Source organism: Apteryx mantelli, chromosome 26 (genome assembly GCF_036417845.1).
Source record: "Apteryx mantelli isolate bAptMan1 chromosome 26, bAptMan1.hap1, whole genome shotgun sequence".
Classification (NCBI taxonomy): domain Eukaryota; kingdom Metazoa; phylum Chordata; class Aves; order Apterygiformes; family Apterygidae; genus Apteryx; species Apteryx mantelli.
In genome coordinates, this window is record NC_090003.1 from 3,683,426 (window position 1) to 3,970,468 (window position 287,043).

General features: G+C 42.4%; 8 protein-coding genes across 18 annotated transcripts in view; 4 read left to right on the forward strand and 4 right to left on the reverse strand.

The window, feature by feature from the left end:
- Positions 1–10,074: 10,074 nt before the first annotated feature.
- On the forward strand, positions 10,075–38,751 carry MXRA8 (matrix remodeling associated 8). Of its 3 annotated transcripts, XM_013956074.2 has the most exons (11): positions 10,075–10,293; positions 18,199–18,222; positions 18,656–18,964; positions 19,479–19,580; positions 20,913–21,119; positions 21,216–21,368; positions 27,988–28,146; positions 29,294–29,324; positions 30,268–30,344; positions 32,101–32,178; positions 33,063–38,751. In XM_013956074.2, the coding sequence occupies exons 1-11, from the start codon at positions 10,245–10,247 to the stop codon at positions 33,086–33,088; spliced, it is 1,215 nt and encodes a 404-aa protein (XP_013811528.1). In that variant the 5' UTR covers positions 10,075–10,244; the 3' UTR covers positions 33,089–38,751. The 3 variants fall into 3 exon arrangements, with proteins under 3 accessions (XP_013811528.1, XP_013811526.1, XP_013811527.1); XM_013956072.2 differs by having other exon boundaries at positions 20,913–21,368; XM_013956073.2 differs by lacking the exon at positions 18,199–18,222 and having other exon boundaries at positions 20,913–21,368.
- Positions 38,752–47,715: 8,964 nt separating this feature from the next.
- Positions 47,716–154,200, forward strand: DVL1 (dishevelled segment polarity protein 1). Of its 4 annotated transcripts, none has more exons than XM_067310854.1 (16): positions 47,716–47,985; positions 97,321–97,390; positions 113,286–113,407; positions 119,547–119,659; positions 125,551–125,689; positions 133,028–133,121; positions 134,164–134,233; positions 134,710–134,849; positions 135,174–135,250; positions 135,739–135,806; positions 137,436–137,585; positions 142,310–142,441; positions 143,351–143,518; positions 144,016–144,222; positions 149,494–149,908; positions 153,009–153,050. In XM_067310854.1, exons 1-16 carry the CDS (start codon positions 47,816–47,818, stop codon positions 153,016–153,018), a joined length of 2,145 nt encoding a protein of 714 aa, XP_067166955.1. In that variant the 5' UTR covers positions 47,716–47,815; the 3' UTR covers positions 153,019–153,050. The 4 variants fall into 4 exon arrangements, with proteins under 4 accessions (XP_067166955.1, XP_013811524.2, XP_067166954.1 ...); XM_013956070.2 differs by having other exon boundaries at positions 47,747–47,985; positions 137,436–137,513; XM_067310853.1 differs by lacking the exon at positions 149,494–149,908 and having other exon boundaries at positions 47,747–47,985; positions 153,009–154,200.
- Positions 154,201–160,771: 6,571 nt separating this feature from the next.
- On the reverse strand, positions 160,772–166,573 carry TAS1R3 (taste 1 receptor member 3). Its single transcript, XM_013956058.2, has 6 exons — positions 166,395–166,573; positions 164,897–165,197; positions 163,365–164,144; positions 162,726–162,929; positions 162,282–162,402; positions 160,772–161,697 (listed from the first exon to the last, which is right to left on the reverse strand). The coding sequence occupies exons 1-6, from the start codon at positions 166,571–166,573 to the stop codon at positions 160,772–160,774; spliced, it is 2,511 nt and encodes an 836-aa protein (XP_013811512.2).
- Positions 166,574–172,660: 6,087 nt separating this feature from the next.
- CPTP (ceramide-1-phosphate transfer protein) lies at positions 172,661–173,781 on the reverse strand. Its single transcript, XM_013956085.2, has 2 exons — positions 173,623–173,781; positions 172,661–173,512 (listed from the first exon to the last, which is right to left on the reverse strand). The coding sequence occupies exons 1-2, from the start codon at positions 173,742–173,744 to the stop codon at positions 172,990–172,992; spliced, it is 645 nt and encodes a 214-aa protein (XP_013811539.1). The 5' UTR covers positions 173,745–173,781; the 3' UTR covers positions 172,661–172,989.
- A 160-nt stretch (positions 173,782–173,941) lies between these two features.
- Positions 173,942–189,412, forward strand: INTS11 (integrator complex subunit 11). Of its 2 annotated transcripts, none has more exons than XM_067311033.1 (18): positions 173,942–173,974; positions 174,606–174,792; positions 175,874–175,971; positions 177,914–177,987; positions 178,246–178,474; positions 178,590–178,688; positions 178,787–178,821; positions 179,536–179,674; positions 181,696–181,760; positions 182,458–182,647; positions 183,087–183,170; positions 183,740–183,829; positions 184,478–184,640; positions 185,532–185,639; positions 186,334–186,395; positions 187,308–187,450; positions 188,240–188,369; positions 189,200–189,412. In XM_067311033.1, exons 2-18 carry the CDS (start codon positions 174,765–174,767, stop codon positions 189,263–189,265), a joined length of 1,803 nt encoding a protein of 600 aa, XP_067167134.1. In that variant the 5' UTR covers positions 173,942–173,974; positions 174,606–174,764; the 3' UTR covers positions 189,266–189,412. The 2 variants fall into 2 exon arrangements, with proteins under 2 accessions (XP_067167134.1, XP_067167135.1); XM_067311034.1 differs by lacking the exon at positions 173,942–173,974 and adding an exon at positions 174,060–174,320.
- Positions 189,287–200,585, reverse strand: LOC106495565 (lysophosphatidic acid receptor 6-like). Of its 4 annotated transcripts, none has more exons than XM_013956061.1 (3): positions 200,433–200,585; positions 192,316–193,599; positions 189,287–191,469 (listed from the first exon to the last, which is right to left on the reverse strand). In XM_013956061.1, the coding sequence occupies exons 1-2, from the start codon at positions 200,473–200,475 to the stop codon at positions 192,326–192,328; spliced, it is 1,317 nt and encodes a 438-aa protein (XP_013811515.1). In that variant the 5' UTR covers positions 200,476–200,585; the 3' UTR covers positions 189,287–191,469; positions 192,316–192,325. The 4 variants fall into 4 exon arrangements, with proteins under 4 accessions (XP_013811515.1, XP_013811518.1, XP_013811516.1 ...); XM_013956064.2 differs by lacking the exon at positions 200,433–200,585 and adding an exon at positions 198,976–199,130; XM_013956062.2 differs by lacking the exon at positions 200,433–200,585 and adding an exon at positions 196,854–197,349.
- PUSL1 (pseudouridine synthase like 1) lies at positions 199,170–237,903 on the reverse strand. 2 transcript variants are annotated; one of them, XM_013956065.2, is made up of 8 exons: positions 237,697–237,902; positions 236,385–236,442; positions 228,093–228,280; positions 217,291–217,440; positions 214,888–215,061; positions 204,439–204,493; positions 200,808–200,970; positions 199,170–199,317 (listed from the first exon to the last, which is right to left on the reverse strand). In XM_013956065.2, exons 1-8 carry the CDS (start codon positions 237,753–237,755, stop codon positions 199,286–199,288), a joined length of 879 nt encoding a protein of 292 aa, XP_013811519.2. In that variant the 5' UTR covers positions 237,756–237,902; the 3' UTR covers positions 199,170–199,285. The 2 variants fall into 2 exon arrangements, with proteins under 2 accessions (XP_013811519.2, XP_013811520.1); XM_013956066.2 differs by lacking the exon at positions 217,291–217,440 and having other exon boundaries at positions 237,697–237,903.
- A 3,225-nt stretch (positions 237,904–241,128) lies between these two features.
- ACAP3 (ArfGAP with coiled-coil, ankyrin repeat and PH domains 3) overlaps positions 241,129–287,043 on the forward strand; it is a 112,450-nt gene continuing 66,535 nt past the window's right edge. Inside the window, exon 1 of the mRNA XM_067310960.1 lies at positions 241,129–241,214. Coding sequence (XP_067167061.1) covers positions 241,168–241,214 — 47 coding nt within the window. The 5' untranslated portion in view covers positions 241,129–241,167. The remainder of the gene's footprint in view (positions 241,215–287,043) is intronic.

Here is a 287,043-nt window from a genome sequence, read left to right on the forward strand (position 1 = left end):
ATGTTACACCACCAATTCAGCTGGGATTATTGTATTATATAAGAATTAATAACAAATGAGGAGTCAGGGATTTCTGACCTCTGACCCATTTCCTCTGTGACATTTGGCAAGTCACTCAATTTTTCTCATTTTCATTCACCTTCTAAAAGGGGATAAATATCCATTTCTCAGAAAAATTGGTGCTAGAAAGTTAAATTGAGTAGTGTAGTACAGTACTCAGATCCCTTGATGGAAGGAGTGATACTGGGTTAAGCAGGTAGGTTTATAGGCAAAAATACTCTCAGAGCATCTGATTTTTAGAGGAGGCAAAGCCAGCAGCACTCTGTTTTCTTTAGATAAAGTTAAGGATGTCTGGGTCCTCTAAAGGCTGAATCTAAAGCAAATACACAATTCACATAGGCTACTCTTGCAGTGCAGGGTTTTAAAAGTTGGCCAAGCTCCATGTTTGTGTGTCTAAATTTGGCAGCAAGCTCATATTGCATTGTGGAAAGCAACCTCCTTTCAGCTGAAGTATTTTTATTTTAAACAAAGTGGCCTGAAAACCTGAGGTAAATAATAAAACTCTTGGAGGCAACCTTTGAGCACAATTTTCAGAGTTAAGCTATTAATTTTTCCACTCTTTCTTAGTCATTTCTGATCTCAAAATAAGATGCTGTGCCTGGAATGCCACTGGTTAATTATTTTAGGCAGGCACAACAGATGAACTGCAATTACTGTGGGGAATGGAGTCCCCCTTCAAAAGCTCATTGTACCAGAACACTGTTCTCATGTGGAGAGAGACCTAAAGATGTGGTTTGAGGCACAAAGCTGATGGTCAGAAAGTGGACTCAGAGTAGCATCTCTCAGTTAAATGTGCCCCCTCCACAAGTACTTCCAGGCCTTCTGGTTCTTCACAGAAATACAGTGCTGTGTGCTTGTGGCTTAGGTCTTTTCCATGTTGAAGAAACGTGACCTAATGCTGCCTGTGTGGGCGATTGCTGGAGAACTCCTTTTTTGGGAAATGCTCTGTTTAGGCACTGCACTAGCACTAAATCAATGCTGTTAGTGATCACCGCTTTTAATTTTGCTCTAGCATAGAAGTTTAGCAGGTGACTGTTGTGAGACAGACAAACAAAAATAGGGAGTTAGGGCAATAACAATTACAGAGTCAAAGCCTGTTTATGTGAATGTGAATCTTCCTCCTGGCTTCAGAATACTTTTAGGTTCAGCCCTGAACGTCCTCCTTGTTTCAGATAAAGGAGAGCAGCACCACAGGGCTTCTTGATGCTGTATCTTGCAATCAGGTCCTGACAATATTGTAACTACTGTGCTGGGAATTCCTTGGCATAATACTGCCAGCCTCAATTTCCCCATGCCAGACTTGTGTTGATCAGTGTCCCATCATGAAATTCCAGCAGTGCAGCCAGAGACTCCACTACTAGGTTATTCTGCCTGCAGTGAGAATGGGAGGAGCAAGGTTCTAATTGTGCTGTGTTCGTGGTTAGTTGGGACTGTGGTGTGGTCAGTCTGCTAGGCAAGCTCTAGGGGTGTGTGATTGAGGCGTCCTGGACAGGTGTACAGGATTTCTGGACACTGTTCTTACGTAACTGGCCCAAGTGACATTTGTTCCATCTTTTCCTCGGGTCCTATCTTCACTGTGTAGGATTAACAGCTTCTATGTTATGTTATGCCTTGAGAACTGGAATGAAAAAGAGTGTGCAAGATGGAGGTCATTTCCTTATATCAGTGTGTTGCTTAGCTGAAAGATGGGACCCTGGCTTGCTTATTTGGTGCCTCTTTTCTCTTCAGTCTGTGTCCTGTTTTCTTTCTTTTCTGGAACTTAGAAACTTTAGGAGCTTTATCCAGATCAGTTACCCACAGAGATGAGTAACAACAAGGTGGAATGTCACAGTTCTGAGCTGCTGCCTTCTCTCGCATTTCTTAAGACAAACACATTGGCTGCATAAATGTTAACAGAGGTGACCTGATCCCACTGTCATTTCCTCCTCATTCTTAGTGCTGTCTCCCATCTGCTGAACTGGACCAGGACTAGGTATCTATTCCTTGGAGGGGGCCTAGTGGTTTCAGTGTAGGTTTGAAAAAGCCAAGACTCCACAGAACCACTGCTCCCGTGGGAGTGAGTCAGTCCCACATCATAGGTTGCATACCATTCTGTCTCAGGCACTTGATATTCAGAAGTTAATTTGGGAGGTCTCATTAGTCTGCACAGATCTATAAGATTTGGAGGCACTCAGATGCAAGCCATGGCTTTTCAGGAGCCCTGGAAAATTCTGCCTGCTTCCGAGCAACACACAATTGCTGCCTGCTGCTGTGAACCTTAGAGAAAGATTAACGGGTGCATATACATGCACAGAGCCAGCTCCTGAAGTTGTGACTAATAGTAACTCCAATTCAGATTTTGATGTTTTTCCATCCCCTGAGTAACTTGATGGTGCATGTTGTGATTCTGAGCCTCATACCTGCTTTTTTAAATTCTCTGTGTTGAAGGCACCACTGGCGCTCATGATAGGTTGGGAGATAGTTGAGTACTTCATAATAAAAAAAAAACCCAAACATGTTTTTTCACTATTGTCTCCTGAAAAGAAGCAGGAGGTAGTAATGACTGTTGCTCTTCCTAGGGAATCATGGTTCTGGAAAAATCTGAGGAGCGTGAGGGATGCAACAACCACTTTAAAGTTAAAATTCATGGTTCTGACTGAATGCATTTTGTCTCCCAGAATTCCATGTATCATTGAAGCTTTCCAGAGTTGAAAGACGGGAAAGAGATTTTGTTTAACTTTGCCCTTCAGTTTGCTTCCTTGGCAATGTTGGCAGTCCTATGTGCATGAGTCCTCACATTGGCCAGGATTTTCTAGGCCTCCTGAGAGAACAGAGGCAGCAGTCTAGGAAGTAATGTATTACTAGGCTGACATGCAGCTGGTCTGGGCTGTGTTCCTAATTCTGCCACTGATCTGCTGTGTGATCTTCAGTGAGTCATTTCCTTTTGTGCTGTATGTCTCTCTCCTGCTCCTGTCTGTCTGACTACAAACTTTTCCTACTAGGAGCTGCCTGTGCTATTTGTGTAGAGCTTGCCCCTCTGGAGCAACTGAACACTGGCATGATGCCACCAATAAAATGACCCTTGCAAAGATGAATAAGGGGGCAGGAAAAAAACATACAATCTGCTTTTAGTTTGCTTTTAGGTTTACTTAAAATCAGCTCTTTTTACACTGGACTATAAAGAAATGATTTTTGTAGAGAACTGAATTTCCGGATTTCCCTTTTCACATGCTTTGATGTGTGCCAAAAAAGATATCAAACTTACGGGAAAACTATAATTTACACCTGCTTTGTGTATGTCAGTGAGGTGTTTCTTCATGTCTTGATTTCCATTTCTGGTATGCTTGTTTGTTTTTTCCCATTTCCCATTTGTTTGGTCTATGTGTTTTTTAGGGTGAGGACTTTGATTCTGCATATACCTTCTCTGTCACAAGGGGATCCTGACAATGATTGTTGCCTACAGACATCATGAAATTTAATAATAATTGTGATACTTGATGTCTGAGAAAATGCTAGCTGCATGTGTGGAATTCTTCAGTGGCTAGCCCAGTTATAAGATCACAGCCCATTATTACTGTCATCTAATGGAGCTACTCCTTTAGCTTGAATAGGAGGCACCACTGTAGTGCAGGAGACTGTGGATTCAGACCTTGATTATGATTTATGAGCTGAAATCAATTCAAAAGAAACTAAGAGAAGAGATGGAGGCCAGTACTCTTGTGCTCTCTTGATCAGGTACTTTAGACAAAGTCTTTGCCTACTGAGATCAGGGATTTAATAAAATACCATAAAAAAACCTCAGTAAAAACGTATTAATCTGTTGGAGTTTAGTTAGCTTAAAACTTAGCCTAATTAAATCTAATTCAGATGCTTATTTGGAACAATGTGAAATTTGATGCTGATGTAAAAGAACTGGTGGTTTTTCTTTCAAGAAGAAGATTCATTATTTACAACTTTTTGACGGCGATTTTCCCAGGCTATGAATTGCATGATCCATTGTATCAATAGGCAAATCTGTCCAGCACCAGAAAAGAACATCTTATGAAGCAGAGCTATGTGGGATCAACAGAAATAAAATACCAAGCCAGCTTCAGCCTCCTGTGGCGAAGAAAAAGAGGAAAGGAAGGAGGAAGAGAAGGAGGATGGGAAGAAAAAGAGAAGAGAAAGAGAAAGAGACTCTGACTGCATTTTCTTCTGTTTTAATGAAAGGGGTAAATCAATTTCACCATTATCGAAAGTTCCCTAGTGGTAGGATTTAATGATCTGGTAGGTCTGGAAGTGTTTTGTGGAACACAAGATTTTAGGAGAAAGATCCTTAGCTGGTGTAAACTGACATAGGTCCATATCAGTTTGTATAGGTTTGCTATTTTATACCTGCTGAGTATCTGCCTCTGATGATCTTTCAGGCACGCAAATCCATTTGGCTTTTCTCCCACACTGAACCCAGCCTTTTGGAATTTATGTTGTGAAAAAATCACCAAAATCCTTTTTTATCTTGGAAAAATAATCTTCAGGCTTCAGTATGGAAAAAAATTTCTTTTGGTTTCCTGGGCAGTTTTTCTGTTTTTCTAACTTGGTTTCTATTAATGATTTTGAGATGAATCCCAGGAATCTGAGGCTGACTGCTTTCCAACAAAAAGGGGTGCTTAAATATAGTGTCATTCAAAGATGCTAGATGACAGGAACCACTGAGCTGTAGAGATGCTTTATGGCAAAAGATGCAGACAGGGCTCTTTGATCTCTTACAAGGACAGAGGTATTGGAAGAGTACATACATGCACACACATACGTGCACACATCCATTGATTCAATAAAAGAGCTGTCTGCTTGAATGCTACAATATAACTCCTGCTTTGTGCATATCTAGGTCTTTGCTAGGCAAACTGCAAAGCCCAGTGCATTAAGCAGAAGATTAAGAACGCCTTAAGATTCCATCTAACTAAATATCTTATATACTTGGACAGTTTTATTATTGCTCTATATGCACACATCACATCTGTGAATTTATGCTTAAACACTTTGGGCACATAGGGGAGTGCAGCTTTCCATCTGGACATCTCAGGCAGGAAGAAGTCGAGAAATTACCTGCAAAGGACATTCCCCAAACAGCACTTGTTCCTGGGCAACCTGCTTGTTCTGCTCCAGGAGTGCTTGGGCATAGCATAACTGAAGCCATTGCAGTGACTACAACTATGTGGTGGTTTTTTGGACTTCACCTTTGTCTTTGCCAGAAACAGGTCACCCCTGGGATATTATTAACTGAAATTGCTAACTATTGCCATGATATTGTTTTGCATATACCTAATATAAAGGGCATCGGAGAGCTGCAGTGTCATACACTGGGCATGTGTATTTGCTTCAGCTGCTGGTTTAGTCACTGCATCACAGGCTGGTAATCACTGAGGTCTCCAGGGGAAAAAAAAAAACAAAGCAGAAAACCATCTGGCCAGAACCTCATCTTGTCATTCTGAATATGCTCTTCAGAAAAGGGATATTGGGGTTTAGCATTTACTGCTGGGGAACACAGGAAAAAACATTGTAACATTGGGTCTGTAACAGATGCCACTGCTGTTACATCACTTAGAATAATGACATACTTCACTTGACAACCCTGTCATTGCAATTGGGTTTCAGTTTTGTCTTTTTAGTTCACAGCTCTTGCTGCAAGTTAGATTATTTCAGACTCGCTTATGGGATTCATTGCAACTGAAAGATTTATTTTAATGAGAAAAGCTTTGCAACCAAATGAAGCCCCCTGAGAAACACGCACCCTCTGGTAGTTCACATCAATCTGTGTTATGCTGTTCTCTTTCATTGGTAAAAACAACACTAAAAGCTCCTCCTACCCATACCAGGTCTTTCTCAGAAAAGGGAGTGAATAGGGATGTGTATTGATCCTGCTGAATGTTACAGGTTGTTCATACTTAGGGCACAACAAGGGTTATTTGACCAGTTCCCACTGAAAGATAGGTGGTGTCAGTGTACCTTAATCAAGAACTGCAGTACTCCTGCCTTTCCCTCTTTTGCTGTTTCCATGCAGAGCTCTATTTATGCTTATGTTTTTGGCTTTGCAAGATCCATACTACTTTTGCCACTGTATCTGTCAGTCGGCACCCTTCATTTCCAAGCTGTAGTATTCTCTGCTACTTTCCAGTTCTAGGAATTATGCTTGTTTCTGGTCATGTGCAGACATTTTCTCCTTTTTGTTGAGCATGGCAGAGTATGATGGTTCCTGTATTTAGAGAACACCTAAATAAGTTGTTGATAATATAAACATGGAATGTTGACAAATCCTCTGCCCATGGCCTTGTGCCAGAATTTGTGTCTTCATGTCAACACAACACTAATCCTGTCATTCCTTGTTAATACTTTGCATGTATTATAGCTGTGAAAATGGGGCAGAAGTGGACACTTCTGCTCCTTCTTCCCAAGTTGTATGATTCTCACAGTTAGAAAATAGGGATGGAGGGTACCTTTTTACATCAGACCTTCTTCTAGGTCTGATATTTGCTCAGTTTTCTAGATTGGTGATCTTCAATCCAGATTTATTGGGAGGACTTCCAATGTGGCCTACAGCCATGGAAATGGAAAATGTTACAATGAAAATGAGCAGGGAGAACAAATTTCCTGACAGACATGGCTTGTTCAATATTGTTTCCCACAAGCCAATTAATCTTGTGACCCCTGCGCTGTCTTTGGGCAGGGCTTTTTTCCCTTGAGTCACCAGCACTTTCAGCTGAACTTGGGTTGACTCTGGAAACAGAAAAGCCTTTCTTCTCCCTGCCAGCCTGATCTATGATGAGGATGGCAGGTGAAGAGCTCCAGGAAACAAAAAAAAACTTGTGTTGGTGCTGGTGGTTACCTTTCCCTTGCATGGAGAAAGTCACTTTCTTTGGACAGGCTTTGTGGTCAGGACAGGCAGTTAAGTTATGCTTCTTGTTTTGAGAATCGATACCCAAACTACCACTGGAAAGGAGGAGGAAGAAAGGTTAAGGAACACAGCTCAGGCTGGCCTCCATGAAGGATTTAGTTTAAAGTTCAGCTCCTGATTGGGCAAAGCATTGATATAACTGCCTTTCCAGGATTAATTTGGGCTAGCAAGGCTCTAGGAAGGCAGGACTGACTGCTGTACAAGAGAAGAATTAAAAGGTGAGGGAAAGGCAAGGGTCTGTGAAATACTCTCTTGTGTCCTTTTCCTTCTCTCAGCCTGAACCCCAGGGAAGCTCCTCCTCTTTTCTTCCACTGGATTGTTTTCTTTAGGAGGCGTCAGTGGGTTCAGCCTCGCCTTGGCTTCTTTCAGTCAGGAAATAGCCAATTCGTGACAGCAGCAACCACAGCAATCTGCATCCATCTGAGAAGTGGTGCAAGAAACGGCCAGTAACCTCTGCAGTGCCAAAGCTAGGTGGCAGAAAGGTGGAAAAGCAACCTGCAATTGCAGCCTGGAAGGTTCAGCCAGTAGTTGAGCAAAACCAAGGGAAGAAGAGGGTGCATTCGCTGTCTGCACAACGGGAGCAGCTTCTTGCCTCCCAGGCAAACATTTTCCAGACTGATGATGCAGCTGACCAAAAGGCTGTTAGATCAGAGCCTTTTATCTAGTTCCCTGGCCTGACAGAGGCAACAGGAAAGGCTCCTCCTTCTACTACACTTCTGTCTCAGCAACAGGTCAGCACGTCAGTTGCTGTAGATCAGTAGTCTTTGTTGGCATACTTATAGAGATCAGCTGAAAATCTGGCAAAAAGTCTTCTGTTTAGGGACATGGAGTGGTAAGAGCCTTTGCACACAAGTGGTTATGGAGTTGGACTAATGCAAATATGTGAGCTTACATTTTTTACAGTAGGGTTGCAAATGGACTGGAAGTGTGAACATATAGGCTATTGACATAGCTCAGCTGATGAGTTTGAGAACTTGGACTGTGAATGATGATACATATCTAATTACCCACAACCTTCTCCACCTAGTATAAGTGACAGACTTGAAATTTGCGGTGAACCTTCATGGCCTTCTTATTTGAAGATGATTTTAGAACTTCTTCTGGAAACAAAACCAGCACTGATCTGGATCTGTTCTGGACAATATGAAGACTTGCTGGGGTTAACAGCAGGCTTTGTGCATGGTCAGATTATTTAATAAGAATAGCTCAAATTTCTTCGAATTTCTTTGGAAGCATTTGGTTCTGTCTGCTGCTGGAGACAGGATCTTGGACTAGAAGTTCTGGTCTGATTTAGTCCGTTTCCAAAATTCACTTGTTACAGAGTATAATTATTTAGATGTGTTTATTTAGGTTTGTGTTATAATGCCCATCTCTCTCTGTATCACCTAGCAATACAGCCCCTTCTAGGCTAGAATAAATCTATCCTCTAGTATACTGGATGGAACAGAAAAGTATGGCAAGGGAAAAATTCTAGTGGGACAATCAAGTTTCTCTCCTTGGTATGCCATGGGATCTTTACTAGCTTTTATTTTTAAGCTCTCATATGAGAGCCCCAAATATATTTAACTCTGTTTTACAGGTGGACATTTAAGAATGATAAATTAAGATATAATTCCCCCTTCCCCGAATTTTCCACTTAAAGACTAATTTGATTGTATTGTTAAATCTGCTAAACAGCCGTAAGCAATAGCAATCTAACAAGAGAACTCAAGCAAACAGAAAGCTTTATTGTGTTTTTTTTAACATATATGAGCAACATCTGTGCTATTTCCTCAGTTTATACTTGTGTAATTTTCCTGCAAGTCTTGGAATAAAAGACTCTCTCTGGCTAACTCGGTCATCTACATGGGCTAGGTTGTTTAGGCCTGTACAAGGTCAGACGCAAATGGAGCCATATTCTTAGTCTAAGGCAACATTTAAGCCTTTCATTCCCGTATTCCAGAACACTCTATGGAGCAGCATGTTGAATACCCTAACTTGGTGTCTTTTACCATCTTGAAATTACCATTTTTTGTCTTTTGTTTAATTTTGAAATTAAAATGCGTTTTTCCACTGGAAATTAATTACTTGTTTAAGAACTCATACTGGTATGGAAGATAAATGACTTAACACTTACAGTGTAGTGTCTCCCTCCTATACAAGGATGCATTCTTCTTTTCGCTTTTGGGTTGGTAGCAGAAGCTCTATTGGGTATGTTGAATGTACGTCAAGAGTGAAGAACATGGTCAGACATACAGTAGAGATATACAGAAGTCTCAGCTCACTTTGAAGATCTTATGGGTTTCAGATATAGGCCTTACTATTACTTTTGACTCTTTTCCTTTTGTTTGCCTCTAGGGAGAGTTACCAGAATTGGCCATGATGAGTTCCAATTTTCTGTTTCCTGTGCTAGCTCCCTCCAGTGGCTTGGGGTATCTATTGACCTCAATGAAACAGTATTCTGCAGAGTAAGGCTCCTAGCGTAGTTCAGTTCTTATATGAACGGTTGAAAACAGAAGTTCTAAACTTGACTCAGCTTTCTGTATTCAGGCCTCTTGGATATGGAAACCTGCACCCAACATTGCAGTGTTCTGGGGCTTTAAGTTATATTCTAGTCTCTTTTGCCTACACTGCCCTAAGCTCACACATATTCAGCTCTTTGTCATTATTATTCTTTTGCTGGGATAGTTGCTATTAAGCTTTTGCTTACAAATCACAGTCCAGAGAGTAAACATTGTTTTCTAAGTTCTTTTGAGACTTGAGCTTAAAGTAAAACCATACGAGGAGACAAAGATCAAAAAAACACTGAAGGCAAAAGAATAAATCCAGTTTCGAGCAGACAGCTGGATGAGATTCAAACAAAGGAAGGAACAGCTGTTTCAAGTAAAGCACAAGCAAAATTAGTTCCATCCCCAGAGGAGGGGAAAGATTGTTTCTAGAGCCCAGAGCTGAGTGGGACTAACTTTACCCAATAAAACTTTTACATCAAAGTCAGGGGCAGAGCAGAAGTTCCCAGGGGGAGGGGACCGGGAAGAGTGTGTGTTTGGAGTAATTGTGCAGAAAGCATTAGGGAAAGGAAGGAGGTGGAGTGTGAGTGTGGGGGGAAACAGGGAGTGGAGGTGGGGAATTGGAAGTTGTAGGTGGAGTAATTCTGCAGAATATGAGCTGCTGTCCACAGCTTTCTGGCTGTAAATTGATGAGATCATAGTGTTTTCAAGTTACCAAAAAAAAGAGGGAAAAAAAAAGTCTTTGACTTGTTTTTCAAGAGAGACGGAAACACAGAGAAGCTGAAGAAATGGAGCAACTAGCAAAACTCCTCCTGTGGCAGCTTTTGCTTCAGCAAAGTAAGCTCCTAGCTGATCTTCATCATGTTATTTGTCTTTATTTCACCTGCAAAGGACAGGGGGATGGAGGTTATATGGGAGATTTTGAACTGTCATCTTGTAACATTTTGTTCAGCTTTCTAAGCTAGCTGGGTTTTGGTCTGTGGGTAGAGGAGATCTTGGGTTTCTCATGGCTTTTGGAAGGGGAAGGAGAAAGAACAGAGGAACATTTGGGGACTCCATTCAGCATGTTTGCACGTTTTTTTTATTGTCTGTCACTTACCTTGCTCAGCAGATTCAAAAGCAATAATGGGAATTGAATGGGAGTGCTGTAAAGCTTTGATAGTGTTAGATTTATGTGATCCAAGATTGCTTTACGCTTTTGAGGATGCAGAAACAGACAATTGATAAGTGTGAGTATTCAGGGTGGAGGAAAATTAAAGGTTTTTGTACTGTCAGGGTAAAGACAGATAGTAATTCTTTTGAAGGTAAGGTGCAGGAAAGGGATGGGTTTACAGTAGCAGAATGGCTCATTTGTCCTTTTCTTTATCACAGCCTTTTCTGTAAGGGCTAAAAGCAGATCCAGTGTCCTGAGAGCCTGACCCTAAGCTGAATAGAAAAACCCCAGTAAGGCTTGAATGAAGGGAGAAGACTTGAGGATAAATTGTTAAACTACAGCAAACCGGCACTTGCAAGACTGGGCTCTAAGGAAGGCACCTATGATCCAAGGACTGATTACAGTTCTAAGAACTGTATGGAAAAACTTTCATTCAGGGTGCTAAGAGTAGGAAGTGAGGAGTGAAAATTTTTTGGGACCAGTGACCCCCCTGCTCTTTACAGCCCTGTTAATGAGAGGCTGCGGCTAGCCATCTGAGTCACTCAGCTGTCCCTCAGTACATAGATGGAGTAAACTGAGCGCTTCTCAGTCTGGTCCCTAATGAATCTAGTTTCTCATCTCACCAAATCATCCCCAGTTTTGCAGTGCCTCAAGGCAAGGTTCAGGAAGGGGCAACATATGGGATCAGTCATAGGGATAGAAGGCTTAAAGTAGCTCAGAAAACTAGTGTGTGTTGTGGGGTTATGCTTGGAGAAGGATGAGGGGCCACAGATTGTAGTTCAGAAGTACCAACCAGTCCAGCTGCTTCCCAGTGTGGTTTAGGCATGCTGGCAGAGCTTAGGGAGTGCCTGGGGCAGGAACAACAGGTTGGGTTGCTATAGAGCAGTGGGAGAGCTGTGTAGAGGCAACAACATTCCACCTAAGGATGGAGGATCTCTGGCAGACTTTTTGGGGCGTATTTTGGAGAGATGCCTGTCCAGATGCCAGGCAGCCATGATGTTTGAACCCTGCCATGCCCACCCAAATTGGGTTGGGAAATCCAGGCCCTTTCATATTTGCTGAGATGATCCCCTCTGAAGAAGAACCCCACCCTCAAGTGTTAATCTCTTGCAGGGAGAAACAGCACTGTGTTTGGAATGGCAGTGCAAACTATTCCATGGGCCTGAGGCCAACATAAAGTACATAAGGCAGAGAAGTGTTTACGAAGCCGAGCTAATGTCTGAGCTGTCTGTGAGAAACTTAGGGCGAGTCTATGAGGGATCCTCGTGCAGCAGCCAAGATGGCGTTTGGTTTCTTGTACAGATAGAAGGCTTTTTCCTTTGTGCTGAGGCAGCACGTTCTTGCTTCTTGCCAACTCACGGACATGTTCCTACTTGCAGTGAGGTGTTGGAATTGTTGGGATCAGATGGGTGGTTAAGGGCTCTCCAGTCCTGACATTCTTTTTGAAAGCAGAAAACCCTGCTGCTGAGAAACTTGGCCCAGCAAGATTTCAGGAATAAAGAAATATAAAAACTTAGAAAAAATCCCAGTTCAAGGCCTGTCTTGACCATCAGTTGGCTTTTTAGAAGGAACCTTATTTTACTGAAAATCTTAGTCTTGCAGTCCTGGACCAGCAGGGGCAGATGGTGAATGGAGGATGTTTAAGCATGAACTGCATTGCATGCTCTCTCCCTCCCCTGGCTGTTCGAGACGAGCCCAGACATTATTCCTGGTCACTGGTCAGCAGGTCTAGAGAAACTGCGTCCAGAACAGAGCTGAGCTCATTTGTGTTGCTGTTGCCTTCACATTACTGTGTCGTGAGCCATTATGGCCCCTTAGATACTGTGTCACCTCCCCAAGGAACCAGGATGGAGCCACTGATGTTCTTCAAAAATAATTGGAGATAGCTCAGTAGCAGAAGCTTCTGTTTTTGTGCTAATTGTATAATGGCTCTACAGGGGCCATTAAATCCCCTGCATAGGGGTTGTACTCAGGAAAATGAGGAGTCTGACACTTAGACATTTCCTGAATAACAAGTCCCTTCTCCAGGACTAGACCATCGCTCAGTACCCCTAACGTAAAGGTGATGTTGCTTCCCTTTTAAAAAAAAAAAAAGGAGACTGAGATAGACCAAGAAGCACTAGAGAAGGTGTGCAGGGGGCCTATGAGCTGAGCTTACTCAGGCAATCAGTGTCAACCTCAGAGATTGTCCTTTCAACCCACATGCCTGGTGGGATGTGACATTCATTTCTCCAGGGATTTTTTGGTTTGTTTTCTTTCCTGCCCACCACTACAATCTGGACTTCAGTGATGCTTTTTGTCTTGTAAGGCACTGTTCCAGGCAGCTTATTCCAGGTCTGCTAAAATCCATGGTAAAGTTCCTCCTGAGTTCAGCAGAAGCACTGCAATTAAAGCTTGTGGTATCATGTCCTGTGGAGCATATGCTCCACTTGGCAGTCAGGCTGCCAGTTATGATGTTTGCAGAGTTTCTTCTTTTGTTCTGGTACAGCCTTTCATTCTCCAGCATCAGACAGGAGCTTAGTTATTTGAGTAATGCACACTTCTAGCTGTGAAGCAGTCCCTCTGTCAGCAGCTGTTTCCTCTGAGGAGATAAGCGACAGTATTGTTCAGGCAAGGCTTGAGGGGCAGTTTTCCATTTGAACCGCTCCAAGGACACTGCCTAGAGAGTTATGAGGATGTGAGATGTTTTTCAGAACCTGAGGCTTTTACTTCTACTTTGCCTGCTGCTTTCTTGGCCTAATTATTTATTTGAAAAGTGGATGAGATTCAAGAAATAAGACCTGGCTGTGTATTTTATTAGGGATTAGGAAACTGTTGCAGGCCGCTTTTCTCTTTCTATATTGTGGGACCAGTACAGTACTTCCAGGATCCTGCTGAGAGGCATGCTGAATTGTACAGAACATGTCAGGGGACAGTATATAGACCTCTTTCTGCTGTTTTATAAGTGCGTGCATTACACAGAGATAGGTCAAAGTGATTATCCTCCACATGGGATTTGAAATCTTAAAATGAAAGCTAGAGTGAGTTCTGTGTTGTCAACTATCAAGGTGTTTGGTGGTTTTGAAGCTCCAGATCATGGAGTCCTGTGATTACAAAAGACTCCAATCTTTCAGTAGAGGCATAAATACTCCTTAAGCTTACAGTTGCAGGTTGGGAAGTGTGACTCACCAAAATAGCTTTTTCCAGTTGACCCAACTCCTGTAGTTCATAAGCTGTATACTTTACAGGGTCATGGATTTATCCCTGCCTTTGTTTAGTATCTACTGTGTTATACAAATAATAACTTCAGAAGGTATGACTGGAGGACTTGTCTCATTTGCTGGATGCAGGTGGGGACTCGCATAGCACAGCAAGGTCATATAGTAGAGACAGGAGACTCTGAAAAGAGAAAAGGGCTCATTCCATATTTAACTACTGTTCTATGTCCAGGTTATTGAAAGTCAGTTGATTTAACTAGCATTTCCTCCAGGCGTACAAGGGACCAGAGACATTCCATATTCCTTAGCTATCTAAGTGATCTCATTTACAGCCATCTCAAATAAGTTTGAGTCTCATCCATGGCGTGGTGTATGTGTGCAGGTTTCCAACACAGCTGGGGAATCAGCACAATCAGTTCTTCCTTCTTTGCCTTGTGGATTTCCCATGTCTCTTGTAAACACTGCAGTATGCCTTTCCCCTTCTTTCCCCTCTAAAACTTTGGCTATTGACTGCTGTTTCATTGGTTTTTTGATATTCCCACCTACCATTTTGAGATTATAAATACTCCAGGGCAGACTTTAGGCCCAAAGCTTCTGTCCAGAATCTGTGTGTGTGTGTGTGTGTGTGTGTGTGAGAGAGAGAGATAGAGAGCGAGCGAGCGCACAGATATGTTGTGAAAACCCCACGTCTCATCTCTGTGCTGAGCTCAGGCGTACTACTTAATTAGGCCTGCACTTTGGATGGGTTTTGTTCTAGTGCATGATGTCACTGTAACTTGCAAAATCCCATGGGTGTGAAGAGCAGAGCTAGAAGGACCCAGGAGTTCTGGAATGTAATTGTCAAGTAGGCAAGAAACAGGACTGCTGCTCTGCTTCTTATGGAGCTGCTAGCAAAAGCTTTAATAGCCAAATGAAAGAAAAGCTGTCACAACCCACAGACAGCTTTTCTCACCTAAAGCTGGTACATTACAGACAGCTTCACTGCTGCCTTGTTTTACAGAGAGTTGTGTTTGGAGGAGTGCTGGAGAAATGCATGTGGCTGGCTGACAGGGCTCCAGCAGCCTAGCTTGGCAAAGGGCCCCTTTTGGTAGGATAAAGAGCTAGGACCTGGGTGGTTGTTACCATGCCAGTAGGCCCAGCCCAAAAATCCTAAACTGGGGATCAGTGCTATTGTTAGTTAAGGGCTGGGGCAGGCTGCTGAGGAGAGTGTATTGGAAGGCTTAGGTGGATACCTTTGTCAGTTGTTAGATTTATGATGCTGTGTTTGGCGTCCATATTTTCTACATCAACTTGCAAGAGAAAAGGAGAAAAGTAAATGCATTCCTGTTGCTCAGCCAAGAAAGGATGTTTCTGTAGCACCAAATCAATCTGCAGTAAAGCAAAGCTCTGGAAGCACTGGCTGTACAGCCAGCCAACTCACAGGCACCACTCTCTAGCATGCAAATCACTATTCATGTTGTGATACCACATTCCCTTGCCACAGTACAAACAACACCAGATCAGACACACAAGCATTGCTGTGTCACACTGTTACAAGCTGATGCTATTATACTGAGGGCTGGCTGTCCCGTCACAAAGCAATTGTGAGACTTACTTTGCTGAAGTCTGTAAAACACTTTGGATACCTTGAAGGGAAGGTACTGTAAAACAGCTCTGTATAATTCCTTTGTTGTCCTAAACTAAATCTAAGCCCTGGCTCCCAGAGACAAAGGCTGGCAGTTTATCATATTCTACCATCAGGTTTTTTTGCAGATTATTAAGAAACACCATGAAGTTATGGGAATGTAATGTCTGAGTATGATGTCTCTTTCTTATATCCAGAGCAGTACAGGCTTTGTCCCAGGAGTTTTTTCTTTTTGTGCTGCTGAGATTGGAAATATAGAAAAAAATGACTTACATTTGGAATGTCTTTAAACAGGGCAGTTCAACAGACAGTACTGCTCGTTTTTATTCTCTGGTTTCACTGCCTAGTGTTTTGTGATAGGAAAAGGAAAGGAAGGAGAGTTTATTCTCAGCCCATGCTCTGAGGGTGTGGTTAAAGTAGCCCCAGTCTGGAGTTAATTTATTCCCTTTTGAAATGAATAAATTCCAGGGCTGGAGAAAATACACTCTTTGTTGGGAGGGCATTGTGCCTATGACATTAGCAGGACAAAACATCTAATTATCTTGCTGGAACCCATTTGGGCTTTACTGGTTAGGGAGATGAATGATGTCATTGTGTTGGGTCTCTGAATTGGGCTTTCAGTGCATGATGCCAGAAGACCTCCCAGACCCATCCTACACAAAAGGCAGGAGGGACTGGGCCACTGAAATGCAAAAACAAAGGCGTTAGTTAATTTCTTGCAAAGTTCTTCCTGCGTAGATCTGAGTCAGGTGGGTTGGAGAGAGTTGCAGATGCTTCCAGAGCATTACAATGTCAGCTGTGCAGACAATAAATGTGAGGGGAAGATGCTCTGCAGGGCATGCTCCCAAAGCAAGCAGGTATTTGCTCAGTAGAGTGCTGACAACAGTGTATGTCACAAGTTTGAAGTGAATCAGCCAAGTCGCATCATTCCTGATTTGACAGGTAGGCTCAGCATCCTGCAGAGCTGTAGAACTCCCTTAAATACATGAATCCCAACATCAATTGTATAGGAGTTTTATTTGGAGTCTCTGAGGTGAAAGTCAGCTTTTAGTCCTTGATCTAGTGGATCAGCGGTGTGGATCCTCTCCCCTCCACCCCTCAGCTCTGACCACCGGGGAATGAGAGAAATGCTCAGTCTCCAGATCCGTTAAGGCCTTTGTCTTGGCAGAGAGAGTTGACTGAGATGTGGGTGTCTGCTAAGGAAGAGATAGGAATGGGACTATCACATTAATTTCACAAAGGTTAAACAGCACAAAATGAGCAAGGTTTTAACTGGTGACATCTAGCTAGTTCTTTAAGGCACCCAGTGTCCTCCTGCTGTTCCATTCTGTGGGCAAGCTATGTTGCCACTGGGATGGTAATGAAAGATGAGCTGAACCGAGTCCGGGGTTACTGTTGTTTCTTGTCCCTCCTTCCAATTGACTGGGCTTTGTAGAAGGGCAGATCACATCTTTTTCATGTTAGAAGGCTCCCACTCCCAGGCAAATGTGTGTGTCCTGTTCAAAACCAGGGACTCCTCTCCCAAAAGGAAATATAGGGAGAGCTACATCCTTGCTGACTATACACCAACAATAAGTAAAGCTCATATTAGTTATGGTGTGCTGGCTAGAAATTGCTGGAATGAAGGCAACAGCCAGACAAGAACTGGAATATGAATATTTGGTCTTGGCAAGAGCATTTGGGTCTATCTCCTTGTTCCATCCTATCTTACAGTTTCCTGTTGGAGTGCGAAATGCTGTTCTATCTATCCTGGAACAGAGCAAGTCTGTGTGATGAGTTAAGTGAAATGTCAGCAGCAACATGCAAAGTTAGCATTCTTCTCGCTGCTTTTGCTGGTGGGGAACAGTCCCTCTCCCCATTTGAGAGGGAGGAAGACCATCAGAGACAAGACCTTCTTTCTGGTGTCTCACCTCTCAATGGTGTAAGCGCAGGAGATGAGCCCAGAAAGTGTGTTCTCAGAGCTAATTACAACTCTGAGCTAGAGATGGAGTTGCTGTCTCAATACAGATCTACCACTGGCAAAGGGTATGTGAATGGAAAGGCATGGTAAGCATTGCCGTGACAGCCTTGGGACAACTGCACAGCAAGTGCTTCAACAAAAGCTAGTGAATAATTTTTTCCATATTTTCTTAGTCTGAATAAGGTCCAGTCTAGGATAAGTGAAATGGGAATGTATATCTCAGTGATGTGGTTTGATAAGAGCAAGCTGAACTGTTCCTGCCCTACTGTTTCCACTGGTGCCGTGTTATTTATGCAGGACCAAGCAGATGCTATGATGCCTGTGCCTCCCTTCTCCTTGCCCACTCCTGCCTCCTTGGGTTCTTGTTTTCATCTTCACAACTTGTGTTAAATAGTTTCCTCTGGGGCAAAACAGGCCTTTCATACAGTTCTGGTGGGTGATACATTGGCACGTACCTTTTGGTGTTATTTTTGAATAGCATGGTGGAAAAAATCCTGTGGCTTTAGATGATATGGAATAAAAATGTGGGTAGTATGAAATTCAGTTGCAGGCTAAACATTTCCCACAGTGCTCTTAACCGTGAGTTTGTTGGGTGAGGCACTGTCCTTTGCTGTAGATGTACAGTGTCTTCTGCAACATGAGGCAGCCAAGGTCTGAGCCTCTGGGCTTTACCACAATATGTTTGTTAAATAAGAATATTAACAGTGAAGGGAGGAATAGATGCAATAAAAACAGAGGAAATGGCTGATGGCTATATTTATATTTTTTCTTACTTTTGTTGTAATGTTCTTTTTATCTCCTTTGACAGGTTCTGTTGTTAACTTGTATTCAGGTGAGTGACATCTTTGTAATCTGCCTGTTTTTTGTGATTATGAGAAGAGATGAGAGGGACCCTGCTTCCATAACATGCAATGGGAGTTTCATGGCTGACTTTAATAGGCAGGGACCAAGTGCACCATGAACAAGTGTCTCTAAACTTTGATATGACGGGGGTTATGATTAGGAAGGTTAGGTAGGACAGGTCAAATTTAGGATCTTGATAACAGATGTCAGAGACATTGCTTTCACTGCATGAAATGAGTGTTTTTATTGACTTTTTACTGTACTTCTCCATGACAGAGATCTGTATTGGTCCTGAAAGTTACTTTCTTTTGGGTGAAAGATGTACAGGGATTCTAGAACAAGACTGAGTCCTGCTCTAGTGCCTTCTTCACATGCCATTAATCTGATAACTCTGTTTTTCTTTTCTTGTTCCTGGCTCTCAGTCCCAGCTGATGCCTCAAACCCAGACAGCGTTGTAGTGTCAATATTAAATATCAGTGCTACACTGGGGTCACAGGCTGTCTTGCCCTGCAAGAGTTACCGCATGGTGTGGACTCAGGATCGTCTGAATGACCGCCAACGTGTAGTCCACTGGGATGTATACAGCAACTATTATGGCGATAACAAGGTGGAGAGGCTGTGTGACATGTACTCAGCTGGAGACCAGCGTGTCTATAGCTCCTACAACCAGGGGAGGATATTTATGCCCCAGAATGCATTTACAGATGGCAACTTCTCACTGGTTATCAAAGGTATTAAACAGCATCCTTTCTTGTCTTGCTTTCTGTAGAGAGGAAGCTTCATGACTAAATTAACTTTGTGTCTTCCAGTGCAAGTGGCTATTTTACAGAGCATTTTTCTTCAAAAAATCAGTCTAATGAGGTTCTCTGCGGCACTGGCAACAGTGTTTTATTCCCATTTGGAATAATCATGTTTTGAAAAAGAAACTGATAACAATTCATTGCCTGAAAGTCACTCGGGCTTCTCATGGACCTTTGACTGTCTGTGCCTGAACTGTGAACTCAAGATTACTATTCTGCCTTTTACCTGCTCTTAGCTAAACTTAAATCAGCTTTCTCCTTCCTTCTGTTAATATAAACATGTACCAAGCAAGAGCAAGTAAACTGAACAAATTATTGTATTAGATCAGATTCTTTTCTGCCCTTTTGTATCCATACAAGCATTTGGGCTTCAGCATAAATGACAAATGTAATCATTGCCTAAGCATGAAACATTCGACTTCCCCTCTCTTCCCTGTTGTACTAGATGTTGCAGAGAGTGATGAAGGCACATATTCCTGTAATCTTCACCATCACTACTGCCACTTATATGAAACTGTGAAAATCCGACTAGATATCACCAAAAAAGGTAGGTGTGGCAGGCAGCTTGGTGCCCCTTTCTGCAGGGGACCTGGTCTGGCAATTGGAGTCCAGTGGCCATCAGACTGTGTTGAATTCACAAGGAGACTTGACTGCTGATTTGGGCAGGCCTTGCATGCTGTCCTGCTAGTGTCCAGGAGGAGCAGTGTGGATGCAGGGTTCTGCTCAGGCCTTCTCAGTTGCAGGTTCAGGGCACAGGTGCTGCAAGAGTCTTGTGATATGTCAGGAGACAGTGGTGCTCACTGTGCAGCTGTTTGCTATTAGACTCACTGAATTTCAGAGGTTTTATTTGACATATGTATTTATGAACCTCTCTTCTTCTTTCTTGGCCTGTCCCAAACAATGCAAAGAGCCCATTAATTTAAATGTTTACACTAGGCAGCCTAGTTAGCTAACTGTCCTGTTATTGCTTCAGCAGTAAAACATCCCTCGCAACATCCGTCGTCAGTGGAGTTAGCCACAGAGATCTGCCTTGTACATGGGTCAGTGAACTTAGCCCTGGGAGGCCTCTGTAGTAAAGAAAACATCCTCAAGTGACCACACCTTGGCTCCAGCTCTAGTAGCAAGCTTTTAAGGGCTGTTGGCAACCATAGTGTGTGCCACCTACACTGCAGAGACATCACTGCCATCTCATTTAGATCAACCTTCATATAATGCACAGGTGAGGCTACTGGGACTGATTTTGCTGGGAAGCTGATGAAGGGCTGAGTTGTCTAAGAAAGTGATGAAACAGACCAGAAGTTTATTTCTTCTGCTGCTGTTCTGACAGCTTCGCTGCAATAAAAACACCCAGCCTGGCCTGTGAGCCTCAATCTGCTCATTTGTGTTTTGGTTCTTTTATTAATCCTCTGCAAGAACAAAATGCAGAACAGTGCTCCTGAACTGCTTTAGCAATTAGAGCATTTGTGGGCAGAAAAGCATTTCCTGTATGGAGCCTGCATAAGCTGTTTGGAGAACTGGGACGCAGCAGACTGAAGACGAAATCTGTTATTCTCATTCCATTCTTAGTCTGGAGAGAAAACACATTTCCTGCTTTCTGAAGGTAGACATGAACTCTCAGTTATAAGGAAGGGAAGATGGTCTTGTTTAATGCACTGACCTAGGATGTGGAAGATCTGTGTGTGTTTCTTTCTATACTAACTGCTGAACTGAGTGTGAACAAAGCATGTTGCCCCTGTGGCTCCTGAAGATATTTGGAGGGGATGTGTTATAGGAGTGCAGGGTTTGGGAGCAACCTTAGGTGTGTCTCGGTGTCCTTAAGCATAAGACAAGCGTGTAAGGATGCATGTACCAAAGTGTACCATTTGTGTCATCTCCACAGCCAAGGAAGCAAAGCAGTACTGGGATGGGGAGAAGGCTGTGATTGTCGCCCTGGAAGGCAGCACTGTAATGCTCCCCTGTGTGAACCGGAACCACATCTGGACTGAAAGGCACAGTGAAGAGGAGCAGCAAGTGGTCCACTGGGACAGACAGCCCCCAGGGGTTCCTCATGACCGAGCTGACCGCCTCATTGATCTGTATGCCTCTGGTGAGCGCCGCTCTTATGGACCCCTCTTCATTCGTCAGAAGATGAACATCACTGACACAGCCTTTGCTGTGGGTGACTTCTCCCTGTGGATTTCAGAGCTGGAGAGTGCAGATGAAGGCACCTACTCCTGCCACCTGCACCATCACTACTGTGGCCTGCATGAGCGCAGGATCTACCAAGTCTTTGTGACAGAACCAGTGAGGGAGAAGGTGGTGAACCTCACCACTCACAACACTGCCGCAGGCATAGGTAAGTGGCCTGTGAAGTGGTTCTCCTGCCTGAGGAAAAGATGAGTATCTATGGTTGCACCTTTGAGCTGTAGTACAAGAGCTCAGGTAAATCGTGGGGCAGGAACATGACCTATGACTCCCCATCTCCACCTCAGGAGTCCTTTGCCCCAAGTGCCAAAATAGCCTTGCCTTTTCAGTCCCTCCGCAGTGGTCTGCAGGGATCACTTAGGGCCAGCAAGAGGATCATGGCAGACCTGTGCCCTGCAGAAGTCCCGTAGAGACCACTGAACTGAAGGTGTCATTTAGAGCAGCACTGAGGTTTCCTCTATGAAGGTTTCCCATGTTTGAGCCAGGGGCTATTCTTGTCCGTAGGATTAGAGGAGTAGATGAGACCTTGCCTCCCTCACTACTAGTGTATGGCCCTAGTATATGGGCTTGGTTGTTTCTGGGCTGTTTCCATTACACTGGTATACTTGGAGCTGTAGATCTAGAGATACCAGTAAGGATCCTGTAGAGTTGCATTAACACTTTGCCCCACCAGAAGTGGAGTGTCCCACCCGTCAGGTCTAATTGCCCTGCCTGGAATGCTGCATCATGTCCTGCTTCTGTTTGCTCTGCTGCATGGCAACTCTGCAACCTGCTCTGCTCTGCGATGCTGGCATGCCCTAAGGCAAACAAACTGTTTTTCTAACAGACTCACTTTTCTGATTGCTTGTACGGAACTGGAGATGGTGCAGGGTGGAAGTGGGAGTTGATTCTGCTCTGCCTTTGCTGTTACCTCATGCCACTATTCTCATCAGTGCAGAAATTGTAAGCCTGGGGTCTAGGCAGCACTGGGGTCTAGGCAGCACAAGGTGCCAAAAAGTGCAGAATCAAGCACCAGGAATTTTCCTCCACCCTTCAGCTTTTTTTTCTTTTTTTTTTAAACTGATTTTCACATTTTCCACTGCAGTGAGTTGTCAGCTGACAGTCTGTCCAAACCGCAAACCATCATGCTCAGCTCAGGCAGAAAACTAAAATAAAAATCCTCGGTTTAATAATGTTTTAGCCTTTTGGGTATTGTTCCTTATTAACATTTTAAAATATTCATTGTGGTTTAATATTTATTGGCTGCTTTCTACAGAATTTTGACATGCTTCATACATTTTTAAATAGGTCTATTGTGCTCTAGCAATTGGCTTTTTCAAGTCACGGAAACCTAAACCTCCCTACTGAGACTGGGACTGGTGTCCAGAAAACCCAGGCAGTACTGAGGAGAGGTGGCTGCTGGGACTGAGCTGACAGAGAGGCCAGGACATACAAATATCAGTCTCCCTACCAGGGGCTATTTTGCTGCCCATGAGCCTTATTCAGATCACACTGTGCAGATGGAAACTACATCTTGTTTTCAGAGTTGCCCATCCAGGAATCTATTTTTGTCTTTCCTAGCAGTTATCTGATTTGTTGCTGACTAGTTATCTACTTGCTCAGGTGTTGGACAGAACCTACAAGTAATTTAATCCAGACAGAGTTATCTTAGTCCCACATTAGTGCCCCACTACTGAAATTCCTGTAGTGTATTATTACTCATCTGACTGCAGAGGGTCAAACTCTGCCTGTTTACTTTCCTCTCTCCATTTCAGTGGTCTGTATTCTCTTTGCCATATTCCCTACTGTTGCTTGGTGTTGCTGTGTGGTGTCAGATGGCTGCTGGTCTCATTTCAGAGCTATGTTCCAGCACTAGCTAAAAAGATTCTTCTTAAGTTCAATGTGGTCAGGGGGCACCTTCCTTTAGGTAGGTCACGTTGGTCTCTTATGGTCACCAATAGAGAAAGAAGATCAGTTCTGTTCCCTCTGAAATAAATGACAAAATTTCCGGTGATTGCAATGGAAGAAAGATCTGACCAAGAATCAGTCTTTTTTCCTGTACAGTGTGAGGAGAACATGAAATGGAAGTTTCTCAGAAGCTTTGCATCATGCTTGCATCGACGGGGTGTCTGATCAGACTTTGGCATCCTGAGGCCTGATCTGAAGACCGCTTTTGATTAGTACAGTTTGGATCCACAGCCCTGACAGGCCATGGTTGAAGCAAAGCAAGTAATTTCTATTGCCAAACAGAACAGCTTTAGAAAAGCTTTGTCCCCAAGGGGCACTGAACACTCAGCTGATCTGAGAGCATCACACACAAAAATGTGCTGAGTCCATGGGAATGTGAAAGAAGCTGAGACATCTGGAATGCCTACTTCAAACCCATTGCTGATGAGCAGCCTGCTGGGACAGGTCCTATTTGTGTATAGTGGGAAAAGCTGAGATACTGCCCCACTCCCTGAAAAGCTGTATAGAACTCTTCTGGGGAAATAACATAAAACCAAAATGAAACATCAGGGGATAACAAAAGCAAAGCAATGAGCTTTTTCAGCAAGCAGCCTTAGTTCCAGGCATAGCTCCAAGGCTCAGAGCCATTTTCAAACAGGAAACTTCATCCTGTTTTGAACTATAAACACGGACTCGATTCTGTTCTCAGTCCCAGCAGTATAGATGTGGTGTAGGTCTACTAATTTAATGTTTTTTTCCTGTATTTTCTTTGGAGTAAGTGATTGAAGAAGGACATCCATTCTCTCTCTTGCTTATTGCTGAACTATTCTCAATCCTTTCCCAACCTTGAAAAAAAAAGGGCCAGATCCTTAGCATTTGTGAGCTCTCTTGGGGGAGCTCTCTCCATTTTTCCCAGCAGAAGGATCTGACCGTTAGCATTTTGGTAGAGTAGTGTAAAGGCAGATCTGTGCTATTTTTTTCCTTGCCGTTAAAATTTTCAAGTAGTTAAAACAAGTCATGTGTCTTTGAAATTGATTTCTTGCTGGGCACCTCAGTGATCTGTTTGTATCCAAGACTCTGGAGGTGTTTACTAGATTTAATTTGCTAAAGCCTCCCATTCTTGGTTGGGAGTAGATACAAGTATTCCTATTTTGCAGTTTGGCTAGCTGAGGTGCAGAACAGCCAGCTGACATCTGGTAACTCTCAGAAATCCTGGTCTATATTAAGGGAGCTACATACACTTCAGTCAGAGAAGTGCAAAATTGGACTAGAGAAGCCATTGTCATTATGTCACCGAGCCCTTGGTAACAGTTAGACCCAACTCCTGAGCAGTGGATAGTGCCAACTGCAACACCCTGGTCCTGCCAGTTACTACACCACTGTGTATAACTTATGCCTATAGGATAATAAACATGTTTGCTATGTCATGTGTAATATTATGTGTTTCTAGAACAGAGCCCAAAGGTTGTGTGCTGTTAGTCTGGTGATGTAGTTACTGAGAACAGCCCTGTTTTGCATTTCCTTCTATCATTTCTGCAGTGAGATCACTTAGTTTGGCTGATGCCTTGGTGATGTTCTATCTGGTAGCACAATAGATGGAGATCACCATGGTGGTCTTCCTTTTAATTCAGACTCTTTGTTTCACCCACTCCTTTTGACTTCCAGGGTGTACCATACTGATGCCGTTTGTACAGATCCAGTGGTGAGGTCTGGGGTTTTCATGTATGAAATCAGTTTTGAAAGTTTGTTTTGCAAGCAGGAGAGAGAACAATATCAGCTCTTTCAGCTGGTTGGTAAACAGTGCAGAATATTCTGGGAAACTTGAGAGCAATAAGTGGAGGCAGATGGGCATGCCATTTTGAGACATATTAAAAAATCAGTTCTCAGCTGCAGAATAAAACAGCATAACCTCAGATTAAATTTTGATGTAACAAAAGGATGGGGAGGAAAATCTGTATTACCTTGGTGGTATTATTCTTGGCTCTGCCATTTTTCTACTGGGTGATAGTGAGTCAACTGTTACTCTGTGCCTCAGTTTCCCCAACTATAAAATGGGATATATTCCACTGCCCATCTGATAATGCACTTTGAAGTCCACTGGTGGTGCTTTGTCAAAAAACTGATATAAGTATTTTTAGTATTACTTCACTGAGTAAGTCAGGGAGGCCCAAAGTTACTGAATATTTGTCTCTTTTTTTGTTGTTTTAGTGACCTCTCCAATGTTGACTGAAGGTTAACCCAGCTCCTATCTTATTTTGAAGTATTGTGGGAAGGCAAAAACTCAGGAACAGCATACATTTAGGTCTGCTGACTTCTGGCTCAGCTGCTGCTCCAGTGGCTACCATTACTGTATGGCAGCTGCTGAAGCCTTTCATGAGCCAGGATTTGTTAAAGTGGAACTGCCATGTATACTGTTTACAGCTTTGCAGATAGGTTTTTTTGGTTTGGTGTTTTTTTAGCTTAGCTGTTGTTATAAAACACATGCCAGTTTTCAGTGACAGAGCCAGCAAACAAACACACAGCATCTAGCAATGTCAGTAAAAAGGGGAGTGTTGCTGGAGTGAAGGGCTGGGCTACCAAATGGAGAGAGTACAGGCTAAAACCTCCTGATTTTCTAGGACTGCTGTTAATATTACCAAAGAATCATCTCTGGTTTCAAAGTGTTTATTTCAATCCACCATCATCTTGTTTGATTTTATTGTCGGTGGGTTGGTGTTTTTGAATACTGAAAACAAAGTACCCAAAAGACCAGAACCAAGCACTGTCAGCAGCTCCACAAGTTTCAATAGGGATCGCTTTCAATTGACTTTCTTGGAGTGGCTGGGGAGTAGGCACTCTCTTACTTGCTCCCTGCTTTTTCCAGAGCCAGAGCTGACCCAGAGACAATGATAAGTTTCCTAAGTCTTAACTGCTCTGGACCTATTGTCTTAATTCTAGTTTATACTTAAGCATTTTCTCATACCCAGAGGCCCTGAATTGCCCAAGTGTTTAATTAAGGAATTAGTTGATTATCTTGATGAGCTGTTTACCTGCCCTGATGTTACTGAAAGCAAGGTGAGACAAGATCAGTATTCTTAGTGCTGAGTTTCTTGGGGGGAATATTGAGTTTCTGGACTCAGCTGTTTTGGTGGTACTGTGCTGATGGAAGTGAGCAGTTTCTAACATTCCCAAATGGCCTCAAAAGCAAAACCAGCTGTTGAAGTCATAATGAACTTGTTGACTTAGCTCAACTGTGACATTCTTACTTCTGCTGATTAGCTCTGTGCTTAACTAGTGCTGAAGGTGTCACTTCACTTTAAGAGGAACACTGAAAAGCTCCTGGAGAGGTCTGGCCATGCTGAAATACAGACAATTAACTGGGGTCAAAAGGATGTTCGATAAGAAACAAGACTGGCTGTCTGACTCTCACTCCCATGACTACTTGGTTCCCACGACAAAATCAGTGCTTATTGTTGGCATAGTCTTTGCTTGAGACAGGCTCAGGATGAAGCGATGGATTGATAAGAGAAGAAGGCTTTTCTCGAACAGTGTCATGGAGGTGCCAGAGAGGGTGTAGAAAGGTGCCAGCACAGCTCTGACACTATCTTGGTTTTGGCCACTGCTGCTGTTGCAAGCATCAAACCTTACTAACAAATAAAACAGGAAAGTGAATCTGCTCTCACTTCTGCTGATATCAGTCCATAGTTTGCCCAGGGAATATCCCCCAGTCACCATGGAATAACAATGAGCAACGTTTGGCTAGTGCTTATAATTAAACATGTATGGTAGAAACTGAGAAACAGAGCTCAGATTATTTGCTTTGAAACAGGGTGATTTGGAGGCTGGAACTCAGGATTCCAGGCTCCTCACTCCTGTCTTTAGGACACATCTACTAAGTCATACTGTGGCTCTAGGTATTTGTCCCCTCTTTTTCCCTTATTTCCTCTGGCTAATTCGTAGGAATTAAACTCCCAAGAAAATGGTAGGCCAGAACTCCTTACTGGTGCTTGCTGATGCTCTATGAATGTTCCCTGTTAGGGGGAGAAGATATCACTTTCAACTCTGTTTTGAACAGAAAAATTTACCACAGCACAATATGTCTTATGGGTTTGCTGTCTGTGCCTGGGCTAGATTTGTCCAGTGCTCTCACTGCTGCAAGCGGAGAAGTTCCTTCCTCTTTGTATGTGTAAAACATTGACCTATTTATTTGAGATCTACAAAAATGTTCCACGTAAAAGTTTTGAGTTACCATTCCCTGTGCTGAGGAACTGAAATGCTGCTGCACCCACAAATGGAATGGAGTCTTGGCTTTTCTTTGTGAGTTTTTATTTTATTTATTTTATTGCTTTTTACTTTATTTAAAAGGAAATTCATTCTCTGGCATTGAAAATTCCTCCTACTCTGTAAATTATACCCCTTGGCAGGGAGGGGCTGCTTCATACTTTAGCTGTCTGGAGCCGAAGCAACATGGTACACGTGTTGTAAGGGACCCAGAGGAGGGTTGTGTTACTCTGCAGAAACACTTGGGGCTGTCTAGTGTGAATTCTGTCTGGACTTCCCCTCTGCTGTAAACAAGAACAGCATGCTGATAGCCAGACAGAGACAAGGGAATATGAAGTGGTCATTGTTATACTTCATACTCCTGAGAAGGAGAATGGTCTTGTGTGGAGCACAGACCTTTTCCATCTGACCAAGATGCTGTATGTTGTAAATTCGGCAGCCGTTTACTCTTTATCCCATGCAGTTCAGAAGAATCTTTAACTGAGCATACTTTTAGGTTCCACAGATGGGTGCACCAAGGACCCTGCTTTGCTTTGGATGCCAGTTACAATTGTCAGCCTGTTTTTCTTTCCCTTTGCAATCAGATCCAAATGTTGTCAGGGGCCACAACGTGATAAATGTCATCATCCCTGAAAGCCGGATACACTTCTTCCAGCAGCTGGGCTACATCGTGGCGACTCTGCTGCTCTTCATTGTCCTCCTCATCATTGTTGTCCTCATCACCCGCAAGCGCCGGCAGAGAGGTAAGCACTGGAAAAGACCAGCCTTGTAGTACTTACAGGAATGTCCTCAGCACAGGAGAGCTGATCCTGCAAATAATTACTGCAAAGCACAGTGCTTAAGGCAGTGATCCTCTTCTGTAAAACCAGCAACCTTCAAAGTGGAGAAGTCTTCGCAGAAGTTGATCTGAAGAGAGATTCTTCGTTAGTATGTTGTAAAGATTTCCAGACCTTGATTCACTGAATTGTTCTGGTATAAGGGAGAAAAAGATTAGAACCACTGGATAGTTGCTCTTTGCAAGTGGAATTCACCTAAGGAGAAGGCCCATGTGCATCCCTTAGGGCCTAAGAGGTCTAGGTCATTGCTGGCCCCTCTGCACTGGGGTGAGGCTCTCTGTTTACAATGAGATAAGTGGATGCTGAGATCTTTTGGTGACTTCTGCACAAATAGCTTTGGATACCAGAAGAAAACTAGGGGAAACTAGGGAATGCCTGTCTTCTGTTAAGTTCTTTTGCATTACTGCATTCATCCATTCATTTACATGTCAGGGGACTAGCACCAACACAAAATGGGACTATCTCCATATCTGGAGCAGCTCCACTGACTTAAGTGGAGTTACTTTGCAATCACAAAGGGGGCAGACTCCTGGCTCTGATCTTGCTGTGGAAAAGCTGACAATCACCACTCCTTGCTGGGTGGGGTAAGACCAGTAGTTGGATACCTGGCATGTGGAAGGCTTATGGGAACTGGCGCCTGAAGCACATGATGGATTCAGGCTTAAACAATGGGCTGGGGATGGGCAAGTGCAGCATCAGCACAGAGGAGATGACAGATGTGCTAAATATTTTAGTAATAAGTGGGAGGTGGAAAGAAATGAAATATGGTGATGGTGGTAGTTTTTCATGCCTGGTCACTCGTAGATCTGGAAGGAGGAGGTGTAGGAAGGAGCCTACTCACCAGAAGGCTGGTGAGTAGAGGAAGGGGGAACTCTGTGGCAGTGGAACACACATGAATTCTTGTGTGCGAGGGGACTATGAAAGTGCTCATTGTAAGCACCATGATAAAGAAAACGGTGAAAAAGTACTAGATGTTGTTATCACTGCTTGTCTAGGGATTGGGAGTTAAGTGGACTGGATACAACTGCTCATTCTGTTTCTTCTCCCTGTCTAGGTTATGAATACAATGTGAAGAAATATGGAGAGTAAGTATAATTACAGGATCTATGACTAGAATACTTAATAAAAATGAACTTATGGGCCCCAAGCCTCAGCTGCCATTCTGTTCTAGAGTACAGCCATGTAAAACATATGCTGTTTCATGGAGTTTATTCATTGCTTTACAGCCAGAATGCAGGCAGCATTCTTTTGCAGCTTTACCCTGAAGTCATTATTAGTGTAATGTTCCCAAGGCTTGCATAATTAAATACACTTGCATAATGATTGAGTATCAGGGAGTAACTAAGTTTCTGTCAAAGCATGGAAGGAGAGAATAGTTTGTAGGTCTGATCTGGCAATTACATTTCTTCTGGTTATACTTTAGGAACTGATTCACAGGTCACATTTCTGTGAGATGTCATTAGGAGTTAATAGTAAAGGACTAATGTACAAGTCCACTGTAAACCCTACTGTAAGCTGGATCTAGTCCAACATCCTCTGTCCGGGTTCCCTTATGTTTTATTACATGTATTAAAGTGGCTCTGGGCAAGCCCATGGAAAAAAAGCCAACTAGCCAGAGATCTCCCCGTGATAATAGAAAGCACAGTAAAAGCAAGAGAGGGGAGAACCAAATTCATTAATAAGCAGTGTGACCTTCTGAAATCTGTCTGATAGGTTAAAGGCAAAACCAAGAAAAGTATCCATGTGTACTGGGTATGAGTGCTGTTATCTATCTGTCATGCTCTCTCCAGGGAAGCCTTGTAGAAACTAGAAGGGATTCTGCAGGGATTATTATGAAATTTGTCAGTACTTAACAGAGAATGAAATCTTTTATTTTTTTTTTCAACCATCCTCCAGATGTATAGCATATAAAGAACGTAAATTACATTCTCTAAGGTAGCACTAGAAAAGCTATTATGAAAAAGTATGAAAGGAGCTAGATATTAAAGGATGTAACAATACCATTTTTCTCCATTATTCCTTTTACAGGAAGGATGTAAATCTTAAAGAATTTACAGTTGACACAACAGACCTGACTCAATACAAAAGCGAAGACATCAGGCTGGGTATGCATCAGCTAGCAACCATTCTCCAAGCCAGGTCAAAACTTGTTATAACTGAGGATTTCCTAATGGCATTTAGATGCCCAGTTTGAAGTGATGTAGCTTCCTGATTTTAAATGGTAGCTTTGAGAATCTCAACACACAAGTCAGTGCAAGCAGGGGGACTGCAGTTGGAGAGGACAGTCCTGAGTTTTGGGTTAACCTAGAGGCTGACTGATGAGATTGATCAGTAATGAGGCACAGCTTATCTGGTTTTGCCTGGAGTTTTTGGAGTTCTTTGACATGCAACTCGAAGCCAAATTCAAGTGAATGCAAAGTGATGTGGAATGAGATCAAGACAGCATGTAGGGAAGAAGAGCCCTCCAATTTAAGCAGTTTGTTAAGGGAAGAGAAACTACAAGACAGTTCTCTAGAATATCCTGTCCAAGAAACTCAAAGCATTCATCAATATGAATGTCATCATCCTATAGTACATAAAAGCTAACTCAGACTCAGTGAATCATCTGGAGAAAAATTAGATCAACAGTATCTAGTACTAACTACTGGCCTTGCCATCTCTCTTGGAAGTGGGTATGAACTGTAGTTGACCAAAATGGGGAGAAAGAGAAGTCAAGAGTTAACTGAGTTCATTGCCTTTACCTTCGATTGAAGCCAGTTTAGTTTAATTTTCTTCAGTCTCATTCTCCCTGGATGTCCAAACATTCAGTGAATTAATTGGGCCTTCTGCCAGGACCTGTGATAGCAATTAGGGCAAATAAACCTGGAGAACATCATAGGAAGAAAATTTGCAGTTAAGTTCCTAGAACAGAAAAGAGGGAAAATCTCTGCACTGTAATTTGTGGTAACATAAAACATATTGAAGAGAAGGGAAGAAAGCTAATCTCAGCAATGGTCTATGAAAGTATTATTGTTGGGATATATAGGACTGACTGGGGGATCTTACAAAATTCCTGAAGATGGATGCTGCTCCTTACTAGAGCTTGAAAGTGCAGCCTTGAGTTTATTGTGTCAATAATTAATCAGAAGTGTCTTCTTTCCTGGACTTCGGAGTGGATTGTCTGTAGAGCAAAATTGTTCCTTGTCTGCCCTATCCTGAGATTCCTAAAGGCATCACAATGCCAAGCTCACACCTGCTACGGCTTGCCATATGTCAGCGGACATGTTGATAAACCAGGAAACAACTGACACTGTCCCTTTTTCTCTCTGTGCATGCCAAGTAAAGGTATAACCTTTAAAGACCAAGCTGTCAAACCTTAGGTTCCAAGCTACAAAACTGTGGTAAGGGCCTCAGAAAAACAAGAGGTAGATACAAAATGCTGAAGTAAAGAACAAAGGGGTTGCAGAGGATGGGTTGCAGACCAGGACAGCAGCATCAGGACAGCAACAAGGACAAATTCTTCTGTGTGTTTCTCAGGAGAACTCCCCTGTGAGCAAATTCCTTAAGTAACTGCATCAGTAAAAGGCTTTCAGGTGACCTTCACCCAGATAATCCAGAGCTTTCTATTACATACTGGAAGAATCTGTGGTAGCTATGAGAAGCAGGAAACTAAAGTATGCATACCAGACTGGTGCCAGGGGAGAAATTAAGTTGTGGCACTTTTCCTGCTGAGTGGCTGAGTAACTCCATGAATTACTCCTAGAGATCTGGAGATGCCAGGCCTAGAGCCCCTCAGGAAAGGACTGATCAGATGTCCCTCTTGCCAGTAAAGCTTTGTTTTCTTTTAATGTTCTGATGGCTGTCTGAATTGCACTTACACAGATTACAAAAACAATATCCTGAAGGAGAAGGCTGAGCAAGCCAGAAGCTTCCCAGCAAAGAACATTGACTTAGAGAAAGGTAACAATGAACTGCTCCACCCTAACTGGTGGTTGTAGAAACCTTCTGGTGGGTTATGGAAGGGAGGGAGGAGGGGAGAACACAAGATAGCAGTGAGCCGACCAAGCCGCAGTCCGAATGAGGAATGTATAAACATCTTGACAGATGGTAGCAGGAATGAGAAGCCAATTCCCTTCCTGTCCTTTCATCATGAAGCCACAAGATGCAAGTAGTGATTAGACTTTTAAAAGCTTTTGGCAGGGCACAAGTAGAATTTTTTTTTATTGGAAAAAGAATGTCTAGCAGGGCTGGAATAATGCACCCTGTTGTACAACCTCAGAGAGGGATATATCTCAAAAATGTACTGCCATGGAGTTTGGGAAGAAAACAGTGTGTGGAAGAGAATGTTTTGGGTTGAATTGGTTTATGGGCAATGGGCAGTCACTTAACTCATCCAACAAAAGCAAACAGGTCTCCCTCCTCAGGAGCTGTCTCCTGTTGTTTATCCAGTATGAATCCAGAGTTTCCAAAACCCTGCAGTTTGCAGGGCTGCACTTATGAAAAGCCAGTGCCTGTAAGAAGAGAATTTGGTTCCATCTCCTGTCACGTGAATTTAGAATATAGTTCATGTGATCAAAAAGAGGATGGTCTAGAGAGCTCAAGTGTTCCCTTAGATCTGCTGTTCTTGCTGGAGCTCTCATGACTTTTGTCTAGATTTTGCAGAGATAATCTGGGCAATAATTTATACACCACTCACTGTGGGCTTTATGAAGAGGATATTGGAGACATGGTTGACTGCAAATGATTGCTTGTCACTGTATAGCTAAGTCCATGTCACAGTGTACTGCTTTGTATGGTTTGAAATCTCTCTCCAGGTGCTAACCTCCATTCCACTTTGCTTTCAGATTTCAGGAAGGAATATTGTAAATGAAGACATTCCCAAGCTGCTGGCTGGACCAGAAGCTGCAGTCAAAGACAGATAAATGGAAAAGAGATGCCTTTTCTTATTACCATGTCCTTGCAGTTACCTTAGAGTTTTCATGTAGACTTTGTCCCCACTGAGCACCAGGGTATTTGCAAATGCTTCCTGAAAGAGTTAGACCATCTGTCTTATATGCACTTAGGATGGGTTTTGATGGCCTTTTCTTCTTTTGTTCTCTCCTGCCACACACATGCGCGCACAGACACACACACTTTTCTTTCTGATATTGTTGTTCTTTTGCATCAATGGTTTTTATGAGCTGAATCAGCAGACATTTTGCTTTTAAATAAACCAAACCTGCACCACAACCCTGAGCCATCATTATATCAGGCATTTTTTCATGTAGTGTATTCATCAGAAAAATAATAGCAAGGTCTGAATATGATCTCCCATACGCTGGCGTAAATCAGGAGGAACACTACTGTCACTTAGCACTTTAAATAATCCAGGTAAAGTACAAACAGTTTCTAATTCACCGCTTCACAAAGGACAAGGTAAATATCCTCATTTTACCAATGGGGAAATGTAAATAGCCTCATTTTACAGGGGAAAGGGAGGCACACAAATCTGGCTGCTTGCTACCATCATATGGTAGTGTTGGGATTAGCTCCAAAGAGCTCTTGAAGCATAACCCTGTATTTCTCACTTTAAGCTTGTCTGTTGATTTGTTTTTGTTTCATGGCAGACCAAATCATATTTGGCATGAGCAGACACTTTCAGCTGATGGAGTTACGGTGCTGTAATACCAGTGTCAGTTAGATCAGAACCAAAAATCTCGTTATGGAGAGGGCTGAACTCCTCTGTGGAATCTGGAGTGTGATTTTCCTGCAGTCCTTGCGTGGATCCTGCTCACACAGAGTGTGTGTGCACATCAAAACAAAGGTATGATTACAGCACAGGTAGACAGACTGTTGAATTACTTCCCAAGGGCAGACCATGAGGAACAAGAGTAACAACACACTCCACCAAATAGCTTATCAGGCATTTTCACTGGCCATGCTCCCAGAAGGAGAGCTGAGGAGAGAGATGAGTATTCTTGTAGGTTTTGGCATTGTTTTGGGAAGCAGATGCCTGAGATAGGGGGCTGTGGACTGAAGGAGAGTTATACAAATGAACAGTGGATCAGCTGGAGATGTCCAAAATTATGAAAAATGAGAATTCAGTGTTGCAATCCAAGCAAGTTAAAGCATCAGGAAAGCCAGAAAATACAGAAAACTGTTACAGAAAATAAAAGTTCTGCACAGCTCCTCTGACTACTTGATATGCTGTGACACCATTCCCAAGCCAAGGCACACACATGGTCCTTGGGACACGGAAGAAAGGAAGGCCTTTCCTACTGTGAGCATGATGACAGTGGCTTGTGTTCTTATTGTGTTCTTGTTGTGTTGTGTAAGGGTGAAGGTGCCAACAATTGCTAGTCTTCTCTTTGGTGGTCTGAGGAGAGGAGGGATTGCATGTGAACTTGGTGACTGAATGGAACTGGGGTAGGAATTCCAGGGTGTTGCAAATGGTGGAAGTGTGAAGAGCTTGTGTGGAACTACTGTGAGGGTGAGGGAGGATGTGAGGGTGATAGTGCAGTTTTGGTCTTTGGGCAATGCTCTGCTTGCAGCTGGTATCTCAGCATGGATTTCTTCCTTTGGATGGAGAATCCTGAGGTCTTTGCTGGTGATGAAGTAGTTGCGGTTCAAGGAAAGCATCTCAGTCTACCAGCTAAACATTTGGGAACATGACCTGCTGCCTAGTACGGTGTGTGTCTCAGCCATTGTTATAAGCAGCCTCACCACTTAGCTCGGAACGTATCAGTGCTGCCTAACAGGGGCACAAATTTCTTGGCCAAACTGGAAAGAGATGTTGTCACAGTTCGGTGAAGGTACCCACTGCATGAGCACATATACTACAAGAGCTCAGGGCTGATTTGAGAACCATCCAGCACTCAGTAGAGTAGGAATTTCTTTCTGTGCCTACCAACCTGGCTGTCTTGCCTTATTGGTGCCAGTGTTGTCAGATATCCCATTTCAGACCCCCTCTCCCTCCTCCCACAAACAACACTGATCTCTGCTGTTGTGTGGCAGGGCTCAGTAAGACTCAGCATCTCAGGGCTGTACTACAGTGAGTGTGATGAATGCTGAGTTGTAGCCATTTGACTGAAGCTGAGCTCAGCTCTCTAGCTCTGCCAGAAGAGTGGTGGGTGGGGCCTCCTATGTACCAGAAAAGCTGTATCATCTGTTCAGAAGCCAGGATGTGTGTACTTCAATGCACACTTTCCATAACAGTGGAAAATGGACCACAACACGCTGGTGAGGACTTTGGCAAAGAAGAATTATTTGTTGGGGAGCCTTATTTTTAATGTCTTCAAATATTAAAAATAATAATAGAAAAATGGTAGAATGGAGATGAGCTTTCCTATGCTACAGCCAGGCAGATCCTTATCTTTTAGTTTGCTTAGTCCTTCCACTACTGTCTAGACAGTTTCTGTGATTTCTGATTAGCTGCCTTTATCTTCACTTAGGATTCACCCCTATAAAAGTGCTTAGGTTGGGCAGATCCATGGCTAGTGGGGAGAAGGGCCTGGACTGGGCCCAGGATCCTATTTTTCTGCCCTTCCCCAAAAGGAGACAGTTGATCTGAGATTGCCTTTGGCTGGACCTGATTGAAACCCAAGCTGCATTCCTGCAGGTGCTTATGGCTGCAGTGGTTATTCCATCAGGGCGGCACAGTCTCAGGTAATCACCATTAATGTCTTTCTCCCTCCCTTTCATGTCTGTGAGTCAAAGGTTGGAGATCTTTACTTGCCAGTTTGAATTGCTTAGCACAGCTCATATAGACACCAGCTCGAAATGGGGTTACTCATAAACTCCAGAGGCATTTACATATTTTATTAGACTTCTAGGCTGCAAAATAGCTTAAGGGGAAAAGAAATTAATATGTTCTCTGAAACAGGCATTAGAAAGAACTTTATGAGTTCCTCATCCTTGCTTTGATCATCAGCTTGAATTTGAGTAATGGTCAGACATTTCCTAGACTGATTCAGATGGGAGACCAAATTGGGATTATACCCCTTTTTGCTTCAGGAGAGGGATATGCGTATGTGATTACACTGAAGATCAGGACAGTGGTTTTCAAAAGCAGCCTGCCACATCCAGTATGTAATTTAGCAAGTTAAAATTCTGGCAAAAAGAGATCCAGGCAAGACTGCTGGATAACTAGTCATATTTTCAAACTATTGAAAAAAGAAAGAAAGAAAACTGAACAATGAACTGAAGAAGGTCTTTTTTTTGTTTAATGCAGAGGAATCATCAAAGGCTGTTTTCCCTCAAATACTGGTGAGAAGCCATTTATGTCCTTTATGTATGTCCTTTGTATTCTTTTGGTCTTTAGCATTGGCATGAAGTGGATGTAGCTGATTTTGTACATGAAAATTGGAAGAAGACTGGACTTGCAATTAAGTCACTAGATGGGGGGCAGAAACGTTGGGTTCTGTTCTCACTCTGCTAGAGGTTCAGTGCAATCCTAGTCAGATTAGCTTTCTCTCTCTCTCTCTCTCTCTCCCATCTCTCATTTCAGCCTTTTTCTCTCTCTCATGTGGGACACTAACTTGGCTCTTATGGAGAAACAATGTTTTAACATTTGCAGAGCACTTTGAGAATGCTAAATGTGCTTTGCTTGAGTTGTTTAAAGTACTGTTATTGCTCTACCAATGGAATGCTGCATCTCAGTAGACTTCTTTACCTGTCACTTCATAGGCTCTTGGCAGGCTTTGCCCCATTATAATCTTCTTGGTTTCCCGAGACATGCATTTTATGTTCAGTTAGTTAAAATAATAGTAAACCCTAATATTTTTATACCAAATACTTCTCTGTGAGTTCCACAGATCAATGAAAGCAGAGAATTGAATGTACCTCATAGGGTAATTCAAATTTTATGGATTGTAAGCTCTTGTTGTTGAACAAGGATACAGCAGTGACCTTAAAAGGGGTTATGCTAAATACCAGCTGCTCTCAGATTGGCTTAGTTCTTTGGAAGGAAGAAATTTCCAAAAGCTTTCTTCATAAAGAAAAGAATTCTTTATTTTAGGTTGTATTACAGTTCCTGGAGTTGATATTTTTTGGTTCTTGTGTTTGGAGTAATGAAAATGTTATCCTTTTCTCATGATTTACTTTATCTATCTTGATAGGAAAACTACCATACAGTTTTTTGTTTTTTTTTTCACCTGTGTTCATATTCCATTTGGCCTTGCTACTCCTTGGTCTGTTTGCTTCCTTCTTTCTTCTTATCATTGCATGACAATTTGCAGGGGAGAGAGAGTGTATGTGTACAAATCCTAGGCTTAGATGAATGAAGATGACACTGTCATGATCTTAATTGGACATAAATAGAAGGGATGCTCATCTACAGAAAGGAAAGTAAGTACAGATAAAAGACTAAGGCACCTGTGTGGGATCAGTGACTTGGAAAAAGGAGGAGAAGAGGGGAGAGTCTATTTCAAAGTGTCTGAGGAAAAATTATCTTTCCATAAGCTGATGAGGTCTTAATTGAAGAGTTATTGCGCTTATGTGGTTATATAGATGAACAATCCTTATACATATGCTAAAGGAATAGGGATTATATAAACAGTAAGTTAATTTTTAATGTTAAACTGCACAGCTGCCTCATAGTACTTGAAAATGGTGCTTTAAAGGGGGGATGGTTTTGCAACTTAGAACCTTCCAAGTGCTGTGGTCTACCCTATAGGTGAGACTGTGATAGGTGTGATGCCCAGGGTGGCTGCAGCTGTATAATATGACTTCATAGAGTGAAGAGTGAAGCAGGTGGCATTTCCTCCACTGTGGTCCCAGTCATTGTGTGTGTTAGGCTCTACTTACATTAGCAAGTCATGCAGCCCCATACAAACAAATCTGAGAGTGGAGCAGTGGTTTTGAGAACCTGACACCCACACCCTATGTGTTTTGGGAGGGGGAACTTACTTTTGATTCACATCAGTCTGATCTTTGGTCTGAAACTCTTAGTAGCTGGAGCACGCTTTTTTAGTTAGTTTCCTTTGAAATTAATTCAGTTTGTGTGCGTTAAGACTGCTTCAAAATGCAAACCAAGTGTGCTATGTGGGAACAGTCAGAAGATTTGCTCTAAAGCATGTTTCTGATCTGAGGTGCTGCTGCAGGTGAACTCTTTGATTTCAGCCTGGATACTTGTTGTCTGGAGACTAATAACAACTTAGAACACAAAGCAAAGTAGAGCCACTTTGGCTGACACAAATAAACAAAGCCCCAGTGCAGTCTTATATTTCTGCTATTTGGTGATGATACAGAGCCCAAGACTTACAAGCAAGGTAGAGCAGAACTGAGGATACAGAGCTACTCGATGCAATATTGGTTTGCCAAAAGAGACACAGCAAGCCACTGACATAACTGAGACTAGAACTAGATCCCCTCTTTTCAACTCTGTGCACACTCTGCTCCTCTCAAGACTGAGAGGAGGACTGGCTCCATAAAACTTGTTTTACTCTTTGCTGTAACTGAATTAATTTTCATTATTTTTGCTACTTAACTGTTACCATTTATCAATCAGTTGTGTAACTCTCCTAATGTTTAAGAAATAAAGGAGAATATAATGGAGTTTCAAGTTCAGGTTGATTTTATTTCTTGCTCTTTTGAGATGCTATCTAAGCTATTATCCAGCATTAGCTCATTCTTCTCAGTAGTTGTGCAGCATGTTTCATCTCAGAGCATCCTAAAGTGCTTGACAAAGTGCAGACCTGATGTAGTTAGTTATTCCAGTAATTTCAGTAGTTTCTACATGGGACAATATCATCTGACTTGGTCATGGGGCCCATAAACAAATTTTAGCTCTCCAAAAAGGCTGCATAATGAACAGGTCTTCAGCTGTACAAGGAGTTCAAACCATCTGTCACAGAGAAGTGTGGCAGCTCCTTCGTAATACAGAGTTCTGCAGGATCAGTAGGGAAGATAACACATCCTGCTGGAATAGTTAGCTGCACAGTTATTCACTTTGCTCCCAGTCCAAATTCTTCCTCTTCTTGCAGAACTAACACCTCACAAAGCTTCTGCTGCACATTCTGCTCTTGGAGGGCTGCCACCCACTGAGTAGTATCCCAGCTGGCATGACAGAATTCTTCCAGGGACATTGATGGAAACAGTTTGTAGTGCTGCTTGGATGGACAGTGCAGGGCGCGGGTGCAAGAACTTGAGGGATCAAAGCAGGATATGAAACTAAAAAGTGGCAAAAATGCATTTACCAAATTAAGATTATTGACCAGCCTGCCTGACTCTAGTGAAAGTAGTATCTTCTCTTTCACCTGGTTCGAAATCATATTACAGCTGGTCTCCTGTCATTTCATACCACCTCTTCAATGGGATGAATCAATCATCCTGTGACAGTTCCTTGTGCTCTCTCAGCAGACCAGAAAAAAAGGAGGAGGGGGAGGGGACAAAGATGGGGAGTAGTTCCTTCTGCTTGGGCTCTCCTGGTGCCCAGAAAATGAATGACAAGAACTCTTGAACAGTTGGAGTCAGGGGTCATATGCAATAAAGATCTTATCCAAACTATGGCGGTGCTGTGGGACTTTACTGGTCAGTCATGGTTATAACTTGTAAGTCAGATTCTTCACTGTGAAGGGAAGCCAAATGAGAACTACTGAAAAAGAGATACTTTGGGCAGGTGAGATCATCCTGGGATTGGTGCCAACTCCATTGGGAACATCTAACTCAACAGCATTTTTCCAAGATTTAAATTTACCTTATTTTTTTTCTTAAAAGCCACAGGCAAAGTACAGCACCATGCCACAGAAAATTTCTTCAAATTATACTGTTGATGCTGGGAACCAGAGATGCCAGCATTTTGTTGGACTCAGATGACATGTGTTAGATAGGATTTCTATATTTGTTCATTGTTGGAGAAATATGGAGCTCAAGGGTAGTGTTCTGTAAGCTAAAAAAATACAAATGCAGTGTTCACAGGCCTGCTTATTTCTACTCATCTGACACTATGCACATACAAAAATGCCCGGTTCCTTCTTGAACCCAGCATGGCATTTTTTTTTTTTTCCTACACAGGTGAGGGAGCCTGCAAAAACGGTATCTGTGATTATGCGATTATCTTGAAGAGATAATAGCATAGCCTTGGCCAGTCGTTGGGGTCTTTAATGCTTTAAGTTCATTTCTGCTGGTACAGTGGATCTCTCCTGCCAGTCTCCAGACCAGGTGCTGTTGGTTATTTGGTACTGGGGCCTCTTGTTACTTCTCTCTGTCTCTGTAGGCAATGGGTCTGGTGTTCAAGGAAAGCAGCTGGGAACAAGGAAAAGCTAATTTAGCAACCACAGATCCTGCTCCACAGCCCTCTGAAATTAAATATTTTTATTGCTTTCAACTTGTCTGAAATGAAGTCCAGATTGTTCCTGTGTTCTTTCTGCCTCCCAGTCTGGGAAGAGAGTCTTGCCAGTGGAGGACGAGTTGCTAGTCATTAACAGAAGAAACTTCTGAGGGGAAGAAGAAACACTGGGGTCCTGGTAGAAGTCAGATAAAGATCCGAATAGACATTCCTTAGCAAAAACCCACTGTTTCCTTGAGGTCAAGTTTCTAAACACATACATGGCCCATGAAGTTTGCAGATCTGCTGTTTGGAAAACAATTGCCATGGGGAAGTTTTCCAAGCATGGCCCTCTCCATTTAATCAAGTTCTGCAGATAGTAAGAAGAGGTAGGAGAACCAGAAAATGGCCATGGAAAGAAAATAGATTGAATCATGATGAGCAGGAGCTGTGATGGACCCACTAAACTCATTGGTGAGACGTGCATCTCACACAAATATTTTGAAGTGCTTGGTTGTGCTGAAAGAGTGTGTGTGTGCAACAGTGACTGATTGTCCATACTTACTGCTAGGAGGACTTCAGAAAAAGTGTAGGAGCACTGGGTTTTCAGAGTGGGAGTACTGACATTCTAACCCACAGTGTCTTGCGTACGTGGTTCAGCAACAGATGAGGTCTTGCCTAGAAGATGTCACTTCTTCCCTTCATCAGAGGGTCTCATGGAAACTTCCTTTTGAAGACTCAACCTACAGCAAACACATGATGGAGAAAAAGGTATTTCATCAAAAACAGCTTGATGTCACTCAATGATTTGATGAGCTGCTTCAGAGCTGTGTTCAGGAGAGCCTTCCCAAGCAAAAATTACAATAACTTCAAAAGGAGATGATTTTTCTTTTTTTTTTCTGCAGAAGAACTGCCTCCCTGGCATATGAACAGTAAACTGATTGGGCTGGGTTTTCTTTTTCCCGCTGCTGACAGTGCTTCCAGTTCTTCTGGCTTCTAAAACCCAAAATGTACCTTTCCAAGTCAGACATCATGGTTTGGATGGTTCTCTGACTGGAAGTGGCAATTTTGGAGAGTGATGAATGTAGCAGAAACACTGCAAAGCTTTCAGAAACACAGCACAGGAACAGATTAGATGATTAACTCGTGCTTAAAGCACTTTCAGTCATGAGATTGTTAAAGATCCTCTAACTCCTATTCCAAGAGATGCATCTTTATAGTTAGAACTCATAGCTAGGACTCACACCAACTTTCATGCTATTTTGTTCTGACAACTTGTCTTACCCTTTGCAACATTTTACTTCTTTGCAGACTCATCTCCACTGTTCTGATTGTTGCTTTAGATTATTAAAGTACGGTTGCGTTCCAAAACAGAAGGAGCAGCATCTTGGCAGTGAGAGTAGGGAGAGTGGTGTTATATTGATGCCATTCTGTGTGAGTACCTGATTTTTGCTTGAGGTTTGCTGTTGCTGAGAGACATGGGAAGGACAGGAACATAATTCGTTCAGAGTCTGCTAATTCCTCCATCACTACAACTCCCTCTAACAGGACTGAGATGCATCAAACTTTTGGTAGCAGTAACTGAACAGATGAAAAAGGAAGACTGAAATCAGAGGAGATACACTTCATTCCTCTGAATCCTGAGAGTTGTGTGCATCTGCTGACATTGTTGGGTAATGTTTTGCATTACAATCTTCTCATTTCTTTTCAGCAGTCCCTGTGGAGCATCAACATGAACTTTGTCCTTTATTCTTCTCGCTTCCTCTCCCTTACGAAGCACACAGTGCCTCATTCCTACAGACCTGTAAAATAATATCCATGCATAAAACACATATTGCTCAATTAAGAAAGTTCTCAGAAATGCCACTGAAAATACCCACTATCATTTTCCCCCTGGTTTATATTTGAATCCAGTGGCAATGAAAGCCCTTGGGGAGCTTTGCCAAAGAGGCTGGAGAGCTGGCTTGCTGAACTGCAAGGCTTTTGCTTCCCTCTAGCGGTTATGTCTTTATTTTCTTGTAAGCTGATCAGGACTGAGTTCTGCCATGACCTGAAGGTGCCCAAGGTCCGCTGTGCAGAGAGGGAGTTTAAGAGGAAAAAAACATGCAGACCTCTCAGGCCAGATCCATAAGTAGTGTAAACTGACTTGCATTGCATCCTGCTGATATATAACAGTTTAGGAGCCAGCCTACAGCATCTTAAGTACATCAAAACTGTTTGGTTGCAGTTATGTCTTTCTACTTGTCTTTCTCTTTTAGGATCATTTGCATGTTTAGCTCTTATTCTGCATTGGAGCTAATCTTTTCTATGTGAATGGGTGTGGTGAGATGGAAACCTGTGTCTGCCCCCAGAGATGAGGGCCAGCAGTAGCTGCATAACTTGCGTTTTGAGTGTGCTGAAAGTCTTTATGCAGGGCCCAGTGTTTACACAGGGAAACTTGTGATCCCTGAAGAGAGGAAACAGATTGGCTAACAATTCCTTTGTAGTCCATTCAGGTACCAACTTCTGATAAATCTCTTTAAAGATAAAAGTCTAGAATCCATTTCCCCTGTTATTTTTGAACAATGATAACTCTGGAGGAAAAAAAGAGGGAATACAAAGATCAGTCCCACTGATGGGACTCAATACTTTGGCAACTTGGAATTTGTGTCTTTAGATCATTACTGTGATTCCAAGCTGGAAGGAATCTTCTCTGGTTAATTGATGGCCTTAGTTTTGTTTCTAATGCTACTAATCTATATTACGGCCTCCTTGTTTGTACCATCAGCCCTACAAGTGGCAGAGATAGCTGACAGTGAAATGATGGAAGCTTGCATTGATGCTAGCCACAGTGATCTTGCTGTGTTGCTGAAACAAATGAAAACCAAAGTCAATTTCCCAGGACTGGCCACCCAAATGAAAGTACTCATAGTCAAACCTGATTTCATCTATATGAGTGGCAAAGCAGCCAGTGACTGGCCCTTGAGAAGAAATGATGCTCCATGTGAAAGATGATTTTGTTCTTTCACAAATACTTTCTTGCAGGTGGTTAAAAAATAGCCATGAAGTCTCAGAGTGGGTCCAAGTTACAGCTCTGGTGAATGTCAGAGTGCTCAGAGCTTTGGTTTTCTTTTTGTTCCATCTCTAAAGAAAATGCTTATTTGCTAAGCATCCAGAATGCAATGAGCTTTTTGAATACACAGGCAACCACCATCACTGTAATTCAAAGGACAGGTTTTTAAAAAGGCTTTGTTATTCTCTGTCTGGTAATGAAGTACACTGCTATATAAATGAAAAAAGGGGTGAGCAGCTTTTATGCCTCAGGACATTATCTACTCACTGCAGGGGTCAGCAAGACTATTTTCTCCATCATGGAGAGCACTGCACTAATAGCTAGAGATTTTATGCCTTATTTTTATTTTCCACTACAGTGTTAAGCACTGAACTCTGCAAGAAGCAAGATATTAGCCCTGATGGACCAGTGGTTTGCTAAGGTGGCAAATTCTGCATTCCTATATATGTTCTTTAATTGGATTAGCTTGTGGTTTGACTGTAACATGAAAGTGGGTTATCTACTTTCTTTATGGGGACACAGAAATCTTTTTGTGAGTCATAGATCCAGCCTCATCATGCCTGTTCTGAGGTAGTCATCTGACAATTATACAACTTGTTATATTTTCAGTTGTCAAAAGTGAAAGCAAAGCTAGTAGAGCAAGAACAGAGTTCTTTGCAGACTTAGTCTTTGTGCAGATACCACCTGGGTCTCTGAGGAATTCAGGAGGTCATTAAGTGCCAACTGAAGAGACCATAGGGATGGATGTTAATACTTTGCCTGTGTTTCTTATTGAAAAGACTACATAAAACTCAGTATCTCAGGAAAATATAGCTTGAACTAAAGTTATCTTATAGTCCTGCCAAATGGGGCTTTCCCCATCTTGTTCAGAGATTAATATGTGTGGTAATATTGCTGGATTCATGGCATATTTTCTATATTAAGAGTATTCTCAAGTGCTAGCAGAACCACAGCATGTGTCTGTGCACATATGCAGGACAGAAATTTGAATGCATAATTTTACAGAAATCTTCAGTACCTTTTGCCTCACTCTATCAAAATTCCAAAATTGAAGCAGTGAGAAATGACTAACCATCAGTTGCTTAGCCTTGGGATGCTGAAGTGGAAAAATGTGTTGGGTGAATACTCAGCCACTCCTGGAAAATACTCTTTGAAGGGTACTAAATTGGTCATTCATAGTTTAAGACAGTACCTACCACTAGTTACATGATGAAGATTAAGGCCGTATCTTTACTTTGCTGTATATTGTATCTTGTTAAATTATTATATAAGCATTCAGGTTCAGCAGCAATGAGTGGTATGAATGTCAACAGATAGGCAAATCACTAGAGCTGGAGAACTGCAATGAATGTGATTTTGTAATTGCTTCACCATACCAGAAATGACAGCGGGTACCTGATGTTGTTATTTTGCTCTCTCAATATTGTCAAATCTTGTCGCGTTGAGTGGTGGATTAACCATGCCATTGGTAGACCTGTACCAAGATCTGGCTCTGCATGGGATAATTCGGTTCTGGAAGTAGTAAAGCAGCATTCATGTGGCAGTGTGCAATATGGATCTATCATTCCTGGTTAGTGTTTGTGAAGTGATTTTTGTGTTGACAGTCAACAGTGTCATCAACCTATTTCTTTCCCCCCCCCCCTCCTTTATATCCTTATTGTATGTTCTTATAGCTTCATTTACAAATGGTTTATGTGAACTCTGGATTTGCTTTATCCGGATTATTTCAGTATCCCCCATTAGTCTGGGTAGTCAATAATTTGCTGATCTCCAAGTCTTTAAGAGCATCAACATGTTTTTGACAAGTATGTTGAGGAATAATTATACATCCAAAAAACAAGTAAGTATCTTTCATCCTTGATTACTCTTGTGCCCTCTACTGTTTGGTTCTCTATCAGCCCAGTGGTATCTGCATTTCAGCACCTACAATTGTGTAATTAAAGCCTGACCCATCTGCACTTGTTGCAGAGGGAGAAAAGAATGTTCAAACAGCAATCTTTTTATTCTTGCACTTCCAGATTGGGCCCTTTCCTTTTAAAACATCACAGAATGACTGGTGTAATGTGAGATATGGGGTAGAATTTGCAACAGAGTTTAAGGCAACCAGACTTGTGATTCATGTTTAAAGTTGGAGCTGGGAACTGATAATGATTAAACTTTCAGAAACTTGAGAATAATAAATAGCGATAATGTTAACAAACTTTTGGCAGCAGCTAACACAATTGGCTCCTTTTTTTCATGCTGGTAGAGAAATCATTCTAGTGCCACAGGTAATTCAATCACTGAGCTGTGATTTACTCTTTCACAGAAAGCAGCTGTATATTCTGAGAAGTGAACATCCTGTTTCTCTGAGAGGAAAAAAGAATGAATGTAATTAGCTTGGGGTTTTCCTGAAGAAGTATTCTTTTAATGAACAGCAGATTCCTTGAGACCTAAGCATACTGTCATGAAATCTGCATTGTCTGGCTTTCATCAATTGCAAAACATGTCTCTTTAAAGATTTTTCTCTGGACTGGGTGTTCCAAAGCACAGCGATCTCGCCTGAGCATGGAACAGTGACTCTTCTGCTGTTCTGTGAAATTTAAGAGATGATAGGTCTAAAGTTTGCTCCATGCCAAGCACCTCAATGGGGTCTGTGCCCAGCAGGCTTCTACTGAAGCAACTATTAAGGGCGATTATTTCTGAGCCACAAATATGTCACTGCTTTCTTATTAGCATCAACTGTCCTGTAACAAATTTCATGATCTGTAGAGAATCCATGAGTTCATTGCTTAAACAGACTCCACCTTAATTCTCTTGAAATACAAAGGGGCATTAGTGGCACCTTAGGTCTGCTGGACACAGGCAGTCCGAATTCTTGAGACACCTGAAATACAATAATGTGCCTATCATTATAGTTCAGAAGTAATGTTAGTCAGTTTTGTGCCCTGGCCATGTCTCATATAATACATTGGAAAAGAAGCTCACTGAGTCTTTTAAGGGCCACTGAGTTAGAATATAAAGCTTTACTGATTGAATATACATATTTCAATGTACTTAATTTTTCCTACTTTGTAATGTGAATAATGATACTGACCAGATTTGTGCAGTGGCTAGGGGGCTTTACCTGGAAAGCGTTTACTAATTCCTAGAAACAGAAAATAATAAAGGAAAGAGCTGTAAAGGCACTAATAACATTTATATAACCATTTGGGAACATTTACTGGGGCACTGTTTTTATTAAGCCAAAGCCTGTGGTGCTTATACAAACAGAGCATCTCTTGTGTGTTGCACTCAGATAAAGCACTGCCAACATCAAAAGTACCTGAAACAGTATTTGTGCATCTAAGTGGCTTGAATTTGAAAAAATTATGTTTGCTTCAAGGAGCGAGGGCGTAGCACCTTTGCTCTTATTAGTTGTTGCCTTGGAATAGAGACTGGTGGGATCAGTTGCTAAAATCAGCCCTGTCTTCCTAAGTCATGCAGTCTCTCTCAGACAGGCATGCAGAAACGCTGTGATTACTCCCTATTAGCCTGCTAATCGCAGGCGTCCAAACATGGCAACCGTAAATCGCGTTCATCCGGTTGATTTATCGTCGAGCCGGAGCTGAGAGCAGAGAGCAGCTGGCAGCCGGGCTGGTGCAGAGGCCGTGGCCCGCCCGGAGCGGGGGCGGCCGCGCACCGACCGTGCGCGGGGGCGGCGGCGCCTCCCGCTCGGCGGCGAGCGGGGGAGGTGCGCCACGACCCCGCGGGGGAAGGCCGCAACCGGCTCTTGCCGGCGCTGCCGGAGGCCGCCTCGCGCTCGCCGGGCCCGGCTTTGCCGCCCCGCGGCGGCGCGGAGCCGGCGGGGGCCGGGGAGCGGTATCGCCGTAACACCGCTGCGCCGGCGAGGAGCAGCGCGCGAGAGCCCGTCTGGCCCCGCGGTGAGCGCGGCGCGGCCGGCGGCCGCGGCAGGGAGGAGGGCCGCCCGCCGGCTCGCCCCGCGGCCCCGCTCCTGCCGCCGCCCCGGGCGATGGGGCGCCGCGGCGGCGCGTGTGCCCCGCGCCCGCCGCCGAGCGCGCCGGGGGGCGGCGGGAGGCTGCGCGCGGGGCGGGCGGCGGGCTGCCGTTCCCGGGTCGGGCAGCTAGAGAGCAGTGCAGGGAGCGAAATCCCGGCCGAGAAGCCCCTGCGCGGCGGCGGCCGGGCGCTGGGAGCTCCCTTCCTGTCTGGGGCGGCTCTGGGCTGGAGGCTGTGAAAGGAGCCGAGAGGCGGCGGAGACTCGGACCCGTCTCCCCTCTGCTTCCCCGCAGGTTGCTCCTCGCCTCTCCCCTCCTCCCCTGCCCATGGCGGAGACTAAAATAATCTACCACATAGACGAAGAGGAAACCCCTTATCTGGTGAAACTGCCCGTCCCTCCGGAAAAAGTCACTTTGGCTGATTTTAAAAATGTCCTCAGCAACCGACCCGTGCACAGCTACAAATTCTTCTTTAAATCCATGGACCAGGATTTCGGGTGAGTTGCCTCAGAGGCGAGGGCTCGGGGGTGGGGTGGGGGGGCGGTTGGTCTCCGTGTCTCAGAAATGCCGTGGGGGAAGGGGATTTGCGTCCCTCCCTTCTGCCTCCCCTCCCTTCGCCCCTTCCCGGTGACCACCGAGGGGAGGTCTTTAAGCCTCCCTCAGTCCCCAAATAGAAGAGCACCTGCTTTGATGGCAGCAGACGGCTGCCGTTTGTCCTGGTTTTCAACTTTAAGCCCCCGCATGTGTGCGCGCGGGGGGGGGTCGCGCGGGCTGTGCCGGGGCGCTCGGCGGCGCGGCCCGGGGCCGTGCCTGGCGGCAGGGAGCCGGGGCGGCGCGGGGCCCGTGGGGCGGGCGCGGCCCAGCCGCGCTCTGCGGCGCCCGCTCCGCGCTAGGCCGCGGCCGCTGACACCGGGGGGAGCGGCGGGAGCCACCACTAAAATGGCGGCCCGGCGCGGCCCGGGGAGCAGCGGGCTCAGGGGGACGGCGCCGCCGGACGGACGCTGGGCAGCGCCCTCGTCCCCGCAGGGGCGGCCCCCCGCTGCGCCTGATGCGCAGGCCGGCGCCTCCCTTTCCCCTCAACTGGCGCCGAGGGAGGCAGGACTCCTGCGGCCCGCCGGGGCTCGCGGGGCTGCGGCCGTGGGCCAGCGGCAGCCCGGGAGGCCGGTCCCCGGCGGCGTGGAGCTCGGGGCAGGCACAAAGGAGCAGCTCTGGGGGTGCGGAGCGGAGCCCGGCGCGCGCCCCCGGGAGCTGACAGCTCCCCAGCTGGATCCCCCCCCTCACCCCCGCCGTGGTAAGGCATCACGACTTGTTTTTCCGTAACTCCTCAAATTCCAGCCTGCATGGCAAGATGGGTGATTAATAGAGAAGGCTGGGTTCCTCCAGCCGCTCCCTCCCCGCCCTTCCCTTCCCGGTTTGTGCCGTGTAGGAGCATAAAATCTGGCACGGAGTTGTTGGCGGCCTCTAGTTTTAACTGTCACCGTGTTGGGGCAAGGCCTTGACTCTTTTCAAAGAAACGCTTCACCGGGGCAGGGATTTTTTGGAAGAGCTAAGGAGAATCAGGCTGAGGATGTATTGTAAGATTAAGCCTTTTGCAAGTGCAGAAATGCCTGTCTGAAAACTTAGTTGCTTCTCTGGATCTGCATTCATATGCAGTTGATCATACTAGCAGTGTGAAATGAGCAGTTATTGACATGATAACTTCTTTAAAGGGTGTGCTCTTTAATCACCACTGATAACATATCCTGCTTATTAGAAATGCAGAAGACAAGGGGCCAGACTTTCAAATGCCCTTTGTGATATTTGGGCCCCATTTCTGACTGGAATTAGGAGACACTTGGCATCATTCTACTTTACACACACAAATTGGGTTTCATGCTACCAGGCTTATTTACACTTGTAGTAAAAGCAATAAAAATCCATTTGGCAGTTTGCCAGAAAGTAACTTTCAAAACTTATTTATCTGTTGTAGTAAATCACTTCTCTTTGTACTTGCATCTGTCATAGGCAAGACAATCTTTACATATTAAGTGCCTTGCCAGAAAAAAGAGAGCAGGTTTGGGAAAAGTAATATGGACCTGACAATAAAATAACACTACGAGTAAGGTACGAAAGTAATGTTTGGTGAAATACGTTCTCCTGAGTGTCCTTTTACATATTATATAGACTTTTTCTTTTCTCTTACTTCAGGCATGAGACCTGAAGCCTTTAATTGTTAATTGTTTCTTTATCCATGATGGCATGTGGATATTGTTTTGCTGACATGTATTTCTTAAGTGGCAAGTTGTTAGTATTGGCATGTTATTGCAGTTCATGCATTGACTTGTTTTGGTGGCTTGTGGAAACATTTTGGGAGAAACAAATACAGTAGCTACAGGAACTGCCTGTTTTCAAAATAAAGTCTTTGAAACTGTCTATTCATAAATTTTTCCTCCTGCACCCTCAAGTGGCAGGGGTGCATGCCCTACAGTGGTCTTAAAATGCCAGCTCTGAGTTTTTGTGGAGCTACCTCAATAAAGGATGTTGAATTTGTTGAGATAGCATGTACATTTGCTGCCGCCACTACCAAAAATTTAGTACCGGAAAGAACATAAACTCTGCTGAGGCATGTTGAAGTATAACGGGGATATATCCAACATGTTTTGGGTTGTTCTTGGTCTTTCACCAGGTAACAAGGTTAGTAACACAAACCCTGCAGTGGATTTTCTTGTTAGTTTTCACTCTGGTTTTGAGACTATCTGTTCTTCTTGCCTTATCGTGGAAATAGAGATGATGGAAAATGAAGAGTTGCAAATGGATGATTAGGCTTAGGGCCTGTAAATTCTGTTTCCCTTATTTATACAGCAGTCTTAAATATGACTATGCAACACTTCTGGTATTTAGAAGCTTATCTGTGAGGAGAGTGGCTGTGCTTAAGTTTGTGATGCGGTCAAATAATGTGGAATTGGATGTGAACTGAATCAGTAGCAAATAGAGGTGTGTAACCATTTGTCTAAAAAAGGCCAAGCTCTGGGAAAAACTTCATAGGGTGTTGGCAGGTGAATAAGTAACTGTGGGATATGTGAAAATGTGAATTTACAGCTAGCTGGTTGCTTTGTGGTAATTGGTTGTGTTTATTCTTTATGCCACAATACAACTCCAGCAAACATGAAGTAGTTATCTGTTGATGAAAAGGGGATGCTGCTTCACATTCACATGAGGATGCATACAACTGAGCTGTTACTATAAAGCTGTAGAAAACGATGGGCTGTAAATTCATGCCAAGCTTACCTGGTTATATAGAGCTTACCTAGTTTTTATGTCCATCCTCTCAGCATAACAATTAATAAAATTTGGAAAAGGATGCATGGTTAGTAATACCACAAGATGGAAGAAACTGATAATCTGAACCAAAAATTTTATTTATTTATTTTTACAATAGCATTGGGGGCTGTTATGAAAGGCATGCTTTGATCAAAAGCAAATTATTACTGGCTTTAAAAAAGGGGTCGTTGGAAGGGATTCAATAACCTATAATAGACAGTAGGTCCCTCTTGTCATTAAAAGCTATGAAAAGATACAGCTGGTAAATTAAAAACTAAACAGGATTGTGATCCTGCCTTATGCTTAATCCTAAGTAACAGAAACTTAACTCCAGTGTTGCTTATGTACCTCACCTGACATGCTGTTAAATGCCTATATGCAAACATATGTAACTTCCATTTGCAAGATTTGTGCTGCGTTTCATGCGCCACCATAGGAGTACAAGCGTGAAAAGAAAATTAGCTTCAATGTGGGACCCTGTATTATCTAAAAATTTTCCTCTAAACTATAAAAATAAACAAAGACCTACTTTTTCTCCCTGAGCATTTATTCTGGCTTTCAAAGCATAGATATTTGCTTGTTTGTTTTCTTTTCTGTTAATCATCTGATTACAAGCTGAGGAGCCAGAGCACCTACTACTGACAGATGGGGGACCCTATCTGGTCTTCGTTCTCTCTCTCTCTCTCTCTCTTTTTTTTTTTTAATAGAGCTATATTGCATGAGTGTTTTGTTAAAACGCTCTGTGAAATATTTTCAGGGGTGAAAATACTAAATTTGTCTTTTAAACCCTTTGCTAAAAGCCTTCAAAAGTCTAATAACACACAAACTTACCCATTGGCTTAATGGTGGTAGCTTGAGTTTTAAGATTGGGACCTATATGTAAACATAAATGGCATTTCTACTCACTTTTTTTTTTGCAGTTGAGTTGTGAAACACCATAAAATTGCATTTGTAATAAAAAAGCTGATGCACCATTAAACACTGCTAACAATAACACAGTCACATCATAGTTTTCTCCTTCAATGACTGTTGGATGTAATCAGGGCTTGAGATATCATAGACCCAGGAGTGCTGTGTCTTTCTCCCCTTTTGTTCTTTATGGGCTCTTCTACCTTTGTAATACACCATCTTCCTGTGATGGGCTCATCTCTTTAATTCACATGAAAAATACTTGTGTTCAGACTGATGGTGTGATTTATGACCAGGGCTATCATGAGGGTATCTTTTTTAATTTTAATAGTTTTAATTAATAGTTTTTTAATCAACTATAAGGCTATATCACAGTCCAGGCTAGAGTGGGCATGCCTGATTTTCAAAACAACCCATATGGACATAACACAATCCTATCTTGCAGACTTTTTTTCTGAACCAAACTCAGAGGTGACTACAAATTTGGGCCCAATGTCTTCCATGTAAATATGATGTCTGCTGTATGCTGAAAGCCTTCTTGTGAAGCACAGTTACTTAATGGCATGTCAGAGAATAGTTCCAGTACCCTGAACAGGTCACCTTATGTGAAGTAATTCTGAGATGATGCAGCTTGCCTCTTGAGGAAAAAAGATGAAGTAGCAGATTAAAACAACCTCATTTCAATCCTTAATTTGTCTCCCTCCCCATTCTGTTAGTATTGTCCATCTCTTCATTCTGGCCTCTTATTAACTTAGGCAGTGTTGATATGAGGGCCTTCTCTATCTCTCCTCTGATGTGTACAGCCTTTCTTGCTCCCTCCACTTTACGGGCTCATTTCCTTTATATCAAATCTTGCCAAGCTCAGTACTTCATCTTTTTTGTTTGTGTCCATTCTCTCTCTCTCTCTCTGCTCTGTAAATTAATTCTGTAACTATGACAGTTGACATAGTTGCACAAGAGTGTTTTGAAAGGTTGTACTACTGAATGCATTGGGGTGGGAATCTGTTGTCTTGAGACATCTATTGTAAGCCAATAACCTATCAATCAGATTTGCCTAGCCATCACACCAATTTTTTGTTCCTCTCTGATAATCATAATTTCTTGTGAAAATTAGGGAATCAGAAGAAAACTAATATGAATCTCGGCTATCTTAGTAAGTGTTAATAGTAAATATGGGCTGGCGTTGTTAATCTTGTCTTCAAACTGACATATTTTTGTTGTTGTTGCAAATAGGGAATTATAGCTGCAGTTGCTGCTAACCATAACAAAACTGTATATCTAATTTCTCCCTTATGTGCCTGAAAATGTCCTTCAAAGAAGGTTTTTTCTGTGTTTTCTGTAAGTGGTACTTAGGCCTGAACTACAGTAACATTTTGATTTTAAATGTAGTGTTCCATAGTTCTGGTCTTCTGTTCCTCACATTGCTGCTCAGTGGCTGTGCAGAACTATAATTTGGTATGTTGACTGCTGCTTGGCAGGGCGGTTTGTAAATCCAAATATGGAGTGAAAAGTAGTTCTTGTGTTAGGAAAGCAAATGTTTTCCGGCAAAAGTGGAGCCTCCTTGAGAAGCCAGTGATGAGGAACTGACTTTGCAGTACTGCATATGTTGTTGTAATTAAGGCACAGCCTTTCCTGGATCCTGAAATAATGTGATAAATAATTCTGTTCAGAAACAGTGTATGCATTGAATTGTTTCCAACTGTGAAAGATCAGACTTCCTTAGGACTGGAGTGGAGCTGGACTTGGGGCATAGAGCCATACCAGGCTGCGATATGAAAATGAAGCAGTTACGTATTTTGTGTACCTGTGCTGACTGACTAGCCTTCATTCAGCTTTGCTTCTTGGAAAGTGCAGGACAATAATGTTGTAGGAGTGGTGTATTTCTTTCTGAACTTGAGTTACATTTTAATTTACTACTGTGCCTTGCAGCGCTGATGTTATGCTATCAGTAAAGCTGTAGAAAATAGATATAATGGGGACCTTTATCTTACTTTTCCTGACAGTGTTACTTTGATTAAAAAAAAAATACTTTTTTCTGTGCCATTTCTTTTTTGATGGTGACTTCTGCACTATCTCTTGATAGTATGAACCTGTCTTTCTTCTGAATACACAGGCTTTTCTACTGAATTTATGTGGGTATGATGTGTTGTCGTTAAGATGCAGGATGTTTAACTCTGTTCTAACTTAAAGACTCAACTCTTGGCAGTGGTTTGTAGCTTCCATTTTTCTTCTAGTCAGTGGCAGATTAAGATGGGACATTACAAGATCACATTCTGTAATGTGGTAGTATCCACCAATTTAGAGAAGGTGCTATTTGTGATATATGTCTTAGAGAGAAGGGGGATTGTCATCAGCTGACGTAGTTGCTTATAGCAACTGATTCTCTTCTCTCAGGGGAAGAGATTAGAGGTCACTTCCTATCACTGGAATTGTTGATTATTACAAGAATGTGTCTGTAACCTTATAATCTGTGTAATGCAATTTTGTTGATTCTTTGATGACTGAAAAATGACAAATAATGAATGCAACTAAAAATAAAGCTATAGTTTGTGATGCTTAAGCTCTCATCATCAAAACTCTGACAGCTGCATAAGCTGTGTAGGATCCAAGTGATTCATATTGAATCTACGTGACTGATACCATATTAAGAATTTCCTACCTGTCTCCTCTTAAATGTTAGGTGTTTCCAGAGCTTTTCTATATTGTATTACAAAACACTATCAGTAACTTCCAAAATACAAAGCTATAAATGCATATGATCCAGGCATTCCCATCAGTTACTTGTTTTAATTTTGCTATAAAACTTGAGTCTCTGTTCTACTGTTTTATGTCTAGTTAGTATAGGATGCTATGCTGTGACATAATTATAATATGAGAGATTCAGAGGAAGAACTGTCCCATCTCAAATACACGGCCTGGGCCAAGTCCTCTGTACAAAAGCTCATACTGATCAATACATTCCATAGAGTGTTGTTCTGGTTTCCTTTGTGCTGTTCAATCAAGATGTGAGTAGGGCAGGAACTACTGATAATGTCTTTCAGTACTGCAGGATAAGAAGAGCAAGCCTGGCTTGGGCTCTGTAATCTTCATCCATCAAATACCAGAGTATGTCTATTCTGCTGTCCTTCTGGATGAGGTTCAAGTCCTCATTCTTTCCATTGTGTGAACTAATAGTCTTTTGATTATACTTCTTTAGGGAGTATTTGAGGAGTGGCTTTTTAGGCATTCCTTTGCTATCAGTAACAGAACTTCTATTAAACTATAGTTTTAGGAGCAGCTGTTTCTTGCACAAAAATTGCTTTTCTTGGTACCTGCTGTGTTGAAAACTAGCAAGCAGTTGTGATTTAAAGCTTGGGATTATGAGCTGAACAGGCAATTTTTAAATGGAAGGACAATATGAGAACTACTGTTTCGCATTTTTTTCTCATGGAGACAGTGTGTCATGCTCTGTTTTTACACTTGTCCTAAAATAAGTTCTAACTGAAAAAATGTCTAGCTATGGAGATCTAGAACAACTTCATCACTGGGAAAGCTTTGGAGGAAAGAAGTTTAAAAACAAGTTATTTCATGATTTTTTTTTTTATAGGGAGAAATAAAAATAGGAGTCGTCTATTTGTAAATGCGGCTTAAAAGATTGATGCTTTAAGTGCCGTTTGGACATTAGGCATATATCACCTAGAAAACAGAAAGTTAACATGTTTTATACACAGAATTCTGCACTCATTGAATGTAACCACAAAAGTGGTTGTAAAAATCCTGCAAGCAAAGGAACACTGGACGAAAACACGGAAGCCTTATTTCTGCCTATTTTCTGTCAATCAGATGCTGTGGCAGTTCTAGACTCTGAGCTAGCCAAACTCAAGAGAGAGCTTTTGGGCAGAGCTCTGTGCTTGGAAAACTGTTCCTGTTCTCATCCAGGGATAAGGCAGCAGACTGGACAAAAGTGGCTTGCAGGTAGGAATCTGCCTTTTAGGTGGACTCTGTTGTGCTAGGTAGTAGTTAGAGCATAGACTTTTTTGGTGGGTGGTGGGAGGGGAGAGGGAGGGAGGTAGTTGTTGCAACAAAGATTTTAATGAGGTATTTTTGCTGGTATTTTTAAGGAGACCTCCCAAGACTACAGGCAGCATGAAAGGAAGCATACCTCCATACTTATTTGAAAACTGAACAAACAGGTGAAAGAGGCTGATATCGTAGGTCAGTTACAGGTAGGAGTTTCTTTTTTTTGAAACAGAATAAAATGAAGTGATTCACGTTTGCATTAGAAGAAATGGAGTTTGTGGAATAATGTACATAGAGGGCATGTAATAAGAATAAATGCTCCTTGCCACTCTGTGGCAGAAGGGTGGATACCCACAGAGCAAGTCTGTATGGGTCAGACCTAGACAAAGGGGGTGTTGAGGCAGCTACTGTGATCAAAACTTTGACAAGATTTTTAGCTCTATAAATGGAGAGTTTCAGAAATACTGCACAGAGAGTGTGTGCAAGACTTACATGTAGGTTGGATGTGTCTAGGCAGCAGTCAGAATTCAAGATGATATCCAGGTTACTGACTTGAGTGACAAGCGGTGGATGAAGCGTTAAGAAGTTGTGTGCCAAGTAACTTGCAATGTTGAAATATACACAAGGTTATCTTTACAAAGCAGTGATGTAGACTCTCCCTCTGTGTGTATGTTTTCCCATGTGCACCTCTGCCTCCTACCTGTCTAATCTCATTTACCCTCAGTGTTATTGAGCAAAGAACATGTTTTCAAGAGGGGGATTGAGTAAATAAGTTGTTCCCTGGGAGTGGAGCTAACTAAACTAGGTTTCCTGAAGATTTGTGTCCTTTCTGTGTTAACTCACCCTATTTTCTGCCTTATTCCTTATCTCAGACTCCTTGGTCAGTTAGGAGATAGTTGGTTTACTTAGACGCACGGATAAGGATTGGGGCCTCAACTGGTAATGCAGTCACATAATTTGCTATGTATATCTTTGTAAATGCCTATAGCATGTTTACTGAAAATATCTTTCTGATGGCACATGGGTTTGAACAGATGAAGTAGCAAATGGGTTCCTTTTAAAGCTTTTTCTTCTGTGCTCTTTTTGGCCATACTTGCCTGTCTGTAAGCTAGAAAGGAACGGTTGCATAATAGTCAAAGTTGTCTTAAGGTCACACAGACAACTCTTCCATGTGATGTAAACAAGCATGGCTGACCAAGAAAATGAATGCAAGGCCTGTGCAAGGCTGAATATTACGGTCTGTGGCTAAGTTTCATGGTCCTCCTCTTCTGCTGCTGCCAGCTTAGCTTAGCTTAGTTTAGCTTCAGGAGGATCTAGCAAGTTATACAGTAGCACTGAATTGCTCTTTGGGACTGATTCAAAGCCTGATGAAGTCCCTAAGTCTTTCTCCTGATTTCACTGGCTTTTGAGCCAATTTTCAATGAAACTGTTCTGTCACATGAGCAGTACTGGCTTGAATGTGAAACTTGCTGTGGGTGCAGTGGGAGCAGAATGCATTTTAATAAGGGCTTTCCTCAAAAATATGCTTAAAACAGTGGTTAAGCAGGTTGAGATGAGAGGGATAAATTTATTCCAGGCAGAGAATTCTCCAAAGCTTCTTACCAGTTTGATGCTGGAATTTTTATTAGTTCTTTGAGATGGCTAATAAGACAGAGCACAGTGACTCTGACTTTACAGTTCAGAGGGTAGGTCATGGTTCCTTCCAGCTTTCATTCTACTCAGCACAGTCTGTTGCACACTTAATTCTCTAAACTTTGCAGCAGTCTTGATCCGCTCTTGGCAGAGAAGCTCAAAACTGAAGGCCAAGTTTCAGCTTGATTCAATCAATTAAATCTGGAATAATTTTGAAAACAGTAAGGGTAGGACCTAGGCCTGAATATCTGGATCAATAGCAAACGCACAGAGGCCTTCCAGAGAAAGGGCAATCCTTAAGACAGGAAGGGAAATTTCATTAATGCCTGTAGAAGGTTGAAGTACTGTTACCTAGTGGAAGAAAATGGTTAGTTATGTAGTTAAAGCTCTGAACTGAGATTTGAGGTATGGAAAAAAGAATTTGCATTCAGCCACAGACTTAGACTTGGACTCAGGAAAGTACTTGGACACACTGAAGTGTAGTGCTTGAATTGAGGCCTGTTTTAGCCACTTGCCCAGTAAGAATAGTCTTTCTTTCCCCTGGGTTCTTCCTGTTTTCTCTGCTGAAATCTATAAAGATTTTTTAGAGACCGTGTCTTACTGCTTGTGTTTATACAGCACCTAGCACTGTGGTGCTTTACTTTTTGTTGACATCAGAAGGCACTATTGTAATACAAATAATAAAAATATGTATAAGAACACCAGGCTCATAGACCCCAAAGCCCATATTTCTGTAACCACACTAGGTTAGCTTACACATATTTTGCCAAGCTGATTCTGATAGCTGTGTGCAGTACAAGTCACTGCTTATTTTAAAGACCTAGCTTTAATGTAATCTAAATACTTAAAACAACCACTTTTTCTGCTGGAACCTGAGGACTGCCCTGCTCTGAGGGTGGAGTATGTTATATTTATTAAAAGCTAATGCTATGAAAACATGCTGAAGGGATACATCAGGTTTGGTCTGCTTCCTGTAGCTAGCGATTTGCAGTGAGACAAGTTAGAAAAACAAGTTTACTACTGTTCATTTAATGAACACCTTTCCATAGTGTATGCACAGTTTTCTTTCCAGTGCTCAGGTAGCTTTGTTTTGGCTTAAGCATGCACACACAGACTGTACAGCTGTTAAAAACATTAGTCATCTCTGCAGGACTGAAGTTCAGCAGCTTATCAGTGTTTTATCTGGGATTTATGAAATAATAATTTTTGAAAGTTTATCGCCCTTCTAGTCTGCTGCAGGAGAGCAGGCAGGCAAAAGCAGATGCACCAGGAGGAGATCCACATTCAGCACTTTGAAATCAACCATGAATAGCAATGGAATGGATTAAATTTTGAATTAAGTAATTCATTTACATGCAGTATTAAAACCTGTAAAGATTTCCATGCTGTATTTGAGATTAGCACAGCAGGCTGCTTTCACTTGGATTCTGCTTGACTTCCAACACTTCTGGCATTTTTGAAAATAGCTTTGTTCATGCTCACCTTTGAGATTCTACTTTAAATGCAGTCTGATGGGTGTTACCATGACTTGTACAACTTGGCTGATTATCATTCTGATTAGTACATTCAGAGAATCAGAATCTCAGAACTGAGCGGTGTTAGTTGACCAAGAAATGGCATTCCCTTCCCCTTGAATGTATAAGTTATGGTTACCTTATATGTGACTTGATGGCTAAATGCTAACTTAGAGGACATTGTCCAGAGGCACCAAGCATTTATTTCTACTGTTGTGCCATGCTATTAGGTGGAAAGGTGGACAAGGTGGTGTTTATGAAATTTGGTGATTTTTCTCTATATGGTCATCACTGCTAGAATTCTCTCCCTCTTTCTCCCATCTATATCTTCTTTAGGAATCATGCCAGCTGTTTCAATATGGATGTCTTGATAAAGTTACCTCCTTTCTCTTCTGTTTTGTTCAGCATTTGGGGTTTCTGAATATTTGTAGCTGGATTAGGTATGTTGTTGTTGTGCTCGATATGATCAACAGTAGTTTTTTTGCCCTCATCTCCATACAAAATTGTCTTTTAAATGGTGGGTTTTTTTTCCTATAGTTCTGGCTAGTTCTCACTCTCTCTTCTGTAATGCCATAATTTCTTCATCATAAACAGACATGGAGAAAGGGTATCCATCAGTGCCTTTATGGAGCTGGTATTTGTCTTGAGGATGTACTAGACCTCAATTAACTTATAGTTTGTAATTTTGACCGCCTTTTGATTGGTAGGGATTTCTGATGCACTCTTAGAATTTCTCTCTAAGGGCCCAACTTGTTAATGTTTCTCTTGATTAAATAGCTAGTCCACTGTCTTTATTGCTACTTGGTCCAACTTTAACATCTCTGGGGTAAATGTGTAGGATGATTACTTGCAATTACAGTAATGGACTGTGTTTACAGCCTAGTCATCTGTCTTTGAAATGAGGAAGGTTGAAGTTTCTATTCAGTCTCCTTTTGAGTTAAATAGCTCAGGGATATTCATTGGTATTTGCAAAGTTGCAAGCTTTTTTTGTCTTAAATTTACTTAAAATTTCTGCAGCACAGAGGCAGACTTTTCTCTCAAGCAAGCAAGACAGTTTCATGTTTATGGTAAGCTAAAAAAGAGCAGTGTTATCCCTGAAACTTTCAGCAATGCAAGAGGTGTTGCAATTCAGTCTTATATAAAAATGGTTAAGATCAAAGGCAAGTGTATTAAAAGCTTTGAACCCTGATCCACTTTCTTGTCAGGGATGTACCTGTCTTAATGTTTCCCATAGTATGAGAGGGCAAAACCAGTAGAATCAACTGATCTTTCCAACTAACAGCGGTGGCTCACCCAATACAACCCTTTATGTACACATTATTGCAGTTTATTCAGTCTAGCTTTCTGGCTGTCTAAAATGCTGAGATATCTGGATTTTATTTGGGAGGAAAATAATAGAGAGGAGGCTAAGTGGCAAGTATTGAATTTACTGAATGAAGTCAATACCTGGATGAGTTTCATTCCTATTTTCTATCTATGTGGGGAAAAAGAAGATGATTCAGTATTTTTGTGTGACTTGACCATCTATTTTGTGAGTACTGGAAGTAAAGTCAGCCTTTGTTTTTTCTGTGTGCACCTGATAGTCCTGAGGTGAGCGAGTAAGTTCTGAGCGTTTCCATTGCTTTGACGCTTGTGTTAGCCAAAGCAGCACTAAACACCAGACATGTGAATCAGCCAAGGAGAACTTGAGAAGAAAGCACAAAGAAATGATCCTGTGTCCTTTCAATGACTGATGGCTACAGATAGACTTAATTTATCCTTTGTTCCTTGAAAGCTAGCTTGGTCCTTGTACTGTGAGGACTCAACCTGCTGTATGTAGAGCAAGCTGTGCTGTTTCCTGTTTCCAACATCTTGTTTGAATGCTTTGGGTAGTTTAACACTGCTGAATAATGGAGAAGAGGTAAATGACCTCCTATAAAAATGGACAGGGCACTGAATCAGAATAGATTAATATTACTTGGTCTTACAGTTAGGGGTTTTTTTCCCCCTTTTTCTTAAGGCTAGCTTGTCTCATGGTTACTCTCTGTTCCATTATTTGCATGCAGTTTATGTAAAGAGCTCCTTGTAATTTCCTAAAGTTGAAGTCTGTAAACTACTATATTGTACGGAGCACAAATCATCTTTTCCCATGCAGTTTAATGACTAATTACTTATGATATTCTTCATTGCATCTTTTCTTTGGCTATGTTATTTATAAGGAAAACATATGTCTCCTTTTTTGCTAAATGTCTGCTTTACATGCTCAAATAGTGGTATTACAGAATATCGTTGCAGTGGGTACTTGAGTTAGCCCTCCTGCAAGGAGGGACACTTGAGTGATATCTATGCGTATTCTCTTCTCTGGTGGTCTTGATTAAATGTCAGAATACTGTAGCCCTCTGTAGCCAGCATTTAGAAATCCCTCTAGGTGTAGCTAATGGGAAAAGCATCCTTAAATTTTGTTTAAGTACAGCTCTTTGTTAAGAATTTTGCGAGACATAGTATGTGCAATCCAAGTTCCAAACAACTGACTGTTTTCAGACAAGATATGTTGAGTAGGTGGGATGGATTAGGAAGGTTCAGAGGGAGAGTAAAGTATTCTTGACAATATTTAATATCAGTTTTACTGCTTGTTTAATCTTGCTTGCTGTTATTTACTTGGCTTGGATGGTAAATCTGGACAGATGGTTTAACTTGTCTGCATTTCCTGTCCCAGCAAAATGCTTTGTTTTTTTTGTAGTCATCTGAGGTAGGTCTAACTCTGCTCCCAATGAAGTTAAAGAAAACCATTCCTGAAAATCTCACTAGTAGATTCAGAAATGGAGTCCTGCCTTGCCTATTCAAGAGTTCCAAGACAGGTTTATTTTTGCCTTTTTTTTTTTTTGTCTTTTGTTTAAAGATTTAGTAGTGAATGCAGGCAATATTGCTTTTAAATTGCTCTGCATTGTTAGTTCAACTCACAAAGCTAGTAATACGGTTGGAAGCCTAATAGTAATTGAATCAAAATGGCTGTTTAAGAGCCTGTTGCTGGTAATAAAATATGTGGAAGTTGTAAAAATTTCCTTTCCCAATAGAGCAGTTCAGCCTTGGTCTTCAGTTCTCTAAGCGTGTATCTATACTGTAAAAAGTAGCCTCATGGACACTGACTTGAAGTGGTACTAGATAAGCCCTCTCTGGAATTGGTATAGTGTGGTTCTTTTCCTGATAGAGTAGACCCCTTGAAAGAGCAGAACTGAGCAAGGTTCAGTCCCATGCCAGCATGATTATAAAGGCTCGTAGGGCCTAAACCTCTACCTCTGCATGCTATTACACTATGGTGCATATACTTACCTTAGATTAGCTTCAAACACGCTGAAATCTTCTACATGGCACAGGACTGTGTTAGACATAGTCCATCACTAGCTAGTTAAAGTACTTCGGAAGCTGTTTTTCAGTTAGCCTGAAAATCAATGTGTTAAGAAGGGCAAATTCATAAGACGTCCTCAAAGAAGGAGCATCTGTTGATGGTAAAAGCTGAATTTTTTTATTTCAGTTCATGACAGCTCCCACTGTTTTCTGACCCTCTTTTACTTTGACAGTATACAAAAAAAAAAATCCTCTCTCCTTACCCATCCTCCAAAAATTGGCAGACAGATGAACCTGTTCTGGAGGAAAAAATGAAGTCAAGTCTGCTGTCTGGGTAACTTGCTAACCCAAGAGCTCCACCCAGCTGTCTCCTGAGAAGACCTTTTTAGATATTAAATTTTGTTTGCTTGTTTTTCCAAACATGATAATGACCTCAAGGTGAAAGATACCACTCAGAGCTAAGCTTGAATCAGACTGTGGACAGATAACTGTCTTTTCTAGTGGAAATTGTGTCTTATGAAAATACATGAGCCATCTGTTAGTCATCCTTGCTTCAACAGGGAAGAACAGGATATCTGTACCCATCTTTGTATTTGCAGAATATTTTTGTCTGGTTGCTTTATGCCCTACATGTCTGTGTGTGTATATGGGAGAACATAGTATAGTAAAAATATGCTCCCTTCTAAGATGAAAAAATACAGAATTTCCAGCCTTTTATGTCAGAGGTGGCTTGGTTCCCTCTCCACCTTTTCAGAGTGAATTCATTCTGTTCACTCTATCTTTATAGACATTCCAAAATCTACAGACATCTCAGGACATCTGTAAGAGGAGAACTATGTCCTATACATAGTGGCTTGTACCTAATTTCAGCTCTTGTGGCCTAATTGAAAACCTTCTGCAAGCTGTCTGTAAAGTGCCAAAAACAGTTTGTGTCATTTCTTGTCTCTTTCCCTGCCATGCTGATGTGCATCTTTTTGTCTCCATGTGATAAAACACTCCATCTTTCTTTGTCTCTCTTTCTTGTCAGGATGCTGTATTCTGGCAAAATCTGTCCTGGTATGTAGATGATCAATAAGCTGGCCTTCTGTCCCCTGTGTTTCTGGAAGGAGGGTCCAGGGAGATATGTTATATAATCCTTCTTTCTTTAAATATGAAAAACTGCTCTGACTTTGAAACTTTAAAAGCGGTGACAGAAATCAGGGAATCTTCACTTAATACTGTGCCATGTATGTGACAAATTTTCAAGTATGTTAAAAAGTATGTGTGCAAGGGGAAACAGCAGCACATCTTATGCATGTAAGAAGAAAGACTGATAATATGGGAGTAATGGAGTAATGGGAGACTTGTGCCTTACTTCCAAAAGCAATTATTATCCAGTGTCCAGACTGTACTGCCTGAGCCTTAGATGTGGGAATGTCATTATACGTTGCCATTATGCTATGTGGGGAAATAAGAGGGTGGGAATTTATGTACTTTCACTCACTGGTAAGCTGCATGATTCGTACATTCTTGGATGGAAGTTGTAAGCGAAGATCATGGAGGTGGGCTGGTTTGTCATCTTGGACCTTTCTAAGGTATCTGGTACTTCAGGTGTCTGTTTATTTTACTGCTACTGCTTCATTTGTTGTTTCTCTGTGAATGATAACAAATATTTAGGTGTTCTTGAGAAGGTGGTCTTCTTCATGGAACCCAATGTAAATGTCTCTGGCAGAGTAAGGGGGGTGAAGGGAGAGGGTTCTTAAGGCCCCACTGCCACGATATCTAAGTATCAGTTTATAGCACATGGGAACTGATAACACACAGAGCTCTTCAGCCCTAATTTAGTCAAACACTTCAGTGTTCATTATTTAACTTAAATCTCAGGAACAAATACATCCATATTTAGTAGGGTGCTCACTACTGTTTGACGTGTTCATAATTCTCAGTAGGGGCCTGATTCAAACTCCTTAAAGGTAACTAGAAATACCGCCCATAGATCTAATGGGCTTTGGGACAGACTCTCCTGATTGATACATTTGCCCAGGTTTTGTTGAGTATCAGAGGCTGTTTCTGTAACTTCCCTTTATAGGATTGCAAATGGGTACAGTGTATATATAACCCTAAATTTGATAAAGAAAATGCCTGGCAACAGAGGAAGAATGTTGAGAATGTATGCATGTTTCAGGGAGTAATGGTTGGGCATGGGCAATTCAACCCAGCTGGCTCTTTGGAGAAATTACCAATGCTTGTGCTAAAATATTATGGTAATTCAGTTTCCCTAGATTTATGCAGAATCTAACAGAAGTCTTCCTGAACAGTTTTGATATGATGTGAATTCAGGGGAAGATAGGAATGGACTACAGAAGTCTTGGCTTCCAGGCCAATACCTGATTCGTTAAACTTTGATAATTTCTTTTCCTGGAGAAAAGGATGGGAGGAGAAGTCCTCAGAGGTGTAGGAGGTTGGTTCAGCATTTAAACTTAGGCTTTGTTGAAGCATGTGACCAAAATGCATTTTTTTCTCATTAACTGTATGTGAAGTGAAAATGGTTTCTAGTTTACCATGTTGATAGAGATCTCCAAACTAGAAGATTACAATGGAAATGATAAGAAATGCTTGTGATAAGTTGTTTTGCCTGAATTTCTGACTATTTGCTTTTTACTAATGTATATTGGCTTTTTTTCACTGTTCCAACATTTTCAGCTTGGAACGACTGTCATTTGAATACTTTTTTGTTGTAAGCTCCAATTGATTTCTGTCGCAACCCCCCCCCCCCCCCAAAGGCTTTAAGCTAAGAGTATCCAAACATGTTGATGGATTTAGCAGAAGGAACAAAGTTGTTAAATACGTGGGCCAGGGAAGAAAATATATTGATCTAAAGAGTGTAACCTCCAGTGTGTTCACAGACTATGCTGAGTCAAGTTCAGTGGGTTATAGTGTCTGCCCTGGTTTTCCGTAAGTGGAGGCTTCTGGGGATTTTGCATTTTGCAAATAGACTATAATATTTGTTATTTAATGTAAATTACCTTTGAAGACTCATTGGTCAGGGTAATTCTTCATAATGTGGATTACCTCTGTAGTTTGTATCATGGGTACCCAGGATAACAAAATCTGGCTACAGCTAATCTTACACTGAAAGGCAATTTGCAATGCACAGTGTGTCTAGTCTGATTGGGTCTATTTCATGTACGTGTATAGGGTTGGGGGGGGTGGAAATGAAGCTTCCTTATCCCTGCTCTTCCCCTTTGCTTTTGCTGGGTCTATCTAACTAGCCATATATGTTTTGTTGCTGATGGTGTAGTGTACCTGTGGGAATATGTTATTCATAATGAAAACATAGACTGTTACTAGATACCTTACTGACATTATAGCATTCCACCATGATAGCAAAATAAACAGTCTTCCTCCATCTTAGCAAGTATCCCATGGCAGTCCTTGCCCGCAGAATGAAAAAGTATCATAGCTAGATGTTTGGGATGTAAAGTTGGTTACTATAATGTTTGCAAAGGGAAAATATCTATTTGTCCTCATTGATCATCGCTGTTCAGTTGACATAAGGCTCTTTGCAAAAAAACCAGAAATAGTTGCTAAGGTTTGCTTTTAAAGTACTAAAGGCCATTTCACTGTTGATGTCCCTGCTGCTGTTTGCAGGAGAGGATCATAAAGGGATGGTACTGTAATTTCTTGCTTATAATGAAGCTTTGCAGCTGTCTTTAAAAGGGTATGGTTTGAATAAAACTATTTTAATTCTGTGTGTCCCTTGAATATTTCCTGTTAATTTCAATAGTAATTATGCAGATAATTAGAAAAGGAAGAGAGGAAGAAAACATGCTGTTATTGAACAATACAAGCAATGGTAGGTAGAAGAGATACTTGGAGTGGGATTCTCCAAGGGTCAATCAGAGACTCAAGGCTTTCATAGTAGAAAGCCCTCATTTCTCTTCCTGCTGATGACTTTGAAACTATGCAGCCATGTGACTGTAGTAATTTGAATAAGTCTCTGTGCTGAGGGGTTGCATGGAGATAATATCCAAGTTCAGTATCTCCCAGGTGCGGGTGTAGCATGTAGAGACATGATGTAACATTGACAGATTTCTGAATCCTCTGCTGTTCTAAATTAGTGTTCCAGCCCTCTTTATGTTAATTTTGTGATCTATGGATGCTGGCATCTTTGAGCCTTAGACTCCAGTGTAGATGCCAGAGTTGTATGTCTGAGGACTACCATCTGCTCTGTATAAATAGAGCAATCCAACTGCATCACAGCATTTGGAATTTTATACTTTGAAAGCCCCCAGTGATCGGCAAAACGCAGATGTTCATCTCATTCCCTTTGTGGTTGGTGGAGCAGTGGGAACTCTCTTGAATGAGAGCACCACATGTCACCTAATGAGTTTCCGTGAAAGTTCCTCCAAGAACAAATGACATTTTGCTGAGCATTTTTAGAGACCATAGTATAGTGTCTTCTTGTATTAGCACTAATGACAGTTATGACTGATGGGTGGAAGTGAGGATTTATGCAACCTTGCATACTAGTTTGAGACTGAAGGGCTTCAATTTATTTAGCCTGGGATGTCTGTCAGTGCTTGCTTCCCTATGTAATAATACCAGCATTTCTAATCAAAGATTAGTTTATTTTCTTTCTTTATATATTGTTTAGGATTAAGAAGGAGATGGAAGACTCGGAAGGCTCTTGTATCAGACTCATCATACCACAGTAATCCTAATCTTAGAATGAATTCAACCTGACCTAAAATATGAGCACAGAGGGAAACAGGTCTTGTGTTTTTTTTTCCCCCTGTTTTAGCAGCACTAACAAGCTGTTGGTTTGTTTGACAGTTGGGAGTCTCCCTTCAAAAATAGCTTTGAGTCTTTGCAGTGTAGCTCCAGAGTTTTTCCCAGTACAGCAATTTATCAGCTGCCTCTTGTGAAACTGTTTCCATTACTTAAGACAGCAGTTTCAAAAATATCTAGATGATTTTAACTGTTCCATTCTTTTCTTGCTATACCTGGACTGTAAGCTGTTAGAAGCAGGATCCATCTTTTTTTTTAGGGACTGTACAAAAATATATCTTGTTAAAGCCTTTGGGTACTCCAGGTAATAAAATGGTTGCATGCAGAAAACTGCCAGCCAGTCGGTCTGGTAGCTATGACTTCTGCTGAAATTCTCACAAACTCTCCTTTTTTTTTCTTTTTTTTTTTTTTAACTACCTCTGCATGTCCAGGTTCTGATGTGTAGAAGTAGATGTATTTGAAAAATATTTAGTAAGTTTGCAAAAATTGTTTGTTAACAATTGACTGTCTTGCTATGGGGAGCTGTGACAATAGCTTGTGTCGTAACAACTGTTAGGCTGTTAAAATCAATTGTTTAGCAGCTTTCTAAAGTTTAAGAGGAACTCATAGATTTGAAAATTGTCTCAAAATAAGAGTTTTATTCTTTAAAAAACCTACATTGAAGCCTGCAATCTTTAAATGACTTCTCTCCTCCTCCTTTTATGGAACGTGAAGAGTAGAATAACCGTATGGGCTACAGCACTGGTTTGGGATTTAAGGTCTGAATTCCATTTTTGCCTCTCCCTGCTACGCCCTATTTGACCTTGAGCAAGTGATCTAGCGCCTGATATAACAACCAGTTAAACTTGTGCCTAGCTTAATTTACATGCATGAGTTGTCCCTTTGGAGGAGACTGTGAGCACATTAAGTGCCTAGGTAACTTGTAAATATGAGCTTTTATCTTTTGGGTTTCATTTCCCCATTTGTAAAAACTTTTAACCCACAGTAAATTTCGGTTTCCTGCAATCTAATGTAAACACTGAGCATTTGCATTTACAGAAAGATACAAGTACAAATCCACAGCAGCTTATCAAATTTCTCTTTTCTTTTGTTTTCCTTGATGACAGAGGGGCTCATTCTCCCCTGTCCCCACCCATTGCTTTTTGGCAGCCATTGTAACAGAAGTTCCCAGCAATGGCGAGCTTCAGGGATTGTTCCATTTGTACCTGGGTAATATTTCCATTGAATTTACTTGAATTTTTAAAATATATAAATAATCTGCCAATTCAGGAAGAATAGAATTACTAAAATAATAGGTTCCCATGACTTTTTGGGGCTGCTTTTGTATATGCTGATTTCTAGTTGTGATTTATGTACTATTTTAGTTATAGACCCAATTGGAAAAAAAGTTACAGTAAATTGAACAAAGCTGATCAAGCCCAGAGACTTACCCAGTACCTGGATGAGGAGGGAATGAAGATGCATTACAAAGTTTATCTTCATTAGAAAAAGAATATATAAAGTAGCATCTGATGCTAATTACATTTGTTCTTACTGAGGAAAAAAGCTGCACAGTGGTGATGTCAAAATTTGAATGCTGCAGAAGACGTGAATATTTAGGAATCTCTGGACCAGCCATGCTGATTGTAAGTAGGGGTGCAAAGCTGTTGGATTCAAGGGAGAGGTTGGGTTTCTGATGTCATGGGGAAACATGTGAGTATACTTAGTCATTATAGACTGTTGAGCAAGCCCAGTGCTTGTAGACACACTTGACAAGTTCCTTATTTCAGTCTACACAAAAATTCTCACTGGCTTTAGTGGAATTAAAAGCTAATCCTGAAATGGCAGAGAATGTGCCTTCTAAAGAGCTTTGAGTATTTGTAATAAAGATAGACTGAAGGATGGCACTGCAGCTAGTGTGAATGTGTTGCTGGATCCTTGTTAAGGACTCTGGTATATTATTAATTTGTATCCCAGTGCTTCTTACACAGGGTATTTTGATCAACCTTGAGTCAAGATAACAAGAGTCTTTAATACACAATTTATATGTTGTGCTCAGTGCTATTATGCAGGTCTTAATCTTGTAAGAATGAGCTATAGGGTAAATGGAAATCCTTTTCCTATAGTGATATTATATAGATGCATCTGAAGTAGAGCAATCAAATAGTTAATGTTCAAATGCCTGCCTCTTCTGTCTTTAAAATTGTCCCAGCAGGGGTTGCATTACATGCTTGACATTAGCCATGCTGTTCCAGCTCCTGCTTCTTTCACATCCTGCTTTTTATCCCCCACCTCTCTCCCTACATCTTTTTAATACATCTCTTACTCGACATGGTTAATAAGCAAATTTGTCATCTGCTTATTTTTGTCTTTGCTAACACTCACCCCCTCGCTCCCCACCCAGTCCAAATTAGCAGTAAGCCAGTGAATTGAAGCTAATGCTACTGTGAATTATCCTTTGCTGCAGGGCAGCTTTGCATTTTTAGTGCCAAGCTGACTTTAGTTTGTGTGACTAAAATCAGCCAGTGCATAAAGAATTGGGATTCTTGTCCCTTCCAGGAGGGGCTTGTGTGTGTTCAGTGGTAGTGACTAAGCTTTAGGAGGCATTTCCTTGACAGGTTCCTTTTGTGAGAACATCTGTAGCTGGTCTGCTTGGCCTTTGCCTATGAGTTGCTGCATGAATTGCACTTGTTCTTTACATTTGAACAGAGGCAGCAGAGACAAAAACAGCGTGGTTGTTTATTGTTGTAAGTGCTGTGAGGAATCCTTGTGAAGATGGGCATCTGTGATGTATAATGTAAGCTCCTAGTAAGAAAATCATCTGTACTCTGAAGAGCTTACATTGCTGCTAAGCAAAAAAGACAAGCGTAACGATAGGAGGCATTGAAGGTTGGAGGAGGGAAGTGATTTGCCCAAGTTCACCTGGTAGCTTGTGGGCAGAACTGGGACTAAAAGTCTGATCTCCCAGTTTCTAGTCTTATGTTTTAACTGCTGGAGAGTTTTTCCAGGTGATTAAAAAAATTTTTTTTCAATGTCTAATAGCCTAAAAGGCATTTAAGTGCAGTTGTTCATTTTTTTGTATGTTTTTTTGGAGTGAGAGGATCATGGGACAGTAAATAATGGGCTTAAAGTAAAACTTGTTGAGAGAGGTTTGATCTCCACACTTGAAGATTTTGTAGGCACAAAAATGCTCTCTCTTCTAGAGAAAAAATAATTAAAAAAAGCAAATATTCCTGTAATCCTACTGGCATAACATGAGCTTCACTTCTCCCTCTGCTAATGAGGTGGCCAGAGTGTGCTCCATGAGCATTACCACTTCTTCTAGCAGTTCTTCCAGCTATGTAATATTGTTTGTATTTTGATTATACCATCTAAAACCTTCTGTTAGAAGGGCAATAGTTGCTATCTGGATCCATAATGTTCTACACCTCATTCTTAGCGTAGAGACCTTAGCAGCACATAGGTCTTACACATGCAAAGGGAAAGGAAGAGAGAAAGGTTGGCCTTTTAATATAATAAGTTCTCTGAATTGACCTCTCCCAGAGCTATCAAACTGTGAGCTGTGCAGATTCAGCTGTTCTGTAGTTGTACTTTGCTTGTGTTCCTACTCCTGACAGCCAAAGAGAAGGGGAAATGTTAGGTAGAAACCGTTCGCTGTGCCTTGCAGTTATTTGGTTCCTATTTACTAAATACTTCTTCAGACTTCCATAATTATCATGGTGACACAGATGTGACAGGTATGAGTGTGTAATGAAACAGATGGAGTAAACACTGTGGTTTTCCCATTTAGTGGGTAAAGAGGTTCCATTGTGCCATTGTTTCCATTGACAACTGCTGAGCACTGGTAAAACTTTTTCGGCTGGATGAGGGCAGTCTAGAGAATCATGACCCAAGTGCAGCCTGAGGTATTTAGGAGCAAGACCAGGATGAGTCTATTGTACTAGTTCTGGATCATATCTCAGTGATCTCTCTGCAATTTTGAAGTTTCTAAATCTGGCTAAACCTTGGTCTGCTAAGTTGAAATGTATATGTGTGCACGCACATGTACACACGCGTGCACACACACACACTACATAGATGTCAAAATGTCAGAAATGGGAGAAATTCATCAAGATGTAAAAGGTATCTCCTTTTTAAGAAAAAAATCTTGTTTTGCTCTTCAAATAAAATGAAAGAGAAAGCAATATAAGATGAGCGAATAGGAATTATGATCATTGAAAGGATCACTGTGCCCAGATCTAGGACCATGGCCTGGAAGACACTGGACACAAGACTGAGTTCATGACATAATTGATCTAGCCGAGCTTGGCAAGCTAACTACGGGTTGTTTCCAGCGATTGCTTCTGGATGTGATTGGTTTTGGCAACCTTGAGTCAATCTCTGTCGTTACGATAAAATATATTGCTTCAAATTATGAGACCTTTCCTCTTTTTCTTTGTACTAGAACTCTGGGGTTTTTTGTTCCTTTCCCTTTTACCCTGATGGTTTGTAGGAGCAATAACAGTGGTGATTTGTCTCTGGATCTGGATTGCAAGCGGGTGGCAAGAAGCATTGCAATATATCAGTTAATAATTGGAGCACTGTGAACTCTCTGCAGCAGATAGAGCTTCTAATTATGATATTCAGTCTGTTTGATTTCTTTGGAGTAATGCCATGTAAATTAGGAAATGGCTTTGTAATTCTGTGTACAAATGGAACATTCTTGTGAACTCTCATGACATTAAGGATCTGGTAAGGTTAGGTTGCAGTGGCTTTCGTGTAAGATGTCTAGGTTTGAAAATTATGCTGTGGATATTGGATTGTTTGAGCAATTGGTTTAACTACTAATGTCTGAGAACTCAGTAGTAGAGAGGCCACCATTGTTCTTTGCCTCTTTGTTGATAGCCTCGGCAGATGGGTGAAAGATTGAATCTTTCTCTGAGAACAAATTTATTTGCAATTAGAGGTTCCTCCTGATTCAGGATTGAAGTGTATCGTCTGTACTTGCTTGTTGGATGAATGGAAGGTTTCATTCTCCAGTGTTAGGAGTTTGCTTAAACTTTCTTTGTTTGAGTTGGTAGTCCTCTCATTCACTCCAGTTGATGCCTCTTTGCTGTTTTGGCCTCTTAGGACATTGGAAGTTGCATTGCCCTCAACTCAGTGGTCCTATGCATCTAAAAAGGAGATGTATGAGAGAGACGTGCCCAATGCTGAATGCTGTTGAACAAATGTTTCAGTATTTATTCTAAGAGTTTGCTTCAAATATTTGCTTCTTAATTTTTTTGGTCTTTAAATCATAAGCATTAGGATATAAGTTATAGACACTTGTGAAATCTACTGCAGTGCTGACAGGTAATCTTTGAGACCTTTACTCTGTTGAAGGCACAGCACTAACAATGTTGCTACCCCTCTCTAGCTGCTGGTGGAAACTTGACTCTTAAGAATTGAATCAGCTCTTAAAAATCTATTTTAAATAGTTGTAGGACTACCTTGATGTTTCCTTGCCAAGACTGCTGATTTCTCACATACATATATTTCTGTTCTTTAAAGTATTTTCTTTTGACTCATAGCTGCCAAATGAAATAAAAATAATGAAGATCTGCACATCTGTCAGCTTGTGAAATCTTAAAACATTCCTTGCTCTAAGGATAGTAAGCATAAAAATTTAAATGCCTAACTAAAGCTGCCCTTGAAAATGTATTACTTCTTTCCTAATATGATTCACACACCTGAGTGTTAAAATGTAAGTGCAAATGTCAGGCAGCATTCCAAAAAGTGTTCTATGGAGGCAGCATACAAAAGCTGAACCTTTATTAAACCTGTGGCATCAAAAGAAGCTGCATCTCTAGGGGTGGAGGCACAGTGCTGATAGAGAACAGTGTCTGCCAGGATACAGTAAAGCAACTATGTTTTTTGTGCATCTGACAGTACCTCCTCTTGTTGCTGTGTTTTCTTATGGACAGATTTCCTTTGGAAAATAGTGACTTAGGGCATGATCAGAAGGTAACACTTGTGTTAAAACTCTGTAACTAAGGTATTGTCAAGTTGTCTTAAACTACTAGCATTATCCTGCCTTCTTTAAAAGTCTGTAAAAGATGGTTGCTTAATGTATAGTTTTGATTTCCCTATAGGACAATGACTTTTAAAATGTTTTTTGGTGGTTTATTGGATAGTGGCTTTAAAAGCAACAGCTGGACCTGTATCTGTGGATAGCTACTTGGTATGTCTTAAGGCAAATTTAAACAACCAGTCCATGTTTCAATCTCCATAACTATGGAAAGGAAGTAATAATAGTATAGAATAGAACTAAATGTGAAGCCTAAGAAACTGAGTTCAGTGACCTGAACATGGAGGTCTATCTTTGAGAAGTCCCGCTGAAATAGTAGTAGCAGGACTATTAAGGACTGCAGAATTGGGCCCCTCACTTGACCAGTGAGTGAGCATAGTTTATAATGAGTACCTATTTTCCCTTTAAAGTAGGCACTGCCAAATGAAACCATTGTCAGCATCTATATTTTAAGGCTTGTGTTGTATGGTCTGCTTTATTGATTCCCCCCCCCCCCCCCAGACATTTAATAAAACCACAAGGGGCTATCATCAACTCTTTGGAGTAGTTTGAAAGATCTGTAGAAATTTAATTAATAGCTGTTCCTTGGTACTGTATGGAAGGTACAGCAATTGTGAGCATCCACAGCTTTGAGATTTATTGGTAATAAAAGGACATATACTATGTAGAGAAGAAAAATGTTAAGAAATTTTGACTGTATTGGTTTATGTGAAGCTCTGCACAGTTGAATTTTATTAAGAGATATTTGTGCAGAATTGCCAGCCTGAAGATATTTATAGGCACAATGATGTAGTTTGACAAATTACATGAATGACTCTTTCTAGCTATTCTGACTGGCTCCCAGAACTAATTAAATTGGTATGCAAAATAAAACAGTTTAATTGTTGTCCTGGTGAAGATGCTAGCTGAGTGATGGCTGCAACAAATTGAACCAGATCTGGAAATTGGAATGGAAAACTACAGTGCCCCCAAGCGTTTAAAAGTCCAGGGGGTACATCCAGTTACCATGGACAGTTTTAATAGATGCAGTAAGTTTAGTTTTCCACTTAGAAAGTAATTGGCAAGTTGAATGATGGTAATGGAATAGAGTAAAGAGATCTTACCCCAAAGCCTCTCAAAGCACTTGATGAATTATTGACAAGAGTTGTTTTTTTCTCTACAGGGTAGAATGAATAACTGTTTAATGATGCAGTGATAATACTGCACACATCTTGGGTCTAAAAAAAATGAAGAATCCTGTGTTAAACTGCAGAGAAAATTTAGGGTAGCAATTATTATTATTTTTTTTTTTTGGTGAAGAGTCAAAAATTAGACTCATTGTAGCTTTAGTGACCAAACCTGAAGTTTACTTCTTTGCAGTTCTTCCAGAAGATGAGTACAGCCCCTTCTAATGCCACAATGAGCAGCACATCTTTAGTAGTGACACTGGTGTAATGTAATTACTTGCTATCATGTATATTCCATGAGAAATGATTCCATGAAGCTCTAGCCTACTTCACTTTGCTTAGTCCTCAAAAGCTGTTGGGTGGGCTCACCACCAGCTTTTGGAACTGTGGTGGGAATGAGTATATAAGTCTCAGATGTTTGTGGCTTTTTTGTGGGCATCTTTTATGAAAGGTGTCTCATCCATTTCACTCTGTACATATGGAAAGGGGTCCTGACAACAGATATGTTGTTAGCAGGGACAGTTCTACTGAAAGTTTAGTCCCGTCCCACCCCATCCCCCCCTTCCTGAGCGATGAAAGCTCAGGAAGCTTTTCAGGTTTTGTGGTAGACTCTGATTGAGTTGGAACTGTTCAGCTGCTCTCTTTACTGTGTTTGTAATGAAAGCAGTTGCAAAAGCAACTTTTACAGTTTACCTATTCTAGAGTTAACAGATATTCATTGATGCTGTTGAGTCAATTGAGAATCTGATCTGTGAACCACTGCTTTGACTGATGGATTGTGGCTCAAACACTGTATCTTCCAGTTTGGATAAATAAAAGAACATAGTTCTGTGATGATACCTATCTGCTAAGAAATACTTTTGAGAATGAATAAAACATCCAATCAGATAATTAATACAATTAATATACTTATTAGGGGTTAGAGATCTCTAGATTAGGGAAAATGCAATCACTAAATCCAGAAGAACCAACAGGGTGGCACAATGTACTTTACAATTACTGTAGTAATCTTCTGAGTGAAGCTTGCAACATTAAGACAATAGAAGCAAGGGGGAATATTTGTTACAAACTGAAAATGTGAATTTCCTGTGGGTAGATATGGCTGCTTTTTTTGTTTGTTTGTTTAGTTCTTAGTGAAATTCCATGTTTGTAAGAGTGGTAGAGACTCTTTGGAAGGCTGTCTGTGGCTAAGGTGATTACTCAGCGCTTGGAAGACCTGAGTTCAGTTGTAAACCCTGCCACACAGTTCTCTGCCTCAGCTTACCATCTGTTGGAAGGGATGCAACAAGTCTTTCATCTTGTGTTTTAGACAATAGCTTTCCCTGCAGAAGGCTTATCTCTTTCTGTATGGTGCCAGGATAATGAGAGCCTGCTTTCAGTCTGAGAGCTTTAAATGCTGCTTAAAAAATAAATAAATAAATAAAAGTAACTGGGCCCTGTGTTTCTCCCCTGCCCCCTCTTCCCACAGTGTAGTAGACAAAGCATTATTAGCTAGTAAATTAAGACAGAGGTTCTGTTGAGTTCTGTATTTAAACCTGCAAGTAGTTATTTAGAAGCCAAATTTACTTGGGCTTGGACAGATCTGGAATGAAGGGTTTGCATTTTCCTTGTTCTGTCCCTTTTGCATATAGAAAAGGTTCAGTTCTCTCCCTGTGATGCATAAAATCTAAACAGCTTTTATCTGAACTGTTTCTCTAAGCAGCCTCTTAGGCTGCTGAAATGACTCTCAAAGTGTGGGAGGTGAGGAACCAAACAGGCAGAGCTAGGCAGGCAAAAAGCATGTACCTAGAATGTTAATAGGTGCCCCTCCCGGAACGTTTTTGCCTTTGTGCTTTACCAGCTGCTAGGTAATAGTTACATAAGTGCAATATTTGGAGAAGCGCAATTTCTTAATGGATGTCAGTTCTTGGCAGGCCTGCTCCCTATCATTTGAGGGGTATCTTAGCAGAATGGTTCAATGTCTTAGACCTTTCTATTTTCCTTAAATGGATGCTGTTAAGAGCTGTTGGCAAATGCTTCCTGCTGCATTAATGAGGTGTAAGGATTTGGTGACATGATGGGAAAGGCTGTGGTGCCCTTGGAGAAAAGCTGGAATAAAGTGTTGTGGGTTCTTTTCATTGCAGCTTTTGAGCAGTCCTCTGACTTTCTGATGGCAGTTTTATATGCCTGACTGCTAGGGCCAAATCAAAACTCTTCAATACCATAGACTCATAGCTGAACTTTGACATTTTCTGTGAAATGCCAAACTGTGGTGCTGGCCTGAATACTCTAAAATGAAATTTCCAGAAGGTGGCAGGCTCTTGTCCATACCCCCCCCCCCCCCCCCCGGATATTTAGGGTACTTTCCAGTACTGAGAAGGTGGTATTGGGGAGTTGCTGCATGGGCTGAGCGTTCTCCGGGGGAAGGTGGACTTAGAAACTACTTGAAATTGCAAACAGTCCGTGACATTTTAGCCTAGGCACGGTCTGCCTTATACAAGACCTTTGTAGCCTGTATGCTATGCTTGATGTAGCTTGCAGCTGTATCTGTTTCAGTTGTCTGCAGAGAGCTGCCTAGCTGCAGTCCACCTTAGACTAAACTGCCTGAAAGCCTTGATGCAGCATGACTCAGAGGGATGGGGAGTTTTCCATGCTGCCCAATAGTAAAATTTCACGTCGTGGAATGGTCAGTCCCATTCTAAGTGGCTGGAAAAGTAGGAGTAAAGATCTTTTTGTGGAAGAAAATGACAGACCCCAGAGTTGGTTGTGGGTGGAGTGTCTTCTCTATCCAAAGACAAGTGTCATAGAAAGGGCCCATCCATATTTCACTGCTCAGGATGGTAGGAGTTCTAGTTTCATTCTCAGTGATTAACAAGATTGCCAGATGATAGCTGGAGGGTAGCAGTGTTCTGATTAATTCATATCCTATGATAAAAACAAGATTTACAAGAAATAAAACAAGGAAAGGAAGCAGAATGGGACTAACTACAAGGGGCAATTGTGTACCCAGTTTGTCTGATTGGCTTAATTTGAGAATGAATTTTATTTAGGAGAAGATGGCTGTAATCTTCTCTGACCACATTCGGCATTTAAAAGCCCTTGTCTGAAGTATTATGCATGAGCGGATGTGTGAATTCTGTTGAATGTGAATTCTGTTTCCTCTGTATTGTTTGTTGTTGAAATAGGAATGGTCAGGAGAGTGTCTGTGATGAGATTGATGCAACTGACAGAGCCTGACTTTCTCTAACCTTTTCCCCTGTCTGTCCTTCATTGATAGGTGAGCAGTCACCACATTGACCCAAAGCCTCTTGCATTTGCATGTGTAGAAAATCTGCATCCTTCAGTACTGCTGTATATTCTCCTAAGAATGCAGTGAACAACAATAGCTTGAAGAAATACTGCTTTATAAAGAATTCAAAAGGCTGTATCAGGTACCAAAGTGAGTCCCTGACCACTGCAGCTTTCTTTTTGCTTAGAGTTCTGGAGTAGCATAATAGGAATAAAACAAACATTTTTATCTTGCCCCTGCCAGTGTCTTCCTTTTGTAAACTGAAGGGATCACTCATGGAGTGAGGGAGGTTGGCTTATTGATACTGTACTGACAGCTGTCTTGATGACTTCAGTTTTCTCAGAGCAACACGGCTCTTAATCTGGTTTTACAAGGATGTTGAATGCATGTTAAATGCACGAATCCATTTAAAAAAAAACTGGCCGAGTGACAACATAATTCACATGAAATAGTAGAATTTTTTGTAAAATGTGTTGCAGTCTAGCCTGAAATAGAATAGCATGCTGAGGTTAGCTTTTGCTATGAGGAACTTGTCTCTGTGTTCTGCTTTCTCCACTGGAACATGTTTGTGATGCCAAAAATATTTGTTTTCACCTTATCTTGGCAAAAATCTGTTAGAATGATCACCATCCTGTATGGGCTTGCATCCAAAGACTACCTGTTTCTTAATTTGTCTCTGGCTTGGGATTTTGTGACAAGCCGTATATTACTTTTCAATGCCTAAACAAAATTTAGACCCAGTTATTCCTTGAAGTTGAAGAGTGGGTGGAATTTAGAGCTAGGTCTCAATGTAAGAGCTCTGACACAACTTTTTGTTATATTAGAAGTTTGTCTTGCAGTGTTGCTATTCCTGGAGAATGTTAGAGGGCTATATTTGTGCTTCCCCTACACCAGTAGCATGTTGTTCCTAATGGGGTAATAGACTTTGAAGGGGCATGGACAAGAGCAGCTTTATCTTGTGATCAGCATTCCACTGTCCAGGCCATGTGTTGCGTTGCTGAAACAGCTGTGAGATATATTCCTGTGTTATCCCCTTCTCGGTTGCCTTGGAGACTAGATGGAAGATGTTGGGAATTGTGCATTAACTTGATCTCTGTGAATGGTATAGTAGACTTCAAGCGTATACACAAAACTGACTAATGAAGGCTTCAAGCGGCTTCCCGCAGAAAAAAAGGATATGTGGTCTTCTAAGATTTTCTATGTAATTCTGTGGGAGAATTACCTTTTTGCATGTGGTTTGGAGGTAAACAGAGATTGTAATCTCCACTTTTGTGCCTGTGTGCATTATGTAGGTCTGCAGGCAACAAGGCACTATTGCGTGAATTCAGTACAACATATTGCTTGCTAACTTGTCATGTGCTGTGAATTATACTTCTGGAAGCTAGAGTAATGTAGACCAACAGACCTGATTAAAAGAAACTAAGTAATTTTCACCACATCAGTGACCAGAATTATGCCATTTAATTAAAATATGTCTAGACAAATAACCTAAGGGGAGAGAGATACCATCTATAAAAAGCATTTGAGGTTTCTGCATAGGGACCATACTAAATAAACTCATGAATAGCTTCTTTTCTCTCCCAAGTATCTTGAGTCTGGGAGTATGGCAGCCACTTCTGGGGGATGTGAATGTTTCTCATGTAAGTTGATTGTCATTCATCTCTTTGTTAGCAATTATTTTAACCTGTCTGTAAGTAATATTTTCTGTGGGGTATTGATGAGCACTCGTGGCTATTTTTTTGACCTAGCTTTAGAATTCTAATGAGATACTTTTAAGGGAGCATAAAGAAACTGTTTCAGAAATGAATAAGAATTGAGTCTTATCTTGATTGCTTTCGTGTATGTTTAGCATTTCTTGTTTTGTGTTGTTTGGAGCTGGCACTGTATCTATCATGGTTGTGTGACACCTTTATTGAAAGTGAATTAAGTACTTGTAATAAGAGGTTTAGAGTTGCTACCACATCCAGTAGTTACACAGAATGGTAGAAATACACTCTCTTAACTTGTATTTTATTAGGAAAAAATGCTCTGCTTTTTAAAGCCTTTATGTTGAACTTGTTTTTTCTTGCCTTCTTTGTAAAGGGCTGAAAGTCATTCTGACCCAAAAGCAAAGAGGTAGGATGCATTTTCAAGCAGTTATTCTCCTTGCTCTGCCTTGCTTTCAGAGAGTGATTTCACTCCATGTAGTGTTTTGCTCTAGATAGGTGCTTCATTCCATATTGAAAGTGGTTGTCTTGGTAGAATCTGAGGGATTAGGGCCATGGGCATAGTCCTTTGACTCATTCCTGGAGTTTATTGCACTAGTATTGATTCCCGAAGGACAGCTCAGTCAGCATCATCATTGCCTTAGTTTGACATTGCACCTTTCCTTCATAATCTTAAAGGAAAATCTCTTAATCTCCTTTCCTGTTCTTTTAGCAGAAAGCACACCTACCTCCTCAAAATGGTGCATGCTGAAGGTGGACATCTAAATTCTTGCAAAATGTAAATACACAGTTATCTTTTTGCTAAAATGAGGACCCGTGTGTATCTGGAATCTTTGTTATACTTGTGCATCGATATTTAGAGACTGTTTTTAGATGAAAATATAGTTATCTGAAGAGTGGTATTTGAGCAAAAAAATGACTAAAGTAAAACTGATGTCACCTTTTTAAGGGCAAGTATTGTGCATGTTTTTTATCATATGCTGTGAAATTGCACTGATGCCAGAATAATTACAGTGGGAAGAAAATTAAATCGTTTATGTGTGATCATGTCAGCATTATTGGTGACAACAATGAGATCGTAGTGAGACTGAATAACATAGTTCTGACGTGTTTTCCTCCCTCCCACCCCCTCTTTATGACAGGAAATGGATTCTTAAGGTTACAATATGTGATTGGTGATAGTGCCTTTGAAAATGGATTGCTTGACATCTAGTAATCTGAATACAGTGCCCTGGCAATAGCCTTTAGCTGAGAAGCTGGCTTTGCTGTTGAATTCTGAAGGCAGTGTAAGAACATGTGACTCTAGCTTCATTTACTTGCTTTTATAGATGCATGCACATGATGGTTTGAGGATTGTCAATGTGTCTGCATGTTCTTTTATCTGCAGAGAAACAGCGGCTGTTCTTGTGGTTCTCCCCCCCCCCTTTTTTTTTTAATGGCTGCGGTTTGATGTATGTAAATGTCAGCCTTTCCACTGAAAATATTCAGTCCCTGAAGAGCTTACAACTTTCAAATTTATTGTTAATCTTGCTATGAAACAAGGTCTTAACCTGGGGGAAAAAATAACAGCCTGGGCACTTGGCCATTTTAAAATACACAAAGATAAGAGACATCTGCTGTCTCTGGGCTTTGTTCTTATTGATGATAAATATTTTGAATAAGAGATATGGGCGATTGCTCACTAACCTTATGGGATTTTGGATGAGAATGTAGAGCACAGTGGTCTGGTTATCACTCATTATATTTTTATAAAATCCTTCTGAAGCATTTACTGTGCCCTCCCTTTCAAATTATCCTCCTTTATCACAGTTAGAGCTCTGGCCAGGTCAGATCCATCCCTGTGTTGAAGCTGATAAGTCATTTAAGACTGAGTCAGGTAAACTGTAGTATTTGTGCTTGTTTTTGGTTTAGGCATGACTTTTACCATCAAATATTACAGTATTGGGTATTTGAGTATATAATTTCCTAAAAATTGCATTGTATCAAACTCTTGAACAGACTGTAGTGTCCTGACTCCAATCTGTTGGCCTGTTTCTGAAATAGAAACCACTGGATACACAGATGTAATGTCCTGTGACTTCATCTCTTTCTGAAATTTTACTTTTCTGACCAGGTCCTTTTTGCCAGTCAACTTTTCAGACTCCTGTTCCTTACTCAGTGTCAGCTTGAGTTGCACACTTTGTAACCTCATCAGCCATTGACACTTCATGCAGCAATTCCTTGGAAAGACCCAATAATCAGCACTCAATTCAGCTACTGAAGTCAGTCATCAGCAGTGACAGAGGTATGCTAGATGCACCTGCTGTGCTGCTGCACGTGGCTGTAGCTTACATCTCATTTTTGTCAATCATCCTTCAGAGTATTACTAGGTACTGTCTGACTGATAGAGAAGAGTTTGCTGTAATCATGAGTCATGAGATAAGGGGCTGTCTGCATGCCATTTTTGGATGTGTGATAGCAAAAAGGCATATACTTGAATCCTGTTAGTGTGGAAAGCCCTTGAAATAATTTGTGGCAGTGTGGGCTTAAGTGTGGCCTGGCTGCCAGAGGAAATGCTGGAATCCTGAGTGTGACACACAAACTGTAATGAAGCTTATGTTCATTAGTGCTGTTGTCACTGCTTGAGCTAACTGTGTTAAAAGTAGCTTGGATTTAGTACCTTGAAATTCTTCTTTGTCCATTTCAGTACAGAGTAGACAAATTTCAGGCTTAAAGGGAGGGGATTCCACTTCTGGCCTGAGGCCTAAGATTGGTGGCTGCAAAGTGATGCTTTTGCATGTTGATAAATAATAGTTGTGTTATCCTAAAACACCCTGGGCAGGATGTGAAATCTTGGGCTTTCCTGTAGTTTTTAATTATTCCTAAGTAACTTTGAAAGGACTGGAAACATAGCTTACAGGACTTACTGATACATTAAGTTTTATGCTGAGGGAAGGTATGTTACCATGATCGGGGTTTGCTTTGCATAAGAATAGAAGTTTTATGGGTAGTATAAGTATGTGGTAGGTGAAGCGGCCAACATCATTACAAGTTGGGCAGTCTCTCCTGTTGCTCACCAATAGGGGTGAGAACTGTTGGTAATTAGCAAAAAGCATCATGAACCTTGTCTTTCAATTCTCCACTTCAGAACCGTCTTGGAGAATGACACTTAGAGTGTGTGTTACAAGCTGCAGTGTCTCAGTGAATTAGTACATAGTTCTCAGTATACAAGTGTCATGACCTGAGTTCAGCCTGCATAGGCTTAGATTTTCAACAGGCTGCTTCTCTGCTTTGACTCTGTGTGAACGTTGCCTGTAAGTGCTATTTTGAGAGTTTGCTGCTCTGGAGTTTTGAAGATAATTGCACCCTGGGGAAAGCAAAATCTGAACCAGCTGTTTCAAATGGGCATTCCACAACAAACTTGCTGCTGGCAGTAGCCTGTCTTCTTTTTCTGCTTGTTTTCACAGGTCATTTTTGAGAAGAACTACTCAGTTTTATGGGGGCTATTTAATATTTATTGTTTTATAATTAAGATATTGGACTGAGACTTGGAAATTTGGGTTCAACTGACCTGTCCCTTCATACTGCGACTTCCTTGCCTTTTCAGTGGACATGATGACATGTGTCTGTCACTTGGGACAGTTACAAGAATAGATTCATTAACACTTGTGAGATGGTAGTATAGTCACATAAATAATTCACTAAATAACACGGGGAATAGAGGAAAGGGGAATTAATAGGAAAGACTGAAGACTGGCAATGTGGCTAGATTGCTTGTTGTGGATAGTTTGGCCTGTTTTATTCCAAATCCTTTCAGAGGGAGTAGGTAGTATTGATGAGAACAAATGGCAGAGTCTGAGGACTGCGAAGACTCAACCTTTTTCCCAGCTTCTCTGTGCCTGCGGTTTTTGTTAATCTGGTCTCTTTACCCCCATTATAAAGCATTCTGTGAAGGTAGTAAGTCCATTTCATTTTGGCAGGAGGAGAAACCAAGGGTTACAGTGAGAGGTGCAAGCTGCTCTGCCTGTAAGTCAACATCAGAGAACTAAAGTCTTGTGTGGCCTCCATGGATGAGTATGTAGTCTCTGTAGGAACCGCAGCAGAAGTGGAAGATAGTGTGCAATACGATTCCCCAAAGGTGAAATGGCACCCATGAACATCAGTGAACTCCTGTTCAAACCTCTACTGAGGGCAATACTAGCTGGGACAGCAAACAAGCAGTGTTAAATGTATTTCATTAATGCTTCAAGCTCGAGCAGCTGCAGAAAGGAGCAGTCTTGCCTGCTGACAGCTACCAAGCTTCTAGTTTCCTCTCCTTTGTACTATCATGGAAGTTTGTCTGGCTCCACAGCAAACTGGGTCAGGGGAACCAATCTGGCTGAAAACTAACATGACATCAAAGTGGGTTCCCCAGCCTTTGCATAGGCTACAGATACTTGCTGTGGTACGAAGGAGAAGTACATGGGACATGGAGGGCAGAAACCAGTGATAGAGTGCTGGGTTTTTGTAGCAGTGCTGGCTTACAGGTATTTGAAATTTTGTCAGATTGTGACACAAAAAATAAAACTGGAAACTGTACTCACACAGTACAGTACCAGTGAAGCCTAGACTAGCTATATATATGTGTGTACAATGTAATTGGTAGGAGGGAGGTGTTCTGATGGAATCTTTTTCTTTCTTCAGGCTGTGATTCTTTTTTTGTCTATGCTTGCGGCGAAGGCAACTCTAGTACAGCCTTGGGATGAATGAGAACTTCAATTGCAGTGAAGGTGGTGTTTGTTGGCATCTTTTGTACCACTTTTCATTATATTGACTGCCTTCAGATCCGCTCTTTTGGTGCGGAGCAAGTAATGAAAGATAAATTATGCAGTCATGTTTGACGAGGCTTAAAAGATTTTGCACTAAATCTTCTTTTATTTATGATCTGCTAAAACAGTTGGCTCAAGGAGATTGTTTTCTCTTTTTAATCATAAGCATTTTATGAAAATTGACTTTTATACCCCCCCGGTTTAATTTGTCACTGAATTTATGTGCTTTTACAATAAGTGTCAATATATGTTGTTCTTTATTTAAATATCTTTTTATATCTATATATAGTTAAAGTTTTTGGAGGATAAGGAACATTTTTAAAGTGAAACTAGGTTTTAATAATTTAAACTATCTCTAAAATGCCCTACTACCTTAGCACTTCCTGCCAGAATCGTGTTTTGAGAGAGCTTGCCCTTTATTCTTAGATCTTCTGCTTCAGAGCTATCTTTTTGTATTTGTCATTTCAATTTAAGAGTTTATAACTTACTCTGAGGTTATAGAGATCTGACCAAATACAGGACCCTGTTATGCTTAGTGCTCTTCTGGATACAGTAAGAAAACCCAAGCTTTCTGAGCCGGGGATGATCTGAAGCAAGACGGCGACAAAAATAACTCCAGAATATCCTCACTTTATATAAAGAGGTGGAATATGCAAGTTTCGTGAACTGGGCAGAGTTGCAAAGAGGACTCTCGGGTAGCTGGGAATCAAAACCTGACTTCCTCAGAGTAACATAGTACCTTACTAACCAGATAAGGAGCCTCTCCTTTTCAAGGGGTAGACTTAAATCTGTGCTCTCTTTCTGCAGATCTGTAGGACCTTCCAGCCACATGGGGTCATGATACTTAATCCAACTTGCTTTAGCAATCTCTAACACATCTCTAATCCTATCATGGTGCTCATGGCACCCTTGTGTCTCTTTTCTGTTTTTATTGCAACAGGTAAAGTTGGTGTTCAATAAAGTATGATTACTGCTCAAAAACTATAGGATTCTCTGAGGAGTTCTCAACCAAAGATGTAATACCACACAGTGCAACATCTTGTATTGCTAAGGCAGAACAATGAGTGGTAGCATATCTAACAGGTTGCATCCACATAACCTGAATAGAAAGAATAGCAGAAGTGAATGTGGCAAGTCATTAGGACTGCCAGGTGTTTTGAAAGAGATAAAATACGCTGCAAAGATAAAAATGGGCAAAAGAGAGAGAAGCAGTTGTCAGGGAAGGCTGGAAGCGAGTACAGGGAGTACTGCAAATTAGGAAGAGTGTTGCCAGCAGGTTGAGGGAGGTGATCCTCCCCTTCTACTCAGCCTGGGTGAGGCCACATCTGGAGTACTGCATCCAGTTCTGGGCTCCCCAGTACAAGAGAGACATGGCACTACTGGAGAGAGTCCAGCAGAGGGTTACGAAGATGATTAGGGGACTGGAGCATCTCCCCTATGAGGAAAGGCTGAGAGAGCTGGGCCTGTTCAGCCTGGAGAAGAGAAGGCTGAGAGGAGATCTTATCAATGTGTACAAGTATCTGAAGGGAGGGTGTCGAGAGGATGGAGCCAGACTCTTTTCAGTGGTGCCCAGTGACAGGACGAGAGGCAACGGGCACAAACTGAAACACAGGAAGTTCCATCTGAATATGAGGAAAAACTTCTTCACTGTGAGGGTGACAGAGCACTGGAACAGATTGCCAGAGAAGTTGTGGAGTCTCCTTCTCTGGAGATATTCAAAACCCACCTGGACGCAATCGTGTGCAACACGCTCTAGGTGACCCTGCTTGAGCAGGGGGGTTGGACTTAGATGATCTACAGAAGTCCCTTCCAACCTCAACCATTCTGTGATTCTGTGAAATAATATTCTTCTTTACTTCTGCCTGGTCACTTTGAAGGCACTTCTGGCTAGTGCAAATAAGCTGTGTTCCATCTAAGTCAGGCCTTTACAATGCATTAGCGTCTTTGTGGCCCTAAGCTGAGCCTCTGCTAAGTATTATTGTCTCTCCTGTAGTTACTTCTCTGGCTGGCATGGTGCGTAGTATACCAGAGAATGGCTGACAAGTGTGCCATTGAGTAATAATATCATCTCTTTTGTTCAGTATCTTTCACTCTTTGCTAATACATCCATAATGCCTTCCTGTTTCCCCCACCTTGCCACTTTATATATAATCACTGGGAACATCACCTCCATTAGGTTTTGTGTGATGTTGTTTTTTATTTCAAGTGACGCTGTCAAAATTCCCATCTCACAAAGCTGCTTTTATTATTCACATTGGAAGAAGTTTTTGAAATGGAATGTGTGTTCCTCAGTTTGTGATGCCTATTTAATTTTTTTTCTTTGCGTAGTGAAATTAAAGTGACCAGTTTCCTTTTTCTACTTTGCAAGAATTGTTGTGTTATAATTTGCATGTGCTTGCAGGATGTTGCTTTTTGTTCTTTCAGTGCTGTGGGGGATTATTTAGTAAAGAATAAGTGATTTTTTTTTTCTTTTTGTTTTTTTAAGGTTGGAGACAATGTTATGTTTATCTGAAAGACTGTATGAAAAACTCCTTGAAATGTGTGTTAACTAAGGTCAAGATTGATTAAAAAAACTGATTAAAAAAAAAAAAAACTCAGATGAATGACCCAGTCCAGTGGGTAGCTGTGGTGAACTGTAAGCAGAATATGGGAATTTGTTTCAAGTTGTGCTAATGATTCATGGCATGCTTTGAAGTGAGTTGCTTTTTATGCCTCAGATTCTTGACTTTTTCCCCCCTGTTTTGAGGTCTGTGGGTACAAATCCCTCCATATTTAAGGGCAGCATTTGTCTGTTGGGTTATCTAATCATGGATTATGAATCCATTGATCCATCATCATATGGATTCTTGAATTTTGTGGGTTGCTTATCAGGGGCATGAGAGGGCACTCACCTGTGCAATACTGTTGCGGTGCTAGCATTGGCACGTTTCCTTATTCATTTTATGGTTGCATGCAGCTGCTCTCACCAAATCATGTTGTTCCACTAATGGCTGAATAGGGAGTCTTAAGGAATGAATATTTATTATTGCCCTTGTTTTCACAGTCTCTTTTCTGAGCTGGAACAATGCCACAATTACACAGACATCCTTTGCAAAAACAAAGAAGGGCAAACCTTTCTATAGCCACTAAATTTCACCTGGCTCTGTGCATGCTGTGAATACCTGTATGTGGTACGTCTGCATTGCATAGGTGTAACCCAGACTCGTACAGAGGTTTTAAATCTTATCCCTCATCCTCTCTATATAAGAAGTCTTTTGACATGGAGATGCCTAAGTTTAGGCTGATATTTGGTATAGGACCTTAGTGCCAAAATTTCTCCAGTGTCTTACAATTCTCTTGAAGGATGATAAATTATCTTTAGCGTTCTAGAGCATTGTAATGCTAAATTGCTTGATGTGCCTCCAGGAATAATATGAGCGGATAAACAGGGAGGAGGCAGTTAGGTGGGCAAAGATGTTCAGTGTAGCGATGATCATCAGATGTGGCATAGGCTAGCCTATGTACGGATAAATGAATGCATTAACTGCTGTTTGTAGGCAGAATCACTGAGAGTGTGTGTTTAGATTTCTAAATGTCTTAGAAAGAGGATGAGACAGAGGGTAGAAGCTAATTATATAACTGAAGAAAAAGAGAGCACTTCTCAATGCACTCTTTGCCTGTGCAGGAAGAGGTGGTTTTCCTAAACACCCATTGCATACAGTTTGTTGCTAAAGTTTCCTGTAAGAATGAACCTAGTGTGCATGGCAGAAGGACATAAGGTTAACGTCAAGCTGGGGAACACAGTCACAAGAGGCTGCTTAGTAAATGCCTTTATGCAGAAGGGATATTGATCCTTCTGGCTGAGTCTGCATAGAGCATGCAGATCTACTGCTAAGCTCTTTGTTGGGAGAGTGCTCTCATGGATTCAGGGTAGATATCTTTGCTTTCAGAGTGTTTTGAAGAGGGTTTTCTTCTGCAGTTGGGTGTGTCATTTATACAGTGATTGTGGGTGGCATGCTGGATACTGATTTTTGACAGGTTCACGTGAGAGCTGGCATACAAAAGCGCATACATGGAAATGCAAAGCATTTTCCATGTTATTTATAACAACCTAGAAAGGAGACCACTGGTTCCACTCTGGCTCTGTGGTGTTTTGAGGAGTGATTGGCATGAGCCTTCCATAGAGAAGCACCTGCTGATCAGCCTCTGAAAGCTTCTGCAATTCGACCCAGTTTCTTGCTCACTAGCTCAGTAGGGTGCAGGCAGGATCTAAGGCTTTTATGCATCATAGAAGGCTATGGATCTTTTGTGTTGAACAGAGCCCTTCTGATGCTGCAGTACAGTATGGTGTTATCTGCTTGGCAAAAAGATTGCTTTTCTCTTTCTCTTATTTCCTGAATAAACACAATATCCAGTCCAAGCCTCACTTGTAAATTCAGTGGGTGACTTTTATTTTCGTTCATTTCTCTGAGTTGAGAGGGCAACTGAAGGCTCTCTGTGGTGAGACCTCAGCTACAAAAAGCATAACTTTTTAATCTGGCATTAACATTTCAGTTTGAATCTCTAATCAGCTTCAGAAAGGTTCTATTTTTAGAGCTGCAGCACTGGATTCCAGTCCCAAGTTGTCATGTGATCAGAAGGGTGAGAGGTTTTTTTTTTTTTTCTTCTTTTCTTTAAAGAGCCAGAGAAAGTGTCTGTGTCAGCTGTTTGCTGCTGGTTTGTTGTGTGCATTCTGCAGCCTACACTCTCCTTAAAGGAACTGCATATCTTCATTTATTTTACTTAAGTTTTCCTAAAAATGAACATCCTCTATCATTCAATTTTTGTATTGTAGCAAACAGTCTGATCTTAAGAGATGTTTATATTCTAAATGGGAAATATGAAGTGAGTAGTTTGACAAATTTGTATCTTCTTCAGAAACATCCTGGAGAGCTTTAAAAATACATTTTCATGGCTAGCAAAAGTCAGGAGAGCTTCAGTGGTTTCAGTGAAATAGCTAGCACCAGCTAGTGAATAGCTAGTAAAACATTTCTACTGTAGTTTTTGAATGCTAGTTCTGTGTGCAAATATGTATCAAACCAGATTAGAAGTTGGGAGCTTCCAAAGCAAAAGTTGCTTTTGAGTGAGCTTAGAATTCAGGTCTATCAATGCATTTAGTAGACTCTTAGGAATAAATTCCCTTACAATTAACACATTGCAGATGCAGACTTATGATTACTTATGTTTCTACTAATTTGAACAGCTGCTTTGTAAAAATGCTGCTTCATAAGTGGAATCAAGTTGCCTAGAAAGGATGTGGAATCTCCATCCTTGGAGATATTCAGAACTCTACTGGACATGGCCCTGAGCAACCTGGAACCTTTCAGGAGGAGGCTGGACTCAATGACCTTTGGATTTCTTTCCCAACCTACGTGATTCCATGATTCTATGAACTAAAACTGATGCTTGAATAATCTCTTATAACCCTCCTTTGTGCTGATCTGAGGCGTTGAACAGGCATATAGGACAAATGGCTTAATTACCTTCCTCTTGCCTTCCTCTCTAGGGATCTCCAAGCAAGTTATAAAAAAAAAAACAATGAATGAAGCTTCCCCCCCTCTTCTCCCATCAGTAAAGGATGATGAGAAAGAGTTAAGAAAGGAGTTGATTAGGGTCACAGTGACAAGATGGGATTCACTTGGGGTTAAGGTCTGTTAGATGATCATGGCATGGTAGGTGTTAACCTAGGGTGATCACTGACACAGTGATTCTATGGAAGAGTTTTGGCAAAGGGAAGCAAAAGCAATGGGACTCCTTTGCAGAGCTCCACTGTTTTGTGCTTATAACACTCTAGAGCTTCTGTGCTTTGAAAGCTCTGAATCTGTATTGGCCACACTGCTGCCTCACCCCTGTCTTTCCCTTGGAGAGTTGGGTGTGCAACTGGTGAATCAGGCAAAGGAGCATTTCCTTGTTAACCTCATTTTCCTGAGTAGAATGAAAAAGTCCTCTAGCTAATTCTGGAGATTAAGTTGCTCACAAGTTAAGTTGCGTGAATGATGCAATCAAAATGCAAGTACATGCAACACTATCAAAACTAGTGTTTAAAACCCAATTGCCTAAATGGTTATGAATCAGAGAGCTATTAGAGGTTTGTGAGGTTCGCTTAATATTCTTAATATGGAGTCAGCATATATTCTGAGGCAGCAAATGGCTTGGCAGAAAGATGAAAGTGAGGTTAAGTCTAAACAGTTCTTGATCTTAAGGCTAAAATCCTCTATTGAAGGAAGAGAAAGCAGGATATTGGGAAGGTAACCAGGAGCATAAACTTATCAGAGAAGCAGGTGAGATACCAGAGGGTGAACAAGACTGTGGTGTTGGTAAATGCACAAATACCTATTTGTACAGAGTAGAGTGTTAGCAGTGTCAGGGGATCCAGACACAATTCCAGGAAGTGAGAGGAAGGAGGGGCTGTTACCAGCAGTGATTGTTTCATTTAGTAATTAGTTCTTAAATCTCCTTTAAGCCAAATAAAGCAGAGGATGTGAGCTTCTGAGAACCATTCCCTCCTCCCCTTCTCCACACCCTGTTTTGCACATACTCTTTCTCAAGTGAAGACTGTATTCATGTGAGATTTGATAGTGGGGAGTTCGCTGACAATGTTGAATAGGTGTTGGGGGCGGTTCAAGAGCATGGGGTCTTTATCGTGATCTGCAGCTGGTGTACTGTGTAATATTGGATGAGTTGTTCCCCTGTTCTTCTTCCTTTTACCTTTCTTTTACCTGGTAGATGGGTTTGAAGATCGAACTAAAGAATATACTCTTGCGCACCAAGATTTTTCTGGAGTGTGGTGAGGTGGAAAATGTTAATGATCCTCTGAATAGTGAAGCAAAATCTCTAGCTAAATTGTTGGTGTGCTGGCACAATTGCCCCTCCTTCCCATTCACAGAGGAGAATCATGTACAGCTGGAATGCAGCAGGGCAATATGGGGTGGACCTGCTGCTGAGAAGTATTGCAGCCCAAGTTACCTGGAAATGACGAGCTTGTCTGTTACCATCTGCTATTCATTAAGTGGTAGTTTTGTAAATAGCTTTGTGGATAGTATTTGCTCTCTTCTCTTCGACCCCAAATAACTCATAATCTGAGTTAAGTAGAAGATTATGTGCACTGGAGTAGAGCTCGCATATGATCCAACCTTGCTAGCAATTGTAAAGGCACAGTGCTTCCAGCTCCACTGTTGCCAGGCTGCAGGTTGTGATGTAGGAAACAGACATCGTCTATTCTCAAGGGAAGCTTTAACTGTATGAGCACAGGGGTTTCTTGGTATCAGATGGTCTTTGTTCTTATTGTCCAACAGTAAGTCCATTAATGAATGTGTGTTTGGGGGGAGCAGTGAAGTCATATCTCCACAGTGGACCACATGCAAAACCAGTAAGACTTTGCCTCACCTGCTCAGTGGGAGGTCTTTGGCAGAGAAAATCCAGCTATCACCTCTTCTTCCTTGCTGTGCTAGCTTGTGTTGGGTCTGGGTTGTGAACTTACTACTCGGGGTCTTATCCACTCTGGTGTTAAGCTGCTGGTGTATATTAGTACCTAATGGACCATGCATGTTTCAAGAACAGACAATGGCATGTGTCTCCCTCAGCCATGTTTCTAAGTTCTTGTATAGTAAAAGTTTTCATGATTCTTGTTAGAAAGTGGTCCTCAGACAGAAGCACAGCGTTCATCCATCAATTTTCCTATCCTACCCTCTCCCCATTGTGTCCCCTTGGTAAGTATTGAAAGGGGCTGCCTCTTTAGTTCAAATAATGATTTATAAAATACTGATATTTGAAAGTAGTGGCTGCTGCTGCATTATTTGATGTTTTTTGGCACTGTTCATTGCTACCCAAAGCAAGCTGGGAATTAGTCTGTCATTCTCTTGCCTCATAGCTTGAGGCTATACTCAGTAGTTCAAGTTGCAACAGATCTGGAAGATGTTCCCCTCAGCTGCAGCAGAAAGCTAATGCCATAGTACAGTGCATTGTTTTGTAAGTGGTGACTTCAGTATGCTATTTCCCATCAAGAGGACAACTAAACCGGTCTGTATGGTAGGTATTGCAGGGAACTCCTGGCTGCCACTGTATCTGTCAGCTTTAAAAAGCCCCCAAGCCTTTGCTCTGGAGAGAACCATCGGTATGTTTTGAGTCCTTGACCTTGGCTTGTAGCTTAGAACTTTGTGCTAAGCTTTTGCATGTGGTTTCTGAGATCCAGTAACTGGCATTTCCTTATTTAAAAAATAAATAATAATAATACCCCCCCATCATTTAAAACATACAGCTGTCAACATAAAATTATTTCAGCATCTTTAGTCTCTGATCCTACAAGTGGATCTTTGTTGAGTGTTCTCACCAGGGCTCTGTGAAACACAAAAGATCATGTTTGAATATGAGTCAGTGCATTGGGGCTGGAGATCAGTGTGATGGTGAAATTTTCTGCGTGCGTTGTGATAACAATGGAGTTAATTGCCTCTTTAGAGTCTAAGTATAAATGACTAAAAACAATAATGAAGCTGTATAATCTGTTTCTTGTTGTCAAAAGATGAAGGGAGGACAGATGCAGTAGGAGTCTGAATAAATTAGTATTTTAAAATGTTCTTCTTATAATAGTGGGGAAGAGGTACAGTGTGCCTAGCTATGAATGCTGTGAATAAATGTGGAGAAAGAGGAGAATGTTCTTTTTCCTCTTGAAAGAATAGATGGAAATGTGAAAATGCAGGTATTTGTGGTGTTATTTATTCCTAATTTTCCAAAAGTGAGATGGAGAGAAACTTTTTCTCCATTTGCTTTTCTCTCCTTTCCCCTCCCTCCTGTCTGGTTTTGGTGTCTTTAATATGTTACTGTTTCATGCGCAGTCAGGTTCCTTGTGGCTACTGTGGGTATTTTACACAGCAACAAGAAAGAGAAAATGTAAATAAAGGAAAATGTGATTATGGAACCACAGATTTTTATCGAGTTTGACTAGACTTCAGGTTAGCCTTTTTAAAGCTGAGAGATTGTCAAAAACAAGTTGTCCCTGTCCCGCTGTATATGGACTTTAGGCTGGAAATCTAATTCTGCTACTGACCTACTGCTTGACTTAGCATAAACATATCACCTTATCTCCTCTCCTCCCATAATTAGATAGTCCCTGTTCTGTGTCTAGTTCAAAAGGTTCCCAATTTTGATTGGAGCCCTCAGGTAACAAAAAGAATATATTGAGTATCCAAATCAAAATTTTGTAGTAAAACTTTATACTTAGAAGCAAACCTGGTGTTTTCACAGGCAAGTGACTTTTTCTATTAGTCAGTTCAGTTCTCTTAAGTTGTATATTAAAAAATAAAAGGCCAGTTCTCCCTGATTTAGGGAAGTGCACAAAGGTGGCTGTCTAGCTCTTGGGGGTCATGAAACAAGCCCTTTTTCAGATAAGCTCTCTCTTTACTTTTCTCAGACAAGTGACTCCCAGGATTTACTACAAGTACTCGGTCAGTCTCTGCTGTCATATTAGGAGCCAGGCGGAAATAGCTCTGCATCTTGAAGGAAGCCATGGACTAGCAAACTTTCTTATACCTGTAACACTCTGATTTATTAAGTAGTATAGATTAAGTGAATTCAGGTAAACTCTTTCAGTTCTAGACTTCTTAACTGTTGAAATAAGAGACTTAAATGGATTGAAATGCCCTGCAAATTTGCTGTGTTACCTGGAAGTATTTCTGCAACTGTACACAAGGTCAGAACAGGGAAATATGGCAAATTCTTAATTTGGATCCTTGCGTTTGAGCCCTGCTTGAGTCCTTGCTTGTGGAATTAGAAGAATCTTGCTACAAGGAGAGCAGCAGTAGCATCTGAAGAGTTGTTTGCATAGGCTTCAGGTTTCAGTAACTGCTGCACAGGTTGTGTGGTGTAGTGTGTGATTCTCTTTGCTGCCCTGCCTGGGGCTGTCTCGCTCTTGTCAGATGCTGGGTTTAGAATTTGCTCCAATTTGCAGATTCAAAGAAAGGGCATGGAAAGAAGCTTGTCCTTAAGGTCTGCTTTCTAGGTAGAAGTGATTTGTGCCCTATATTGGGGGAGTGAGGGGAAGAAAAGAGTCCTGTGTAGTGGACTTTGTGGGTTGCTATTTTGAAGGACGATATTATGCTTCCTCTTAACCGGAGAAACCAAGCAGGGAGCTAACGCCTTACATTTCATCTGTATCTCTTTACTAGAGATAGCCAGGCCAAAGTGTGGTGATAGATTCTGTGGACCATTTCTGTCCTCTGTCTTTCGGTTCATCATCAACAAGAGAGAATCCACCATAGTACAGGTTCAGAACTGAGTTATTTTTGAGGGCTGGTGACCAGTTACAATATCATTTTCTCAGCGATAGGGCACATCAGAAGTGAAACCACTGAACCACAACAGTGAAGCAGCCCAGCTGTTTTACCAAATCCTTTAGTCAGAATTTCAGAATTAGTTGAATTCACTGGTTCTGATTTTAAATTAAGTAATAAAAAGCAAGCTGGTGGTTTGGAAATGGTGGTTTGTTTAAAATTTCTCATTTGATGGTCTCTTCAGAAGCCACTTGCAATGTCTGCTTTTTCTCTAAAGACAAGAAGCACTTTCTGAGAGATCATGGCCTTATATAAATGAGGGAGGGTTGTTAGGAAAGCTGATGCAAATGCGGGGCTTCCTTAATCTTAATCTTTGCTGTTTTAAGTGGGAACTCTCCAGCCTAATGCAACAGTCATAAAAAATAGAGTTTGAAGTGCCCTGCTGAAAGATGACATCTGTAATTGTTTTGTGGAGTTAGAAGCTGACTCACTGGGGGCTTGTTGTGAACAAAGTGCTTCAAGGCAATCGGTAATTACTCCCGGTAGTACCTAACCACTAGTTGATTTTGAACCTGCTCTATTCATCTGGATGATTTCAAAAGTATTGACTGTGGTGTAGCCAACAGTCCCGTTGTTTTCAAATCCTGGAGGGGACTTACAGAGGCCTTTTAGAGAGTGTTCAGCTGTGCTGGCTACTTAGTCCAGGAGTTAAGAGAACTGTAGACTCCTTTTGCCTCCAGCAAACCTGACAAAGACCATGCTGATTTAAAACCTGTTTGATTATTTTACTTTCTGAGATGAGAAGTGAGCACTGAATTGTTTGAAGAACTGAATAGATCTTTTTATATTTATAAATATATATATATTTTGGTTGTGATTGGCTACTTTCAGTGAAAATGAGGCTGGTAAATGGTGGCCATGTTGGTTACTATGTTAGTTTGAAAAACAGAAACACCTGAAATAACTTCTGTTGCTGCTGAAGTGGAAGCTTGGAATTAAGCCCAATGAAATGGGTGCATTTCTGTTTTCTCAGTAGTTGTCATTTATATTTGTGGATCAACCTCTGGGTATTGCCAATCCCAAACTTTTGAAATAATTTCTAATTCTGAGATACTTAGTCGCAGTATGTGTCTTTAGAATTGAAACCCTTATGCTAGTAAAATGGATTCTTGTTTTTATTCTCATTACCTATAAGGGTTTGAATTCTGGATTAAGCTTTTAACCAGGAAACCTTCAGAACGACTCCTAGCTGAATGCTATAAAAGTATGCAGGGGCAATATTGCTGCATGCCTGCCTTTTTGTTATTTGTCTGTTTCCTGGGCAACTGCTGTTAGCCTTTGTCAGGCATGTTATATTGGGCTAGACTAACCTTGGCTTGACCTAGTTTGGCTGTTCCTGTGTTTTTTATATTCGTATGACTTCACTTCTGGTTTGGCGCCGATTTGAATCGTTACTGTTCTTTTAACTGCAGAAGTATTTGATGGTAACGGAATGCACAGCTCTCACCCACGTGAGCAGGGTGCTGCATGCTTCAACTCTGTTTGTGTGTTTACATTTACAAAGCATGTGGCCATACCTGTCCTGAGCTCTGATGTTCTCTTCTTAGAAAGTTAAATAGGGCTAAATGGGACCCTGCCCGATCAGTACTTCAAAGGCGTGATCTTTAGCAAAGAATCATATGCAAATACAAAGCAACAATAGGGGTGGATTCATGCTGCAGAGGCTTCCCTAGGAAGGCTGTTGCCAAGTAGCTCTTCAGAAGGCTGCTCTGGTATTAATGTAGCATGCTCGCTCTGTGCAGTGCATCTTTGGGTGGGAGGGAGAACGGATGTTGGCAGCTACAGAAAGACAAAATAGACTTGTCAGATAACCTTTTGGTTAGTACTTGTCAAACGTTTGCTTCTGTTTTTCTATGCAGGCATAAAAGTGGCAATAAAACAGCATTCAAATGAACTTTATGTGAAATTTGTAGTTTTTCCACTTGAGAAAAGCTATTGGGAGAAGACAGTTGAATTTTGTGACTGTGGTCTTTGTAGGAAGCCAAACTGGAGTCTATTGTGTAGCAAATGAAATTAGCACACTTAATTTCTCATTAGTGATTGTATATACCTTCTGCCATAACTGGCATGGCACAGGAGTGTGGCTGTACTGATTCCCCTTTTGTACTTAAGTGATCTGAATTGCAAGTTGGAAAAAAAAATGCAACATTGATCCCACAGGTCTGGTACTCTTGTTTTCTTGTCTTTGTTCTCATGTCAGGGCATACTTCAGAGAAAATCTTGAAGAGAAATATCTCTGTGGCCTAGCAGTCTCCCTGATTTCCTATCATTTTTATTTTAGCCTTCTTAGGGCTCCATGCAGCTGTTAAACACCTAATTTGTCCTCTGTCTAAGATCATAAAATACTGGTATAACATTTTTTTAAAAGGGAATGGTGTAGGAGAGAGAACTCAAAGCCACAGCTGCACCTTGGTATTTGTCCGTATCACCCCTTTCCTTGACAAGGGCAGGCCTTGGCTTTGCAAATCATTTTGAAACCATCTTGGAGTGAAAGGAAGGAGGTGTAGGGAACAAGAGAGGTGTGTGGATAGCAAGAGTGGGGAGAGTGCTTGAATTAATGAAGGATGGGTGTTTTGTAGTTGAGATGCTTGTCGGATGTAAAGGAGAGCAGCATTCAAAATGTAGCATTGCCACAAATCCTTCAGAACCTTGAGGAAGCTGCTATGTTTTGGCTCCAAACCCAGTCTAGAAAATGGAGATAATTGTCCTTCCTTTGCTGATCGAGTGGCCTTAACTTGTGAACAGTTGGAGACAGGGACCACATAAAACAGTGGGATTTTAATCAGCATTAGATCTTTAAAAAATATGGTGACGTAGAAGAGTCCAAAGTGGAGAAAATGCTTGTAATTCCTGTTGTGCCTACCAATTTGGGATGATTTGTCTGGAAGTGTGCTATCTCTTCCTTTATTTTTACTTTATTTCCCTTACTCTAGTAGTCACTAGTATCCTTTAAACATAGAAGACTTGCTGATACCAACAGTTTAGCCAAAATTTGTATTTTTCCTGGGCCATTTCAGAAAATCACTGTCCCTTCTGATCTGATGTCATTTCAAATGCTTGATTTTCTTCCTATTATTATTATTTTTCAGGGTGGTAAAGGAAGAAATTTCAGATGACAATGCAAAACTACCGTGCTTCAATGGAAGAGTGGTGTCCTGGGTATGTTGGCTCATGTGTCTGTATGTATGTATTGATTGATGTGGTGGGAACCTGGCAGAGTAGTTGGTACATGAATTCTGATTGTCAGAAGTGCCTTGAAGTGTTGCATCTCAATTTACATGGAAGCAAAGGCTGAGTTTTTCATTCTGTCTGTAACATCCTGTTATTTCATAATCTATTTTAGAAATTAAACTGAAGTCCACAAAGGTGTGCAGGGCTGAAAATGATGTTTAAACATGAAACCTTTAACGTAGTAACTTCTTGAGACTTCTTTTCTCTCTCATTGTTGTGTCTCCTCCCTACCCCCAAAGTATTACTGAACCCGATGGAGGGCTCTGAAATAAATGCTGTAAAACCTCACAAAATAAGGCTAAACTTCTAAAAATGTTTACCTACTTACCTTTTGTTGAAAACAGTAATAGGTAAGCCCCTAATCCTCGTTAAAAATACATTCTGCAACGTAAGGTGAATGTAGCAGCCAGTTTGCCCATCAGTAGGAGAGTGGAAGCACACTTTTGGAGTTTAAGCAAAACAGCTCCCAACCCCAAAGTATTCCACATGAGTAAGGATGAAGAGGACTAGGATTACTTCCTTCCCCTTTACCTCCCAGTTCTTCAACCTCCTTCTCCTTCCCCCAACCAGCAACCCAGTCTGAGCCAAGGCATAAGGGCATTAGATCTCAAGTTGAGAGGTGAGTTGTTTTTCCAGTTCCTTAAATAATATGAAAATGTATGCCTTTTCTGTTTTTTCCATCTGAAAAAAGGAATGTTTACTTTTCCTTATAAAGAAAAGTAAGACCTGAACAAGGAAAATGATGATATATAGAAGTGTTACATTTTAATTTGGTGACTATTACTAATTTCAAAGAATCACAGAATGGTTGAGGTTGGAAGGGACTTCTGTAGATATCTAAGTTCAACCCCCTTGCTCAATCAGGGTCACCTAGAGCGTGTTGCACACGATTGCGTCCAGGTGGGTTTTGAATATCTCCAGAGAAGGAGACTCCACAACTTCTCTGGCAATCTGTTCCAGTGCTCTGTCACCCTCACAGTGAAGAAGTTTTTCCTCATATTCAGATGGAACTTCCTGTGTTTCAGTTTGTGCCCGTTGCCTCTCATCCTGTCACTGGGCACCACTGAAAAGAGTTTGGCTCCATCCTCTCGACACCCTCCCTTCAGATACTTGTACACATTGATAAGATCTCCTCTCAGCCTTCTCTTCTCCAGGCTGAACAGGCCCAGCTCTCTCAGCCTTTCCTCATAGGGGAGATGCTCCAGTCCCCTAATCATCTTCGTAACCCTCTGCTGGACTCTCTCCAGTAGTGCCATGTCTCTCTTGTACTGGGGAGCCCAGAACTGGATGCAGTACTCCAGATGTGGCCTCACCCAGGCTGAGTAGAAGGGGAGAATCACCTCCCTCAACCTGCTGGCAACACTCTTTCTGATGCACCCCAGGATACCATTGGCCTTCTTGGCCACAAGGGCACATTACTGGCTCATGCTTAACTTCGTGTCCACCAGGACTCCCAGGTCCTTCTCCGCAGAGCTGCTTTCCAGCAGAAACATTACAGTTTCTGAAATGCATTTTAAGGGTGAATTTATTGTGATTCCTATGTCAGTAAACGTTGCTGGCTGCTTTCCAAATGTAGAATACATAATCCTTGCTCCAAGGATTTATACCTTGTCTAAACGACCCACCCACTCCTATGTGAAATAAGGTCTGCTGCTGTCTATTTTTTTGTTTTACAGTTTTTCTTGGAGGCCTCAAAGAAGATCAGTAGCTACTCTTCTTTCTTTCCCTTGTGCCAGGCACTGTACATATCGATGATGGGAGACATGCTTTCTGCTCCAAAGAACTCGATCTTTCATTTTTCTTTTTACGTTATGACTGTTTTTCTTCCACATTATAGGTGGGAACTGAGAAACACAAATTGTGTGCGAGTTTCTTCTTTCCCGCCAAGGCCATGTAGGAAGTCTTCTGCAACTGATGGCAGATCTTTCATAGTCTGATTACTCAGCCTTAAAATCATCCTCCTTGACAGTTTTTAAAATGATTGTATGGGCAAGTCTGATTTGAAGGTAGCTTTTTGGAAAATATATAGCATTTGATTATCTTGAACCTTTAACGGGGGGTCTTAGTGGACAACAAGTTGACCATGAGCCAGCAATGTGCCCTTGCAGCACAGAAGGCCAACAGCATCCTGGCCTGCATTAGGAAGAGTGTTGTCAGCAAGGTAGGTGATCCTTCCCTTCTGCTTAGCACTGGTGAGGCAGCATCTGGAGTGCTGTGTCCAGTGTTGGGCTCTCAAGTACAAGAGAGACATGGACATACTGGAGTAATTCCAGTGAAGGACCACAAAGATGATTAATCAGTTGGAGCACCTGTCATACAAGAGTGACTGAGCAAGCTGGGATTGTTTAACCTGGAGAAGAGAAATCTCGGGGAGGGGGAGGGGAGTCTTAACAAAGTGTATAAATAACTGAGTGGAGGGGGTAAAGAAGATGGATCCAGACTCTGCTTGGTGATGCCTCGTGACAGGATGAGAGGCAATGGGAAGAAATTGAAATACAGGAAATTCCACTTAAACATTAAAAAAAGTATTTTTACACTGAGGGTGGTCAAACACTGGAACAGGTTGCCCAGAGGAGTTGTGGTGTCTTTATCCTTGGAGATGTTCAAAATCTGACAGGACATGGTCCTGAGCAACTTGCTCTAGTTGACCCTGCTTTTAGCAGGGGGTTTGGACTAGTTGATCTCCAGAAGTTCCTGCCAACCTCAATAATTCTGCTAATGAATTCACTGCTTTTTCTGTAGCTTTTGATGTTTCTCATACTTGCATCATCCTATTTTGGAGTGATGAGACTAGGGCAGTTTCTCATATGCCTTTAAAAGACAATAGAAAGACAGTTGGTTTTCCCAAGTCAGAACATGCTCCCTTCTTCATTTTTCATTTCCTTTTCTTTAGGAAGAACATAAGTTCAATATACCTTTCTTTCTTAGGTAAAATAAATTAATTCAATGATAAAGCAGAGTGAAATGTTTTTTGTTCTTCATGCCAACCCAGGAACTAACATACAAGGAGTCAAAGCAAAGTCTCCAAGACTGTGAATGATGCTATTGCAAAGATCTACAAGCAAATTTTGGATGTGTGACTTAAGTGAATTGTTTCAAAGCATTAGTACTGTATAGCCTTTCATGAGTTCTATACCAATGTTGGCTCTTCACAGACTCTGTTGCTCAGCAAATGCCATAATGCATTAAAAACCCGTTTATTTCAGCTGAGGCGTGAGTAGTTGAACAAGAGTCAGTGAGCACAGATTTGTGCAGGCAATATGAATGTATATGTTTCTTCAAAAGGCTTAGACTCCCTCTTTCCTTTCTTATCATCCATCAGCTTGTTTCCAAATTTATATGTATATCCCATGCATGTGGATTCAGTTTATAGCTCTCTTCTTACAGATCATTTAGAACACTTTTTACAGATGATGTCGACAAGAACTCCTGTTCACTGTTCTGAACAATCAGCTGAGATATCTGTGCCTGACCTACATTACCAATTGCAAATCTTTTTTTTTTTTTTTGCACTAGTACCCATAAAATTGTCATGCTTATCTGCTTCTCCTTGCTACTAATTATTGTAGGAGTTTTATGTAAATCTTACTGTAAATGAATTGTTCATAATTTGGAATCCTTTGATATCCTATTCACTGTAACTGAATAGATAATTGTATCCATATACTTCAGGGCTAGCAGAGTTGGTCTTTACCTTTTGGAAAAACTGTGGTTTTGGCAGGGCTATTTTCTTGTTTGGCTTTCCACGTGATGGACTTGAGCCTTCTTTGTCTCTCTTGTTATAAAATATGCATCAGCTCATAGCAGACAGCTTGGATTCTTTCACCAAACATCTGTGATAATTGTCCTTCTCACTGTAAATTACTGCAGTGTATATGTGTGTATTTCACATCCAGACAACATATTTAACATTGGAACATTAAGCGCACACAACATAGCTTGGCTGTCTCCTCCCCCACCCCTTCCCTCTTGACTGATGCAGTGACTGCTTTGATGTTTACAAGATGACTGACATTTAGAAAGTTGAGAGTTTCATCTTTTTTAGTAACAGCTGAATCTTTATATTTGTTGTAGGCGGGAACTTTGATCTTAGTGTCATATGCAGGACTGATTTCCATAGGAGAAAGTGTTTAAGGGGGGCTCTGCAAGTATTTGGTAGTTGCTTGCTTTTGCTGCCCTGGGAACTCAATGTAGTTAGGTTAAAACTGAACTGGAATCTTGTTCCTAATTAGCTATTTGGACCTCTTCCCATCCCTCCTGCGTCCTGCTTGTTTTTCTCATCTGCATCTTAGATTTTGCGCTTTTTTTTTTTTTTTTTTAAGGATTAAATAATTTGAGGACAGAAGGCTTCTGCTTATGAGATTTATAGTGTGTCAGTGGGGTGTAGCCTGATTTACCTTTAGGATTTTCAACAACATAGACACTAACATTAATTATATGGCAGAATACTTCATTTAGTACTTATTATTATAACTGTATTTACACAAACACGCTCTATTTCCTGCCTATTTTACATAGGACAAGAATGGAAGGTAGGGCTCACAAACTGACATTCACATTGATAGGAACTGAGATCTTGACATATCTTGGGAAGTAAATCTCATTGTAATGTCATATTTGAGATCTGACACTCCACCCACGCCCCAGTTCCTCCTCCCCTCAAATTGTAGGCATCAGGCAAATGTACAGGACATGGACCCTGTTGTTCCTTCCTGAATTTGATTATTTGGTCTCAGAGAAAGGAGGGTTGTACCCTATTGCGATTTATGTTTTGTCACTGTCCCGTGCCATCCTGTTGAGGTTTGTTGGTAGAACTCTCTTAATGCAGTTTGTTCTGGAGCTAGTTCTTTGTGTGAACCTCTGTACCAAAACAGTGGCTCATATCTGAGGTTGATAACAATCTTTGACTTGATAAAGCTGCTATGATTTTTTTGTACTAGCTAAGGATCAAACCTGTTGTTTATACAGATCTTCCCTTTCCATCAGCACAGTATTTTAATTTTGCTGTAGGCAGCTCTAGACATGGTGTGCCAACTTCCTCTTCTTGCTTTAGCTTTGGCCAAGTGCATTAAATCACAAAACACCATACAAATGTACTGGCTCAAGATATTGAGCATCAGCATGGGCCCTAATCAGCTATTTTTAACTGCCTTTTTTTGCTCTGGACATTATGTTCTCCTTCCCTTTTCTTTCACATTCACTTACACAATCCTGTAACCAGCCTGCACTCCAGGGGAGCTGATGAACAGTTTCTTTCTGAAGTCTTTCAGTTCTCTTCTGCACTTTAACCAGCAGGTGATTATCCATGGATGCCATGGTTGTAGTTTCCCTTGCCAGCTAGAAGCCCTGAATAAAATAGCTCTGTATGTATTTCTATAAAAGCAGATTTCACTTTTTACAGGACAACGAGCAATCCAGCTTTATGCTATCTAAGAAAAGTATAGTAATTTTGATGTCACATGAGTCCCAACCTGACTTGCACACAAGTACTCCAAGCCCATTGGCACAGGCACTGAAATGCAATGAACAAATCCGGTGTGTCAGCAGCAGTAGTTTTCTCCTTGCTGTGTTCCAGATGCTGTAGTTCAGGTTATTGTGACTGTTACTTTGTGGCCTAAGGAACCCAGTCTTGAATAGCCTTTTGAGTAGGCTGCTGGCTTACCTGCAGCTCTGAGAGCATGCCAGCAATACTTTCGAACAAGTTCACCTGTTTAAAAGAGCTTCTATGGTGGATTGTATTTTTTTTTTCCCCTTTTTTTTCCTTGAGTGGTTGGTGCTTAGATCTACAGGGATGCTTGGTCTGTGGTACATGCTTTTGGTGGGGCCAGAGATCAGGTATGTGAACATGAAGCAACATGCAGGTATAGTTGCTTGCTTTTATTCCATGGATGAGCAGATCATAGGTGAGGTGACAGCAAGACATGAGATGTTTTTGGGCCTAACCAACAATTCTCACCTTGCTGACTTTTACTGAAGATGACTGTCTGCAAGATTTCTTGTTTTCAGAAAAGAAAGCATGTGAATTGTGATTATGCTGCTAAGAAAACAGATCCTCTTAGCTGTGTAAAAATCGTTAACCTGTTCTCTGGGGCACAGCTGGAGCCCTGGTGAGTGCATTTTGGTGTATTTTGCCTTTCATTAGCACTCTAATAAGAACCCTAACATGATTTGTCAGATGCACTTGATGGGGAAAGTGTGACCTTTCCCATTGTGAGTTAAATCACAAATGAACTTTGTCTTGCAATATGGATCTAAATTGCGTTCCAGTTCTTGCTTCGGCTAGACTGTTGTGCAGTCACTGTAATATGCAGGAAGTAGAGGTTGTAAAGGCTGTTTGAACATGCAGAATAAAGTAAGAAGGAACACAGAAGGTCTTGTTAAAAAAAAACAAAACCCAAACTGAAAACCGAATCCAAACTTTGTATGCTGTGAAGCACAGTTGTTTGAATTCTCTGCTCTGTGTTCCCCACCTCCTCCCATTCTAGAGTAGACTTCCCCATCTCCTCCCATTCTTCTTAATTACTGACATGGGCAAAAGTGTTTGTTTATACCAGTATGGGGCTGTGTGACTTGGGGCCAGAGATGGAATCTGATTTTGGGAGAGGGAGAAGAGGCAGGAGGGTGAAAAACTTGAGATTCCTAATAGAAACTTGGACTTCACAAAGTGCTAACCATGCATCGTTTTGAGCACTGTGCCTCTTTTAGGTGTTTAGGATGAATTATTGTAAGTCACTAAGTGCTTTTGGAAATCTTGAGGCAGATACCTAGTTTTAATGGGCAAAAACCATTCCATAAGAAATAGTGGATGTGGACATCTGTTCTACTAACACACACACACACACACACACACACACACACACACGCTATAATTTCTCTTGGGGTATAGTTCATTTTCACTTCTGTGAGATTGCTTTATGTGAGTGGTGTTTGCAGGCTCAGGTTCTTGCTGGGCATTTTGGAAAAATAGTTTGCAAGGAAGAGAATATGTTACCTTTGGCTTTTTGCAAAAGTTTAAAATGCTTTCCTATTTTCTCTACATAGTCCAGGGACAGCCTCCCAGTGGAAGTTGGGAATGTGGAAAGAATTGGCCTGTGGTTGCTCCAGATCAGAGCCAGCTGAGTGGCCTCTGCCAGCAGTTTGCACTAAGTGGGTTGGCCATTATCTGTGTTTTTTAGGAAGGCTTTGCAACATCTGGGAATAATTCCCTGACAGGCTGCTGAGGATGTGCACTATTTCCTATTGGCTGGCAGTGATGTCATAGCTGTGTGCGAGTCTCCTTCTCTCTCTGTTTTCTTCTCTATTATCTAGGTGCCAGCAGATAATACTTGTCTGTGCGTAAGCTTTTTAGACTCTGTTTGTAATTGCCGTTAGCATTGTCGTGTAGAACTGTTTCGTCTTCTGCCACACAAGAGAACACAGAAGAGTTAGGATTGTTGAATAATCTTCAGCAAAGTGTATTGTTGCCTTTTGGTGTGTAATTGAGGCAGTGAATTAAAATCCAAATAAACAGATTCCTGTTGATTTCTAGTGTGTAACATAAACTGATTTCAGGGCCTGCGTCTTCTCTTGACAGATTTTTACATACCCTCACTCATCTGCTGATGGTCTGAATATCACATAGGAGGAAGTGTATATAGAGTTGTGTGAGAAGTCTGACCCAAAGCGAAGAGGATATTAACAGAATATTGTAAAGTAGATCATCTTCTATCATCTTCTTACAGAGAAGGGAGATGGGGATCACTGTAGGCATCCCTAAGCTTTGAGGTGCCAGAATGAGTTATTGGGAGAGGACTGGAGTCCTAGTATATGAGAATGAAGTTTCTCTAAGGGGCAGGTACAGCCAGGAATGGACTGCTAGAATCTGAGGAGGAGGAGATGGGGGAAGAGCAAACAGGGTAATGTGAAGGATTTGGGACTGGAAGAAAAACTGAAAGAATGTGCCAGACAAGAGGAAGCTACAAAGCTCTAGGATTTTGAGGTCTTCTCTTTAGAGTAACATTGTGTGGTTTTGTTCTGCTATGCACAAGAATTCTCAAATTAGATTGAATTCAAGTTTTAATTGAAGAATGATGTTCTTTTTCTAACTGCGATCAGTAGATCATGGGTAGGGAAAAGACCTTGAAAGAAATCTTACTTCCTTAGTCATGTGGCAGAAGCTGTTGCTGTCATTTGCAGAAACACGGTATGTTCAACCCAGGTCTTTGCATTGCTTGGTTTCAAAGTCAGTTGCCTTTTATTTGGTGATTTCTGATGCAGAAATTTTATTTTTCTGCTCCAGGATTCTCTTTCAAGTTTACAGGACAAGCAGTCAGCATCCCTTCCAAAAGTGATTCATGGAAAGGACCCAAAAGAGGAACTGTCTCTGTGGTCACTGCCCAATGTACGCACACATCTGCCTGTTTTTAGCTGGGGTGGGAAATGTACAAGCTCTCAGAAGAACAGTCACCTTCTGTCTGCTGCAAGAATCTGGAAGGGTGAGATATGGAAACAGGATTATATGATCACAGATATTTTTGTTCCCTCCTATTCTTACTTCACATGGTCTCTGGGGAGGCTGATAACCCTGTGTTTAAAGATAACTTGATGCAAAGTTGCATTCAGTTGAACTGAATTTGTTTCACAGCTAGTCTGTTATACTAAGTCATGAACAAACACCTGAAATGCTTAACAGAATCTAGATTACTTTAATCTGAGATGATGTTATGGCTTGTCAAGCAGGAAAACTGGCCTAGTGAATAGAACACTAACTAGCATGCAGATATTTTAGTTCAGGAAATCTTGGGCATGTCCTTTGGTTGTCTATTACTTGGATTCCCTACTGAATAAGATGTCAATAGATACAATTGACATTGTTCTTGCAGAACTGTAGGGCAGTAAGTCTAACATGAGGATTCAGCAATCTAAGGACTGTGAAGAGGTGTTTGCTCTGCAAAAGTGTGCACTGTCAGAGGTTGATGCCCCAGCTGTTTTGTAGCAGAGTGGTTTGTGAGAGCATTACCTGACCTGCTTTGGGCAAATAGCTCATAGAGTTTAGATATGTGGCGTAATGCAACTAATACTTGCCTGAAGCAATTTAGTAAGTGTTCATTCTAACCATGCTATTAGCAAATTATGGGTTCAGCAATCTCTAGGTGTGTGGTGGTGGTGGACAGGGAGCTGTGCTGTTGTTGTCCACTACAGCTGGATCTGAAAGAGATCACCTATTAAAAATTTAATACATGTGGCTCTTGAATTAGTTCAGACCTAGAATGACAGAAGGGGACAGATGATGAAATCACAGAAAAAAGTAAGAATTTTATTTTGAAACTTGATTCTTGTCTTTCTGTGTATGTGCATTGGTAAAGGTCTCTCTTTTTTTGGCAGCCGATTTTCCTAAATCTGTTCCTTTTAGCCCAGGTCACAGCTTCTGATTTCCAAGCTATAAACTTGACCCCATATTGTGTGAGCATCTGTGGACCATGGCTGGAGAAAACCCCAGATAAATACACTGTAGTTTCAGCAAGAAGAAGGGGAAGCCTGACTTACCCAGCATGGACAATTTATAATTGCTAAAATAAATGTCACATTCCTGATGAGCTTTTGCAGTTCTTCTATCAATGTGGAGTCCTGTTGCCTTTGATTGAATTCCTGGTGGAGTAAAGGGCCTCATCAGTAAATCCTTTTGTGCAATTGGTCCTTCATAAAGCATAAGCAAATGTGATATAGAGGAGCAGAAGCACAGTTGAGCCACCAAGAGGTGAAGCAGTCAATCCAAGGTCTTGCTGAAGGTCGGCAGCAATAATGGGAAGAGAACGAAGATCTCCCGACACTGTCATCATTCACTGATGTGATGTCATCCTCTAGCTCTAACTGGGGAGCTAAAGCCTTGTTTGTGTTTGAGAGTCCAGCTTCTTCCTACTGATTGCTCTTCCGTCACTTGAAATTGCCTACAATATGTAGGGTGGACTAGTGTGAAGTTTGCCTTATGCTAGGACTTCAGATTGGAAGTCCAGCTGCTAAAATGAGCAGCGTTGGCACAAAAAGAGTGGACTGAGCATTTAGTCTTGCAAATGAGTTCCAAGACAATGGTTTCTTTAGCAGGTGCCTAGCAATGCTGAGTAACCTTTTCTACCTCAGAGGGAAACATGCACTTTTTGTCTGCCTTGATAGGCTGCATGAGTTGTTACCACAGCATAGTGTGTCTAAGTTGCACAGCATACTTTTGTTTGTACTGTCATGAATTGAAAATAACTGTGTGAGAATCACTGGGGATCTCAGAAGAATATAAGAACTTTCTGTAGTGTGCACAGAGTCAATATGCTTTCTCCACTTTGTAGGAAAGATTTAGTAGTGAGTGTAATGGTAAGACCTCAGTTGAAAACATAAACAGCATTCAGTGTGATGGAATGAAGAGAATCAACAGTTACAATTAGTTCCACACTTATTTATTAACCTCCTCCATGGGAACCACACACAAGACATCCATGTTTCACATTAGAATGCAGTCCTCCTCCTTAGGTGGAACCTAACAGCTGTTTCACAGCAGACGGGCACTCTCTTGAACAGCACACAGTATGAAAGCAGTGTAAGTAAAGAAGTGGGATAAAATGCTATAGCCAGTCAAAACTGCAGGAGAAGGTTGATGGCTGAAATAAAATTAGTGGGGCTAGCTTCTGGCCAGGAAGCTGGGGTTAATACTGCTTTTCTCCTGGAAATACACTGAGAAGCCTGTGACATGGCAGTCTGTTAGTATGTTATCTTCTCCTTTCAAAATGATATGGTATTGGAGTATTTTACTCCTGCTATAGGTTCACAAAGAAAAGGACACAATTTTTCTTAAAGCTGGTAATATACTTAATGATCTATGGGGTGTCATTTGTTGTTGGAAGAAATGAGGAATTCTTAACTAGCATTGCAGAGCAGGGAGCAGTGATTTTATGTGCTCACACATGCAGCCCGGGCCTTTGCAGTGGCATTTGAATTCTGTGAATAAGTGTACACCCTCACAGAATTCTTCCTCTTATGCAGTCACCATACGGCCCTCATCAAATTGAAGGGATTTGTGGGGTACCTGGAAAGGGACAAGGCTGCTAACGCGCTGCTCCTAGTATTGTATGAAGGCTCCGGCTGACTCCAATAGTCAGCTGCTCCTAGTGGTGTGGTGCCTTCCTGACCATCATGATGGTTGGGGAAAATCAGCTAAACTGTGCTGTCAACACAAGCAACAAGATTATTATGTCTTCTACTGTAGATTTTCTTTTCTAGCATAACAGGCACTTTTTTTAGTGATCTTTTGCAGTGTTTTCATTGATTTGGTCTGCAGCCATCCAAATATGCACTTTTATTACAGTTTTTTTGAACACAGAGATCTGTAAGTCAAGAATGTAAGCTTTGGTGGAGGGTGACAGTGCTCCATGTGCTGTCACCAGACATAGATTTAAATAGCCTGTGTTTTGTTTTAATAACTTAATTGCTTCAAGACCCTCTTGGTGGAGTCTGTGAAATCAGGTCCTCTTGCAGGACCCTCCAGGCCCTGGTTATCAGAAGAGCAAGGCCAGGCTAGGCAGCCCATTTAAACTGTTACACTCCTGACGCTCGGAGACAAATTTTCACCCAAACTCTTTGTCTAAATTATAGCAAGTGCTCTTTGTGTGTGAATGCCTGAGCTATGCTGCAACTGGCAGCACAGCAAGGGCAGCATGGATCTTAACTTGGGAAGACAACCATGAGAAGACTAGTAAATATTTAAGTGTTCTGTACTGGCCACTACGTTATCATGACTGCTGTGCTTACGACTTACTACCTGAAATCTGAAGGATATTTTTCTAGGATTTACAGGCTACTCAGAAACAGGAGATATTGCCAGTGTCTTTTCTTGAGTTCATATATATGTACAACTGGTAGTGAACTGATTCATGTCTAAGGTGCTGTATTTCCTGAATGCAGCTGAAAGGTTAGTACAGGTAATTTCCACAGCCCTCTCCCCTTTATAATGGTAATAGCATGGCCTGAGACAGCTTTCAAGAGTTGGAACCAGCCACCTGCCTCACCTCAGTGAATGTAGATGGATCAGTCAAGCCTCAGTTTCTTTCTCTGCAAAATGTTGTGATAATAGCTCTGTACCCACAAAAGAGACAAAAGAAGGAAAGCGTTCAAACTCCATAGCAAGAGTTATTCAGGATGGCAGAGAGGTACAAAGTTGTCTAAGGCTGTTTGTGACTTTAATCTTGCTGGTGATCAGTAAGAAATGGTCATGCAGTGTTTATCCTTCAGGAAATCCCAGTCAATGGGCATTATTCACAGAGTAGCCTTGCTGTGGTGGCTTCTGCTGCTTCTCAGCAGCACTCCAAGATGGTCTGCCACCTCGATCAGTACAGAGAGCTTGCCTGCATAAAGGGTTCTGCATTGCCAGGACTTCTTCCTCCGGGATCAGGGAAGTACTTAAGAACAAATATCCTGAAGTATGGAAGGCATTTGTCTTATTGGTTCATCTTGCTTTTTGCATCCCGTGCATGTTTGTGACAGGTGTTGTCATCAGCTGAAAGTCTTAAAGAAGGATCATGTTTTCCTGCTTTGAAATAACTGAAGCCAGGGTTGTTTGCATAGCTCAATACAATTTAGAGTGTGAAAGGATGTGCAGATCTTGTTTACATCAATTTTTTTTCTTCTTTTTCTTCCTTGATTTGATTTTGCTAGTGAAAATGATTGCACAGAGATTCCTCAAGAGATGAGCCAGGTTCAGACACTTTTTTTACATCTCCATAATGCCTACATGCTTTCTAACCACCTCCCATTAACTTCCATGTCTGAAAGAAAGAAAGAAACCTCCAGTGGTCATGTTCTTAGGATAGCTCATGTTATTCTTCACTTCAGTATTTCCTCTGTTGCTCTTGCTTTGGTGATGAGTTTGAATAACATAGCTGACTCCATGTGGTGCTGGAAACTGTTTTGTCTTCAGGTTGTTCCTTTTTTACAGTCTGTCTGTTTGCCTTCTTATGTTTATGGTATATGCTCTTAAGAGTAACATACTGTCTTCTCCCCTCCCATCCCATTTCCTCCCCTCTCCTGCTCCATCCCATTCTTTATCAGCCTAGCATTTATCTGACATTTATATTAGGATTAGTCTTTGATAAATTAACCAATTAGAGTTGGAATATCTTATGTAGAGCTAGTTTGTGCACAGCTAAAAATAGAAGGAGCTGAGACCTTGGTTGCCTCTTAGTGAAAGGTAATAATCTATACTGATATTTGAGCATCTACTTAATTAAAGACCTTACAATCATATTGTTTGAAGGGTGTCAGCAAAGAGATTAGATGGCTTAGGGAACTGGTAATAGGATATAGATCTTTTCACCTCCAGGTCACTAGTTCAAGTCTAACTGCTGTTGGTAGTGGCCAGAAAATGTTGTGTGTGGTCAGTGGTCTGTGTGAAATACATGAATCTGTTTTAGCTTCCTTTCTGGTTCGGCAGGATTTTTTCCCCATTCTTGGCAAAACATTCAAAATACATTGAGGAAAGATGAGCTGATCGGTATGGACCTAGACTAGGATATGCAAAATCTGTATTTGCTTTCAGGACTGCTGTAGACTTCCTGTGTGAGGCTGAGCAAGTTGCTTCATTTTGCTTTGATTTGTTCTCAGTATAGTGGTATCAGCAATGCTGCCTCACTTTTTCTTGATCTATTTTGTTTGAAGTGCAGGCAGTCCTTGGCAGGGTTAGTCTGCATAGGATACCTAGCAAATAGGAGACAATTTTTGTACTGGTAATGGATATACTATGATCATTTATAATATGAATTAAGTCTTTCAGATGGTGGAATTCTAATTTCATTTTGGGCAAAATCCAGCATGTTGGTCGTCTGCCCTCCTGGTTTGTGTAGTAGAGGACAGGAATCTTTCTGCATTGTTGTGCTTTTTAATAAAAAATTATTTGACTATTTAAACTAGGAGGCAAAGTTGAATCAGAAATGGAACTGCTGTTTTGGAATTACCATATTCCGTTTGCAGAAATGAATTAAAAGGCATCTAGGACGAGTACAGATTTTTGGTTTGATATAGTGGTGTTTTATGTACTGTGTATGGTTCTTTAAGGATTTAAATTCTATTTGTATATGTTAATTATTTTTATCTCAGCTTTATGAAATCAGTGGTATCCTGCCTTTCTGGATTGGGGAACTGAGGTACATATACTGATTTTCTTATCTAAGATTTTACTGAATCATTAGTAGAGAAGGTACCAGCACTGTCTGGTTCCCAGGTGTACACTTCAGCTAGTTTATTCCAGCATCAGTAGGATTTTGAAAAAAACAATGTGGAAGACTAATTTCACTTGGGTATACAAAAAGATCCTTTAACACAAAGCATCTCTGTCATCTTTTGCAAAATACAGAATTTTTTGCATTTTTTGCAAAATATAGATAAGTATATACTAGGCTGGTGGATAATTTAGGTAGATAGAGTCAGATCTCACTTAAATGCAGGATCCTCTGTCAAACAGTGTATGAGCAACATACCAGGAAGGTGGGGATGGGAAGAGGGACTTGTTCTTCTTTCTCTTGTATATTCATCAGCTGATTAAAGATGTCACAAAAGGCCTAATTCTTCACATGCTGAATGGAGAGGATCTTTCTATCCTGAGTTTATTGGAAGCAAAATTGAATGCAGTAGGTCTCTTGTGTGATCTGACCATCCTGTGATTCATTATCCAGGATCCATTATCCCTCTGTGTGATTGAGGGTGTTGATAGGAAATAGAAATAATATGATCCAGTATAAACTGTTGTTTGAAGACTTTGCGCTCTACCTTCCAATGGAACTGGAATGTATAATCAGTCCCAGGCACACCAGGCTGTATATAGATGTTTGGTGTTTGTAGTGGGAAGATTGATTATTATGCCATATCTCCATTACCTATTTCTATGTGAATGCTGTTTGTCAAGCGTTCTGCATCCTTCCCTTCTACCCTGGTTGGCAAGCTGCCAGGAGCCTTCAGCTTGCATGAATGTGGATGTTGGCATCAGTTTTGAAGGTGTTAGTTATAACAGTGTAGTTTTGTTTGTAGTTTGTATAAAAGTTTTCAGGTTGTTATGGATTATAGAGGAGCATACACTGCACACCCTGGTTTTCACAGCGTGTTTGGGAAATGCTATTTTGCAGCTCTCTCTTCAGGGAATATTAAGAGACAGAATGGGCTCAAGACGCATGAGTCTGACCAACATCAGGAGTTTGGCCCTCCTTCTAAAGTTTATGGGGTTTGAGATTTGGTGGATTTTTTTTTTTAGTTCAGACATCTAATAGAGATGGGGGGCAAGTGTGATTTGGCTCTTGGTCCAGAACAGTTTGTGAATTTTCCTTTTTTTTTTGAGGGTCTTTATATAACAAATTATAGCATATTTGGGTATCATACTGACAAATTTCAGCTTTTGTTTTTTATTTTTGTCACAACAAATACAGACTTAAAGTGCAGTCTTGCAATGTGCATGCATTTCACAAGGAGTCCTGACAAATTGCAAGCCTAAAAACCACAGAGGATGCTGAAATGACAAGTCATAAGAAACACTGCACTCCCTGCTCGGTGTGATTGTTATGAGATGAAGAAAACTCTGTGGTGCTTGCAGAAACTTTGTGGATATCCTAACTGGTGGTGGTTTTATGTTGAGATCAAATTCAACAGGCTTTTTTGAGGGATTAGCAGGAATCTGTGCAACTAGACACCAAGCACTTCTTCTCCCTCTAGTTCCTCTAGATGCTCACAGAGTAAGCAGAAAAGCAGTCACTGAATGCCTTGCGTCAAGGTGGAGAAATCTGTACAGATGTGTCTAATTCTCTGTCCTTTTTGTTGACAGCTGGTCCTGGCTGAAAGCTCTCACTCTGACACAGGTTCCCAGTGCACTGAGAGCCACACAGATCTTCCGCCTCCCATTGAGAGAACAGGTGGCATTGGAGACTCCCGGCCTCCATCATTCCAGTAAGAGAAAATTGTCTTTTTCTTTTTCTTTTTTTTTTCCTCCTTTAAACCAAAATATGCAATTCATGTCTGCCTCTTCCCCATATTTCTCCCTGCTGCTGCAAACTAGCTATTTATTGTTATTGTTAGAAAAATAATAGACTGAAGAATTAAAAGGGGGATGGGAAGAGAAAGATCTGTCACTATTAGAGTGAAATAAATGTCCTTTTATGTCTCATTTTGAAACTCACTGTGGAACAGTTAAGTAGAAGAGGAGATCGGGATGCTTCTTGTGCCTTACAGATGACAACCTTTTATTACCGTGTTATATGTAATTATGTAGTGTGCAGGGACAACAGAACACTGATACCAAGAGCAAAAATTCACTTAAGGAATAATGTCTCCTCCCTGTGCATACAAAGGCTAACAGCTTGGGCTGCATATAGCCAGAACAGTTGTCATCTGATTTAATGGTAGCCTTGTTATTTCCTGTTACATGTGCTGAACCAGTGTTAGTCCTCAGATATTCCCTTATTTTCAGGGAAGCACTCTGAATTTACCCAAGGGAGACTTGAAGCAGGGCCTGGTTCTGAATAATATATAAAATATTGGGAAATTGTAATCTTGTTTCCTGTCTGTTTCATGGCACAGCAAGTGGCTTCCCAAAGCGTGCCTGAAAGCTGGTATTGTGTCTTGTTTTTAAATATTGCCCAGACGAAGCTTGAACAATGCTAAACTTTGAAGAGTTCAAGTTCTGAATTTCCAGGCTTTCTGTTTTTTGATGTGATGAACCTAATACCTGACCCCAACTTCAAAGCTAGCTTCCCATGCATTGGTTCTTTAGGGAGATGGAGTTCTGCATTTAAACTTTGAATTGCAAGTCAAGAAAATAGTAAATTAACATCAGTTGATGCACACTGAATAGAAGTATTTGACGGAGAAGTTTCTGCGAAGGCTTTTACAGTGCTGGAGCACCTGCGTCAGAACTGAAGGCCAAGTTCCTGTCTTCTTCCTTTCACTGTAACTGCCAGAATACTCACCCCCACCCCCTCGTAATCAGATGATTTTATTCTCTAGGGCTTTCTTGCATCTGTTGTAAATTTGGTGTTAAAGTCTAGAAGTAATCTTTTTCTGTGTATAGTGAATAATCCTGCCCCATCTGTCCTAAGGTGTAAAAAGTGTAGCTGGCCTAGCTAAATGAGCTTTCAGTGGCTCTTGCATAGTCCACTTGGCAGAGTTTCTCCTGCTCGTCACATCAGGGAGTGCTGAAGCTGTCTTCAGTTCCTGAATAGGCCTTGTGCTGCATAGACCAGAGTCCTACTAAGACCAGATCAGCCCTACTAAGTAGGGGTTAACATCTGTTTCATTTCTCAATCTTGGCCCAGCCCCTTGCGTTTCCCTCTGCATTGCTGACCTTAACAAGTAGCCAGAAAGATGGGCTAATGCAGGGAGCGCAGCCCCAGCACTAGCAAGCCAGTGGCACGTGTTTTGAGAAGGAAACCCAGTCTTGATTTGTCTGTTGTCACATTTTTCCATTGCTTTCTGGGATATCTGTTGCCTAGAAGAGCCCTTTATGCTCTGTATGAGTCTTTTACAGATAAGTGCCTTCTGGAGGGGACAAGAAATCTTGGGAAATGCTAACGCTGTCTGACACTGCGTTTCTTGCAAGGGTTTTACTGCCCTCGTGCGATCGTGAATTACTTTGCGTTGGCCGGGAGAGGCCTGTATGAGTGCAATCACATGACTGGCAAGTATAACTAGTTCTTTGTCTTCCAGACCTATACCTAAATGTAATAACTGCAAGATCAAATTTTATTTTAAAATAAAATGTAAAAGTAAAATTATATTGTAAATTACAGAATCGTGTAGACCCACTCACTGCTAATAACTGTATGTAGCAAGACTGAAGAAAATTAACCTGTGCTCTGCAAATATACCTACTGTCCTTCTCTTCTTGACTCCAGTCAGCCCAGTGCTGCAAGTGATGCTGCCTTCATATTACAAAGTGAATGTGAGAAGCCTCAAAGAGTTGAAGTAACTTACACAGGTCATGCTGACTCAGGTGTAGTGACACAGGAGGTCCTTTTTTTCTGGCTTGAGTTCTCATTCCTAAATAAACCATCTTCCTTTCTCCTCTTTTCACCTCTCTCTGCCCCTTTTTTACTTTTTTAGATTGTGGTAGAGATTCTGACTTAAGGTCCCGGCTTGTGGGCAGGCCTTTGACTAAAACTTGCTCTCCCTTAATGCCTTTTTTTAAGTCCAGAAGGGAATCTAATGATGACCTAATCTTACCTCCATGACACAGGGCAGAGAATCTCACTCAGTTACTCTGCACCAAGCCCTTAATTCTGTTTAGCTATTAGCATTTCATTTAGAAAGACATCCAGTCTTGCTTTAAAGATTCCCAGTGATAAAGCATACACTGCAATTTGAAGTCATTTGTCTCAGTGGTTTGTGACTCTTTATTAAAACTGTTTGCTGTATTTCTCATCTAGATTTGTTTAGCTTCAGCTTCCAGCAATTTCCCAGTAGATTAAAGAACCGTCCAGTGTCAGGAACTGTTTCCCCATGTGGATATTTGTAGACAGGGATAGTCATCTCTTGATCTTCTCTTGGATAAACTTAAGCAAGTTGAGCTGCTCAAGTCTTTCAGTGCAAAGCATGGTTTCCTGAACATGATTCATTACTGCAGTTCTCTTATGATCCATTTTCAGATTTTCAGCGTTGTTTTTAAAGGATGGATCTTGGGAAATGAATGTGACTTACCTTCTTGGTTCCTAGATCACTGATTTTTTTTTTTGATTTTTTTTTAATGTCACTAAAATCACCACAGGCCTGTCATCTCCTATCTTCCTTCTTCAGTGATGGTTGTGTTAAGATAATTGGGGTCTTACTTGTATGAGAAGCCCCAACTGAGCTGGATATTGTGTAATTGCGCATACGGAAATGCAGAAATATTGCTGGCCAACAAAGACTACAAGAAATGAATGAAGTGGACAGATCAGCAAGCAGGCAGTATCAGATGAGAGAATGAGGTACATATCAGAGGGGAAGTGTTGGTTCCAGCTAGCTGTTTGACAGTGTTGATAGTTTGTTTCATCGCTGATTAAGTCCAAAGGGAATGTACTTTTTTTTTTTTCTCTCTCGCTGATGAGGGTTCTGAAGCTCGTCTTGTATTTCACGCACAACCACTTCTGTTTGCTGGTAAGCCGGGCATTGGAGAATCCCCATTCATCCTGAATGGTTGAAGCTGCTCATGGTTTATTGGTGGAGGAGCATAAGTGAGTTGAGAATAGTCACCTCCTGAGCTACCTTTCTTACTCTTGCCTGCAACTCTTCAGTGTGTTCACTGGAAATTGAATTGAATTTGCTCAGCTGTGAGAGAGAAAACAAGCCAGCTGAGAGGTTCCTTCTGAACCTTTTGTGTCTGCTCGTTTAGCCTAGTAAACTGTTTAGTAATGAATAGTAACAGTGGTAGTCACTAGATGGTGCTGCTGAGATGGCTTAGAGTGTCTCAGGACTGGCTCCCAGTGCCCATCTTTGTGTTTGTGTTTAACAAAGACAAGAGACACTACATTAGGAAGCAGTCACCCTCTTCCCCTCTTCAGCTGAACAGGACTGAAACAAGAAATGTGAATGTACTTGGAACAACACTTAAAAACGTGCTTATATTTGGATAGCTTCATTAGGGCTTAAAGTGTGCATTCAAATGTTTTCTTGAATAGGGACCTCTATTTCCTAATTTATATAGTCGGCATGTCAATACATTTCATTCATTCAAAGGAAGTTTGTGCAGTTAGAGAAGGCTTTCAGCAGTCATCTTAAATGTAACACCATGCAGATGTGCTTGCACATATACCAGTTCTGGGTCCAGCTAAATTATGTGTACTGATCTTGGACAAGCCCTCATTTGACTACCCAGCCATCAGGCTATGTAGCTACGTTAATGTCCAGGTTCAAGATTAGCCTTAGAGAAAGAACTCTTGGTCAACAGTGCAGCATTTTGGTAGAGGTACAAGGAAAGCAGGCAGGAGCAGCAGCATCACTGTTGGACTGAGTTGCTTTGTGGAGGCATCCTTGTACAAGCTCTCAGTGATATTATCCTAATATTGTATTTGTTTCATCAACAAAGAAAGTCTGCAAAGTTCATGCAAGTTCCCTTCTTGCTTCTCATCACTTTAAGGTATGTCTGCGTGAAGGGGGTGTAATTCATAGATACAAGTAATATTTTTTGTGGAAAAAGATCTGTTGCCTAGCCTTTTTTAGGTTCATGCTTAAGAATAAGAAAAAAGTAGCAAAGCTCTTAATAAAATTTTTCTGATGGGTGGAATTTGTGGGACAGAGAGTAAGAATATGAGCAGTAACCTTCTAAGGGACATCTTTCACAGCAGAGCATTAGCCTATGTCAGGCCATGTTCTATTGCAATTTCAGGAGCTATAGGTCGATTTCCACAATATAGTCCATTAAAAAGAGCTGTGTCCTTTTTCAGCACTCCAAGAGGCTTTTCTCATTGCCTTCCATGTGCACGCCTCAAGGTAGTTTATGAAATGTAAGAATGGCAGAGATCCATAAAACACATTGAGCCTGAGGGGAAAAGTGAAGAGCTAAGCTAATTCTGTGCAAGGTGAAAAGAGTATCTCCCTCTTTGCTCCAGCCAGCTCCACTTTAACATGACTCTTTTTTTTTCCCCCCCTCAACAGAGATCTTGAAACAGATGGTTGCAAATAAGTGATCTTACAGACTCAGTGCTTTGTATTACTGCCACTGTTCTTGACTAGCAGACTTGACTCATCTATTGGAATTACAGGTGACAGGCAGTATTGTTTGTATGAATTGAGAAATGGCCATTTCTAAATGTCTGGAAGTTCAAGAGTTAGGGAGCTGTTGTTGATGTTTGTTTAGATTCATCCCAGAAAGTGGTCCTAAACCACTGCCTCTTTGAAACCTTTTTTTCTGGCTGATTATAGTAATGGAAAAGTTACTCTCAGCAAGTAGAGCCATCACAAAAGCAGAAGAAATCTGGCCACTGAGATGGTCATCAAGGTTCTTCTGATCTTTGTTCAAAGTTTATTTGTTCATAATGGCCCTTCGCTGGGGCTTACTAGATTGAGGACTGTGCTGCACTGATGTAGCTGTGTGACTTTCAAACAGTTGAGAGCATGAGAGGAGATTCTGGGATCTTTTTGTACATCCTACAGACATGCACTTAATTATTCTGAGCCTTGCTGTGACTTGTAAGAGTTCAACCTTCAAGGTTGCAGCTCTGTATTAAAAGTGGCTGCAGTGAGTTGTGGCTTCTGCCCTCTGGCTGTCAGCATGCCATATGTCTAGCTCAGGTTGTCAGGGAAACAAGTCTGTGAATGAACAAGCAACCAAGGAAGTGAGCTGAAACACTGGATTTAGTAAACAAGACTGTGTCCTAGGTAAACACCTTTGGAATGTTGTAGAAAAGGCAATTCAGTTCACAGTTCCAGTACTTCTTTGAGAATAACCTTCTTATAGAGCATGTCCTCTGTTAGCATTACTAGAGGAGCTCATACGTTCTTGTATATGCTTCTTGAATGCTTGATCTTCAGAATGAGCTTGGGAGGATTTGAGAGATGTGCAGGGTGTTTTGGAGGTTGAATGGGTGTGAGAGTCAACGACCTTTGTTCTTCCAAAAAGTGTTGTGTGTTTGCTCCAGTGTTAGGCAGGTGTGCTGCTAATTTGTGATATTAAAACACTCATGATGGGACTTAGCTGAGCTCCCAGTTCCTATGAAGTGTGTTAGTTGCAAAAACTGACTTTCTGTTGCCATATCAGTGCACCGGAGATCTGTTAAAAGAGCAGTGTGCATTAAAAAAATTCCTTTTCTTTGCCCATCAACACGTTTTTCTCCATGAAAATTTCATGCAAATGTCTCGTGGCAGCTTTTTCGATGTAATGATGATACTACTTCTGCAAATAGTGCAGTGTCTCAGGGCAGGGAGATTGATGTCATGTCACCCTTCAGGTGATTTTGAGGTGAGCAGAGCAGTCCGGGGGAGTTTGCACTGCTGCTGTCCAGACTAGCTAATCTGTATAATAGTCGTCTGGGTCTTCTGAACCAACGTTCTCATGAATGCAACTGTTTTTTATCAAAAGTGACTCCACTTTTTCTTCCTATTTGTCCTCTTACAGCCCAAATGCTGCCAGCAGTCGAGATGGATTGGACAATGAAACAGGAACAGAGTCAGTTGTTAGCCACCGGCGAGACAGACATCGACGCAGGACTAGAGAAGGGCATGAAGATGGTGAGTTCCTTCCCTTTTTTCATTCACAAAGAACAATTTTTCTGTTAGCCTTTCAGAGCCGGAACTACTTTTGTATGAATACTACTGAAGAGAAGAGTGCCTGGGTTCTTGTGTGCTTTCAGGGACTATTATTATTTTAATAGAAAAACTTGATAATTGCTTTGAAAGACTTTGAAGCTCAGGATTTTCTAGATGGTCTGGACAGCCTACAGTGAAATGCCAGGGAGATTCTGTCTGATGATGATAAGTTTCTGTAGCTTTAGAAGATGATCAGCCTGGAGAGGAGTGATAATTTAGCTGATGCCAAGCTCCATGCTATTGTGGCTAGACTGCCTCTATTATTCAAGTTTGCTCATTTAAAGGTAGGTCACATTATCTGTATGATGTGTTAGAGTTTGCAGTGTAGACAGTGTGAGAGTCTTGTATCTTAGCGTTGTAAGATCTGAGCCCAAATACTCTGAAATAGTTTCTGATTTCTCTAGGCTTAGATCAGCAGTAATGTTTTATGCTGGTGTAACTATGGCACATTGGCTCAGATGATCCTTCTTTAAACATATGTACATCCAAAGTACATGCATAAGTTACAGAACTTCAGCTCTTGCTTCTAGTCTATACATCAAAGTAAGCTTGTTTTTTCATTCATTGCCAGACAAGAATTTCCAGGCTTAATTAAGAATTAATAGATGCCACCCATTGCGTCTAAAATGGTCCTGAATCTGGAATATTTGGGCCCAAGAGATGCCATCACAGACTTTTATTCACAGACCCACCCACTAAACTATTTGCCTCCAGTTAGAAAACTAAGTCACATATATATAGTGTATTAGAAGCAGGTGTCTTTCTGTTTAACGCTTCCAAATTGTCAGTGGCTCAAAGTGAAAGAAAATTACTCAAACAATGGGTGGAGGTTACTCAAACAGCGGGTGGAGCTGTCTTTGCATGGTACTGACTGCACATTCCTTTGGGAAACCACAAAGTGAGAATCTTCTAATATGGTCTAAAAGGTTGCTGAAATTCTTCCTAGGTTGCTTGCCTCCTGTTTTTTTTTTTTTTTTTTTTCCTTCTTCCCTCTAAAAATGCTGGATCTTTTATGTGCTTTCTGAATATATTTTCCTTCTGATCTCATGGGGCTACTACTGTAACTCATTAGGTAGAACAGTGCAACTCAGCAAAGTTTCCCTGTTCAAGGATGCTGTTGACTTGATCTCCTATGCATTGTGATTCCTGAGTATTATGCTTAGTTTAAGGTTCAAGACTGAGATCTTCAGGAAAACTATGTCAAAGCTACTACAGAACATACGATTCCATTGTAGAATCAGTTTACCAGTTTACTGTAGGCCATCTTAAATGTAGTCCCTGTCTCTTTGCTAGTTGATTTCTTGCATATTATAAGCTATCTTTATGTGCTGTTACTTTTCATTAGAGGCTTGATCTTTAAGGTGCTGAGTTACATTTGACATTGCTGAATGTCCTTCATTCCTGGTAGTGTACTCACCTGCTTGTTTAGTGTATGGCAAGATTAGGCCCTGAGGGCTGCTCACCAAAGAACTAAAAATACTCTGTTGTCTCCATGCCTGCCTGCCTGCCTGTCTTAAATGCATGTGGTCTTTTCCATTCATGTGTGTCCCTCCCTTTCTTGCTAGCTTAATGTGGCTGGAGCACGTATTGTAGACTGCCTTTGGATTAAGTGGCTGGGTCTATATTATTACAGCTGAAACTGACTTGAGATTCAGAAGAGGCAGCTGAGAGATTTTGTGCTCTCTCTGCTTGATTTGGAATAAGTTTCTTCTTTCTCCTGCTCTTTCTACTCTGTTGTGAGCTGATCTCTTGTAGACTGCCTCCTGTGCTGCCTGCTCGCAGGGAAGAAGGGAAGAAGGTCATCTTTCTGTCAGAGATGATGTTCCCTAGACCAGTCAACATCTTTTTTTGAGTGTCTGGGTCACTGCCAGAAGAGGAACTGCAAGGAACCCTTCTGTCTGGGTTTGTGAGGCTCTGGGCAAAATTTTCATTTCACTCAATCCATGTGAGTGCTTTATAGTCTATGTTTTCAGATTCAGGAGAGTCTCTCTGAAAATTCAAACTCACATGCAAGAACTTTGTTTTATTTGACTCTTTCTAGGCCCAGATCACCAAATTTTGATTTTAGTTGAAAAACAGTTTATACACATGCTTCTTCTCTAGAGTTGCTGAAGACTTGCTTCTGCAGTCAAGCCCATGCCTTGTGGAAGTCTTATCCACCAGGTGCATCTGTATCTGACTGCCCAATGTAATCATGGTGATGGAAAAACTGTCCTTGTTTTACAGTGTCAGGAATGCCATTAGTATTTAATACAGGGCAATAGCACCACGGTAATAAGTATCAAGTGACTTATGGTAAATTGGGGTACTCGTAATTTCAATTCTTCAGTTAATTTTGAAGAGGCTGTCCCCAGCAATACTGCAGACCTTACAGCAGTGCTGGAATTCTGGCTTAGTGCTGACTCAGAGTTATGAACTGTCATCTACCAAACCTTTAACACCACTTCTTATGGTTCTGAGAATATTCTTGATCTGCTTCTCAATTGTTTAAATAGGTAGAACTAATATGATTGCATAGTTAACTCTGCATTGAACCTTTGTAAGGAGAAGTTCATTTTTGAATGACTCTTACAAAGTGGGTGTGAAATTCAGTGAGAAGAGAAAAGAAATGGATCGTATTTACAAAATGGTTGACTACCATTGGTTTGACATGATGAGAAATGCCTCAGAACACTGCATGGCAGGCTCTTACTTACCTACCAAAAGTAACAAGATCAGATATCTTTTGTTCATTCTGGAGTCAGGATGTCCTATAGCAAAAAGAAAAGGGGTCTGTTTTCCCAGACCCTGTAGCACTCTGTTGTTTTAAAGGAAAGAAAACAAGAGAAGTTGTGTCTTCTGGCTGACTAGCAGGTGCTGAAGATGCTGAAGTGTGCGGACTGTGAGTGCTGCTCCATAGTCCTGTTCCTCTGGGACTGTAAGCCCATTGAGTCTGCTGTAAGCTTTCAGCCTTTGGTCTCCTTTCTCTTCAGTATTGTTAATTTGCTGCCATGTCAATCACTTTCTAATTTCAGAATTACAGTTTGCAATGGGAAAGTGTCCTTTTTACTTGGTAGGTGTACTGACTGCTGCTTCCCACTGTTCACTGTGAGATCCCTGGGTCCTGACCTGTCAAACAGTGACTAGAATATATCTTGTCAGGTCTCCTTATCAAGTGGGTATGTGTATTTTTAGTTGCAATTTGATGTGCTAGACAGAGTCCTCTGAAGGCTTGTGTGTTTTGTCACTATCGTGTGATGTGAAATTATAGATGAGGGACTTGCTACCTTTGAAGTTGGATAGAAAAATATTTTTAAGGAGTCACAGAATCACAGAATGGTTGAGGTTGGAAGGGACCTCTGGAGATCATCTAAGTCCAACCCCCCTGTTCAAGTAGGGTCACCTTAGAGCACATTGCACAAGTACTTTTCATGGATACAGCTTTGTGATCAGAGACGGTCTGTGAAGTGAAGAAAGTCTGCTGCTGTTTTATGCAGTTATTTGATTAGGGAGCCATCTTTATAACTTTTTCCAGTGAGTACGAATGAAGTAGGATGGCATTGCTGGAAGGAGGCCATAAAAAACAAAGGATAAACCTATCCAGATATGAGTCCGTGGTATTGCCTTTGCCAGGGCCAAGACTGCTTGCATCACTGCAATGAACAAGAAAGTCTATATGAGATAACTGTGGAATAACCTGCTAACTTTGGCAGTTTGTACTCATTACCAAGGGTTGGTTCATGTACCAAAGCAAAATGATTCAGCCCCTTCTGTGTTTTTTTTTTTTTTTAATTCTATCCCATTATCACTGAGGGTACCTGTATTATCTGAATAAATCTCTGATCTCCTCTTGTTAATCTGGAGGTGGGACTGATACCAGGGACTGTGTTTGCAGTATTTCCTAACATTGCTAAGATTGGGACCTGAACTTTGGGACTGCAACCTATCTTTTTATTTTACTGAGATTTACGTTTCACACTAACTTTTTCTATGATAGCCCTTGCTGCTGAAATAGGAGCTCTTGCATCTTCAGAGAGCTTTGCCAGTCTTAACTAATTACTAATTAGTCATTGCCAAACCTGGATGAGGTAGATGGCTTAGAAAAATGACTTTGGTTTACTGATGGTATGGTATGGTATGATATGGAGTTTACATTAGAGAACTTTAAGCCAATGTATATTTTGCCATGGACATTCATAGGAACAGGGTTGGTTGTTGGGTGGCTCATCTAGGGCTGTAATCCAGACTGATCAGCTGGTATTGTTGGAGTTCAGGAGTTTCTGGCTTCTAGTGCTCTGAAATTAGCTCATACTTTTCCCTTTAGCTAGAAATGGGATAAAATTCCTGATTCTCCTATCAGTCTGAGCTGTGCTCAGACAAGTACATGTAACTCAGTAATGCACGTTATCTGTTTTCAAAATGATTTAAGGCTCCTATGTGAAACAGGCTGTACATATGAGCAAGAGGTGAGTCTTGTTAGCATGCATAAAGCAAGAACAACTGCTGTATCTTTTGGTCTCATGAAATATATTACTTTATTTCCTTAGTGTTTCTGCAGTCATAATAATATTTACTAAAAAAAAAGTAACAGAACAGTGTGTTATTTTCATTTGAAAGGACTTCACCAAAATGCATAGTTCAGCGCTGTATCCTGACTGCCATTTAAATAAGATTGAAAGAAGTGAAATACCCTTACCATGGAGAAAGTTTTAAGGCCCTTCTATGACAAATGTCATATATCAGCAGAGACATTATTTTCTTGAGTCTTCATGCCTTCTTTGCCTGGAGCAGAGTTGGATGTACAATGGAAGAATAGGCATATGAAAAGGTGGACAAGGGCGGGGGGCAGCAAGATTGTGACACCTGGTTCACAGCCCACTTCAGGGGCAGAAGCTGTGTGCTTCACTTGTCATTATGAAATAGTAGTAAATCCACTTTTCCCTGCAGAAAGAAATAAATGCAGTTAGTGTGTTTGACTTTGCCCTGTAGAGACGTGTTTAAATAATACCAAAATTACAGCTCCAGTAATTCAGAGAGGGGCAGCCTGAGTGATCCTCACTGGAACACTGCATTACTTTAGCTTTGCTCCATGGGTATTAATTGTGCTGAGTAGCAAAACATACGTATGGTACTGCTAGATCACTGAGATACAGCAACACATACTCCATAGTGTTTGTAACTCTTTGAGCTCATCATTGGTATAAAGTGATTGATGAATTGCCCACCCTGACAAGATAGGTATCCCTGGATATTGTACTTTGATATGATTGTATTGCCCAGACAATGTGGTGTAGGTAAGGGGATAGGAAGGAGTAGGATAGATCAGGGAAATGAGTGGTTTTACGGGTGAGAAGTTAATAGAATTCATTAGGGAATGTTGTTTAAAGCTTTCTGTGCTGTTTGACTGGTCCATACCAAACTCAGATGGTGTTGTCTGCTGCTTTCCCAAGATCTTTTTGTGAACCTTCCTTTTGATAATAACTGCTTGTTGCCATTCTAGTGCACATTTTAATACCATTATAATACTTGTTCATGCCTGCTACTGCTTTCTTGATCCCCTTATGGCTTGCCTATTCAGTCTTGAATATAGCACATGAACTGAGCCACAGACAAATAAACAAGTTATGAAAAAGGCAGGTGTGCCAGGATAATAGGTTTTCAAGCTGTTAACTGAAATCAGGTTCTACAAAATAACTCGGTTTCTGCATAGGGATCCTCCTGTAGGGTTGTCCACAACTGACACCGTGAATGCAGTGCTACCCTCATTGACGCTTTATGTGCTATTTCTTCCTTCCTCTTTATCTAATAATACTCCATTGAATTTCTTCTTGCAGTCCCTCGGATCAATGGTCATCCCAAACTAGACAGACACCGTGAGCACCCTCCTGGTTATGACAGCTCTTCCACCATGATGAGCAGTGAGCTGGAATCCAGCAGCTTCATTGACTCTGATGATGATGACAACACAAGCAGGTAGGGCATTGGCATGGTGATTGAGTTGTTAAATACTCTTTGCATCTGTTTCTCAGCCTCTTGACTGTGTTTCTGGGCTTTACTTAAACATGTTAACTGAGGAGATGAGATGATTCACATCCCTTCTCCTCTTCCCTCACCTGTTTCCTTGCCTCTCCTCCATTTTTCTGCTAGCTATGATTTGAGCACTGATAATTCATCAGTCGCATCATATGGTACCCTAACACTGCTCAGAGAAACCAGCTAAATTTTTGGGGTCCTTCCTATAGCTTAGGGCCACTGTTCTAGTTAAGAAAAAAGTTCTGTTCCTGTCCTTCTGTTTTAATAACAAGGGTGATTTTATCTTAGAATCAAAGCAATGTGCAACTGTCTGCCTATTTGTAAAGTAGCATTGTGAATATCATAACAAAATACTCTCATCATTGATTCCTAATAAGTTTTCGCTTAACTAAGGCAGAATTGGAAAGGAATTCCTATGGAATTGCATATTATCTGAGACCTATGAGTAGAGGAATTCATCAAAGTTAATGTCTTACAAAGGCAGGTCATGTCACCAAATATTTATATGACTTTTTAATTAATTTTTTCTTTTCATGCAACCAGGGAGAATGTGGTGAATTATTCCTTGCTGTTAGCAAAAAAGCCTTCTATTTCAAGGCATCCTCGTTAATCTCTCAAGATATTTTAGTTATTCCTTAAAAGGTTTATAAGCTGATGAATTCCTCAGATTTGAAAAAATATATGTTTAAAGGTGCAAAATCAGTCAAAACTATTGTTGTTCCCCTTCCTGGCTTCAGTGACAGCATTCTCTAAGCATTGCTTCTAGAGCTGTTATAATGTCCCATGTATCCAAACAGGATACAAAAACCCTTTACAGATCTGTGGTTGTTCAAAGAGACCTATAGCTAAAACAAGGTACAAATATGGCATTCTTAAATTCTAGGTAGATGAGAAACAGCAGAGAACAACAACTCATGAAGATGCCACTTAAATGTTTGCTGTGTTTGCAAGCAGATGATTAGCTTATTGAGTTCAGTAGATATATTTGTGGTCTTAAAGTTAGTCGCAGCTTAAATACCTGTTGAAGAATACCTGTTCCTTCAACTGCTGTTTAAATGCTGAGTGCTTCCAAAGGGTTGAAAGGGTAACTATATTAACATTTAAGATTTGGTTCTGGATTAGCTGTGAGAACCTATTTTGCAGTTACAGCAAAGTTGCTGACACCTGAAGATAAAGAAAATTAGTCCTTAGGATGCTTTGTAGTTCACTTGGATATTCACATGCATAAATGTTTAGCAGGATCAGCACTTAACCCAAAGGTATTCTAAGCCTTCCTAAAGCCTTTAGGGCTTCCAGCCCTCCCTTCCCCCCACCTTAAAAAAAAAAAAAAAAACAAAAAACTGTAGATGATTTTGTTTCTTGTAAATAAATGAATTATTTCCATGGCAGCAAGTTATGCAGTAGGAGAGACTTACAGTATGCACATACAGTAGCACAGCCAGGGTGGCCACTGAAGCACAGTATAGTAGACCCAGCAAATCCCTCCATCTATTAATAAAGTAAAACTTCCTGTGCCTGACCTGAGAAGAAAGAGGCTCTTCAAAACTGCTGTGGAGGCCTTTTCCTTTCTAGGGTAGAAGCTCTTGGCACACAGAATAGCTGTCAGGCCAGCTAGTCAGGAAGAACAACTTAATGGAATGCTCTAAGGTATGCTGTTGTGTTACAGTGATGATGTTTTCGAGCAGATGAGAGACTGTGCTGGCAGGGAGTAGTTTTCTTAAGAGGCAAATACAGCCATACAGAAAATCAGGCATGCTCTCTGCTGGAGACTGGGGTCTGGGGAAAAGGTTCAAGGGGGTAAGTTTGGTTAGTAACAGCTGATGAGCTCTAGTGTCAGAATCTGCATTGTGAAGGAGGTTGTATATGGAGGACACAAAGAGAAGAAATCAGACGTGAAGAATATTACTACCTTAAAAGTGAAGAGGTTGTGAGGTTTGGGATGCTTTTCTAAGAGTGTCTGATATTTTATGTTTTTATTTTCAATTTGGAGCAGTGAAGCAGATTTGGTTAATTTCCTGTCCAAGAAAGTTATATTACATTTAGAGAGAAAGAGTAACTTTTTTCCAGTGAGTTAATCATTCACAGGCATTACAAGACAGTACAGTTCCCTACATTCACCCATCTTCTCTCTGTTAAATTTCTGCTTTAAAGATGTATTATGTCTAGCAAAATTCATTTGGCTTCTTTTTGTATAGCATGAGGCATCATTTTTATAGTACAGGCAGATCTCTGTCAGAAGTTCTCCAAGTACAGTGACTTTATTGACTTTTGAAATTCAGGGAACAGAAACTTGCTGTTTTGATTAATCTTGATTTTTCTATTGGGATGCAGGAAAAGAGACAAAAAGTTTGCTCTTAAAAAGGGTCCTTGAAGTAATGTGAATGTAATGATTTTTTTTCTTTGTCTTCAAATTATGATACAGTTGAATGTTAGTGGCATTTGCAGGTGGTGGGTGATATTTTGAGTACAGATTGATGTAAGGAGCTCACAGTAACCTTTTCAATAACTGTTGTTTCTGCCTTACTTTTCTTAAGCAAATAAGTATCTAGAACTTGGGAAGCTTGTGGCTGTAGGGTTATTGTCAGCAAACAGCAATTAGTATTCTCACTCCAAGTAACTGAAATAATTCACTGTAAAAATTTCAACTGCATTTATTTCTCACTTCAGAATTAACAGTGGTTCTTTTTAAATCATATGGATAAGCTTTCCTTTGATTTAACAAATCATTTGTTACTTTTTTTTCCTTCGGGGAATATAGATTGGACTTTTTTTTTTTTTTTTTTTATCTTTCCTGTGGGGTTTATTAGCCTTTTTGTTAAAAGTACAGTCAGGGCTTTGGCCAGTAGCTAGTGCAAGAAATTCATTACGATTTGTGATTTTTTTTTTTTTTTTAATCTTTGCGCTTTATTTTTCCCAGAAGCTTATATATACCACCTTGTCTTGCTCATCAGTTTTCAAGAATCATATCATTTCTGGGGATACTGTAGAGAGAAAAAATTAGTCCTTGTTAGAATACTTTTGAGCTGCTGTTTAGCATCCAGATACTAGTAGGATATGAGATAAGCAGTGTTTAAGAATGATTCAGCAAGGATATGTTATGACTATGGATTTTAAAAGAAATGACAAGTAGAGATGGTTAAATGTACTGTAACTATCTGAGAAAAGAATTGGCTTGACTCCTTTTTAAGAAATTGTAGAAACTGTGAAACCTGTTGTTTACAAATACGCTTTCACACAGTATAGGAGTCTTGCCAAAGCAAACTGTGTTGTGTGTAGGTTTATTAAGACAGCTTAAGTCGTAGTCCAGCTTCTCACAAGAAAGGATGAAGAAACTGAGTTGAGTCCTCCATTTGTGGTTTCTCCAGTGTAATATTGCTACTCTTTTTTTTTTTCCTTGCATACATTTTTCAACACCATCTTCTAATGTTTATCTATGAAGAAGTCAATGTTTAGGCACATAAAAATGTTTCTGTAATGCCTCTTGATCATGAACTTTCTGAAACTAATGTGAGAGACTGTTTTAGATCAAGTAATTCGCTGAGATGTTATCTGCCTTCTTGAAATAAATCTGAAATATGGCCTTTCTGAGGAACTGATGTCCATTCCTGCAATCTGATGCAGTGTGGAATGAGAAAATTCAGCAGAATATCACTTCTCTTCATAAATTACCATCTGGAAACAGAAGTGCCAGAAATTTGCCAGAAAACTATGTTCTTGGTGGTTTAATTAAAAAAAAAAAAAAAAAAGTTCATTGTTTAGAGAAGGAAGGAATCTAAACTTTGTATCATTTATCAAATTTTGAACCAATTTTCAAAAGGCGTTTCCCCTTGCAGAGTTGCCAAAGTACATCGAGAGAGCAAAAGTGAAGAAGGAACATGATGCTGATACTGGCATGAGCTAATTGTTCACACATCTATCACCACAAATATATTCTTTCTGCAGTGTATTTAGAATTTTTCTTTTTTTTTTTTCAGTCCATCTTTTTGAGCTCATCCCTGATATATCTCTGTAAAGATAGTAATGAAAGTATTTTTGAATCCTGTACTTACTCAGTCAGAGAGCAATTCTGTTTTCCAACCATACTCAGTGTAGGCAAAAAGATATTTTTGTCTAGCTCAATTTTATTAGATCAGACTAAAATTTGGGAGTGATCATTCTATGTTTTTTCTGAGCAACAACTTATTGATGTACCCAATAACAGAAGAAGGAAACTGGCACAACCAGTCAGCATTGGCAGTCAGTAGATCTTTTTTATTGGCAGTGCACAGGAACAATGAAAAATTTGAATTTGACGAGAAAATATGCTAACATACATTGGTAGGTAGTTTTCAGTTGCTTACTCCTTAGGAAGGGTGTAAAGTGCCATGGAATAGCACCAGGTTACTGCCAAGGCTACTTAAGGCAATGAAATTCAGTAACCTGTCTGCTGAAGCTCTTCTATTGCTATCCCATATTTCCATAACTTGCTATCCAGCCTTTGGCTGGAAAGTGGAGGAAGAGCTTTGCAACTGGAGGTATTCAAAAGCTGTCTGGACACAATCCTGGGCAATGTGCTCTAGGTGACCCTGCCTGAGCAGGGGGGTTGGACTAGATGATCTCCAGAGGTCCCTTCCAACCTCAACCATTCTGTGATTCTGTGATACTGGGTGAATTCCCTCCCTGATTTCCTGCTGCAACAGGTGTGGCTTTCAGTATGGCTTTCTCTCCATTTTCCTTCACTGCTATATGAACATTGCTAACCTAAAATTGCTTTTAACAGTAGACAATGTTAGCCAGAGGCATTACTATGTCCTTTCAGGCACATAGTAATGGAAAACTGAATAAATGAAATGGCATACATGAATTTAATGAATTTTCTTTATTGACAGTAACCATTAGGGTTGTCATTTTGAAAAAGTTGGGGGAGAAGGCACTGCATATTCCTTAAGTAATGCCCCAGGATAAATCCCATAAAATGTGGTATGGCAGTAGGCGAAATATGGATCTAAACAATGAAAATCAGTTGCCTGGCTCCTGTGAAGGACTTTAAGGTGCAGTTAGAGTAGGCAAAAAGCAGATAAAATTGTGACATTTTGTCTTTTCTATTATGGTCTAGCCCAGCTGCCTCTGAAATCAGCAGAAAGCCTTGTGCCAACATGCAAAAGAGCAGGCCTTTCATATCCCTGTGTTGTGTCTGCAGCAGGGAATGGAATCTCTAGGCAGAGGGTTTGTTTGCAGCTTGGAGCGCTGAATTTACTCTAACCAGTGAAAGAAGGGCACTCACCTCTGTCTTACAGCCTTTGAAGGCATTTTGTTGCTTGACTTGGGTTCAGGCAGAAAAGCTCCTCCAGAGTCTTTTGCCTATTTTCTTTTTGCTGCAGTTCTCAAAGAGGAGGCAGGTTCGCTGTGGTGTGAGCAATATGCCTTGCCTTTCTTCAGATTCTCCCTGACTATTGTGTGTTGGAAGGTTTTAGCTGAATCCTGCTAATGAGATGTTCTGAGAGAGAAGGAGAGTTAAATTGGAGAGGAGAAAGGAAGAGGGAGAATATTGTTAGTAAAATGGTTTGTGATAGGCAATGCAAGTGGCTACCATCAGGTAAGTCCCCCTTTCCTTTGCGTCCTTTCTGTAGGGCTTAAGTAAGATTCAAGTGATACGTCTGAGTTCCGCTGATAGTGGGGAGGTGAAGGGGGCAACAGAGATGAAAATGAAATGCTGGAGTATTTGACTTTATGGTGTATGTTACTGAATTTTGGGAGCTGCTGTGGGCAGTCTAGTTTGTATGGAGAATTCTAGCTCCACAAAAAGTACCTTTGCCAATACTTTCAGAGTGGTGCATACTGAACACATCCAATTTTGGGAGCCCAGTGTCTCAGCCTCAGAAAATCAGGTGCTGGGAGTTGGTTCCAGGGAACGAGAATTATCAAATCTTTGATCTCTTTTCAAAACACAAACTCTTGGCTCTTTAAATGAATTTGTTGTGCTGGGAGGGGGAAAAGGAGTGCATGAGGTTAAAATGCCTGAAATAGTTTTGTGAACGCAAAGAATAAGCCAAGAGATGTACACTCTCCAAGTGGTTCCATCGTCTCTAATACTGAGTTCAACACACCTGACTACAACACATCTACTTTATTCCTGATGGGTTTCCCAGTGTGGTGGGTTTAACTCTTACAACAGCAAGCTCCTTGAGGTTGCTGGTATCAAGTTCTGCTTGTGGTATTCTAACACTTATATGTGTGGCTAGAGCTTTGAAGACGGGAATGTGGAGGTTGGGAAAAAAGACTGGCACTGTCGTCTTTGTGACAGTGCCAGTTCAGTTACTTGTGTGGTAGGGTTGGATCTTTTTTATCCTTACTAAAGATGGAGCTTTACCTGCTTTGTCTGTTTTACCATTCTTAACTTAATAAATAGAGGAGAGATGTCTTTCTGGTGTTACACTGGTATCTCTGAAATCTAGGCTTTGTTCCAGGCTTTTGAAGTTAGTTTGGGCAAAGAAATTTCTGAGTCTTGGTCCTCCATGTGTAAAATGGGAATAGTTAATGTTCTTAACTCTTATGTAGAATGTGGCACACTGTGGCTCTATGATTCTGGGAGAGTCTTAAAAAGAGCAAACTGTAACCAGAATAAAAAGAACAAAACATGTAGAGGTAAATCATATTCACTATTCTTGGGTCACTATTTGGTAATAGCTATTATCAACTGCTATTTTATTTCATAAAATTCAAGCCCCTATATTAAGTTCCTGTGAATATGGTAGTTAGCAGCACAGGAAAACAACAGCACCATGATAAGGCTCGCAAAAATTAATATTAAGGGATTCTCCAGGTTGTCTGTTCTGGAGCTTCTCTCAGAGCAGTGTTTAAAATCATTACTTAGTGTACAGCTGTTCTTACAGTGCGCATTTTCTTTGGGCATGAGGTCAGGACCACCTTTAAGTACTGGAAGATAGCTACCTATGACCTTTGGGTGGTTAAATCAGGATGATACGTGTCTGTTGAGATGAGGCTTGAGTTATTCTTCTCCCCAGAAGGAAGCAAGCTAATAAATTATACTCTCTAATCCATGCTGCAATTTAGCTGGTGACTTTCCTGTGCTCCTAGGCAGTGGCTAGGATAACAACACATGCTGGGGTCAAGCAGCAATTCAGCAATAAGCAGAGCAATGCATTGTGAGCTAGTTGATGGTGTCTGCATGACTTACGCTCTTCTGTATCTGTGGTAATCAGCCTTTTTTGGAAGGGTGCAGAGAATGGCAAATGGCTCAGCTTTACAGAGTTGAAATCTGCTCTGGATTTCCCTCAGGTTGAGTAGCTCCACCGAGCAAAGTACTTCGTCCCGGCTCATACGGAAGCATAAACGCAGGAGGAGGAAACAAAGGATGCGGCAGATTGACAGGGTAAGGCTGGCATCATAATTTTCCAAGGAGGTGAACCATGGTTTTGAGTGTAGCATGTGAATTAGGAAGGGATTCAGATTCTCTGTCCTGTTGAATTCATTGGAAAGACTCCCTTGGCTCCAGTGTTCTCTGGACTCAATCTCTAACATTTCAAATGCTGCAGCATTAGGTGGTTCAAGAATCTCTTTCCTCCTCCTCCTTCCTCCTTTTGTTTCTGAGTGATCACATTTCTTGTTGCCTTTTTTGAGACCATTCTATAAGAAAACTTCCATTATGCTACTGTCTGGTCTGGGCAAAGGGTTAATGCGAAGGTGTCTGTAGTATTAGACATGTGATGTGCAAAGTGCCCTGTCTTATATTCTGCTTGAAGGAGAAATCTGAGTTTATAGAAGATTGCAAATCTTTTCTCTTGCCCTTTTCTGTGCTAGTCCTCTAGTAGCAGGATGAGGGTGGTTCAGATGGCACTTTACCTTCATGAAGTGCTTATTTTATTCTCCTATAAACGTCTGTCTAGAGCAATTAAGGAATGAATATGTATATATTTTATCACTGAAACTGGAGTAATAGTGAGAAAAGCTGTTTTAAAACATGTTTTTGGAACATATTTGTATTTCTTGGTCTGTCTTCTGACAGACTTTCTGAAGGGTTGTGTTGTTCACATGTCTCTTCACGGAGAAGCTGTGGGTATAATAATTCATGCTACACTGGGCACTTTAATACTTAAATATCTCTGCCTGCCAGTCATGTAGTCAGGAAGCAGAAGTGATTCAGCTTGAACTACAGTTGAGAAATCTCAGTATAGGAACCTGCTCTGTGTGTTTTGCAGACAAGCTGTTGGAGAACGTGCAGATTGTGTTCAGATATTTTTTCCTCACAGATTCTAAATGAAGGGTAATATTTGGAGGAGGCCACAGTGGTTTCTGGATACCTTCCAAACAGAAACCATTAAATCAGTTCCTGATAAAATTGTTTTCAGTGATTATTTTTGTTGTCTGTTGTCGAGCCATTTAAAACCTGGAGAATTCTCTGTTGTGTTTTGCAGTCATCCTCGTTCAGCAGCATCACTGATTCTACCATGTCCCTAAATATCATTACTGTCACGCTCAACATGGGTAAGAAATGAGCAATGCTTTTTTATGATGAATTTTAAGTGATCCAGACGTATTTTTGTCATGGTGCAGCAGCCTGTGAAGCCAGTTGAAAGTTCCCTTAACGTGAAATGACTCCAGTTTGAACTAAAGCATATGGCAGTTGAGAGTTGTTGTTCTGTTAATGGTGCCCAGATTGTTGGTCCAACACAGTATAGTTGTGAGCTGGTTGCACAAGCAGATCAGTGTCTTGTATGAAAAAAACAATGTTTAGCAACTTTTCCTTGCTGCAGTGAACATGCCAGGCCAGACACAGAACAAAAGGATAAACTGAGATAGTTGTAAATCAAACATGGTCCAGATGATGCGTTGAGAGAAAGCCGTGTACTGATTTTGAGGACTGAAGTAGTCTGGTGATAGCTTTTCACTATCATTCCAATCACCTTGTTTGTTTGTTTGTTTGTTTGTTTTTTCCCACCCTCCACTTTCTATCTGTATAGAAAAGTATAACTTCCTGGGGATCAGCATTGTAGGACAGAGCAATGACCGGGGCGATGGTGGCATATACATTGGCTCTATTATGAAAGGAGGGGCTGTGGCAGCAGATGGACGAATTGAACCAGGAGACATGCTTCTGCAGGTTGGTCCATGTCCAAAAATACATGCTGCTGGCTCATGCATTAGTGACTTCGGCTCAGTCATCCCACCAGATCCAGGGACATAACAATCAGTTAACAGAGTTCACCTGTAGTCAGAGAAATGTGTTAGACTGCTATCACTTGAAACTATAAATCTTTGCCAACTCTTTGCTGGATAGTTTATGTGCTCTGAGAAACAAAACATTTCTGCAGCTGCTCAGATGAATGGAAATACTTATAAGGCAAATACATTTGAAAACAAACAATTAAAATGTCTTTACCTCTCCTGTTGCAAAGCCTGACCTCTGACTCTTGCAACATTTCAGGTGAATGACGTCAATTTTGAGAACATGAGCAATGATGATGCAGTACGAGTTTTACGGGAAATAGTCTCCAAGCCAGGGTGAGCTTATTACAAAATCTCCTTTGCTATTTATCCTCCTTATGCAGTTATTAGCATTGAGCAAATGTCAGAAAAATCAACATTTTGATCTGAATAAGCAACCAAGTGTGGCTGCTGATCTCGACTCTGAACTTCTCAGTGTAAGTGATGAATAGGTGAGACTGGTTCGGATTTACTAGCTAAAACCAACACAAACTAGGAGTTGCCTGGTTTCGATGGCACTATTTGTTTATCTGGTCAGAGTTTTAAAATCTCAAGAGCTGATCATTCAAGTTTTCACCAATAGTGCTGCTGATATATGGAAACACTGAAACAACCTGATACTGGTTCTTACTGAATGTGCTTTGACCAGCATCACAAAAGCATTTTCAAAATGTTCTTGACAACTGCTGCATAGGATTAAGTTTGTTCAAAAGAGTTCATTGTGGTTCTCACAACTTCTGCAAGGAAAGATAAGAGTCATCCTTGCCTATTTGCTTTCTTTCTAGACCTATCAGCCTAACAGTAGCCAAATGCTGGGACCCTACTCCCAGGAGTTATTTCACCATCCCCAGGGGTAAGTGCATGTCTCTGCTCCTTGCTGGATTCCTGTAGGGCCTTCAAGGTCTAAAACATTTTCAGCTACTCTGACATCTAACAGATTTCCTTTCCCTGCAAGTTCCATGTTTTTAGTTCGAGATTTTGATGTATTGTTTGTTTTTTGTTTTGGGAGGCAAAGGTTTAAGATAGCCAGTGGGGCATCTTAAGTGTTTAAGATTAACCCTGAAGTGCCCACTGAATTTGTGGGAGTCCTTTTTTTGATTCATGTAGCTTTGGATCAAGCTCTTAACTATTTGATGGCTATATCCATGGCAAGATTGGAAGATAAATATATTTAAATGTTAAAAAGCCTCTTTTTGTTACGTACACTTGTTAGAATCTAAACTGAGTATTTTTAAAATTTGAGGCAAACAACATAGTTTAATATACATAAACATTGGTGAAAATGGTCTTGTTTTAAAAGTTTGGTTTTAATATACCTTTCAATGGCTATAAAAGATCTGTGCGCATGTGACAAACACAGTTGCCTCCTGCTGGTGAGTGCTCTATTTGTGGTATTGGAACCAGCTTTGTTACCAGTTCTTTCATGAAGCTGAGGATAGCATTGACCATTGCAAAAACTGCAATAGACTCCCACAAACTACAGGAGCTCACTCAGTGAAGTCCTTAGGAAAATCAGCATCATCAAAAGAAAAATCCCATGTATCACATATTTCAGATTTGCAGCAGGGAGGGTTTGTGTATCAGTTTGTCCTTTGTTCAGATAAGGACCAGAGACAAACAGCAGTATATCTGCTGTAGGCTAGATTGCTTGCAACAGTGTGTGGGATGTTTTGGGGAAAATATCTACCATAGGCAGAGCTCTTTTATATAATTTCTGGTTTTAAAAATCATCTTCCAAGGAAATGGAACAACAGACACCATAATTCAGAAGATAAGTAATCCAGGTTATGGGAAAATTCAGTTTATTCTCAGATTTATAAATGACAGGCTGTGTGGCTGTTCTTAAAATCTGAGTATAATTTTAACTCCTCTCTGACTCCAGTCTCTTCAAATGCTCTTTTTGTGTCTTGTCTATTTATTTTGCAAGACTATTTCTGTCCTAAAAAGTTTCACTGTGGCTGCTGAAAACACTGAGAGGGGAACTCCAGGATGTTCCATCTCTGCAAATACTGAGTCTACAGTTACTGTTTTATTTCACCTTCACTAGAAGACTTGCCCTCTGAGTGGTTATTTTGTGTCCAAGGCCTTTAGAAGTAGGCAGTGATTTTCCTGTTGCTTTGTGTGAGTATTGGGTAGCATGCACATCATAATGAAATCAGAAACTCTATCTCACTGTACAGAATAATAGTGAATTATTATTACTGGACTGATAACTTCCTTCCCACAAGGGAAATGATTTCACTCCTACTACAGTTACAGGAATATGAGTGTCATGGTTGTATCCTATTAGGCTGGTGCAGCAATTCCCAGATAAAACCGGATGCTGCTGGCAAGGTGCCTTCTGTTCTCCCATGCTGGCAGTTGCGTGATCAGAATGGCAAGGACTTGTGCATTCAAAAAGCATCCCCTCTTATTTAGATCCTGGTGTTTACTGCAAATCTGATTCCATTTGCTTGTTTCTCCCTTTCTGATTGTTTTGCAGCTGAACCAGTGAGGCCAATTGACCCCGCAGCATGGATCTCTCATACCACAGCCATGACGGGAGCGTACCCCCGTTACGGTATGAGCCCCTCCATGAGCATCACCACATCTACCAGCTCCTCACTAACAAGCTCAATTCCCGATTCGGAAAGTAAGTCACACTGCGGCCAGCACAGGGCAGGCGTCTTCTGCTCGGGGCCTGCAGTGCAGAGGTGTGTGCAAAACCGACCCCAGCCACAAGCACGATGAAAACAACAGCCGCCACAGAACTCTTGAATGTTTTCTTAAATCTGTAAATCTTGTGGGGAGCATAAAACCTTTTTTTTGAAGGTCAGAAGTTAATGCAGTGATGTTTTGCCATAGTTCACATCCAGAAAGTGGGGATGGCTTTTAGTCCTTTAAAAGTTACAAGGCAGGCCTCCAAATTTATCCCCTCAGATAAATGTGAGGTCTTCCTCCTTGCATTTGACTGTGGGGTATTTTGTTTGTTTTTGTTCTTCTTAGAGGTGGGAATCATTTCCCTCCAGGTAGATACCACTTGATAATAATGTATGTTAGTATATGTCAGGAAGCCTTCCACTGATATTCACATAGTCTACTTTATGCATTTAGGTCGCATATGTATTCCTTTTTATAGAATTTATCGAACAAGGAAAAAACAGATTTAACTTCCCACCTGAAATTAAGGTTAAAGTTCAGCCTCCTTTCTTGGTTTGTCCATCTGTGGCAGTCTCCAGAATAGTCATATCCATATAACCAGTGAGTTTTCATGATTCTTCTTCTTGGAAATTTTTGTTTAAAGAATATACACTTTTCTTCTCTCTGACTCTTCCTTTGCTTTCTGATATGAGTATAGGATAAAAGATAACATTCAGTTTGAAATACATGGCTGTAAGGCAAATATCTCATTTGTGAAAAGATGCTAGTTCAGTATGCATTCATTGAAAATCAGATAAATAGTTACATGCTTAACAAGGCATGTATGCTGAAGTATTTGCCAGATGTCAGACCCAGAGTCTAAATTAGAAAGACTGTTCAGAGTAATTTTTTTTCATTTTGTAAGATTCTTCCAGAGAGAAAGGAAAGATATCATTATTCAATTAAAAAAAAAAAAAAAAGGACTGATCTTTTTAAAGACCAATGTATTGATGATTAGTGACAGAATCTTTCTCAGACAAATGTGTGGCTGAAGTGTGAAGGTTCTAATTTTGACTCTTACTTGGTGATGTCTTTGCATTTGAGGGGACCACATGAGTGTCTGCCTTTTTTTCCTCTCACACTCTCTGATTTCATAAGCAGATAATTCCTGGAATTATCACCTCACCTTGAATTGAAAGGGGCTTTACTTTTTATGTAGGTGTAGTAGCCCAGCTCCTCTTTAGATAGCAGGTGGCACCACTGAAGGGGAACTATACCAGCAGTAAAAAGCAAGTGAACCACTTATGCCATGACTATTTTATCCTGGGATGTGTTTTCAGGCTTATTGGTGCTAAAGATTGCTGGAGTTGAATGTATCTGCTGATCACTGTCAAACAGTAAGAGTCTTGCTCTGTTTACATTCCTCTTGAAACATTCATGTATCGGGTGCTTTGAAATATAGTAAAATGATTGAGAAATGTGGAATGCACACACCTTCTCAATCGTACTTTTTAAAATAAAGTTTTTTGGGAGCAGAACCATGTTTCTGGAGATAGCTTTTCATTTCTATGTCAGTGACATATAATGTTTCCTTTTCTGAATGCAAGAACTCAAGGAGTATCCCTGATCTTTATTGCCACCTCTACTACCATTTGTTTAATCCTTCTTCCCTCGGTTCAGTGCTGTAAACCCTACTGAACACTGGAGACAGCACTTCAGGGCCCTGGGGACAAAGAGCACCTGTCATGTGAACTTCTCTGCCAGGAAGGGCAAAGTTGGGGGAAAGAGGAGGGAGGAGGAGAGAGAGAGAGAGAGAGAGGAAGAGAACATGCATTTACGTCCCAAAGAAGAAAGAGCTGCATGCAGAATGGGGCTTTCTGAACTTTCATGTTCCAGTGCAAGATTCACCATTTCGCTTCCTTTGAGGCTAGAGTCACTGGTATTTGAAGCAGATAAAATATCTGTTCTACAGTATCTGGCTGTAAAAGTGGAGGCAGTGAATTAATGGAGTCCTGTTAGACAAGGGCAAGTCTGTTTCAGGGTTTCTTGTTTTAAGTATTGTGAATGTCTTTTGCTTTACTGTGTTTATATAGCAAGACAGGATAATGTAAATGGACTGAATAACTCTACTTTCCATCTGAATAGCTTCCCTTTGCTCTCCACCCTCTGGATCAAAACTGAAGTTCTGACATCTGAAGCATTTGCACAGTCACCGTTGCATCCACATTAGTGATTAAAGTAGCTGAGATTTTGGGGCCGTACAAATCACCATCACAGTAGAGATTATCCTGTATTAGTTCTTTATTTTTTCAGGTGTGTTCCTTCAAACACAGGACTACCCAAGCTAAGGCAGACTGAATTTTTCATAGTAGTTTTTGCTGAAAAAAGTATCTTGTTCTCCAGCAGTGTTTTGGCTTATGTGGGAGACTGTTCTGTCACAGAAGCATGTCTGTGTTGAAGCTGCTGTCTCAGTGAGTAAAAACCCTCGTGCTGGTTTAATATGCTTTAAGTAGATCTTTCCAGGCCTTCTTTGTCTACTGTGGGAGCCCATTCTGCACAGTAGCACTGTCCCATTGCAGGAGATTAACTTCAAGTGTTGCAGTGTTTCTTGAAAGCCCTGCTGTTTGGAAGTTAGTCTGCTGGCATTGTTGGAAAGTTCTCTTTTGCTCTTGCATCGACTTCAGAGGAGTTTGGATTGCGACTTCAAACTATTTCTGCTTGACAGAATTCAGCCTGGAAGTACTGCATAATTTGCTGGAGCCTTTGTGTCTGGGCAAATGTGTGCTTCCTCACACAAATGAGGATACAAACCAGAGGTGGTATTACATTGGGTGGGACTTCCTTTTCCTGCAGCATATACCTCTTTTCTTACCAGGAGCTGCTAATGGGAAAAGGTGCCACTCAAAATGAATAACTATAGCACTGAGAAAGAGCTTTGCAGCAGATCTGGTTCCTCAGAAAGGCGTTACTGTCTGTGCTGTTCTTCAGGTATTCACATACCTGTACAGATGGTCAAGTTGTCAGGCTTACAGTTGACTGACAGGGTTCAGCCCCAAGTGGGTGCATTTCAGATGCATTTGAGAATCACACTTGGATAGCAACTAGCAAACTAGAGCCTACTGATCGTTTGGCCACTGTTGTTTTTTATATGCAGACCACAGGTCTCCAAGAAAATGAAGTTTATTGCTCCCCACATATTTAAATCAATTTCTGATTTTTTTTTCCCCAAATGTTGCTTTTTGCCACTAACCAAACTAACTTAAAGCGAAAGCAAAATTTTATTGTCTATTCAGACTTTAAGGTATTGAAACCTCATGCATAGATGGCATGTGATATTTTAATGTGTATTAGCAGTGCATGTACTGAAAGAAGCATTTTCAGTTTTCATTGTTTCATACTTGCACATTTTATCAAAAACTTGAGTTGCTGAAACAGAGCAAAATTGGTTCCCATAGAGAATGGGTGATATGGGGAGCTGGGAGAAGGGAGTGGAGGAGGGTTCTGAGTTCCTGCTGGAGGTGGGTCTGAATTGTAAACAGAGGACACACATGCTGGATATAAATTTTCTAGGGGTGAGAAGATGAGAACAGGAAGGAGGACTGGGTGGTGCATCTGAAAGACATAGTCCTTATGGAGAGACAGGATGGTTGAACTGAATTCTGCAGTCAGCACAGGAAAGCTAGTAGACTCTTGGGCCCAGATTCACCCCCTGGACTTTCAGTATTAGATGCCAGTTTGCCTCCATCTATGGTAGAAGAAGATTTTTTTAAATGAATAGACTCCAAAGGTAGGCACTTCAGTTCAGCAGGGTGAAACTGGGCCCTGTTGTTGTGGCTTTATTATAAAAGTTGATCAGTAAAGTATGAAGCCTCTGAGTCAGCTCTGCCCATTAGGGTGTGTGAAATATGAATGGAGCAGTGATGGCTGCTGAGGCATTTGGGAATAGCTTTTCTAAGTCTTCCGCAAGAAAGATGCGGGGGGAAGGAATGTTTCTGCTAGGTTAAATGACTTGGTGGCTTGTATAAGACTAGCAACATTGAGAGCCTGGTAAGTTTTTTTTTGGGGGGGGGGGGGGGGTTCTTTTTCTTTTTCTTTTTTTTTTTTTGAAGGAATCCACTAGCCTTCAACTTGATATGATGAAAGCTTTCTTTTCTAATTTCAGTACTCCCCAATTATGGTCCTGTCCAAGTCTTAATAAAACAAATGGGGATTGATATCCATGCTGAAGGAAGAATAGACATGATCATTATCTTTCTGCAGATGGGTATCTTTCCTGACGATTAACCCAAAAGTTAAAGCACAAGCCAAAAGACCTTGCCCTAAAGAGTTTTGCCTATAGTACATTGAATCTTTGGGTGGACAAGGGCTATTAATGTCAATTTGAAATGAAAAACTTAAAACTTCTGGGTTTTTTTTGTTTTGTTTTGTTTTTTTGCAAATCTTAATGTAGTGTGGATTGAAACAGTGCAGGGCTGATCTGTAGCTGGTTGGTGAACTCAAGATGTGTAGGGACTCAGCATCTCAGTGACTAAACTGGTTGCACTAAGCACAATTTCTGAAGAATCATTATGAATGCTGTAATTTATGCCATTGATGAAGATGCACTTGGGAACCTTTGTGTCTGTGTTTTGCATCTGTTGGAAAAGTTGTGTCTTGAAAAGCTTCACCCAGATAAGCTGAGAAGTTCTTTTCAGAGTTGGTTGATTTCAGAGAAGCATGTAACATTTTTCCTTTTAGAATTAGAAGAATCCCCCTTAACTGTGAAGAGCGACATGGCTACTATTGTCAAGGTTATGCAGCTACCAGACTCAGGCCTTGAAATCCGGGACAGGATGTGGTTAAAAATTACCATCTCCAATGCAGTGATAGGTAAGCAGATCAAAGGAATGCTGGGGGAAAACCCGGTGGCTTTTTAGAAATAGGCTGCAGAAACTGTATATAATCATTTTGTTTTTCCTGTCACCTCTTATTCCCTTTACTTGGTATTTGTGAACAAATCTAATTGTGACAGGGAAGAACCAATAGCTCGTTTGAGCCTGGACAGGCAAACACAGTGTAAATTTCCCACACCTACACACAGCTGCTCCTTCACCTTACATGTAGCTCTGGCTGTCTGCCTTAAGTTCAGAAGAGCAGCAGTCCTTGTAATTCCAGTCCCAAACAGCTGTGTAACCTTAATAAAACATTTTAATTATATTTCAAATTACCACAGGTAGTCTGCCTTTGATCCGAGACTATCCTGTGACCGAAACTGTGCTAACATCTAATAATCTAAGCTGTAGTCACTTTTTGCGTAGAGGAGGGTTGGAACCCAGGTCTCTTGACAATCTAACATCTGCATTCTGAGGGAAGTGACTTTCCCTACCACTTCTGTTCTGTAAATCCCGAGTCATTTGCATGAGTGCAACTCAGAGGGGATTGAACAGCTTAACAGTAAAATTTTCTGTGCACATATTTGGTGTCACCGTTAAATGTAGTATTCAACTGGGTGCAAGGTAATTCTTTGCTTTCTTAGTGTTTGGTGGTAATGTGAATTGTTAAGCAGCTCTTATTTTGCTGCAAAGTTATTGCAGTTTAGCAGCGGACTGAATGACCTGCTGATCAACTGAATTGTGAAAATGACATATTTTAAGCATTTAAATAGCATTTATTTGCATATTTGTATTTGTGTTCAGTGTCTAGCACAGTAGTACTGCTGGCCTACTTGATAACATGAAGATTAAAAAAAAAAAAATCACTTGGATGCTTCCATGTCTTCTCTTCCTATTCTCATTTTAGGAGCAGATGTGGTTGACTGGCTTTACACACATGTGGAAGGCTTCAAAGACCGACGGGAGGCTAGAAAATATGCCAGCAGCATGTTAAAACATGGCTACCTCAGGCACACTGTGAACAAAATCACCTTCTCAGAGCAGTGCTATTATGTCTTTGGAGACCTCTGTGGCAGTAAGTTCCCCATCTGTGAAGGGCAAAGCTGCGTATGTGTTGTCTGTTCTGTGCTGGTCCTGTAGGATTTCACAAGCGGGTCATTCAGAGTGGGCCCCTATTTTGAAGTTCATGACAGGTGGTTGACATTTCCTGTTAGACCAGCAATTAGACCATCTGGAAAAGAAGGATGGACTCATCAAATACGACATTGCACTGGGGCTCAAGAAAGCAGAGTTTATTTCTTGGTGATGGCACTGTCTTCATACTTGTCAGTCACACTCACTTCCCAACCTGTAAAATGAGGATGATTCCTCCCTGACTTACAGAAATACTGCAAAGGTTCTTTGGCTCTCAATAGTAAGTTTTCATGTCTGCCCTACCATGTGTGATATTTTGAGTGAACTCTGGAGATTGAGTCCCTCATAGGCATACTAAGTGCTATGTCAGGCATTGTTAATATTCAGGAGTCAGCTGCTAGGGAAGAACACAATCTTCACCTTTTCTTTCTTTTCCAGATATGGCTGCACTGAACCTTAACAATGGTTCTAGCGGAGCCTCGGATCAGGATACGCTTGCCCCACTTCCACATCCTGCTGCTCCCTGGCCATTAGGCCAAGGATACCCATATCAGTATCCTCTGCCCCCTCCGTGTTTTCCACCAGCATACCAAGACCCAGGCTTCAGCTATGGTAGTGGCAGTGCGGGGAGCCAGCAAAGTGAAGGTAAGCTAGTTAATCTGGCATATATTTCTACAATTGCCATTATCCCTGGCCATTTGCTTGAGCTTCCTAGTATTGTCTGTGCTCCTGTCTTGTGGTTTTGTATGCTATCTGCTTGGATTTAGTGTGACTGCACTTAATCAAAACTGTTTGTATATGTGAAGGAGTTAGCCTTTCAGCTCTGTATTGAAACTGCCAGTGGCATTTTAACTAAGTCAGTGCTACATACTGTTTTTAGTTATGCTGGTGTTTTGTATTCCATACAGAATGCCAGTGGAGAACTAGAGCCAAGCTCTGTTGTATCCAGGATAGCTTGGGCATCTGTACCTTTCCTACTCAGCAGCACCATACAGAAAACTAGTGCTTAAATAATGCTGGTCAGGCCAACATTAATGACTCGATTCTTAGCCCTGTAAAACAGATGTGTAAATACTAGTATTGCCTCTTTTTTAGAGGTCAGAGCCATTGCCATCAGTGGAGGCTACAGTCACTTGATATCACTGGAAATCAGGCTGTTGGTTGCTGATGGAACAGGGATTAGAACCAAAGTGCTCTTGGCTTTCACTTAAATACACAGTGTGAACAGAAAATCACCCTCCTCACTTGTGTGAGACAAGTATGAGGCAACCAGGCTGATGGTTTACAGGGCTGAAATACTGCTCACAGGGAGGAGAGCCTTTTTTTTTAATATATGTTAGGGGGAAAAAAAGGTAATACTGCATGGATTAAAAACCTGACCTCCTCCTTTCCTGCTCTAGGATCATTTTATGATTCATTTTTAAAATTTAGTAAACAAAAATGGTCTGTTTTATGGCTGTCCAGACAATGCCCCACTCTTTTTAATCATTTCTGAATGGAATTTTGCTTTTGAAAATGCTGCCAGTAAAGAAAAGGTGAGGATTCTCTGTGCTGTTATGATAAACATCCAATAACTTGGGTGTAGCTTATTCACATTTACTGCAACCAGTTAGATTTTGCAAATTTGGGCAAAAGAATTTCATAACAGGAACTTTTTCATAAGATTTTAGCACTGCTACTTCCCACCTTATCTCAAAATACGAACCCTCCATGAGGGAGCTCACAGTGGTGTCCAGAGTTTAGAACTGCAGGCTGATTTTGTTGGGGAGGATTTTGCTTCTTTGGCAGCTGGTTCTGTGGGCAGTAGACCACTGCTGCTGGAATAGGAAAGGTACGGAATTTTATCCATGCAACCTGTGTTACCAGCTAAGAAAGCCTTGTGAAAGGCTTTAGGAGTGTTTAATTTTGAAGAATTTCAACTCTTGCCTTGTTCATCTTTTGGAAACTACACTGCTGTGTTGTTTCTTGTTTTGTAACTGTTATTCCCTTGTTTTGTTCTGAGCAAGCATTAGACTGAAGGATTCATAAAGGAATGGCTGACTCTAGGGGATTGGTAAGCTTCAAATGCCTCCATAATAATAATGAATTCACAGCATGATCATTTAGACTCTTGTGACCCAAATGTTTAGCTGTATTTTTTCTTTTCTTTTCTTTTTAATTGTCCTGGGTGCTCAGCCTGTCTCAGTGCACAGTAGTCTTAATACCGTGGCATTAGCAGAGTGAGCTGTTGGACCTCTATGTGACTGTGCTACAGTAGCCACCAGGGGAGTGGCATCAGTTGCCTCATTGTCAGCTCAGATGGGAAAAATCTCATCACTAGTTTCTTCACTGTCCTTCATTTAGAAAAAAAAATCCCAGCTCCTAATTTAATAGTCTGATGGAATCTGTCTGGATTGGATATGTCTACTGATGCCCTTCAACTACAGGTTTAGTGAAAAACACCTCTGTGTTCTCCATAGGTCTCAGGCAGGTATTAAGAATCCTGGTCCGCAAGGCTGTGCTGGTAAATCTTGGTGTGGAGAGTTAGAATTGGGTTTCTTGTGGTCTGCCTCTTATGTGCAGTGTTAGTTCATAGCTGAATTCACTGGGTGGATGAGGGCACTGCTCTAGAGCCAAATAACTCAGTCATATGTTTTAGATATGAATGGAACTTATTTCCTGATGACTGCAGACAAAGGTCCAAGATATGGGTCAAGAGGCAGACCCAGATGTGTTCTGGGAAAAAGGCAGGTGGAGAGGAAGATTTAGCTATGTTTTATGTGATGGTTTGGTTCTGCTGAAGGTTCTGTTCCAGTGTAGGTTGCTGCTTATTTAATCTCAGACATACCATTTGTCTCTGTTTGTGGCACCCAGGGTTTATGTTGTTTTAAAAGGCTTGGTCAGGCTTGCTGGAGGGAAAGACACAGGTGTGGGGATCAGATCCTCTGCAAAACATCATCTCGATTACAATAGTGTTTAGACCAAAGTCACATTCTTGCTCTGCTAGACACATACTGTATAGATGATCTGTTAGAGGTCTGTTAGAGATTATCAGGTTACAGTCTAAGGTGATGAAAGAAGTAGGATGGGAAATAGATGTCCAGAAGAAGGATTTGTTCAAGGTCACAGGATGTCAGTTGCCAAGATGGGAATGACAGAAGGGTCTTCAGAGGCTCTGTCCACTAGATCATATGTCTCTGGAGGCGCTCCTGCCCTTGTTCAGGAGGGTTCACATAAAAACTTCTGTTGCCTTGAAATGAAGTTTTGAGGCAGCTAGAGTCTCTGTGGCTTTAGGGGGTGGAACAATGGATGGTGTTTATGTCTAATGGTAACAGAGTGAAGGTTGATAATACATTGTGGCAGTGCAGAGCGCAGCTTTTCTGGGCATGTGTAATGCAGAGTCTTTAAACCCATTTCATGATCCTTGGGTTTAAAGTTGGCCTTCGAAGCAAAAAGCACTGCCATGGTTGTGTCAAGTTAATAGTAATTCAGACCTCAGCTTCAGGGTGGGCTGTGTGTCTTCAAGACAGGTCAGCCCCCAGCTGCCGAGGAGGTGACACTGTTATTAAATTGTCTTTAAACTCAAGGCTCAGAAGGGCTTTCTGGTTGTTTGTTCTGTGACAGGATTTAAAAGCATGCCAGGGAGAGTGAACCTCTCAGCATGACCAGAGGACTAGGACTATGCTGCTGATTATTTTTAGATAGACTGGTGGATTTTTTTTTTTTTTTTTTTTTTGCCATGCAATCAGCTTGGAGTGCAGCTGCAGAAAGCAAGGTTCTTCTAAGATAAGAAGTCTATATTAACCGCTTGACCTCTTGGAGTCTTTTCAGATCAGCTAGAGCTGCTACTCCATACAAACTACAATTTGGGATAGCAATATGATGGATTGCCACAAGGCAGTCTCAGTCCTACAGAGGTGGTGTGTGAAAAACCTCTCAAGATCAGTAATATGTGCTCTCAGTGCAGTCTTGTCTCTCCCCTGCCTGATCTTTGCTCAGCTACAGGGTATGGAACTGGTGAGGAATTCTTGTGTATGGGGAGCTTACATCAAGGAGTGATGCCTGGGGATGGTTTGCACAGTTGGAGTGGGAGGCAACAGGATGCCTTATGAGATAAAGACTGAGGTATGTTAGCTGAGGAAGGGTGGAAAAAAATACAGGAATCTTCTTCCGCTGTAGCCAATGTTCTGCACTGGAGAGCTTGCAGAGTTGCCTCTTGGGAACAGAACCCTACAGCAAGGTTTGTGTCACTCTTGTTAGAGTTTGTGGATGATGGGGAGAGGTCAGTAATAATTAATAGCTTGCCAGAGATGCTCTCTATGTTTTTCCATATATGCTGTCTCTAGAGCAAAGGCTCTAACAATCAGCCTGCTAACAAGTAGTTTATCCTTTCTTATTTGTCTATACTAGACTGTTATAAGACATTTGAAACAATAGTTCAGAGAGTACTTTACCTTTTCAAAAGGCTCATCTAAATGAATCCTCATAGCAGTTGGTGGAGGTGGCTGAATGCATATTAATATCTTCATTTACAGATGGAAAAAAGCTGAGGCACAAAGCAAGACAGTGTTCTTCCCAGAGTAGAGAAGAGCTGATAGGGTTTGCGATCAGCAAGTAGTACTTCAGAGTCCCAAGCTCAGATTACTAACTTCAAGCCCAGTGATTCTGTATTTTGTTCTCCATATATCCCCAGCTTCTCCTACACTCTGCGGGAGAATCTGAGCTTTCCAGCATACACACCACGTCAGTCTGGTTTTCCTGTCTCGTCGTCTTGCCTGCTCTAAACATAGGCCCTTGCAGGTGGAGGGAAGCGATCATCTGTAGTTCAAGAAAGGAGCAACTCAGAATCCTTCTTCCTTGTTTCCTATTTCAATAACCCCAGTGACTGGTTCATTCTGTCTGAAAAGCTGTGTCTCTGTTCTGCTGACTGGGGATCCTTTTTGGGAAGACAATCTTGCACTAAGGGTTTTGGCTTAAGTCATATTATTTAGTTCCAAATACTTTGGATATTCTGATCTTAAAAAAAAAACAAAAAAAACTTGGAAGTGTCTCCTATTTTATCTCTATCCTATCTTATCTTTCATGATAACAGAGCATGACCTCCTAATTTTCATTTAAAAACAGTTCCAAAGTTTAGTGAAGCTTGTATGTAGCAACAGCTCAGCTTACATACCAGTGGCAATCATTTATCCTTCCAAATTGATTTAAATATGCAGGATGTTCCTAACAGAGGCAATTATATTTTAAAATCTTCTAGATAATTGTATTTACTGATTTGTCACAGAGCAATTCAACAAATAACTGTTTTTTGAAGAATTCCCCAACAACAAAGCAGTGCAGTGATGAGGTTTGGTTGTTTTTATTTTTTCAAAGAATCTGCCTTGACCCCTCTGAGGCCAGCAAAAGGACATCTAGGACATCTTTTAATCTCAGTGTGATTTGGCCCTGAATAAGTATGCCCAGTGTGACCAAGAATGACACAGGAGAAGTCAAATGGGTTTCCTTTTGAAAAGCATATGCCAACAGAAGGCAGCAAAGACTGAGACAGTTAAAATTAGGTTAAGCCTTGTTTGCTTGTGAGTCAGAAAACAAATATCTGCCGCTACCTTCAATTTTTGTTCCTCCCCTCTCTCCAGTCATTGAGGAGACATATGAACAGATGGTTTTCAGCCAATAGTTCTGAACTAGCTCTTGCTTTCACTGTGGAGGCTCTGGAGGTGTATATGTGGACCCGTGCATGGCACAAATTTGTCAGCTTTCTTCTACTGATTGTTCCTGCTAAATCCCATACACCATCAATAGCATGCTGAGGCCTGATTTTACCATCATTGTGTTCACATCTGGATCTGTGGGTTTTGGTAGAAGTTGATGTGGAGGCAGAAATGGAATTGAGATAATTCTGCTTTTCTGTGTATCCCTTTCACTTATGGGCTGTAGGAAGCAAAAGCAGCGGCTCGAACCGAAGCAACAGTGAGAACAGCAGGAGAGCTCTTGGCAGAGAGAAGGACCGCAAGTCGGCTGGCAGTGGCAGCGAGTCTGACCACACTGCCCGCAGTGGGGGTGGCGCCAGCATAGCGCGTCGGGAAAGGCCTGTCAGCCAGCTCAGCCACCGGAGTCACGTCTCTGCCACCCAGAGCGAGAGAAGCCACCACAGCCATCACTCGTATGGACCTCCAGGTGTCCCACCCCTCTACAATCTCCCCAAGCTGGCTTCCAAAGTCTACGGGACAAGTGGACCTCCTGGAGGGCCCCCCGTGAGGGAACTGAGCTCTGTTCCTCCAGAGCTGACAGGGAGCCGGCAGTCCTTCCAGAAGGCTATGGGCAACCCTTGTGAATTCTTTGTTGACATCATGTGAGAGGAAGTGCCTTCAGACTCTGCTTGGGGGGAGGGCTGGGGTGGGCTCTTTTTTTGTGAGGGTGGGATTTGGGTGTTGTTGAACACTTAGCAGAAGAAACTTGGCTGTCTTGCATGTCACACCTTCCTGGTTTGCAATTGTGTGTTGCAGAAAAACCAACAAAACAAAACAAAAAAACACAAAAAACAAGAAAGATAAGCAAAAAAATCTACTGGGATTGTTAAATATCAGCAAATTGATATATCAGCATCTTTTTCTTTACCCTTTTGTTTTTCTTTCTTCCCTTCTTGTTTCGGATTGTGATTGGCTTGTGTATATTCACAACTTAATGGTCTTTGGTAATTGTGGCACCTACTTTCAGTGCAATTAGTGTGTCTTTTGGGCTGATGCAAGGACTAATATTTTACATAACTTCCAAATTTCCCATAATGCATAGTAGCACCTTTATTCATTCCCCACCCTTTTTCTCTTGCAAGAAAAAAATGACTGTTGGCTAGTATCTTTGATACTTCCCTGCAGTGATGTTTCTTGTCAGTCAGTGCTCTAAGCAGATACGGCATCTGAAAGTGTACGGACAACATGTGCTTGGAAAGGATCAGGCTCAAACCAGTTCCCAGCAGAAGACAAAGCTCTGACTGCCTTCCTCTGCTGACTAGGGAGTATAAATCAATTTTATTTTTATTTTATTTTTTAAGATATTATCCTATCAAAGGAGCGGTGAAATCTTGCTACTGTCTGTGTTCATTGTACAGAACTCGTAATGTTATTTCATTTAGTATCATAATGGTGACTTTGTCGCTGCAGTCTGTTCCTGGGCATTTCAGTCATATCCCTGCTGACAGATGTGTCCATTTTTTCTGGTTGTAGCACACACTTGCATACTAGTTTTAAAAGTTGTTTCCACAGAAATAGGACAATTGCTGCTACCTCATTCTGTTAGTGTAGCTGCAGCTCTTCCCTTTTAAAGGGAGTATATATCCCATTCTAGCAGAGAGGTAGGTGAAACCTTCCCATTGGGACATGGGTATTAGTTTTGATCACCTCTTTCCATTCTTCATTTCTGAACAGAATCTTTCTCTTTTTCCCAGCTTCATCTCTGCACTGAAATAGAAACCTGGAGGTGGCTAATCCCAATTGCCCTGTTACCCAAGTGGACATGCGTTGAACATAGATGGGGGCTAGCTGTTAGCAGAGAGGCAAGAGGGTGTTTTGAGAACAGTCCAGAAGTGGTACAATGATTGAATCTTTATACCTGACAGAGCAAGACCTATGCTAAAAATCATGCTCCTGCTGGGAAACTTTGGCTTAGGAAACCACTGTGTTGCATATCCCCAAGATTTCACTGCTGCATATTTTTGTCTCTGAGGCTATGGGCACTTGATAAAATGTGTTCAGGAACCTTTACTGAAGCTTAAGAAGCTTTGAAAAAGTATCTGAATGAGGGCGTGTTAGGAGCACACCCACACCCAGTTATGGAGGCTCATCTAATAGGAAATAATATGTTAATCTGCAGTCACTTAGTGGCATTTGACAATGGGACCGTGCCTCAGTTAAATCCTCCTTTGTGAGATACCTATTTCTGACAGGTTTTAGGACAGGTGCATTAAAATCAGTCTTTACTGTATATAAGCCTTTCCTTCCCCAATAAGAAGCTTCTTTCTGTCATGTTCTGTGCTTTATGGATAGTTTGAATATCCAATATGAATGTCAGAAAAGTACCTCTTTCCTACCGTATACATGTAGTTTCACGTTACTTTGTCATCTTGAAAAAATACTTCTCAAACTGTCCGTTTTGTATGTTGTTTGTTATGTTTTGCTACTTTTTCTATTCTTTTTACAGATTTGTGTGTATATAAGCAGATATCCCTTTTACAAAACTCAGAGTAACATTTTCAAATGTTTGTGTTACTTGGAGGCCTAAGTCTCATTTTCGAAAGGAATTTAGGCATTTAGGAAATTGTGCCACTCAGATGAGGTACCCAAATTACTGAGCTTCTAAACCAGCTGAGTGTTTTTGGATTACTTGTTCACCAAAAATCCCTCCAAAAGCTATATCACATTTCAGACAGTGGTACTTTCCTTATAATCCATCTGCTGGGCTAGCATAGATTGCAAACTTGGCGATGATTTGTTCAGAAGATTGACACTATCTAAAGCTTGACTGTGCAACAGTATTCTTTCTTCTCCTTTTCTTCTTCCCCCAGAAACATAGCAAAGACACTAACCAGATTCAATAAACCATTTGGAAAGATTGACGTTTAAAATAATGAAATAAATCAGGTAAAATCCTTTGTCTCCTGTGTCTCCAAAGACACTGTTACGGAGTCTGTGACTTTACTGACAATCAGTAGTGGTTCTACTTTTAAATCAATTTTAACTTTTCTGATCTCTTACTTATTATGATTTTTCTGTCCTACTTTGTCTTAAGGCAGAACTTATAGGACAGAAGGAAAAGACTGTCATTTTAATAAGGTATTTCTAAAGGGGTAAAGGCTGGGGGCTGAGCACCCAGGAAGCCAACATGTTTAATTGTCTCACATCTTTTGAAGAGTTGCAGTATACATGCTTGCTTTTGTGCGTGCGTGTGTGTGTGATGTGCTGTTGGCAGAAACTGTTCTGTGTCTTGTTGGTGTTTGCTGCTATGTTGAAATGACTGTATTATATCCTTCCATGTGTGTGGGTAACTCTGAAATGAGGCTGACAGTCCATAACATAAGTGTGGGAAAGTGTTTGCAGAGGAAATCAGGCTGCTAAATCCACCTCTGTCTGTGGGCTTAGAAATCCATGTCCGACCTGAACAGGCTTCATCCAAGATCAGGCATCTATTTCAGGCAAAATATTAAGTGCTCTGAATGTACTGACAGATGTGCTAATGGTTGGCTAATACTGTACAGCATGTAGAGCCTGCTATTTACGAAGAGCAATAGAATGTAAATGCCCATTCTGTGAACAGTGCAATACATAATGGCCATTGTGTGTGAACCAAAAGGCTTATTTTTCCTTCCCTCTTGTAGCGCACAGATGAGCTCCAGTGGAGGGACTGGTTTGAGTGAATGGAAAGCTAAGTCTGAAACATTGCTATCTCTTTATTTTCAGAAGTGAATGAAGACAGGAGATTTCCCAAATCCCATCCTTGCCTTTCAGTGCATGCGCATTTGTCTTTGTAATATGGGGGCCTTGGGGCTTAACTGTGCAAGTCCCTACTATTGGGTGAAGTACTCCCTGCAGAGAGAAGTGCCACTGAAGTCAATGAAGTTACTTACAGTAGGAAGTAATGTGCCACGTGGAAAAGGATTTAAAGGCTGGAGTCCTGCAAAACTGTCTGTTTCTTATATCAGGGCCTGAAATATAGCTCTTATTTTAATGTCGAGTAACTGGCACTGGCTGGGCTCTAGAATGTAAGATCTACCCCCACAATTACAATGAGAAGTAATGGGTTTGCTATACAAGGCATTAGACAACTTCACAACAGGAGTCCTAAATAGTGGACGTTTTTATAATTCTGCAAATGAGACCTTCAGCATCTGCCTGTGCTCTGCAGCTGGGCTCAGTCTTCAGGCATACCTGCCCACATCTTTTAACAGGGACTAACAGGTATGTTTGGAAGATCATAGAAATAAATGTGCAAAATAAACAGTTTGGGATGACACCTCCTGTCCGAATGTGGGGGTAACGCACTCACCTGATGTATTAAATTTCTGAGGTGCATGTTTTTCAGCAAATAGTCTTAAAAGCACTGCTGTTGTCTTTGACCTCCCATTAGTAAATTTACTTTTCAAAGTAAATAACTTTTCAAAGGTTACAGTCCCCTAGACACTTTATCCAAAGGTATATTGGATGGCAAGCAATGATGTACAGGCATTGACTTTTGATATTATTTTTGTTCTATTTGAATGGGCAGTTCCGTCTTAAAACTGACAGCTCGTGAGTTGATGTAATTGTTTTTGTTTTGCATTTAACTGGATTGTAATGAGATTGACTTAAAATTATTAATTCTAATCAGTGATTAGAAATACCTGTAAAGAATTTTATGTACAGTAGAGGAAAAATGTTACATGATTTTAAATAATGAAAACCCAGACTATCACCTATTCTAGAATTGGTTCTACTCAAAGAGTGACCTCTTACTAGCATGGACTGCACTGTTCCTGTTAAATGTCTATTGCATAATTGAATTCTTTTTTTGTAGATATTGTATTAAAACCCAAGTGTCTATATAGTTAATATATAGCTGCTTATGTGTAAATGCTATTTTAAACACTAAAAAGCTTTTAATTTTATGTGATAACTGCAATGTGTGTCTTCAGTTATTTGCACTACTACGTTATCTTTTATTCAGTATTGCTTAAATCTTACTCTCTTTTTTTTTTGTTGTTCCCCTGCCCACAAGGAAGTTATGTCTTCAGGAGAAGATTGTTCAGGAACTAAGGCTAGGAAACTGGGAGATCTGTGTTTTAATGGTACTTCAGAAGTGCTGGCAGATGAAAATATGACAGGAGCCCTGTAAATGTTCACAACTAAACTGGGTCATGGATGAAAGAGAAATGCTGAGACCTGACTCTCCCATGCAACTTAATGACATCTGACTGGAAGCACTAGACCCTGCCATTTATGAGAAGTGCTGTAGTTTTGATCTAACAACTAATATATTGGTGTAGAAATTGTGCTTTCTCCTTGAATTTCCCCCACCTCTTAATTACCAGGCTTCTCCCTCTCACAGACACCATGTTTGACAGGAGTAGGTACACAGGGAAGGCTGAAGAAATTTTGTGGAAATAAAAGACAGCTGTAAGACACATCATATTACAAAGATATCAGCTGGAACAAGTTTTCATGCCTGCAGACCCAGGAGATGAAACTGCTGGTAGAACCCATCAGTGTATTCAGCTGGTTCGCGTGAATATTCCTTTTGTTCTGGACTCTGCAAAAACTCCACCAGAGACAAGCTAGGATCATTAGGATGCCACTTTGCAGACTAACTGGTAAGCCTTAAACCACAGTGAATTTACTATGCAAGATAAGGGTACTCAGCCTTCTTGTAAGGTCTGAGTGGTTCATGTAACGAGAACATCCACAGCCTGATGGGGCAGATTCCCTCTTTTTAGCTGGTAGAGATCAAGCAGAAGGGGGAGAGACAAAGTAGTAATCATTATGGAGGCACCCATTATAAATGGCACAGTTCTGCAGGAATGTATATAAAAGACTGTGAGACAAAGTCTTGAAGAGCTTCCCATATTCTCCCTTTAAAACCATGTTTGCATAGGGTGCCTTACAGGGAGCAAAATGGTCTAGCCAGCCTTTTCCCAGTTAGGTGGCTATGATAGAGATCTGAATTTTGGACATACCCTTGCAGCCTATGCTTAGCATTGTATCCCAGGGCTTGATGGACTTCAGCTGACCCAGCATGAATTGCCTGCAGGTGACAGGAACTGGCTGAATGTTCTAATCAGCTATTCCCCCCCCCCCCCCCAAAAAAAAAAAAAAAGTCTATCATGCCTATAGCTTGGTCAGAAAGAGGAGCAACGGAGGTGAATTTGGTTTTCCTTCTCTATTCTGGAAGGCTGATCAAAAATAATTTACTGCTGCTATGTTATGAAATCACAGCACTGAAGTGAGGAATACTGCTGGGGTTCTCGGGTGCAACTATATGCTTGTGAAGACTTGCAACCATCTCCAGAGACAAGGACTCTCAGGCTTCAGGTTAGATTTTGCTATCTTTAATGACACTGAGGAGTACTTTTGTCAAATGTTTCACGCTTTCCTCGAGTATTCTAGGAGAATTTTGTATGCAGGTAGCCACAGAAATCTAGGATGGCTATTTTGGTGATGCACCAAACACCTTTTTATCCACTCAATGGATAGCTGTAAAACCTTTAAGTGTAACATGACGAATAAAAGAGCAATATAGCTGCTTGTCAAGTGGGTGGGGAAAAAAGCAGAAAAAAACTTAGTGATGTTTTACTCCTGGATATTTACTTTCTATTGTCTGGTAGAAATGTGAAGTAATATGGAAGTTGTTCCCTTTTCAGTCTTCATGGTTGGCCACTTTACACTGACACAATTTATGACAAAATGAGTGTAGAATAATATTATTTAATGGATGTAAAAAATACTCTGAAAAGCCTTTACTAAAATATTTCTTTAAGAAAGAAAATACTTGTTTTTGGTTAGTTGCTCTATTTCAGTAACATGAAATCAGTTTTTTAACTATTGCATTAGATTCCAATTGTACCTTTGCCAGGTTTGTGAAAGGATCAGTATGATGGCATTGGTTAAAAAGTGTGGATCAAGTTATGTCCTTTGCTTTTGATGAACTGAGGCCCAGTTCATCAACTTTTAACACCTGTGTATGCAACTTCATTAGGTTAGTTCAAATAAGTCACAGCAACTACTTTGAAAGACCTAGAAAATGTGGACTTGGGTAAAGCAAAACAGCAGCAGCTTTTGCACAGAAGTGTTGTGAAGCTGTTGAGTGCTTTGTGATCCCTAAATATACTTATGGTGAAGTACAGTAGTGTTATTTCACCACCACCTGCATTCTAAAAGTAGCCAGCAGAACAATTCTCATACTGGTAGCAACACTTAGCCTCTTCTGTCCTGGATCATTGTCCTTTGATCATGTTGACGCAAGAGACTGAAAAGACAAGAGAAGAAATAAAATGGGGTGGGTGTGTTGGGATGGAGGAGAGACAATTATGAAACTTTCTGTCTGTTCCTACATACCATGTTAGGCCCCTCACTGCAGCCAAGAATGATGAATTGAATACAGGATAATCGCTGGCATTTTAGACATTCCTGGTTTCTGGAACCCAGTATAAGGGGTATATAAGTATAAGCAACAGCTGTGGTCAGTCACACCTTACATTATTTCTGAGCTTCATGGGCACATTGCCCTTGTCTCTCTCCCCTGAGTCTTATGCCATTGTGGGGGTTTATTGGTTGGTCACAATAGCTTACTTCGTCAGACCTGTTAGCTTTTTGTCCTTCCAACAGAGCAACTCATTCCCCTCTCCCATTGTGTTCTGCTGCAGCTTCACTGTGAAGTTTTAACATGCTCTGTTTCAAAGAACTCTGATCTCATGTGCCTACAGAACTCAAAAGCACTACCTGCTGTTTCATATCAGGATGTTTTAGGAACAGTTCTGAACAGCAAAGCACTTTGCAGACAGAAATGGATGATCTTTGTGAAAAGCAAAATACTTTTACCAGGGGACAGGAAGAGAGACAGGTACCTCACAGAGAATTCCAAAGATGTCTCATGCTTTCCATCATAGGATATAGGCTAATTCTCATGCAAAGACTAAGCCTGGCCTCCAAGAGGAGCTGTTGGGGCAGCCCCTACCTTCACCCTGGCACCCAGAGCGCCTACCTGTCAGTGCAGCAACTGTCCAAGGTTCTGAATGTGCTGCAAGGCTCCTTGGCAGGGTGTTTGGGGACAGTCCTAGGGAAGAATGGACCTTTCCTATTTGTCCCCCAGCCTGAAAGAGGAAGAAATCCATTTACATCTGTTATGTTTCCTCTTCTCCCCTGATCTGAGAAAAGAACTTGCTAGGTAGCAGATGTAGTTTCAGACTCTGACTGGTGTAGTGCTGCAGCTCACCAGAAGGCAGTTGCTGTCCTGATGTTAACTGTTACTTATCTGTTATTGGGCTCAAAACCAGATAGCGTGTATGTGCTAGAGAGGCAACCCTTTGGGATGGGGTTTAATAGCTGTGCAACCCATCCAGGCTGCCATCTGTCTGATCAGTAGGAATGACAAAATTGACATGTAAGTCAATTGGAAGAACAAACTACCTCAAGTGCAAATGCCCAAGTCAGTGGATAGCAAATAAAGACAAACCTGAGATTGTTTCTGTAACAGCTTACACAGTTCAATGGAAATGTGTCTTCACCTGCAAAGCTCCTCAGTTCATAGCATATTTGGTTGCTTTCAATGTGGTTCAATACTTGCTTTCATTTAAGTTAAATGAGATTTTGCTATTGGCAAAAATAGGTTCAAGCCTTTTGCCCCAGTGATACTAGAAGTAACTCTTTACCAAGTAGCAGCTAATAAAGGGTATGTAGAGTAAACTTCTGTGTTAAACAGTGCTACCACTGTTAGCTGTCAGTCACATGCTGGCCACCAGCAGTCCAGCTGGCAGCAATTGGTAGTCCCCTGAGTGTTAACAGCGTTCAGCTGGTGGCCAGATAAGTTTTCCCTCATTCATGTGTGAGGTGGCACACTAGGGTGGAGGTGTGAGCTGAGCTGGAGAGTGAGGCAGAAACATGGATGGTCTTAGAGTTTTGGGGGAAGTACTCAGGCAATATGTGCTGTGCTATCAGTGGTGCTTGTTGTCACACACAGCCTAGCCAGAGAATATCAGTTACAGCTATATTGGGGAAAGCACCTGCTGTGGATTATAACTGTGACTCTCTACCCTGGCTTTAGTAGCCTTGAGGCCCTAACTGATTCCTGGCACTTTCAAGCAAAGAGGGACATCCAGTGCCTGGAGGAAAAGCCACTTCTATTTCCAGGAAATAGAAAGGTATTTCTGGAGAGCTGTTTTACTCCAGTTTACTCTGGTTTTACTCCAGAAATTCAGCTGTGCAGAAAGTCCTGACTAGAGGGTGTGGCTGTGGCTAATAGTGAAGGGAACCTGGATGGATGGTAAAAGCAGGTAGACTGCTAATCAAAGATGACTTTTGCACAGACAATAATAGGCTTGTAGAAGTCTTGATATGCAGTATTCTCTAATGGTAAAGAGCTTGTGAGATTTACAGAGGGTTCGACCCATACCTTCCAATGAAACCCCCCACTCAGCACTATAGAGGATCTTCATTTTTTCTGTAACTGATATCCAAACCTTCATATTAATAAGATAAACTAGATATTAACTTGTAAAGATTAGCAAGGGGCTTCTGTGAGGGGGCTAGTCTCTCTTTTTTTTTTTTTTTTTAACAAGTATTTGTCATCCTTTCTGAAACGATCACTGTTACAGTTCTTTGTAAATTAGATGTTCAATGGAGCAAACTGCTAGCCTTTTTGGACATAAAAGCTCCTCTGCTGTTCAATGAACAGGGGCCATTTTACAAATCTAAATGCAAGTTAGAGATACTTGTTCTTACTCAAATTGTTTGGCTTATTTTATCCCCTCTGCAGATTGTCCGAATGGGAAGAAGTGTTTCTGGTGATCTTTGCATGTATTTTGAGAGAGGAGGAACATTTTGCTATGACCTTGGATAGTATGGTTTGCACTTCATTTCCATGCATCTTATCTTCATTTCCATGTTCTTTGCAAATTCATGTTAATGAAACACAAATGAGTGAACTGACATTTGAATGGGTAATATACTCTTCATGTCATGCATACAGCTCCCTTTACATCTCAGAATGATTTCTATGCATTTTGTGAGAAAGTAGTCAAGAAAATTCTAGTGGAACATTTTTCCATGGAAAATGTTAGTTAACTGAAATTTAAACATTGGCACTGGAAGATTTAGCTTTTTGTTTCACAATAATGACATTAAAACCGCATTTCAAAAATTTTGTCTTATCATTCAACAATATGTAAGGACTAGTTCTCTGTTAATATGCTGCAGCAGAATACTGGTGATGTTGTGAACTAGAAGAGGAAAGGTTGTCACCAGCAGCTTTAATTAATCTTTCAATCTTTTATGTTATTTAGGAGTCAAAATAATCTGTACTTCTTGATATAATCTCGGTTCTTTCCTCATACTTCAGTTCACATGTGTACTCTTTACCTATGTTCTTACCTTCATTATATACCTTTCAGTTTTCCTGTAAACTTCAAAGATGTGCAAAACTCACCTGGTGCCATACTGAGAAGTCAGAGTCACTCTTTAAGTATAAGAGAGGGAAACCCAGAGACTCCCATTGTGGAATCTTACAAATAAATCTTATAGGGACAATGGGGAAGGGGTCATCTTAAGGATCCTCGTGGCCATTAGAACCAGACAATTGCATCACCTAGAGGTTTACATGGTGAAAAGTTTGCACTGGCTGTAACAGTCAGAAAGGGGACTCAGAGCTGTAGAACGTCATTAACTCTATTTTTAATAAAGCCAGTGCAGAAATACACATAGATGCATACAAATTATAGTAACAGAGCAGCGTGTGAGCCCTTTACTTCTGTCTATAAATCCACTACCTCCCACTCCTCAGCTGCTTCCTGTATCTAACAGGAAGAGAGACCTGCATGGGATAAGCATTTTTCTGATATTGCTCACTCTGAGAAGGGCTTTATAGAGGATCTTATCTAGATAGATACTCAGTAACAATAGGTGACGACAGATATTTCTATTTGTGGTCTATAATCTTAAACCTTTTCAGATAATTCCCATCTGTTCTTCTAATGATTATTTCTGTGCTGTTGAACACACTTGCACATTCTTACCAGGCCTAGGAAAGGATTCATGGATATATCTCAGAAGAAGTAGTTATTTAGTTAATCAGAAATGGGAAACACAAGCAGTCTTGACAGGAAAGTGGTCCAGGTGAGGCTTTCAGCTCAGTCTGGCAGATAAGAGATTCATATAAATCATCCGTACTGTAGGTTGCCTGCAACCAACTGAACCTGAAATGCTTTTGGCTTCTTGTGGATTATGAAACATGATTGGCTACACAGAGGATGGTTACTGCTTTGCTGGGAGCATTTTACATGAACTTAGAGAGTAGAGTTCTATGCTTTTGCAGCTTAAAAGATTCTACTCCTAGTGCTCAGCCTACTGGATACATCTGTACTTTATATGGTGATCTCGTCTGGACCATGGCTTATGGTGTCATAAACAGAACCATCTCGTTAAAATACAGCCAGCTACTACTGAAGAGCAGCCGACAATGGGTCTGGTTTATTGTCCATTTATTGAGAGTCTTCTTCTGGCCCCTCTTTGATGGAATTCTGGAAATAATCCACCATGTTCAAATCAGGCTTAAACAAGATGATGTAACATTTAGGGATGTAGTAGGTCCCCAAGATACCCAGACTGAATGTCAGAATAGTAGCAATCTGAGTAACAGACCTGAGGACTGTCTTCAGTGTGGCAAAAATGGCAATGAAGAAAATCCAGATGATGAAATAGATTAGGATGGCAAATGTGATCCCCCTGGCAATATTGTACTTCTTACCAGAAGTCTCTACCATGAATGTGCATAGGAAACAGACAAAGGCTAAGCAGCCATTGTAGCCGTGCATCAGGGCAAAAGCAAGCCAGGACTCTGTGTTACACACAAGCAGAACTTCAGTAGGCAGTGACTTGTAATCACGCACCATGTAGTCAGGGCCCAGGTGAAGATAGCAGAAACAGAACAAGCACTCAGTGAAGAGGCACAAGGTAACAAGAAGCCAGGCTCTCCTCTGAGTCACCCAGTGCAAGAAAGTGGGGGCACACCAGGGAAACTCTGTTACAAGGGTGATCTCAAGGGACTTGACGAAGAAGGTGGAGAAACAAGCATTGAGGCACAGGGCATAGACTATCTGCTGCATCATACAAAGGTTGTTACTGGGCTTCCCTATGTAGAGACAGGAGCTGAGACACAACAGTATGAGCGTGAACAAGGCAAAGAGGCTCAGTTTGCCTCCAGAAGCCTGCACAAGGGGTGTCTCAAGATTTTTTAAAAAGAGCACCGCTGTCAGACAAGTCAGGAATATGATGATGGACATCAGCATCAGCAAGCCAATGGTGAGTGTCTCATTCCAAAAGAGATATCTTTCGCTGCGGTCATAACATTGTGTGCTCCGGACAGGGGACCACTGGTGCTCTAGGCAGGGAATGCAGGTCGAGCTCTCTGCAAAGTAGCAGTGAGAAGGTGATGACCTCCTTCCACTGGAGTACTGCTGCCCTGCTGCAGGCAGTTCTTGAGGAATAATCACAGTCTTGGATTGGGCAGCTGATTTGGGTCCTACTTTGCCCACTTCCCCCCCCTTCCCAAATGTATTGGGTCTCCAAAGCTTGTGACATTTCAGCCTTCTCTCCTCTCCTCCATCCTCCCCACAAAAGGATCTACATATTTCTTGGCTCAGTTTCCCTTCACCAAGAAGGATTACCAGCTTCCAAAAGACCCCAGAATTTTATTATACTCTTATCTTCTACCACTGACCCCAGAATTTCATCACACCCTTCTCTCCCACCTCTGCCTGAGATAATACATAAGGGCAGCATCTGTATTTTTTTCTTTGGAATCAACAGAGAAAGTTTCCTATTGAAGTCCTGTAGAGCAAGACGACACAGCAGAACATAATGGAGCAAAAAACTGTCCCAGCAGTGTCTCTTTGAGGAAGAGCCCAGAGCCGGTCACTAGCAGCTCTGTGAACCTGTGTGGCCTTAACCAGAATAGGGACAGTTAAGCTCGTTGAATTTCACAGACCTCACCTTTAATGCTCCAGAAGGTGTTTTCTGGACAGTCTGTACAATCATAGCAGCAGAGGTGGAATCCTTTTATTCGTCTGATTTGTCCTGGTTTGCATTGTCTGAAGCATTCAGATGTAGGCTCCTAAACAAAAGGGATAATGAATGTCGGCTAAGGCACTTTAAGCAGAAGTATCTTATCCACAAACAGATTAGAGGAAATTGTGCTGGGTTAGGATTACAGCTCTTCACCTGTGTCTGAGTCTACACAGTGCTGGCAATATCTGTTTCTGATTTTGAACTATGGAGATGAATTACACGTTTGCAGGGGAACAAGAACTGGGTCCAGTGCAGGTCTTGAAGAAGTAGCATATAGGCTAATAGCTCCTTATGAATAGCCCTGATAAAGCAGCAAAAAGTTTGTTACTTCATTCCTGTGATTGTTCTTGCTTTTCCCACCCTCTTTACCTTTTTATCTGCCATGTGAAACTGAATCTGGGACTCATTGATGTACAGGGACTCTTCGTAGTCACCTACAGGCAGATACGTAAGGGTACAATTTTTCCAGTGCCAGAATATAAGCTTGTAGCCCGTGTTTGTGCCATGGGATTGGTCAAATCTAAAACTTTGGCCATTCACCTCGAATGGGAGGGTATTCATGAAGTTCAGCAGCTGAGGAGAAAATGGAGTCAGACAATTAACAACAGATATTGGTAGAGCTGATGTGCTTGGTTGGAGGGTGATAGTGCAGGAAGCTAATTTCTGGCTGAAATCAGTTGTCCCCTTATACAGGCTAAGATTGCAGCCATCAGGCTTCTGTCTGTATTATCAGCTGTTCTATCTGTTATGCCAAGTCCAGTTAGTGGGAGCCAGGACGTAGCCTTGGGGAGGGGAGAGGGGGATTCAGCCCTCACCAGAAGCAGAGAAAGTGCAGTGTGCTCATGCAAGAGATGAATTACTGGGGGAGTTGTTGAGGTTGTATCATTCACTACCAATGCAATTTGCACTCCAGGGCGGGGGAGTCACCCCCTCCCTATCTGGCTGTGTGCAGTTCTGATGCGTAGATTGATTGAAAAATTGCTGTTGATCCTCCTGACCTTTGCTTACCTGCCAAGATCTGATGGTTGCTTTGGGACACTCTTCATGGGTGCACCCCAGGGCTCTGTGCAGTGCAGAGGCCACACTGTAAACTGCAATGTACACTGGTTGTATCTGTGAGTAGCTTAGCATGGATGAGATATCATGCAGTGAGATGCGGTCACACTGTTTGCAATGTGTGCCCAGTATGTCAGAATTCATGAGATGGCTGAATTCTGTAGACTCCTGGCAATAGCTGTCCTGCTGAACAGAGGTAAAGAGGTCAGAAACATATTTCTGGAAGCCATGGACTGTGCCTGCTTTCATAATAAAGCCTAAGACTGTCCCTATGCTCTGAATGTTTGGGATGGAGGTAGTTATATCAGACAACACCCAGGCTTCAGTGCCAATCCAGACTTTCTTGCTCAGTCCCATCCTGATGCTGTGTTCCAGCAGGGCCTGGGCTGGCTGACTAAAGGCAAAAAGGACAATGATGTTGACTTTGGTCTTGTTAATTAACTGAATGGTCTCTTCCAGTTGACTTTTGGCTTTGGGATCTGCCAGGTCTGTAGGAATTAGCCCTTCATAGGCAATGCAGATGCTGTGGTTTCTGGCTGTGCTTAAGAAGAGTCCCTGGGCTCCTCGGCCATATTCATCATCACTTCCAATGGTGGCAATCCAGTTCCATCCAAATTTGTTCAGCAGCAGGACCACAGCTTCCACCAAGTTCTTATCACTGGGAACAGTTCGGTAAAAGGATGGGTACAACTCCTTGTTGCTGAGTTTTTCACTACTGGCTCCATAGCTGACCTGCAAGTTGGAAAGTGAAAGAGAAAGAGAAGCAGAGAGTAAAGTTGAAGGAAGCATTCACAGTCCAGATCATGTTCCGCTTTTGCTCAGTCTTGCTACACTAGATTTTCAAAGGTGCTGGGTTAGGACAGCAGGAAGGAAGGTGACCTCGTCTAAGGGGATAGATCCATCGAGGCTGTATTTACTGAGAGGACTATAAACTGTCGCCTTTCACCTGCTCCCAGTAGCATTGCCACATATAGCTGTCTCCTTTCACAGCCTTTTTTTGTCCATCATCACAGCACCAGCCCTTATCATTAATGAGAATCTTAAATAGCTACTTGCTACAAAGTGTGACCTGCTCCAGATTCATTAATATCCTGGTTCAGGGCTACGTTTACCTGACCATTACAGCGCTCTCTACTGTGATAACTGAGAACTTCCAGTCACAGATATATTTTCACTGGAGCCTGCCTGTTTTACACAGGGAGCTCTGATATTCCCATTTTACATGGAATACTGAATCACAGAGCCGCCTGAGTTACCCACCCCCTCTCTGGGAAGTTAGACACTAAAGTGTGTTCCAGGAGGGAGGTTCAGTGACTTACTCAAGATCACAGAGGAAATGTGTGGCAGAGGAAAGACTGGAATCTATGCTTGTAACAGTCCTAGGTCAAAGACCTAGAGCATAGGCCATCTTTCCTTTCACTGTTGTTGATCCAAACCCTTCCCTCCATCAAAAAGGAGTTTTCATTTCCAGAGAGTTTCTCTACCTGTGGGATCAAGAAATAGCTGAACAGTTTGGCGGTCACCAGGCAGAGATCTGACTTATGTGGTCCAATCACAGCAGTCACACGAGGCTGGTAGTCAGTGTAGTTGCACAGGACTCCGATGCTTGTTGTGCCGTTTTGGGTCAGAAATAGTAAACTGGGCTGTAAGGCCACAACTGGCTCAAAGCAGGTGTCATATATGTCATAGCCCAGCTTTACTCCTGGGAGAAGTGAAGTGGAATTGTTGATCTGATCAATGGCAAATTTCATCCCAAGTGCCCATATTAACCCATCTACAAATAACCTGCAATAAGAGGAGACAAGGAATTATGTGAAGCCTGGTCTGTCAGTGCTGTTATAATGGTGACCAGCTTATTGCATGATCTTTGAAATTTTAGCATCCTGTTTGCTGGCAAGCCAGATGTGCATGGCACTATCAGCAGAGCATCACTGTATCTATAGCCTTTTTATTTTGATTGGAGGGGCCCTGAGCATCTCTCAAAACTACTTAATCTTGACTATCAGCAAATGTATCCTCTGTGCTTCACAGGAGAAGAAACGGAGACATATAGAAACCAGTATGTTTAGATCAGAGGATGTCTGGAAGCGTCAGAACTCAGTCGACCTTCTGCTCTTGGCTTTGTGTACTTCAGCCATGAAGCCAGTGGTTCCCAAAGTGCTGTCCATGCTAATTCAGGTGAGCTAGCCAAAGATCCCCCTCCCTGAGCTTTTCCTCCACTGTATAGTTCAATGTGCTAGGCATATTCCCTGCCACGTGGTACAGCCTTGTGGCATGCAAAGGTGGAAAGATTTTAGACCATGCTTTTCAGAGGGAGGGTCCTTATTTCTGTGCTTTGTTGCTGCCAAAGAACAAGGTAGAACACTGGCATGTCTTTTTTATTCTCTTCACATACAGATCTAAGTGGTTAATGATATGATGATATGAACCACCTTGGTATAACTGATGATGAAATACTGATCTTAACTCTTTAAGCACCAGCAAGCATGCAAACCGGGTGAATTTTGTCTCCTCCTTTGCCTTGTGCACAGTATTCAATGTCTTTTTACAGTGTAAAAGGCTATAGCACTATCTCAATATACTTCATCTGCCTGCAGAGTGCAGTGCATATTTCTCATTCCATCTGAAAGCAAAGGCAGCATTTACACCTTTGTGTAAGTACGTTAGATTCAAAACACTAAGGAAGCCAGTGTCACTAAAAGCTTTTATCAAAATGGGATTGGCTCCAGCTGAAGTTTTAATGCATAGTAGCATCAAGAAAACACAAAAACATTTTCCGTTTCAGAATCAGAAATTGTCTTGGTGATGGTACAGTGCACCAGTGCTCCAGCACCATAGAACTAATCTTTGTTTCCATCTCACCTTTTACATCATCCTGTGAGACTAACAGTTGCTATCAGAAGGACTATTCTCTTCCCCTTTCTTTTCCCAGCCCAAGTGATCAAATTTATCATGTGCTAATGAAGCTAACATTCTTCTTACCTTTCACACGTAACTAAAGTAGGTTCTGATCGTGCCGTCAGGTTTATGGTATCCATTCCAAAAGGGAATAAGCCTCCTATGATATAATCACCAGGCCTTCTAAACTGAGTTGATAGGCATGTGGGTTTGAGGGCTACCGTACAACCAAAGCTCAAGCACAGCAGCAGGTCAGGGGCCATCGGTTGTCTATTTTGAGGAAAATGTTTCACAGAAACCTTCAAGAGAATGTGGGAGAGGGAGCAGGGCAAGGGATCCAGTCTCAGCAGTTCCTGGGAGGTCTTGTTAAATAGAACTCAAGAGATATAAAAATACCGTGGAAGAATTTGTTTAGCAAAAGTGCATTAAATGTGTAACTCTACACTCAATAGATATAGTCAAATATGCAGCAATGTCCTGTGATTGTAATCGGTTGCAAACCATAGGCCCAATCCTGGTTTCCTGTACTTAATGAGTAGCCTTTACTCAGTGCATCTCATTGGCTTCATTGTCGCAACTCTGGAGATAGGAGGACTAACTTGCAGGAGAATAGGTTGGAAGGTTAGGTGCCCCATTCTAACTTGGATATTTTGCATTAAGAACCCCCAAACCAAACAAGAAGCAACATTTATAATGGAATATGTTTGCAGAAATTGTCTCTGTTCACAAGTTTCACAAACGCCTGGGTTTGTGACTTGTTTAGTGCTGGGAGCAGATTTAAAATGGTACAGGTTGTTCACCAAAAACTTTTGGCAAGGAGAATGAGCTTTGATAGGAGCAGGACCCTACAAACTTAAGCCTGCCTGTTGGAGAATGTTTCCTATTGTCACAATACAACCATTACCCAATGTGGTGGCAGAGGAGGAAAGAGCACTATTTACTTGCTCACCAGCATTGCTTCCGGCTACTGTCTGGGGTTCTCCCTGGCTGTCTCTGATCCAAACGTTGACTTGCTGGCTTAAAGTGCTAGATCATAGCCAAGGCGGCAAGGGTAATTCACTTTCAATGTGTTTCTGTGTCCCATTCGTTTTATATCTGGAATTTGTAACAAAGACCTGGACCCTGCTGTGCTGAATGCTGCATGGCTGTAGAGTGAGTGGGTGTCCTTCCTCGAGAGCATGCAAATCAGTGAAGGATGGGAGAAAAGGAATAGTGTTCATCCTTCATTTTACAGACAGGGAAACAAATAACAGAGAAATCAAGAGTTACGTTTACAAAAGTCTCTGGGCTTCTAAGTGCTGAAGTCACCTTGAAAAATACACTTTATGTGCCAGAATCACTTAAGTGCTTTATAAATGCAATTTAGTGGGACGTAGGCCTTGCTGGGGTCACACAGGGAGTTAGGGCTTCCTGGCATATGTCACACCATCATCTGCACAGGACTGTGTTTCCTGTGATCTGGAACCTATCTAGCACAGACACTGTCTTCCCTCTGCCTGCTCACTCAGCTATGGAAAGTGATTGCTTGGATAAGGAAACGCCTGAGTTTTCTGAGAAGTAGGATCTGTTCTTCCTGTCTTTCGCTTCCATGGGTTGTCAAAAAAAACAAAACAAAACAAATTGTTCACAGTTGAGGAAGTAAATATCCTGCGACTAAAACTATCCATGCAATACAAATCAATCTCCAGGAAGCATAATTTGTGACAATCACTGAGTGCATTGCTTTCTGACAAATGCAGTGTGCTACTTTCCAGAAGGGCTTGCCTGATCAGTCATCTCATGGTGTTAAACAAATTGCCTGGATGTAGCACACCAGTGTGCTAAAAAGCCAGCAGATAAGAGCTTCTCATTGCAATGCCTTAGGCCAGTAGCAAACAGGAAGGGCTCTTCTATGTCCAAGGTGGAAATCTTTAGTCTCTTTGTTTGGCTGTCTTTGTGCTTTGGTGTATTCACAGTGGTTATTGTTCTATCACTGTCACCATAGAAGGGCTATAGAAAAGGATGCTTTCTAACTGTTTACATCAGGAGTGCACTGTCAGAATCTGCCTTTATCAAATATGAAGCTGGGAAGATGGGGGTAGGGCTCAAGATTTCTGGGTTCTCTGTGGTATTATTTGATCTGGGGAAAGTGACTTTCTAGCACAACATACCCGTTTATTGTATCAGCTTAGCTCTCCTTAGTAAATGAGTTTGCTTACATGCAGCCTACCTTCTCTCCTTCAGGCATTACGGGACTTAGACTGTGCTAAGGGATGGATCTTCAGTTCCTGTGATGACTCCCTCCCAGCAAGAGCCAGGGAGATTCCTCAGGGTCCACCTATTACAAGCATGGTCCCTTCTGAAACCTGGAACAATCCTGACTGGAAGACTTTATGTACTTGGCCAGAAAGGTAGGCGCACCAACTCAGAGTACCAGCACTTAGCTCTTATTAAGGCCCTCCACAGTTCATTGAATTTGTGCTTGGCAAAGACAGAGAGAGATGTTTCCCCACTTCATAAGAAAAGGAAAACAAGTGGAGCACATGAGAGGGTGCAGATCCCTTCTTATATGTGGGTAGGAGATTAGATGGGGATTGAAGATGTTGCACTGCTTCTCAGCCCACCTCATGTGCCATCTCAGAAATAACATGACATGCTTGAACTCCGTACAGGCCTTAGGTGGAGAGTGAAGGCCATCATTTGCAGAACTGGAACTTGTATGAGTGGAAGTCTCACAGGGAGCACATTCTTTTGTCCCTCCATTGTGCAAGGACTTGCTACATGCATAGCTCAGTTGAACCATGTGCAGGAGGTAGAAGAGTTTGTGGGTAATCAGCCCTGTTTATATCCTTATAAAATATCTTACCCCAGCTGGAGGAGCTTGTCGAGCTCATCTGGCTGAGGTAAGCGTTTTTCCTGTGTGCTTATCAGGTCACATTAAGGTTTTCTCCTAGCTTGTATTTTGCCTGTAGGCCTTGGGGAAGGGAGATCTCTTTGGATGTCATTCATAAATGAAATAGGCTTGCTGTTATGTTAAACCAGTCTCCTCCTCAACCAAGCCACTGGTAGAACTAACCTCTGCGGGAGACAGCATTTGTCTTTAGTTAAAAAAAAAGAGGAGTTCAGACTTGCCACTTCCTTTTACCGATCAGCAGGGAACACAGTATGGTTTGGGTATGGTTGAATTTCTGGGTTTCTGTTTCTAAAAGGTCACACATAACCAGGTAACAATTTTGCATGTAAATGGCAAATGTGACGACTTGTTCCATGATAAATGTTAGCTACAAAGGCAGGCAGAAAGAGTTGCAGGCCCAGGGGGAGTTGCTGTGAAATTGATGCACTTCACACAGTGTATAATGAAATTGCTTAGAAACTCCAAGTAAACCAATTTTGCCATTTGCTTATGCCTAATTATTAGATCCCATGTTACTTACCTTGCAATTACTAAATATTACACATCTGTGTCTCTGCAAAAATGAAAACAGATAGTGTCTCTGCTTCCTCACCAGCTACTGCTTTTTCACACAGTGCCATTAGGCTCTTTTAAATGATGATCCTTGTCTCCTCTGAGGAACGAACTGTTGTTGCTGTGATAAGTTTAAGCTGTTTCAGAACGTGTCTACCTAAGGTACTTACTTTTTCTGAAATCTCAGGTCTTACTGTACAGTGGATCCTGTCTGCCATTTTTCTGCTCAGGAAAGAGAGAGCATGGATGGGTTTTTGTTTTGTTTTGGTTTGTTTTTTTGATAGGCTTTTTGCGTGGGTTGTTCGTCCCTATAAGCACGTTGTGGTTGTGTGTGTGTGTGTGTGTGCATGCCTGTGTATCTTGTGAGTATGCATCTGTGTGCGCCCTGTTTGTCATGTGTGCATTGCTGTGAGCATGTTGTGTGTGCATATCTCTGAGTATGTTGTAAATGCATCTACTGTGTGCATTGTGTCTGTTTCTGTGTGTGCAGGTAGTTACCTATGCCGTTCTCATGCAGGTGTGTGTTTATGTGAATACCTGTATGTTTGGGTAAGAGTCTTGCAGATTTCTATGTCTACCTTACATATAGATATGTTTCTATCTACATTCTTTTAAGGACATCTTTGCAGTTTTCCCTAACTCCTTAATGGAATATTTAAGTGTTAGCTTTAATTATAGAATTCCTTTAGAAAAGCTCTAAATACAAATTCAACTGACTAGAGGAAAAAAAAAGGGTGTCTGAGTGATGCAGGAGTCACACACAGGCAACTATTTACTCCCATTCATTCTTTCAAGTGATGTAAAGTACACTTTGCATTACTGTGGGATAGGAGATAGTTTCAGTGATGGACTTTCGTGCAAAATATTCAAGCTCCCTCTAGTGAATCTGTATGTTATTGCAGCTTTCAAGTACAGCAGTCACTATCTGTGAAGGTTTTACTTCTGGATTTGGCCCCATTAATGAAAGCAGCCAGACTCTGAACTTACACGAAGCCAAGTGCAGGACCTTAGTTTTACTGAGTAGTAACTAATTGAAGCTGTTAAAAAGTTCACATCGTTTGGAGACAGGGCAGCACACCAAGAAAATAAGTGTCACTGAGCAATACCATGTTTAGTTGAGAGCATGCAAATTGATGGAAAATGATGTATTTTACTTGAAGCATACTTTGCACAGACTGGTTATTAAAAAAATTCCAACACCTTTTTTTCTCCTACTGAGAAAGTTTGATTCTTTAATTGCAAAAATCAAGTTCATTTTCAGCATTAATGTTTATCTCATAAGAGCGATATCTGAGAATGAATATGACAAGGAAGAAAAAGAATTTTTCCACATGGTAACACTACCATTTCTGCATTAAACTCACGAGAGATGCAACATTTTTTCACTTGACACAGAACACTACATGAAATGGTTTAAGAAACTTCAATCATATTGTGGTATTTAATGCCCTACACAGATGAAATACCAACTGTATCTGTATCAGACAGCAAGAGATATGTTGTAGTTTGTAACATGGAACTGCTCCATTTTAGTATACGGACTTATCCTAGGGAACTATGTTACTTTTTTAAGGTGATCTTAGCAGAAAGGGAATGATATTTATGTTTTCACAGCATAACAATTAAACCTCCATTTAGGATGTGCAAGGAAACTAATTTTCCTATATTCAGGCAAAAAACATTGTTGACAGATGCGATTAGTCAGAATAGGGGCTCAGTCAGCTTATAACTTCATCTATGTTGTTTCTCATGATTGGTTTCATATCTGATCACTACATAAATTAATCAGACACTGCTAGCGAAGGACAAGATATGAATATAGAACACTACAAATTATGTTCCTTCCAACACCACAAAAAGTAAAGCATTCCTGTAAAGGATGCTCTTCAGAGGAAAGTTACTCATGCAGTTTAATGATCAGTTGGACTAATTCCATGAGGTAATAGTGATTTCTTGAATCATGCAGCGTTAAACTAGTCCAAGTGCCTCCTATTTGAGAGATACAGCCAAAATACGTGACAGAATTTGTGGGATTCTCCCTCCTCTCCCAAGTGTTCAAGTATTCGTGTCTTTCTAAAATATCAATATAGTGTTTTTTTCAGCTTTTAAAAAGCTAAGTAAACTGCATTTTACATACTTCACACATTTTATATATATATATACATATATACACACACACACACATATATATACATAAATATACAATGTTTCATGCATAGAAGTCACTTGCACTGATTTGAAATAGAAGCCATAAGCTTCACAAAGTGGTGACTTACAGCACAAATTTGGATTTCTCCCCAGAGATGTCATTTCTGTAGGCATATAACATTCATTAAAAAAAAAAAATCATGAAAACACAATTTAGAAGCACAGCTTGAAAACAGATAAAGTACAGTTTGAAGCCTTATCTGGATATACAGTATTGTGTAGTACATACTAAAAATTGCTCTGATTCCCATGAAGCATAAAGTGTAGAATAATGAGCAGGGGAAGCTACATAGAAAGAATGTTCCTGCTTAATGGAGCCATGTGCAAAGGAAGAATAGTATCTCATTGCAACAAAATGCAACACCATTTCCATCTTTAAAATTAGGTGGTACAGAATTAGCAGCAATCATTGGGTGAGTCTGTGACCACCAGGAAAAGAGCTTCTTTCAGAGACACACTACTTTGTATTATGTTTCAAGGTTAAAGCATAACAGAGCAAAAGGTCAGATCTATTCAGGGGAACAGCTTGTAAACAAAGTGGCAAAGTAAGCTCACATGTAGTGTAAATATGTTCAGAATACCACATCAGGAAGTTAAAACCTGAATTTTAATGCGTGAATTTTAGTCACGTGAGATCCTAACTATTGGTGTAAATGCACAGAAGTTGCTAAAATTGCTCAGTTTGGCTTAAAAAAAATAAACCAACCAACCTCTACAAAACCTAGTTAGTGTTTTGAAGGTGAATGCAGGAGAAGGAAGGAAGGAAACCACTTTAAGCAAACTATTAAATGACTTTCTTTCTGTAGAGCTGAGGCAAAGGGGTGTGTGTGTGTGTGTGTGTGTATTTTTTTTTTCTTATGAAGCGAGGCATCTTGAATAGGTTTGTTAGTTTGTTACCTGTATATTGGAAGAGGAAAGGAAAAGTGCTACAGGGTCAGAGAATCAGTTTATGTATGAAAACAGTTTTCACTTCTGTCACAGTTCACTTCTGTCAGGATGTGGAGTTGCTGTTTAACGTTCATTCCATCAAGGGAGGTCAAGCAGCTTATGCTGGGCATAGAGCTCTTCCGTGATCCCATAGACATTGCAGATATGGGGTAAGGCATCACCCAGCATAACGACAGCCTCCTCAGGCGTGCCCACATTCATGATTTCAAGGAATGCATTTCGAGAAGGTAAAGCACGGAAGGCCACAGTGGCAGCCTTGCGAATAATCCAGGGGTGGTAGTTAGCCAGAGAAGCATTGTAAGAGTCTGTGCAGATCACGGATGTCTTGGAGTCTTCCTGGCCAGTTCTCAGCCCCTCCAGGAACATCTGCAGCCAGCGTAGGGCTCTGTGGAGGCGTAGCACGGTCCGGCAGCCGGAGTCAGGGTGCTCCGACCGCTTCTGGGTATCTACTAGCCCGTTGGCCACCTCGTACTGCACCATGGACTGGAGCGTCAGGTACTTCTCCTGCTGCTCGCCGCTGCAGTAGTTCTCCATTATCTGTATTTTGGCCAGCGCGTCCTTGGAAACAAAGGAGAAGATGGCGCCCAGGCTGTTCAGGAACCTGCGTGCGGGACAGACCGGCTCGCGTTAGCGACGGCGGCGGCGGCCTGGCTCGCACCCTCGCAGGGCGGGGGGCGCCGCCGAGGGCGGCGGCCGCCCGCAGTCACTCACCGGATGAGCCCCCTCCAGCCGCGCAGGTAGGGGCCGAGGAGCACCTCCCGCCGCTCCGTGACACACGTCTGGAAGGTGACGAGGACCTCCCTGAGGCAGAAGGCGCCCTGCTCGCCCGCCATCGCCCCGTCGGGCCTGGGGACGACGGCACTGCCTTCCGCCGGCGCCGGGACTTGCGTCACTCGCCGCCCGACCAATCCTCGCGCAGGAGGGCGGGGCGATGGGTTGCGTCGCGGGGCACTATTGGCCGCAGCGCGGGTGGTGTTGCGTCCCGTCCTGCGCCAGTTCGGTTCCGGGAAGGGCGGACTGTCGCGCATGCGCGGAGGCGTCGCGGAGCAGGCGCGGCAGGGCGGTGAGGGCCGTTGGGGCGGTGCGGGCGCTGCAGGGACGCGGTGCGGGGAAGGGAAGGGGTGCGCGTCGTGAGTGTGCGCTCTGGGGGGCCCGGTGGGTGGTGCGGCCTGAGGACTCTTGGGGGTGCCGGGGCCGACCCTGTTCGGGTCGCCGGGCAGCTGCTGACAGCAGGTGTTGGCCTGATGAGGGCAGCGTCACCGGTGGTCGCTGCTGGGGAGCCGGACGCAGGCTGGCAAGCTCACCGGGGTTGTTTCTAGAGGTGCCGCCTTGCGAAACCAAGGTTGCGTCAGGAAGACGTTGGACGGCAGGAGTGAGTGATGCCGGCCTGAAGGCCGGCCACCGGTCAGGTAGGGAGCAGGAACCCTTTCCTTACAGCAGCCTTCCGATGAGCATCAAGCCTGCAAAAACCCTTAGCGTTTGCTGTCTCCAAGGCATAAGTGGTGCCTGGCTTCTGACACTGAGATGATCTGAAGATTAAAGGTGATCTGAACACACAGAAATTGATCCGTGCTTTCAAGGAGCATAAGAAAGTGTGGCTATTATTACTGAAGCCAAACAGACGTGAATTTCTGGGAGAAGCCAGTAATGCGTGTATTTATCTGACTTCTGTTGGCTGTCTGTCTTTCCTCTAGGAAGAAGTGGGGCCTCAGCTGAAGTCTTCTAGCTGATACTGAAAAAAAAATGCAATGGCGGTTGTGAATAAAGGCTAAATCTTCTTTTGAGTTTATGGCCTTCATCAAACTGTCTCTGAAAGAATTTATCGTATTGCTTGAGATCAAGAGTTTGTTAAAATGCCTGAAATAAAAGTCACTCCTTTGGGTAAGTCCAAACCTAAAATGGTCTTAAAATAGAAACGCTGAAAAACTTTGTATGCTGTGATTTCCTTGAAAAGAAACAAGTTGGAATTGAAATTTAGAGCTAGAAATAACATATTTTAAACTGCTGGAGATATATGTGCCTTTCCTTGCCACAAAAACTGGTCACAGTGGTATACTTGAATACGTTACGTTTATGCAACCTGGAGATGTTATTGTTCTCCTTTTGTTGTTCAAACAAGTACGACTCATATAGAGTCTGCAAGCCCTATTCTTAAATGAAAAGATTCATTAATAGGTGTTGGTGGTAAAAGGCTTGTAGATCGTATATAGTACTACAGAGCTCTTTTATTATTTATTGTAGTATTGTACAGTGTGGATAGAGTATTAGTAAACTTAATGGAGTTAGAAATCTATGGGAAGCAAATTTTTCATTATTTTGTGAGTTGCACAGAAGCTGTTGACATGCACTTAAGTGCTGAGAGGGCAGCAGATATTCTGAGCAGAACTGCTCTATCTTAGTCAGTAGTTTTCTGGCTTGAAACAGACTTCCTGGTGCATTATGGAAATCTGTGCTTTCACCGAGAGGCAGAATATTTGGGGTGGGGCACAACCCTGGAAACTTTGCATTCCTTGTGATTGACTCTTTGCCATTGGGCTAGTTATTTCCTGTAGCTCAGAACAAATAGGTCTATTTGGATATTTTCAGGCAGTTAAGAGATTATTTTGCTCTTACTTAAAACTGCTTTGAAAATACGTAGCTGCTATTGCACAGTACTGGGCAGAAAACAAATGTACCCTGCGTCTGAACTGCTTATGGGCTTGGACTCAGTGCTGTACTAAGTGCAGTTGTGCAACTGGAACTGGGAGGCCTTCTCATAAGCTTAGGGAATGGGGTAAGTGAGCTCACACCTGCTTCCCTCTAACAGATCCACTTGCTTGGAAGAAAGGTTGTGGTCTTCTGCACTGGAAGGGAGTTAGGGCTACAGAATGAAGTTTGTAGAGACCTTTCAATGCTTCTCTTTTGAAGTGACTGCAAGTACTGCTAGAGATGTCTTGCTTGTCTTCCTTTTCTTTGGGTCCAGGCGCTGGCCAGGATGTGGGGCGCAGCTGCATCCTTGTGTCTATCGCAGGGAAAAATGTAATGCTTGACTGCGGGATGCACATGGGCTACAATGATGATGTGAGTATGGTGGGGAAACCTGAATGTTGAATGGAGATGCTTTTAAGGCATATCTGCTTGACCTTTCCCAGCAGAACTTCTGGTTCATTGTCCTGGCCTATTCACCTTCACCTTTGAATGTTGCCTGACCCCTCTTGCATGGCATATGGGTGTTATTAGCTGGGTGTCCGTTATTAGGCATCTGTATCAGCCACTGCTGGAAAAGGGTTACTGCAGTGAATGAACTGGTATTGCCCTTCCAAAATCTTGTCTTCCTGTGCAAGAGCTGTGTCCCCTCAAGTATTCCTGATGTATGAAGTTCCACCATCCAGCCATCCTTCTTTCCCTCTCCCTGGGTTGCAGACTCTGAAAAAATATTAGGAGAGCTGCAAATGCCCTATTCCCATTTGTTTTTGGTGTTGCTGCACCCCATTGGGTAGGCATCTTCTATACTTTAAAGCATTAATCCTATTATTAGTTAGATAGCTCCTGTAAGGAGGCTTGTTTTTGGGCAATTAATTACTTGTGGGATCCACACCGAGACATGCTGTATGGAAGCTTTGCTGATGCTTTAGAGGTAGAGCTAGATAACGCTGCTGATATTTGGTCGCCTGATACAGGTAGGAAAGGCATAAATGCAAAAACATTTTGTACAAAAAGAAAGAGTCAAAGCATCACACAGAGCAAATGTGCCTTTACAGAAAAGGTTTTGAGGCTTTTTGCCTTCATGCCTATGGGTGAGCTCAAATGCATTGGCCACCTATTTTGCTTTGAAGATAAACTTGGCTGTAATTTACTTGTTTGCAAGGTCAGGTCTCTGACTCTCCCCTGACAGTCCTCCCGCCCTTTTTCTCTTTGACGCTTTCTGCACGTAAATCTTGATAATGTCATGTACAGCTCTTTCCATATTGCTGACACCAGGGCAGTCTGCTGACCTACTGCAGTTTTGCCTTGAGATGGATTACAGCATGTTCTCAGTGTTGTGGATGGTTTGCTGACGATACAAAACTGGGAGGAGTGGCTGATACGCCAGAGGGCTGTGCTGCCATTCAAAGAGACTTGGACAGGCTGGAGAGTTGGGCAGAGAGGAACCTCATGAAGTTCAACAAAGGGAAGTGCAGGGTCCTGCACCTGGGGAGTAATAACCCCGTGCACCAGTACAGGTTGGGGGTTGACCTGCTGGAAAGCAGCTCTGCGGAGAAGGACCTGGGAGTGCTGGTGGACACCAAGTTAAGCATGAGGCAGCAATGTGCCCTTGTGGCCAAGAAGGCCAATGGTATCCTGGGGTGCATCAGGAAGAGTGTTGCCGGCAGGTCGAGGGAGGTGATTCTCCCCCTCTCCTCAGCCCTGGTGAGGCCACATCTGGAGTACTGCGTCCAGTTCTGGGCTCCCCAGTACAAGAGGGATGTGGCACTACTGGAGCAAGTCCAGCGAAGGGCCACAAAGATGATTAGGGGACTGGAGCATCTCTCTTAGGAGGAAAGGCTGAGAGAGCTTGGCCTGTTTAGCTTGGAGAAGAGAAGGCTGAGAGGAGATCTTATCAACATGTACAAGTATCTGAAGGGAGGGTGTTGAGAGGATGGGACCAGACTCTTTTCAGTGGTGCCGAGCGACAGGACGTGAGGCAACGGGCACAAACTGAAACACAGACACTTCCATCTGAACATGAGGAAAAACTTTTTCACTGTGAGGGTGACAGAGCACTGGAACAGGTTGCCCCGAGAGGTTGTGGAGTCTCCTTCTCTGGAGATATTCAAAACGCGCCTGGATGCAATCCTGTGCAATGTGCTCTAGGTGACCCTGCTTGAGCAGGGGGGTTGGACTAGATGATCTCCAGAGGTCCCTTCCAACCTCAGCGATTCTGTGATTCTGTGATTCATGCCATTTTTCTGCTGGATTAATAACGTAGCATTAACTGGCTTTGTTTAGTAATGGATAATCTGCTTTTTTAATGTTCTTGCAGAGGCGCTTTCCTGACTTTTCGTACATCACTCAGAATGGAAGGCTGACTGACTTTCTAGATTGTGTGATCATCAGGTGAGAAAATTGCTTCCTTGTCACAACTCAAAGGGAAAATAGGAAACTTTCTACTCTGTCCTTTGCCTGTGAGTTGTTAAAACTAGTAACCCAAACAAGTTTGAGGTCTGTCATTCATGTTTTGGTTAGTTCTTAGTTCCTCTGTGTTGTGCAGTGCTCTTAAAAACCTGAAACAAGACTTGAGACCCAGGCAAGCACTGAAGACCTCCAGCTAAATTCCTGTGCAATATCTCCTTCGTGTTTTCTGTCTTTTTGCAGCCACTTTCATTTGGACCATTGTGGAGCTTTACCGTACTTCAGTGAAATGGTTGGCTATGATGGGCCTATTTACATGACACATCCTACCAAGGCCATCTGTCCCATCCTCCTGGAGGACTATAGGAAAATCACTGTAGATAAGAAAGGGGAAACTAACTTTTTCACATCCCAAATGATTAAAGACTGTATGAAAAAAGTTGTTGCTGTTCATCTTCACCAGACAGTTCAGGTAAATGACCGTTGCTGCATACTCTTTGGTCAAACCAACTGGATTGTTGTAGAGGCAGAGCAATTTTATCTTTTTAAAATGTTTACACTACTGCAGTATTTGTCTGTTCACGCAGGTGGATGAGGAGCTGGAGATCAAGGCGTACTATGCTGGCCATGTGCTAGGAGCAGCCATGTTCCAGATTAAGGTTGGATGTGAGTCTGTTGTTTACACTGTAAGTATACACAACAACATGTATAGAAACCTACATCTTCTTTTAAGAGTGTGTTGCATTACCTTGAGAAAATAAATGGATTTCTCTTCTTCCATTAGGGTGATTATAATATGACTCCAGACAGACATTTAGGGTAAGTAGGAAGCTGAGTTTCTATGAATTGTATGTATTTCAAACAGGAAGATTTTAGCAGCAGCTTCTGTTATTCCATAGAGGCTTATTGGCATTGTTTCTTTGTTCTTGTAAAGGAGACTGGAACATTTAGTGATGCCTTTGCTAGAAAGATGAATGCAATTTTTAATTATGAGAATGAACAGGTTTACATTGATTCCTCAAGACAGACTTTATTGTAATCTTCTTTTTCTGTATAGTCATATTATTCCTTTTTAAGACTGTGCGGTAATTAGATTTAAATATTTGAAATGCTTTGTTGCATGATATCTTCTAAACCAAGAGAGCTTTGATCACAAGCTTTAGAATTAGGATTGATTTCATTTTTACAGGTAAATACGAGAGATTTATAATATTCATGATATTTAGAATAATGTTTTAATGCATTAAAAACCAATAGACTGGAGAAGAATTGCTTTTCAAAATATTTGGAGTTAGTCTCTATTCTGGGCTGATTGCATGTAAAGAAAGCATGGCCTATAGAGACAGGAGAGTTGATGCTGCTGTGAAAGTCCTAGGTGACTTTGGGCAAGCCAATGCACATCTCTGCATTCCCGCTTTCCTATCTGCCAACAGAGATAGTGACATTCTTCACCCATCTTTGAGACTAGCAGATCATAAATGCCAAATACCATCTCTTAATTTGATAAGCTTTTAAAATTTTATTTTGTTTTAGTGCTGCCTGGATTGATAAGTGTCGTCCGGATTTATTAATAAGTGAATCCACTTATGCCACAACTATCAGAGACTCCAAACGCTGCAGAGAAAGGGATTTCTTGAAGAAAGTCCATGAGACTGTAGAAAGAGGAGGGAAGGTATGGCTTGTGGAATAATCTAAGTAATGTCTTTTCCAGTCTGTGAAGCTCTTGTTGGTTCTGTAGTGCTGTGTGTTACTGCTAACTAACTCGGGCATCCATGCACAACCACTGTATGAAACTGATGGAGTTCTTGTATTGCTGTATCTGTACTTTAAAAGGCAGAATATTAGACACTTGCAGTTTTTCTTCTTCACATAGTTTAAATGAACAAGGCAGTAAGGGAAATACTATGCTTACAGTCTCCAAATTATGGAGGATAAAGACAAAATTAACTTTATTTGCATCGTGTGTACTGAAACATCCTCTTAGTCATGTAAATTAAGAAATTGAGAATGTCTGTCCAAATTACTGCTTCTTAATCAGAAATGATTTCCAGTGTAGCCAGGTCTGTCTGCTCAGCGTTCTACTTTGTGCTGTTCAACACTTTGCTGGCTGTTACTGTAAAAGCACAAAGCTTACAATGCAATAAATGATGCTTAAGTGCCGTGCACGTGGCTTTCGCTTGCCTTGCTGTTCTGTTTGGGTGAGCCTTTTCCAGTATGTGTGATTTGATGTGAACAACTGATTTTGAAGTCAGCTAGTCACAAAGCACATGGAACACATGAAAACATCATAACATGGCTTTTAGTTGCATCAGTCCATTATTGTTTCAGAATTTCAGTTGGCCTTCTCTTTTTCTCAGAAATTTGGTCCCTGCCACTAATGTAAAGGAAATTTTTGAGATTCTTTTTCTTTAACATCTGATTTAGAGCATGCCTAGTAAAAGACATTAAAAAAACCCTCAGAAACTGGAGCTATAAATGGAAATCCTGAATACAGGGGAGCTTTGCTGATTTGACTGAAGCTGAGGATCTGATGCTATGTTCCTAGGACTTAGTTCATTTAAATCCTGATTAAATGGGAAGTTCAGTCTGGCTGATAATTGTACATGTAGAATTTGAATTGCATTTTGGTTAAAAGCTATAGCAGTTTGTCATCTGTCACTTTGAGACTTGTATTTTATTTACTGTTCTTGTCCTAGTGGGGGCAAAATACACACTTGCTTGTAGAAGAAAAGGGTGAGTCCCTTGGTAATGGGTGTGGTTTACCTAGCAGCTCCATTAAGAAATAGATGATGCTTTCTCATTGCTTGTCAATGAATCTGGAAAACGAATTAGTAGTGTTAAACTGTTTGCCGCCAAGTGACAGTGCATAACTGAAGAAAACACCTGAAATGTGAAAAAGTGCGCAGAACTTGTCTGTGGAGCTCAGTTTTATGTATGTCTTGTTTTCTACTTCAGTGCTCTTTATCCCTTAAGTTGGGAAGGGAGGAATGTCATAATTACCCCAGCCTGGACTAAGCGATCGAGAATAGTAACACTCAAATTAGTGTCCATTTCTGTAAATAATGCCAGAAATACAGTTTTATTTTCATTTGAGGTATTTCATTAGAAATTTCCCACCAGTACAGTTCAGAGTATGTGGAGACTTAAGGAATGATAAAGTGAATTCCCATTGTATTGACAATGTGTTTGTGAGATGCTTTCAGTAACTGCAATATCCCCTCTCCATCAGGATGCTGTGATGAACAGGGAACTAAAAAGCAGCTTGCAAGAAAACTGCCTTGTCTTGAAGGGATCCAGCTAGAAAGCAAGAGTTGGTGAAGAGGGTGTGATTTCACACCCATTCTGAGAATTAGCCTAATCTCACTTTGGGAAAGGAGATTCCTCACAGCAACTTGCTTTCATATGATCCAGGAGCAAACAAGCAGAACTGAAAATATTCACAGGCTCCATGCCCTGCCAGAGACTTCCTTCAGTACATACAAACTGAGGTCTTAAGCAAATGGATAGGTGTCTGTGTGTCTGTCAAATATCAGTGCCTTTCGTTCCAAAACTGCTGAGGAACAGATCCCTGAGGGAAGAAAAAGGGCTATCAGAAGGAATTGAGGGACTTGTTCAGGAATGATAATGCTCCAGGGCCATTTACATGCTGTTTCATTTTAGCAGACTCTAAATCACTCTCTCTCTCATTTGCAGGTTCTTATCCCAGTTTTTGCCCTTGGACGTGCCCAGGAACTTTGCATTTTATTGGAAACCTTTTGGTAAGTGCAGCTTCTTCCATGCATGTTCCTCCTTTTCCTCCTCCTCCTCACGTTGTGGTACTGACAGGTTTCTGTGATTCTTTTATGCCTGTTCAGAACAAGTATTCTCAGTTGGTATTCCTCTGCATGTTGGCCCATACTGGCCATTTCAAAATTACTTCTTTCTGCATATTTCCTAGTGCTTCTGCCTCTAAGCAGTAAACTAAAAATTTTCAGGGTCATTCTCCATTCTTCACCGAAACACTTAGGATCAATTGTAATTTAAAAAAGTTTACTGCATCTTTGCAGCATTGTAAAATTGTTTTCATGGGAGGGGGGAGGAGGGATGAAGTAGTAAAGTATTAAACTTACCCATAAACATTGTGAGATTTGAGTGTGAAAATAGTCAGGTGTGGAAATGGTTCTGATAGTATCAGATAATACTGCTTTTCATTATTTCCCATAGCAGAATGATTGACATCTATAATGGATGGATGATGTCTGTAGCAGATTAGAAAGAGAGTTGAACTAAAGCTGACTTCTTAATAAATAAATGCATAGTGATACAGCATTGTCATAATGCTGCCTTATGGTTCCTTGAGAGTGGGGTCTGCACAAAAATCTTTGGAGACTACATGGGTTCATGGACATTCAGCATGGAGAGCCAAGATCCCAGTCTGGCAATCCCATCTATCATCTGGATCACTTCTTTCTACAGGGAAAGAATGAACTTGAAGGCTCCAATTTATTTTTCTACGGGACTGACAGAAAAGGCAAATCATTATTACAAACTCTTCATCACATGGACGAATCAAAAAATTCGGAAAACCTTTGTGCAGAGAAACATGTTTGAATTCAAACACATCAAAGCATTTGACCGGGCCTTTGCAGATAATCCAGGACCTATGGTAGGTGGGCATTAAAAAGCTAATAGAGCACATGTGTAGTGGCAGGGACCATTTTTGTATCACTCTGTTTCTGGTTTAGGCAAACAGGCAGCCTGCAAAGGCTAAGCATCATTTGCCCCGTTAATACCAGCATCCTGCCCCAAGACTTTTTTGGGGCCAGGCTATCTGAATGCCTGTATCTCGATAACTGTATTAAAGATCTTGCTGTCTTTATTCCAGTAAAGCTAAAATGCCAGAAGAAAAATAAACCCAAAATAGCATTGTCATATAATCTATACTCTTTTTGCTGATTTGAACTATAATTTTGCAGCATGTTCCTTTTGAATAAAAAGTCAGGAGATGGATCTTTTACAACACAATCTTTTATTGCTGATTTTGTTGTTTGATTGGTATTGAGAGCTATTTGAAAGAAGAATCTTGACACATCTTTGAACTCTAGGTTGTGTTTGCAACCCCTGGAATGCTTCATGCAGGACAATCCCTTCAGATCTTCAGGAAATGGGCAGGGAATGAAAAAAACATGGTAAGAAATTCCATTGCCCTAAGCGATATTTTTTTGTTAATGTGATAGTGTTACTGATACAGCTATAAGAACAAAGTTTTCAGGAAAGCTTTTCCTGAGTGTCCGGCGCTAAGTGACAGGGATCCTCCCATGGAACAACCCAGGCTAGAGCTCTTTCAAGCTCTGAGTTTTGTCTTCTGCCATGTGTGACAGGTTAAGCACTGGAGGAACATGTCTCAGATGAGGTGGTGGGAGAATTTATTTTCAAAAGTGCTTTCATTTATTTGAAGCTGCTTAGCAGCCACTGGTAACTAGCAATAATTCATATTGAGCGGTGCACAGATTTCAGCAATTCACTTTCTAATTTCATCCTTGCATGTGTTCTGTAGCTGGGTGTTCACCACACAAGCTGCAGAAGGGGTCAAACAGAACGGAGTAAGTAACTTTCCAGCAAAGGATGGTAGTATGTGAGATGGGAAGAACTGAGTCTTAGATCAAAATTATGCATGTGTGGTATTTTTATGTTAACAGCAACTATCCTACATGTGTGTATGTTCAGAGTATGCAGACTTCTCTGGTTTTCTTCTCAGGTCATCATGCCAGGCTACTGTGTGCAAGGAACTGTAGGCCATAAGATTTTGAGTGGACAGCGCAAGCTGGAAATGGAAGGACGACAAATAGTGAGTTTTCTTCTCAGCAAGGACGATCATTTTGGGAAGGCTCTTTACAACTTTACACGATAGTTAAGACACTATGTACTTGTAATGGGAATATGCAGTGTGTATCATTGAAAATACCTGAGTAACATTTTCATCAGAGTTGGACTAGTTTTTTTTTTTTTCTTTTTTTTGGCAATAGCATGTGTCTTCCTGCCATTTCATTGCTTTGTAATTCATTGGACATATGCCCCTAGACTTTGTCGGGGGACTACGTATAATGCTGTTTAATAAGTAGATCTCTGTTAGTCAGATGATAGGTAACAGTGATACAGTTTCATACTGAAGGGGATATTAAAACTGGTAGTGTGTCTTAAATATTGATTTGTTTTCGCAAATGTGAGATGAGAATTGTGCTCTGAAACTGTGCAGTTTGATCTTGCAGAGTTTGAGTGCTTTTCTATACAGCAACATACTCAGTCTCTGTTGCTAAGCAGATATCTCACCAACCTCATTTTCTAATTTAGTTTCCTTCTCTGCTTCCTTCTCTGAAACAAATTTGGAGAGGTCCAGGTCTGGGTCTGGGTCTGTTCCTGTGCAGTTTATAAGCTGTAGGGGGGGGGGTCTAAGTGTTTCCTGATTCAGGAAGCCTGTGCTTTTTTTTCCCTGCAGCTGGAGGTGAAGATGCAGGTGGAGTACATGTCCTTCAGTGCCCATGCTGATGCCAAGGGAATAATGCAGCTGATTCGCCAGGCTGAACCACGTAATGTTCTCCTGGTGCATGGTGAAGCAAAGAAAATGGAGTTCCTGAAGCAGAAAATTGAACAGGAATTTCGTATGTACACTGTTGGTACTGGGGAGAGAATGGCAGTAGAAGGAGGGCTTTAAGTTCATGTACTTGATGCCTAACTACACTGCCTAATGGACTAAGGTTACTTACAGTTCCCTCAGTCACCCACCCTCAAGACAGAAATTAATGCCTGTTAAGCAGCGCCTGTTTAAAAACAATTTTTTAGTTTTTAAGAACAATCCAAGTGGTTTTGATATGTTTCTATTGTTTTAGTCCAGTATTTACTGAATTTGTATTTCTTTGGACTCCTAAAAGAAGCAGAGGCAGGCGGGAGGGGACATCTGAAATTCTAAGTTAATAACTTCAGTTACTGGGAATAAGCCTCAAAAGAAAAAATGAACTTCTAAAAAGCAGCTGACTCTTAAAAGATGAGTGGAGAAAGCACAGAATTTACACTGGATGTTTACTTACTGGCTGCAGATCTCTTTGCAGTAACTTGTTATGTACATCAGGTTGCAAACATTTTTGTTGCAGCCTGTGATCTTGTTCCCCCTCACAAGGAGGTTTTCCAGTTAAGCATAGCTGGGTCAGTAGGTACTGCTGCTGTTCTGAGAGTGTCTACATTGCCTTCTGCGTGAGGGGTCTAAAAATAGTCATGGCTACTTGTGGTTAATGCCATCAGGTTTTTGATGGTACTGGTAAGGTTGTCAGTCTTTGGCTTCTGCAGCAACTCTACTCTCCAGCCTCTTTGAAATCCCTGCTGTTTTAAGTTTCAGCATATTGCTATTATTCACTTCCTGTCCTAAACAGGGCTTCTGCCAAAATCATACCACAATCCACTTTGGGGCTGCTTGCATGCTGCTTGTGGGTGAAACAATGGCCTGGGATGGGAGATGCACCTTTAAGTCCTTCCAACACTGAGTGTTTACACTGCAGATGTGAACTGTTACATGCCTGCAAATGGAGAGACAACAACAATATTCACCAATCCCAGCATTCCAGTGGACATATCCCTGGGACTTTTGAAGAGAGAGACGGCAATAGGTGATGCATTTTTAACAAAGATTTTCATCTTTTGGGCCCTATTGCTGTACTGAAGTTATTTGTATAGTGTTTGCATTACATATAGAGACAGCGTTGCAGGGCCATTTGTAGAAATGGTGACGTATAGCAGTGCTTCCTGTATAAGAACATGCTTTATCAGTGTTTAGTGGTTGAGAAGGGCTTCCTGCGAAATGAAGTGACTACTCTGCTGTGAATGCATATTCAATAATTAGTGTTCATTTGTTTAGTGAAAGTCTAGTTAAAAGTTTTAAAAAAAGCTTTGCTCTCTGTTACCCATTCATTATGGAAACAAAGTCCATGTATGCTTTTACTAGCTAGTTCTGTGAAAATGGGAATTGCTTTTTTAAAACCAATTTAAGAAAAATCTAGAATTTCTCAAATCAGGAAGTAATATGGGAAAAGAGAGGCAGTTATTCTAGATTACTGAGCATTGTTTCCCATGCTTCTAGAGCACTGATAGTGGTTTAAGCACCACATACTTTGTTTTTAAGTAACAGGAGAATGAAAATGTAAAATCATAGTCTGAACCTATCATACCTCAGTGGAAGGATGTAAAACCCTTATTTCACTTGAAAATCTAATCTGTTAAGTCCTAAAGTAATCTTATAGGTGTAAAAAGTAGGCACAGTAACATTAACCCTGTTGTCTTTCTCTTCTGCTGGCTTTGGTTTAGGTCTCTTACCAGATGTCAAGAAGCCAAAGCTCATGCATGGCACATTAATTATGAAGGATAATGTAAGTAAAAAAAAATTCTTATATTTGTCTTGTTGCCCTCTGTATGGGTCTGTTGTCATTCACAAGCAAAGTCTAGGTGAACAAAGAACAAAACTAAAGGTATGTAGTCCTAGTTTCTTGGAAGGAGCCCCAGCAACAGCTGATCCTGCAGGCCTGTGAGTGGGATTAGTCTGTAAGAAAGACTCACCAGGTTGTCAGTTGCCTGATTGACAGTCTTCACCAGTCCCACAACTTGCGATGGTAGACTTTTTACTGGTCAGTCTCATGCATGCTAATAGATGAAGTCAGAGTAAACAACTGATCAGACTGAAGAGCTACTTCTTTTCAAAATCTGTGGGGTTTTGCCCTGGCCCCCTGCCACCTCCTGGGTACAGCTAAGGACACTCTAAGGAAGCTGTGTTTTTTCAGCCTGTGAATCCAAGGTGTTTGTGATTCACCATGCCTGTAAAAAGCAAAAGAATCAAGAAGCAACCTGTTGTTGGTAGACCTCAGTTTGTTGAACAAGGACTGAAAGATGCCAAGGAAGGAGTACTTATGCTATAGCCTAATGTTTGTATTTGAGCAAATCGTTTGTGTGATAAAAAGAGGTTAAACCAACTTGTATTCAGAGAGCAACTTTAGTATATGCAGTTTGGCGAAATAAGGAAACAATATGACCATTTATCTGGATATTTGCTCCAGTCTTCCCTCCTTCTCTGCTCTCCTGCACACTCGCACCTAGCTGCTGCTGTTTGCAGTAGTAACTGAATGGGCTGAGACATTTCAAAGATTGAAAAGTGATGATCTTACCTGTAGGAGTTTTGCAGTGATGAACACATAGCTGTGTGCAGCTGACCACAGAGGAGGAAAAAAACTTCAGAAGAATGGGCAAAAAGAAATAGCTTCTAATGGATTTGTACTTTTCCTCTCCAGAGCTTCCGTCTGGTTTCTCCAGAGCAGGCCCTGAAAGAGCTGGGCCTTGCAGAACATCAGTTGCGTTTCACCTGCCGCGTTCACATTCAGGATCCACGGAAGGAACATGAGACAGTGCTTCGTGTATACAACCATCTCAAAGCGTAAGTCCGTTCTTGGCTGTGTTTGGCTTTTCCTACCAGGGATGGACTAGAGCATATCATTCTTAATATAGGTAGTACCAGTGCCCCCTCCTTCCTGCCATTCTAGACCAGCTATCTAGAGTTAAGGAAACTTGCCACATCATTGCAATGGGACGGATGAGGAAAACTGCAGCCCAGAAAACTCAGCTGCTCTAGCTTTTGGTCTATTTAGCTAAAATAACCGGAGCAGTGGTTATGCTGCAGTAGCAGAGGTTGGTAATCAGCATACATGCCCATGGTCTTTGTCAAACTTGTGCAGGCCAACTGAAATCTTTCCTGTGAGTTTGCTGCTGTCATTGCTGCTTCTAGCTGAAGTTAGTTCAGATGTTAGTTCAGAGTGAGACCGTCAGGCACAGGGGTCAAGACACCCCTTAAAACTGTTCAAAAGCTGGTAGCAGTTGAAACTTAAAAATATTTTTGTCCTAAAAAAAATATTTTTGTCTAGTCCAAGAGTAGTGCTTTACTCAGATGAATAGGGTCTCAGACTGGAGCTCTAGCTGTCAGGAAAGCCTGAAATGGAGCTTTGTAGGAAATGTCTGACCCTCTCATGATTAGTATAAACACCAGAATAAGCAAGCTATGAATAAGGGCCATTCTGCCTTTCTTGGGCAGTAGGTGCTGGCTCAGAGATGCAGCTAAAAGTAGTAACAACACACTGCTATTGGGGATTCCAAGAGTCAAGAGTCAACCACCCTTCAGCTTGTTTGTTTATCCCCTCCAAAATAAATCATATACCTTTTCTCTTACCAGGGTCCTGAAGGATTATTCAGTTCAGCATCTCCCTGATGGTTCTATAACAGTAGAGTCCATTCTTATCCAAGCTACAGCACATTCAGAGGATCAAGGAACAAAAGTCTTGCTTGTATCCTGGACTTACCAGGTAGGAACACTTAGAAACATGCTTTTCAAGCAACTCTAATTGTTCTTAACTTCTGACATTCTGAAACTGGCCTGCAGTGTGGATTGCTACTGTCAGGGTGAGTTTTCATCACTCTATCTATCTTTGAAGTAGTTTCTCTGAAAGAAGACAGAGTGAGCCCCTACCCTTTTCTTTATATCATTTTAGCTTTAGTACAAATCATTTTACAGGGCTCAATTGAGTCAGTTTTCTCTGAGACCACTGAACTCAAGGCAACTGGTTTGAAGCAGTTACACAGCAGTGTAATGATATCTGTGTTTTGAGGACAATATAGTAACAAGCTTCTAACTCTTAGCTGTATCACTGCTGCCATACAGTGTGTGGAGGTATTTTATAAGGTAGGTGTGAAACTTAAACAACAAGCTGAAAGCCAGCTAAAGCATAATTGTAATAAGATTAGATGTAGTAGTTATACTCTTGAAAGCACGAAAATATATTTTGTATGTCTGTATTTTTTTTTTTTAATGCTTTCTTTACAGCAAGGAAATGTCTTCTTGAGGGCAAGCAAAAAACAATAGTTCTTTAATCTTTGCTTCAAAAGAAACACTTCAGAGAGGTCCAAACACCTTTGACAAATGGGAGTTTTACATTGATATTTTGAAAAAACATCCAGAACTGGGTTTGTGCTAATTGAATTGATTTGCATTTCTGAACACTGCTGACATTAAATTTTGCTGGGTCCAAGAATTATTTCACTCTATTTCCAGGTAGCAGAGTCTAATTTCTTGCCCCAAATGTAAAAGAGTCCAATGGAATGTTGCTTTCAGCTTGTTTCTCTTTTACCTCTCTAGGATGAAGAACTAGGCAGCTATCTTACATCCCTGCTGAAAAAGGGACTGCCACAGAGTACGTCTTGAGCAACAGAGCAGCAGGCATGGTGGTGCTTCAGAGGGATTTAGATTTTATTTTGTTTACATTGTCATAAATGGAAAACTAAGAACAGACATAGTACCTACAGGTTGCTGGTTTCCTTTTAATACAGGAATTAAAATGTTTGTCCAATAGCTGAAGTGAGAGTGTACATGGGACTACTGTTCAGCAATGCTGCAGTTGTCTTCCACAGAAACCTGCCCAGGAATCACTGCAGCCTGTTTTTAAAGAGCCCTGAGGAACAAGCTTTGAGTTGCTTACACAGTAAGGTAAGAGATATTCAGCATTCTCCTACTTGCACAGCTCATTTTCTTTAAAACCTTAGCAGTGCCAGTCTATACTAATAGGCCTTTTCTGTGCAACCTCTAGGCTTTCAGTTTGTTCATAAAAATGAGTAGTATCAACAGCCATGCACCAACTGCACTCCTGCCCTGAACTTGTTCCTGGGACTCTGTGCTGGGACAAAACAGCTCACTTCTTGGAGTCTTTCAGATTTGTGAGCAGGGGTATTCAGCTGACTTGTTATGAAAGGTTAGTATGAGTGATAGCCCTACAGGGAATATAAAGTCAGAACTAGGAGTAGGCCTGAGGGGGTCAAAACAAGAAGCTTTGAAAGCTACTATACCCCTTTCAGAATTAAAATGCAAAGTATAAGTTTAATGTAGGCAGCAGTACAGGGCCCTAAACATGCTATTTACCCTGCAGCTTAGCTTTTATTACCCATTATACTGTATGTGTACTTCCCTTAATGACAGCTCACAGACCTGAAGGAAAGTCGCACTCCTAGATGGGGTGTCTAATAGAAATTTCTCCTCCTCTGTCCATAGCATTAGAATTGTGCTCAGTTGCAGAGAAAACAGTCCCTCCAGTGCTGGGAAGCTTTTTCGTAGCCTATGAATGGGGCAAAAATAGCAGTCTCTTTTGAAAGGTAAATGATTAGTTTGTCATAATACTCCCTCAGAGCCTGTCATCTTCTCCATTTTACAAATGCTCAAAGTACAAAGATTCTCTAAGGTCTTACCAAGTCCAATCAAACAGAGGAACACAAGAATCATCATTAACAATACTTTAAGAGGTTGAGCAGCTTTTCTCACAAACATTTAAAAAATACCTCCAAGTTAAGAGCAAGATACAGAGACAGAGAGGACTCACTCCAGTTCTGTTGTTACATACGGAATATGCCAGTCAATGGCTGTACCATCATGAGTAATAGAAGTCCATTTAATACATGATTCAAATTGCACATAGCAATAACTCATGCAAGTCAGGATTATCCTAAGAAATGTAATACTGCACACAAACACTATTACAAAGCTTTAGTTGTATTATAGTAATTTCAGATCTACTCTTGCTTTGCTTGCTGCATGTGTAACTCAGGTTGCTAGGATGGGTTAGTGAAGGCTTTAACTGATCAATATAGCCTCCCAAATTTAAGCCCCTTGCTTCCCATCAGACTGCATGTTTCTTTTCCCCTAATCAAGACTGCAACATACTATTACTACACTCCTTATTTTCCAAACCTCTTATCTCCTGTCCTTAACCAGAGATTAGACTGTGGCATCAGCTGCTGACAAACCATTGGCTGAATAGGGGCAGAAGCTGCAATGTCCATCTTTGTGCAAAAAGAAGTTACCACATCTTATAGAGACCCACTATCACTTATGGCCCCACACCTTCCTGCCACAATAATCCCACTCCCTACCTCCTTAAGATCCATGTCATTTCTTGTTCCAGGTTCAATAGCACAGCATAAAATGGGCACCCTGGTGACCTGCTGCACAGTGTCAGGTCAAAGTGTGGCTTCTAGTCTGTTTTGCAGGTTGAATTGAAATATTGATTTAGCACTGCCACCATTAGACACATCTTGTTCCATTTTACACAAGCTCCACGACAGTTTCCCTTCTATTCTCATCCTCTCAGCTGTCTTGTATGCCAGGAGGCCAGTCACATATATGCACATTTTATGTTTGTGGGTGGCATGGGACAGCACAGAGCAGTGAATCTATGTCTCTGTTACCAAAATCATGTCCTCTAATTAAACCATTGGTTTTTAAGCAGGTTCTTCAGCTAGGCCAGTGGCTGTCTGGTAGCTCTGATAACCACAAATGATAAATTCTTTCCAAAGTCATGATGGAGGAGTCTTTTATGTTCACAGGGTGGAAAACTCAACTGTTCTCAGAAGTTGGGTGTTCTGTTAATATAAGAGAAGGGATGAAGTAGGTTAGATATTTTTAGTGATATAACACAATCACTGTAAAAAGGGCTTTGACGCATGAACCGGACTGCACAGCCAGCTCCCACCAAAACTTTCCTCAATGAGAGAGCAGCCAATACTTGTTTACCACAGGTCCTGCAGGAACTCAGGTTGAGGGGCAGCAGCTTTTATATGTATAGGGGGGTTAACTGACTGCGAAATACTTGGATCTATTCATTATCTTTTAAAACTAAGTTATTTATTAACTGCTGAGCCTGAATCCATAGGCATATGATGCTAGAAAGCCTGTACTCAAATACTCCTTAGGAAGTCAATCAATTGATTCACAAGAAGGGATTCACAAGAAGCCTTATTTGGCTGTGGAATGTAGTCAGAAAGCAGTCTGAGAACCCAGCTGGCTAGAGTTTGCCACCAGGGAGAAAACACAGGATCCCTCCAAAAAAGGGAAAAGCTAGGCAGGAGTGTCCTGATTGACTCAGCTTTCAGTGTTATAGTCAATTGGGAGGCTGGTTTCTTTCAAGTAAGCCTTTCCTTGCTTCCAGAAGGGAACCCTGGGTTCACCTACCAACCCCAGAAGTAAACAAAAGGAGGCCAAAACACAACTGTACATACACACAACATGTTGTCACCACGTGCTATCTAGGACTATAGGAAAGTGCAGCTCCCCCAAGTACAGTCCTAGTTGGCTAATAATAATACATAGCTGTTTGTTCAGCAAAAAATGTTAGAGCATTCCCTTAATGTAATCACTGTATCAAAGAGTGGTAGGTTTCAAAGGTTTGATTTCAAAGCAACAGTTGGAAAGATGAATATTGTACTTACTTTAAGTAGGTCAGTTGATTCCATCTCCGTGGTTTTTATTTCCATGTCTCTGTTCTAGTTTATAAAAGTAAGTGTAAGAGTAGTCCCCGAATTTCTGGTCACAGATTGTGTACACTATTTTAGACCTGAATCTGAGCTTGAAGTTGAAGTGCCATTGTTTACTGGAAGAGGTGAAGTAGTACAAGAGTGGGTTGAAGCAACAGTTAAAACTGACCAGAGCTAAGGTGACCCTTCGCATTTTGTAGATCAAATTGGTAAACGGCTCATTCTGGATGACCTGGATTCTCATTAAAAAGTGGAGCAAGTGAGTGAGATGATACGGGAGAAAGCAGAAGGTGCAAATGAACAAGACGATGTAGATAGTGCGCAGGGCTTTCCTCTTGCGAATGCTGTGTTTGATCTGGGAGATCCTCTTGGCAATGAGAGGGTAGGTGATCAGAATGATGGAAAATGGGATCACAAAACCAAAAACTAAGGCCAGGATGTTGTAAGATGCCATGCGATAAGTCCAGCTACTGGTAGCGAAGTTCTCAAAACATGCTGTTTTGTTCCCTACATCGTTGTGAAGGGGACCTCCAAGGATGAGTGGAACCATGACACTTACAGCTACCATCCAAAGGATTGTGACCACCATCACATAATGAGTGACTTTGATCTGGATGTATGTGAAGGGGTGCAACACTGCAATGTAACGATCGACACAAATGCAGGTGAAAAAGGCAATGCTTAGATAGATGTTGATATAGTACAAAGTCCCAGTTAGCCTACAAGCCATGTCACCAAAGATCCAATTGTTCTGATTCAGGTGGTAATGAATTTTAAAAGGCAACACACAAACAAACAGGGTGTCTACCATGGCCAGGTTAATCATGTATACGTAGGAATGAGAGATGTGCTTTACTTTGCAGGACAAGAGGTACAGAGCTAAGACATTTTCTGTTAGTCCCAGCACAAAGACAATGCTGTAGATGACAGTAAAGAGGGGATACTGGAAGTCTGCTTCCAAGTTGAAATCTGAACTGGCATTGGCAACTGTCTCATTGGAGATTCCTTCAGTCCAGAAAGTATCTGCCATGATTTCTGTTGCAGGAGGACTGTAGGGATATCCAACATGGGATACAAGTCTTAAAATGCCCCTTACCTCATAAGGTCCTTGAGTTTTGGGATTTACTTCATCTCTCAAGTGGTTAACTGCTAAAGCTATACAAATCTCTGATGTTAAGTCTGATGAAATCTGTGATTCTGACTTCTGTGCTTGGTAAAGGTAGATGGAGAGCAGTGTGGCTGAAAGGAAGAATGAATCACTTAAACACATGAGCTTTTGAAGTTTAGCAGCAGCTAGATTATATACCAGCATTTAACAACCAGCACAAGATGACAATATTAAATTAACAAAAGTAGCAAAAATAAAGGGCATAGAAACATTTGCCTTTTGCCAAAAATATATGTAGAATGTTACAGCTGTGGCTAAGGACAGGCAAGCAATTGAAGTAGCACCAGACAACTCCAGCAGTGATATACAGAACATGACCTCTGCAGGTTCTGTAATTCATTTCTCTCCTTCCTAGGTGCTACCAGTGCTCCTGTATCATTTCTGAGAAATACTTGTTATTAACCTTTCCTTAAAAACTTCCAGTGATTGATGGATTTTTGCAGTCTTCCCAAGAAAAAGGAAATCAGTAGTGGCATGAAAGCAGGACTGCTTTTTCTGTTACTCCAGTATGACTGAACTGCTGTAACCTTGCTGCTGCAGTTTTATAAATAACATGTGGGAAATCATCCTGTTACAATTAAGAAATGGTATTTAAAGCACAAAACTGAAACAGGTAGTTGGCATCAAGACCAAGCTGTTAACCAAGTCAAAGAGAAGCAGCACAAGGAGGAGGAGTCTAGGCTGAATTGTCAATACTGTAGACATCAACAGCTGTAACATAACAGTAACTGAAAGGATTTGGCACTTTGGACAAGATGTGCCACATCTCTTACAGCAAACATTCATTTGCAGGGAAGTATGTGATATAGGATTACAGTCTTGGGTCATCATAAGACCTGATAACAAGCACACAGAGAATGCAAGAGAGCAAGTTTTCCCCTCTTCCCACATACCATTTTATACCTCACTCGAAGTTCATATACAGTGGCATTTTGGGGTAAGCTGTTGTGTGAATTTACAGCACCCTAAAACTACTCTGCACCAACCCCAAGGACAGGTGCTTTGCAGAGGAAAACATCACCCATCTCACTCAATTACAAAGGGAGCCTAAAGGACTAGTTTATGAGAGAAAAAGAGGCACTACACAAGCAGGACACCTTTTACTTAGGTCACCCACATCGTGTAAGCAATAAACCGCATTCCAGCACTCTGTTTCCCGTCATCAACTACAAAAGAAATCTAAAGAACTAATCCAAACAGACACCTAAATAGAAGCCCTACATAGAGTGGAAAAATTAATCCCACCTACAGCATGTATGAAGCTCCTGAAGTTGAGCTGTTGAAAGCAGAAAAAATAAAGGTTGTCTATAGGTACTTTCCAAAGGAAACTCTGAAATCACACTTCCTCCTCCTCCTTCTGGTAGTTGTTTATCTAACTAGTTAAAAGCACCCAAGATTATAAATGGACGATTAGACAGGCAAAATGGTTTCACTCTAGGTAGGCAAACGTATTCATCTGCTTATATGGGTTTTTCACCTAATAGCAAGAGATATGTGCACATGTATATGCAGGAAAATTAATATAAAATTACATGTGCTAAGCCACAACTTCAAGAAGCACAGAACTTGAAACAACCATTATCTCAGAATTTTGCTAGAGCAAGAGCTATCAAACGTATCTTTTTTAGGTTCAAAGAATAGTGTTACAACTGGGGAAAAATACAGCAGAGGTTTGTAAAATCATCAACAGGACAGGACAGACAAAGGGGACTGATTAGTCAATGTTTCCCACAAGGCAAGCACAGTAAGGACATCCATAGACATTATCAGGTAGCAGCTCCACGACAAGCAAAAAGACTTTTTCCAAATAGCACATAGTTACATTGTGGAGGTATCTGTCCCAAGATTTTACAGAAGCTAGAGACAACAAGAGTTTCTGTATGCTTACACTGACTCTGACCTCTGTGGGATGGCACAGTCAGTCTGCTAAAGGACAGCCTAAAGCTAATTCCACTCACATACCACGTAGTATGGTTGCAAGGCTTTTGCCAAGCAAGGCACAGGAGCTGCTTGCATCACACTACTACACTAATATTATTACTTACAGCATCTGTAGTCTGACAGAGCTGCCCAGTTCCCTTCCCCTCTGAAGGAGGATCCCAAATTAGGTCTTGCATGCTTAGAATAAGCAGTGGGCCCCTCTGATACCTCAGTTACAGGAAAGTAATGGTTGAAGCTTGTCACAGAGATGCTTGTACCCACCAGCAGTAGTTGTACCTAGATATACCCCATCAAGTAACATGAACACATTTAAGCTTAACTACAGCGTAAGTAAAAAATAGTAAAAGGGGGGGGGGGAAAATCAGTGACATTAAGTATTTCAGAAGTAGGCCTCCTGCCAATTTCCAAACAGTTAAATTAGCACTTCAGGACCCCAGCATGTGCATTGATCCGTTTTAAAATATTTTCATTCTCTATAAGAGAAGTAATAAAAGCAACACAATTTAGGGCTAGACGTGAATCTTCCAAGCATATAGTCCATTTCATCTCTGTAATAATGTACCATTCATTTATCTACTACTTTAAAAATGAGGAGTCCTACCAGATTCCAAATCCAGAATTGCTTGCCCAGTGGGATTCCACTGGATTTTGTGTTCATTAAATTAGTAGAAACATTTTTATATAAAACCAGCTGTTTGTCTTTGAACTCTGGGTCAAGCATGAGGTTCTTCTGGTTTTGGTTTTAAAGCATCACTGTCAAACAATCAGAAAGACAGAACTCCCCATGTAACAGAAGTCCAAATTGCATCAACTGAAAAGAATTAGTAATGCAACAATGTAAAAGAAAAAAAATGTTAAGTACCCCTTGATGAGAGATGATAACATTCAAGCATTAACAACAGCCACTGAAAAACTAATGCAGGCTAGGAGTTTGTACAGAAGTTCTCCACTGACAGTATGTTTAAGTAAGGAGTGTGTTATCTTAATATCATAATGTGTCTGCTGGATTATTTTTAACCTGTTGTTCTGGGATTTAAAACAAACCAACCAACCAACACTACTTCGTGCTAGTTGCAAAGTTTGCCAGTGACCACCACTTCTAGGCTACTGTCTGGATAGCTGTATCTGGATTGCTTATTTACTGGATTTGAGAATAAGCCCATAAGCATGATAGGTTTTGGGTGTTATCAGAAGTCAAAAAACATTAGCAAAAAACTCAATAGCAAATACTTCTGTACTGTATCTATGAAAAAAAGCTCCACTATCTAGGCCTGCACTAGGAGATGGCTTGATCAACATCTGAACAATATTGGTCACGATTTGGTTCAGCTTTTTGCACTGTAAAGGCTCATAATAAATTTAGTTAGACAGAAAGTTAACTTACCGCATCTCAGGTCATCATCTCTCATGTGAAAGCAGCAAACGAGTACACTAGTCTCACCAAAGACTTCACAAACATGAGGTTATACTGCATAGAAACTGTCTTGCAAGACACACTGCCACATTGCTTTACAGAGAGAAACCACAGGAAGTGAATATGAAAAGCCAGCGCTTGGATCCAAGACAGAGCAGTTGCCCCTGCTAGTGAAGCGTTCCTCTTGTGGAACTGGGGTGACAGTACAGCACGCAGCCAGCCCTGATGCATGCTTTAGTTCTCTCAATGCTCCTACCAAAAGGTACCACCCTTGATCACCTCCAGTCTGCCCTGCTCTCCAGCCCCAGCAGTCTGCAGAGCAAAGCCAGCCTCTTCTGAACCAGGTTACTACCACTTCAGTCTGACTGAGAGACTTTGAAATGGGCCTGTAGCTGCACTCACACTTCCCCTCAAAGGGGGGGAAAAGCAAGAGTTAGCAAGCTGCCATTCCCTTTCAGACAAACCACCGTCTAAAAAAAAACATATGGGCATGTTAGGTTTGGAATCTGGACAGAGAAGCCCTGTTGCTTGTGCTGTACAGCTCTGCGGCATGTAACTATTCTGAAACATCCCTACCTCTAGGTACTTATCTAGTGAGGCCTTATCTGGAAAAACACTAACAGTTTCCACCTAAGCAACACAGCAGCTTCAGCTTTCCTTTTCTGTGGTAGAGACTTGGGACTCCTCCAAAGTTCTATCATCATCTCTGGGAATTTGACCCTGAAGAAATAAACCAGGTAGGAGTCAGTCTGCTCTATAGGAAGGGAGTAAGCAGAAGTGTCTTACCTTTCCTTCGCAGGCTGTCAAAAGGCAAACTTTTGGCAAACCTACCTGTAATGGAGTGGGGAGGAGATGCATCACTTCCTCACCAGAGGATACCTAAAAATGGACTGTCCTGTTCTGTATCAGAAGGAATCACTAACTCGGTCCCCACAGCCAAAGGCAAGGGTGCCTTAACAGAGGTCAGAAAGAGCTGCTGCCTCTCACCCCAGCCTTGCCTTGTGCTCTCCACCATGCAAGCAGAGAGTGGACACTGCACAATCTTTCAGCAGGCTATTAAGATTCTTCCATTATTTATCCGAATGGGATAGTCTGTATCCAAATTGCCATAGAACAAAGAATGTCCTCTTACCAGCTCAAGGAGACTTTCTGCTCTGCCAAACTGTTTGGCTTTTTCTGTAATTCTGCTCCTCCTCTCACAGACAAAGGGGAAATTAATAATGGTGGTACCAGGCATCTCAGCTGCACATTGCTTCTGCTATGGGAGAGCTGGACAATCAACAGTGTTTCAGGCAAGCCTTGTTTCTTCTGGGAAAGGCAGAAGTCAAAATTTGCACCCTCTTTCCTGTAACCTGGCATTCTCAGAATAATTTTACAACCAAAACAGACAGAGATTCTGGTGTCATTCATAAGAAAAAACACAAATTATCCAATGCTTATTTTGTCACTTGGGCAAACAGGCAAAACTTGAGATCAAAGAGTAGTTTTTAAAAAAAGTTCTCTCTGCTCCTTGCTATGCACTAAAATTCACAGCCCTTGAACTCTACCTGGACTCTATCATCTATCTGATGGACTCTACCATGCTCTGCAGTACTACCACACCACTGCCAACTATGGAAGAGCAAAATGAGGCAACAAGCAAATCAGAGCCCAGCAACAGCCTGGCAGCCTTCTTCTGGCTCCACTACTGAGAGTGCTTCATTTCGTCATTAGGCTGACTCATTCATATAGCTGTTCCTGTGTTATTAGCCCAGGCTGGGATTATTAACCTTGGGTAGAGAGCCCTGTTCCTGTAAAAGATGAAATAGGGTTTAAGTGAAATCAAAGGAACTTTGCTCTGCAACATGGCGTGTCCTAACAGTAACAGACTGCTTTTTACCCGGGGCAGGATAATGTATGAGCTGCTACAGTTTGGAGAGAGAGTGACTGTTGAGAGGAAATGGCAAGTACTTTTAAGGCTGTTTCTGTAAGTCACCGCATTAAATAGCAACAGTTGTCCCTTCTGCTGTGCTGCACAAAGGCAGGGTTACAGAGGAAAGAGGCAGAAAGGAAATGCTACATTTTCTCTCATTCTAAATATCTACCTGCTCACCTCTGCAAATGAAACAAAACAAAAAACCCCAAACTCTCCTCCTTTCTCTTCCTGTTTGAGAGTGATAGTCCTGCACCAGACTATATATAGAAAAAAAATTACAGTGCAGACATCTGAAAGCAGCATCAAGTTGTTCTTCCTTTCCCCTTGGCAGTCTCAGAGGGCAAGAACAAATGATGGGAAGATGCCTACAGTCACAGTGAATGATGTTTATTGAGACAATCCCAAATATTGTGCAAAGAGCACTCTGCAAACTTCCATTACATATCCACAACAGTCCTTTCAGGCCTGGCTGTGTCTCACAGAGCTGCTATTCTCCTGCGATCATCGTTGTCTCCAAGTCTGAGAGAGAAAAGGGAAAACATTGATTTAGGGAAAAGAATGGCAGCAAGACCACCTGAAAGCACTTAAAATCCATGGTCTTCATTTCCTGCCTGTACTGCCTCCCTACTGGCACGGACAACTCCAGTCAGCTCCAGCCAGCATTATTAGGAGAAGCACTACTGAAGAGGGCCAAAACCAGCAAGCAGCAGCTGCCCCTTCAAGGCCCAGCCAAGTGCTCTGCAGCCCAAGGAGTTTGAACGCAATACTCTGTGGCTTCCTTTTGCCTTCTGCCCGACCTAAGCCCCAGTGTGTGTACTGCTGCTGCAGGAGGGAGCATGCTCCAAGCCCACCCCTAGGTCTGTGCTCTGCCTGGGAGAGAGCAACCTGAGAAAGGTGGGAAAAAGCAGTGGGAAGTCCCTTGTACCCACATTTCATGGACACTGGATTAGTCAGAGGCTAAAAAAGAAACGAGACATCTGTAGAGAGAGGAAGTGATTACAGGAAGGATTACTACAAAGACAAAGCAGACAGGAACTGGACTATTGAAACCTGATGGCATCCCTCCTTCAGCTTTACAGCAGGAGAAATGCAATGTAGTCCCATGCTAGATATGATATTCAATTCTCTTAAACAAGAGAGGGGACTGTCTTTCTATTGCTAAAGTAGATGTTAGTGTTACGAGAGCCAGAAAATAATTTGATGTCTCTCTCTCTCTTTTGCAGATTATTGCTAATCTCATCAAAAGCAAGTGAGCATGTTTATTGCTATAATTTTTATTTATTCTCTTTAATGAGACACTAACACAGACGCTGTGTTTGATTTACAGTCAAGGGTGTCCTTGTCCCATCAAGACAGCATTTCTCACATTTTGCCTGCATTAAATTTTTTGCAATATTGAATACCTGCTACCCCTAGCAGGAATATCAAACGTTTTTTACATTCATTTATGATGATCTGCAAATTTGTCCATTTTTTTTAAAGCTAACAAACTTAGTTTAGCAGCATCTGATATAAACTGTTTAAAACAGCCACCATATAAGCAAAGGGATGGATCGGGTCTCTGTCCTCTGGTGTTTGCAACCCTGTCACGTGGATATAAAATCCAAGGGAGAGGTGAATGAACAGAAACCAACCTGTAGACACCCAGATACCACAGAAGATTTGGTCTTGCCACATGGCCAGGGACAGAACAAGGCTTTATGATTTGAATTTAAAGCATATTTCACTTGAGATCTCAAAGTCAATGTCAACATGCCTTCTCTTCTACTACGCTGCAAGTAAGAGGAAATCTGCTGGGAAACAAGCACACAATTATTCCATAGTGAATGGCTCTAAAGAACTCTAGGGCTGGGGGCACTCACTACGATGTGGGTGTCAATAGACAAAGCCGCGAGTGACAGGTCAGATAGCACAAAAGGAAAGATCGTGGATGTTACTGCTCCCTTCAGTATCAGATCCGACTCCCACAGAAGAAAAATTACCATCTGCAATCCCTTGCATTCACCTACCTGCTTCATTATATTCTACAGATTTTAGAAAGAGTCCAGATGGTGGAGCCATAGCATGAGGTGGAAAAGCCCGTGAATCTTTTATTTCCAATAACTCCTTTATATGACGAGGTGTTAACTTCCCCTGGCCAACTGCAACTAGAGCCCCAACCATTCTTCGGACCTGGAAAGACAGATAACACAGCTTAGGCACTGCCCTTGTAAAACTTAACAGATGCAAAAATTCTGTCCAGAGTGCTGCACTTCTTTACATCAGCAGTACCTTGTGCTGTTTAACAGCCCACAGTTACTACTCACGATGAGTCAAGCTAGAAGCCCAATTAGAGAGGTTAGTGCCTGTCACTTGGGAAAAAATGGTATCACCTTGATTTCTTAATATGAGCCTAGGGAGTCCAATATGTTCTGCTGCTGGATACAGATATTAAACCAACAGTTCTCAGCCTAATTACCAGGGTTCCTCTCCTGATTGTTCCCAGTCCAGATTTTCCCAACATAAAGAATGCTTTGGCCCTTGCTTTAGATGCCACTGATGTATACCAGCTTGTGGCACAGACCTACCCATCAGGGCCAAGCCAGTCCAGGCTGCCCACATATGCGTTTGGTATCATATATCTCCAGGGAACATTTTCAGTGCTTACTTCATGTCTTCAAAAAGATCCTGTTCCCTCAGCCCCCCTAACATGCCCCAGCAAACACAGTCACCCCACACCCTGCGGAGGAAATGGGTTCTTCCCAGTTTGAGCAGGGCTTGTGGGGGGTGTCTAGGTTCTGTCCTGATCAGGGTGATATGACAACACAGAGCAGCTGAGCTTGTCTGCAACATCTTCTTGTGACCAAAGTTGGCAACAGGAGAGGGAAAGCAACAGGCAAAATTATCCTGCTTCCTTTATGTCTTCCTTCCCTGCAACTAGAGAGACTAGTAAGAGTGAGATGAGGACCTGCACACAGTGATCTCTAGCTACCCACCGTTGCCTTGGAGCAAGGCTTGTTCTCAACACATGTGGGAAGAAAGCTGAGCAGAGGTGGTTTCTGTTTTAGAAGGAACAGCAGCACCCACACATCCCTTTATGGCAGGAAGCTCAACACGCCTGCCAGGGGAGCTGGACTCACAGGCTCTTATTACATAAGCAACACTGTTTCCAGGTGGGGGACAACGCGGGGGCTTTTTTCTCTCAGAAAGCCAAAAAAGTAAGAGGAAGAAGTCCCAAGCGAGACAGTCCAGGAGACAACACCCCCACAAGTCAGAAAACTGGGATTTCAAACATCTTCTCTGCTTGTTGCACCTTCCTTTCCCTCCCCCCACACTCAGCAGCTCAAGGAAAGCTAGACCTTGTCCCAGTGCCACCACCAAAGTGAACGGGCTTGTACAGACAGTCCTCTCATGAGAAACACCTCTCTTGAGGGGGAAAGAAACAGCACAAACCAAGGAACTTCCAACCAGCTTGATGGTGCCCAGCTAGGTGAAAGCTGAATTCCCTCCCGGAAGCTGCCAGCATTTTGCTTGTGCTTGTCTGTACTCATTTTGGTAGGAGAGCTCACAGAGCCTATGGGAACATGCCACAGATTCACTGAATCCAAGTCTGATTTGACAGAGTAGCCACACTGAAACTCAACCCTTGTCATGGCATTTGATTGGGCTGATCCCAAGCCACTGCACTTTCACAATTTTCTAGTTACTTTTCTCTGCCCCCACTGGACAAACGGCCCCCCAGTCTCAAATTTTACAAGCAACAGCAATACCAGGCCCACGTGAAGAAAACTGGTCAGGCAGACACTTGTCCTGCCCAGTTCATCTCCTTGTGATGCTGTGAGAACACATCCCTACCTGTGCAGATGTGATCAGTCATGCCTGCATAGGAGGCTGGTGGTTAACATTTGGCCTAAATAAACATTTATTCTATTTACATCTTTTTTTTTGGGGGGGGGGGGGAAGGAAACAAAGCCCTCCAAAGACTTGAATGTAGTGCTGTAATGAAGTAGTGGTCCAAGTTTCCCAACCATTAACATTTACAAAAGAGTAAGTCAAGGTCCACTAAGCAACCAGTTAGGTTTATCATCGTTAAAACAGGTCCAACAAGAGGAGATGAATTTATCTGAAGACAAGCACTGCCTCTCCCTATCTTCTCCTAAACTGCACTATGGAGTGTCAAAAGCTTACCTTTAAGCAATTTTGATGGCACAGAGAAGAACCACAGGTCCTTGACACATGTTGTTTTATCTATCCCTCACTAGAGGTCATTGCATGCTGTGACTCTGATGCATGCTTTGATGTCTCCACACTTAGAATTTGCTAGCGTAAAAGCGGACTAACATTAGGGATCTGAAATAGCCACGTGCTTGCTGTCCCCCCCCCCCCCCTTCAAGTTACTCAGAGAAAATACATACATACAATTTCTGGGTCTGTTCAACCCTTTTCTCTTATAAAATTCATCCAGATGGCAATACTTAACACAGCAGCTATATGAGGTGAGATCAAAAGTCAGTCTAGTCTAATATCCTCTCTCTGACAGAGGGCAGAAGCAGATGCTTAGAAGAGTAAGTTGTTCAGTCGCCTGTTGCTGCCCTCACTATGGCCTGCCAGTTTGTGGTAGTGCAGCTGCTACAAACAAGTTCTGCAGAGTGCCTTAGCCAGAGTTGAGCATTACTGCGTAACTGTTTCTCTCTGCACAATATCACAAAGTAGCATTTCCTGCCTAAATACATAAATGGGTTACCACCATTTTCTCCTTGTCAAAAGGACATCTGATGGAACAAATCCCTGCTATATATCAAGCCCTTCTCAAGCACATTGCCATTCTTCCCTTGCTCATATCCAGACACCCACTGTCAGAGAGCTTACAGAGCATTACTTGGCACAGGATAAGAACAATTTGGTTTGTCAAAACAGAATAAAAAATAGCTGCTTGCTGTTCCCACAAAACATCCCCTCTCTCCTCCAAAAAAACAAGCAGCCCTCTCTTGCCTAGTCTCTGTCTCCAGAGCATGACCATGGCCAGGACAGGCAGACTGAGAACAGCACACACTTTCCTAATGAGGTGATCTATTAAGTTGTGGACATAGATGTCTTCCCTGAGGACAGCAGCAAAAACCCCACTGGAGTTATTTCAAAGCAAAGAGAGTGGAGGCTAGACAGTATGACAGAGGGAAGGATCCTGCAGTTGTGCCTGCATAGCTGAATCAGGCCTTCCCGTCTCTCCTTTCTGCAGCACTAAGAATTACTTCACGCTCTGAAGCCAGAAAATAAAATTCCAGGGTAGTCTTCACTGGGCCCAGTGCCATTCAGCAGAGCAAGAACGTATGTCTCTTGGTTTTTACCACTCAGATTGCAAGGACAAGGTAATAAAATTTGCAGAAAACAAAACTTTCCACCCTTCCACCTGATTCTGTGTCTACAATGAATGACTGAAGTCACAAACTTAAGAGATTCTGGTTCTACTGGGCCAAACAGAGAATAAGGAACCCGATCTCTCTGATACTGGGTCCCTGTGAGGTGTCATACAGCTACAACACCAGCTCTGTAACAGAGATGGCATTACACAGGAATGCAACATTGCTTAACTGACCAATACTTATATGCGATGCTTTGGTCCTTGAAAACAAAGCATGTGCCGAATACAGCGCTAGACACTACCTGTCGGTAAAGAAATGATCTGCTCCTGAACTCCAACTCCCAAAACTCCAGTCCCCTAAAGAAAGAAACAAAAAAGTGTTTAAAATCACATCTCAGATGGCTCTTCCACCTGCAAGAGGAGTATAAATCACAGATAAACTGCAAGTGAGTGGAATGAATAAGAAGTTGTGATCTTTCATGTTTGATTTAAAGTACTCTCAGTAATCTGTGAAATTGACTGGGGACAGCTTCCTCTGATTAGAGGACTGAACAGCAAAGCTAAGCTGAACTTGCAAACAGCCAGCAATTTGGCAAATGTAGCCACACAGAACACCTCTCCAATCCAAATGCTGCTGTACACCTTCACTGGGGACAACCAATGGGCTGACAACTTCATGGGTCAGTTAGGGCTAAATTGACAAATTTCATAGTTCTGTAAGGGACAACTAACATTAACAAAAAGTAAAGGAGATAGAGAAATCTCTGTCAGAGAAAGGGCAGAGCAAGTGTATGGGAAAAACAGACTTGCTGTTCCTAAGATGAATAGAGTCATCTGAAGGCCACATTCAACACATACTGCACAAAACCAGAGGCAATCATTTACTTACTCATGCCTGCTTGTTTCCTGCTGGGAGAACACAAGAATCAGCCACTAAAAGTAAAGGTGCCTAGTAGAGGCAGGAGGCTGTATCCAAGGCAGGGAAGATGACAGCATGGTCCATGCCCAGATACCCCAAAACTGTATTGTCTAACAGCTGTGCACACAATTGAGGCCTATCTTTGCTCAAGGACAGTGTGACAAGGCAACTGGCAGTGACAAGGCTGCAATGCTGTGGCAGGACAGGGGAATCTGTAGGTGAGAACAGAGGACATTAGCCCAGCTGTTCAGATGGACTGGATGGTCCAGGAAAAACGCTGCTCCAAGTGGGAAGAGAGAAGCTTTGACAGAAGCAGAACAACAGCTTCAAGCTCCTGGGTGCTCTACTATTCAGTCTGGACAGAAATGACACTTTCTTCTCTCTAGACAGCACCCAAATTTCAAAAAAGGAAAATCTAACAATTTTCTTAAAAAGGAACTCTAACAATAATAATAGGGCCTCTGTGCCACCACTGAGCAGCACTGAAGCATCAGCCTTCCCCTAAATCTCCCCATGACCTAAAAAATAATCACTTTAACTAGAGTGAGTTGAAACAAAAGAGAGTTATCAATAACCAGGAGAGAAAATGAGAATAAGGAGGAACAATTCAGCTCCAAATCTTATGCCTTCATATGAAGAAGAATGAATTGGTAAGCACAGGCTCCATTTCAATATTTTCCAGAATGGTTCTGGGACATTTGCCCAGCCTGCCAGCTGGAAATTAAAATACCAGATGGACCTTCAGGCTGTTGCAAAACACTGTCCTGTAGCTAGAATCCCTACCAGGGGTTTGTGGTTTGGAAGGGGTGGAAGGTGCTTGCTGAGTTGCAAGCTACCTTGAGTTACCAACTGTTTCAAAGCCAACTACCTGCTCTTTTGGAAGTGCCAACTGCACAGAGAACACACAGAAATGGTCTTTTTCCTGGACAGCACTGAAGTGCTCCAAATACTGCATCTGTTTAGGCAGAGAATGTATATGTGCACAAGGAGGGGATAAGGTCAAGATGCCTACAGATTGCCTGTCTGACAAGAACTAAGGGGGCAGCTCCCAAGAGGAGGTATAAAATGCATGCTTCCTTACAAGATGCAAATTGGCCCTTAATTGAGCATTATTAGTTAACAGTAGGGGCTGCAGTGCTTGTACAGTTTTACTCTAGGCAACTGTAAGCAAGGAGGAGTAGAACAGAAACACATATGGTGGCTCAGAATCCCATCACAAAGCCAAGTCAGCTCTCAGAGGCCTAAGGTTGGTTTCTGTTTTTAAGTAAGAGCTTGCTCGATCTGACATTTGACTCTGTCCAGAAGATGGTTTTGTTTAGGTGGCAAACAGCAAACTGGGGTGGCAGCCAGCACACGCATCTTTGTATTCTGCTGCTCTCCATGAGGCTATGATTGAATGAACTGAGAAGGGTAGAGATGAAGGCACACAGAAGAAAAAATGGCAGAAAGCCTGCTGATGATTAACTGATAAATCTGTCCTCCTGTCTCAAAGTACTCTCAAGATGGCAAATTCCAACCTGAAAAGTGATTTCTCCTCCCCTTCCAATTAACTCCTTGCTGCCAGATGTTCTTCAGAACAAAAGTTTGCAGGATTCCAGGAAAGAGCAAGTGCTGGTGTGGTCAAAAGAGTAGCCAGAGTAGCAAATGTTTAAAAACCTTATACCAAAGTGAACCTCCAGAATGCTTATTGATACTCTGCAACCCAAAGCAATAGGATGCAGTTTTTGTACGTAAAGAAGAAAAAGCTACCTGGAACACTACTCCAGCCCAGGGAGACCCAAATTGCTACTTCCCTGCACTACTATGTTTTCTGCAGCCTTCACCAATATTGCAAGGTTTCGTCCAGCGTAGGTGCATACATTACCATTCTGCCACAGGAACAGAACAGGCTACCACCCACCTTGTCAAACCCTGAGCACAGATACCTGACTGCATTCAGACTTCAGAGGTGGTTCCTACCTATCAGAATAGCCTGGGACCCAGCTTCCCACTCAAGCGAGCTCTTCAGACACTCTCAGCATAGCATCTAACCCAAGAGATGCATTTATCTCATGTCAAGCTGAACTAAATGCTTTGCCACTAACAGTATCTCTGTCATCCCATAAATCCATCTGGAGGTGTCTAACCATTTCTAGCTCTGATGCAGGCTTTTCACTTGTCACATTCACAAATACCATTTAAAAATACCTTAATTTCACCATATGCACATCTTAATGCAGAGAAAAGAATCCTACCCTACTAGCCTCAATATTTTCTCTTATCATGTTAGCAAAGACTAGTCCTGAAAATAGGTTAGGTCAGTGGCCGCAAGGAACTGGATCAATGCCATTAGCTTGAGTGCCAACTCTTCAACAAGAGAGCTTTTTTCCTGGTTGTTCAGCAAGTATTTCAATTAGCCAACTGGCAATGGAAACCAGAAAATGCTGCACATTTATGTTACCATTTAGCCTTTTTTACTTCTGTAACACCTGCTCAGCATTTGTGGCACTGAAATTCAAATCACTGCATGAGAGAGACCAGAAATATGCATCCAACTTCTCATAGTTCCCTCTTCCCACCAAAGGCACTTTGTCATAACTTTCTTTCCATGTCTGCACAAGAAGCTAGCACATTTCCCTCATCAGATAAGGATTTAACAACACAAGTCTTAGACAAATGGTATCTTACAAGAGCCATGCCGCTACCCTTTGGTATCTTCACATTAGCAGGTGATTGCGTACACACAAATAACGTCCAGACCTCATTTGAGCAGAGAGAAACTGAAACACACAAGTTTTCACTGCACAAACATCTTGTTCAAAGGAGAGAATTCTGAGCATCTATGTAAGAACCTGAGTTTTGCTACCTGGACTTATTAATGGCAAAAGACAATCAATCAAGGAACACAAGCCAGACTGGGTTATTGCTGTCTGCTGCTTTGTTGCAAAATTAATTAGACCAATACCCTGCCATGTTAGACCCTGCCATGTGCATCAACAGCACCCTCTATGGGGAGAAGAGCATTGAAGCATAGGAAGCATGAAGCCTCAGTATGAGCTCCCCTCCATCCTGTAGATCTGATAGCTAATATCTGCAGACACATGGAGGGCTGTGAGCAAGGGAGAAATTCTCAGAATTTGTAATTCAAGCCAGTGATGAGAAAGAGGCATAGGAACAGGGGTGGGGGGAGAATCTCAGTGGGCATATTACATTACAGGGTCCACGCTGAGGAATGACTGGGTTTTGTGTTTGACAAGGCCAACACAGAAGGAGGAATTCAAAACCATCCAGACTGAGCTGTAGCGGGGCAGTAGGAAGTAGAAGGATACAGAACAGCACAAACAAAACAAACCTCTTAACCAACCTGCAGCAACATTCATTATCTTTGGATCAGGGATGCTTGCAAAGAGCCTGCTTTGAGTTCTTCTGATCTGTAGCTCACAACAGATCTGCCTTCTTTTCCACCACTCCTGCCGCTCCATCTCCACTCCCAGCATTGTTCATAGTGGGCTTTATTTCTTTAAATGAACAGAGTTTTCCTAATTCGCTAAACTTCACCTGCTTGATCAGAACTTCAGGGCATGCAGGTACTGCATGCTTTGCTAATCCACAGTCAAAACAGGACTTTGCAAGGCTCCTAGCAATCATTTTTCTCCTCTTTCCTGTGCCTCTCTCAAAACTACAGCACAGACTTTTGGTTTGCAACACTATTACAGATCTGGAACAGCAATAGGGCAAAGACTAGCATGGTTCATAAGAACAAATGCAAACAGGGTGAAAGGTAGGAGGGCTGCTGAAAGATTCTGGCTGCGAGTTGGGCACAGGCATCATCAAAGCTGTAACTGTCTCCCACAAGTTCAACATGCACACCACCTCTGACGCTGGGTCCTTCGTTAGAACAGGATTGGGTCTTGCTTCTAGGCCACCACTGCAGTAACAATGGCATGACAGAATAAGCTATCCATTCCAACAGCAGGGAGAAGTTAGCCAGTGCCCCAATAATATGGCATCTAGCATGGCAGCAGCAGGTCACTAGTGTCACTGCAGCTGGCCTTGAAAATAAATTCCAGAACAAGCTGCCACCATCTACTACACAGTATCAGCACACAAAAGTGACTCCAAGCACCCCATGCTTTCCATTGTCTAGTCAGGAAGAACTGCTCTTTATCCAAAGCACAAGTAGATTGCAGGGATGGATACTGTGACCTTTCAAATCACACCCCTATTACCTTCTTCAACTTTACTGAGCTTCTGCTAGCTCCCCAGCCAGCCCTGATATTCCAGTGGCACCTTTATCCAGCTTTGCTGCTCCTAATTGTAAGACCCAGGACTAGGTCTGTGCTTGAAGGCTTTGTCTTTTTACCAAGCCCTGAACTGTATTCAGGGACACAAAGTCAAGGGCATATGGATGGCTCTCAGCAATCTTAATCACAGACCAAGCTAAAGCTAAATCCTCACTTCCAAACCCTCAATCTTGGGGAAAAACCTGGATGGGAAATCCAGACAGACAGGCAAGATACACATTTAATTTAAGGAAACCAGCTGCCCTGCAAAGACTCTGGAACGTGAGCCACTTAGAAGCCTGTTCTGGATAGCAATTCTGCAGGCAGCTGTATGCCATGCACAAGGTTATGCTGGTCTGCCTGAGTTTCTTGAACTAGAAACTCTCAGCATTCTGCAGGGCAACATGCTGTGAACCTCATCAGAGTAACTGCTGTGACTAACAAAGCTGCTGTTATTTTCTCAGTTACTTCCCCCATATGGCTGACCATCTGCATCAGTCCCATTGTCATGCTGGCTGTATATAGTGATGGGAAAGTGCTGCAGGCAGATGCCCAAGATTATCTATGTTTTCCCCCGATTCCATGTGAATTAAGGGCCTTCTATTTCTTTCTGATTAGCTGCCCTCAATTTGCAGAGATGAGTTCTGCTTCGACCTGCAAGACAGGAAGTCAGTATATTTGATCAGACCCAGCGGTGCTACCTGCTCCTCTGCACTCCCAGCAGGAAACAGTGCCATTTTATAGGAAAACAAATTCTGACAGAAGGATGCCCATGGCTAATGGCTGTTACATGACCACAAACTGAACTCCCCCATCCCCACCTCACTGTAGTGACTAAGCAATCTACAGCACAAGTCAGGGAATCCAATAAAAAAATCCGAGTGACAGTATTTAATGAGAGCAGAGAAACAAGCTACCTCCAAACCTTACTGTTCCAGCCTGAATTTACCCCAGACACTACCTTCCTCCAGTGTAACCTCTTATGGTACATAAGCTAAAAACTGCAGCCCCCAATTAACCCAAAACAGTACCATGAGCCTTCAAACACCAGATGGCTCATTTGCTACTCAGGTGCAAACATTTTTGGGGGTGAAACAACTCCTGTTTATTTTATGTGCAGTACCTAGTTTTATGGGTTTTGATATTCCCATTGTCTTATGCTTACGTATATAATCATTCACAAAAAGGCAACAGAAAACAAGGTGCAATTTAGCAGTCTGCTGAGGTATTGCTGGCTCAAAGAATGCTGTCTGATCCCTCCTGGAAAAAAGGAAGGAACAAATGGCCAGAGCAAAGCTAAACTACCATTTCATTTGGAGCTGGCTTGGGAGAGTCACATGGTCCCAGCAGGCTTTGCAGAATGAATTTCACCACTCAGCAGTGCCTACTGTGACATCCACCTGTGACTGGGAAGGCTGGGACAAGCACTGACATGCCTGAGGGAATCCAGCTGCAGCATCAGAACACAGGCAATGGCAGACAAGGAGGCAGGCCAGACTAGGAGGAAGCAAAGGAGGAAGAGGCAGATGAATGTCTGAGATGTCACTGTGCAAAAAGACATCATTTTCCTCACCAAATCTGTCTGTTCATATGGACACAGTCTTCTAGAAAGATTTATGGTGGTTACCAGTATTCCTTACAAGGACTCTGCTGAGGCTAACTATTCCAACATATCACTTACATTTGCATACTCTGCTAAATTTCTAGAAGTTGCTTTCTAGATATTTTGCATCTTTGGTAAAGCCCCAGAACCAGCTCTAAAACTAAAACTCTGTGCAACCCCATTCTCAGGAGCAGTCCTGCAGGGAAGAACCTGTATGCATATTTCCTTCCTACAAATAAAAAATCTGATATGCACATTAGATATACATAAATACATATATATACACACCCACATACATGTACCGTACATCAGATATACCAACAGAGCAGAAAAATGGGTTTTCACTTCAGACTACCCCCTGAAAGCTTCCATGCTACCAAACAATACTAGAAATCACTTTGATACGCAACAGAAACAACACAGACTTGTTAACAGTTTAGAAATACTCCTTACATCCCATAGCATTCTCCTACAGGCAAAAAAGGACAAAGTTACCTTACATAATCCACAACAACAGATATTTATGTGCAAATCCTCTCCTCCCTTGCAGTGAGCCCACTAACTGTGTATCAAGGGGCTGTGAAGATTTGAACCAGCTGTGGAAAAAGCACAGCTGCAACATATTTGTCTAGAGGGTTCAGATAGGCTGGGTCTGCTGCAAACACCTGAGTATCGAGGAAGGGGCCACAGACAGCTCATGTGAGCCATGGAAGAAAGGGGAAGCAGGGACAAGATGATTCGCAGGCCCACAGGGGCATCATGGCAGTGCTAGAAGGAAGAGAAAACTGTGAAATAGTCATTGCAGGGAGCAGCCGCAAGCTGTTTTCTCACAAGATTTAAAGATAAATTACTACTTTTAGCCCTCCTTGTTGTGAGTGTTGGCGTACGCGGTGGCAGCTCCTACCCCCAGATTCCTGTTTATGTCAGGAGATGCCAATGTTTCCATCACTTACATACAGTCTGTTCTCTTGCCTCCTCGATGTACATGGCATACAGACATTTCCATCATTACACACATGCACACTGCACAAACACCTAGAACATCAAGGTCAGAATTCAGCTCAGCTCTTTAGCAATGCACAAGAGAGAGATTTTTTGAATAATGGCAAATCTCCCTACTGAAGTCCTCTTCAACTTTCACGTACCAACTCTAGCCAGGATTTCTCGTATTTTGATTGTCTGGAGAAGATATATTAAGCTACAAAAGACAGTTTGAGAAGCTTAAAGAAAAATACCTTGTTTTCTTTCAAAGTCTACATGATATTTTTCCCAAGACAAAAACTTCCTTTTTTTTTTTTAATCTCAACAATAATTTTGCTCATCAGCAAAAACTCTGGCTGTCTTTTTCACACAGCAGCAGAACCGAGCACCTTGCAATGAATAATACATGCTCTGCTAGAAAACAGGTGACAGAGCAATCATCCCCCAGGAGTAAGTGATGTGGCTAAATCTCTGAACACAGCCTTAGCATTCAAAACTATTTTGTACGGATGGGACAATAACTCCACTTCCACTGTTGCCAAGCAACTGAGTTTGATGGAAGGAACCATTTTAACAGTTGCCCTTTTAAACAGACAAGTGGTCAATTCAGAAAATTGGTTTTAGTTCAGAGGGGAAGGAAGGAGTGAGAAATAAAAGCTTCGTTATTTGACTAGGAGACTAAGATTTATCATTCTCTTGATTTGTCCCTCTAAAGCAAAAAATAAACCTCCTTAGATTAGTCTTAAGAACCTATTTATATGCTTTTAGCAAAATCCCAGCCCTTTCATTGCAGGAGCAGTTCATCCTCCTACTGCAGTGAAGAGATACACACGCAGTTCAGGCATATTTGCTGTCTTAGTTGCAGAATTTGCAAAAGCAAATACCGAGCTTTATGACTACAACTGTCCCCATATGGAATGTTTTAGATTCACTGTAACAAGGACGCTATAAAAAACAACAACAACAAAACCCAGCCTGCCACACACACACAAACCCCAGAACTTTATTCTCTAGACCAGAGAATTCACGTTTTTGGTTAAGGCTTTAATAACAGCCTCAAAGGATTCTAAGGGAGTTAAATGCCATTTAAATGCATTGAAGTTAGGCTTCTTTAAGCTGCCCCCTCCAATCTAAACATTCATTAAATCAAATCAATCGATATCTACACATTATAAAGATGATTCTTGTTATAAAACAGAAGTTTGGCAGCATGTGTCACCAAGCCTCAGCAAAAATACTCTACCAGCAACTAGTTCGATGCTTTTGATCCAGTTTTTAGGTCTGCTCTCTCCCTTGTGAGCTGTTTTTGGCCTGGTGTGGGATGGATTTATGCAGCAAGTTATGCAAGGGATGGCAAACTCCCTTTTTTAAATTAAAATCAAAGACAAAAAAAGAGCTGATGCATATTAAATCTAACAGGTTGGTCAACTGACAACAGAAGGTGTGGATTTGGAAGGTGATCTGGCCCATGCACACTCCCAGGCGACTATGACAAGGCTGTCCATGGTTATTTTCTGGTTAGCTCAGGCCTTTGCCACTAACACTGGTGCACAGCATAAGGCACAATAAGATTTTAGGGATGAAACATTTCATCCTTACTTGGGTACCAAAGCATAACCACACTTGATGGAAGGAAGCCAAGCTCTCCATCCAGCAATGGCAATCCAACAATGACTTGTGGCAACCCCCAGTTTCCTCACCTTCCTCTTACCATGGGGATGGTGTTGCTCAGCTGCAGGGCAAGAAGGAGGGAAGGAAGTGTTCCATCTGGCACTAACTGCTCACAGTAGCAGTGAAAGTACCATAGCCAACTGGATGGCTAGTTAAGATGCGGCTGTGTATTTAACAGGCACCAATACTGAGCACGGAAAGCAGGAATCAGACAAAACGCCTTTCTCTTCCTGCTCCTGAACAGGGAGACTGAGAGGAACTGAGAGACCACGGATACTCAGAGCGTACAGATCTCATCTGTTTTTACAGCTCCCTTTGGTTTTTGTCTTACACTGCTGCTGGCAAAACACGTCATTCTAAGACAAGGGGAAAGAAACAGCGGGCTTTATGCAAACTGCAGTGAGGGTGAGCAGCAGCTTGGAGCATGGCACTTATTGTTACAGACAGCTCAGTACATATTAAAATTTAATGGAGGCTTGTTCTGGAAAACTAGAAAGGAAGGGTTTTCTCCTACTCAGAAACCAGGAAAACATGATTTGGAGACAGAAAACAGCAAGGTTTGCTTTCAAACTGGAACACAACAGCCATGTGCATATGAAAGAAGCCATCATCAAAGCAATAACCATGTTCAGATGGTAAATACCCATGATCTTTCTGGAAAAAAGAGTTCAGTTTCTGCTAAGAGAGTGAATATATCCAGCCCCTTAATTTCAATACTTACAAGATCTGGTCCTGAAAGAACCTGACACTGAACAATTCTTTGTTTATGCAATGACTGAGAAATATTGGACTTTTCTTCACCAGCATCCCCAGGGATAGCAGCAGGAGTTGCCAGTGTGAACCGAATGGATCTGAATATTAGAGTTACCCAGGCGTTGTGTGTTTTTTCCTCCTGCATGCAGTCTTTAGGAAAAGCTAGGACAGTAGCAGGAAAAAAAAAAATATCTCCTGTTCCCTGGCAGAGCTGGTCTTTAGGAACTAAAACGAGTGGAAATGTTGGCATTATAGGAATTGCTCCGTCTTAGATCCCACACACCTGGTTATAACATCCTGCATTACTGCACAAACAACTGGACCAGCTTCCCTGCCCTCAGTCCTGCTTATCTTGCTCCCTGGGAACACGGGAGAAGAAAGGGAAAGGAATATTCTTTCCAAGCTGTCACTGGGCAGAACCTTGCTGGCAGCAGACAACTGAGGAGGCACTGCACAGCAAGCAGGAAGTCAGTGTTGAAAGCAATTCTGAAAAGCAGCTTTTCAGACAAAGCAAGCACTGGCTATTCAAAGCAGCTCCTCAGCTGACTATCTAGGCTCTCACCTGTATTCATAGTGGTGGGACAGGAAACCAGAAGAGGGTCGGATGTCTACCTGGAGGATAGTTCTGACTGGAGACCGAAAAGGTGTTTCAGAGTTGAGTGAGCGGAAGGTGCTGAAGTCATGGGTCCCCAGCAGGAACCATGCTGCATCTTGCATGGCAGGCACATTCAGGTAGCTGAAATTGAACATGCAGATCAGAAGGAAAGGAACATTAGGTGGAACCAAGCATGTTATGCGGGTCAAAGCCCAATCAATTGATGAGATGCTTAAACCCAGCATACAGATTTGACATGGCTGCACTGTGGGAAGCCTCCACATTTTGCAAGATGGAGTTTCTCTCACAATGGCACAAACCAAGATGCCAGATGACCTGAGATCTGAAGGTGTTCAAAACCCCAGGCTAGATGAGAATGTTCTCTCTCTAACGCTGGCAGGCAAAGACTTTTTACATGATCCTTTATCCTGCTGTGCTGCTTATCACTGTTGAATTCAAGTAAATCTAGTCAAATTGCTGGCTTGAGCAGAAGGGAAGAACATCAAAAAAACTTTGCAGTATCTGCATCTTATAAAATGGAAAAGATATTTCCAGGTAAGATGGTATCAAACACCATTATGGTTTTCCAAACTTTAGATTTGTAACACCCAGAAGATTAAATTTGGTAGTAATGGAAATGCAACTAGTGAGCAAACTGTCAGAGCTGAACCCAGTGCAAACCCAAGGTGAAGGGGCAGAAGAAAGAGCCAAGGGAAAAACCTCAGAATGCCAAGTGCCATTCAGTCTTATTCTTTTGAAGTATTTAGGTCTGTTCGAAGTACTGTCAATCAAAAGGATTTAGACAGATTTACAGATTTATTTGCTGAACAGATGTCTATTCTTATTCTAGTTTTGTAACTTTCTCCTAAGAAAGCTTGAGCAAGTATGGATGATCTATGGCTGAAGTTTTTCAGATCTTAACAGAAGACAAAAGCTGAAGGGGGGAAAAAAAAAAAAAAATCAAGATGAGTTGTTCCAACATCATTAAAATTATTTGCCATGTTCAAGAAAAATGACTAGCACTTATAGAGTCCTGGTCACACAGAGAAACAGTAATGACACCCAGCTGGTAACTTAGACACCCACAGAAGTTTGCTTAGCATGTATTATGTGTTTTATACACAAGATCTGCTCAGTACTGTGAATATTAGGAGCTTCTTCACTACTAGCAGTCACAGTATCACACCTTTTAGAAAGATACCTCACACGCAGAATTTCTAACATGATGATCCTACCCATTATGTGGTATTGTCATTTGAAAAAATAACTGCACTATCTGAGTGAAATTAAATGCTATTTCATGAAGCCTGAGATTAAGGTGCATTGTGTGTATAACATCTAATTTTGCAATTTCAGATTTATTTTTCCCTACCACAGCCCATAGAAAAGCCATATGTTTTATATTAGGACAATGTCACCTTCATACCTCTACCAGGACAGTTAAGATTGTTTTGCTGGTAATGAAAAAATGTAACGTTATTCCAATAGTGGTGACTGAACTATCGTAACTGGCTATAAAACTGTTTTTCTACAATGTTGTGAAAAACTTCCATTTTCTTGAATGTATATTTATTTCAGTACATCCTGATTTAAAGGACAGTAACAAACTATCTTTTGTGGTTTGTTTATTTTTTCCTCACCCACTGTTTATCATGTTTATAAATGACATTTTGTTTCCTCACTGAGTTTGTTTTTCTTCCCTTGCTTGTATGAGCACTGATTTGTTCTTGGTGACTACTTCAAGAACACATGTGAACACTGGGTTTGTTATTGTAGGGTTGCTTAGAGCTGTTGGATCTCACTTATTATTCAAACATACAAGCACTCAAATAGGGAACAATAGAGCAGATTTACATGCAGTCATCACCAAAAACAGGACTAGAAAAAAAAAACCACCTCAGCCTTTACTCTTGACTGCCTTCTGTGTATGGTTGCACCTAAAACTCTGAGATCTTCCAAGCAATGCATTTCTGCCTGAATGCATCGTTTCAGAGCACTGTGCCTTCAACCAGTTGCCAGAATGGGTTTGCTGTATGAAGTGGCAAGGGAATCTAAGTTAACACTCATCACTTTCTAAGGGGTGGACACAAAGTTGTTCAGAGGCTCTACCCAGTGTCTTTGAGTACTTCAGCAGTGCCAAGCATGTTAATCACAGGTACAACCGACAGTAAAAAACACTTGTAAGTCTCAGGTCTCAGTGAGCATAACTCAGTGCAATTGGACTGATTTCAACACAGAAATCTGGTCAATATGAATTGGAAATCTAGTCTCACATGTGGAAATTACTCTCTCCTTGCTCCCCGCAAAGCCAAGCCTTTCCAGAGTGTTAATGAGGTACTTCCTCAGGGAGGTTTAAAGAAATACACTTACCCTCCCCCAGGAGCCCAGCAGAGATCCCTTTCGAACACTGGTATTTCAGAATGATGAGTGCAGCCCATCAATAGCCGATAAACGTAGGTTCTTGACAGTGCAGAGAAGCGTGCATGGAAACTATTGGCCACTCGATAGGCATTTAAAATGCTGTTAGGAGAGAAGAGAATGAGTGAGATGGAAAGAAACATCATGCACTAACTCAAAGCTTTTGCCTGATTACCACGTACATCAGAATTAAAACATGCAACAGGATTCTTTGAGAAACTGCACTTACAGTTCATTATCTTCTCCTGACAGTCAGTGATTAACCAGTGATCAAGGATTACATGTATGGGCTGCCAGAGGTATCTGTCAACTAGAAGAAGGAAGAGGAGGCCTTCATCCCAATTAGCAAATACACAGTGAAACTGACTTTGCCTCATTTATCAACAAGTTTTGTGCAATGCTCACACCATCACAAGATGCTGAAACTGATCTACCCCTCAGCTGAGAAATGGTAACCCAGAGTATATGTTCTTTGTTGCACAGGGAAACAAAACACCTCACCTAGCCCACTGAATTGTACTGCACCTAGCTGACTGCACGTATGTTCCTAGTCACATCTCCAGTGAGAGGCAGCAACTTCCCAAAGCAAGCTGACTCCTTCCCTATCTATCTGGGGAGCATGCCTTGTGAACACATCAGTGCTCTTCTAATACACTTTCACAGTTGCTGAAATAAAGACTGGCACGTTGGAGGAGTCTTCCTTACAAGAGACACTACTGCTAGTAATCACATGGGCTTAGAACAACAATCTCACTGTCCATAACTCTGGGCATCCTTGCCCAAATTCCCAGCCAAGTAAGGAACTTTGGCTGCCCTCAGTTCTCCCTTCAACTTCATCTAAATGTTGCACTCATTTTGAGTTCCTGTTCTCAGAGACAGCACAGCTAAGCACCATTAAAGAGACTGCATTATTCCCACACACAGGTGCTGAAGGCACATGTGTGTACATTCTTCGAAACATTCATGTGTACATACAAATACAAATCACTTGAGGGAAAGTTTCACAAAAACAAACAAGCAGGATTTTTTTCAAGATTCCCCGAGATCCTCAGGGATGAAACCTATCTCACAAATACAGAATATTATGTTACACTACACCATGACTAGCATCAACCACAGTAAGGTCATGAGCTCTTAAGTGGCTGTTGCAAATGTCAAGGGAGTGTTGTGTTTTTCACAGGAATTTATGGCATTCTCACCAATTTCTTTGGTATCCCCAGTGTGATAGGAGAACAAAGAAAATAGCAATTAACCCTCTCATTACCAGAGTAGCTGTGGAAATAATTCTCTCTGGATTTTTAATCTACTGCCTTCCTTATTAGGCCAACCAGAACAAAAGGAAAGTGCTGAAATCCCCTAAGCTCTGTAAGTAAACATCCCAGAGCCTACGGCTCTTACCCAAACTTGCTCACGTCCAAGGCAAAATTTTTTTCAAAGACTTGACCACCTTAATACAGAGCCATAAAGGAAATTTCTACACAGTTTGTCAGGCAAAAAACCCACATTTGTTTGCCTGTCTGCTCTGGGCTGTCAAATTAGAAGCTAGTTAAGTGAAGTACCATGTCCAAGTTGATAAGTAAGCTCTTTTAGACATATTCACTTGGCTCAGAACTGCCCTAACACAGCTGTGAAATATTCACCCAAAGGACAGAGAGTGAGTTATGTTTGCCTTCAAAAGACTATGGGCCATACCCAAAGCCCTCTGAGTCCAGTCCTCTAGCTCCCAGGAGACCATCAGCCTGACTGGAAGAGAAGTCATATAGATGATAAAACCAGATGTCCCAAACACAGCTACCACTAAGAGAGGCTTTTAATGGACTGTTTCTATGGTGATATTTTCAGGTTCTGTCACCTTGTATATTTGACAACCCCATCACTTCCTGCAGCAGGGTCTCAATGTTACTTTTAACGTTAGCTGAATTTCTTTCCTCTTTTCCCTGCAACTTGCTCTCTCCTGCCCTCTATGAATTCATCCCTTACTTTCCTCTGATCTTCCTACCTCTTTCTGCCCTGTGTTTGCTAGGGAATGACTTTACTGTACCCAAGAACTTCAGCCAGCATTGTCACATAGAAGCGGTATTTTAACACATGTACACCCTTGACATTTCAGCATTTGTTGATATCTCTCTGGCTCCCAGACTCCAGTCTTCTCTCCTCCAAATCATTGTCAGAGATGATGCTGTTCTATTGTTAGGGAGCATGATGGGGAGATGGAGGAGAAAACTGTTCCCAGCTGCCTCAGGAAAGCATGGCTCCAATTTATCCAAAGAAAACTGTGGAGGGCTGAGACCAGCTGAAGAGCATTCTGTCCAAGATGCTTCAGCATCTTCCTGGGGGGCAAAAAAGCAGCGAGTTGTCAGGGGTTATTCAATCACTGGTTTCGCCAGAGACACTAGGTAGAAAAAAGTCAATCAGTTTTAACAAAGTGATATAAAACAGCCTTCTTCCTGCTTTGCTTGGCAAACTCATCATAAAAGCAAGTCAACAGACATCAGACTGTAACCACTTTTACTGGCAATTGATCCAGCTCTATTAGATCCATGGGTAAGAGGAAGCACAAAACCCAATAGCCTCAGCAAGCCCAAAAGGGAGACTGTATATCCTAGGTCTTCTTATTTTCCAAGCTCATAAACCACTTTCTTGGATCCAGTGACTATCTGAAAACACCAAAAAAAATAAGGAACCCTAAGGTTTATGCCCACTTCACCTTAGCCTTGCTGTATGCATAAGATGGGGTGCCATCACTCTCTGTGGTCATTAGCACCTAGATACACAGGACTTGAAAACAACTAAAATCCACAACACAACCATTATCCAGTTGTCCCCTTATGAGAACAAGCCCAAGGCTCTTGCAGAACTGTGGTCCCAAGCCCAAATGGGAAGGACTCTCCCATAGACAGATACCCGGACACCCAAAGCAGTGCACACTGTGCTCAGTCTTTTAGCAACTCGTTACAGCAGATGGAGACAGTAGAAACTAGGTCACTTCCTTCCCACCTCTCCCCACAACCTCCAAGACAAATAGCACTTTGTTGCAGCAACAAAAGTGCAGGAACATCCCGCCACGGCCTAGACTGAATCTGTCTGAAATCAGCAGAATGCTGCATGCAGGAGACCTCCTGGGAACCCTCACATTTCATGTGTGCAGAAGATGGCTTTTGGGAATGTTCATGCCTACTCATCTTCCATTAACTCTGAGCAGTTAATTCAAGAAGCAGCGTTCCAGGCTGGTGAACTCCTATTTTCTTCCACAAACAACAGAGAGTAATTGCCTTGTTTCTCTAAGCCATGTCACCATTACAATTAAACAGGAAGAGCCTGTAGCCAGAAGGAGGGTACAAAGGCGGGGAGAATACCCTTCTCTCTGGCATGGGAGAAAACAGAGCTTCCTCATCTCTCTGTACCTCCCCCAAAGCGCTACAACTGCTCTGACGATGTTAGCTTTCCATTAAGCTTGAGTACTGGCTTCTCACCATACTGCATGGAGTATACAGCAAGGGGTCACAATCTCTCTGCAGATGCTACTTTAGAGGATGCCTCTCCTAGAAAGCAGTTTCTGTCCTGCCTTGTGCCGTTCTGTCTTCAGAGCTTAGCATACGGAAAGGAAGATATTTAAGGGAGCCAAAAAATTTGATACTGTATGGGACCAAGTAAAAGACAAACCTATTTATTTATTTTTTAAAAGTTGGTGCTCCAAGGATTTTTGCTAGCTCAAGTGCCTCTGGCTCCCCCCTTTGACTGAAAAGGCTCAGACCAGGGAAAAAGAAATTACAGTTGAGTGACAGGCCTCTACAAAGATTTGCAATAACAAGCCCAGGAGATTGCTTCACTTCTTTAAACACCTCTCAGTAGAAATACAAACTACATCCTCCAGGCTCGCACTGGAGTTTGAACCTAGGACCTCCAGCCTCTTCTAAAGTCAGTAATATAATTAAGTATTTGATTATTTTCCCCTGTTTACATGTCTCTGCAAGTATTTAATCCCCTTTGAGCTTCTCTTGTTAAAGCCTGTGTGATTTTTAATGAAATAACCACCCTTTTATTCCCTCTGATAGAGTGGCTCTTTCAGAAAAGCCTGTTCATGCTTGCATGATTCTTCAGTGCAGGTATCCTTTCCTGTCTCTCTTAGCAGATACAATTGTTACCACAGGTTCTTTCTAGCTGGGAATACCTTTCCATCATTTATCCCACCAGCTCTTCAAACATACTTCATTTCAGGCCTTGTCAGGATACCATTTTTGCAAGACTGCTGGTAAATAAAGCCTATCAGCAGACTTTAGCTTTTCAACAGAGCCTGAATTTCAGAGACAAGTTTGACACAAAAAAACCCCCAACAAAACCAAAAAACCACGAAGACATCTAACTGTAAACAGTTGTCATCGAGAAGGACATCCTTCTGTCTCCACTGGCAAGAGAAGGAGCTGAATGCTAATTTCCAGGAGGTGAGAGGAATCCCAGCTCTGTCTTCTTGTCACCCAGACAGCTTTTATCACGTACTTACAAAATTGAAACCAGAAATAGGAGGTTTGAGTCTACTGTACTACCATCCCTCCTTTGGTGACACCACAGCCCTCCTGAAGTTGCCCCATCTACAGGATGCACTCTGATCTTTGTGGACAAGATCCTTTCAAATATGCTCTACAAATCTAAAAAACAGATCAGATGACAGAAGAGACTCATCATGCAGCAAAGCAACAAAGGTTATTATTACTGATGATACAGTCAGCCAGCTTGGAATCTTCTTTCCCTTCCAAGCTCTATTGACAATAATGCGCTCTCACAAAGACCTCTCTCCCCATCATCCCTGCTCACAACCACATGAAAGTGCTGAGTTTTCTGTTCAGCATTATGAGAGGATTCTTCTCGGCAAAGTAATATTTACAGAAGGAGGGGATTGTTGCTGAGTCTGCTTAGACTCATGCCCATCACCAAGCTCCTTAATGGAAAGCAGCTGAATCATTTTTAAAAAGTACAGCCCAAGAAAGGAGGGAGAAGCAGAGCTGACTGCATCTCGATAAACCTAAACTCTCTAACCAATCAGGACCATATTGCATTCTGACAAAAGACATCCCCTTCTGATACGTCAGACCTTGATATAACACAGAAGCTTTCCCTGTCTTTGAGATCCCACTGCTACTCCTTTTGGAGACGCTCTCTAACTAAAAATTTCTCTTCAACGGCAACCCTATACACCTGTGTAGCATGCTGAAGGGCAAGAAAGGAAGAGAACCTGAACTTACTTCACCGTCATCAAACCCATCCTACCTCCTTCATACCTCTGCACTAATGGGAGGGCTGGCACAGAAACCTAGGTTTGCACAAGATGTAGACCATCTCATTGCTGGGAAGCAGGTGGAGAAGAAGGACTGGGCTTCACCCCAATGGCAGAGTTGGGCCTTGTTTATCCTCCTCTTGAAGGATATTTGGAAGGAAAGACAGATAACACAATGACCTTCATTAGTCCAGAGCAACACCTAGAGTTATAGACATATTCCTGTTCCCTTTCCTCTCCCAATGCATGGTTTTCTCTGAAACATTTCTCCTTCCTTTGTCTTATTTACCCAGCCCAGGCTTTATTTCTGGTATGGCTGCTGTGGGCCCATAGTCAGATATGCAGTTAAAACCAATCAACAACCTCACACGAGCACAGATTGCTCAGGTCTTACAATGGTTGAGAAGACTAGACGCCTCTCTTCATCTAGTCCTGAGGCTGCTCATGTGTTAATCAACAGATACAAACCCAACACTTCTGAACTTTGCTGCCAATTCCCATGCTCAGTATGCCTTTCTTCTATGTTCTTCTTTTATGTTCAAGGATATGGGATCAGACTCTAACAGCAAGAGCAACAATAGCTTGAGGCCAACTAAATTTCACTGAACTAACTTTCCTTCTTTTCCCAAAAGGACAGTACTTACTGCCTTTAATACTATACAAAACACCAGCGGAGGGGTTTTCTTACAAATGTAAAATAGAGAGGTTTTCTTACAGAAAAGCAAAACACCTTCTACAGCTAAGAGAAAGTGTTACTCGGAAGGTTGTAATTCATTAAGATTTAATATTTCAAATGCTTTAACCATTCCTCATAAAAGATCCTTCTTCACAAAGGGTTAAGACATTTTTGATGCTGATTGTTTATTATGGGACTAATCAATCAAGATCTCATCAATCCTAGCTATGACTATGTAATGCTGAACAGCGGCAGGGTCACAACAGTACCTTTAGCTCTCTAGGACAACTTATTCCATCAAAGTTAGGCAACACAACCCACAGGTTACAAGTCTAAACTCAGGAGAAAGAGACTGAGATTCTGTAGCAAGTAACACATGGGAGAAAAGACTGGTAATTCCATTGGTACCTTCTGGCTGTAAAACTGGCTAGTTTTGACATGTAAATGACTGCTTTAGCCTTAAAGAAGGAAACCAAAACTATGACCTACTTCGTTTTGATCATGTTTCTTGTTCCTCCTAGGACATCCAGAAGGTGTTTGACTTCCAAGGTACATAGATTCTGACCTAGTTTTCAGTCTAAGCAAAAATAACCACCAAAACCTTACTTAAATCAAATTCCATTTCATAGGCTTTTCTTAAAATTGGCACAGCAGTCTGAAAATAAATCATCTTCCAGCTCCCCTACAAGGCAGCTGCGTTAGACTCTTTTCAGATATGTCAAAGAAGGTGAAAGCTGTCAAGGGACAGTACCTCACAGATGTTAAACACAGAAGTACAGCTGGCTTGTGAGACAGATATTTCCTTTGTGTTCTAGCCTCTCACTGCATAGCCAAATGGCAATCATAGGCATTACCAATCTGCCTGGCTGAATGGATAAACCAACAAAATTACAGAGATGTATTTGTTCTTCCCAGCAAAAGTGGTAATGCTAAAATGCTATCTTAAACATGAGTCTATGTTTTCCTTTGCATCCTTCACTTTCCCTTGTATCCTTCACTTTCCTTTGTATACTCTTTCAAAATCTCTCTTTGTTTTGCTGTGTCACAAAGCAGAGGAATGTAGCTGCTACTTTAAGAGGCCAGTGGAGGAACTGGATTTGATGGTGTAAGACAGTCAATCCCGTATTATCTTGCTAATGTTCAATCCTAGGTCTGGGATGCATGATCTGACTTGTTACTGAAGGTTGTCCATGAGCTGTGCAGTACCAGCAATGAAATCAGTATTTTCTTTTCTGTAAGATAGTCACCGTGAAACATTTGCTCTCAGAGAAAGACTCAACTAACTCTGGAAACTGCTAAAACACATTTTTGCAAATAAGGTGAAAGGGGAGAAAACTTTCCCTGACAATCATATTTCTGGGGATTGACTAATTCCTAATGGCAACCACATGCTACATCCAGCTCCAGCAGCATAACATTGGTGTCACAGTCCCCTTAGACTGAGCTCACCCCCTCCAAGACATCACAAGATGGTGTCTCAGAAGGCTAACACGGGGTGGGCAGCCAGAAGACACGATCAAAGGAGAAAAGTGGTGTGGCCTTTATGCTGGTCCCCAAAACCCTTTCTGAGAGTTGTCAAAGGAGCTGTAAATATCCACGGAAAAAGATCATTTAAAATAACAAGAGCAACAAAACAAATTATGTGCCTCTAGTAATTAGGCCTTTACAGTGCTCTCCTCACCTCTCTTTTCAGAGCTCAGGTTCCAAGGATTTTAGATACTCTTCCCCTTAACTCTCTGATGGCTCCCCTGGTGCTTGTTCGGAGGTGAAAGAATGCAGCTGGCTCTGAGACAGGTGCTGCAGATTCTTCTTCAATCACTGACTGAGTTGAGAGCCTCTAGACAAAAGATCCCACTGTACTTAAATGCAAAGCATCATTGTCATACAGCTCAAGAAACCCTGCAGGAAATCAGTGCAAAATCCAATCCTGAGACCATGAGAGCTACAGGCACCGAGCACTTCCAGAGAACAGGCATACAGAGGGTACCTAGGTGGGATCCTGGCCTCAATGTACCTTGTTAAGGTAGCAAATGTCAAGTCACCACTGTCAAACTTACCAGAAGCCTGGACAGATGTAACCATGATAGAAGTCTGTCTCTGTCTCACACACACTCATGAATACTAGCATAGGTGGAAATTTGTTCCCTGGTGCTACTGTGCCCTCCAGATATGACATAGCAGAACTCTGGAGGCAGAGGGTAGACACTAGTCCCTCCACCTAAAACTGCTCTTAGCACCGACATAGCACATGGTCTAGGGAATGGCCATTGGACCAGAAACTGATCCTTTCAGTCCATCTCTGATTGACACTGACTCAGTGTATAGCCTGGATTAAGTTGCAGCAGGTTCTGCTACACAACACAGCACTTACATTACCACAGATGAGCTGGTGCCAGAACAACAAACTAGTTACCCTGGTTCTCACACAATGTTAATGCAGATACTGTGCTTCTGCAACCTCAGCTAGAATCTGCCCAGCACTGCAGGTGTCACAGGCATGTCTGGAGCATGCTGGAATGTCTCACTCCCCAGTCGCTCCTGTGGATTAGCTGCCTACCTCTACTGCCAGCCAGAGGCAGGCAATCTGCTTCAGTGCTTCTAAAAACAGAGGCAGACACCTTCTGTCACTGAAACCCTTGGAGAATCCAACCCTGGGGGCCTAGTTCCCAGAGATGCTAAACACTCACCAGTGCAGTCAAAGCTAGAGAAGAGTCTGCTACCTGGGATTGCTTTCCTCAGGCTCCATCTTTTGCTTTTTCCATTTCAAAGCTGAAGAACAGAAGCAATTTCTTGGGAAGGGGAGGAATTGTTGAGGGGCTTGCATGCTTGCAATATGCTTTGGGAAAAATCAAAGCAGCTGATTAAATCTCAGACCAACACCTTCTGCAGGGCATGCTGCAGCTTCTCCCTACTGCTGCCTCACTCTTCACTTTATATAGCATGTGGAACATGCATGAAAGACCTCCTGGAAGAAAAGGAACACGATCATCCATCTCTCCCTCTTCCAGCCCCCAAACCATTTGAGTGCCTGCACATTTCACATTCAGTAATGAGTTCACTGATCCCCAGGTCCAAGAGAAGTGGAATCCTCCCTTGCAAAACCAAGGACGGATTCAAGTATGATGTCAGCCCTCAAATCCCAGGCTTTGCTGTGCTGGCATTCGGGTCAGGTCCTGCCTCACAAAGAGGAGATTAGAACATAAAGCAAACTGGGTGAAATGGTAACGGGGAGGGTGCTTCACAATAATGTTGCTATTCTTAATAACGATTCCTTCACTGGGGTTGAGAGAGATTTATTTTTTTGTCTTGGTCCCTCGCTCTGGCATGGGGTACTGACCTCCATAATCTTCCTTTTTGTTCAAGCCACCGGACATCAGAACAGATGCAGTAACATGAAATAGAGCAATAACCTGGTCCTCTGGGCAATTACTAATTGGCATCTTGCATCAAAGGTCTATCGCTCACCCAAATACTTCCTCTAAGTCACCTGTCTCTGAAGTGCTTTGACACACTCTTCATTAGGGTAGTACACAGCAAGTCAGGTCTTAGAGTGTCAAACACTCCATAAACAAAGATAGTTTGTGCCTTGAAGAGTTTGCAGTCTATGCAAGTAAGACAAAATAAGAGAAGAAAGAGCCGAGAGGAGCAAAACAGCTGCTGGCAAATAGCATGTTGATTCTATGATATTAGCACAGATTTGGCTTTTAGTCTAAAAACTTGCATATTTCATTCAATTTACACTTTAACCATGAAAAATGCACCTACTTCTGGGGCAGAACACAACAGCCATTTGACAGCTGGCACAGAAACTGCACAACAGTTTGGAAAGAAAAGCACTGAACGCTAAATTCAATCCACCCTTTGGAAAGACTGAAAATTCACAGGGCATAGAAATTGCTTATGTAATTGATGCAACTTCTTGACAAAAGCTGTTGGCTTAATGATATTTTTTCCAGCAGTAATAACTTTGAGGGTGAGCACTTAGACCTCAGTTTCACACAGGATAAGCCAATTCTGAGATTCTGTCAGAAAAAGAAATAACTCTAATAGAAAGAAAGAAGAAAAGAAAAGAAGAAGAATGGCAGCTGTTTTGTTCTCTGTAAGCTGTTAGACCAAGCTCCTCACTACACTAACATGCAGCTCTCTCTAGTTATTAATAGCTGGTTATGAGGAGGACTGTTTATCTGCCCCGCTGAGCAAAACATCCCATTTTGTTACAAAAATATTAAACTGGAGATTTTGATTTAACTTCTCTAAACCAGGTCAAGCGGTAGGCTTGGTCTAGCAGAGAAGGAAAGAGGCTGATGTCACAGGAAGGGAGGAGCGGACTGTTCTAACACCAAGTGTGATCTCATGTGTTTGTTCTTCATCTTTTTGCCTAGATACAGGATAGAGGCAATATTGCAGCCAAGCTTTTGTTAAGTGCTAATTCAGTAAGCAAAGAAAATTTGGGGGGATTTGGAATAAAGCAACACTGAAAGTTAACATGCTGATGCTCTGGCTCACGTGTGACATTAGCATCACCCAGTGGGACCAGTACTTAAATGGTGACCATTCTCTCACAATAATTCTTGTTTCAGTGGTGTCAGAACAGATGATCCCCTAACAACAAAAATGGTGGAACAACACTGCTCTTTAGCATGCAAGGGGACTGGTAGGAACAGAAAGACTCTTGTGTATGGAGGTGGTTTGCCAACACATTTAACAGAAGGAAATCTATCTTGTGGATGAAGATGGGAGATCACTGCTGCAGTTCCCCCTCCTCCAAGAACAAATCAAAAGATTTTGACTTGCTGCCCAACTCACCGGATTGGCTCAGACTTCAGGTGGTAATTGAGACTGTGGATGAGCTCTCTCTCATGAAAAGGTGGCTTTCCTGTTGCCCTCTGGATGTCGAGGTGAGCAGAGTTGCAGAGTGCATGGACACCAGTGTCTGTTCGGCTGGAGATGTGGAACTTGATGGGAACGACTGGTTTTAGGTTCTGTGCTGCCTTCTGCAAGCCAACGTAAGAAGGGATCATGAACAGGGGACTCGGGAGCTACCTAGGGCTCAATGCCCTTCTCCTTGCCAATCACATGCCTCCTTAATGTTCACATGGAGAAATAATTGTGAGTTTTACTATGGACTGCAGAGGGATGGAGAGGAGCCTGCTTGGGGGATTTCTCCTAGTCCCATTGGCTACTCACCCTTTGTCCCAGAATCATCTTAAAGAGAACATCCAAAATGCTGTGTGAGCCTCCTTACATATGTAAAATAAAGTAACATATATTTATCTCCCTGTCCTTTGCTTTATAACATCGGGTGAGTGGGCTAGAGGACAGAGAATTCCCCACTTGAACCCAGACACACCCCCTGCTGAAAACTGAATTCAGACTGCTTGTGCAGCAAGCAGAAACAGCCTAGTGCACACTCCTGAAAAGCAGCGGAACCCAAGCATTGCAGGGACAGAAATAGCACACAGGGATGTCCGAGTGACGTCACAGCCAAGAGGCCTGAAGGAGCTCAGGCTGCATCCTTTGTTCCCAGTGCCGGCCAGAACTGTATAAAATACTGCAGCTTACTGCTGCAGGCAGTTCTTTCCCATCCATAATGGCAGCAGGGTTACAGGGGCAGCGTGTTTCCATTAATTGTTAAGAGCAGAGGAGGAGCCAGGGGACCGACCAGAGGCACAGTAGCATAGCACTGATGTAACGCATTTCATCAGTCCCATGGAGAAATATAAAAGATCTGAGAATCAAGAAACAGCTCTCTTAAAAGACACTAGTAGTTGAAGAGCTGACACTGAGCCATCCCAGGAGATATAAACAACCATAGGACAAATACATGCTACCAGCAATCACAAGGTGGAATTTCCTTATATTCGCTACTTCCACAGTTGCATTAATACAGAACTTGGCTAATCCTCTTGAAAACAATGTTTTCTTCAGGACCTAGAGTTGCCTTAACATTGAGCTGATGCCTCACTCACACTAACAAGACTGCTGTCATAGCAAGACGGAAGCAAAAAATGACAAATATTATTTGTACAGTCACAGAGTTCAAGTTTATTGGAGTCAAAACAAGGTCCTAAATTACACTGCAGCTGGGATATACTTTAAAAACTAGTTAACAAATTATATTGCAACATACTGAAATTTACTATTCTTAACACAAGGGCAAGAAGAGTGATTTGAGATCCTTTCAGTTCTGCACATGAACTTAGGCAAGGGTTTGCTAGAGAATACACCTGTTCCCAGGGTTGTTGGATCCTTTTCCCAACTGTTCCCTCCCACAGGAGCTGGCTTTTACCCCCATCCTGCTTCTACCTTTCTATTCTGCCTACTAACAAAGGGCTAGAAAAACAACTGGGTGAACTATTACAGGATCCTTGCTGGGAAAGTAAGTAAAACCCTGCTAAATGAGTCATTAATACGATGTCCTCTAATTAAGATGACTGGAATGAGAGAGACAGAGAGAGAGAAGAAAGCTAACAGTTAATTAGATGCTATATATCTAAGGGTCAGTTTTGACCGGCCTAAGTTTAGCAAAGGCAGGGTGGGTTTTGGTAAGGGGCAAAGGTGAACACTGGTAGGTCAGAAACCTTGGTATCCCAAGAACTTGCTAATGCAATGTTGAAATCACAGTTGGTCTTTCATACAGTAAGGCTTTAAAGTAAGTTGCTGCAGCACTGCGAAATACAACTTTTACCTTTGTGAGGGCAGGCCCTTGGACACAAAATCCAATGTCATTTGTTAGGGTGTATGAGTGAAGCACACCTGAAACACTGAAAAATGAAACAAACTCCAGAAAACTAGATGAATGACTAGAAATCTCCTTCTCTATCCCATCTTCTCTCCTGAGTGGTGAACCCAGCAGCGGTCTTTATTAGATTTCAATTTGGTACCAAAAGTCAATAAAGTTTGAACGGCCGACTTGCAGATGCCTTCCAGACTCCCACTACTTAAGCAGACAGAATTCTGAGCTCTCAGAAACATACTGTTAAAAAGCACAGGGAGGCAAGGAAAAATGTAACCGAGCTGCAGGGGAAAGCCTGGGAAACAGAACACAAATGATCCTAGCCTTTTCCTCTTCCTAATTCTTCTGTTTGGAGCTCACATGTGGTTACAATTAGCAATGAAAATCTTTACTTATTACCCTTAGCAGAGAGAAGCAGACAGAAATTAAACATTTCTCTGCAGCAGACCTTGGCTTGTGCCTCAGTAATTTGTTTAAAGCAGAGGCTGCATTTTAAGAGTAAAGTTTCTGCAAAGATGTATTTGGGTTTTGCAGGCTCCTCTCTTCCCCCACCCCTTCTTCCCCCTCCTTTGTCACCAGGCAGAGAACAGTCAGTGGGAACACAGCTGAAGCAGGGTAGAGGGAGAGAGAACAGGACAGTACATGGAAAACATCCTCCTTTCTTGTTATGGGCTTGGAGAAGTTTGGATGCAGTGCTCCGCTCCTTTGGATCCTCACACTGCATCCCATTTCAAGCACTGCATCTGAACTAAGCTGGATAGTCAGAACATTGAAAAGTTTGGATCTCTTCCCCTCTGCCAGGGAGGAGGTAAGCCTTTTTGAGAGCAGGCTGGAAAGGAAGAGAGGACTACAGGCTCCCAGGTGAATCTGGTTGTGTCTTACACTTAGGTCAACCAATGAATCCACAAAGGTGCAGCTTACTGACAGCTACAACTAAAAGGTATTTTCACAACTGCCCTTCTCCAGCACAACTCTCCCAGGCACAACTCTTTGGAAAGACAACTGAAGGATATATGTGCTGGGCATTCAAGGAGGAACATAACCACCACTGCTACCACTGAATCTCAGCTTGTGAAAGCTATTTTTCCTCCAGCCTAAGAGCCATGCAGTTGATAACAGACTCCACAACCAACTGCTGTCTCCAGTTTCAATATTTAATACTTCATTTGATACTTCATTTAAAGCCCATCTTAATTAATCTCCTTACAGAGAGAATTTTGAACTGCTGAACTTGTTTACAGGTGATACACAAGTGACTCCTTCACCTATGCAAACGTCTCATCCCTGTACTATCCAGATGTCCTTTGAGCCTACAGGTAGCTGGCAGTTTTCCTCATCTTGTTCCTGTATGCTCCAATCTATTAATATTACCCACAACAAATTACGAAAAAGATGCATCATTTATTTTTTAGTAATTGCTTGTGTTGCAACCATTTTTTTCCTCCCCTTTCAGGAAAAAGCCTGATAAAATAATCATACGTTGCTTTTGCACAATGCCTTTCATCTGAGGAACTCAAAAGGCTTTACTGCTATTGATTCAGATCCCCATGCAATCCTGCTGGGTATCACCTATGGATTCCAATGGGGAAAAGTGAGGCAGAAGTTAAGCAATTCACCTCTGGGCAGTCAGCTAAAAAGTAGTAGAGGAAATACAGAAGTCAGGGAGTTGGGTTCTCTTTCTCAGGTGTTCTCAGAGTTCACAGGTCTCGGCTCCCTTCTTTAAGCCACACAGCATACAAATGTTCTTCTCTTTAGCAGGTGTTCAGTTACAAACACTGAAATCTTAGGTTGGCATCTGCTGGAGGTGCTTCACTGAGTCAGATCTCATCCCTTTTAATTTTGCCTTTTCTTCCTGAGTCAGTCTTTCCAGACCACTGTATTTCCGGGCAGCAACATGCATCCCAGGATGCCACTTTATACTTCTAATCCCCTGCATACCAGCAAAAATAGGAGAAAGTATTACTTGTGTTTAGTAGGTCTGTTCTGTTAACAGATTTTGTTCACTAAGCACTTCCATATTTTGAATCATACTGAAATTTCCATTGTTACATGTCAAAATGATATGGATCCACATTCCAGATTGTTATTATTACTCACAGCTCTGTTCTCTTCTCACTCTGCACAAATGTTGGAGAGGCAGGATGAAGAAGAGGTCCATTATTGTATACTGGCCATGGCTGGAAAGCAAAAGTTCATCTACTTCTCTCCCTGAAGGCTAAATAAAAGCTGCTCAAGATGCTCAGCCATAGAAGACCTTTCTAAAGCATCTGTGAACCCACCAAAGGAACCTTTCGAATCAACTGTGGATGGATACATTCAAGAGAAAAATTGCATTAGGAACATTTTGAAAAAATTAGCATCTGTTGTTGCCCTTTCACAGTAGCTGGAATGCTTACTGGTTTTGTCAGTGGAAGACATCACACTGATGTTAGTTGCACAGACACAAGGGATTGCATTGCACTGCACTGCATTGCTAGGGATATTGCATGATTTAGAAGTTGCTGTGTTCTAATAAATAATCATCAGCAAGCTTCTGGTTGCAAGTCAGAACAGCCCCACTGTGCATAGATTAATGGCTGCTATATTGACTGAAACTAAGTAAGAATCACTCAGTTTTAGTGAAACAGATAAAAGCTGTAGTGAAAGTCAGGAAGAAAAAGCTAAGAAAGTGTCTTTTGTTGGAAGAAATGGTCCTGAAGCAATCTGCCATGCCCTGGAAGTATTGTCCAAAGTAAACAGAGATTGCAGATGACTGTTCCCTGGGTCCATTTTCATTTCTTTCTTCCTTATTTCTTGGGGTGACAGTTTTTTCCAATGCTGCCTAGCATAGTATAGAGCTTGTCTGTGTTCTCCTCCTCCTTCTCTCCTCCCCTACTCTCCATTTTTCTTTCTTGGGGAATAATATCCGGACTTAGCATAAAGCCGCTGGCCAAAGCAGAACTTTGTGTGGGGAAGATTAGTTTTGGGCAGCATTCACCAGCACAATGGAAAGCAGCACACTCGGGAGATGATTGAAACCAATCATGAAAGGGAGCTTAATTCTGCAAATCCTGGCAGTCCTCACATATGGTGCCTGTTAGCACAAGTAACAGCTACTCACTTGAGCAAAAGGTGCCACACAGGAGATTTTCCTTTACAGTAGGGGCATTTTTAAGAATTGAGACTTGATCATTACACCCTGCACGTTGTAAATTTCCACAACGAATTGGATGGAGCCAAGTCACAGGACTCAAACTTCGACAACTGGGGAAGCAAGGTCTGGAATTTTGGTTTGAAACCACCGCTAGCAAGCTGGAGTTCCAAGTATTTCAAGACAAATATGCTCTCCTCCAAGAAAGAAAATAAACTTTATCTGCAAAGCTCAACCCTCTCAAAGACATATTAAAAGATCCCTCAAATATATAGATTTGCCACAGAATCAACACCAACATGTTGATCAACATCAACAACTTTCCATTTCCTCCAGACAATCCTCATTAACCAGGGCTCTGTTACACAGCAGTACTCAGGACTACAAAACCATCCCTGTTCCATATGGTATGTACGTTTAAGGTGACAAAGGGTTACAGCCCTCCTGCTCAGCCACAGTTCAGCATCCTACCTTATCACATAGAGGGCTGCAGTGCATACTCACAAACCAGTCCATTACACTTTCAATGACACCAGTTGTCGAAACACAAGGTCTACATCTCACAGTTCATTTGCTCACTTGTAACTGCAACCAAATGCCAGAATGTATTCTGAATGGAATAAGGAGCTCATTACGGATATAATCTTGCCCTTCCCTTCAGTTGCCTTCCTGGCTTTGGAAATGAGTGTTCTGAAGTTCAAGGCTGCACAAAAATGAAGGAAGGAAGATAAATTCCTCAGGCCCCAGAAGTTTTCTATTAAAATCGCTTTAAGACATCCCACGTGGTTCTAATAGACACAGCCCTGTGCAGCAGTGCCCAGCATCAATCCCACCACATGAAAGCAAAGCACATATCCCATAACTGGCCAGCATGCAGCTGGGAGGATCAAAATGCTGATACTGTGAAAAGACAACACCGAATAAGTTTATCTTTTTCTGTTTTTCCTTCTTCTTTTCCCCTTTAATCACCCATCCTACCTATTAACTTGTTAAAACAAAGTTACTTGGACGATGCAAAACAACTGCTGGTCTCACCCAAAGTCCAGTGTCTGGGGTTGAGACATGGAATGGTTTAGAGGATTAGATAAATAAGACAGAAAGTCCTTTGGGGCTCCTCTTTCAATGCACAACATTTATAGCTTTCTCTGCAACGGTCTCAGGCAAGGAGCAATACAAATACATGCTGAGAACTCCTATTCAAAGTGTAATTCATAACACTTTCCTTCCACAGACTTAGCAAGAGAATGCAAGAACTACCACCCTCATTCAGAAAACCGAGGCACAGCAGAGAAACATCTTGCCCATGGTCACAGAGTGGCTAGGTAGGCGAGCAAGTCTCCTGCTCCCAGACCAGTTCTTCAACAACTCTGCTCCTTCCCAACACTGGGATTGCAGCTAATGAAGGCACAGTACAGACTGTCACAAACACATGGAAGGCACATCGTCTTCAAACTGCTACAGTTAGTGACCTCAGGCTAGAGAGTCTGACTGATAATGAGAAATAAATAACGAAAAGGGTGGTTATTAATACACAGCTATGGTCTGACTTGCCCCAAACATGACCTGGGCAATAGCACGGCAAGGACTAATTAAAGACTAATGTCTTTCACATCAGATCTTCACCGAAATCACTGACCAAAAGGCCCTTTGCTCTCTCTATTCCCTCCATTTCAGACTTGTTCCTCTCCCAATGCTGCCATTTTCTCTGAGAGTGAAGAGACCCTGCTCTGTTAAAATTAAAACATACAACTTTTCAGGAAAGAAGCTGCCATGTGGGTCACCAGTTCAGAGCTTCTGAACAGAGAGTACAGCCTCCTCCCAAACTGTACTCACAGTGTATCCTGCAGCATTAGTTCTCTGTGAGCATCTCCCCTCACACAGCCTCCTGGAAAGAGTGACAGCAGGCTAGTCCTACCACGCTACCTTGGAGGTGTGTGCTTCAACCCTGCAAGTGATGACAGCAAAATGGGGAAGATGCTCAGAGGCACCAATGATCAGAGCCAAGAAAGCATCCTGACTGGACACAATAAAACATATGGTTTAATCTCTGTCTCCAGCCACTAAAAACCCAGCCCTGAAAAAGCACCAGAAGATAATCCCTCTGCAAATAATGCCTATGAGAAAATATTTCTGTGGCTGCAAAAATGATGCAACTGGAAAGAAGTCAAGTGATGCCTGTCTGGATACCACAACCAGCGTCAGCACAAGGTATCTAGACTTTAACCTCTCCAACAATTTCTTAAGCTTCATTTCAAACTATATAATATTTCTATGGCAAGAGAGAAAAAATAATGCAACTTCCTTTTGATTCCTGCTCTGCACAGGAACATGGGATTCACCAGCACTGCTCAGATAAACGCAGCTCAGCAGCAGTCTGCAATTAAACTAGCATTGGGTTCCTCAAACATCCAGATGTGTTGAGTGTTCACCCTATGCGAGTTCACCAGCATTCACCCTATTCACCAGCTTTCTACTTGCTGACGTAACATTAGGTCTTTTACACTCTTATTGCATGCTCATTCCAAGCCCAAACAGCACTTGTTGCTGAAAGCCATTCTCACATTCTGGGAAACCCCTGGGAGCAACACAGAAACAACAGTGATAGATCACAGAATCAGATCGTTTTGGAGCACATTAGAAGGATTCCAGAAGAATGGTAAATTATTTTTTTTTCTTTGGAACAACAGATATCCTACCATGTGTTTTTCTATGTCCGAAAACATCTACCAGAGGCATCCCCTCCTGGAATTAAGTAGTGTCCCATTTCTAGATCTAGATAGGACTTAGACATGAACTAAAAGCAGAGCAGTCCAGGCTGTTCAGGACTGAGGCAGTTCTAAGAATGCATGGAAGCAAAACCTCAAGTGCTAGAGAAGCTTACATGCTTAAATACCTTCAAGTGGGCCAGCAACTAAGCAGGGGCTCTGAGAATAATAGTTCTGGAGTTGCATGCCTCAGTTTCAAGGAAATCCCATTGAAGGGTTCAGGTGTTTTTCAGGATCAGGATCTTAATCTCTCTTACTTTACCCTGACCTATTTCTCCCACCTGCATACTGACATCATTTCTAAAGCACTTTGACACTCAGAAAAAAAGACATTTGTATAGCGCTAAACATTGTAATATTCAAAACAATCAGTGTAATAAAAATATGTATCCCTGATAATTACTGCAGTTCAATAATGTGATTTTAGAAATTTCACTTTAATGACAAAATAATCAGCAAGGACCTACCTCCATATAATTCTGGACTCCAACCACTGACTGATCAGCTGAAGTCTCCATGACCCCACTGCAGAGAAAAGCAAATACAATAGTTATTGACAAGTGTCAAGACCCTCCATGTTCTGCTCAAGGGCTGGACACACTGTCCACCAACACATCCAAAAGTTAATATGGAATAGTCTTAATCAAACTGCTTGCTACTGAGTGACATGGATCTTTTTACACAACTTGCAGGGATCAAACACTTTGAGGAATGGACAGGAAAATAAATGCAGTGGGTAGCATGCAAGAAAGGAGCCTGGAAATATAAAACATCCTCCCAGTGCTACTTCCTGTATTAGCCCTTCAAATGGAGGTTGATGTGTTGGGATGACGAGGCACACAAATTACACTAGAGAAGAGTTTTCAGGTTAAACTTTTTCAGGGTGAGGAGCTGGATGTCAGTTGTAGGACCTTTTCTTGCAGGCCCTGTGGGTGTGGTGGTGGGGCTCACAGGCTGTGCAGAGACACAGTTTGTGATAAGCTTCCTTCTACATTCCAGAAGTCACAGCCATTCACAAAAGGTGCTGGAGTGCAGAGGTATGTCCTGAGGCCAAATCTGATCTATCTGCAACCACCCTGGGTAATTTAGGCCAGTACTCACAATCAAATGAACTGCGTACAGCAAAAAAAGCATGGTTTTTGGCATGTGATGGTATTTTTCTGTACAGTCCCCATGTAGCGAGACACAATTCCATCAGCTGGGGCTCCACAAGTTCTCCGACACTCTCTCTTTTATGTATAAAAGCATAACTAGATATGTGGGATGCTTAAGGTCTGAGGAGACCCAGTCTCAGCTGTCCTCCTGCAGGACTCAGAGCCCGTGGATCACTGCATGTGCATCTTGAGCACTGCAGGCATCCAACTCATCCAGAACCAGCCACACAACTGGGCCTCCGATGAAACACCACCAGTGCACAAAAACTAATTACTTTCACTTCCACCAGCCTCAAAACACACATTTGCCTTCTTTTCTGTGCTTTGATGTTTTCTTTTCGCCCATTTTCTGCATTTCTTATCCAAACCATCTTCTTTCTAATGTGTCTATGCAGCAGTAGAAAACATAGTCCAACTCCCTGTCTGTGCTCATCTACTTAGCAACAGTGATTTGTCACTCACCACAAATTTTGCACTGACCATTTTCTTCCTCAAATACCTCTTTGTAGTTTTCCTAGCAGCCGTGGCCACCCCCAGGACATTAACAAGCACTGCACACCACTGATTTCAGAGGAGCCGTTTTACTTCCACCACACAGGGCTAACAACACAGCAAACGCACCTACCTATATTTGCTGCCAAAGTACTGAAAGAAAATTAAGTATCGGGTTTTTGGAGAAACCATGTTTGCTGCCTGTGGCGCTAAGGGAGACGCTCGAGTTCCGGCGCGGCGCGCTCCGCTCCCTACCGCAGTGCTGGCGGCGGGGGCCGCCGGCCGCCAGCGAGGACGGCGGGCGGCCTCCGCGGCCGAGCTCTGCAGGGTCGCGCCGCCCACCCCGGCGGCTGCCCCCGGGCGGCCCGCCCAGCACGGCCTGCTTCCGCCGCCGCGCCGCGTGGGCGAGCGGCCGCCAAGGGCCGGGCCGGGCCGCGTCGGGCCGGGCCGGGGCCTAGCGCGGGGCGGCGGCGGCTCCGGCCTTGGGGAGCGGAGCGAAGTTCCGCCGCTGCTGGAGCCGAGCGCCGTGCGAAGGGGGGCCGCGGCCTGGCCGCCACGCCGCCGGCGGGCAGAGCCCCCGCGGCGGAGGCGGGCTCGTGTCGGCCGAGCAGCGGAGAGACGGAAACGCCCTGAGCCGGGGCCGGAGCGGGAAAGGGGCCCGCCGCGGCCTTGCCGGCGGCCCGGGGGCAGCTGCGGCGCCTCCCCGCGGCGGGGCGCGGCGGCCTCCGCGCCGTTTTCGGGGTCCCGGCGGGAAGGGCTCCGCGGCGCTGTTCGGTCGGGCGACGCGGAGCGACAGGCGGTAGCGCTGCGTGCGTGCCTGTCCCCGACAAAGCCGAGACGGAGGAGGCGCAAGCGCCCGACGCCCTTCTCCCCTGACGCGTTTCGGCTGTGGAGGGCAGTCACGGGGCTCTGCACCTCCTTTGCCCTGGCTGCTGTGGTGCCTCACTTCTGTTGCATGGAGGTCTTTATTCTCCATGGAGGGAAACTGAGGCATTGAGTGGCTTACTGGAGGTCACCTAGCCAGTGACAGTGTAGGGAATAAACCCCTCTTCTCTGGAACCCTGTGCTTTATCTTCTCAGCTGCTTTTACCTGAAGTTTCACTGCAGAAAACTGTCTTTTTGTAAGTGCTTTTATTTGCCTTATCATTTGCCATTAGAAATGTTCTGAGAAGGGCCTTTTGTTTTTCTCAATTACTAACGTACATTGGTCCCTTAGGGCTAATTCTAGCACAGTTCTGGGGGCTTCGGTTGCCCCACAAATCAAATAAGCATGTCAAAAAACTAAGGCTCTGATGTCAAAAAACTAAGGCGCTGAATGCCAGCGCAGGAATTTAACTCCCATAGAAAAAAAGGCGGGGAGAGGAAGGGGGGGTTATGCTGCAAGAAGTTTACAGGCCCAGTGGTGAACGGTCCTGGATATACTCCTTTCCTGCAGCAGGGTTACGTGTGGGTTTGGGATCCATGGCTCAAGAGCTCTGATGTTGCAAGGCTGCGGAAAATCTACCCCTATGAAATTGATCCTGACTCTGCCAGAACCCTTGCCCAAAATCCCCACAAAAATCAACACAGGCATTTCAGGCAAGCCTGCATTCATCTATTTCAGCCTGCCTAAGAAAAGATGTGTCCAGGCTGCCACTTTTTGAGGGTTAATAATAGCAGCAGTGACAAAAATAAGCTAAGATGGTGATAATAAACAAAGACTGCAGATGTTCTTCATGACTATGTTTTGTATTTTTAAATCTTTATTCATGTTTCTAAAATACTGAACTATAATATCTGTTTGTACAATAGAGACCCCAAAACCAATATAAACAATCACCCAACTCATTGGTACACCAGGGAAAGTAACAGAAATCCATAGTCCTCTCATACAAATCTGAGATCTGTTTTGAATGGAAAAATCCAACCAGCTTTCAACTCACACAATAGCATCCAGACTCTATTATAATGAAACTAATGAATCTCAGCTTTAAAGAGGATAGCAATTTCTAATCCCTGAGTTTGTGTGTACGCACAGAGGCAAAAACAGCCACACACTTTCATCTACATTAGAAGAACTAAAGGAAAGAAAAAATGAATTGATTTGAAAATCAATAAATCACATAAAATTGCATAAAACAGAGGCCGCAAGAGGTCATCTAAGCCATTCTCCTGGACCAAGGTGATTAGCCAGGCCTATTTCCTCTTCCTGTTTTCTTTAGAGCTCTGATGATTATGTTAAATAATAAATCAGACTTTCATTCACAGAAAGATATTCCTGACTGTGGCTGACAAATCAAGCAGGTCTTAGACAGAAATGAGACCTTGGAGTTGTGGTTAATCTTAGCTGCAGTTTGTGTATGGAACTGGCAATTAACATCTTATTTCTGGTCTAGTTGATGGCTGAGGTAAGGCCTCATCATGACATTTTGTTATGGATTCAGATGCTCCTGGCCCTAGTGCTCATGTGACTTTTGGTTTTCATTTAGTTCCCTGTTGCACAGGATGTATTTTATTAAAACATGGAGATTTATACTTCAGGCCCTTCTCTCAATCTTAAATTCATACAAAAGTTGCAGTGAATGTTGTAGTTTATACTGTTCGTCTGTGGTGTTTAATAGGCGGAGGATCAAAACTAAGCCCATTGAGTTTAGTCTCATTTATTCGTGCCAAATTACATTGCCACGTCCTGCAAAAAATGTGATCTGCTCCCATAGACCCATAGGCCCAGCTGTCTTCCTACCTTGGGTAATTCCATTGGCTTCAGTGGAGTTAGTGCAGGCCTATTGCCTGGCTCATGGCAGCAGCAAATCCACTGGGTGCAGAAAATTCAAAACTAGATTAGGTAATAACAGGGTTGATGCGTTGACACTACTGGTATAGAACTGCTCCATGCATCCTGTACATTTTATTGTATTGTATTGTGTTGTATTTTTACAGTGCACACAACCTGGCGGCAATGCTATCTGCAGATGACTCGTTACACCTCCAGCTAATCGCTTAACCATACAATTAGCATGAGTTGATGTACTAGGCAGTGGCGATCATCTCAGCCAGCTAAGCACACACTTCAAACAATGTCATTGGTGTTTTCTGAAAATCCTTCCTTACATACCTAAAGCCAGAGAGGAGAAAGCACGAGTGAGGAGAGGGGAAATGAACTGTTTCCCACCCTGCTGAAGCAGCCACAGGCCCGAGGCAGCCTGCGAGCGCACGAACCCGAGCCGCTGCTGCCCGCTTCGCGCGGCGATTCCGCCCCGGCGCGCGGCAGAGGCGGCGGCCCACGGGGGCAGGCACGGGAGCGAGGCGCGGAGCGGCCGCGCCGCCGATGGCCGCAGCGGCCCTGCCCTCCGCGGCCGCTCGCGGGGCGCCCGGCCCCGGCCCTTCCCGGCGCGGGGCCGCGCCGCAGCTCGCCCGGGGCCCGGCGCCGCGCCGTGCGGCGGCGGAGTCTGTCGCCTCTTCTGCGCCGTGACGGGCGGCGGCGGCGGCGGGCGCGCTCGGCCCCGCCGTGACAGCGGGCGCGTGTGCGGCGGGCGGCGAGGGGCGGGCGCTCGCCCGCGCGTGCTTCGCTCCCGGCGGGCGATGAGCTTCCTCCGCTGAGCGCGCCGCGGGCAGAGCTGCGAGGATGACGGTGGACTTCGAGGAGTGCATCAAGGACTCTCCCCGGTTCCGGTAAGCGGCGGGGCTCGCCGCCGCCCCCGGGGTGCGGCGCGGAAGGCCCGGCGCAGCCCCTGCGAAGGAGCAGCGGGGCGCGGCAGGGGCGCGGGGGCGCCGTCAAGCTCCTCTCCGTCCGATCGCTTTAGGGGGCGGGGGGCCGCGGTAATCCGGGCGGGGGGCGGGCAGGGCCCTGCCGGCTGCCTGTTCCGCCGCGCCGCGCCGCGCCGCGCCGGGCGGGCTTGCTGCGCCGCGGCCAGCGACTGGGCTGCGGGGCCAGCGCGCCGGGGGAGCGGGGCGGCCGGCGCAGCCGCCCTCCCGGCCCCGGCGCCGCGCCGGGGGCGGCAGGACCCCGCGGGGGAGCCGCCGGCGCCGGGCTGCCCTGCCCTGCCCTGCCCTGCCCGGCAGGGCCCCTCCAGCCCAGCCCAGCCCAGCCCAGCCCGCGCCCCGCGCCGCGGCGGGGGGCCACCGGCCCCCGCTCTCCTCCGGCAGCTCGGGTGCTGCCGGCCTGCGGGCGGATGCCTCCTCGTCCAGCGCATCCTGCCCTCCTCATCTCATTGCCTGGCTCGGAGGTTCAGGAGCTTTAAAAATGAAAAATTAGTAATCATAGCGCTCATAATAATTCCCCTTCCTTCCTCGCCACCCAGCAGACAGCTCCAGATCACATCTCTAACCGTGTAAACTGGCATCGCCCTACAGAATCAGCTGGACAGTGTTAATTTACACCGCCTGAAGAGCTGGTGCTAAGAAATATTATTATTTTCCGTGCTGTCACATTCCCGTCTCTTGGAGGGTGGTTTTTTTATAGTTGCCTTGAAGGAATCCAGGCTCTGACAACAAAGACTCTGTCCTGGCTGTGCTGCATTTAAATCAGGCTGTTTCACAAATGCCCAGGGCTGGAGAGGAGCCTCCACATTCTGGGTACAGATGCTCCATTGTGCCAGAAGCCTCCTGGCTAGGTGTCTGGGAGGGATGAGATGTCCTCATGTTATAAAAGGAAGATCAGAGCTTCCATAGCTAATAGCTTCCTAGTGCTTTCAGTACTGCCCTTGGATGGGGACAGAAGGAAGGACAGACAATAGCCAGCAGAAGCATGTTGGTTGGACACGTGTGCAGCAGAAAGTGTTCTCAAGGGGTTTCTCCCTGCAGACATTTCTTGTTGATCCCTTTCTCTCAAAATCTTTTTGTTTTTTTGAATGCATATTCCTTTAAGTGCATTTAACAATAACTTTTTGGAATGCAAGATTCGTTCAAAAAGCTGCAGTGGTTTGTTGCTCTGGCTGCTCAGAGTGCTTGACATTTTGTGTCTGATGTGTACAGCTACAGGTAACTTAAGTACCTGTGCAAGTGCATCTTCTGGAGTATATTTTTCCCTGCATACCGAAACATATGTGTGCCTGACAGTGTAAGAGGTCTATAGAAAGGTTTTCCCCCCCTCCCCCACATACTTTAATTTTAGTTTAGTGGTAAGATGCTGCTCTTACTTGTTCCAAAGCTGGTGCTGAAATTATAGTGCCCAGTGTCATGTGAGATGCTGGGCTGGTCTTACTGTCCTCCTGTTTGGCATTGGAATCATGGGAGTTTTTGACCAGGCAAAAAATCAATGCACGGACAGGTTTGCAGAAGGTATGAAGCTCCTTATTTAATCCTGTGGTTACTTAGTATCAATTAGACTTTATTTGATTTTTTTTTTTAACTGTCATTATATCCTATTGTGCTGCAGAGCCTGTGAACTGTTCTGTGGCATCCTTCCAGAGCAGTGACTTCACTGTCCAGATGTCGTGTTCCACATGGCAGTGACCCTTTTCCTGGTGACGTCAAGATTGATTGATATGTTTATTTATTTATTTTGCCTTTGGTGTGTGTGGGCTTCAGGCCAAGTTTCTTAGTATGCAGGCAGCATCCTTTCTGCTCTGTCTGCTCCATCCATAAAAACAAAACATCCCTCAGAGCACTATGTTGGACCTTTATCAAAAGCCAGTTATTTAAGCATGGAATTATGAACTATTTCCCAAAAGGCTAAATGCAGTCTGCCTGTTACAGGGAGAGCAAGAGATTAGACTAGAGAAATAAGCCTACATATTTCAAGAGGGCAACATCGGGGTATATGTAAACTGCTATCACCGTAAACAGTGCAGAAATACGGACATTTTCAGGCTCATGGCAAAAAAGAAATAGAACTCTTCTGACTCTCTCAAAGGGTGCAGATTTTATCCTCCACTGTACACTTTTCTTCCTCCCAGCTCTTTAATTTGTTCTTGTATTACAATTACTTGTTTGTAATACAAGAGAATCCTGAGGTGCTTATAAGGGACAGGCCTTCTGCCATAGTGCAAGGCACAGATGCTTACTAACATGTCCATAAAACTTTACAGCTGTAAAGAACTAAAGAATGTATAAACTAAACTATATGTAAAAGTATAAATAAATGTGAGGTGGGAGAAGGTAGCATATGATCCTTTCTCAGCAGAAACTGAGACAGCAATAGATAAAGTAACTTGTCTCTTGCCACAGAAAGCATCTGTGGAAGAAGCAAAAACTGAATCCCGATTTCCCATACCAGGCCCCTTCCTGAAAGATCACCCTTCCTTTCATACTGGCACCCAAAATTGTACTGTGTCCCTTTGTGCTTCCCAGTTAACAGTTATGCAATGTTTTACGATTGGTTTATTCCCCTCAACTGTGAGCCTTGGAGAAAACCAATAGTTTTCTTGTTGTTATACACAGAGGGAGAAAAAGAAAACAAAAACCTATTGCACAGAAGATCTAAGTAGGCATAAACACACACTCTATCTGGCATCCTATAATAAGGCTACCAAACTAGTCTAGTTCAGCAATCAAATCAAATTACATGTCAAAGATCTCTGTACCAATGCTTGATGTACACTCAATCCATCATTGCTTCCTACTTTATAGGGACCAACTGCTGCAAAGAACATTCCCCCCTCCCCTTTTTTGCAAGGGGGGCCTTTTCATTACTTAAATATGTATAGATCTTCAGACTGGTAGATGAACCTTATTTCTATGAGGTGTCTTGTAGAGACACGTATACTCAGTTCCAGTAAACAAATGTAATTACCTTGAAAGACCAGTTTCAGTGTATTTGAATGCAATCCCCAATAGATGTTGCGGTTTTCATCTCTCTGACGTGCAGAGCCTTCTGTTTACCTAACAGTAGTTTGGGAAATCTAGGAATACATTTCTGACTTGTTCCAGTCAGTCTTGGAAGCCAGTGGTCTGGAGTGATGCAAAGAAGACCCCATTACTACCTTTACCATTGGAGATCTGTAAGGCAACAGTGTTAGATGAGTGAATTTGACTTGCTCTTGCAAAAGGGAAGTCCTTGGGCACCCTGCCAATTCTCAAGGCATACCCCCCTACCTTTGCTCCCTCCTTGCTCAGTAAAGACTGCCTTGGTACGAAGGGCCAGGTAGGGACACCTTTACTCATTCTGGGTGCAAATGCACTCTAGGAACACTCTGGAGGGTTAGGGCAGAGCAGGAATAAATGGCAGGAGTGATAACTGGCTATAGTGCTCTGTGGGTCGTACAAAACCCCAAATGCCTCTGTGGTAATTCCCACAAGGGAGGGAAATAAGTGTTTATTTCCATAACTAACATTGTTATTGCGGTTGTTATTACTACTAACTAACAGTACTAATGAATCTTGTGTGAGATCAGGGTTACCTATTGCAGAACAGGCAGTGGAGTGAGCCAGGAGGTGCTGTGCTCTGCTCAGCACAATGGCTCAGGTGCTTGAGTCCTTCTCATGGGGAGCCCTTACACATATCCGTGACCCTAGGGAACAGCATCCCTCCATACACATCTAATCCCCAGGCCACCAAGGGACCTCCACACTGCTTGGAAGGAAAGGGAGACCTGCAATTAAGATATAGGCTGCATGAGACCATGTACATGCCAGTCTGTGTGCCCAGCTCTGAGGGATGCCATTCTTTACATCCCCTATGCCTTGCAGCGTCTTGGCTGGCTGTACCTCAGTAGTTCAGAAACCAACAGGATTCCCTGGAGCAGCGCTGTCATCAGGCAGTGACATGGGGGCATAGACAGAGATGTTTATTTTGGCAGTGTACAGCACTGTCTGCATGTTATCGCAGCTCTCATTAGGCAAAGAAAAATCCAGTCATGTAATTCTAGCTCCATGCAAGATGCAAGAAGAAAAACTGTCATTTGCCAGTAGTAAAGAAAGGAAAAAAAGAAAAAAAAGTAGATTTAGAAAATGTTTTCAGAGTCATACTAGGGTGTTTCAAATGGAAAGGAAGAATTAAAGACAATTAATCAAACTGATCTTGCTAAGTCTGATAATAGACTGAATTAGACAAGTTTAAAACCAGCATAACCAGTTTTAATGCATTTATGCTGTGTGAACTGATGTGAGTGAAGGCCTCCACAGAAAAAGCTTCAGTGGCTTCCCTGTGATTTTCAACCAGTGTCAGCTGACACTGCACACCATTGACATGCAGTTTGGTGTAAACCAAATTTATTGGCTTAGGTTACTTAAAAGCAAATTTAAATTACACCCAAAATGGCCAAAGAAAGAATCTTCATCCATTTAATTAAACCAGTTTAACAAAAAGAGCACATGCATTGATTTGAAATTGTTTTTTGTTACACAAGGGTTCTTATATAAGCAAGATTCCTGATACTAATTGCAGTGGCAAGGAAATACGCCTGCATAGAAAGCTTCTTTCTGAATCAGAGATTAATGAATACAGCTACCATCACTTGCTGGTTTAGTTGCATGGGAGAGGGGATATTATCACAAAAGTGGCATGATATTATCTACACCAATCATAATACCTGTCTTTATTTATTCTATTTCTCATCTTTTTGTCACTGCACTTCTAAAGCCACAGGCCCTAAAGCATGTAAAAGAAAAGGCAAGGCAAAGATGTCACCGTATAGTTGCTTTCTATCACAGTATCAGCTGTGCAGTGCTCTCCCAGTTACGGCAGTCCATCCAACCCCAAAATATCTGTACCTCAGAGTGGTGGTTTCCAGAAGCAGTGAGACTTTGTTTCCTCTCCTGGCTCGCAGCCTCACTTTTTCCTTTGGTATCATTATAAGGCGAGCCCAAGTCACTAACACAGAAACAAATGTGGCTTTTACTGGTGTTATACAGAGGCATGGTTTACGATGTTCTCCATCCCTAATCAAATAGAGTGGCTCCTCCCTCCTCATGTGTTATTTGTGGCAGCTCTTTCTTGTTGTGCCATACAGAGACTGCAGTTGTGACAACATCACGCGAAGGGGTCTCCTCTCTAATCGAGGCTACATTACACTTCAGCTGTTCTTGTGTCAGGTGAATCATGCCCACAACCGATCACAGCAGTACCCTCATATGGTGCAGTTTCATGTTTTCCTCCATAGGCGGTAACACAGTACATAGAGGCAGGATTTCCTTAATGTGAGGTTCCCTATTATCAAAACTGCCATGTGAATCCTGAAATACATTGAAAAAAGCTGCAGCCCTTCAGCCTGCATTACTATGGGCAGATCTGAAGGGATTTATTCAATGTGTGATCAGGGAAAATCCTGCTGGTGTCAGAGAACTGACTGAGTGAGAACTGAGCTGACTTCTTTGGCTTGGCTTTGTATATGGTGTTTCATGCCAAATTTTTGGCAAGTGGCTTCCTTAGTAACTCTGAATTGCGAAGTGCATAAGCAGGGTATCCCAAAGGACCAAGGATCTGAAGCTAAAATCCCACTGATCTATGCCAGCACTACAAATCAGCAAGGAAGGGTTTTTGTTGTTGCTAAGATAAAACTGCCTGGATTCAGGAGCTGTGAGTTTGCAGTGGGTGATCTTTAACTCTGAAATATAATCTCTCAGGCTGTTCATGGGAGCTATAGCTCATAAATTTCATGGTGTAGCACACAGACAAGTGTAATTTTGATATTTCAGAATTTGGTGATTGACTTTGTGACCTCTTGTAACATACTTTGCTGTGTAATAGTATGTATCTTGTAAGAACATCAGCAAGGTTTGAAAAGTTACTAGTTTGTTTGATGGATCAGCTTGTGAGTTAGAATTTGGTTGTTTTTCTTTTCAGTAGCTGTTCATTTCTATTACATCCTTCTGTTGGCTGGGATGTGTGTAGGTACAGATATGAAAATCATCTCTTTTGTCAGTGATAGTCTTCTGACATTTTTCTCTCTCCCTGGCTCTCCTTCTGGATGCCATGTAATAAATGTAAGGAGAAAGCTGTTCAATCTGAATGATTTCACGAGAGAAGTTTAGCAAAGTCTATATTCTGGCTATTGCATGCTAAGGCTGTGAGTCTGGACTGCTTTCCCTGAAAGCCTTCCAGGGAACAACAGCACAAGGAACCATAGGCCTTGTCCTATTGGGATGGTCAAAAGCCTCTGAGAAAGCCAAGGTCAGGGATTTGCTAGTTGCTAGTTTTCTGACTGTAATAAGGAAGATATGAGGGTTGCAAGCTTGATGACAAAATGTGCTAAAAGGAAAAAGATGAAAGAGCAATGAACCTGTGGTGGAAGAGGGTAGTTAGGCCTAGAAGTAATGGGACTGAAAAATGGTGATGATGGATTATCTGTGCTATTGAAATTATCTGTGGGAGAGTCATCCATTCCTCCTTGGAGAGTGCCACATGTCTTGATAATTGTGCTTTGCTTGTTGTCTTGGCATGATGCAGTTGGTCTCGATTCCAATCCTGATCCTCGAAGGACTGCAGCATGGCCAAGTACACGCACAGAATAAGAGCTCAGTGAAATGTAATTTGGCATAACCTCATTCATGTGGACTCTAGACAAGCTTCTGTTGAAATAGGTGTTGCCGCACAGCCAGTGAGCTTCACATTCTAGCGATGAGCTGGAGTCTGTTGTCACTTATACTGCTGAAGCTTAGGAAACTGGAAAGGTACTGCAAAGCCAGTCTGGTGGAGGCGATGGGAAACAGTGGTGCAGAGACCTCATCTGAAGGGAAGCCAGGCTCTCTGGTAGCTAGACCGGAGAATGGGGAGTTCAGGGGCTCAGGGCCACTCCCTGTTGTGCCACTCAGAGATTGTGTGGCTTAGGAAAGTCTATTTGTATGCCTGTCTCATTTTCCTTCGCTAATTGGGGGAGGGACAGGAGGGAAGGGTCATACGGTTCATCTGTGTTAAGAGACTGTGAAATAATTAATGCTTGTAATGATAAAGCACTTTTAATATGATGCAGAATTATTAATCATTCTTTTCTGGTGATCCCCTTAGGTAGGAAAGTACGGTGTTCCCGCACAAGGCTCTGAGGGGAGGACTGGAAGGGAGGGGAACATACTCCTACCACACACTAGGGACCTCTCCCGGCCTGTGTGAGAGAAGTCCTCTGTTTACCTTCATTTCATTAAGCCTCCCAGAGACAGGAAGGCGGTACAGGCTGCTGGACTCCGGCTGATTCGTTTGGTCTCAGTGGCATCCTCTAGGCTGCTCTCTGGCCTGGTCAGGGAAAAAGCAGCATGGTGGAGAATGCTTGTCCTGGAGTAGCTTGGACTGTGTGGTTGGCAGCTTTCCCTGGCTAGTCTCCCCTGCACTAGACAGCCTCTGAGATGGGAGTTTGTTGTATATGACCACTGCTACCAGTGACATAGCCTCTGTTAGCCTCTGGGTCTGTAAATCTGGTTCCCTGGCTGGGGAATGAGGCACTACAGTTCCTTAGTGCTCCAAAATGCCAGGGAATTTGGTAGCTCAAATTTCTTGTCTTGCCTGTTTCAGGATCTTAACAGAGCAGGCCATGCAGTGCCTCAGAGGGAGTAAAGACTTACCTCAATCCCAGACCAAGAGGGCTACACAGCTTATCCACAGCCCCAGAGAGATGCGTGCACCTTCTAGGCTGCATGGAGGTGAATTGCATCCCCGCTCTCCAGTGCACAACAGCTGGAATGTAAGCTGCCAGCCACCCTCTCGTAGGACCCCATAGGACAGAGAGCGGAACTGAGATTTTGTGCAATTATTCCTGAGGACTGCAAGGAGGTTTGAGGCTGATTTCCTGCAACTCTGCTGCATCCCTTCCTAGCTTCAGGCCAGACTGGCCCTCAGAGCTGCCCACAACAGCAGCCATGTCACCCATCGTGGCTGGCCATGTACTAACAACGGAAAAGTACCAGGCTCAGTGTTCTGTCCATTGTTGTGTGAGCTGCCAGCAGAAAAGGAAAAGTGTTCCTATTCCTATCACAACAGATGAGAAGGGGGGACAGGGTATGCTGGAGATTCTGTGTTCCTCTGTGAGGCTTAGAGAAGAGTCTTTTGGGGCTTAACAGTTCCGAGTGTCCTTCAGGTACAGGAAGTAACACTAACTTATTTTGCAATGGCTGCAGGAAGATGCTAGGTGGTGGGGAAACTGGCTCTGCCACTAGTCCTGTGCATCTGAACAGAGGCTAGGAGTGCGTGTATCTGTGGCCTCACCCCAGGAAATAGCCACTGTGACAGCGCTGAGATAGCGAGAGGCCTCCTTTCCTCTCCCCCACCCTTCCTCACCACTTCCAGGCTTTTCTTGCTTGCACCAGCTGGAGGCTGGCACTTTGGATGGTGCTCTCAGATTTGCAGAGAACAGGCTATTTGAAGGTTGGAGGAAGAGAAGGCAGAAAGCTGATGTTTGTAGAAAGATGTTTGCCTGAAGTGTTCAAAGACTTTAATAAAACCAGTTCTGCCAGACTGAATTTAGGGATTTGGAATAATGCAAGCTCTTGCTGTACCACTGACTTGTCTGAATTCAGACATAATGCATAAAACTACAGGACAATACCACAGTGATCAACAAGACTGAGACTCTGCAAAAAATTCCAAGCTGGTATATCGTATGCATTGATGGGATGGGAAAAGGCTTCTCCTGGAACAACTCATACTGCCGTAGGATCTAGCCTTATGGGCTTTAATCTTTCTGTGTGTTCACCACACTTATTCATGGTTTAACATTACAGCCTGCATTAGAGGCCACAGCTGAAGTCAGGGCATGTGTCATGCAAAGAATTAGTCCTTGCCTCAAGAACAAACAAACAAACAAAAAACCCCAAACAGCTCCCCCAGTCCGCAGCCTCCCCCGCCCCACCCCAAGCTCTCACTTTTCATCTTGACTCTATTTGTTAGAAAGAAGTTAATGCTAATTTTGCTTCCTACGTTGTCACCAAAATGGATTGCAGAAAAGCAAACACTGGTCCTTCCCTGTTCTCTGTACAGGTTAGTAGTGTAGACATGATGTAGATATACCCATTTTTCCCAAGACAGTGTGAAAATGTATTCTCATGTGATACAGTGCATAGGCCCAGCCCGGCAGGTAAAAGGAAAAGGCCATTGTGTTTAAGCACTGAAAACAGAACATCCTGTGTTGCAACTGAAGAGAACTAGCTGGAATCCAGGAGAGGGAAGAGATGGGAAACAAAGGTTGGGTTGAAAAAATAAACTGGGTAAGTGACAGGAAAATGTCAGTTTCTCTGTGGCCCAATGGAGACAGGAGGTGAGGAAATGTCATTTGAAAAGGTATCTCACCTCTCCCCACAGAGTGAAATCCAGTGCTCCATACTTCTCTCTTTTACCTGCAGACAGAATGCCATTCTGAACTGCGTGGGAGATGCCAAGAAATCAAGAACTTTGGGGGTTCATAGCTAAATTCCTGATACCCACAGTGAGAAAGGATAGAAGATGTATATCAGTGAATCATACAGGATTGAGCCCTGTTGTTCTGACCCGTGACTTCATGCTTCACTTCTTTTTCTGCTGCTGAGGCCTGGATACTGTAATGCCAGCTTTCTTCTCTCTTGCCTGGGCCACATCATTCAGCATAGAAAACCTATTCATTTTTACTCCAAGCAGCACTGGTTCCGGTTTCCTTCCCAGTGATTCCCCCTCCCCCAGCATTTTGGTTTTTGATGTGGGCTTGGGTCAGAGCATGGTCCAAGACAACATTGGGCATGCAGCAGGACAGCAAAGTTCACTGTGTGAGGGTGATGTACTAGATCAAAGGGATGTGACTATCTATCAGATGGCCATACAGAGCAGATAACGGATCTGTAGCTGGTAAAAGTCCCTCTAGCTACACTTAAAAGAATGCCCTTTTCTGATGGTTGATGACTGAGACAGTAATCCTTTACATGAAAATTAATCCCCCAGCCTCAGCCACATCCTAACAGTCCTGCACCCTTCAGAGAACAGTGAGAGGAAGTCAGACCTAGAAAAATGGGGCCATACCAACCCATGAAAGTAATAAATAAAAACTGGGAATAAATAGTGTCTAGTCACACAGTAATAATACAGCAAACCCTGCTGTTCTTATTTCCCTCAGCAAGCTTCCCTCCAGACAGCACTGAGATAGAAAGCCATGAACTGTAAGACCCCTCCCATCCCATTAGGAAAGAGCTGTGTTACTCACTGGTATCACTATTCTACTGGGAAAAAAAAACCACAGTTGTTTTGTGGTGCTAGGAGATAGCAAGAAATATTTGGCACTGCTGGGAGGGTGCAAGCAGTCCCCAGGGCAAAGGAAGGTGTAAGGACCCTCCCTTGTCCCGCATGGGTCAGTCAGTACTTCTGCTGCCAGAGAGGGCAAGACCTTTGCTGTTTTTGGCAGGCAGCAACACAGGAAAAGCCTCTCAGACAGAGACAAAAGGAGCAGAGGGGCTGGGGAGCTCCAGTTCTGAGCCAAGGCCCCAAGGGAGAGAGAGAAAAAAAAGAAACAAGAAGCATTCAGTGCTGAAAGAGATCCCTGCTGGGGGAGGGTGGATTGAGCTAAACTATGGACCAGAGGAAGTCTCAGCAAAAGCTGTTGGAACCTATCCAGCTTGTTGGTGTACAGATGATGCTGGGCTCACTCAGGGAGAAGACGGCACAGTTTGAAGCAAGATTTTTGATAAATTCATTTTGCTTTTAAAAGAAAGGCAAACAAATGTCATCCGAGGAGAGGCATGCCTGCATAATGTTTCTTTCTTTTGCTCAGAAGAGAATATTGCTATATTCAGTTATTGTCCTGCAGTTTCCTTATTGCCACTGCAAATCTCAATACATGAGACCCAGGAAGTGAAACACTTTCTGATGAGAACACAAGAAATCTCTGCTCTAAAGTCACTTAGCAATCTGAATCGAAGTGTGAAGGAAAGAAAAGCATCACTTGTGGAAAATCACAAATGACCCACCTGACAAGTGTTGAGGGTGGAGAATACATGGTTATTAGGATGCCTGCTCGTGGGCATGTGTATCACTGGCCCAGTTTGGCACAAAGCAAGAGCCAGAAATTTGCATTCACAAGGAGTCATCTTCTGCCTGCACAGTGCAGTTGGGATGGCAACTACTGCCTCATCCTGGTTTCAAGTTGCTCTGTCTCATGATGGGTCTCTGGGTATTTTCTTCTCCAGAACTGTAAGTCCTCTCCAGCATGCTTTTTCTGGGTGACATTCCCAGAACTGAATTGCACTGTGGGAAGCTGATAGAGACCTAGAGGGCACTGAACTGCAAGAGTACAGTTATCTGTGCAGATTTCAGACACAAAGAATTGTATCTCTTCCTGTACTTTTCTTAATGCATGTAAGAGATGTGGTATTAAGATTTACTGCACATCGAAGAGAAGGATGAGTACCAGAGAGGTTAAATCTTGCAGTGGTGTCACCTTCCTGTAAAACAAATACTCAGAAGAGAAGGAAAGCTGAAGATCCATTCAGTTTAATAACCTGAAGAATTACTAGCTCTTACCAGAAACAGTGCTATGCTCTGATCAGCAAAAATAACAAAGCTTGATTTCCTATAGGTTTACAGCTTGCATTTAGATTATCTGGTAACTACCACAGAGCAACTCCCGTCCTTAGCTTTTTCTGTGGTTGGGGCATTTATCATCACTTTTTGCATTGAAGAGCTCTCCAATAGCTAATGAAGGGTGAGGACGAATGCTGCAGAATGACTTCAAAGTGGACACTAACAAGGACCTATTCCTCTGCTCAGCTGCCTCTTTTCACACAGCTTTACAGTCCTAATCATCCTTGGGACCTGTACCTGTCAGATATGGTGGAAACTGGCCAGTGAATGCCCAAGTTCTTTGAGGATGAACAGAATGTGGTAGCATGACCTTAATGTAGTTTTGAAGCCTTGCTTAAAAGTGGAAGTTGGCAAGTTGTGCAACAGAATCTGCCAGGTCTGAGCTGGAAGTATTTTTTTTTTTTTGGTGGGAAGGAAGGAGGAGGGCATACTTATCTGTTTTGATGCAGCCATTCAGTCTCATTTGGAACCTACCTAAGCTCAGAACTGAGGTGTACAATAATAAACTAAGCTCATTGAGCTGCCATGCCAGCGAGATGTTCTCTCCCACTGGATATATCATAATCAGTTACTCTGCCAGTTCATCATTATTAGTGCACATGGCTGGCCCATGAAATGCGCAGTATGGAGAATCCATCACTTTAAGGTGCTCAGCTCAGTGTGTTAGCTGAGAAATTACTTGTAATGAATTGAAGAGGATGAGAACAATGTTGAACAAGAAGTGTATAGAGTCCTGGCTTCTCTGGCAAGCAGAGATCCCCTCCCCCCCATCCTCAGAGTGGTGCCTTTTTACAGTCAGCTGTCTGATTTACTGTCAATTGGACTGTAGAATACCTGAGAGGTAAATGTTCCTCGTGGGTTTTACCGGTAGGTTACATAGATATCTGCATACTGTGGATCTGCAACCACTGAGAGGGCTGTGTAGACCAGAGACCCTACCCTGGGGAAGTAGTCTGTTTCAGTATTGTTTCTTGATCCAGTCTACCTGTCCTCCCTAAGTCAGTTTTCAAACGGGACTTTCCTTCCCACTGCCTTACCCTACTGAAATAGCAGCATAAGATTAAAGGAACTATGACAGTGTTGGGCTTTCCTTTTCTCTCAAAATTTCAGAAACTGCTCAAATTCTATGGGCAGAAGCAGGAAATCGTTTGGGTTTATTTGCTGCAACTTCTGTCAGAATTACCCCCCCACCTCCCCAAACTGTAATGATGAGTGGAGAAAAGTAAACTGCCTCCTTTATAGTATTTCCTCTCTGCTTTTTATGTGCATAACAATCTGCAGGGTTGGAGGGTGAGAGATCCAGATGTTCAAATGTGCTACTGCCTCCTTGAACATCTAGCTGTGGGTTACAAAAGAGAAGCAAGGCAGAAACCTATTATCATGAGATATATTGGTAAGGAAGGAGTTAATTGAAACAGCTAAGGAAAGATTTAATCTTTAACCCATTAAATCCTAGAATAATTTAGGTTGGAAGAGACCTCTGTGGGTGATCTAGTCCAATGCCCTGCTCAAAGCAGGTCCAACTAGATCAGGTTGCTTAGGGCCTTCATTCTACAGGAATTCAAACTAGCTATAATACACTGAATGGAATACTATTAAGTAAACTCAGTTGTCATACTGAATTCTGATAGGCCTTTGCAAAACTTGAACATAAATGAGAAACAATACTGAAAAAAGCCTGTAGAGAGATATATATATATAGCAGAGTGCATAAAATCTGTATGTGTCATTGTATGCCTGCTGTGGAAAGGTGGCAGTTTTTGCTAAATATTAATGTACTAATTTAAAGTCAACAGAACACCATGCAACAGAAATATAAGATCTTATTCATCCTGCTTCAAAACTCTGTCTAAACATACACCTCCAGCCTCTTGGTAGAAGGATAAGAATCATAAACTGACATTTAGCACATATCTCAAAGACTGGGATATTTCTGTAGTTATACATGTGCAAAACATTATGAACACTTTCCCCAAAGCTAGAGCTAAGCGAAGGTTAGGCATAGAATCTTTTCACCCATGAGAAGGCATACTGGAAACTCCTTCTGGGGTTGTATACCTCCATCTAGTCTCCAGGCAAAAATGCTGATGTAGAACACCGAACACAAAGAAAATATCTTACAAAAATGAAAATCAAAGGAAGGTTTCAACAACAGAGGGCTGGCAACAGAGCTGCAGTAAAACAATGCAATCATCATTTGCTTGCATATTAGCATGTCAAAGCGAAGCAACAGAGTACACTGATGGATTCAGTGCTATATATTGGGTAATGACACATTACCCTTCTTTAACATCCTGCATTCAAGAGCATCAAACAAGTCCACAACCACTATCTAACATTCATACTTTGAGACAATTAAGATAATTTTGCCCTTTTTTATAAATGAAGAAACAGACAATTTAAAAGACAGTTATACAGTGCTTATTCAGAGTAATACATGTTAGTGAGAAATATTAAGCTACTGGGACCAGGTACATTGTCCTCAGTGTGAACACAGATTCTTTACAACTTGCCAAAGGTCATGCAGAGCCACACTATCCATCCCAAATTCTTCCTATTTGGCCTGAAAACAACACCTAGAAATCTGGTCTGCAAGCTACCCACTCACCATGATTACTAGACAGGACAAACCTTCCTAGATCAGGGAGAAAATTAAGGTCTAAGAGTTCGTGAAAGATTCCCCACTAAGCTCAAAATCAGTTCAGAGGTGACACATTCACTTAATCAGAGACAACACTTAATATTAATACTAAGATTTTCATGGAATACCAGATTAGTCAGAAATGAAATCCTCCCCAAACTGAAGCAAGATAATCAATGAATATTCTGTTGTTTCTTCACCTACATACAATATCTACTCTTTAGGAAGAAGCACAGATCAGATGCCGAGGTTTCACATTTACTCAAAAGTTATCCCATTTTCAATGCTAGAATGAAGCCATTCTCTGCTATGGTTGCACTGAACATGGCAATATGTAAAGGGTGATAACTTAGCATACTTAAATGTGATGTAACTATGTTCACTAGATTTTTTTTTTCAGGAGTCTCACAGCAAGAAAACTACAGAGATTTTACAGATAAGTTAAGGCTTGTTAATAAAAGCTCTAAGTGAGGGCTCAGCTCCAGCTCTCCATTGTGTTTATTTAGAGATAATATTTATATCCACCAGCAAGCAAAATCAGTAATTTGAGATGCTGTGGCTATATGGTTTTCAAATGCAGGACTAAAAAAGTTGCAAGTTGCAGTGAACTGCTGCTGTCTACCCTTCCCATCTGACTCTGATGGGAACTGTCTGTACAGGTGCTCTGCCACCTTCCCCAAAATCCCCCAGTACTCAAACAGTGATTTGCATTCATGTACCAGTGTATCTGCATTAGACACTAGGGAGAGAGATTCACAGTAAGGATGTATATATGTGACAGTTAAACTTGGTCTGTCCTAACCTCCAGTGATGCATCTCCATCTGTGGTTTGGCAGTAGCTAGGATCATACTAAGGTCCAGCTTTTCTGCTAGATGAGGGGAGACTTACCCTATTCACAAAAGGTTGCAATGAGGTCCAGTAAATGGGCCCTGTGGTTTGAGTGATGCTATACTGGGGTCTTTACAATCATGACTTCCTACTTCATCTAGCCAGACATAAGTCTAACACAATTGAGCAATCTGTTTTTCATCTTGTCATGTCTTGATGTGCTTTCCACATTTGAATTGTTCATCTACTTGGAGGTTCTTTTAGCATTCAAAAACTGTACTCAGATCACCTATGATTGCTCTTATTTGCAGAACAGCAAGCCTATATCACTTCCTCACTGAACAGGCTTGCTCTTAGTAAACTAGTAATCCAAACCCCATCTTGCAGCAAGATAACCCAACAATCTCTAACTGTACTGTTCAGTGGAACTGCTCCTTTAGGAGCAGTGGTACTGCTCCTTTATAAGGAGCACAGAGTTGAGTCTGCTGGCTACTTGCAGTTCTTCAGCAGGAAAGGAGCTGAGAGATTTCATGACAAGCTCAAATGTTTGAGCAGACATTAGGCTCAAAGAAGGAAAAGCAGTCTTTCAAGGGAGCTTTTGGAAAAACAGGTGAAAATAAAACAAGGGGGAGAGAGACCAGGATCCTGTATCTCAGAATCATTTCAATGTCCCTTATACTGGCAGAGCTTTTGTTGTTTCGCTTCAGGTCCTCATTGCAGATAACTATTTCATGCTCCCAGGATCAAAAAGCAGTCTTTGCCTTCCACATCTGCATTGTGCCTATAGCCAGCTGTAGCCAGACTTCAGTCAAGATTAGAAAAACAGCTTATTCCATTATCCTGGAACAAAAATAGGAGACTCAAACCACTAAGAACAGATCTTCTGTTGCCATTTTCTCCATTAAGCAATTGGTACAGTTTATCCCAAAGACAGATGCATTTTAATGATGAGCAAAATCCCCTCCCCACTTCTTATCTCACAAGAGTGAGAGGAAAGAAATCACTATTTACAAAGCAAAATGAGACCCTCAGATAAGGGAACAAAAGCAATTCACTTTTTTCCCTTTTTAAAGTGACTTAAGTTTGAATGGCTTTAAAATTACTTGCATAATCTGTTTTTACCTAGGTTTATCCCACTTATTCAAGACACAGCTTAGATCTCAATTTCAGCCAGCAATTTTCACAGGGAGGAGATCAGCAGGGCTGCAAGAAATAGAGTACTACATGGTTCATTGAAAAGTGAGGCAAGGGAAAGCACGCATCTCCCTTATAATAGGTGCTGGTGATCTGAGAGCAAAATGGCTGCTGCCTGCACAAAAGTAGTTTAAAAGAGCAGGTAACAGAAAGCATTATTGCCCCAGCGGGTACAAGTGGATCAGACCGAGCTTGGAATTAGCATGACACTTATTATAAATAGATTTTGTCTGGGCTAGAGTAAATCTCAACCTAATACATTTTGACCAGAACCATGAGTCACCTTTAAATGAAGCAGATCCTTGCTGCACTCAACCTGCAAAGAAGTTCTTCAGCCTAAACTACAATCATCAGGGTTCAAGGGAGGAAAACAGAGCAGGTCCTATTGCAAAGCCAGGGACACTTGCCAGGTAATTCACTTCTTGCTACCTGTTTCCAGACCAGGTTGATCACGTCGAGGAGGCAGAGCTGTAACCAACTCTTTGCATAGCAAAACTGAACCAACCGCAGTTTCCTGTATTGACAAACAAGCAAGAGGTGCTAAGGCTGCATTGTTCCACTATGCTCAAGAGGATTTTTTTGCTTATTTAACTGCCTGGAGACTGACAGCCTCTGCTTACCCACAGGGCAGGTACCACACCAGTAGCAACAGTGTAGCACCCTCCTCCCTCTCCCTGGCTTCTGGGCCCAGCAGGGCTTAGTTGCTCAGAGGCCAAAGGCAGCTGCGCTCCCCTCAGCGCTCAGACAGGTCAGCCTGGCCTTGCAAGGGTCACCCTGGGCACTCCGGACCGCAGGCTTCAGGAGCCAAACCAAGCCGGCACCTCGTAGACCAAGCACTACCCACTCTCTTCTCCCTCAAATGCCAAACCCTTCTCTTCACCTCTTCCTCCCTTTCCATGGCTGGCCTTTCCTCCTGGCTCCTGGAGTCTTGAGGTGCAGCTGAAGGCAGCTGTGTGCTCTGCCCAGGATGGCACTTTGAGAGGTTTAACCCTTTCCTGCCAAATATTTTTCAGTTATTATTCTTTTAATTGCAGAGGAGGCAATGGAGGGGGTAGGAAGGAAATGGATAATATCGTTATGTGTGTGTATATATATTCCCTTGAAAGAGGGAAGGACTTTTAGTACCCCTATTCCTTGATTTCCCTTCTGTCTCACCCTCTGGAGCAGGACCACTCTGAGCCAAGGTGGAGATGTGGGTTAGTGCTGACCCTATGCTTGGTTTCAACAGGTTCCCTGCTCCCTTTTCCCAGCCCCTCAGCCTGTTCTGATGTTTGGCCTTTTTCAGGTTCTCTCTGAATGTTATGCTTTCATTCTGATTTATAGTTTCCTGTGGGCTTGAAGGAATGTGAGGCAGGAGCAGTGTTCTGCTTTGTCACTTCTGAGCAGAAAGGGAAACAGAGATTAGTAGCAACAGGTATTGGTTTCTTTGGAGGTTTGCAGGCTGACAGCAAAACTTTAGGAAGGAACAGAGCTACCCTGTGGCAATTGGCCAGAGATCTTCAGTGCTCCAGAAGTACTCGAAGGGCAGCAAGTTACAGACCAATCTGAAATCATTGCATCCAGCGTCCCTATTTAGCAACAGCACAGACATGGATCTGCACTTACCTGACACAAATAGCAGCCATCTATTTCTTGTTCCAGATGATTTTTATTTTAGATTAATCTGAGTGTGCAGAAATCCTCCACAAAATAGAGCAATGGCCATGGTTAAGACTTGGCAAGCAAGCGGTGTGAACCTTCCCATCTGCAGCAGATCTGAGAACGAACTAGCCACTGCACAAAGAGAGCTTTAGAAATGTGAAGATAAAGAACACAGAAACCAGGACACTGTGTGTTATTGCTGCATATCCTCCAGGAACATGCGGTGGTTTTGTAGTGCAGTTGGACCATCCCTGTGTCTGGGATGGAGGCAAAGCTGTGCTGGAGCATTAACCTGTGAGATGGTTCAGGATACAAACTGCCAGATTGGAGCCCCTCTAGTTTGAGGCTGGACTGAAGGCTGGACATAGTGCCTTTTTGGTTGGTTGGTGTGCCACAGTTACCAGGTCTGAGGAAGTTTCTGTCAGTTGTTTTCCAAGTCAGCCTTGTGTGATCTCAGTGATCGAGAATCCAGGGCAGTGGCTTGGCCCTGACTCAGCCTCAAATCAAAACCAGGCACTCCTCCCCATGTGAACTCTGTCTCCTTGGCCTGTTTCACTCCAGGACATCTCATTCAGGGCTCTACAGTCTCTTCTTCCCTTTGCAGTGGGAGGATGCTGGCTGTGGGGAGGATGCTGACAAGACTTCCACCATTATGTACCTATCTGTATGACCCAACTGTCAGGTTTGTTGGGCTCCTTGCCTTTTGGGCAAGTGTGGGAAATTCTTTCAAATAGGGGTCTCCATAGATTCCTCAATGAGTTGTTCATGGGTCATGGTCTCTAAATGCAGCCTGCCTGCCATCAGAGGCCATAATCTCTTCCCTTGCCATGACTCACCATGCTAAGTACAGCCAGAATGTGTGCCAGGTAGCTGTGTCCATTTGCATCCTTGGTAAGCTGCAGATCCTGTAGCATGTCCTGGCAGATGGTTAGCCTGTGGACCATTGCTGGATGACCATGAGGGTTAGCATTGCAAGTGAATGTCCAGTTACATCTTGCTAGCATCTTGTATTAGCTGAACTCAAATGCAGTTTTAGTTAACTGTGTGCTCAGTTATACTTTCTTTGAACAAAGCACATGGCAGAACATTTCCTTTGTTAATCTGCTGTGTGAGTCTGTAACACAATTTGCAGAACAGAAATCCCTCTTTGTGGAAAACAAATCCTTTTTAAAAAATGTACTGTTATCAGTGTCTGTGCTTCCCAAAGCAAATGAGGCCTTCATTAATTAAATCAGAAGCAGCTGAAGAGTCCAGTGAATGGAAAAGTTAGCTTAAATCATGGCTGATATAAATAGCATTACTGTGCCCCCTGTCTCTTTGCTTATTAAACTCTCTCTCTGATGGGAGAATGTGTGTGATTGTGCAAAGCATCTCAGAGGTGCCTTGGATCCAGCTACTTGGGGATGCCTGTCTGAATGACTCTACTGCTCTGCCAGGGATGATACCCTTTCATTCCAGGTGCTTTAGTCAGAGCAGAAGGAGGCTAAGATGTGTCATACAGTCATCTGGGAATACCTGCCCCCAGGACTAGCACCAACCTTCAGTGGAGCCTTTTGATTCCAGTTGTCACTATATGGGCAGAGAAGGGAGCCCAGTAGTCAGTAAGGAACTTGCAAGCAGTGTAGTTAAATGTTCTCTCATTTCCAAAGCTAGGCCAATGCAATGTTATCATCTAACTTTATGGAGGGGTTGACAGTTCCCTCTATCTTTGGCTGTGCTTCTGTTCTCTTGTATTCATGCTTAAAGGCCAAAATCCAGATGTGCTAGGAGCAAGGTAGTCAGGGAATGGGCTTCCTCCCAGCATTACCTGAACCATTTCAGCTCACTCTGTGTGCATGCTTACTGTTGGGTCCCTTATGTACCAGCTGGAGGCTTGAAAACATCTGACTTTCTTCCCAAATTTCAGTCTTTTGGCAAGGCATTTTACTTCCAACTTCCTTTTTCTGATTACCTTTTATTTTTTAACAGAGGTTTTGAATTATATTTATCTGGCAGGCAGTGCAGAGTACTGGATGAGGGATCAGGAGGAACAAATTCTTTTCTTGGTATTGGTATGACTTTTTGTTTTGACTTCTTTGGGTCACATTACCTCTCCGTGCCTCTGTTTACTGCTTTTGTTCTTTACTTGCCTTATCTACAGAAAGGAGGTGTGATAGTCTTTCTGTGACATTATATAATATCAAATATATAGGAAGTTCGGTATGCTTGAAGAATATAGTTGCTAGTGCAGGTAATGTCAACAATAGTGTCTTTTTCTTTCCTTAGTTTTCCATGGGTGTGTCATCTATATATATTTTGTAAGCATTAACTAGTAGCCAAAACGAGTACAGAAAAACATAGCCCCTGGCTTGACTAGTCATGTAAAGATATTAATAACCATGCACACAAAGGAAATGATTAAAGAATAGGCAGTGTTCCTAAATGAATGCTTCTTCCCCATTCATGGGAGGAAGGGTGTGAAATCTTTCTTCAGCTTGCCAGCTCTTATTACAGGAATCAGTTTTCAGCCCTATTTGCACGCCATCTTAGTCTGCAATGAGGAGCCAATTCACAGGGCAGGGCTGGGCTTTCTTTAGAGCGGCGTGGGGAACTAGATGCGCAGTTTTGCAGGAAATTCTGTGGGTTTTTTTTCCCAACTTTTATTCCAGAAATGGAATGGACTGAAAAATCAATCATTGAAATTCCTGTGATATGAATTCCATAGTCATTTTTCATTTTGAAAACTGTCATTCCGTTTCCAGCAGGGTTCAAGTTTTCTTGTGAAACTAACAGTCAAAAAGCTCAGTTTCAAAGTAGTGGAAGTAGAACATATTGGGCCATCTTTTCCTTTCAGAATGGAATTTTCCCAGTCTCGACACTGTCCCATGAAATGTTTCACTCTGATTAATCAGCACTTGCCACTGCCAAGACATCCTTTCAGAAAAGACATTTTCCTCCAGAAAATTCCCAGCCAGCTCTAGGTTTAATGTAACACTTCATGAAATCTGTGCCATCCCATGCTGCAGTGCAGTGAGTTAGCTTTTGGCCCTAATGATTGCATAAGCAAAGCCAGCGGCACAAACCTTTGATGTGTAGTCACTCCTACCCAGCCCTGAGCAGGAGAACCTGTTTCACAGGGGAAGGAGGCATTTGCTAAAACACATCAGTTATATCCAGTGCTTTTCAAAAGTTTCTTCAGCCTCCGCTGTCAGACCACTGCATCACTGTAGTATCCTGATCTTGTAAGTAAACATTAATGGAGTTTTTCCTACAACTCTTTGTTAGATTGGGAATTAATCTCATTTTAGAGCTAATGCTTTGAGGCCAGAATTTTAAAAGCACTCAAGTGCCGACAGAAATACGTGAGTGGCTTGGTGAAGTTTTAAAAAAATACCGTAAATCATAACATTTAGTTAGAGACAGGCTGAAATATATAAACTACCTGACACAATGCCAAAGGTGATTTTAGCTAATTCTGCTGGACTTTGCACTGAAACAGACTAGAACCTTCTGAACACATGGTGCTAGCAAGATGCTGAAGGAGTGGGTTGCATAGGTATCTTGATGGTTGGAGAGGCAGAAGGGATGCACACCATGCACTATGCAGCTATAAGCACTGAATAGCTCTGGGCTTTTGGTCATACAAGTCTGTCATCACATAAAGGTCAGTGTGTTTAAAGAGTCCGAGAAGTTTAAGTTAAACCAAATAAAACAGCATTGGTCCAAAGGTCAGTATTAAAATTTGCTTTTGTATATCAGGGTAAGTCCTATTGGCTTCTGCAATGGTAATTAAATACAAGGCCAGATTTTGGTTGTGTTTACACTTGTAGAAGTTTACTGAATTAATTGGGCTGGTAGGAGAGGATTTAGGCTAGTGGGGGCAGAAGTGAATGTCCTAGAAAAACAGAACATTCACAAAACCAAATCTCATTCAGGCTTGAATTTGCTTTGTGGTTTCCTTGTGAATCAGAGAAGAAAAAGGGTGTGGGAAGAGGGGAGAAAGAGGACATTCAGAACCCGGTCCAAAAGCAACCCCCCCCCAACCCCCAACCCCCCCCCCCCCCCCCCGGATTTGTCGTGTAAGACATTTGTTTCTTCTGGCAAAAAGGAGGAAACCTTTCCAGACCTTATCCTCTAAGAACTGCTCATTATTTGCAGTTAAAAGGGCAGTGCACATATATATGCGCACTGGAAAAGAGAAAGAAAAAAAGAATAACTGTTAGTGTAACACAAAGGACAGGTTGTTTTATTTTTTGGCCCTAAAAGTTCACACTGTGTCAAATACTTTAGATTTAATGGCATAAGGGTTTTTGGCTGATTTCTGGGGTTAATATACATATGCTTCTTTGTGATCCATGTCTGCAAAGTGCAGGCACTCACATTATTTGCTTGTTGCTTTTTCTTGCATTGTATCCGCTTACATACCTTTTAATTATTTCAACTATGCTTAACTGCAGGTAACTCTCTGGATAGCAAAATAGATATAACACTGACAAAGGGATTCTGAACATGCACAAATACAAAGCAACACAGAGTTAGAGCATGGGACAAGATGTCATGAAGCACACAGAATGGCCTCTATCATGCCCTGTAACATCTCTGAGCCAACTGATATCTCAGTCACATGTCAGAAAGAAAACATGTGAGCGATAAAGAAATCCCCCTCACCCTGAAGTCTGGTTCAATCATACGACCCCTTGAATGCACAATCCAGACTGCATGTAGGCTTCTTCCCTTCTGCATACTGTTAAATACTTGCATGGGTAATGGAGTGATGCAGAGGAAGAGAATGCCTCTATCCATGCTTTTGAAATAGAGTTTTTTTCACAGAGCCTTTCCTGATTTGCACTGCTTTAACTGCATAAAGCCCTAGACCCTGTCAGTTAATTCTTGTAGTAACCCTTATTTCTCTGTTGACCAAGAGCTTGATGAGGATTCATTTATTAATGTGTTAGGGCTGCACAGGTATACACAGGTCTCCAAAACATTGAATGAGGAAAGCAATTGTTTTTGTATCCATCTTCATGCATCCGGAACAACATTTCTTCCTATCTACTAGGAGAGGCCAAGCTAATTTTTCAGCCCCCATCCTACTTCTTCAGCCTCGACAGGGAGGACTGAGCTTCTGGCATGGAAATAATTTTCCTTACAAAGGGTGCTGGCTGCAAGCTGTTCTTAGGTGCCAACTGGGGATGTATCCAGGAGCCCAGCCACCTAATGCATAGTGTTCATATAGAGCACATTGCACTAGTGAAGACACTTAGCTAATCTGATTGTTCCAAGTGTGCAGGGCTGGTGTTGGTGAGGGCTGAGGTGATGCAGCCTGAACATGTTCCCCAACAAATTTGTGTTAAAAGCAAAGTGCAGGCCAGTGAGAACGCAGGGCTCAGGGTGCTAGTGATGTTGCATTTCTTGATAGCTTCATGTCAAGAGTGGGATACTGTTCTGGAAAAGAAGCTTTCATCCAGCACATTGTTTTTAATGGCCTATGTGGTCTTAAGGAGATAGTCAAAGAGCCTTTTTGACCTTTAAATCAAACAAGCTATAATGTATTAACCAAAGGTCTGTTAGTACCATGGAAAGACTGGGAGGGCTGGGAAACAGCCCTTTTAACAGATATAAAAAAGGAAGCTAATCAAGTAATACAAAGGCACCTAGGAATGACATACTGCCCATTACCTTGGGATCTGTGGCTTGGCTTATTTTAAACTGTGCTCTGTGTGTAAACCTTTCAATAGGATTATTTTGGAGGCCAGACTAATTAGAGGATTATCCAATCAAAGCAGTAGATGCTCTCTCTGCCTTATATAATGGGACGCTGCTCCTTGTGTGGCTGGGAGAGGGATTCAATGACTGTGTCTCTGGCAGGGCTTTGCTTTGAAACTGTTTGCTGTGACTAGAGGCTCATATGCCAAGGGGACTGATGCATCAGGCAGAGTGGCAGGTGCGTGGTCTCTCTGAACATTCTCACAGAGAGCCTGAGAGCCTGTTGAAACCAGTGATTGACCTCTAACTGGTTTCAGAGGGCTCGGATGAAGCCCGATGGCTCCTTTCTGTCCTGACCTGCATGGACCTGCATGACGATGAACCACTAATATATCTGAGTCCTGATTTGAAACACAGGTAGTTTGGATCTGCATTGCAGCACCTCCCAGTCTGCATGACCTCAAAGGGGTTTTTTTGGATGTCTGATTTACTGCTGGCTTCCATGTGGCATGGGTCCACTTCTTTCAATAAAGGCTGTTGTGTTCAGACAAGCTTGAAGTTCAGTTTTGCTGCAAAGGCAAAGGAGATGTCATGACAGTGGTAAAGCAGGGTGCATATATGAAGGGCACCAATGTTTCCTCCAAAGAGAACATAGTTCTGAATATTGCTGCCTTCAGAGGCAAAATAGTTCCTTCCTTGTGAAAACACAGAAACTGGCACTGGCACTGGCAAATTTTGGCAAGGTAGAATCAGTGGAAGGGATCCGCATTTTATGTGACTTGAGAGAGGGTTCTCTTCTCCGCTCTGCTGCTGGTTTCCTGTGTGACTGTCATCTCAGTGAGTCTCAGTTACCCTATCTGCAGATGCAAAGATTGTCCCTGAAGTCCTCTGTAATGTGTTTGGAGATCTGCTTGGATTCTAAGGGAGCTGGGACTGCCTCCCCAAGTCCATGTGGCTGCTGTTTGTACGAGGGGTATTCACTAACTGAAGGTTTCTCGTTTGGGTAATGCAAGTAAGACCAGATGGTCCTAATTGTCCCTACTGGCTTGCAGACCGAACATCTGTGAATTCCCTTGTCACTTTGCCACTGATTTAGATGGTTATGTTTATGCCAGCAGCTTTCTTCAGATTTCCCTGATTTACCAGTAGCACAGCACTTCACCCCTAATGGGAAGGTTTGAGCAGCAGGGCCAAAGGCACTTTAACCACTGTGAGGTAGATTTTCCAAATGACTCAGCATGTTGGGCAGAAAGCACTTTCTAAAAGCTGCTCACAAGTGTGAGAACTGCCAAATGCTCAATACCTGTAGCAAACCAGACTGTTTTTTGGGCTTGTAAGGGAGTGTTCTGGGAGGTTCAGTGAGAAACTGGGCCCCGTGCTCTAAGCAGACTGGGGTGATTGGGGGCTCAAGTGCCGGAGAGTGCTGGGAATGTCACCCCTGCCAGCAGAGCTGCACTGAAAGCAGTGCTGTGCTGGGAAATGTAAAGCAAAATCTCAGCACAGAAAAGGCCAGTGAGGCTTAGCTTTGGCCCAAGGTTGGGAAATCTCGCAGAGCAGAGAGAATTGTGGAAGGCTGGCCAAAGAGAACACAGCTCCACTGTTAGGGCACACAATGGAGTTCCTGTGGCAGAGGCCACAAGAGAGATTATTGTCTGCAGTCTCAAGTGTGCCTGTGTTCCACGCGCAAAGCCAATAGCAGCAAATGAGTTCCAAATTCACCGTCAAGGCAGGGGACAAGTCAATCAGTGCAAGATGATACTCCGCCCATAGAATAACCCCGTGTAGTTGTCTCTCTCAGACAATCGGAACAAGAGATGAAGTGTGTGCATTTGTGTTTAGGAAGTCGGGAAGTCAGTGATATTTATCACTGCCATGACAGTAAGGGACACCTGCCATTGGCAAATTGAAATGTGTGCCTTGTTCTGCATTTGTGTATGTGACACTTGCCATGGTCCCACTTTCTCTCTTGTTTAGCACTTCAGAGACTGTTGATAGCCAAGAAGGCTAAGGAGCCAGGCCATGTGCATGATCAGTGCCTGTGGTTCTGAAACAAAAAGAGGAGAGGAATAGGAAGCAAAGGCCTGATCTAGTGATGCCTCATGGTAAAACTCTCATTGGCTGCAAGGATGCAGAACCAGTGCTGAAGGCCAGATTCTCAGCTGGTGCAAATCAGCAGTGTTTCACTGGAGACAGCAGTGATTCATGTCAACTGAAAATCTGTCCCTGAGAGAGAACAAAAGCACTTTTCTCCTGCTGTCCTGCACTTCACTTTGCTAAACTGCTCTGACCTCTCTGCACTGCTTTTCTGGCACACCTCCCTGACCTGCAACGTCTCCTGCAAGTGTCAATGTGGCTTTTCCCTTTACCGTCCTTTGGCTCCCATCAATCTCTTTGAAATGCCTTTGTATTCCAGCCCTAGGTTTTTAATGAGCAGGCTCTGCATCTTCTGGCAAACTCACTGTGTGTGCATGTGGATGTGCATGTGTGTGGGAGAGTGGATATTTAGGAGTAAAACAAAGTTTGCTCTTCAGCAATAACCGTGATAGACTAAACAAAATCTTGCACACATCTGCAGTCCAGCTAATCCTGGTTCCTGAGGCAGAAGGCTTGTGCAATGTAGCAGAATCCACCTAACATGTGCCAGTGGTGTTTTTTTCCAAAACAATATTTCTGTTGAATTCTAGTGAGTCATAGGCCCAGAGTCTACCTGCCACTCCACACAGTTACCAGCAAGGTGCAAGGCCACATTATTTCAGATAGAACAGATCTGTTTTCTAACCAAAAACCTGTTTAATCCCTACTGATGTCAGAACTTTTTCCTCTATGTTCTTACATTATGAATGTCACATAGATCAGTGACTAGGTAGACAGCCTTCATTTTCAGGGTCTAATTCATCACTTGCATAGGTAGACGTTTAATACATGATTTAATGCCTACAGTTAATAGGTAGACATTTAACGCTTGATTCTGCAATACATCACCCACCTACTACCACTCTGAATGCCAATTCTGCATATATCCCACACTTCTGACTTATTATTAGGATAATATTTGTGGCCGAGGGGGGTGGGGTGTGTCTCATGTTAGAAAAACTCAGCCTGTCTGCTTTCACTTGCTGGGCCAAATTCACCTCTCATGCCACAACAGTCATTCCATCAGGCTGAGGCTTAGGAATTGATAATTAAATTGTGGGGGTTTTTTTAAGTTGTAGTTTCCAGTATTATATGATTGTGTGGGACTCTCAGCTTTTATTAAAAAGAAATCAAAGCCCTACTGGTTCCAGAAAAAAGCTTTAACCTGGGAATCCTAACAGCCCAGGAGCCATAAGACAAATACAAGGACTCTGTGATTCTTAATTTAAAATACATCATGTGTTTGAAGCCATGTATTCTGGAGTCACAGAGCAATGCAGCTCCACAGATGAGGACTCTATTTGCAATGTCCTTGCATTAGGGGGTACCTGAAATGAAAGAGATGCAACAATCATGCAGACCTCCAAAATAGCTCATCCTCAGCTTCCTGCCTGGCTCTACTGTTTGTTTGTATAAAAGCACTGTGAACATGTTTTTATTTAGAACAATTTAACAACCTGCAGTTTGACTTACTGTGACTTTGGGAAACAACCCTTTTCCTCACTTTGTCTAAGCTGGCCTGGGATGCTCAGCTGTGAGGAAAAAGCTTGCTTTGAGGCTGGCATTTTTGTGGGCCTTCAGTTTTTTAGTGTGCACACCTCTTGCACTCTGCACCAAAATGCTCTTTAACGCTAATCAAGGCAAATGGAGCTAGCCTACAAAAACTGTGAGCGCTTCACTAACTTATATCCAGCTTAGCAAGAGGCACTCATCCATGGGACAGCTAGGCACCCAGGGGTTCAAGTCTAGCTGCATGTAGCATTAACTCCCTAGTCTGCTTCTTGCCAGGCATATCTCTAGATCTCGTTCATCATACTAGCTTTTCCAGTGCAACTGGTTTCACAAAGATGTTTCTTTGCTCCGATTCCTGTTCAGCAAACTGATCCCACTCAACAAGTTGGGTAGAGCATGTACTTAGCACTGGGCATGTGCTTCAAACCCCATTGATTTTTGGGGGAATGAAACACAGCTTTAAAATTAAGTATCCACTTGAGGACTTTGCATATGGATGACCTTTAAATCTTTGCTGGCTCATGGCCTTTTTCTCTAAGCCTTTGTGAGTGAAGGCCTTGATGTTACTTCTCCTTTGGTAGCTTTCTCACTGGCTTGCTCTTGCTGCCAGAGGATGAAATAGTGCCCTGGGAGTAAGGACTCCTAGGCTCTTTTCTCTTGTCTGTCACTGAACTGCTGCACAAGGCCTTGTGATCATTTATTCTCCCTGCCTTAGTTTCTGCATATGAAGCAGGAGGCTGTCAGGGTTTTACTGACCTGCTGTGAAGCTGTGTGTGGTGATTCCAGAAGATTGTCAAGAGCAAACATTCTGCTTTGCGAGTCAATCTCCTCCAAGTGTCATGGTGTTAATGCCAAGGATCCCAGTCAACTGGTGCCTTTAAGAAATAGCATTGCTGTGAATTCGTGTTGCAGCTTTCAGCCCAGGCAAACTAGACTCCAGGTTGGTGGGTCATTCATGCACCCACACATACTTTGATAGGTTCCATGTAATGCTGGAGCTGAGAAGCTTCTGCAGTGTGGCTGGACAAAGGAGGTTTGCTATGAGGCAAACCAGGACTGCAGGAATGAGTCATTAGAAATATCTCTTAATGTCTCTTCTCATCTGTCTCCATCCGTCTCTCTGTTCAGCTTTGTTCTTCCAGTTGTTATACTTCTCTCCCAGCTTGGAACACTGAATGGGACAAGCATTGAGACAGCCTCTTTCAAGCCCCATTAAGACTGATGGCAACTGAATCAGTGCTGATGCTTCTCATTCATAGGACGAGGTGTATTTCATCCAAGCATCTCACAGTTCCTCCCTGGCATTAATACAGTCCTTGGCTCCCTTGTGGAGCAGACAAGAACTATGAATTCTGGTTTCTCAGAAGCTATGAAACAAGGATGAGAGCTTAAGGGAGGCAGCTGTATTCACAGCCCAACTACCCAGCAAATCCAGGCACTGAATCCTACTTTCCTCATGCTTGCTGTGACTACCTCAACCCACTAAGGTGTTCCTGGTGAACTGTGCTCGAGCAATGCAGCCTTTTGAATTTACCTAGTCTGTCTTAAATGGTCCCTGGGTAGTTTACTGTTCACCACTGTTTTGGTAAGTGACTCTGGAGTTACAAGCACAATAGAGATGCCTGGTTCTGCCCATGGAAGCTATAGCTGATTCATATTGTTCATGGATCTGGCACAGAAAGGGACACGTCACACTAACTGCCCAGTGGCTTATAATGACTCTAAAACAGTGCCAAGGCTCTTCACATTGGTGCAACAGACAAGAAAGAGTGTGTTTGTGTGTGTATGTATGTGCTTCTGTGTGTGTGTGTGTGTGTATGCATGTGAGTGCCTGGGATGAAGGAAAATACCTGGTTGGAACAAAATGGTAGAGAGGTCTTTTTTCAAGGTTTTGGGATGGATGCATTTTATTTGTGAGCACTGAGTGGAGAGGGAGCATGTGCATGAGCAAAGCAAGCAGGCAACAGTGGGCAGTGGGCAGAGCAAAGGGTAGGATTCACTCACGTGGCTACAGTTCACCTACTGGTTCCTACCGCCATGTGGGTGGGCAAAGTGAGTAACCATGATGCTTGCTCTGAAGGTCTGCTCTTGCCTTTTAAAACCATGCAGAAAGGCTTTTTAGAGCTGGTTAAATTAAACCATAATAAAATAAAGGAGAAGTTAATTCCTGCAAGGCTTCTAATTCTTTCCTGAGTCTGGAGGGAGCTGCTTTCATCTCCAAGGCCTTTCCATTCCTTCTGCATTAGTCTCTGCCCTGTCTTGGAGGTCTGCATATGTGTGATGCTGCTGCTAGGACGACAAGACTCAGTATATCTGTATGTGTGCCTATAAGGACCCCAGTGGGGTTATGTTTTTTAGGAGATGCTTTGTTTAAACTTTGCCCTAATTACTGATTACTGTCTAATGCAGTTTCAAGTTGCAGGGAGCATTGTGAGGTACATGCAGATGCCATTTTTCCTCCCTCCCTGCAAAGGCTCTGTTGGTATGCCTTTTCTTAAGGTCAGCAAGGTTAAAGACCCTCGATATATTTGCCAGGAGGCTTCCAGCCACGCAGGGAGCATGGTGGGTTGCAGCCTGTATGCTTCCTATACACTGTCAGCTGTAGATGTGGGGCTGACACCTTTGATGCAGGGCATGCCCACCAGGGAGTAGGGAAGCACAAGGTCATCTGCATCTTTGACATGCAGTTTGTTTGTGTGTGCATAATAATAGAAACAGTGTAATGGTATGTGCTCTCCTGACTAGTAGCTAGTAGAGGCATATGGGAGGCCTGGTATTTTCTCCCACCTCAGTTACTCCTGGAGGCCTGTATCCTTCTCTTCCAGAGGATGGGCTCAGCTAGTCTGATGGCCATGGATCTTCTCATGACTCATATTTTAAAATTTGCTGCTTTCCTCTTTATTCCTGAGAACTGGTGGCTTCCCTGTACCTATCTCCCAGCTGCCCAAGGCCAGGTGGGAGAAGTTACTAAGAAACCCTCCTTGTTTATTCAGATCCACTCCATTGCAACCTCTTCTGGTCAGCAAAATCCGTAATTTAGTTCACATGATGTGATAAGAAAGTTTATTTCTTCTTTGCATCCGGAGAGAATAACCCATAAATACAGTGCATGCACTGAATTGTGGATTATTTTCTTCAGCAGACACAGTTTATCTGACACTGCAGACTAGCCCCTGTCCATTCTGCCTGGCTTTTGCTGTGAGGATCAGATACTGATCTACAAAGACCTTATGTAGGATCAAATATTAGGTGTAGCTACTACAAAGGCTGCCTAACTTAGAAGTCTTTGAATTTCCTGTTCAAGAGTGCTGTTTCCCTGGGAAACATCCCACACTGATTAATGGAATCCTTTTTATTTCTGTTGCCTGCCTTTGATAAATCCTAGTTCCCCAAGGCTGATGTGTTCAAGGTGCCATCTTAAAACAAACCTCACTGCTGAACTTCAGAGGCACTGTCCTAAATTCACATGTGTAGGGGAAAGGAGGGTTAATTCAGTGAGGTGAAAACTTACTTCCCCCTATTAACTCTCTATCAAATGTGTCATTCATCTATGCATTGTAACTGATTTCTGTCACTGCCAGAGCCAGCCCACTGCAAGGACTGTGCTGTGTCTGGGGCAGTGGCTTCATGGATGCCCTAGATGGGAGCCATGCAGACAAGACAAGCAGAATCTCAGTTTTGTGAAGTTCAGTATCTCATGGGATTTCAGGACTAGAAGCCAGTTCCTTATATCGTGAAAAATCAGGAAGGAAACCCGTGTTTTCTAGCAATATTGGACTTTTCTCATTAACCTGATTATTCAAAGAGTCATTCTGAATATGCCACTGGTGACTTGGCCAGATGAGCTTATTTGGCATACACTTTAGCACTGAGTATAACAAGACCTAGATCTCAGTCCTTTGTACATTTCAATCCCGGCTATTGTCTGTAAGCCAGCAGCTTTGTCCCGGTCAGCACACTGAAACATGAAGTCTGTCTTCATTTCAATATAGCCTGCATCCCATCCTGAAGCCTGCTCCCTTGTATGGCTCACATATATGCTATCCATTCAGAACTGATCTAGGACTCCCTTGTTTTGGCTCTTGTGAAGGACTTGGGTCCCTGTTGCTGCATTGTGGCTGTTATTTGAGGCTGTTGTACCAAAAGGACAAGACACTGGAAGTTCACACATTTAGCAGAGATGGTTGGACATACTAAAAAATAGTGATTTCATGAAGGGGAGGAAAATGGGTAAAAATTCACACTGTTGAGATTATTATATGTGAGTGTCCTTGCACTCAGATATGGTAAGATGAGGTACACTAACACCATACTTCAAGGTATCACATGTTCACCATAAGGGTCAAGAAGGAGCTCTTTTCTCCTGCTGTAAAATGACAGTTGGACAGATGTGTTGTGGAATTTTTCCTTCACTTTAAGGTTAGGTCATTGTTGGCATCACAAGATCAGTCTTTGCCGCCCTGGATAGTGAAGCCTATGTTCACCCTGTACTGCAATGAGTCACCTAGGATTTGCAGGCAACACTGCCCTTTCCTGGATAGAAGTTGAACTGTAATGGGGTGTCTCAAATGTTGTTTTGCACTTAGCAAACATTCTTTTTTCACTCAAGCAGTAAGGACCTCAGTTTTGGGGATGGGAAAAGAGAGAATAATCTTTGCTCTAGTCTTCTAACATTGTAAAGCACTGAGTGGCAGTAGCCAAAGGACAGCTCTGAAACTAAAGGTAGTTGTATATTATCTAGTTATGTGAATGCTGCAGAATTAAAAGCCAGAGAGCAAAAACATCACTTGTGCCTGTTTCCAGCATAATTACTCAAAATCTAGGTCAGTGTTTGCGCTGTGTCAAGCGTTTATGCTCAGGAAGACTATTGACTTGTCATGACTGGGGGTATGTTAATAAATCTCTGGCAAATGCTAACAGTAATCTGTTCACAGTGTCTTTGATCTGAAGATCTCTTGAGTGTGGTGCAATTGTCATTAAGTGGAATTCACAGCACAACTTTGTGAAAGCAGCTCCATTTTACAGATGGGGAAGCCAAGGCAGGGAGCGATTATGAACTACTCTTGTTGACAGGACTGAATCGTTGCTGGAGGCAGGGATACAACCCAGGACCACTGGCCCTCAGACTCCTGCTCCAAGTCACCAGACAGCACTCTTCCCAGCCTAGTCAGACTCTACCCTTGGAATAAGATATTTCAAGGCATGGTAACTCCAGCTCTCTCTGCAGTAAGACTTCTCCACAGAGCTGTAAGCACAACAGTGATATACAGCCAAAGAACCAGATAAACATTTACATTTCCTTTGTGTGTGAGTGCTGCAGCCAGCAGTGACTGCAGGAACCACCTCCCCCTCCTTTGCACACAAACACAAGGCTGGGAGCTCTTACTGGTGGATAAGGGGACAAATGACAAAGGGACAAGGTAACCAGCTTCGTTTCCCAAACAGCCTGCACCCTCCAGGAAGCATATGAACCCCTCTCAGAAGCTTGATACGGTTGGGTGAGAACTGGTAGCAGCAACCTCAGCCTCTGATGGAAGGGGATTGGAAAGAAGTGGCAGAAGGAATAGAAGGAGCTGGGTGAAGTGATCTGTATCTCTTTCCCTGCCGAGGACAGATGGGCTTCGGAGTGGATCCAAGGAGGAAATCTAGACCGGACAGGCAAAAGTTCAGGACAGGCTGACTGGCTCAAAAAGTGCTGTTTTGTCAAGGCATGTGCACAGATAAATAGACTCACAGAGAGAATCTGATATCCTGAGGTAGAAGCACTAAAAAGGCAGAGATACTCCTAAGGGGAGAAACTACTCAGTTTGGGGAAAAAGGTGGGGAGAGAGCAGCAGGCGCAGTAAGTTTCGGAATATCCCTTGTGTGCATATAGAGTTGCACCCTCTGGCTGGCCTGTGGAGGAAGTGTCTATTTCTGATGTCTTCTTGAGTAAAGTATAAAATGTAACAATAGGAGATGTTTCCATCTTCCACAGATCAGCATCCTTACACGCCCCAAATGTCTTGCCTAAGATATCCTTGTGCAGTGTCTGAATCTGTTATCATCATCTATTGGCAAATGCTTAGCAATCAGGGGTCACAGTAGTATTGTTTCTGAGTAGCAGGGTGGAAGGACAAGCGATGTTAATCACCCAAGAAGGGCACTCACCTCCTTAGAAGACATGAGGCCCCTCAGTTACCCAGGAGCTTGCTTCTTCTCCAGCATTTCCCCTGATGTTTCTTTTTCCTGATCCAAATCATTATCAGTGAAATCAAAAACCCTTCAAGGACAAGAAAGATGGGATTTACACTGCTTTCATTCCTCTGCTGCTGAATGCAGGAAGAGTTTTGCCATTGATACAACGGAAGAGAAATGAAGCTCACACTTTAAGAACTTGCTGCTCTGAAATAGAATTTAGGCATTACTGAAGTTGTTGGTCTTTTGCCTAAGTGAGTTTTAATCTAGAGTTTGTCCTGAACTTGCTGGTGAGGAAAGAACAACAGACTCTGAGGGTCAAAGGACTCTACATCAGCTGAATTGGTTCCTCTCTGGAAGGAAAGAGAGACCAGTGAGATGAACTTTATCTCAGTGAGGACAATGCCATGGCTGTACTGTGGCCAAGTTGTGCACATCAGACTCAAGACTATGAAGCCAGCACCTTTCAGCAGACCTAAACCCAGACAATAATTGAATAGTAATATGTCAGATCTGGCTTTCCTCAGCTGTGTGCAGTTTTCATGTACCCAGGCTGCTCCCTTTGTTTGTGCCCCCCCCTCCACTCCCCTTCAATTCATGTGGAGAGCCAGGTGTTTCAAAGGGGATGAATGGAGGCATGGCAGAGCAAGGGGTAAGGACTGGCATGCATGCACAGGATTGGTGGGGATGTGATGGGAGAGTCTGGGTTGATTAGAAATTGTTGTTATGCAACAGAGCTTGAAAGCCACAGGGGCCAGGGATTGCTGAAAGGACAGCACAATAGGGCTGTGCCTCGCCCACACATGCTAGTTGGGGTGGAAGGCTGGTTTGGAGAGCTAATAGAGAAGAAGCAAGTGGAAGCAGATGGCAGCAGCACTTGCTACCCTAACCGTCAGCCAGGGGCCCGCTAAAGCCTCAGGTGCAACTTAATCCCAAATTAACATTCTTTGGCTCCAGGGTCTACTGCTGTGTGTGAAATTGGGGGAAGGGACTGTTGTTTGTCTGGTGTGCGTGGCAGGGATGGATTAGTGCTTGGTGTAATAATAGCTACACTCAGCTGACGGAGCCATAGCATTTAGTGGGCTGAGGAGGAGAAGGTTTCCTGTAGGTGGAGTCTGTTGCCTACTCGTTCCTCCTGGCTCCTGGTTCTGTTTCATGCCTCTCCACCGCCACCAGTTCCAGGCTGATTCTTCCAAAGGGAGTCCAGTTTGAGATGGGGCCAAGGACTCAGGGGACCTTTTACTTGTTTGCTTTTTGAAGTTCAGCAAGGTGAGTCCCCTTTCTGTGCCTCAGTGTTCCCACCTAAGCCATAAGACAACCCTGTGTGAAGCATATGAGCATATGAGGCTCCATTCATGCTTGCAGAGAACTTTTTGTTTCAGGAGTGGCTGGCATTAATGGAGGGGGGATATATTCTCATCCAGGGTAGCTCTTCAGCTACTTCCCTGATCCCTCTGGGAGGAGCTTCTGTGGCATTGTGCTTGCTGAGCCTGTCAGAACCAGCATCTACAAAGTGAGTCAAACCTCCAGTGCTTTAACAAGCAATGCGTATTTCTGAAAGCAAGTTTGCCAGCGTGGCTTCTCTTTTGCCTTGTGTATGAGAATTACAAATTTGCTGAGCTACAGCCTTGAGAAAGCACTTCACATCATAGACTTTCCTCGCTTTCCAGCCCACACTCCAGCCTGGGTGGGGTGCTAAGCTGGTATTTAATGAGACTGTCCAGTTTCATTACTTCTTAGCCCTTACATCTCCAACACCATCCTGTATACTCTGCTTGTTACCCTCAGAGGCTTTTAGCTACTCCTGTCTCACAACTGGTCCCATGCTATTTCCACAAGAAAATGCAAAAAGCCATGCAAATCAAGTCCTTGCTTTGAACTGGAGGCCATAGCAATTACAGGATCTGGTTGTCATGGATATTTTCACTATGGAGCTGTTGCCATGGTGCTGTCTGCTCACATTGGCAGAGGGAGGCAAAGTTTTGGGTTTTTTTTAAGAAAGGAGGAAGAACAGTGGATAGTAGAAGGCAAAGAGGTCTTCAGATAAGTATTTAAGGAGGTTAACAGCTGCTTTGTTTTGGATCTTTGCCATCTCTGCTGTCTGTATATCTCAGGTTCCACATTTTTCTTTTTTGCATCTTACAGTAACTGCTAACAAAAGGAAATGAGACTAATGTAGGGCTGTAGAGTCACCCACAGCAGATGGGATGAGTGCAACACCTTCCTTTCTTGCAAAAAAACAAACAAAAGAACACAAACAAATGAAGAACACCTCCAAAGAGTGTTCACTAGTAACCAGTGTTGGAGTTTTACCTCTTCTCAGTTTAAATGTCCAGAAACACAATATCTTGCAGAGGACAAGGATATGGAAGTGGGACTTAAAATCCCATCTTCCCCCTCAAGCCCCCTCTCTTTGGAGGAACTCATGCACTTTATTTTAAATGCAAGAGAAAGGCTCTGCTCCTTTGGAAGGGAGTTTGGCAGCTGTTAGTGACCATGTCAGGCTGTTGATAGTTCTAGAAGAAGGAACTGAATGAGAAATGGCTTGTGTCTGTGCCAAACATCCTTGTCTAGTTAGGAGCAGAGCTAATCTCACCAAGCTCTCTGAAGGCAAATATCGGTTTCACTCCCTTTTAAACAGAACACAGTCAGATTTAATAAATAATAATAACTTTGCTTTACACACTTACAGCTCCTGGCTCTCTGAACATTTTGTCACTATTACTTAATTAATCCTCCAAACACCCCTGCAAGGAAGGGAAGGATTAATTTCTCAATCTTTTAATAGAGATAATGGGGCACAGAGACTGTGGTAAGTGGCCTTCAATTGATGTTATGGCAGCCAGGAATAGGATCAAGGAATTCCTGCTTCCCATCCTGAGCTCTGGAAAACTTGTGTTTCTTTCTGACCCACAGCATTAAGCCAAGAGAGACGCTGAACATTACTGTAGTGGCACATAGTGGAGGGCTTGTAGAAGCTTGTAGCAGGTTTTGGGACTATATTAGACAGATGTGAATCCTCTGGGTGGTTTAATAACTTTGTCTTTGAGTTGTATATGCCAGTGGCATACATTTCCAAACACATTAGGTTCATCAGGCAGTCCTTTTTCTGATCACAGAAAATGTTCTTGTGGAGAAGTTGTGGCTGCAAGGCATGGACTGGTTATTTTCCCAGTCTTCCATTGTCGTTTTTGCTTGCTGCTAGCGAAATGGATTTTATGCATGCATGCATGCAGCTATTCCTGCTGAGAGGTGGGTTTCTAGGAATTACTGAGCTGTTCTTGGCTACCCAGCATGTTGATCAGGCATAGCACAAGGTACGAAAGCACTGCTTGGGATGTGGGGCTGATATTTCATATATGACTCATCCAAGGCAAGAGAGATTTGAGCCTGAACAAGCCTGTGTGTATCCAAGCCAACAACTGGGAACAGCTGGCCTGCAGGTGTGGCTCATTCAGAGTTCAAGAGATACAGCTTCTCATCACTGTGAACTGAGGGAGAATTTTATGCAGAACAATGCAGACTGCTTGTAAGGAAGTGGTAACACCATGTAACTGATCACATGCATAAGAGTCACAAATCAGCCTGAGTTAGAATTGGCACTAATGGAGACAGAGGGAGGGAGGCAGATCCTCCAGAAACATTCCTGCTCCTGCTGAACTAAATGCATATCTTTACATTGACTGTAATGGGAGTTGGCTTGGGCCCCACATGTCCTGCTGATATCACTTGGAGCAGGATCTGCTCACGCTGGGTGACCCCAAAGAGATGTACCTACATTAGGTGGACACTTTTGAAAGCAAGAGGCTCCCAGGTTGCTTTTCACATGCATGGCTGCAAAAATGCACCTTTCATGTAGACAGTGATTGTGATGGCCTTTGTAAATAAATGTGCTTTAGAGACAAATGTGCCCTTTACTTGAGCAATTTAACAACCTATAATCTGGTCACAGAATGCAGAGATAGCCCTATGTTTTTCTGAACTTCAGTCCTGAAAAAAATCTCAGTTTTTGTCTTCTTGTGCCTCCATTTCCCTGCCAGAAAATTGAGGAATAACAAATGCACTTCCCAAGAGAAAGGAAGGGGAGGCTTAATTAAGTTTAGTTTGTGAGATGCTTTGACAGCTGCAAGTAAAAGTAGTTGCTATTATAGCAGCAAATAATTTGGAATTACATTTTATCAATCTCTTCTTCATGTAGTCGCCAGAGGTAACCAAGCATTTTTAAGTCATTTTATTACTTTCTAATATCTAGTTTGGTATTGGATTTCTGCCATACTTACCTTCATGTAGAGCATGTGTGTGCTTGTGTCAGAGGCACTCAGCAACAAATACCAAGAAAACCACTGTTGCTATTTCACCATGAAGGCAAAGAAGTGTGAAAAATACAGACAGGCTTCTCTGAGAAATATATGTTGATCACTTCATGCCTAAGCTGGCAAGTAATATGATACTATTTAATGCCAAGTTTTATTAATATAATACATGACTGTTTGCTGTCGTCGCCTTGTCACCTGAGGATCCTCCAGACCTTTCCAAACATGAATTAATCACTGACTACCCACAATGGCACTCTGAAACAAATGTTGATGAACTTAGCCATAGGGAAGTCAAGGCTAAGAGATTACTTATGTGGCAGCTATTGATAGCTTTCTTAAGCCTGCTTATTGCTCCAGTCATCATAAACCACCCCATGCTGTAAGAGTATTACTCAGGATAATCAGAAGCAAATGGTGACTAATGGTAATTTAACTAAAAAAAAAGGGTCCTTATGGTTCACCCATCACAGCCAGTGCTCCTCAGTCAGGATGCCATTTCCCCTCCTGTTTTGTCCCTCACCCTCTGCCAGCTTTGTCCTTGCAACTCCACTCCAAGCAGTGCTTGAAAAATCCCATTCTAGGCACCCACACAATTACACTCAGCCTCAGTTTATAGTGGTGCCAGTGCCTTGGTTTCTGCATTGATCTGCCAATGGGACTCTCATGCTTAGTTCATTTTTTGGATGTGGGCAATTATTCACTTGGTGTTTGCCTAGGACTGTCTAGTGAAAGGCTACAGAACCAGGTCAGAAGAGGGGAAAGGCAGATGGGTTCTTGCCACAGGCCCTGTTGCCTGATAGCAGCATAGCTTACTATTTCTGTCCCCCTGGAATATAAAAATGCTTCTGGGAAGATTTTTGTCACATACAGGCCATGCCTCTGAGTGGCTTCCTTAAAGCACAAGGAAAAATTTATAATGCAAAACCCTCTGGATTCTGGGGAATTACTGATTTCTCTGAGCAAGGAAACTCAAGCACCTTCTCCTCAGTTGGAAGGGGCTCTGCTTTGCACTGAACAACTAGCAGCTGAGCTTGTGGATTGTTTTCTCTTCTCTCGTGATGGGAATAGCCTGAGGCCTGGAAAAGCATTAGGAGGAAGAGCACGGCATCAGGAAGCAGGAAGGGCAGCCAGCCAGGAGATGACTACACAGCTTTTAGCTACCCAGTAACTGGGACCTTGTATTTTTGGGTATGGGTGAAGTGACTCAATTCTTTCTTGTCAAGATCACTTGGTTTCCTGGCCGGATGCCTCCAACTGGGTAAGTGTGTGAGCCCTAACTGCTGAGTATCTTGTGTACACACTGCAGCTGTTGCCTATGTCTGTGGTTGTCTGGCTGTGTCAGAAGTCAGACATGCTATGGACATGGCAAGCACATAGATTCAGTATGGATCATATGTGCCACTTGCCCTGCCTGTTTATCTCACTTTTGCATTCTTTTGGGATGGACCACTAGAGCTCAGCAGTGAAAGAATGCTGAAGTGATATTACTCATCCCCTTAGAATTATTCCAGGTTATAAGCTTGCTTGTATGACTGAAGGAGTTTTGTCTTTTGTGTATGACATAGTGGTAGAGCAGTGGGAGAATTTAAGTTCAGAAATGAAATTGGCAGAGAATTTAGAATGTTCTTCTGTAAGCAATCAGAGTGAATCCTATAATTTCTCTAGGGAAGCGCAACCAACAGACTCTGGCACTCCAGCTGTGTGCAGAATAAGGCCATTCTGAACCTCAAAAGCAGAGGGATGACCGAGGCACGTTGTGCCCCTGATGGATGGAAATTCAGGTGTTAAAGAATCTGGCCCAGTCTCTTTCCTCAAGTTTTCTCCCTCTCTGGAGCAATGTGCTGGGGCTGTCTTGGCTGTATGAAGCAGCCCCTGTCAAAAAGGATCTCAGTTAACATTGCTTTAGCTCATTACTGGCTCGTTTGCAATGTACTGAAATAGCAGAGATCATAATGAAGTTGTCTGGCATTAATGCACACCATCCTGTGGAGGGACAGTGGTGAGCTCTGTGAGCAAGGGATAGAGTCATCCCCTGTTACTTCTAGAAGATTCTGCTCCCTGGTTTCTCCATTGACATGGCCAGCCCTGGAGTGAGATTATTTGGTCAGGGAGGAGGAGAAGGGGGAGGCTTGGACTGCTTCTGTTTTTGTACACTGCTGCTCTGCTTCAACCATCTCCTAGCCCTTAAGGAACTTAGAATGCTTTCTAAGAGGCAGAGGGCCAGAGCTACCTAATGAGTGCAAAGAGGAAAAAACCCTGGCTAAGGAGACCAGGCCTATAGGAGAAGACACTGCAGGGCAGGAGTTAGGCACTTGTTCAAGGACTGAGGTCCCTTTTTCTTACACTTACAGCTTATCCAAGATGAATATCTGGCTGCAGTACACCTAACCACATAACTGCCTCATAACCTATCTCTGCAAGGATTTCAGTCAGATATTAAAGAACCACGTAACTAGAAAGGATGGCTAAATGTTCACCCTTGTTTGCTGGAATGTATCTGGAACTGAATAGGCCCCTGAGGTCGCTATCCTCAAAATCAAACACTTGAAACCTTTAATATCAACTCCTTACACCAAATATAATGTCTGAGCCTCATGCTTCCCTAGCCATAGTCACATGTGTTCATAGCTCAGTGGATTCCCAGTCCAAAATGTCTTCCTCCTCCACACACAGTCCACGTATATCAACTCCTTTTCTTAGAGTATGATAAAGATGGGGAGTAAATTACAGATGCTCTTTCCACCTTCTAGCAGGAAACAAACTTCTAGACTGCCTTGCTACACTAGCCTCTAGCTGATGGCTTCAGTTTAAACAACGGTTACTGCTGCTTTCCTGGAAAGAAAAGCAACCCCAAAAATCCGAGCTCTTTTTTCAGCTCTTGGAAGCAGGAAGAAACCAAGTGGAAAAATTGAATCCGGGCAATGCATGGCTTGTGAACGCAGAGAATAAAAATAGCTGAAAGTGAAAAAAATTGCCTGAAAGAAGCTCTTCAATTATTTTGTTTCCTTCAAAAGCTTTGCCACTGGCACAGACAGGCTGCCATTCCTATGGGGAAGCCATGTGTTGTAATAAAACTTTAGCACCACATAATTAGAGAGAAAGAAGCTTCTTTTTTGGCTGTGTTTTCAAAGAGCTGGTAGCAGATCGATCGTGGCCAGAGCCCTGGGCATCTTGAGGGGACTAGGGAGTCTGTACTTTCATAATGAGTCACCAGGATTTCATTTTCAGTCCAGCTGATGGGGGGGTGAGGGTGTTTAGATTTCTACTTGGATTCTAGAGGCCACTCCCAGGGAACTGCTTAAGGTTGGAAGAAGTGTTAGGGAAAAGCAAAGAAGAAAGGACTACCAAGCACTTACTTTTTCAGGCTGCTAGAAAGAGTTTCTGGGCTGTTGTTGCCATGGCACAGAAGACTGAAATCTTCATGATGGTGCTTTTCTGCCACTGCTGCAGAAAGACAAAGTAATGTAGTTGTGCTGGCACTGCAGTAACCAGCAGCCCAGTGACTCTGTCTTTCAGGACACTCACAGAACACCCAGTCTTCTGGAAGCCACCCATTCCCTTTTGTGGTGTTAGTACTTTTTAAGCTTATGAGAAATGCTGAGAATACTGCAAAGCCCTGAAATACTCTTATGGGTGCAGTTTGTGCTGAAGATGGTCATCCTGACATCTTGAATTCTCTTTAACTGGAGCAGGCATTTGGTTATTTATCTCTTTCTGGAATTAGAGATAGTTAATAGCAATCATTAGAAACCTGCCTGTTGACTGAGGTGTTGTTCAAAGGAACTCTTCTTCAGGACTGAAAAGCAAAGAAATTTCAAAACACTAATATCCAATCAAATGTTATTTATGAGCCAACAAGATGACCTTTGTTAAATTCACACACTAAAATACGCTTTTCTGGACTGTTTAAAAGGCTTTACAGAAAGATCTTATTGTAATTTTTCTGTGGGCCAGTCCCTTGCTGCCCAGTGGCATGAGTACCAATTGTACAAAAGACAGTCAGGAAGTAGAAGAGAGGAGTGTCAAGTCAGGTGAGCACCGCAACACCACGAAGGAAGGGAGTCTGACATTTCTGCTATGCTTAAGCAGAGGACTTCATTCATTAATGGCATCAGTCTGCAATCTTTCAGCCCATAAATCATCTGTCCAACTCTTCTGTTAGAGTTTGCAAAATCCCTTTTGGTTGTTTGGCTAGAGTGAGCAGACAGGAAAACAGAAAGTGCAATAGATCTTTTCCTAGTTGGCTAGTAGGACCTTAGCCTACCACCATCTATCAATAGCAATGCAGCTTAGGAGGCTCTGAGTCAGGCCAGAGACCTTGAAAGACATTAATGGCAATGCTGAGCACTGGAGGTTGAGCTGCTTTAGTGATTTTCTAAAATGTCCACACTGCATTTCCTTTTTCCCTGAGTGACTGTGGCAGAACAGAGAAGTATTTGTGGAAAGCAAAGGCTGCAATTACACTGTCATCTCAAGATAGAGCCTGTTCTTAAAAAACAAAAGTGTAAAAAAGGAAATAGATACACTATACTTGGTGTTTCTGTTGGTATCATAGAAAAGTACACTTGCTTGTTAACCTGCAACAACTAATTTCCTCCATTTACACAATGGGGACTGAGAACTCTGCAACTAGAGAAAAGTCAGGCCTTGGGCCACTGCACAAAAGTATTCTTTGCTGGCAAAAGCAAAGTCTGAACTTCTGGCCTGACTATCTCTTACAATGGGTGTCATGGCAGGGAAAGGGCTGTCTAGTTATTGAGGACACAGGGAGACAGAGGTGTAAAACTTCATTTAAAGTGCTCAGCAGGTAGGGTACCCTGTGTAAGGGTATCTATTTTTCCCTGTATGGCAGGAAATAGAGGAGCCATATGTAGACAGTAGTTGTATTTTCTTGAATCCAGTATTTTCGAATGAAATCAGATTGCATGCTGTCTTCTATGATATATAATGGTGATTAATAACCTGGGGCATTTCCTCTGGATTTGATGTTAGACTTATGTTAAGATGTAGGGAGCATTGTTTGCTGAGATGGAATCAAGAGCTCTTGGATGAAAGGAGCAGAGCCATGTCCTTTCCTCACACAGCACTGATAGGATTTTGATGTTTCTTACTGTTTGCAGAGCTGAAGTATGTTGTAGCTCATTTAGGAACAAGAGACCTCCCTCCCCTCTTCTCCTTCACACTCCCTTGCTAAAAGAAACCAGATGAGGAAAGAAGAGCAGACACTGGGTCGAATATTGTAGAGAGAGAATTAAGTGACTGCAGTGGAGTAACACAGCCCATATACAGTCAGCATCCCCCCTCTGCCCTCTATGTCCAGGAATAATGCTGTCAAACCACAAGCTAACAAGAATTTTTAATGGAAAGGGACATTAATGGATGAGACACTCTCCTGCTTGTAAATGATATCAGCTGGGGGACCAGAGAGCGGGGGAAGGGGAGAACGGTAAGCTCTGAAGGAGGGTTACAGCCGTTATGTCACAGTTCTCAAATAGGCAACCAATTTAGATTCAACAAGACAGTTATTAGGCAAGAGTAAATAGACTCCTTAATTCTTAAAAAACACATCCTTTGAGGCTGAACAGCTATGAGAAGGCTGTTTATGAAAACTGTATTTACAGCAATTTGCAAGAGACCATATGCAGCAGATGAAAAATCTGGTGTAGAAACAGCTGAGCTGAGCGGCCTGCTCACAGCAAACAGTGGCCAGACCCTCAGCTGCGCAGAGGCAGTGCCGCTCTCCGGACCGAGGCTTTGGCTGCGCTCCCTGCCTCGTTTTGGGGAGTGAGGGAGCCTCATGCCGCGGCGGGGAGGCAGGTTCTCGGCGGTCAGGGCCGTGCTGTGGCAGAGGCGGGGGAGCCATGCTGCCGCACGCCGCGCCATCCGTGGCCCCGCGCCCCGTAGCTCCGCTGTGGAGTGGGGGTGCCGGGCAGGTTGCGGCGCGGCGAGGCTCTCCCTCCTCGGCAGCAGGGGGCGGCCTTTGGGGCGAGCTCAGGAGAGGTCTGGCGCCAAGGAGAGGGGCATGTGCCCAGGCGGCTCCGGGGCCTGCTCCTGCGGCCCGCTGCAGCCTCCGTGCCAGCACCTCTGGTGGGAGCGTGCACAGCGAGGCAGGTGCACCCAGGACCTTGAGGCACCTGGGCTGGTCGTGAGCTGGCTTTGGTGTGGCAGATGGTGTTTCTCACAGCCTTTCTTTGGCATTAAAGCCAGAAGAGCCTATCCAGGCTCTGCGTGTGGCTTGGGATACCAAATCTCCAGCCTTTGAGGCCAGTCAGATTCAGGGCTTCATTTAATCTCTCTGAAGTAGTGATGGGGTGTTAGGTGCAGGTTCCTGACTGGAGACACTGGACAGCTCTGCCAGTCCTTGTCTGCTGCACCTCAGCATCCAGCAAGGTGGGATGGGGCCAGTGCGTGGAGGCCTTTGCACTGAACCAGCTTTGCCTGAGGCTGACGCAGCGTCTCTCGGCACATGAGGAACCAGGTGATTCAATCCTCTTGCAGTACATGCGAACCAGGCAAACACAACCAGCCATGGGTTAGGTTGTGTGACTGGAAACTCCCAATGAGCACCTCCAGGCAATTAAGAACTTTGTGCAAACATTTTTTGAAGTGTTGTTGTCTCCACTACTAGGAGGATACGTTAAATGGCCTAGGTATCCAGTGCTCCTGTTTTGTGAGTGTCTGTCTGGAGGCCAGTAAAAGCATCTGAAGTCTGGGGTGGCAGAAATGATCTTCCCCCTGCAGGTCATTAAGTCGTGAGCAAACAAAGGATTAATCTCTTTATACTGATGTACCACCAGAGGCCCAGGGGTGAAACAGGGCACTACTGGGCCAAGTGGTGTGTAGTCCTGAGAAGAGACAATCCTGTCCCAGAGACCCTGTAGTCCTAGGTGTTCCTCTTTCAAAGCAACTTCATCACTTCTAAGTGTCTGTTCACATGCTAGCTGCAAGAGGCAGCCAAAAGGGTCTGGAGGTTTCCAAACTGCCTAAGACTTGGAAAGTCAACTCCCTAGGGGGAATTCTCTTCAACAGGACACTCAGGAGAGGATTCTTAATCCTCAATACAAGTCTTAATCTGATCTGAGATGTAAAAGCTGCTTTATTGCACATTGTCAAAGCCAAAATAACCAGGGGGGCCAGCAGAGCAGAACTTATTTCATTTACGTTGCCTCCAGCAAAGTTAACAGTCAAGAATGATGGTCCCCTGGGGAAGGGTGCTAATCCATCACTGATTTTTTGTGTGATGCTTCATGTATTATTTAGCCTTTCCAGCCTTCAGTTCCCTGTTTGCAGAGTGGGACAGCGGTATATCCTACTTCTCCTACCAGCTCCAACTTCTTGGAATTCACTGGTGTCAGAAGGGGCTTTGTTCTGCTCTAGCTTGTGCTCAGTTATGTGCCACCCACTTGAAATAGAGATAAGTAGAAAGACCAGCCATGGCATGCAGGGAGGAGAGTTCCTGTGATTATATGACATCATCTGGCCTTTGTTGTCATTAACTAATGTGCATACTATGCAAGATGTCCCAGTCAGCTAGCTGTTCTTAGCCCCCATGAAACTTTCTTTGGAGAGTGTGCATGTGTAGAAGAGCTGCTGTCTCCTGCAATGTTTGGCTGAAGCTGATGATGTCCTGGATGCTAGGGACAGGCCTGACAACGCTTGGTCTTCTGTTTTACTCCAATACTGTGTGGCAACAGATTCTCTCCTCCTTATTCTACCTGGATTACTCCAGACTGTAGCAAATGTTGGCCATATCATAGTTTGCAGATGGGGACTGCACCCGCCTGTGCATATATACCGTGGAAGAATGCTTAGAATAGTATTGGTTCATGTGGCTCTAAGTCACATCTCTCCCCTACTCTTCTTTTATCTAGCACATGTATTCAGTGCTGGAATTTTTTAAAACTTGAGTGTAACATTTCAGGAACCAACCTTTTACATCACAAGCCCATAAACTTAAGCGGCTACTT

Coding starts and splice junctions, on each gene's coding strand:
- MXRA8 (XM_013956072.2), top strand. CDS start 10,245: ATGGAGCAACTAGCAAAACTCCTCCTGTGGCAGCTTTTGCTTCAGCAA. Junction 18,965..19,478: donor CTTCTCACTGGTTATCAAAG/GTATTAAACAGC, acceptor CTGTTGTACTAG/ATGTTGCAGAGAGTGATGAA. Junction 29,325..30,267: donor AATGTGAAGAAATATGGAGA/GTAAGTATAATT, acceptor TTCCTTTTACAG/GAAGGATGTAAATCTTAAAG.
- LOC106495565 (XM_013956060.2), bottom strand. CDS start 193,672: ATGCTGGTATATAATCTAGCTGCTGCTAAACTTCAAAAGCTCATGTGT.
- TAS1R3 (XM_013956058.2), bottom strand. CDS start 166,573: ATGGCCCCTGACCTGCTGCTGTGCTTGAGCTTTGGTTGTACGGTAGCC. Junction 164,145..164,896: donor GCTATTTCTTGATCCCACAG/GTAGAGAAACTC, acceptor TCCAACTTGCAG/GTCAGCTATGGAGCCAGTAG. Junction 162,930..163,364: donor CAACCATCAGATCTTGGCAG/GTAAGCAAAGGT, acceptor TTTTCTCCTCAG/CTGCTGAACTTCATGAATAC.
- INTS11 (XM_067311033.1), top strand. CDS start 174,765: ATGCCTGAAATAAAAGTCACTCCTTTGG. Junction 178,475..178,589: donor ATCTTCACCAGACAGTTCAG/GTAAATGACCGT, acceptor CTGTTCACGCAG/GTGGATGAGGAGCTGGAGAT. Junction 178,822..179,535: donor ACTCCAGACAGACATTTAGG/GTAAGTAGGAAG, acceptor ATTTTGTTTTAG/TGCTGCCTGGATTGATAAGT.
- PUSL1 (XM_013956065.2), bottom strand. CDS start 237,755: ATGGTTTCTCCAAAAACCCGATACTTAATTTTCTTTCAGTACTTTGGC. Junction 204,494..214,887: donor TCCCACCACTATGAATACAG/GTGAGAGCCTAG, acceptor TTCTTTCTTTAG/GGGACTGGAGTTTTGGGAGT. Junction 199,318..200,807: donor TGTAGAATATAATGAAGCAG/GTAGGTGAATGC, acceptor TTTCTCTCTCAG/ACTTGGAGACAACGATGATC.
- CPTP (XM_013956085.2), bottom strand. CDS start 173,744: ATGGCGGGCGAGCAGGGCGCCTTCTGCCTCAGGGAGGTCCTCGTCACC. Junction 173,513..173,622: donor GGCTGGAGGGGGCTCATCCG/GTGAGTGACTGC, acceptor TCCCGCACGCAG/GTTCCTGAACAGCCTGGGCG.
- DVL1 (XM_067310854.1), top strand. CDS start 47,816: ATGGCGGAGACTAAAATAATCTACCACATAGACGAAGAGGAAACCCCT. Junction 133,122..134,163: donor GGATGCGGCAGATTGACAGG/GTAAGGCTGGCA, acceptor TGTGTTTTGCAG/TCATCCTCGTTCAGCAGCAT. Junction 137,586..142,309: donor CTCAATTCCCGATTCGGAAA/GTAAGTCACACT, acceptor TTTTCCTTTTAG/AATTAGAAGAATCCCCCTTA.